Below are 246,888 nucleotides of genomic sequence, written 5' to 3'. Positions count from 1 at the left end.
TTTGTATTGGATCCTGAAAGAGGTACCCACCTAGAACCATTCCTCCAGCCCTATGTATCCCTTCTGAATTCAGCAGTTTCAAGTATCTCTCTTGAAACCACCTATGGAATCCATTTGCACCATTGTCCTGGGCAGTGCCTTCTAAATCCTAACAACTGAGTATGGAACTTTCTCAGTCAGAGCTAGGAGATATCTTGGATTTGTGACTGCTAGTTAGATTTTATTTTGTCACACATACTCGGGTGCAATGAAAAGTATATAATGTCGCTTCTCGGTGCCATCTTAGGTACAAAGGTACTGTGGTGCAAAAATACCAGCTAGTGAAAACAGAATATCTTCCCTTGCGGTTAAGTGCAAAGCCACTAAGTGGGTTGAATAAAGGTGCCAAAGGAGGTAGTATGCAGAATTTTGGGGATGATTATATGGGTGAAGGATGTTCAACAATGGCAGGGGTGAGACCTTGACGTGCTCAAATGAGTTAGCTTCATGTCACCATATTTCCAAACTATCTAATGAAGAATAAGTGCACATTTGCTCCTGATACTACCTGGAACCCTGAGATGTGGATCAGCAATGATTGTTTTCCAAGCATGACTTTTTTAAGTAAAAGTAAAATACTACTAGGGTCATTGGGCTTGTGCTTTTTCTCCAAAGATGTTGCCAGAACTGAGTTTTTTTTTTCCAGCAGTTTTTATTTCATGAAAATTTATCTCTGGCTGACAAGACAACTGTTTTAATAAAGGGCAGCAGTGCTTTGGTTAGCCAATCTTCTGTGTTTTAGGTCTAGAATGGTGTTCCACTTAGAACTTTTAAAAAAAACAATTGGCAGCAACTATATCTAATTTTGGGTGATGTGTTGATTTTAGTTTCCATGTAACTTATTCTCTTGCCTTCACCTACTTGTGTTCACTATATGCCCTCTGCCATTTTTTTAATCATCAGATGCTGTTGCAAGACAGACTGAGATTTTGAGGCTTCTGCATGTTTGAATGGGATTGAAATTTTTTTTGTACACTAGAAGCAGAAGATAGATGACTGATAAGAGCATGAAAGTTATCAGGGGTAGACAGCGGTGGAGTGATGAGATTAGCCTGCATCTTATTGCATGATAGAGAAGGTTCAAAAGCCCAAATGACCTAATTCTTATGTTCCAATGAGTATCCACGGTTGAGTGTAACTAGGTTTCTGCTTGTGTACATTGATTTTAGTTAGATGTGGTTCAGAGATACTAGGAACTGCAGATGGAGAATGAGATAACAAGGTGTAAAGCTGGATGAACACAGGCTGAGCAGTAAAGCTGACATTTCGGGCCTAGATCCTACATTTCTGAAGAAGGGTCTAGGCCCGAAACGTTGGCTTTCCTGCTCCTCTGATGCTGTTTGGCCTGCTGTGTTCATCCAGCTCCACACCTTGTTATCTCTAACTAAAATCACATCTGACTAATTATAGTTCTATCATGCAGCCTTTTACAGATAGTTAAATCATCCTTCTGTCTGACTGTAATCCTGCCTTCATTTGGCTCGCTTGCCAATACAGCTGTATCTAGAGAATCTCTTGTGATGATTATTTGCCCCCAGTTTTATATGGTGACAGTGGAAGGACTGAAGTCAGTTTGTGTGCATGTAATGACATCTACCTGCACCTTTCCTTTGACCCTTGCTTATGGAATCACACCTTTTAATCATGTCTTTTGAAGCTAGGTGAGATGGCTCAATGGTAGTTTCTCACCAGTGGACCAGAATTCACTGGTACAGGTGTTTCATAATATCCAAATACGTGCAAGTTTGAGTACAATAGAAATTGAAAATAGGTGGCTTTGTGCTTTTCCACTTCTTGGAATAAAAGACATCCTATCATTTTGACACATTGGGTAATTTTTTTAATGTGCTTTAATTTTCAACAATTAGGGACACAGGAAAATGTGCATATTTTGAAGGTGGTGGCACTTCATGGTCAGTACTGTCACTTCAACCATCATTAACATTATCTGATTACAACTTTATGGGACAGAAATGGACTGTTTTACTCCAACTAGTCCAGGCTGACCATAATCCCAAACTAACCTAATCCCACCTATCTGCTCCTGGCCCATACCCTTCCAAGCCTTTCCTCTTCATGCACTTATTTCAATGTCTTTTAAACATTGTAATTGTACCCGTATCACTATTTTGTCAGGAAATTCATTCCACACACCAGTCGCCCTCTTTGCCTTGCATGTCTTTTTTTTAAAAAACCTTTCTCCTCTCACCTTAAGGTACCCCCTTCTCTTGAAATTCCCATTCCATAGGAATGACAACTACCATTAACTCTGTCTGTACCCCTTATTTTATAAACTTGTCAGGTTGCCTCAGCCGCCTCCATTCCAGTGGGGGGGAAAAAAGGTCCCAGCCTTTCTTTATTACCCACACCTTACATACCTGGCAACATCTTGATAAATCTCTTCTGAACACACTCTGTTCAATAATATCCTTCCTCTAACTGGGCAACCAGAACTGCCTGTAGTATTCCAGAAGAGGCCTCAACAATGCCCTGTACAACTTCAACATGACTTCCCAGCTCTCCTATATTCAAAGGACTCAGCAATGAAGACAATTGAGTCAAATGCCGCCTTCACCATTGTATCTATTTATGATGCAAGCTTCAAAGCATTATTTACCTGCAGCCTTGGTGTCTCCGGTCTACAACACTGCCCAAGGCCCTACCATTAATTATATAAGCCCTAACCTATGTTGGTGTATCAAAATACAATGCCTTCCTTTCATCCAAATTGAACTCCATCTGCCATCTATCAGCCCATTGACTCATTTGATCAAGATCCCTTTGTAATCTCAGCAAATCTTCACTGTCATGTAAGACCAATTTTTGTGTCCTCTGCGAACTTGCTAACCATGTTTTCTGTATTCTCATCCGAGTCTATATAAATGATTAAACAATACAGAACCCAGAGCTGATCTCTGGAATAGTGCTGGTCACAGGCCTCCAGTCCAAAAAGGAACTCTCCACCCCTACTGTCTCTTGTGTTAAGCCAATCATGTATCCAATTGGCATGCTCACTGTGAATCCCATGTGATCTAACTTTACTAATAAATCAAACATGTGGAACCTTTGTACAAGGCTTTTCTAAAGTTCAGGTAAGCAACATCTACTGTCCTTTTTTGGTAACTTGCTCACAAGGCTCACTCGTTTGTGACTCAATTTTTTTTCTCAAAACCATACTATCTCTAATCAATTTTTGCTTCTAAATATCCATAAATCTGATCTTTTATAATCACCTCTAACAATTTATCCACAACTGAAGTCAGACTCTCAAACTTTCTTTAAAAAAGATACAACACGAAACATCCTCCAGTCATCAGTCACCTCATCTGTAGTTACAAATGATGCAAATATTTCTGCAAGGAATCTTTCAAGTTCCTCCCTTACTTCCCACAGCTTTCTGGGGTGCATTAGATTGGATCCTGGATTGGATTTATATTCTCTAAGACATCCCAAAAGGACTTTTCTGTAACTCAATTTATTTCTCTGTAGCCTCTAAGCTTCATTTCTTTCTTCACATTTAAAAACTGTACTAAATGAATATTTTGCATCCTTTCCTAATATTCTGGGCTTCAACACAAAGATGACCTCCTTAACATGCCTTGATGGAGTGCTATCTTCCTACAGTATGCCACTGGCCACACGTCTTTCACAAAATAGTCAAGGATAAAATATTGCACTTACTAAAGATCTTAGAGCAACAGATAATGTGAGCTAGGCTGCAGCTGTGCAGAAAGCAACAGTAAATATTTCAAGTAGAACATCTTTCAACGACACTCTGATATGAGTGAAGTTTGGGGCCAAAAAACCAGCAGAAACCAAAATGAGATTGTTCCTAACATGCTATGTTGCCAAAGCCAACAGAACCCTGCCAGTATTTGAAAAATCCATAAAGGTAGAACTTAAAAGCAAAGGGGACCGATCATTTTGGGACTCTGTCATATGCTCCCAGCACAGGCAAGGAGGGACAGAAGAACAGAGAAATTTATAAATGATACAGTAATGATAAGGTGATTCAATTTCCCCAATATTAACTGAAATAGACAAAGTGTGGAAGGCTTAGAAGGAGTACAGTTCTTAAAAGGTATATGGGAGAGCTTTTAAAGCCAGTATACTGAAGGTCCTGCAAGAGATAAGGCATTACTAGGTGATATTTTAGGGAATGAAGCCAGGCAAGTGGCAGAAATATGTGAATGTATTTCAGTGACCAGAACACACTATGACTTAAAGTAATAATGAAAAAAATCAAAGAGGACCAGAAGTAGAGGCTTTGAATTGAAGGAAGGCTGATGTTAATACGATAAGACAATAACTTCCAAAGTAAACTTGAAGCAATTAGTTGTAGGAATATCTACAGAGCATAGGGAGTTATTCAAAAGGGAAATAGTGAGAGTACAGGGCCATCATGTTCCTGTCAAGATGAAGGGTGGGACCAAGTCTAGATAGAACATAGAACATTACAGCACAGTACAGGCCCTACGGCCCTCGATGTTGTGCCGACCTGTCATACTGATCTCAAGCCCATCTAACCTACACTATTCCATGTACGTCCATATGCTTATCCAATGACGCCTTAAATGTACCCAAAGTTGGCAAATCTACTACCGTTGCAGGCAAAGCGTTCCATTCCCTTACTACTCTCTGAGTAAAGAAACTACCTCTGATATCTGTCCTACATCTTTCAACCCTCAATTTAAAGTTATGCCCCCCTTGTGCTCACCATCACCATCCAAGGAAAAAGGCTCTCCCTATCCACCCTATCTAACTCTCTGATTATTTTATATGTTTCAATTAAGTCACCTCTCAACCTTCTTCTCTCTAATGAAAACAGCCTCAAGTCCCTCAGCCTTTCCTTGTAAGACCTTCCCTCCATACCAGGCAACATCCTAGTAAGTCTCCTCTGCACCCTTTCCAAAGCTTCCACATCCTTCTTATAATGCAGTTTCCAGAACTGTACACAATACTCCAAGTGCAGCCGCACCAGAGTTTGTACAGCTTCACCATAACCTCTTGGTTCTGGAACTCGATCCCTCTACTAATAAAAGCTAAAACACTGTATGCCTTCTTAACAGCTCTGTCAACCTGGGTGACAACTTTCAAGGATCTGTGTACATGGACACCGAGATCTCTCTGCTCATCTACACTACTAAGAATCTTACCATTAGCCCTGTACTTTGCCTTCTGGTTACTCCTACCAAAGTGCATCACCTCACACTTGTCTGCATTAAACTCCATTTGCCACCTCTCAGCCCAGCTCTGCAGCTTATCTATGTCTCTCTGCAACCTACAGCATCCTTCGTCACTATCCACAACTCCACCGACCTTAGTGTCGTCTGCAAATTTACTAACCCATCCTTCTACGCCCTCATCCAGGTCATTTATAAAAATAACAAACAACAGTGGACCCAACACCGACGCTTGTGGTACACCACTAGTAACTGGTCTCCAGGATGAACATTTCCCATCAACTACCACCCTCTGTCTTCTTTCAGCAAGCCAATTTCCGATCCAAACTGCTATATCTCCCACAATCCCATTCCTCCGCATTTTGTACAATAGCCTATTGTGGGGAACCTTATAAACACCTTGCTGAAATCCATATATGCCACATCAACCGGTTTACTCTCATCTACCTGTTTGGTCACCTTCTCAAAGAACTCAATAAGGTTTGTGAGGCACGACCTTCCCTTCACAAAACCGTGCTGACTATTCCTAATCAATTTACTCTTTACTAGATGATTATAAATCCTATCTCTTATAACCTTTTCCAACACTTTACCAACAACTGAGGTAAAGCTCACTGGTCTATAATTACCAGGGTTGTCTCTACTCCCCTTCTTGAACAGGAGAACCACATTTGCTATCCTCCAGTCATCTGGCACTATTCCTATAGAAAATGACAAGTTAAAGATCAATGCCAAAGGCTCGGCAATCTCTACCCTGGCTTCCCAGAGGATCCGAGGATAAATCCCATCCGGCCCAGGGGACTTATCTATCTTCGCCCTCTCAAGGATTTCTAATACCTCTTCCTTGTGAACCTCAATCCCACCTAATCTAGTAGCCTGTATCTCGGTATTCTCCTCGACAACATTGTTGTTTTCTAGAGTGAATACTGTTGAAAAATATTCATTTAGCGCTTCCCCTATCTCCTCTGACTCCACACACAACTTCCCACTACTATCCTTGATTGGCCCTAATCTTACTTTCATCATTCTTTTATTCCTTAAATACCTATAGAAAGCCTTAGGGTTTACCTTGACCCTATCCACCAACAACTTCTCATGTCTCCTCCTGGCTCTTCTGAGCTCTCTCTTTCGGTCTTTCCTGGCTACCTCGTAGCCCTCAAGTGCCCTAACTGAGCCTTCACATCTCATCCTAACATAAGCTTTCTTCTTCCTCTTGACCAGAGATTCCACCTCCTTCGTAAACCACAGCTCCCGCACTCTACAGCTTCCTCCCCGCCTGACAGGTACATACTTATCTAGGACACACAGGAGCTTTTCCTTGAATAAGCTCCACATTTCTAATGTGCCCATCCCCTGCAGTTTCCTTCCCCATCCTATGCTCCCTAAATCTTGCCTAATATCATAATTGCCTTTCCCCCAGCTATAACTCTTGCCCAGTGGTACACACCTATCCCTTTCCATCACTAAAATAAACATAACAGAATTGTGATCGCTATCACCAAAGTGCTCACCTACTTCCAAATCTAATACCTGGCCAGGCTCATTACCCAGTACCAAATCTAATGTGGCTTCGCCCCTTGTTGGCCTGTCTACATACTGTGTCAGGAAGCCCTCCTGTACGCACTGAACGAAAACTGACCCTCTATAGTACTCGAACTATATGTTCCCAGTCAATATTTGGAAAGTTGAAGTCCCCCATGACAACTACCCTGTCTCTCTCACTCCTGTCGAGAATCATCTTTGCTATCCTTTCCTTTACATCTCTGGAACTATTCGGAGGCCTTTAGAAAACTCCCAACAGGGTGACCTCTCCTTTCCTGTTTCTAACCTCAGCCCATACTACCTCAGTTGACAAGTCCCCAAACATCCTTTCTGCAACTGTAATACTGTCCTTGACTAACAATGCCACACCTCCGCCCCTTTTACCGTCTTCTCTGTTCTTACTGAAACATCGAAAGCCCGGAACCTGCAACAACCATTCCTGTCGTTGCTCTATCCATGTCTCCGAAACATCGAAGTCCCTGGTACTAACCCATGCTGCAAGTTCACCTACCTTATTCCGGACGCTCCTGGCATTGAAGTAGACACACTTCAAACCAACTTCTTGCTTGCCAGTGCCATCTTGCATCCCTGAAACTTTATTTCGGACCACCCTACTCTCAACCTTTTCTATAGTCGAACTACAATTTTGGTGCCCATCCCCTTGCTGAATTAGTTTAAACCCACCCGAATAGCCTTAGCAAATTTCCCCCTCAGGATATCGGTACCCCTTTGGTTCAGGTGAAGACCATCTTGCTTGTAGAGGTCCCACCTACCCCAGAAAGAGCCCCAATTATCCAAGAATCCAAAACCCTCCCTCCTGCACCATCGCTGTAGCCACGTGTTCAACTCCTCCCTCTCCCTATTCCTCGGCTCACTAGCATGTGGCACCCTCACTAGCGTCCTAGATGTCATGAAATGTTCAGGGTTGGAAAGAAAAGAAGTGGAAGCATATGCCAGACACCAAGGACTCAAAACAGCAGAAGCCTGAGAATAGTGCAGGAGGTTATTTAAAAAGGAAATGAGAATAAAAAAGGAGCACTGGTGGATGAAAAACAGTCCAAAGGTGTTTTCTCAATATATTAGGGTAAGAGGATAAACAATGGAAGATTAGAACCCATTAGGAGCCCAAGTAGAATCTGTGTGTGGAGCTCAAAGACACGCATAATGTTCTAAATGATAACTTTGCATATATTCATCATAGATTAGGACATTTTAGTGGTGGAGATTAGAGAGGGGACCTGATATACTTGAACAAATTAGCACTGAGGGGAGGAGATTTAAGTGGCTCATATTATGATACTATGGTTTTAAGAGGTGTATTTTGTCCGTTTTTTATGAAGAGAGGCTGAGACGGAGGTACTGAGTGGTCTGTATCAATCCAATAAACTTGGGATATTGTGTTCAGTTCTGGTCACCTCATTATGAAAGATGTGGAAGCTTTAGAGGGGGTGCAGAGGAGATTAACCAAGATGTTGCCTGGACTGGAGGGCAGTTCTTATGGGGAAAGGTTGAGGAAGCTAGGGCTTTTTTTATTGGAGCGAAGAAGGATGAGAGGTGACTTGATAGGGGTGTACAAGATGATGAGAGGCATAGATAGAGTGGACAGTCAGAGACTTTTTCCCAGGGCGGAAATGACTATTATGAGGGAGTATAATTTTAAGGTGATTGGAGGAAGGTATAGGGGAGATGTAAGAGGTAGGTTTTTCACACAAAGAGTGGTGGGTGTGTGGAATGTGCTGCTAGCAGTGGTCGTCAGATACTTTAAAGACTTTTAAGCAACTCTTGGATAGACACATGGAGGATAGTAAAATGTACGGTATGCAGAGTAGATTGATCTTGGTAGGATAATAGGTCGGCACAACATCATGGGCTGAAGGGCCGGTACTGTTCTGTACTGCTCTTTGTTCCATGTTCTATGTTCTACTTTCTAAAGTAAACAACTTGGGAGGCCTTGTTTATTTTTTTTTAAGTTGGAACAATAGAGGCAGCACAAGGTGGTGGGGTCAAGCTCCCACAGAACCAGGATTTTAGTTTAACTTTCAGTAGTTGCTGGGGTCTTGAAGCTGGATTGGAAGCTGTTGTCATTCTCTCTATTCTACGAAAAGCTGGAGTCTCTTCCTGATGCTCGAATTGCATGTGAGACAATCTACTTTATTAAATTTACCTTTGTCAAGCATCTGTTTATGGAACAGTTGTTGTTTGGTAGTTACATAATTTACTGTCCTGTTTAGTTTTCCAATAGAGTTAAGTCATTCTAATTCTTCTTTCTTTTGTTTGGACTTTAGCTACAGTTAAAGAATAAAATGTGTTTTGCTTCAAATTTGGTAGCTTGACCAACTGAATTCCATCTAGAAAACAGTGCCTTAGACATGCCTTTAAAAATAAGAAAGAGTTGGGATCTAGGCTATCTTCTTAATATATTTTGAGGGGGTTTGGTCTGGTCCATAATAAATAGCGGCCCTTGTTGGGATCAAAATCTTTTATTCCTGGTTGGATTTGTAGTTAGAATCTAGAGCATTAGAAGCTGAGAGGCAACCTTATGGAAGTTTATAAAATTGTGAGGGGTGTAAATGTGGTGAATTGCCTCAGTCTTTTCCCCAGAGTAGGGGATTCCAAAACTAGAGGCCATAGGCATAAGGTGAGAGGGGAAGAGACCTAAGGGGCAACATTTTCACGCAGAGGGTGGAATGGGCTGCCAGAGGAAGTGGTGGGGGCTGGTACAATTAAAATATTTAAAAGGCATTTGGATGGGTGTATGATTAGGAAGGGTTTAGACAAATATAGACCAAATACTGGCAAATGGGATGAGATTAATTTGGGATATCTGGTTGGCATGAATGTGTTGGACTGAAGGGTCTGTTTCCATTCTGTACAGCTCTACGACTCTATTGGATGTAAAGACAAATGACTGGTGAGTGTTATTGTTCTCCTTACAGGTGTGGAATTTTGGTCAGTTTAGGTAGGGTGTGCCTTGTGTAGTAATGGCTCTTTCAGTCACTAAGAGTTTTCTAACTGTGGAAGAAGTTACTTGAGGTGATTTACAAAATGTGAACAAGACAAATCTTCTGGAATTAGCAAACAATTTGAAGTTGGAGTTACCTGTATCTGTGAGGAATAGGGAGGTCATTGCAGCAATAGCTCAATATTATCGATTGGCAGAAATGCAATTGCATCTTTGGAAAATGGCTAAAATTCAATTGCAAATGAAGCAGTTTGAACACGAAAAGGAAATGAAACTGTTTAAATTATGATTGAAAGTGGAAGAAAGGGAGAAAAAGATAGTTCTTGAACTTTGGATATTGGAACTGAAAACTCAAAGTCAATTGAAAATGGTCAAGGGAGAGGTGAAAGGTTGGATTAATGATGAGGATTATGACGAAGAGCAATCCCATCATAGCCAAAGGCCTGTTTAATTAGGTCCAAGCTTTACGTAAGTTCAATGAGAAGGACATAAAAGACATTTTCATTTTATTTGAGAAAGTGGATAAATGAATGAAATGGCCACTGACAATATAAGTATCATTGATCCAAACAAAGTTGGTAGATAGAGATAGTGAGTTATTTGCATCACTATCAGCAGAGGTATCAGGGGTGTATGATGAGGTTAAAAAAGAAGCCATATTAGAGTGCAACGTAATCTTGATGAGCTGAGGAGAGGCAGATGGAGTTTAATTTAGATAAATGTAAGGTGCTGCATTTTGGAAAGGCAAATCAGGGCAGGACTTATGCACTATAGATAACAAAGTGTGAAGCTGTATGAACACAGCAGGGCAAGCAGCATCTCAGGAGCATAAAAGCTGACGTTTCGGGCCTAGACCCTTCATCAGAGAGGGGGATGGGGAGAGGGAACTGGAATAAATAGGGAGAGAGGGGAAGGCGGACAGAAGATGGAGAGAAAAGAAGATAGGTGGAGAGGAGAGTATAGGTGGGGAGGTAGGGAGGGGATAGGTCAGTCCAGGGAAAATGGACAGGTCAAAGAGGCGGGATGAGGTGGTAGGTAGGAAATGGAGGTGCGGCTAGAGGTGGGAGGAAGGGATGAGTGAGAGGAAGAAAAGGCTAGGGAAGCAGAGACAGGCTGGGCTGGTTTTGGGATGCAGTGGGTGGAGGGGACGAGCTGGGCTGGTTTGGTGATGCAGTGGAGGGAGGGGAAGAACTGGGCTGGTTTTGGGATGCAGTGGGGGAAGGGGAGATTTTGAAGCTTGTGAAGTCCACATTGATACCATTGGGCTGCAGGATTCCCAAGCGGAATATGAGCTGCTGTTCCTGCAACCTTCGGGTGGCATCATTGTGGCACTGCAGGAGGCCCATGATGGACATGTCGTTTGAGGAATGGGAGGGGGAGTTGAAATGGTTCGCGAATGGGAGGTGCAATTGTTTGTTGCAAACCAAGCGGAGGTGTTCTGCAAAGCGGTCCCCAAGCCTCCGCTTGGTTTCCCCAATGTAGAGGAAGCCACACCGGGTGCAATGGATACAATATACCGCATGGGCAGATGTGCAGGTGAACATCTGCTTAATATGGAAGGTCATCTTCGGGCCTGGGATGGGGGTGAGGGAGGAGGTGTGGGTCATGTGTAGCACTTCCTGCAGTTGCAGGGGAAGGTGCCAGGTGTGGTGGGGTTGGAGGGGAGTGTGGAGCGGACAAGGGAGTCGCGGAGAGAGTGGTCGCTCCGGAAGGCAGACAAGGGTGGGGATGGAAAAATAGCTTGGGTGGTGGGGTCGGATTGTAGATGGCGGAAGTGTCGGAGGATGATACGTTGTATCCGGAGGTTGGTGGGGTGGTATGTGAGAACGAGGGGGATCCTCTGGGGGCGGTTGTGGCGGGGACGGAGTGTGAGGGATGTGTTGTGGGAAATGCAGGAGACGCGGTCAAAGGCGTTCTCGACCACTGCGGGGGGAAAGTTGCGGTCCTTGAAGAACGTGGACATCTGGGATGTGCGGGAGTGGAATGCCTCATCCTGGGAGCAGATGCGGTGGAGGCGGAGGAATTGGGAATAGGGGATGGAATTTTTGCAGGAGGGTGGGTGCGAGGAGGTGTATTCTAGGTAGCTGTGGGAGTCAGTGGGCTTGAAATGGACATCAGTTTCTAGCTAGTTGCCTGAGATGGAGACTGAGAGGTCCAGGAAGGTGAGGGATGTGTTGGAGGTGGCCCAGATGAACTTGAGGTTGGGGTGGAAGGTGTTGGTAAAGTGGATGAACTGTTCGAGCTCCTCTGGGGAGCAAGAGGCAGCGCCAATACAGTCATCAATGTAACGGAGGAAGAGGTGGGGTTTGGGGCCTGTGTAGGTGCGGAAAAGGGACTGTCCCACGTAACCAACAAAGAGGCAGGCATAGCTGGGGCCCATGCGGGTAACCATGGCCACCCCCTTTGTCTGTAGGAAGTGGGAGGAATCGAAAGAGAAGTTGTTGAGGGTAAGGACGAGTTCGGCTAGGCGGATGAAGGTCTTGGTGGAGGGGGATTGGTCGGGCGTGCGGGACAGGAAGAAGCGGAGGGCCTTGAGGCCATCTGCATGCGGAATGCAGGTGTATAGGGACTGGACGTCCATGGTGAAAATGAGGTGTTGGGAGCCAGGGAATTGGAAGTCCTGGAGGAGGTGGAGGGCGTGGGTGGTGTCACGGACATAGGTGGGGAGTTCCTGGACCAAAGGGGAGAAAATGGAGTCCAGATAGGTGGAGATGAGTTTGGTGGGGCAGGAACAGGCTGAGACAATGGGTCAACCAGGGCAGGCAGGTTTGTGGATTTTGGGAAGGAGATAGAAACGGGCTGTGCGGGGTTGGGGAACAATGAGGTTCGAGGCTGTGGGGGGGAGATCCCCTGAGGTGATGAGGTCATGGATGGTGTTGGAGATGATGGTTTGGTGCTCGGGGGTGGGGTCATGATCAAGGGGGCAGTAGGAGGTGGTGTTGGAGAGTTGGCGTTGGGCCTTGGCGATGTAGAGGTCAGTGCACCATACTACCACTGAGCCACCCTTGTCTGCGGGTTTGTTGGTGAGGTTGGGGTTGGAGCGGAGGGCTGCCCGTTCTGCGGGGGAGAGGTTGGAGTGGGTGACTGGAGTTGGAGTGAGGACTTATACGCTTACTGGTAAAGCCCTGGAGAGTGTTGTTGAACGAAGAGTGCAGGTTAAAAGTTCCTTGAAAGTGGAGCTGAGCGAAGAAGGCATTGGGTACGCTTGCCTTTATTGGTCAGTGCATTGAGTAAAGGAGTTGGGAGGTCATGTTGCAGCTGTATAGGGCATTGGTTAGGCCAGGTCGGGTGTATTGCATGTAATTCTGGACTCGGTCTTATAGGAAGGATGTTGTGAAACTAGAGATGTTTCAGAAAATATTTATAAGGATGTTGCCGGGTTTGGATGGTTTATGCTATAGGGAGAGGGTGAATAGACTGGGGCTATATTCCCTGGAGCATCGGAGGCTAGGGGTGACCTTATAGCGGTTTATAAAATCATGAGGGACATGGATAGAGTAAACAGACAAGGTCATTTCCCCAGGGTTGAGGAGTCCAAAACTAAATCACATAGGTTTAATGTGAGAAGAGAAAGATATAAAAGGGACCTAGGGGCAACATTTTCATGCAGAGGGTGGTGCATGTACATAATGAGCTGCCAGAGGAAGTGGTGGAGGCTGGTACGATTACAACATTTAAAAGGCATCTGGATGGGAACGCGAATAGGAAGGGTTTAGAAGGATGTGGGCCAAATGCTGGCAAATGGGATTAAATTTATGTCGAATATCTGGTTGACATGGACTAATTGAATCGAAGGGTCTGTTTCTGTGCTGTATATCTCTATGACTCAAAGTGCATATGAACCAGTGCCAGAGGCCTATAGATAATGTTGTAGGAATCTAAGGAGGGACCCTGTTCAGACATATATCGAGTTTGAAAGAATCGAACAAAATAACTTTGACAGGTAGATAAGGGCATTGAAAATTGATCAGACACATGGCGCTCTTAGAGAGACAATTATTTTGGAGGATTTCAAAAATTCCTGAAGTGAGAATCCATGTGGAGGAGCAGAGAGTCAAAACTGCAAAATTATCAGTGGAAATGTCACAAGATTATGAATCAGTTCATAAATCAAAGTTTGGCTTCCAACATTAATTCTGATTTAGAAATTGGGGAAATGGAAGATGTTCAGATAGTAAGGGAAAAAGAGATCTCATTGAAGATGGTGAAGATAGTTTACCACAGGGTAAAAAGGAAACCCATGAGGGGGAAAGAGAAGTGAAAAGGCTCAGGTATGTTCACTCTAATAAAATAGGTCAAAACCATCCATGACCTCATTACCTGAGGTGACCTCCCACCCACAGCCTCCAACCTCATTGTTCCCCAACCCCGCACAGCCCGCTTCTATCTCCTTCCCAAAATCCACAAATCCGCCTGCCCTGGTTGACCCATTGTCTCCACCTGTTCCTGCCCCACTGAACACATTTCCACCCATCTGGACTCCATTTTCTCCCCCTTGGTCCAGGAACCCCCTACCTACGTCCGTGACACCACCCACGCCCTCCACCTCCTCCAGAACTTCCAATTCCCCGGACCCCAACACCTCATTTTCACCATGGACGTCCAGTCCCTACACACCTGCATGCCTAATGCAGATGGCCTTAAGGCCCTCCGCTTCTTCCTGTCCCGCAGACCGGACCAGTCCCCCTCCACCGACGCCCTCATCTGCCTAGCTGAACTCGTCCTCACCCTCAATAATTTCTCTTTCGATTCATCCCACTTCCTACAGACTAAGGGGGTGGCCATGGGTGCCCGCATGGTCTCAGGTTATGCCTGCCTCTTTGTAGGTTATGTTGAACAGTCCCTCTTTCACACCTACACTGGCCCAAAACCCTACCTATTCCTCTGTTACATTGATGACTGTATCGGCGGCGCCTCTTGCTCCCCAGAGGAGCTCGAACAGTTCATCCACTTCACCAACACCTTCCACCCCAACCTCAAGTTCACCTGGGCCATCTCCAACACATCCCTTACCTTCCTGGAACTTTCTGTCTCCATCTCAGGTAACCACCCACAAACCAATGTCCATTTCAAGCCCACCGACTCCCACCCCCCCTGCAAAAATTCCATCCCCTATTCCCAATTCCTTCACCTCCGCTGCATCTGCTCCCAGGATGAGGCATTCCACTCCTGCACATCCCAGATATCCTCATTCTTCGAGGGCAGCAACATCCCCACCCCCGCAGTGGTTGAGAACGCCCTCGACCGTGTCTCCCGCATTTCCAGCACCTCATCCGTCACACCCCGCCCTCGCAATAACCACCCCAAGAAATCCCCCTAGTCCTCACATACTACCCTACCAACCTCCAGATACAACACATCATCCTCCGACACTTCCGCCATCTACACATTTTTACCACCCCACCCTTGTCTGCCTTCTGGAAAGACCACTCTCTCCGCGACTCCCTTGTCCGCTCCACACTCCCCTCCAACCCCACCACACCCGGCACCTTCCCCTACGACCGCAGGAAGTGCTACACTTGCCCCCACACCTCCTCCCTCACCCCTATCCCAGGCCCCAAGATGACATTCCACATCAAGCAGATGTTCACCTGCACATCTGCCAATGTGGTATACTGCATCCGCTGTACACGGTGTGGCTTCCTCTACATTGGGGAAACCAAGCAGAGGCTTGGGGACCGCTTTGCAGAACACCTACACTCGATTCCCAGTAAACAACTGCACCTCCCAGTTGTGAACCATTTTAACTCCTCCTCCCATTCCTCAGACAACATGTCCATCCTGGGCCTCCTGCAGTGCCATAATGATGCCACCCGTAGGTTGCAGGAACAGCAACTCATATTCCGCTTGGGAGCCCTGCAGCCCAATGGTATCAATGTGGACTTCACCAGCTTCAAAATCTCCCCTCCCCCCACTGCATCCCAAAACCAGCCCAGCTCGTCCCAGCCTGCCTAATCTGTTCTTCCTCTCATCTATCCCCTCTTCCCACCTTAAGCCACACCTCTATTTCCTACCTACTAACCTCATCCCGCCCCCTTGACCTGTCCGTCCTCCCCGAACTGACCTATCCCCTCCCTACCTCTCCACCCATACTATCCTCTCGACCTATCTTCTCCTCTATCCATCTTCAGTCTGCCTCCCCCTCTCTCCCTACTTATTCCAGAACCCTCTCCCCATCCCCCTCTCTGATGAAGGGGCTAGGCCCGAAATGTCAGCTTTTGTGCTCCTGAGATGCTGCTTGGCCTGCTGTGTTCATCCAGCTTCACACTTTGTTATCTTGGATTCTCCAGCATCTGCAGTTCCCATTATCTCTGTTCACATGAAATGTATGTAGTGTTGGTGGTTTAGAAAGGAACACTGGAAAGACGAAATAAGAAATAAGAAAACAGGATAAGGCAGTGAGTTTTGTTGAAGTGGTGAAGGAAAGCACAGTGGAGGCTAAAAAGCTGCACAAGAAAATACAACCTGTTCAGGTGTTGGTTGAGAAGAAGGTGCCAGATCTCTAAAGAATTTGCTTGTGTAGGTAAGAATTACTCATATATGCTGGAGAGCATGTTAAGAGATTAAAAACATAGAATATAGAACATTAGAGCACAGTACAGGCCCTTCGGCCCTCGATGTTGTGCCAACCTGTCATACCAATCTGAAGCCCATCTAACCTACACTATTCCATGTACGTCCATATGCTTGTCCACTGACGCCTTAAATGTACCTAAAGTTGGTGAATCTACTACCGTTGCAGGCAAAGCGTTCCATTCCCTTACTGCTCTCTGAGTAAAGAAACTACCTCTGACATCTGTCCTATATCTTTCACCCCTCAGTTTAAAGCTATGCCCCCTCGTGCTCGCTGTCACCATCCGAGGAAAAAGGCTCTGCCTATCCACCCTATTTAACCCTCTGATTATTTTATATGTTTCAGTTAAGTCACCTCTCAACCTTCTCTCTAATGAAAACAGCCTCAAGTCCCTCAGCCTTTCCTCATAAGACCTTCCCTCCATACCAGGCAACATCCTAGTAAATCTCCTCTGCACCCTTTCCAAAGCTTCCACATCCTTCTTATAATGCGGTGACCAGAACTGTACACAATACTCCAAGTGCGGCTGCACCAGAGTTTTGTACAGCTTCACCATAACCTCTTGGTTCTGGAACTCGATCCCTCTATTAATAAAAGCTAAAACACTGTATGCCTTCTTAACAGCCCTGTCAACCTGGGTGGCAACTTTCAAGGATCTGTGTACATGGACATCGAGATCTCTCTGCTCATCTACACTACTAAGAATCTTACCATTAGCCCTGTACTTTGCCTTCTGGTTACTCCTACCAAAGTGTATCACCTCACACTTGTCTGCATTAAACTCCATTTGCCACCTCTCAGCCCAGCTCTGCAGATTTTAAGAGATACGGGAGCAAATCAATCTTTGATGGGCAGAGATGAAGAGATTTATAATTCAGAAAGAGTATTGCCAGAAAAGATAGTATTATGTGGAATTTATGTTGAGAAGAGCAGTGTTCCATTATATAAGGCAAGGCTGTAGAGTTGGTGAAAAGTGGTGAACTGTTGGTAGGAGTAATGGAGAAATTCTTGGTTCTGAGGATATGGTTTATCTTTGGTGATGGTATCACTGGATCGCCTTTGGGGGTGATGCCTACTGTGATTGGAAAGCCAATGGAAAATCAGGCAACTGAGGTCTTACAGGAAGTATACCCTGGGACTTTCTCTGACTGTGTGGGAACAAGGTCACAAAGCCACAGGTGGAAATAGGAAAATAAATCAAGGAGTAAATAAAGGGAAGTTTAAGTTCAATGATAAGAAACTATGTTTGATCAAATAGTCAGAGGAAACAAGAGCAGGTGGAGGACAAAGTGGATATCTTTTGTTCAGAGAAATTAGCTGAATTACAACAGAAAGATGACAAACTAAAGCAGTTGTTTCAAAAAGCATATATGGAAGAAGAGTCTGTGTGTATCCCAAAATGTTCCTGTCTTAGAAATAAAGTCTTGATCAGAAAATGGAGACTATCGCATATTCAGGCGGATGTGAAATGAGCTGAAGCCCATCAAGATTTATCACTGGTGAGCTATAGAAAGGAGGTGTTGCATGTTATACATTAATTACCAATAGCAGGTAATTTGAGAATGAGGAACTATCAAGCCAAAATACAAAGATGTGGTTGAATTTTGACAGTCATGTCATACATGTCAGTTATTTGGAAAACCTTAGGCTGTGATAAAGCCAGTGCCCTTAATACCCATTCCTGCATTTGAGGAACCTTTTACAAGAGTTTTAAATGACTGTGTAGGATCAATACCTAAAAAAAAGTAGGAATCAGTATTTGTTGACCATAATGGATGTGTCTACTTGTTTACCAACAACCATTCCATTATACAGTATCACACTGAAAAAGGATTGTAGAAGAGTTACTCAAATTCTTTACTCAATATGGACTACCATAGAAATATAGAACATAGAACATAGAAAAGTACAGCACAGTACAGGCCCTTCAGCCCACAATATTGTGCCGTGGAATAATCCTAATCCAAAAATAAAATAACCTAACCTACATTCCCCTCAACTCACTGCTGTCCATGTGCATGTCCAGCAGTTGCTTAAATGTCACGAATGACTCCGCTTCCACGACTACCATTGGTAAACTATTCCATGCGCTCATAACTATCTGGGTGAAGAACCTCCCTCTGACGTCTCCTCTATACCTTCCTCCTAACACCTTAAAACTATGACCCCTCGTGGCAGTCAATCCTGCCCTGGGGAAACAAGGATCAAATTTTACATCAAAGTTATTCAAGGAGGTTATGAATAATAATAAACCCCACCACGTACCATCCAGAATCACAGGGAGCATTAGAATGGTAGCATCAAACTTTAAGATCACCTTGAGGGCTATCTAGTTAAGACTATCCATAGGATTGGGATAAAGAAATTCTATTTATACTTGTAGCAATTAGGGATGCACTTAATGAATCAACTAAATTCAGTCCATTTGAATTCCTTTTTGGGTATGAGGTGAGAGGACCACTGAAAGTAATTAAGGAGAAATTGGTGAGTCTGAGTTTGCAGGTGACATATTTGGACTATATATCAATTTTTAGAAAGAGATTAAATCCAGCCGGTGAGTTGGGTAGATAGCATTTAAAAGTAGCACAGCATGTGATGAAACAGAAGCAGACAAAAAATCAAAAATTTGTAATTTTGTTAGTGGAGATAAATGTTAGTGTTGCTACCAGTGGTAGGTGAACCTTTAAAGGGAAGATTTAGTGAGCCTGACCAAAACAGTGAAGTGCATTTCTTGATAAGAATGCCAAATAGAAAGAAATCTCACAGTGTGCCACATGCATATATTCAAAAGGTGTTTTGATAGGGAAGGAAGATAAAAGAAGAATGTGTTACTGATTACAACACAGAGTAAAGAACCAAGTTCAGATGATTCTGAATTAGACAGTTCTCAAATTAAATTGAACAATGAAGATGTTTTCAAAAATTGGGATAAATTATTAATTATCTTCTAGAGGAAGATCAAAATTACCTGAAACAGTTATAGCAATCACATGGAGAAATATGTGGGAATAAGCTGGGAGGCACTAATCTAATTATGCATGATGCAGATCTAGGAAATTCTGTTCCAATTAAGAAATATCCTTCTAGACTTAACCCTCTAAAGTTGGCACAGATTCAAAAAGAGATTAGAAGCATGCCTAGAGATAACAAAATCAAAGTGAGTTTCAGCAAATGGTGCTCCCCCACAGTAATGGTACCAAAACCAGATGGTACCCAACAAATATGTGTGGACTATCACAAAGTCAATGCAGTTGCAAAATCTGACTCATTCTATGTTTGGAAGACTGTATTGAGAAGGTGGGACAAGCAACTTAAATTTCAAAACAGCTCTTACTCAGAGGATGCTGGCAGGTATCTTTATCCAAAAGAAATTTTAACTTTTGTGATGCCAAATGGACTGTAACAATTTATTTGGTATGAAAAATGTGCCAGCCACATTTCAAAGGCTAACCAAACAGTCATTTCTGGGTTATGCAATTGTGTGGTGTATGTTGATGACCTAGTGATTTTTGGTCAAACATGGAAGGAACATTTGGAATATCTAGCTGAATTATTTGTTCAATTTCAGGAGGTGGGCTTGGTGATAAACCTGGCTAAGAATGAATTCATTTAGCGCTTCCCCTATCTCCTCTGACTCCACACACAACTTCCCACTACTATCCTTGATTGGCCCTAATCTTACTTTCGTCATTCTTTTATTCCTTAAATACCTATAGAAAGCCTTAGGGTTTACCCTGATCCTATCTGCCAACAACTTCTCATGTCTCCTCCTGGCTCTTCTGAGCTCTCTCTTTCGGTCTTTCCTGGCTACCTCGTAGCCCTCAAGTGCCCTAACTGAGCCTTCACATCTCATCCTAACATAAGCCTTCTTCTTCCTCTTGACCAAAGATTCCACCTCCTTCGTAAACCACAGCTCCTGCACTCTACAGCTTCCTCCCCGCCTGACAGGTACATACTTATCTAGGACACACAGGAGTTTTTCCTTGAATAAGCTCCACATTTCTAATGTGCCCATCCCCTGCAGTTTCTTTCCCCATCCTTTGCTCCCTAAATCTTGCCTAATTTCATCGTAATTGCCTTTCCCCCAGCTATAACTCTTGCCCAGTGGTATACACCTATCCCTTTCCATCACTAAAATAAACATAACAGAATTGTGATCGCTATCACCAAAGTGCTCACCTACTTCCAAATCTAACACCTGGCCAGGCTCATTACCCAGTACCTAATCTAATGTGGCTTCGCCCCTTGTTGGCCTGTCTACATACTGTGTCAGGAAGCCATCCTGCACACACTGGACAGAAACTGACCCATCTATAGTACTCGAACTATAGTGTTCCCAGTCAATATTTGGAAAGTTGAAGTCCCCCATGACAACTACCCTGTCTCTCTCACTCCTGTCGAGAATCATCTTTGCTATCCCTTCCTCTACATCTCTGGAACTATTCGGAGGCCTTTAGAAAACTCCCAACAGGGTGACCTCTCCTTTCCTGTTTCTGTGGGCTTGTCGTATGTGCAGAAAGGTAGCAAATATAATTTAATCCTGAAAATTGTGAGATGATGCGTTTTGGAAGGATTCACAAGGCAAGGGAATGCAAAATGAATGAGAGTATCTTATCAAGTACAAAGGATCAGAGAGATCTGGGTGTGCATGTACATAGATTTTTGAAGGAAGCAGGACATGTGATTAAAAAGACAAATGGGATATTTACCTTTTACTGTCAACATGGACTTGACAAGAGCTAGGGGGCTATTATAGAGATGTTCAAAACATTATTTAGGTTACAGCTGGAGGATAGTGTTCAGTTCTAGTCACCACACTTTAGGAAGGATGTGATTGCAATAGAAAAGGAGCAGGGGACATTCACCAGGTTGTTGCCTGGGCTGGAGTAATTCCCCTATGAAGAGAGAATAGATAGGCTGCAGCTGTTTTGCATTCGAGCAGAGAAAGCCGAGGGAAGGAAACCAGATTGAGGGGTACAATGTTCTGAGGGGCGTAGTCAGGGTGCATAGTGAGACGCATAGAGGAATCGATAGCCAGGGGACAGATTTAACATAAGGCTGGAGGTTCAGAGGGAATATCAGGAAATAAAAATATCACCCAGAGTATGAGATTTTAAAGATTTACCAGGAAATTGCTGGGAACGGAGTGTTTGAGTTATGGTGAGAGACTGGATAGGCTGAGACTGTTTCACTGGAGTGTAGGAGGTTGAGGGGTGACCTTATAGAGGTTTATAAAATCATGACGGGTATAGCTTTTCCCTAGGTTGGCGGATTTGAAGACTAGAGGAGCATATATTTAAGGTGAGTGGAGAAAGATTTTTAAAAATGTGAGAAACAATTATTTTACCCAGCATATTTTCTGTGTGGGATGAACTTCCAGAAGAAGTGATGGATATGGGTACAGTTACTGTACAATGTTTGAAAGACATTTAGATAAAGTACATAAATAATATGTAACCTTGCATTTCCCAAGGTTAATCCACCTAGACTGCACTCTCCTGGACACCAGGGGTAATTTAGCACAGCCGATACAGCAAACCTGCACATCTTTGGACTGTGGACGGAAACAGGTGCACCCAGAGGAACCCCATGCAGATACAGGGAGAACATACAAACTCCACACAGATAGTTGCCTGAGCCCTCGCTTGAACCCAGGTCCCTGACACTATGATGTGGAAGTGCCAGCCACTGAGACACCGTGCCACCAAATTCAAAGGAAATACGAATTCCCTGAAACAGCAGTAGGATCAGGGACCCTCAACGTTTACAAATTATTTAAATGAATACTTGAAATGTCACCTGGGTGTGGGTCAAGTGCTTGATGATCAGTACGGACATGATGGGCTGAAGGGCTCCTTTCCAGTCTATGGCACAGGGCTGATGTCCTGCTCTGGTGAAAATTTCTGAATTTATTGAACTATTTAAGGCAGTGACGAACAGTATGCTTCGAGTCTTGCTGAGATGGAAAGTGCACTATGAAACGGGGACTATTTGCTTTTGTTGTTTTATTTTAACTTGGCCGAGTTCTTGCTGCGAGCCTTTAAGAGCCCGGGCCTTAACCGCGCCTTTAAGATGACGCCGTGCCCGGTGACAGCCAATAGTAGGAGGGGTTGGTGTGGTGTTACGGTTTGAAATGGCCGAGCGGGTTGCTGGTGAGACGTTGGTGGCGAAAGCTAGAGAGTAAGTGCGGCCCGCAGCCTCCCCTTTGGCGAGAGAGGCACAGCCCGCGGTAGCTTCCCGCTTGGATACCTGCCTCTGTTACTGTGTAACATTGTATCCATATTGTATCCATAATGTATCGGTGTGGGCGCTCAGGCATGTCGCTCTGTGTTCCCAGCCCCGCCTGCTAGGTCCTGCCCTCAGGGCCCGGTGAACTGTTCCTCTGATGAAGGGTCTAGGCCCGAAACGTCAGCTTTTGTGCTCCTGAGATGCTGCTTGGCCTGTTGTGTTCATCCAGCCTCACGTTTTATTAACTGTTTCTCTTTGATTTATTTACTTATTGTCGCGTGTGCCGAAGTACAGTGAAGGGCTTTGTTTATGTGCAGTGCAGGCAGATCACAGTAAGCGAGAACATACAGATCACAGGGTGAAAATAAAAGACTCTGACGGACGCGAGATAACAAAGTGTGTAGCTGGATGAACACAGCAGGCCAAGCAGCATCTCAGGAGCACAAAAGCTGACGTTTCAGGCCTAGACCCTTCATCAGAATGGCCTGCTGTGTTCATCCAGCCCCACACTTTGTTATCTCGGATTCGCCAGCATCTGCAGTTCTCATTATCTCTGGCAGATGCGTACAGGTTACATCACACAGGATGTTTGCTAGGCAAGACTAACGTTAGTAAGATCAGCATTATTTGAGGCTGGAGAGTGTGTTCATCAGTCCAATAACAGCTGGGATGAAGCAGCACTCTGAAAAGCTTCTGTATCTTCTGCCTGACTGAAGATCTTGTAGGAGAGTATTACCAGGGTGGGGTGGGTCATCGATGATGCTGGCAGCCTTTCCACAGCGATGTGCTATGTAAGTGGAGTTCATGGATGGAAGGTTAGCTTCTGTGATTTATCTGGGCTGTGCACACAAACTTCTAATTTGACAATTTCTTCTGTTTGAAAGGAGAAGAAAATGACTGTTTTAGATTCTTTGCCCACTTCAAAGCTGACTTCTGGTGTTGTTTCCTTGTGAATGGAAATCAATGTAGTCTTTCAGAAAATACTTCTATTTTGACCTGTTTGACCCTTGCAGTCTGCTTCTTCCCCCCCCCCCCCACCTTTCAAATAGATCAGGATTGAATTTGGCAGAGCATGTTGTAATTTGCTTGGCAGTGTGCTTCACTATTTGAAAAAAGTGTTAAGCTCAGCTGATAACAAAGAGTGGAACTGGAGGAACACAGCAGGCCAGGCAACGTCAGAGGAGCAGGAAAGCTGATGTCTCGGGTTGAGACCCTCCTTCAGAAATAGGGAGGGTGAAGGGAGCTCAAATAAATAGAGGAGGGGAGTGGCTGGAGAAGGTAGGTGAAATGGTGAATTGAGTGCATCTGGGGATTGCTAAATGAGTTGGGAGAGAAGACTGATAGGCTGTAATCAGGTCAAGGAGATGGGGATGGGTGGGTGGGATGAGGCTGGGGGTGGAGAGATTTTAAATTCCACGTTTAGGCCATTGGGCTTACACCACACTCAAACTGGAGGAGGTGCAACTCACATTCAACCTTGGGAATATGAGGTGCTCCTCCTCCAGTTTGCGAGGGGTGTAATTGTGACACTGGAGGTGGCCCAGGATGGACACATCACCCAAGGAGTGGGAATGGGAGCAGGAGTTAAAGTGGTTTGTGACTGGAAGGTGTTCTAGTTTGTTGCGTACTGAGCACAGATGCTCTACAAAACAGTCTCCAAGTCTTTGCATGGTCTCACCGATGTAGAGGAGGCCACGTCTGGTGTAGCGGATGCAGTAGACCAAGTTGACGGATGTGCGGGTGAACTCCTAGATATCCCAGGACAACAACAGAAGTCTTTACTTGTACATCAGCACCCGATTCACCACCTCAAATACTTATTCTCTCCATTACTGGCAGACAGTAGCAGCAACGTATATTATCCGCTTGATGCACTTCAATAACTTGTACAAAGGTCCTTCCAAACATTGATTGACACAGGACAAATGCAGCAGACACATGGGAACACTACCACCTCCCTTCTGAAGGATGCACTGTGCTGACTTGGAAACACTTCGCTGTTCCTTTATTGTGGAGGTGACAGTATTGTTCTGGGGTGGACAAAGGCAGAAGTCACATGATACCAGGTTATAGTTCAACAGGTTTATTTGAAACCACAAGCTTTCGGAAAGCTGCAGTATTGTCACCGAAAACGTATGGTTTCAAATAAACCTGTTGGACTATAATCTGGTGTTGTGTGACCTCTGACTTTGTTCCTTTATCATTACTGGGTCAAAAACCTAAGAGTTCTCTCCCTTACAGCACTGTAAGAGCATCTTCACAATTTGTTGCAACTTTTCAAGAAGGCAGCTCCCCACTGCCTCTTGAGCAATTAGGGATGGGTAATAAGAACTAATTAAGGCAACAACAAAAGCACTTGAATGAATAAAGACAAATTTATCTTTCAAAGCATTTACCCACAGAAGCTTTCTCAAATGGCAGTCAGAAAATAATCAGATATTTGCATTTAATGATAAAAGAAAAACAAAGTGTGTGAAAACTTAGCAGGTCTGGCAGTATTTGAGGAAAGAAAGCAGAATTAATGTTTTAGCTTCAGTAACCTTTATTCAGGACTGATTGTAAGTAGAAAATGGTTGACATATATACTAAAACCGGGATGGGTAGGAGTAAATGGTAGCTGAAGATGGAACTCAGAAAGAGAGAAAAACATTTAATGATTTTGACTGAAGGATAAATATTGCCCAGGACAATCTTGCTGCACTTCAGAATAATGGTGTGGCATTCTTTACACCCACTGAGCTCGACAGCATAGCCTGAATTAAATGGTCCCTTCAGTGGTGCAATGCTTCGTCATACTACTGTGCAATTTCAGCATAGATCTGTGCACAAGCCCCTAAAGTAGAGCTTAAAGTCATAACCTTTTGACTTGGGCACTTATGCTACCATCAGAGACATAGTCTTTGTTGTATTTAAGTTAGCAAATTGGCCTAGTCTGCTTCACGGAGGTGTTTATCAGACAAGAGACTGACAACTTATTGAGGGCAATAATTGAAATTTGAGGCACTTTAGAAGCTAATCAAAATGAATTTAATAGAGAGGTGTGAGCGTGGAAGTAGAAAATGACAACTGTTTCAAAGTGAATCACTTGACCATTTTGCACATTCCTGTCAGTCATAGTTGGCTGGTAAGGTACCGTTGCTGTTTCTCCTGGTTAGGATTTGTGAGGAATGTCTTCTAAAGCAAGTCTGTCGAAAGTTTATAGTTGTACTGTATGAAGTTGTGTAGTCTCTGGTGGGGAAAATAACTTTGCTTACTTTTTCTTCAATTGCAGTCTCCTCAAGGAAGCAGAGGCTGTAAGGAGAATCCATGAAGATAATGAATCTTTATCAGAGGAAGGTGCTGCAGTTGTTCAGCATGCGATTGTGAGTGTTGCAAGTTAATTGTGCTCTTTCGTTTGAATTTGTGTGAATACAAAGTCCAAAAGTCAGGTTGAAAGGAGAGTAGGAAATAAGACTAGCATAAAAAGACAAACCACTTAAGAATATATCAGGAAAGGTGACAAAACAAAACTTGGTCAAAGAAGAAAGGTTTATTGAGGGAGTCGCAGTGCATAGAGCCAAATCAGCTGAAGACATCTCTATCGGTGGTAGAGAGTGATAATCTTCCACCAGGAAGAATTGGAAAGTGCGGATATTCCAGAGGCTTTTTTGGGGTTTACAGAGAGAGGAAGAAGTGTAACATTAAGGAAATGGGAAACAAGGATGAGAATTTTAAACTCAAGATGTTTAACCAGGAGTCAGTGTTGCTGAGCAAGCACAATGGGTGTTGGGTGAATAGTAGGTCAGTACATAGCAGCAGAGATTTGGATCACTTCAGGTTTACAGATGAGCGTCAAGATCCTTGGCAGTATTTCAAGAAGAGCCTTGAATTTATCCAGACTCTGGGACAACATTTTTCCCTAACCAGTGCCAGAGAAATTTTCATTTATTGACTCATCATGTCATTGTAGTTTTTGAAAGCTTACCTTGTGAAAATGACTATGATATTTAACCACTTGCAATCATTTATTGCAGTTGTTTATTATATTTGAAACATTTTGAGATCTTTGTCGGGAGGCATGTCATTAGCTGTAAAGCTACTCTACCAAATGAGGTTCTTCATGCTACATTTACTCTCAATAGATTTGTTAGAGGTTGTATTTACAGTGTAGGAACCTTGCTTATTGTTTCAGGGTTTCCGGAGGAACCAGAAAATGATGTTTCGACAACTGAAAACCTGTGCTTTGTTCTTAGACATGGTGAAAAATAATGGTGTCAAGGAAATTAAAGAAAGTGTCCAGCAGGATGTCCGTGAGTTGCCAATTGTACCAGGGATTGGGAATGGCCAGGGAAAGGCTGACCAGTTAAAACCGTACTGATGCCACCTTCTGGCACTGAAATGTAGTTCTGCTGGAGATTTTGTGGAGCACACGTTTTCTGAAAGCTCATTGCTTGAGGGGACAAGTTGATATAAGTTGTATGTGTGTTTGGTGAGGACCTATGGCCAAAAAAGAGAATTTTCTCCCCTCACTTAAGTAAAATTCTCTTCTTTGTATTCAGATCCCTTGATAACATCACTGGGCTAGTCATCCAGAACCAGGATGACTATTGCCCCCTTGCTCTCCTTCATCTGAGCATTAGTTCCCCATTGTTTCTGAGAACAGACACCTTTTATTTTTCAAAACAATACATTGATCATAGGGTAGGTATGGCACTAGTTCAATGCTACACCATGACCCCAGTGATTCTTGTCATCTTTTCATTTCCTTTCAGATGGTAGAAGTTTGGAAAGTTAGTTACTGCTGTAATAACTATTAAATAAAATCTCACACTACACTATACCTGCTAAGAAAATCCTGTTTTAAAGGGACCCCAATTTCCGACAGACTTTTGAGTTCCCTGATTTCTTTTTGCCTTTGTAGGCTGTGCTGTCAGCTGCCTGAGCCGTAAGTTCTGGAATTCCCTCCTCAAACCTCTGCCTCTCACTGCTCCTATGAGATGCTGCTCGAAACCAAGCTGTTAATCACCTTGTCCAATATCTTGTGTGGTAATGCTGCTGTGAGGATTTTACTGCCTTAAGTGTTAGTTATTGGATGAGCGGCTGCACAGATTATCAAAAGAATATTTGCTACATTGAATGTGCCTGATAGTTGGGATAGTGAGTAAGTGGAAGCTGAAATATTTATATTTGTGAGTTTGTTTCTTTAAACAGAAAAAAAACTGAATGAAACGAGGCAAAAGTGGAAGAGCTTGAAAGCAGAATGTCGAGTGCAGGATGAAGAGCTACAAAACATCTCGACCATCTTGTGGAAATTCCAGGCACTGGAGACAAAGCAGCAAGCTCTAAGAGAAGCTGTTCAGTTGTATGAAGTAAAGGTAATCTGAGATTGTTTACAGCTGTGGGTAATTGATGAGTCAGAAGACATTCCAGAAAGTCGAGCACTGAATCTAGGCTGACTCTCCCAGGAGCTGGATTCGCACTGATAGGAATGCTGCACCATCAGACCTTGTTCAAATTAAATGTCAGAGCGAAGCCCTGTCGACCTTCCTAGGTAAACATATATAGGTAGACCCGTGGAGCTATTTTGTAGAAAAATGGGGAGTTTTCCCTGGTATCTCCTCTAATATTAAATATTCGAGCAATGTCACTTTTCTAAAAGAAATTTCGATCATGATTGCATTGCAATTTCTGGGATCTTGCTATGCTCAAAGTGGCTGCCCGTTTTTTCTACTCTGTGACGTGGCTGCATTTCAAAATTGCTTCATTAGCTGTAAAATATTTTGAAACATCCTGAAGTCATGGAGTGATTGTGTCAGGATAGCTGTTCTTAAGGTATCGCCACAACTTGTATTGTTACGTAGGATTGTCTTGGAAATTGTGCTGGATGTCCTGCCCTGCCTCCAAGCTACCGTGTGACACTTCGATACTCACTTTGCAGAATATGCCAGTGTAAGGAACTACCTTCATTATTGGGATTCTCTATAAGTATATTTTAAAGTAGCCACTTCACAGGAGCATTGTCAGATATAACTTGACTTTGAGCTGCACAAGGAGACATTTGGACAGGTGACTGAAGAGTTTTAGGGAGTCAGTTCTGGAGTTTCAGGTCCACAGGGCAGTGCAGGTCAGCCAGTGCTGGAGTGACCTTCCAGTGGGAACGTGTCTGTTTGCAGTTTGAAATCAGACTCTCAAAAGCATAAGCTCACATCCTGATCACATCACTGATGCTGCATGTGAGAAAACCTTCATATGCCTAAACGTTAAACCCCTCACTGATTTTTCATTACTTTTACTCTTTTATTAATTTTGATTTGCAACTGGGAACTGTGAGCTAAACATGACATTTGGACTGTGGATGACAGCTCGTTTTAATAAGAAAACTGAGCAAGCAAGTTTTTGCTTATTTGTGTGGCCAGGCCTGAAAATTAATTGCAGGCTGGTTCCTGATTAGAACATAGAACAGTACAGCACAGAACAGGCCCTTCAGCCCACAATGTTGTGCCGACCATTGATTCTCATGTATGCACCCTCAAATTTCTGTGACCATATGCATGTCCAGCAGTCTCTTAAATGACCCCAATGACCTTGCTTCCACAACTGCTGCTGGCAACGCATTCCATGCTCTCTCAACTCTCTGTGTAAAGAACCCGCCTCTGACATCCCCTCTATACTTTCCTCCAACCAGCTTAAAACTATGACCCCTCGTGTTAGCCATTCCTGCCCTGGGAAATAGTCTCTGGCTATCAACTCTATCTATGCCTCTCATTATCTTGTATACCTCAATTAGGTCCCCTCCTCCTCCTCTTCTCCAATGAAAAAAGTCCGACCTCAGTCAACCTCTCTTCATAAGATAAGCCCTCCAGTCCAGGCAGCATCCTGGTAAACCTCCTCTGAACCCTCTCCAAAGCATCCACATCTTTCCTATAATAGGGTGCCCAGAACTGGACGCAGTATTCCAAGTGCGGTCTAACCAAAGTTTTATAGAGCTGCAACAAGATCTCACGACTCTTAAACTCAATCCACCTGTTAATGAAAGCCAAAACACCATATGCTTTCTTAACAACCCTGTCCACTTGGGTGGCCATGTTAAGGGATCTATGTATCTGCACACCAAGATCCCTCTGTTCCTCCACACTGCCAAGAATCCTATTCTTAATCCTGTACTCAGCTTTCAAATTTGACCTACCAAAATGCATCACCTCGCATTTATCCAGGTTGAACTCCGTCTGCCACCTCTCAGCCCATCTCTGCATCCTGTCAATGTCCCGCTGCAGCCTACAACAGCCCTCTATACTGTCAACGACACCTTCAACCTTTGTGTCGTCTGCAAACTTGCTGACCCATCCTTCAATCCCCTCATCCAAGTCATTAATAAAAATTACAAACAGTAGAGGCCCAAGGACAGAGCCCTTTGGAACACCACTCACCACTGACTTCTAGGCAGAATATTTTCCTTCTACTACCACTCGCTATCTTCTGTTGGCCAGTCAATTCTGTATCCAGACAGCTAAGTTCCCCTGTATCCCATTCCTCCTGACCTTCTGAATGAGCCTACCATGGGGAACCTTATCAAATGCCTTACTGAAGTCCATATACACCACATCCGCAGCTCGACTTTTCTAGTCACATCCTCAAAGAACTTGATAAGGTTTGTGAGGCATGACCTGCCCCCCTCAAAGCTGTGTTGACTGCGTTTGATGTAGCCATGCTCTTCCAGATGGTCATAAATCCTATCCCTCAGAATCCTTTCTGACACCTTGCAGACGACAGACGTGAGACTTACTGGTCTGTAATTGCCGGGGATTTCCCTATTTCCTTTCTTGAAGAGAGGAATTACATTTGCCTCTCTCCAGTCCTCAAGTACGACTCCAGTGGAGAGCGAGGATGCAAAGAACCTCGCAAGTGGCGAAGCAATTGCATTTCTCGCTTCCCAAAGCAGCCGAGGACAAATCTGGTCCGGCCTGGCGACTTGTCAATCTTAATGTTTGTCAAAACTTTCAGCACGTCAGCTTCCTCTATCTCTATCCATTCCAGCATGCACACCTGCTCTTCAAAGGTTTCATTCACTACAAAGTTTGTTTCTTTCGTAAAGACAGAAGCAAAAAACTCATTTAGGGCTTCCCCTATCTCCTCAGACTCCACACACAAGTTCCCTATGCTATCCCTGATCGGCCCTACTCTTTCTTTGACCATTCTCTTATTCCTCACATAAGTGTAAAATGCCTTTGTGTTTTCCCTAATTCGTTCTGCCAAGCCTTTCTCGTGCCCCCTCCTGGCTCTCCTCAGACCATTTTTGAGCTCCTTCCTTGCCTGCGTGTAATCCTCTCTAGCTGAACTTGACCCTAGCTTCCTCCAGCTTATGTAAGCTACCTTCTTCCTTTTCACAAGAAGCTCCACCGCTCTCGTCATCCAAGGTTCCTTTATCTTACCCCTTCTTGCCTGTCTCAGAGGGACATATTTACTCATCACTCGCAACAACTGTTCCTTAAACAGTCTCCACATGTCTATAGTGCCCTTACCATGGAACAATTGCTCCCAGTCCATACTTCCTAACTCATGTCTAATCGCGTCATAGTTTCCTCTTCCCCAATTAAATATCCTCCCATTTTGCCTAATCCTCTCCTTCTCCATAGCTATGTAGAATGTGAGGCAGTTATGGTCACTATCACCAAAATGCTCTCCCACCAGAAGATCTGATACCTGCCCCGGCTCGTTTCCGAGCACCAAGTCTAGAATGGCCTCTCCCTTCGTCGGCCTGTCAACGTACTGAGTTAGGAAACCCTCCTGAACACACCTTACAAAAACAGCTCCATTCAAATCTTCTGCTTGAAGGAGGTTCCAATCAATATTGGGAAAGTTAAAGTCACCCATTACAACAACCCTACTACGTCCACACTTTCCAAAATCTGCTGACCTATGCTTTCTTCAATCTCCCTGCTGCTATTGGGGGGCCTGTAGTAAACCCCTAACGAGGTGACTGCTCCCTTGCTGTTCCTAATTTCCACCCACACTGACTCGGTAGGCAGATCTTCCTCGACAATGGAAGCTTCTGTAGCTGTGATACCCTCTCTGATTAGTAGTGCTACACCCCCTCCTCTTTTTCCCCCCCTCCCTATTCTTTTTAAATGTTCTAAACCCTGGAACATCCAGCAACCGTTCCTGCCCCTGGGAAACCCATGTCTCTGTTATGGCCACAACATCATAGCACCAGGTACTGATCCATGCTCTAAGTTCATCACTTTTATTCCTGATACTCCTTGTGTTAAAGCAAACACACTTTAACTGATCCCTTGGTTCCTTCCCAGGAAAATCCTTCCCACTAGCTGGTCTACCTCTTGCTACTGCCTCACCTGCATCAACTCTCACCTCCGGTATACAGCTTAGGTTCCCACCCCCCTGCCATACCTGTTTAAACCCTCTCAAACTACTCGAGCAAACCTTCCACCCAGGACATTGGTCCCCTTCCAGTTCAGATGCAACCCAGATGATTAAAATTCAGATGATTAAAAAGATTCTGCAGGCACTTTGTCACTGGAGACGGGCGTTATGTTTAAACAGATAGCAAAAGTTTGTAATTTACCAGATCAGTACCTGAGAATTGGTTCCAGCAAGTTTGGAAGAGATCTTATGCTCAAGCAGATGGCAAATGCTGAAAACTAACTGGGACCTCATGGGAGAGGCAGTCAATCTGTCAGGCAGTAGTGAGAGTTGGAATTAGGTTTTGGTTTGTGTTTTCTGTAATTTAATTAAAAAACGACTGATACTACAGCGTGAAGATTTGAAACGGCCCTGCCTAACCTCCCATGACCAGCACTTGGAAGCCCAGAGATAAGAAAATTTAAGTTATGTATGTATATTACTGCCTGAGCAATAAGGTGACCCTGATTGACATCTTCAGAAAATCAGCCAAGAAACGAACGTCTATGCTGTGAAATAACGCATCATGAAAGCCACTTGGGTAGTCTGGCCAGTTCTATTATCTCCTTTGATTTATCCTTTCACTGTGTTCATCTGTCTTCACTGTGAATGGGACTGAAAGCACAGGCTGTTCGGTTTATAGCATAGATCAGTTCGATTATTTTGTTTAGTTTTTGCTCTGCTGAAGTTACTGTATTGTTAATAAATTGCTAAGCCTTTTGCTTAAACTATTGACCCAGTGTAGAGACTTGATTAATTTGCAAAGTCTGAGATTCATTTTTCAAAAAAATGTAGTTGGGAACCATTGGGGCCACTTTTGACAGCCTTTGAAAGTTTTAACTTTACGGTGTTCTGAATATAGAGGTAGAAAGGCTTATTTGGTTCCACTGTCTATCACTGTTATGTAACAATGTGTTGTGTATTGTGTGACCTGAGCAAGTCAGTTGAGATTACTAATTCATTTTCTTTATCTTCCCTGAAACAGAAACTGCAGTTGGAAGAGGCTCTTCAGCAGAAGAAATTGCAACTTCAGGAGGTATGTTTTTATAAAATTAGCAGCAGTCAGAATTTGAGAATTCCCTAGAAAGCATTTGAGTGATTAGAATACTCTGGTATATTTTTTTCCAAAATTACTTGGTGTCAGTGCAGAAATGATGAAATTTACTGAATTTAGTTTGCTTTCTGATGAGATTTGAACTCAGCCTCAGGATTATTCGTCCGTTAACTGCAACTGTTAGGCACGTGCTCCAAGCCTTTGTCTCACTCTCTGTCAGTTCTGCTGAGAGTTGCTGGAAGTTATAACAAATTGTGGAGTCAAAATGGCATTCAAGCTCCGGTCCCTGTAGTTGTAACAAGTGACATTGCTGCCAATCCTCAGTCTGGTTATATCTTTTTATTTTCTGTCCAGGAACGAAAACTTACTTTGGCAGAAGAGAAGAATAAAATTGAACAGGCAATCGAGGAGTGTTCTTTGTGCATAAGCAGGACTCACATTTTGATACAGCAGGCAGAACAAGCAATTCGACTCTTGACTAAGGAAGGCACTCGTAGTGATGGGTGAGTAATACTAGTTATGCTATTCCTACTTTAGTGATTTAGCACAAAATTATGGCTGACACTCTAGTGCAGACTTGGTTGAGTGCTGCAATGTCGGCAATGCCGTGTTTCAGATGAGAGGTTGAACTGAGGCCCCGTCTGTCTCTTCAGGTTGATACGAAAGGTCCCATGATGCTATTTCAAGGAGGAGCAGGGTGTCAAATCTGTTTCCTCAGCCAATAATTATCCCTTAATCGTGATCCCCAAAAATACAAATTGTCTGGTCATTGTCACGTTGCTGTTTGTGAGAGCTTGCTGCATGCAAATTGACAGCTCCATTTCCTACAATGTAGTAGTGACCACATTTCAAAAAGTGATTCTTGTGAACTGTGTTGTATAAATGCAGGGTCTCTGATTGATGCTGATGTAATTGGTTATGGCACAAGTACTATTTCTGTGGGAGCTGTATCTCATGCAGCAAGTGCTAATGGGTTTCTAGAGAATCCGAGCAGTGAGGTAGTTTCTGACACTGACATACTTCTGCAAAGTGAGTTTTAATGTGTCTGTGGGTTCCCGGTAAACTGGAGATTGGGCATTAAGCACAATTTGCAGATGGTATTCTGATTCACAGCAAAACAAACTCTTTGATTTGAGTTTCTATAAAATATGGCAAGTAGGAATCATTGCCAAAATTAAAATAATTAAAAGCAAAGTCACTTCTCCAACAAAATGCAGTGAATGGAGCTTAATTTCATAAATTATACCCTTAACATCAATCTTAGTCACTTACAGCAGTAGGAGTTGTAAGTGTGACTGGTAGGATATTTTCACATTCTGATCAGAATTGGTGATGCTAATGTATACGTAGAAACACAGAGAGCAGAAGTACACTGTTCAGCCCTTTGAGCCTGCTCCTCTGATTATGGCTGATGCTCTATTGTAACACCATCTCTAACTGGTTCTGGATATAGTTGAGTTACACCTGAGGTGTCAGTGCATTACCATTAATTCAGTGAGATGGAATTAACAATACAGAGTCGAGGAGGTTTCAACATAACAAGGTGTGGAGCTGGATGAACACATCTCGATACTTCAAATTCATGATCCAGTAGATCCAACTGAGATTGAGAATTTCAGTCCATTTGGCTGTAACTATTTTTCTCACAACTCATCCTGCTATTTCTTTGTCTTTAATTTTCAAGTGTGTGCCCCTGTGATTTTCACAAGCTGTCACAGTTCTATGAGACTGTCAGGAACCAGTCTGGTATGAAACTCCTTTCAGTCACTGAAAACCAAATAACACTGCAGTTTGATCCTCAAGCGCTGATTCTAAAGACGCAACTCACTCCTCTTGTACTGACGGTAACCTGGACTACTGACAGGAGAGTTAAACTCGAGGTGAGCAGATTATTCATTGCTTTGGCTCTTTTCTCCCCGTATTGTTAAACTAACTTTCAGTGTGCCACCTTCTTAAACTTCCGTGAGGACTTGGACAGGGATGAGGAAGGGACGGGATGTGGTCAGGTCCAGTTTACATTTCCAAACCTTCTGCTTCACTCAGCTCTCTCATCTGGTGCTGTCACTGGTGCCGAGGACTGAGAATGTGGGTTTTATTTCCTCCGTTGCAACCTTTCGTTTCACTTCTATCCCTCTCTGAACCCCTTTGGAATTTGATTACATAATGTGGATCTGACTGATTTTGTGATCTGGACAGGTGCTCCTCCTGTCCCCTTTCTGAGTCAGCCTAGTGCACAGGCCCACGCCAGACAAGCCTTTTCTACCTGAGGGAGAGATTGACCTGTACAAAAGGCGACATTTGCAGCACAGAAAGGGGCAATTCAGCTTATAGTGCTTCTGGTTCTTTCTGGAAAGAACAACTTATTGCCACCATCTCAATGGCAGTGAGGGATGGTCACTGGAAGCTGGCTTAGCCAGCAACTCCCACATCCCATAAGTTAATGGAATTAAAGGTGTATTTATTTCCACATCCCATTTGCCCGTCACCTGCAAGTTCCTCATCCTCAAATACCTCTGGCAAACCAACTCCTTTGTGAAATAACTTACGGAAGCTTTCAGCAAGTTTCATGTAGAACCTCCCTGATCCTAACCACTCTCTGGCAGAAAGCCCTGCAATGACTTTAAATCTTTGATGTTTGTTTCCTAATCCAGTCCCCAAAGAAAGCATTTTCCTCTATCTGTTAGAAAGGTTCAGTAAAATATCAATCAGAGCCAGAGCAGTCCCTCACTCCAATTACAAAACAGGTTGGCTTGCACCATCATTTGGCCTGTGTTTTTAAATTTGAAAAGGTATGGAAGAGATTTACAAGGATGTTGCTGGGTTCGAAGGGTTTGAGCCACAGGGAGAGGCTGAACAGTCTGGGGATATTTTCTGTGGAGCATCATAGGCTGAGGGGGACTTCATAGAAGTTTACAAGATCGTGAAGGGACTGGATAGACTGAATAGCCAAGGTCTTTTCCCAGGCTGTGGGAATCCCAAATTCGAGGGCATACGTTTAAGGAAAGCTGTAAAAGAGACCTAAGGGCAACTTTTTCACACAGAGGGTGGTGTGTGTACAGAATGAGCTGCCAGAGGAAGTGGTGAAGGCTGGTACAATTACAACATTTAAAAGGCACCTGGATAGGTACATGAATAGGAAGGTTTAAAGAGAGATGGGCCAAATGCTGGCAAATGGGGTTAGAATAATTTAGGATATCTGGCTGGCATGGGTGAGTTGGACCAAAGGGTCTATTTCCATGCTATACATCTCTATGACTCTATCAGTAACTATCTTACAGATCAGATCCTTCCTATTCTATATAATGCAGTTAGACCTTGTGTTTATCAAGTGAGCATTTGATGCAATAACTTCAAATAAATAGTTAGCAATATAGCAACAGGAGTTGGCCATTCAACCTGTTGAACCTGCTCCACCATCCAATTAGACCAGGGCTCATTATTTCTCTTGATGCCATTTTCCTGCTCCAACTCCATATCCCTTGATGTCAATAGTTTCCAGAAAACTATAAATTCCTGCCCTGAGGAAGCTCAGTAATTACAGGAATTTATAGTTTTCTATAAAACCCTTAGAGGTAGAGAATACCAAAGATTCACCCCTCTTGGAGTGAGTAAATTCTTCCTCATGTTGATCCTCAGCCCTTTAAATAGGTTTTTACTCAACCGTCAGGGGATATGTCCTTGTCTGCTCTTTATATTTTGAAGATATCTTGTTATTTATAAACTCAGTAAATTTCTGTTTATGATCAGGAAAATACACTTTATTTTAATCTCCATAAGCAGCACTTTCCATTTCATTTCTCCCAGTCTAACTGTGCCTTCCTGGACCTGTCTGAAATGGACGCTGACGACCTACCAAACCTTACAGCTGAAATCTGGAAACGTTACATGAGCCAAGCCGAACTTTGGGGTGAAATCCAACACCTGCAGAACAGGTGAGTTTGAATCCTGTTTTAAAAAAATCAATAGGTCATGAACTGATTAATGTTTGATAGAGCTGTTGGATTATTCCTGATCCATCTGCTGTTTTCCCATAACAGTGGCGATTTTTTTTCCTCAAGTGTTTACTCAATTCCCTTTTTAACTGTTACTCTTGCGTCTCCATCCACTACTTTTGAAGATCTGTGCACTTCCTAATTTCCGCATCTTTCCTTGATTGGTATTTTGTGTCCCAGCTTTCTGCCTCTCTCTGCCAATTCCTCATTATTCCCCAAATGTTTAGTGTGAATTCTTTATTCTTGGTTTTGTAGGATGTCAGTGTTGCTGGTAAGGACAGCAGTCGTTGTCCATCTCTAACTGCTCTGAACTAAATGGCTTTCCAGGCCATTTCTGACATTCAAGAGTCATCCACATTCCACTGGGTCTGGAAGAATGCTAGAAAATATCCTGTTGTCACCTTCCCTTCAGAATGATGCTAAAGAAAGACCACGTTGTGAAATGTTAACTTTGTTTACTCTCTCTACAGATGCTTCCATGTCTGATGAGTATTTTCTGCTTTTTTTTTCAAATTTCCAGTGTCTGTGGAATTTTACTTATATAATTAAAATAGTGGAACCTGATCCCAGCTAAAATTAATGAACTTGCATTTGTGAAGTACCTTTCACAATCTCAGTGTCCCAAAACTGATTACATCCAGGTACCTGTACTTGCTGTTATGATACAGCAAACACGGCAGCCAGTTTTCCTGGAGCAAACTCTCTCAAACAGTGAAGGTGATAAAGGCACCTGTTTTGCTGATGTTGCTTGAGTTTGAGCAGGACACTGGGAGCTCCAGCAATCCTAATGTATCATGGCAAGAGTGAAAATGTTTGTTTTACTATCCTTCCCATTAACCCTGTCCTCAATTTATACTATCTCTTTTAACTTTCCAGATATATACAGGGTTATGGGGAAAGATCTCAAGCTGGGGTTGGTGCTAATTGGATAGCTCTTTCAAAGAACGAGAACAGGCATGATGGGTCAAATGGCCTCTTTCTGTTCTGTATGCTTCTAATGGGACACACTGAAGATTGAATTGAGACCCCCTAGTGCAGCACCTAATACAGACTGATTTTACCAATTAAACTGTTGGAATAGAGTAATTCATTTTTAACGTTTACTTTTAACTCATGAATTTGCAGTATTTCTGTCTTAAACACTGAATTCCTAGCAAAGGTTTCTGGTTTGTTTCTAGGTATGCCATCGATTGGCTGGAGGATGAACGAAAGCTTAAGTTCTTGCAGTTGATTGCTGGCAGTTCCTCAAATGTTGTTTGCACATTGTATGTCGAGTATGGTTACCCAGGCAACGGCGAAGTCAAGCTCAGCTCCATTCAAGAAAATAATAAACCTATTGATACAGTAATTAAGGTGAGGATGTACAACCTAATTCAACTTCTGGTAAACATTAATGGTCTGTTTGTGAGCCAATATTCTCACTCCCTTGCACTAGAACTAATCCTGAGAAATTGAACATCTCCCTCTTGCCAAAAGCACTGCTGTTTCTTGCACTAGAACCTGATTGGCCTTGAGGAATGTTTGTTTTGCATCTCTGGGAGGTGAGAGTTACATGGTTAGAGGAGTGGAGATGGCAAAACCAAGTGTTTCAAGAGGGTGTTTCACCCATTATCTTTTCCTACCAATGAATTTTCTAAGATGAATGAAGGTTATCTTTTTATGAATTCTATGATGTAGGTTGTATGTGATTTATAAATATTTTTAGTGTAATTTAGTTTGTTTCGATTTTTTAATTAGTGACATATGGGTTTGTGTATGTCTGGGGAGTGTAATGACTAACTTGTCGGCAGCCTTAGTGAATGCTTTTACAACGTCTTGAGGCAGTAGTTTTCAGAGCTAATTGTTTTTACTTTAGGAGGATTTACAATTGAGCAAGGTAAACAATTGTGCAATTGTGTAAATGTTTGTGTTAGTAAATTCTGGAATCGCTTTTTAAGCTTAAAAAGCAACACCCACACTCCGGAGTAAAATGTTCCGAACATATTCAGTTTTGGGGAAGATCTACAGAGGTGCTGCGATGAAGATTGATGTATAAAGTAGTACTTCACACAAGGGGAGACATTTAAAACTGGATTACCTTAGAGTAAGGCGTTTAATTATAGTTCCAGACCAGAAGCCTTTGGATCGAATTATTTGAAGCTGCGTATATTTAAAATCAGGTGTATGAAAGCTCCAGGAAAGAAAGGGCTATTGGATATTTCTGATGAAGTTGAATTCATCATTAACTTAAGCTGATTGCGGTGTTGAGAAAAGAGATTTTTCTCTGGTGTGAGTACTGTACAAGGTGTGCTTTTGGGTACTATTAAGGGGTGTTTTCAAGGGAGTGTTCGGATTAATGGGATTATATTTCTACTGTGTTATACAAAATCCTTAAAGACAAATTATGTATTAATAGTGTGGTCTACTCTATTTTATCATCATCCCTTTTGCTTCCTTTTTCTTTTATTAAAATTAAATGTAAGGCATTGTGTGCTTGTGTTTTGGGAGAGACCACTTTGTTAGCAAAGCGAAACAAATGATCTACCAGGATGGATTTCAGTCTGGGATTCACTTGTCCAATGGTAATATCATCTGGGATTATAATACTGTTTGTTCTGGATTGCATAATTTCTACAAGCTATATTGTGAATTAAAATATTTCTTTTTAGTTCTCCAGAACCCTCCTTCCTGAGGTGTAGATTTTTTTCTGGGTAATGAAAGAATGAACAAGGTGGGGCTGGTGAGAAGAAAGTGTTTATGGCAGTGCCACTGTCGCCGCAAGTTAGTGCTTGGATAATCCTTCCTGATCCAAGCTTTAAAGTCGCTTTTAGACAAGTTAAGGTCTCACAGGGAGCCCAGAGATATAACTAAGCAAAAGCATGGAAATGCTGTTTGATGATGGTGTAGGTTAAATTCTTTGCTGGTACAAAATTGAGTCAAACTGGAGCAGGAAGATCCCAGGTTCAGTTCAGTCCTTGCTCCATGCGTTAGCTGTTTGTGAGGCAAAGAGGGGTGTGGGGTAACACTGACATCTATGTCTCTGAAGGGGAATGATGAAGACACTCGGTGTCTTGCCAATGCTGCAACTGTGTAGTTTGGGCAACTAGGTGGGATTGGATGTGCTTCTTTCAACAGCCCTCCTACTTAATAATGGAGAATGTCCTCAGTGCTTAAGGCCTATCCTCACTCTCGGGACCTGAAACACAGGAGAGGTTTTTGAAAAAGCTCCAACACCCACTTTCTCCTGCTCAGAGCCAGAGCATTTGTCAGTACTTCTGTGAACTGATTTTTCTCCCTGCTCTGACTTCATGACTGACTTTGTTTGTTTCTTCCTCAGCCTCCACAGGCCAAGCCCTCGCTATCTGACTGGTTGGAATATCTCAATACCTTGGAGTGTTGGAAAGGATAAAGTCTCTTTTCGTTCTTTACTTTATTTGAAAGTTTATCTGGACTCTGTGAACTTGTAATTGTTCTCTCTCTCTCTCATATTCTCTTGCTGTTTCTAATAAATAAGTTTCTTTTGATTTGTCGTGCATTATTTATTTGTTGTGCCCTGGTTTTTTAAAATTTTTTCAAGGAATGTTTGTCATTGCCTATCCCCAATTGTCCTTGTGAAGCTGATTCCAAGATTTTAATTTTGTGATAACAAAGGAACACCCAAGATATAGAGCAGGCCAAGCAGCATCTTAGGAGTACAAAAGCTGCACAAGGTGTGCTTTTGGGTACTATTAAGGGGTGTTTTCAAGGGAGTGTTCGGATTAATGGGATTATATTTCTACTGTGTTATACAAAACCCTTAAAGACAAATTATGTATTAGTAGTGTGGGTCTAGACCCTTCATCTGATGAAGGGTCTAGGCCCAAAACATCAGCTTTTGTGCTCCTGAGATGCTGCTTGGTCTGCGGTGTTCATCCAGCCCCACACTTTGTTATCTTGGATTCTCCAGCATCAGCAGTTCCCATTATCTCTGAACACCCATGGTATGTCCAAGTTGGGTTTTGGCTACCTTGTTAGAGCATGCAGTGCAAAATGCAAGTGTATGTTTGCTGAAGACAACGGACTTAGTCTGGCCTTTACCTTTGCCCATGAGCTGGGCCACAAGTCTGATCATATTAAAGCTTTATAAAACTTCAGTTAACAGTCTCAAGATTGGAAGCAGTCATGCATATTTAAGTAGAAGGATCTTAATTTAAATATATTTGAATTCCAAGACACATGTCACTCATTTTCAAGGATGAGCATTGAGTTTCCATTCTAGTTCTGATTGGTTCTGGCAATAATCAGTGTGGATGTGTCCAGAACAGTGTGTCGCGGCCCATGATGTGTGACAGAGACAATGTTATTTGGCACGTGGTATATGATAGGAACAGTGTCTGTCTGCAGCTACGGCAAGACTGAATTTCAAACAGGAGAAGGAAGAAGCTTGAATTGATGATGTATCATTCACGTCCCTCAGACGATTCAAAGCACGTCCCAACCATCAAAAATGTGTTATTTAAAGATTGTTCCGTCCTGTAATGTGGGAACAAAACAACAAATTTGTACGTAACAGGATCCTACAAGGAACAGTTAATGATGATAGATTAAACTGTTTTAGGTGGCCTGGTTGAATGTTAAATATTAGCTTGGATGTGTCAGCAGTGGTGTTCCACACAGATCAGTGCTGGGTCCACTCTTGTTTGTCATTTATGTAAATGATTTAGATGAGACTGTAGAAGGCATGGTTAGTAAGTATATGGATGATACCAAAATTGGTATAGTGGGCAGTGAGGTAGGTTATCTAAGATTACAAAGAGATCTTGATCAATTGAGTCAATGAGCTGAGTGGCAGATGGAGTTTAATTTGGATAAAATTGGTGAAACAAACAAGGGTGAGACTCATACAATTGAAAGTGAGGTCTTGGATCGTGTTGCAGAACTGAGACTGAGGAGTTCAGGTGCATAATTCTTTGAAGTTTGCATCACATGGTGGTTAAGAAGACAGCACGTTTGCTTTCAATGCTCAGACCCTTGAGTACAAGAGTTGAGGTTGTACAGTATATAAGTGAAGCCTCTTCTGGAGTACTGTGTGCAGTTCTAGCCTCCCTGTTATCGAAAAGATATTATTAAGCGGGAGCAGGTTCAGAAAAACCTGACCAGGATGTTGCTGGGGATGGAGGGCTTGAGTTATATGGACAGACTGGGTAGGCTGGGACATTTTTCACTGGAGCATACAGGTTGGTGGGGGGGTGGTGACCTTCATAAAGGTTTATAAAATCATGAGTGGTATAGATAAGGTGTCTTTTTCCTAGGGTGGTGGATTTCAAGACTAGGGGGTGAAGTTTTAAAGTGAGATGAGAAAGATTTTTCAAAAGTGAGTGGCAGTTCTTTACAGAGTGGTTCACGTGGAATAAACTCTCAGAGGAAATGGTGGGTGTGGGCGCAGTTACAATTTAAAAGACCTTTAGATAAGTACATGTTTAAGAAATATTTGGAGGAATATGGACCAAGTGCAGACAAGTGGATTGAGTTTAGTGCGGGATTATGGTCAGCATGGACTGAAGAGTCTGTTTCCATTCTATGACTAATTTAGGATTAGTCTAGTAGTGTGGGACTTTAGAAAGATAAACGGGAAAGAAGAAGTGAATAGAGAGCAAATTATGCTCAGAGATAGGAGGGAAAGACTGAGGTTTTAGGGCTGTGAGGAGCCAGTTTAAGACAAACGGTCCCTAATGAACAGCTACTATGAGGTTTCAGCAGCTGCCAAAGTTAAGCAGATTGCAGGATGTAGACTGCCCAATGTTATGTCACTGAACAAATGACCTAGTGGCCATGTTAATGACCTGGGGACGTGGGTTAAAATCTCACCAATTTAAATTTGATTAATTCTTTTATTCATTAACAGGAAATAGGGTGTCGCTGGCTGGGCAGCATTTTTTGCTCATCCCTAATTGTCTAGGGGGTAGTTCAGAGTCAACCACATTGCTGTGGGTCTGGAGTCACATGTAAGCCAGACCAGGGTAAGGATGCAGTTTCCTTTCCTAAAGGACATCAGTGAACCAGATGGGTTTATCTGACAATCGACAACAGATGCATGGTCGTCATTAGATTCTTAATAGATTACTTAGTAAATCTGGAACATAAAGCTGGTCTCTGTTTTCAAGGTAACAATAATCAATTATTGTCCACTAATGTCTTTTAGAGAAGGAAGTCTGCTGTCGTTTCCTTGATCAGGCCTATATGAGTCCAGACCCTCAGCAATACGGTTGAACTTGAAATGGGCTTGGAAACTATTCTGCTCAAAGGAACTTGGAGGTGAGCAGCAATTGCTGGCATTAACACTGACATCTGCATCCCATAAAAGAATAAAAAACAATAAGGAAGGACAATACATCGTGTTTAGTCCTTTAACAGGGAAAAGGGGCAAACTGTATGAAATGAACACGGGAAAACATTAACTGAGAGTGAGAGACTGAGAATATGTGTCTGAAATTCAACGAAGGAAATGTACACCATATATACCAGTACAGGAAATAAATTTATTTTGTAATGAAACATTTGAGTATAGCTGTTTGGTGACAAAAAAAAAGGAATTAGTTGGATGAAAATTGAGCCAAGTTGTTGAAATGACGCTTCTTTCAGTCTCTTTAGCGAACTTAACACATTGACTGGCCTCGATAATAAAGAAGCTTCACATAGAAGGGAGAAGTAGAAAAGTTTTCTTTTTAAAAGACGGTCTCAAAAGTAACAGGATTCTATGCACAAACTTAAGCACATCGCACGGTAAAACACAAGTTTTAACAGCAATCAACAAAAAAATGATCAAGAACAGCATTCAAAGAATGGAACTAATAAATGTAATTTCAAAAGGCAGTGTAAGACTGGCAGGGAATTTTACATTTTATTTCTTCCCCCATTTTTAATTCCTTGTTCTATTTACCCAACTCCCTCCCACCCCCGTTCGAACATTTCTTTGGCCCAGGTTCATCTTGATTTTTAATGTAACAATTTCTCAACCAACCAGCTTTCTGCTGGAGCAATGCTAGAATCTACAGGTAGTCCTGCTAAATGTCGTTATTGGCAGATGATCAAACTAAGTAAGAGCTGGGTTAAGGTTGTTACAAAATCTGAACCATGGCCTCCATTCAGTTGTTTGCCTCACTGATACACCTTGTAACATGTTTTCTCTTATCCCATGCTTCTTCATGAGCTCCTACTGCAGATATCACAATTTCTCACCTGTCTTTCATTTCAGTGGCCAAGTCTTGTTGAAGGGACAATATTTCTAAAGTTGATCATATGATCAAAGTTAGCATGTTCTGAAGTTTGGATCTGCTTCTTACAAGGTAAATACAGGAGGCCACCTCTGGACAGCAATAATTGTCAATGTAAGTTGAAAGCCTGACTCCCTGCCTTTAATGCATTTTTATTTCCCAGGCTTTTTAATATGCATTTAAACCAAATTGATGAGCTTGCGTCGTTTAAGACCAACTTTAGCAAAGAGACTGTTGAGGCTTTTCATGCAAATTGTTTACATTTGGAAAATAAGTTTCCAAGACAAAAATTACAATCCCAGGTCAATATTTGGAAAAAAAAACTTAGTCACACGAGGAGGATGAAGAATGTGACTGCCTGCAGTTATTCAGTGTCAAAAAAGCTCTCAGTGATGAGATATGGCAGGAGAGTACATTTCTAACACTACACAATACATTCTGCAGGGCTTGGAAATGCCAATGTTCAAACTGATGCATTAAAAACTGTACATGGCTGGCCAAGACCCAGAGCTGGGGCAAAACTTTGTGAATCTCCCCCGCCCTCATTTTGCCTCCACAAAAAGTGTTTTGCAGAAGAACTTTATATCACAAATTACAATGGGGTGCGAGTCATTTCTGTCCCTGCTTCACTTTAGAAATCTGACCTGCAAAAACAGTGTAAAAACATCTCTCAATGCAGAGGAGGGCTCTATTTTAGACAGTTTGTAATACACGAGGAGTCCTGGGTCATGGTCTTCAACATTTGAATTGGTAACATAAATCAAACTCAGGTTTAAACAAGAAATTGTCAGAGTTACTTCCAAAAGAAATTAATGGGACTGTTTTTAATCCCACCGTGGTTGCCCAATGGGATAGCAGTGAGTAAGGATCACTGACACTGATGCACTTGTGCAGTGTCATGGACTTGATAGGATGGGGAGCTCAGGATTTTGGACCTGCAACCTCAGTCCTGATATTGAGAGAACACGATAATGTGCCCAGCTCAATTCAGAATTCAGGATCATCTTAAGCTTAGATGATCTTGCTGCTGATGTGCACAAAGCTGGAATGGATGCATTGCCTGTGAACAAACAGCTCACTGATTGGTACATAATGTACATTTATAACGCAATGCAAAACACTAGTCTAACAACACCAGATAACTGCACGATTCTGCAAAATATGCAAGTGTTGATCCCCATCTTTGAGTGAAGAATATACTTTTCAAAAATCCAAATCCCCAAACTACAAAGCATTTTTGTACAAATGTATGGTGGTACACTGATGAGGCTTTCTGCATCTAAAGCATAAGGCCAATACACTTTTGTTGCTTGTCTAATAGATGAGCGACAGAAAGAATTCCACACCCGTGAGGTCACAATCTTCAACATGGCCATTGTCTGTTAAAACCAAACACATAAAACAAACCTCTCCCTACCCCATCAGCCTTTGGCAAACCCTTTAGCAATTTTACTCATGGATAAAATTTCATCAGGTTAGCTTCTGGAGTATAGCGTCGCTTGGCAAACAGAAGTGCAATGGGACCCTACACTTCAAAGGGTTTTCTGGAGAGGCATGTGTCACTGTGACAGATTCTGCAGGGTGTGGATCCTTTACAAGGGGAAGCAGCTATTCTTTTGTGACACCTTCTTTAAATTGCAAAGTGCTGGCAGCTAGCAACGACTGTAGCCATAGCAACTCTTACCCAAGTAAGCTCTGCAAGCAACATAAAAACTGCAAAATACTCCCACCAGATTATTTTTAAAATGCTTGACACATTAAACAGCTCAGGTGCCATGCAAGTACAATACTGCACAGGAGGGTGGTCAGCACAACCCCTCTCAAGATGGAGCCTGGGTTCAGGTCATTGTGGGTTAATGCTATTTGACTGCTCCCAGAGCGGTACCCTATCATAACCACACTACAAACCTGCCTTCCCATTCTCACATCTCTATATTGCCTTGTGAACATCTTGCTACCTTAAAGGCCCCATAAAAATTTGAGTTTCTTTTCTTGGAGACCAATGGGTATTCTACAGGGAATTGTCTGCAGGTTAAAGCTCCCCCAGCAACCTCAGCTGGGGAAAATAAAAACTGTACAGTTTGCTTCCTGATGTTTGAAGAAAAAATTTATCTAGTCAAGAACAAGTGTAAGGGAAAAGAAAAATGAAAAAAAAAACACCAATTCACTCAACAAATTCCTATAGTAAAAATCTTTGGGAGGAAAACAAAAGGACTTTAGCCTAAACTACAGAATGTGGAGATGCCACTACCATTTTTTTCGTCCTAATTGCTAAGAGGTAGATGAAAAAAAAATCAAATGGTTATACAGGTCTTGTTCCCCATCCCTCTTCCCCCCCCGCCCTACCCAACCCCCCCTCCCTCCCCCAATTTGAATGCAGAGCAGGTATTGATGAAGCAAACCTGCATGCAAGTACACACCAATGCAAGGTTAGCAAGGTGAAGAAGGAGCTTTGCATCGGAGCAGAGGTAACAGAGTAACTCGTAATTCAGCATTTTGTTTCACGTGGAAAACCTTTTGAGGTAGTTACTGTCTTGGATATACGCGGGTTTATTCCAAGCACCTCAGCACAGTTCAAAAATAGAAACATTGAGGAAAAAAGGCAATGTCCAACTGTCTTATTGGGGGAAGGTGGAGTATTTATTATCTTGCCTCAGTGAAGACTGGTCTATTGCTGGATTCACAACACCCAACGTATCTTTGATAATGGGAACTGCAGATGCTGGAGAATCCAAGATAACAAAGTGTGGAGCTGGATGAACACAGCAGGCCAAGCAGCATCTCTGATGAAGGGTCTAGGCCCGAAACGTCAGCTTTTGTGCCCCTAAGATGCTGCTTGGCCTGCTGTGTTCATCCAGCCCCACATTTTGTTACCCAAAGTATCCTTTGTTGTGCTGAAGATTGCAGCAACGAATCTGCCAGAGTCAATATGATTGGCCTGGTTCACACTGAATTCCACTCTGTGCAAAGTTCACCAGGGGTAATTAGAGTGAGGAATCCTTTGAAATTGGTCTCAAGCTCCTTCCAGAATCTTAAAAATATAACCTCTGATCTATCACTGCTATACAGTAACATTTGCTAGTTAAGTATGGGAATGAATATTGAGCAAGGAGGGGGATTCGATTTTGTCATGATGCTTTTCACAGTCATCAAAGTTCAACTGCATTAGCTGGTTGAACAAGATACTCATAAGTACCAGATCATGGGGATTTGTACCCTAGTGTGAGTCATCAAAAAGTAGAGGTGGGTGATGGCCAAATGCTAATCTAAGCTACCTGGAAGCCAAAGAGTCTTTCATAATAACTACAGTCAACCTCTATGTGATAGTCATGTCGATTACTCCACACAGCAGCTTGTTTAACCTTATTACAGGAGTAGCAGATAGAATCTAAACAGGATCTTTTGGGGCACAGGTGCAAATGGGGCAGCAGCTTGTATAAGGATCCTTCAAAACTATTACAGCAAGAAGGTCCTTGGGAAGCCCAAGGTGGACCTCTGACTTTAAATGTTCCATGTTTCATTCCCATGGAGGAAATGCCAACCATACACACTTCAGATTAGGAAATCGAGATCTGCAGCCTGTGGATAAACTGAGGCTTAAAAGTTAACAGCTGAACCCATATTAACCACATCATTTGGACATTGCCTTTTAACAAAACCAAGCTGGCAATTCTTAGTTGATATGTCATATATTCTTGCTTTAAATTGGCCCAATTCTGTGGATAATTATGAAATTTTACAATTTGGAGTTAAACTCTGGTGCCACTCAAAGGCCAGGCCACAAGTTGGATAATCAACTTTTAATTGCCCTCCAAACAGCCCGACAAGTGATTTTATTTTTAAACAAATGCTCCGTGTAAACTCATTCTTTTCTTTAAGCTCAAATTGAAGTATTTAGAATCTTAAACTCTGTCCTGCCATAGAAAATGTCTCCTGCTTGTTATGATCTGGTTGTCTTCCTGTTTAAAATAATCTGTGCCAGAGTGAACATCTTATTTAAGAACCCTAATTTAGTTTCACTCTCTGCACTGCTCACTGCCACCATCTAACTAACCCATAAACTCACCGCTGGTTGTTTTGGTGCTAAATGAAGTGAGCAAACCTGGCCTTCAAGAGGCTGTTCATTTAGTGGTTTTAAAGAGTTTGAAAAAGAGATGTTTGTGCTACAAAAATATTCATGGGGGGCTGAATGGAGCAGTGCTTTGAAACACAGGCCATTTATTCCATACATAGACAAAATCAGAGCCCTACAGCCAATAAAGTTATGGCCTTCTGGCTGGACAACATGCAATCAGAGGTTTTGCTCCAGTCAACACTCAGATTTAAGCAACACTTAGGATTTAAGTTAAGCTCATCAGAACTGGTTCAGGTGTCTGAATGGTTCCGTTTCACACTATGGAGGTCTATGGCATGATTGGCCTGCTTTGCAGACTCAATTGACCCATCTTAAACCTGTAACTGTTCACACGAAATCTGTAATGATAAATCAAACCTCTGTTTGGTATCTAAGGCTCTCCAGTGGGAATTAACATGCACTTTGATGTGTCCATTAGCCAATCTCATACAAACTCTAAGCTCTAATCAACATGTGAAGCCAAACTTTGGCATAAAACTTTATCACAGACCACTACTTTCAAAGTAATTTCACTTTATGACATAAAGGTCAATCTAGCTCTGTCTTTCTTTCCTATTGTCTGTTACAGATGCTCAAAGTACAATGGGAAAGATTACAAAGGCTACAAATTGGAAATTCAAAGCAGAAACGTAGGGCAAGCCCACAGATGGATAAATAACTTAATAAGGATCTTTCAACAGAACTGGGAATGAGAAATGGACAAGGTTTCCAAGACATAAACCCTTGTCCTTATAGAAATCTAATCTACTTCCCTGGTGTACTTCACTATGCAAAACATTAAGCTGTACATTTTTCTAGTTGGCTGCTGAAATTCTGCCTTATATTTCTAAAATTTTCCATCTGCATTGGAGGTTTGTAATTTGCACTTGCCCCTAAAGCAAACTGACCTACAATAATGTTTCCAACAGAACTTTGTTGACCTTTAAATTTATTAATTTCCTGAACTTCATTAAAGCTTCCTAATATTATGGTTCTTCAAAAATGCATTTTCCAAAAAAGAAATTTTCTAACTCAGTTTCTCCATCAAGTTCTGCTCTTGTTTCAGTTTAACATGGAGCTCTGTGGGAGGAGACATTCAGACCCTAGTATCCAGGCAGACAGTGTCTATGGCAGGACTGTCAATAGCTGTAAGCAATCCACCACTGTAAGTGTCAATTGCCTGCACTGTAGCTTCAAGATATAAAAAGGCTCAAACAGGTGTCGGTGAGATGATGCTTGCTGTAGGGTCAAAAAAAAAGGCCGAAGTCTGAATAGGCTGTTTCACGATTTAAGCAAATAAAAGGGAGGGTTGTATAGAGGACAATGCCTTAACCTGAAAACAAAATACAGCAATGGTTGAATGGGCGTTGCACAAATGCAGCCACTTTCAGAATCTAGTCTTTGCTCCCACATGAAGTATTTAACAAAAGCAGGTGGCATGTGCAAAAAACTTGGATTTTTTTCCCAGATTATTATGCAAAGAAATAAACTTGAAAGCACTTTTATTTTAAAGAGACTGGATGCATGTACAAACACAGCTATGTGTGTATGTGTCGAGGTCATTTTGGGCAGGGAGCTGGGTTGTAGGCATCAGTAAAGACTTGAGGATCTGCAACCTGGATGGGATAGGGAAGACAGCCCAAGCTCATAAAAAAGGCATAATAATTAAACTTATCTTCCAAGTGTGGTCCAGTTGTTTATTTTTGTTTATGGGGCAAAGAATCACTGCCAATGCCAGCATGTATTACCCATTCGCACTTTCCCTCAAGAGAAGTTTATCTCACTGTTTTAACACTTCACCCTCACCAGGAGCTGCAACTGAGACTTTACAGGCATGCAGCCGGTTGTTCTCGAATTAATATTCCTTGTGAACATAAAGATGGCAATAGTGATGCAGAAGGTCATATGCTCCAAACTTTTATTCTTCTGCTGCAGTAAGGCCCTTAACAGCTGCTGTCCTACATTGCCCTTTCCCTTTGTTTTGGAATTATCTATTTAAGTTTAAGTTTAGAGGAAAGCTTCACCACTTGGTGATTTACAACAAATTGTTTCATTTGCATTCTCACAATTGGGGAAAACTGACTGGAAGATTAGAAAATAAGAGATAACTTGCAAGAAGCACTAGGAATTTTTGTTTTTGAGATAACCCTTTTAACCAGAAGTTCAAAGCATAAAGTGTGGAGCTTCAAATAATGAAGCTCTGAAAGTTTCCAGCTTTGAAGCTTTGTGTTAGAAATAAATACATTGAGAAGAATAATGGCAGGTGAAGTGAGGAACGGGAAGTAAAAGATATATATATTAAGTGACAAAAGACACAAATCCCACTCATATATTCTGCTGTGTTAAGATGCTAGTTGTGTGCTCAGCAAGTCACAACAAGAGCAATAATAGAGCAGGGATGAAGACAGAATTAGGGAGATTGAAGTTAAGGCTGCAGAATTACTAATCTAGGGCTTGCAGAGGTCAAACAGCCCTATTTTAAACGTATGCATGTTTCACAGAAATAGAAAGGTATATTTTCAGACTAATACAATTTTGAGGCTATACTCTCATTAAAATGTGGATAGAAGAAATAATCATGAAAAGCATTGTGTGCAGAGATAAGATCTTTCACACATTACAGGGATATTAGTTGTTTATATTGAAAGTAGGTAACACAACATCAGTGACAAAACCTAAAGAATCTGGGTAAGTGTAGGAAATCCAAGCTTTTTACACAGCACTAACTGAAAAAAAACATTAGATGTGATTTTCAATATCTAAAAATAAAAAGATGTGGCATTTAGCCACATCATCACAACAGCCTTTAAGTACACAAAAATGCAAATTGTTCCCAATGTGGCACCTCTGTACCTCAGATCTGAGGCAATTGCTGCAATTTTCAAATCTTTTTTAATTATTTAAACACTTCCAATGACTAGAAGCAGGGGCAAAACTAACAGCCCACTCCACGCATTTCCCGGCTGTTGTACGTAACTCAGCAAATTTTACTTTCTTTTATTAAAAAAATAAAATATTCAAGACTATCAGCTTTATAAGTATATAAAATACCAGCAAGCAAAAAAGGAACAAATGTTGAGGTACTAAACGCCTGAGGTAGTCTAGTAAAAGCACACAGTAATGCCCTGGGCCATCACTGGTGAATATACTTCCTTCGGTGTTCCTTAGCAGTGTCATGTTTTCTCTTTCTCTCTCAATTTTATTTTTCACAACTCAATTAATTTAAAAAAAATCTTTCCTAGAAAAGGGACTGGACCAGATATCAAAGTTGTTTATCTTTCTCTCTTTCAATGTTTCACTTATTTTTAATCTCGTTCAGTTAATACCATACTCCTCACATGTGGGACTCTTAGTTTCATTCCACTTTCTTTCCTTACTACAAATTCCAGGTTTGAAAAAAAAGACAAGATAAAATCAAGACAGATTTGTGTCCACAACACAAAGTTCCGATTGTAACTCTGTCTGACACAAGAAGATGACATGTTTTATTGTGGAAAAAACACCACACTAAAATCTTGGCCACTTGGAAGGAATTAATTCATAAGTTTAGCTCAAGAAAGCGGAATAAATTTTAAGTTAATACCACACATGGTTGGCATTACCTTATCATCACAGTTCATTTAAGTTTTGGCAAGAATACACAATTTTCTAGTGTTTTAACACTGTGGAAGGCTTAGTATAAAAGAATAAAATTAGACAAATCAAGAATCAGTTTAGCTCAAATGAAGGCTGCTTTTTCTCTCTGCATCCCAATTTTATTCCACAGATTTTGCCCATCACAAAAATATACTCAGCAATGAGCAAAGCTCAACTAGCTCATGGTATCCTACCAATTGATTGGTGGTACAGGCAGAGGAAGAAGAATGCAATGTACCTTTGTGTGCATTGTGGCCTAATCCCAAAACCCCTTTTACAGACTGTTGAACAATAATTATCTGTAGAAAGTATTTGTGAAGATTGTGTCCTTAATAATTTCCCAACATTTTTTAGAAGATTCCATTGAAGTCAAACATTTACAATGGGCATAAAGCAGGGTAGTTCTCTCGAAACTTTATTGGGTTTTCTTTTAAAATGAGATTCCAGAGTTACACTCAATGAAAAATCAACTCCACTCCGGCTGAAACACAGTAGGGCCTTAATTTTCCATTCACAGGATGTAGCTAGCAGTGTACACTGGATGACACTCAGACTAACCATCTACCTCCTAACTCAGCTAGTAGTCCTGGAACTGGCACAGAAAGCAACCTTACAGACGCTTCCTTAGATCTAGTGGTATACTGTTCGAATTAAAATTAAAGCCAAAATACTGAAGTTCAATTCTTGGAATCTTTTTGATATGGACAACAAGCCATTAAGAACTCGTAAACAGCTCTGCAATGTTCATCACATTCACCTTCCAAAGCCATTCCAAATTTTTGCTTGTTCTGCTGCTCCTTATCCCACGCATTATGCATCTTGCTATAAAGATTTGACCTCAATGAAACTTTTATCTATTGTGAGAATATTTCTATTCAGCTTCGAAGATCCATAAACAAGATTTTACTTGTGTTTCTCTCTTATAATGTGTCTACAACCCACAATCTAATGGCACCTGACATAGACAAGTTTATATTATTCCTACACTGAGTCGTGTGGCTTTTAAAAATATGTGAATGCTATTTTAACCATCAGTGTGTTTCACACCTTTCAATTTAGTGAAAATTAATCAAATGCTTTGGGGTCATGACTTAAAGATTATGGAAAGTCATTAAATTTGCTTCAATTACTGACTACCCTAATAAAAAATATACCGACCTGCATTCAGTGACAAAGCTAGAAGTCTACAACTATATCTAACCGGATAGATCTGATGGCCATTACTTGCTCTCTGACAGCTATGAGGTAGATTGCCTACGTGAACGACTTGTCGCTGGATGTTATGTTTTTCTCTTGACTTCCCACATCCCATAATCGGACTTGCCTTTTGTTCATCATTGATGAGTAACGGAATACTTTTACTTTGGAATCCACTTTTGCTGTTGTCCATAGTCCACAAACCCAACCATATTTACCACATCACCTTGTCGATAACCTGGCCAGCATTTCATGTCTCCCTGAAACCAACCATCGGAAATAGAGTGAAAGTATCATGATGGACTTTAGGAAGGGCAGGAGAGAAGAATCCACTCATTGTAGAGGGATCAAATTGGGAGGATCCTTCTCAAAAAGTTGCTAATATAGTCATTCTACCATGAATAACAGCAACTTGTCATCAGAAAAAAGTCACAAACCCAAAATTGGTAGGAATCAATTTGTAACAGAATGACCAGTATAGATCTAATTGGAAAGGGGTTCCAGATCTATACAAGTAACAGCTTCTCCAATCTCCCAGATGACATATTGTCAATATCTAGAGAGCATGTTTGGCCTGGTCCCCACATGGAACTGAGGTTTTGCTACTCTAAATTTTTCTTTACATAGTTCAAGTAGAGAAAAAAAGTCTTAAATTACACCAAATTATGCCTATTATTATAACTTCTTTCGACAATGTTTACTTAGCCTTCCACAGTTTAAAAAGTGAACAAAAAGTTGATCTAAACACAGCCACTCTTTGGCCTGGCATCTGTCTTCATTGTTGGGACGTGTCTGGCATATTTTGGTGTTTTCACTTCCTCCGAGGCTGGGACTGGTTGCTTTGCACCTTCTGCTGTTGCTGATGTTTGACTTGAGCTAATATTTCCCTGATCTTTCTCTGTGCTAGCTGTGAGGCAAACAGACAGATCAATTTTGTATTTAAGATTTAAGTTAGGGGAATTAATAAACACAAAACTTTGTCAGGGGTTCAATAGTGGGGCGAGTGTTAAAGAAAAGCGCACTCCTGTTAAATTTCAATCATTATATCTAATAATCTGGTTAATATATTAATCAACTCATGTCATAATAAGGGCTGAAATTTGGATACAAATACAGTCTCAACCATTTAAATTGGAGACATTTAACACAGACTGGTCACTTATATTGACCAGAGAAAGTAATCCCAATACTTGTTTGCAATAAGATAACAAAGTGTGGAGCCGGATGAACACAGCAGACCAAGCAGCATCTCAGGAGCACAAAAGCTGACGTTTCGGGCCTAGACCCTTCATCAGAGAGGTCTGGGCCCGAAACGTCAGCTTTTGTGCTCCTGAGATGCTGCTTGTCCTGCTGTGTTCATCCAGCTCCACACTTTGTTATCTTGGATTCTCCAGTATCTGCAGTCCCCATTATCTCTGGTCACTTGTTTGCATTAACGTCAGCGAGATTTGAGAAGATTTGTAGCTCAGGTTGAGGTTCTGGATGTGAGTTTGCTCACTGAGCTGGAAGGTTAGTTTTTAGACGTTTCGTCACCATTCTAGGTAACATCATCAGTGAGCCTCCGACGAAGCGCTGGTGTTATGTCCCGCTTTCTATTTATCTGTTTAGGTATCCTTGGGTTGGTGATGTCATTTCCTGCGTTGGTGAAGTCATTTCCCGTTCTTTTTCTCAGGGGATGGTAGATTGGCGCCAAATCAATGTGTTTGTTGATGGAGTTCCGGTTGGAATGCCATGCTTCTAGGAATTCTCGTGCGTGTCTCTGTTTGGCTTGTCCTAGGATGGATGTGTTGTCCCAATCAAAGTGGTGTCCTTCCTCATCTGTATGTAAGGATACGAGTGATAGTGGGTCATGTCAGAAATGTCTTTGATGTAGGGGAGAGTGGTTATGGTTTCTGGGCTCGTTTTGTCTGTTTGTTTGGGTTTGTTGCTGAGAAATCGGCGGACTGTGTTCATAGGGTACCCAATGACTGCCAGACTACCCGGACCTCTTGGCATCAGGGTGGCCCACAAACCCACCAACACACTAAAACAGCAGCTCATGAACTTAAAAGACCCTAAACAGACAACAAGCAACACGAACGTCATTTACAAAATACCTTGCAAGAACTGTGACAAACACTACATTGGACAAACAGGCAGAAAGCTAGCCACCAGGATACATGAACATCAACTAGCCACAAAACGACATGACCCACTATCACTCGTATCCTTACATACAGATGAGGAAGGACACCACTTTGATTGGGACAACACATCCATCCTAGGACAAGCCAAACAGAGACACGCACGAGAATTCCTAGAAGCATGGCATTCCAACTGGAACTCCATCAACAAACACATTGATGGAGCCAATCTACCATCCTCTGAGAAAAAGAACAGGAAATGAAATCACCAACCCGAGGAAACCGAAACAGATAAATAGAAAGTGGGACATAACACCAGCGCTTCGTCAGAGGCTCACTGATGATGTTACCTAGAATGGTGATGAAACATCTGGGAACAAACCTTATAGCTCAGTGAACCAGCTCACATCTCGAACACAATAAAGACCCACTCTCTTGTGGACCGAGAGGAGGAGAGCGCTGTCTTGGAGGTGAAAGGAGGACGTCGGGTTGGCTGTGCACCCTTGCAACCGGTGGATCTTAATGCTGGCTTCGGCCTGACGCTGGTTCAAGGGAGCAGCCAACCTGCAACGATGGCTGCGGCAAGTGCTCGTGCTCCAGGTCAGGGGGTCCGGAACACCATCCGTGTTTCCGTAAAGAAGGTGGATGAAGGGGCACCTGTGGACCGCACCTTCTTCGTGAAGAGGGTCCTGTTGGACTGTTGTGGGTTCGCTGCTGCGGACATTTACTGTCTGCAGGATTTCCCCGGAGGAGGTTTTTACGAAGTGACCTTCAGGAGTGCCAAGCTTTGCGAGCGCTTCCTGGAGGTTTTCAAGGAGAAAGGAGGTGAGGGCCCCCTCTCTGTATTGACTGCTGTCCCGCTGTTTGTGATGCCAGCGCAGAGGAGCCGTATGGTGACTGTACATATGTACAACCCACATGTGCCAGCAGTTGATGTCCTGACCTTCCTCGGAAGGTACGTGAAGGTGGAAGGGGACCTAACTGACATCATGGACCCCTTTGGCATCTGGACCAGTAAGAGGCAGGTCAAGGTGACGCTGAGGATGGGCGCGGACGGGAATGTTGTACACCCACCGTCCAGCTTCGCGATCGGCGGGAGCAAGGGCTACCTGACCTATGCAGGGCAACCTAAAGTCTGCCATGCCTGTGGTAGGTCAGGTCACGTGGCGGCCGACTGCAAAGCCAACATCTGCAGGAACTGCAGGGAGAAGGGACACCTTGCAAAGGATTGCCCACAAGAGAAAAGCTGCGACCTTTGCGGGGAAGCGGGCCACCTCTATAGGGCATGCCCGCAGCGGGGGACCACCTACGCCCAGGTCGCTGGCAGGGGCAATGCGGGGCCAGCGCCCCCGGAGGAGAGGAAGGCACCAGGGCCCAGCAAGGACCCCACTAATGAGCAGGAGGGCCAGGTCATGCAGGAGGGCCCAGCCCCGCAGGATGGGCCCGAGGCCAGCAAAGCACCCCTGCAGGCTCCGCTCCCCCCCCGACAACCCGGAGTCGATGGAGGCGGCGACAGGCGACCCAGGGGAGTGGACAACGGTCCGGAAAGCAAGGAGGAAGGTGCGTCGACAGGCCCAGGAGCCGCAACCATCAGGCGGGAAGAGGCAGCTACGGGGGGGCGCTATAAGAGCTCCTCTGACAAGGGGGATTCGGAGAGGGCCCGCCCCGAAGCAGAAGTTAAAGATCTCGAGAGAGAAGGAAAGCAGCACCCCGCTTCCAGGTGACGGGAGGCGTCCTGAGGCTCCCTCCGACACCCAATCAAGTGCCGCTGGGGCACTGGAGGGCCCCCCGGAACTTCCAGGCGGGAAGGAGGAAACAGCGCGTCCCCAGCCTGACCCGGAGCTGGACCTTCCTGCCTCCGCACCCCTGACGGGGGGATGCCACCCGGAAGGCAGCACGCACGGTTTCCTGAGTCCGGAGAGCGTCCAGCAGTTAGCCCGGGCAATGGGCATGAAGGGACAGATGGAGGGGCTGGACCTTGGACTTGGGGAGGGTACTGCGGTCACTGCCCACAATGGGGGTACGGGTTGCAAGCATCAATGTGCGCAGCGTCAGGTCCACCGCAAGATGTGTGTCCACGTTGGCCTACCTGACCCCCATCGAGGCGGACCTCCTGTTTCTGCAGGAGTGCGGGATACCGCACCTCGGCAGGTACGGGAAATGGTCCGGCGCCTGGACCTGTGGGCCTTCGATCTGGTCGGGGGGTAACGACTGTCTGTCCTCGGGCCTGGCTATTCTGCTGCAGGGGCGCAACTTCACCATCTCTCAAGTTCAGGAGGTGGTGGGGGGGTGCCTCCTAGTGGCTGACGTCACCTACAGGAACGGTCCCCTGAGGCTGATCACCGTGTACACCCCAGCGGTATGGAGTGAGCGGTTGGCCGTCCTGCAGCGGCTTCCACCCCTGCTGGCTACGTCCAGGCCGATCCTTCTAGGCGGAGACTTCAACTGCATCATCGATGCAGATGGAAGATCCGGCATGGGGACATCGGTTGGGGGGAGTCAACTGGACGTCACGTCCAGATTCCTGATGGGCACGGTGAAGGACGCCAAGCTGCTCGACGTCTTCAGCACCCCTGCAGACGGAGCGCAGCGGAGGTACACCTGGTCGCGGCCAGACGGGTCTATCCGCTCAAGAATAGACTTCCTGTTTATGTCACGGGCGTTCTCGGTCAGGTCCACCAGCGTCGAGCCGGTGTTCTTCTCTGACCACTGCCTCCTGCTGGCCGACTGTCACTTACAGGACGACCAGCCGGCTGGCAAGGGGACGTGGAAGCTCAACACGACTCTGTTGACCCCAGAGAACGTCGAGGAGCTTAAGAGGGAGTACGCCGGGTGGAGAACCGTGAAACCCCTCTTTGAGTCTCCAGGCGACTGGTGGGAGACGGTGAAGGAGAACATCAAGAGGTTCTTTGTCCTCAAGGGTGTTCAGAAGGCGAGAGAGAGGCGGGGAAAGCTGTCGCGACTCCAGAAAAGGGTGCAGAACCTGCTCCTTCTGCAGTCGATGGGGGTCGATGTCACGGAGGACCTCCGCAAGGTGACAGGCCAGCAAGCCTCGCTCTTCGCCGTGGAGGCCTCCCGGATAATCTTCCGGTCCAGGGTCTGCTCCGTGGAGCAGGACGGGACGTGCTCACGTTTCTTCTTTCAGAAGGTGCACAAAGAGAGCTCTGTGCTTAGCCGGCTGAAGGAGGACAACGGCTCGGTGACGTCGTCTCGCCCGACATTTTGAGGATCAGCAGATCCTTCTATGCCGGACTGTACGACACGAAGCCCACGGACAGCACAGCCTCCGAGTCGTTCCTGTCATTTATCATGGAGCTCTTAGACGACGGCATGAGAGAGTGGGAGGACCGGCCGATATCCCTGGACGAGCTGACCAGAGCCCACAAGTCCTTGGAGAGGAATAGGACTCCCGGAAGCGACGGCTTACCGGTCGAGCTGTATTCCGCTCTGTGGGGCCTGGTCGGCCGGGACCTGCTGGAGGTGTACAATAGTGCGCTTCGGGCAGGGGAAATGTGCAAGTCCATGAGGAAGGGCATCATCACCCTCATTTACAAGAGGAAGGGGGAGAGGGAAGAAATTAAGAATTGGCGTCCCATTTCACTTTTGAACGTGGACTACAAAATCCTGGCCAAGGTCATAGCCAACCGGGTCAGGTCTGTCCTGGAGTCAGTGATTCACCCTGACCAAACCTGTGCTGTGCCGGGCAGGAAGATCTCTGAAAGCCTCGCGCTCATCAGGGATACGATCGCCTACTTACAGGACAGGCGGGTGGACACCTGCCTCGTCAGCCTGGACCAGGAGAAGGCCTTTGACAGGGTCTCTCATGCTTACATGAGGGACGTCCTATCCAAATTGGGGTTCGGGGAGGGCATCCACAATTGGATCCGGCTGCTCTACGCCAACATCGTTAGCGCAGTCTCGATCAACGGGTGGGAATCAGACAGTTTTCCTGTTAGATCTGGAGTCAGGCAGGGCTGCCCGCGCTCTCCTGCCTTGTTCGTGTGCTGTGTGGAGCCCTTTGCCGCCTCCATCAGGAAGGACGTGAGCCTGAAGGGTGTGACTATCCCAGGCAGCGGAGGCCTTCAGGTCAAGACCTCCCTGTACATGGACGATGTCGCCGTCTTCTGCACCGATCGTCGGTCGGTGAGTAGACCATTGGATATCTGCGGCCAGTTTGAACTGGCCTCGGGTGCCAAAGTCAATAGGGGTAAGAGCGAGGTCATGTTCTTCGGGAACTGGGACGACCGCTCCTTCATCCCCTTCACCGTCAGGACAGACTACCTGAAGGTGCTGGGTGTTTGGTTTGGTGGAGCTGGGGCGTGCACTAAGACTTGGGAGGAGCGTATCACCAAATTGAAGCAGAAGCTGGGCAGGTGGATGCTCCGGTCCCTCTCCATCGCAGGTAAGAACCTGGTTGTCAGGTGCGAGGGGCTTTCGGTACTGTTGTATGTGGCGCAGGCCTGGCCTATTCCCTGGACCTGCGCCGCTGCAGTCACCCGGGCCATCTTCCACTTCATTTGGGGGTCGAGGATGGACCGGGTCCGCAGGGACACCATGTACAAAGACCTGGAAAATGGGGGAAAGGGCGTACCGAACGCCACCCTCGCCCTGACGGCTACCTTTGTGAGTGGCTGCATCAAGCTGTGCGTAGATCCTCAGTACGCAAACACCAAGTGTCACTACTTACTGAGGTTCTACCTGTCCCTGGTGTTGTGAAGGATGGGCCTGGCCTCGTTGCCGCGGAACGCTCCGAGTAGTTGGACCGTTCCGTACCACCTGTCCTTCGTGGAGAAATTTTTGAAGGGAAACACCTTTGACCACAAGGCCGTCAGGCAGTGGTCAGCACATAGTATCCTCGGGACCCTTCGGGAAAAGGAGAGGGTGGATCCCGTCGTGTGGTTCCCCCCGCAGACTGCCAAAGTCGTTTGGCAGAATGCCTCATTGCCAGAACTTTCAAACAAGCACAAGGACATTGCTTGGCTGGCGGTGAGAGGGGCTCTGCCAGTGAGATCCTTTATGCATGCCCGGAATCTCTGCGCCACCGCACGCTGCCCTCGAGGTGGCTGCGGGGCGGAACGAGACTGTCAATCACCTCCTTCTGGAGTGTGCCTACGCGCAGGAGGTCTGGAGGGGGATGCAGTGGTATTTGTCGAGGTTCGTCCCGAGCAGCTCCGTGACGCAGGACTCCGTGCTCTACCAGCTGTTTCCGGGGACGCACACCGAGACCAACATCAACTGCGCCTGGAGGACCATCAATGCGGTGAAAGACGCTCTTTGGTCTGCCCGCAACTTGCTGGTCTGCCAGCTGAAAGAACTGACCCCGACTGAGTGTTGCAGACTGGCGCACTCCAAGGTCCAGGGCTACGTGCTGAGGGATGCGCTAAAGCTTGGGGCAGCCGCCGCCAAGGCGCGGTGGGGAAAGACCACCGTATGAAACCCCTCGTCCAGAAAAGGGAAAAGAATCCTATCTGGTAACTGGGCCCAGCTGGCGCCTTCCCCAACTGGTCAGGGGGCCAACGGGGACTGTGCGGGGTGACGACTGCCGGGGTATTTTCTTTGCTTTGTTTTTTTTCCTTCTTTGTTTTTTTCCCTTTAGTTGGTGTACGTACCCCCTGGGTAACCCGGAGCGGCTTGCATGACTGGGTAGGTGTGTAAATATGTTTTATTTTTTGTACATCTTATGAATAAAGTATATTTTTTCAAATAAAAAAAAGGTGACGAAACGTCTGAAAACTAACCTTCCAGCTCAGCGAGCAAACTCACATTCAGCATTAATATCGATTTGAAAAGTTGCTAGTTTTAAATTTAGAACATATTTCAAGTAGAAAATTAATGTTTGCTCACTACATAAACGCAGGGAAATCTATTTCTTTAGATATATTGAAGCCAAACTAAAACTGGGCTTGGCTCAATGAAGTTATTGCAGAAACATCAATGCTGCAATTTTGTTGTCGTCGTTAGTACATTCAAGGATGGCTAAGAACTGACAGTAACATTACACCTTGCACAACAATACTAGACTTTAATTCTCATAAAAAGTCTTAATTCAACAATATGCTAAATTATTTTGAAAATGTTTTTTAATGATAATAATTTAATGAACATAACTATTGCTTATAGCAAGTAAATCAAGTTTGGACACAAATGCCTGCTACAGACTCTGCAAGCTGTGTCTTTTATTTTAACACTCTGCGGGGGAGTAATAATATAGATTTCACAAATTCTAGGGCCACATAACTTGGGAAGTGTTTCAGGGTGTTTCAGACCAAGAAAACAATTCTTATTTACTTCAATCAATACAAAACTTCTCAACACATCAGGTAGAGAGGGGACATCCCTATTTCCCATTATAGACCTAAAGAAACTTGGTTTTGAACCTGTGGTTATGTTCCTGAGCATTAATCCTGCTACATTCCACACCAACTAATGGGCAATGGAGCCCCTCATTTCAGAATCCTATGCTTAGCAGTATGTGGCCCAAACTTTAATGTTTTCCTCTCTCAGTAGAAGTTTCCTCTTGAATTGCAGAATCTGTAGAATGGCAGCAGTCCATTTGATTCCATACCAACCGTCTGAAGAACATCCCACCCAGACCCAAGACCCCTGCCCATCTCTGTGATCCCGCATTTCCCATGGCTAATCTACCCAGCCTGCACATCTCTGCGCGCTAGGGGCAATTTAGCACAGCCCGTCCACCTAACCTGCATATCTTTGGACCGTGGGAGGAAACCAGACCACACCCACGCAGACACAGGGAGAATGTGCAAATTCCACACAGTCGCCCGAGAATGGAACTGAACCTGAGTCCCTGGTGCTGCGAGGCTGCAGTGTTAACCACTAAGCCACCATGCTGCCCTCCTGACCTGAGTATTTTCTATTCTCACTTCAGATTTCTAGCATTTGCTCATGTATTAGTTCCCCAGGCCAACAGTACTGTGGAACAAAGTTTTCCAGACCTTTCAAAGATCAGCTTTTAGAACAATGAGCTAAATGATATCCTTTAGTGCGGGAGATTGTTCTGGGTTTAAAAGTCTGCAAGTGCCATTTTACTTTGGTGAATGAAGCAGTTTAAATTTCAATTTCTGACAAAAGGTAAAACATGTACAAATTTGCTGTTGTTATAATGTGTGATGATTCCCGTTACCAATTGCTCCCTGGTGAGTTTAGATCTTTTTGTACTGATAGAAAAATGGATATGGAGTAAATCGGAACTGCTTTCTTGTTTGGAGGATGGAACTAAAACATTTCAGAAGTGCATGGCCCTGGAATTTGTGCAATCTATGTATTTATATCACCGACTCAGTATTTTCTGAGGACAGTCTGCCATACATTGTTTCGCTTGAGCATCACTCACAAAGTAAAACTGTGAGGAGAATAGTGGAGCCCAAATTCCTGCCATTTAAAATCAACAGGATCCTTTGCGACTCTCAACCATTGCTACCTGATTGTGCTTTGTGTAGAGCCAGGATACAAAAGCAATGGGACTAAGCTTAGAGAAGTAGTGTCGTGTCAAAAGGATGTCATTATGAACATTTTTTCATTCCTTGGTTTGGCCTCAACTGGAGTATTGTGTCCTATTCTTGGCACTGCACATTAAAAAGATGTGAAGGCATTACAGAGAGTGAAGAAACGACTTAGGAAAATGGTTCCAGAGATGAAGAGCTTCAGTTACATGGATATATTACAGAAGCAGGGGCTGCTCTGTTCAAAGGAGTGATTTGGTGGACATTTTCAAAATTAGAAGGCATAGCCTAATTAGGGACAGTCAGCATGGCTTTGTGCAGGGCAGATCGTGTCTTACTAACTTGAGTGAATTTTTTGAGGAGGTGACAAAAGAGATGACAAAGGTGATCGATGAGGGTAGAGCAGTGGATGTTGTCTACAAGGATCTTAGTAAGGCTTTCCACAAGGTCCCTCAAGGTAGGCTCATCTAGAAGAGTAAGGTACATGGGATCCACGGTCACTTGGCCACATGGATGCAGAATTGGTTTGCTTATAGAATGCAGACAGTAGTGATGGAGGGGTGTTTTTCTGGCTGGCAGTCCGTAGCTGGTGGTGTTCCACAGGGATCTGTACTGGGACCTCTGCTGTTTGTGATATATATAAACGCCTTGGATGAAAATGTAGATGGGTAGGTTAGTAAAGTTTACATATGATACAAGGATTGGTGGAGTTATGGATACTGTTGAAGGTTATCAGATGACACAGGAGCACATAGATCAGTTACAGATATGGGTGGAGAAATGGCAGATGAAGTTTAACCTGGATAAATTTAAGGTGCTGCACTTTGGGAGATCAAATGTTAAGGAAAAGCATACAGTTATGGCAGGATCTTGAATAGCAATGATGTACATGATGATCTTGGGGTTCAAGTCTATAGGTCTCTGAAAGTGTCCCTCCAAGTAGGTAGGGTGGTATATAAGGTATATGGCATGCTTGCCTTTATTGGTCTGGGAAATGAGTACAAGAGTCAGGAAGTGACATTGCAGCTTTATAAGACCTTGGTTAGGCCGTACTTAGAGTATTGTGAGACATAACAAGGTGCAGATCTGGATGAACTCAGCAGGCCAAGCAGCATCAGAGGTGCAAGAAAGCTGATGTTTCGGGTCAGGTCCTTTCTTCAGAAATGGTGGGTCCAGACCCGAAACGCCAGCTTTCCTGCGCCCCTGATGCTGCTTGGCCTGCTGTGTTCATCCAGCTCTGCACATTGTTAACTTAGAGTATTGTGCTCAGCTCTGGTTGCCATATTACAGGAAGGACGTGGAGGCTTTGGAGAGGGTGCAGGAGAGGTTTACCAGGATGCTGCCTGGATTGGAGGGTATGAGCTATAAGCAGAAACTAGAAAAACTCAGGTTACTTTCTCTGGAGCGGTGGAGGTTAAGGGGAGATTTGAAAGAAGTGTATAAAATTATATGATGCATAGATAGGGTTGACAGCCAGCGTTTTTCTCCCAGAATTGAAATGTTTAAAATGAGGGATCATGCATTTAAGGTGAGGGGGGGACAGTTCAAAGGAGATGAGAGGGGCAAGTGTTTTTACACAGACAGTGGTAAGAGTCTGGAATGCACTGCCAGGGTAGTGATGGAGTCAGATACAATATGGGCATTTAAGGGATTTCTAGATAAGCACATGAATATGCAAGGAATTAAGGGATATGGACCAAGGGCAGGCAGAGGGGATTAGTTCAATCTGGTGTCATGTTCGGCACAACATTGTGGGCCAAAGGGCCCATTCCTGTGGTGTACTGTTCTATGTTTTATTTGGACAAAGTGGATGGGAATAAACCTCTCCTATTGGCTAAGAATCAATTTAAGAGGATTAACAAGAGAAGCAATGGCTACAGGAAGCAACTTGGCTTTTACACAAGATGTGGTCATGATCTGAACTGTTCTGCCCAAAAATCAGATGAAAACATATCTAATCAAGGTCTTCAAAATAGAATTCAATAACTAGTCAGTTGGTTGTATAGAATTTGAGACTTGTTAGAAAAAGACACAGCTCATCAGAGCCTTTCATCTTGTACTCCAACCAGCAGTTGCCTTGCATGAGAGGATCTCTTGCTGATTGGTTGACAAGTGGACTATGGTTGAGGTACTGCCATGCAGCGTACCTGACTTAATGATGATTGACAATTGACAGCCAGGCTTTGTTTAAATTTTAGGTCAGGCAGATTGGTCCTGATTGGTCAGGGCATTGCCCTGAGGAATGAACCAGTGACTGGCCATCACCTACATTGCTGAATAGAAATGGGTACAGTTCTTTTGCTTTCTGGAACCCACTGGAGGCAGGTGAGTGGGTACTTACCTGACTTGCGTAAAAGTGACCGATGATCTTGACGACAACTTGGTCATTCTCATCAGGGACCTGATCTCGAGGCACTACAACCTCAGCACTGGACAGATTCTGCAGCTCATTCACCTACAGCAAAGGAACCACAGAGATTGAGTGTTAGGATGAATCGTACTGCAATGAGATCTCAACAATCACAGTCAGTTTTTAACGCATAGGCATAAACACAAAATAAATGGCAAGGACTCCTGGGCCAGGCAGAGGATTGGTTAATAGCAGCTTGTATTTATTATGTACCTTTAATGAAAAAATATCTCAAAGCATGTGCAAGGGAGTCTTAAGCAAACTTTGACACTGAGCCACATCAGGAGATATTACAGCAGGTAACTACAGATTTGGTCAAAGGCTTTTCTAACAAGAATTGCAAAGAAGGAAATAGATGGACAGGCAGAGTTAAGGGAAGGAAATTCAAAGTTTAGAGCTGTAGGTGTGACCACAGCAAATGACCGTGTATTTTCTTCTTTGGGATTATAAACCAAAAGTTAGTTTTCAGATCTATTGGGGAAACACCAGGAGATTGTTGAAAATTAAAAATCAATTGCTGCATATTTTTGAGCTTTTTGATATAATGTTGCTTTTCGAAAGGATGCGGAATACACTTCATAACTGAGGAACACCGAGTCTTTTGAGTTCAGAAAATTCTGCTTGTCAAAAGCTCTCTGATTGGCCAAGCTGCAGATTTTAAAAGCTGTAAGTGTACGGCAGCAGTAAGAGAAACATCCAAAGTCTCCAAACAGAAAACCTCCATCCACCCTCCTCCTCCTTGTGGGAAAAAGACAGAAAAACCCAGAGAGCTTAAAAAAAGTCCTAAACCAAGAAAACACGTAGGTCTACTTGATTAACTGCTGAATCAAAGATCAACTGTCTCTCTACTGAAAACAGTGAGTATTATTGCCAAAATCAAAAGGATCGTGTGAAAATAACTTACCAGCTTATGGTCTGAACTTTAGATCTTTGGAATTTTGTTTAGCTTGTCTATATTCATTTTCCGCTCTAAGCATATAGAACATAGAACAGTACAGTACAGCATAGGCCCTTTGGCTCACAATATTGTGCTGAACTTTAAACCTAAACCTATCGTCCACAAACTTGCTAATCCACTCTTCCACTCCTTCATTCAAATTATTTACAAAAATCACAAATAGAAGAGGACCCAAAACAGATCCTTGTGGTACACCACTCATAACTGAGCACCATGGTGAATATTTTCTGTCCACTACCATCCTTTGTCTTCTAAGGGTCAGCCAATTCTGAATCCAATCTGCTACATTTCCTCCTATGCAATGCCTCCTTACTTTCTGCATGAGCCTACTATGGAAAAACTTATCAAATGCCTTACTTAAATCCATGTATACCGCATCCACTGCTCCACTTTCATCCACATGTTTGGTTAGCTCTTCAAAGAATTCAATAAGGTTTGTGAGGCATGATCCACCCTTCACAAATCCATGCTGACTATCACGAATCAAACTATGCCTATTCAAGTGATCATAAATCCTATCTCTCCGAGCCCTTTCCAATAATTTTCCCACCACTGATGTAAGAATAACTGGCCTATAATTTCTGGGGTTATCCCTGTTCCCTTTTTTTGAACAGGGGATGACGTTTGTCTCTTTCCAATCTTCCAGCACTGTACCCGTGGACAGTGAGGATGAAAAGATCATTACCAAAGGCCCTGTGATCTCTTCCCTCATTTCCCGTAGAATCCTTGGACAAATCCCATCAGGCCCAGGTGACTTATCTATTTACAAGTTCCTCAAAATTCCTAGTACATCTTCCTTACTAGCATCCACCTCCTCTAGCCTACCAGCCTGTTTCACACTGTCCTACTCTACAACTAGGTCCCTCTGAGTTGTCTTTAGGCTCCATGCACAAATTCCCTTTACAATCCTTGATCGACCCTACCCTTTCTCTGGTCATTCCCTTATTCCTCACGTACGTGTAAAAATCCTTGGAGTTTTCCTTGATCCTATCTGCCAAGGTTTTCCCATGCCCCCTTTCTTGTATCCCTCTAGAACCTATTCCAATCCTTGTTTCCTAAGCATTATATAAGCATCCTTCTTCGTCTTAACTAGTCGTTCAACTTCTCTTGAGAACCAAGAGCTCCCTCGCTCGACCGCATTGTCCCTGCCTGCTAGGGACAAACATATCGAGCACACACAGTATGCATCCTTTAAACAATCTCCACATTTCAATAGTTCTCTTCCCTGACAGCATCTGTTCCCATTTTCTGTTACCCAGTTCTTGCCTAACAGAATTGTAATTACCCTTCCCCATATTTTAAACCATATCCTGCTGTATGTACCTATCCTTTTCCATGACTATTGTAAAAGTAACAGAGCTATGATCGCTACCGCCAAAATGCTCTCCTACCAACAGGTCTAACACTGGGCCCGGTTCATTGCCAAGCACCAAATCCAAAGTGGCCCCTCCATGTGTTGGTCTATCTACACACTGTGTCATGAATCCTTCCTGAACGCACTAGACAATATCTGCTCCATCTAAACTATCACAACTAAAATGTTTCCAATCAATATTCAGAGAAACCTACAGGCTTTCCAAGGCTCATCAGTCCCTTCAACAGGAAGAGGGCACCACCTAAATTCAAACTTGGATCACAGGATTCAGAGTCCAGCATGCTCACCATTACACCATGGTAGCCAGAGCATATGTTAAACTGTTTGTCTTTTGACTGTTTTAACTGCGATTGATTGGGCCTGCACTTAGAAGTTTTGAAAGGGGATAGTTTGAGCTACATAGTAATAGATTGGGAAAGCAGGCCTTCCTCTGTCCTTTGTAAGGATATTGCAATAAATGGAGTTACTTTATAGCTAGTGATATTCATTTTCAATGGATTTTATTACAACTATGTGTAGCAACTGATGTTGGAAAAGCTACTTCAAGTTTAATGACCTCTGACCCTGTTTCCTATTTGGGACTGTATTCCCTGGTTTCTTGAAGGAAGTGAATTTTTCTCACTAAAATTTATGAAATGTTTAAAAAACCTGACAGGGCAACATGTTTTGGCTGGAGAATCTAGAACAAAGAGCTGCAGTCTCAGAGTAAGGGGTCAGCTGATTCAGGTTTGAGATGAAGACAAATTTCCTCTCACAGTCGGTTCTGGGTCTTTGTGGGTGTTTAGTCATCGAGCAGACACGGCAGGAGGGAAACAGGCCAATAGTTTTTTAAATGCAACATAAATCAAGGATTATGATGATGATGAAGGTAGCAGAGATATAAGATCAGCCACAGTCTCACTAAATAGCACAGCAGGCTCGAAATGAAGGCTGTGCTTTAATCCTGCACCATGTGGTGAAACAAAGCAAAATATGACAAATATTGGAGATCCAAAATAATAACAGAAAGTGCTGGAGAAACTCAGCAGGTCAGGCAGCATCTGGAGAGAGAGAAGCAGAATTAACACAGAGTCTAATATGACTCCTCCCAGGAACACCAGTCATGATGGACTCAAAACACTAGCTCTGTTTATCTCTGTACAGATGCTGCCAGACCTGCTGAGTTTCTCCAGTGATTTCTGTTTTTATTCTATATGATCTTATATTATTCTTCTGATTTAGCAGCGAACTTGATCCATGCTAAAGATCACATCAGACAGCTTCTGTCTGCTTCATCTTTAGTCCCCCTTTCAAAACCAAGATCAAACAGCAACAAACCACCACCAGCCCTTACAGTTTTGCCTCCCTTTCCTATCACTCTGCCAGCTGCTGAGGCAGCTACTTTAATGTGCGTCTCAAGTTTGACTTCTTCCTTGGGTCCAAAGAAATTTTCCTCTTTTAGCTTCCCATGGATCCTGCCCTGGACCTGGGGGAAGGAGAGAAGAAAAATATGTCATTTAAACGATTCTATGTGTCCTTGCCCTATCTCCCCTGTTGTTGCTGACCGACATCAGTGGAATGCGCTGGTAACTCTCAAATGTGGCTACGTGTAACCTGACCGCCACTGTACGGGAATTCAATTTTGTCCCCAGCTGTTGTTCACACTAACGGAAAGCAGAGCACGAAGTTTACAGAATTATTGAACAGTATGGAAGCAGGCCAATCGGCCCATCGAGGTCACTCCAAGCCTCTGAAGAGCATCGCACTCAGATCCACCTCCCTGCCCCTATCCCTATCACTATACCTGTAACCTAGCATTTCCCATGGCTAATCCACCTAGCCTGCACATCCCTGGACACTATGGGGAAATTTAGGATGGCCAAGCACCCAACAGCATCTTTGAACTGTAGGAGGAAACTGGAGGAAACCCACACAGACACAGGGAGAACATGCAAACTCCACACTGATAGTGGTCCGAGGGTGGAATCAAACCTGGCTTCCTGGCGCTGTGAGGCAGCCGTGCTAACCATTGGGCCACCATGCCCCCTCTTGGTAAAAAAACTGATGACTCATCAACAGCATTACAAAGGCTCTAATCTACGGGAACTTGCCCATTTTGTTGATTGGTGCCACGTTAAGTGTCAATCTGGCACGAGACAATTTCAAGTGGAATTCTTACAACTACAGGGACGGGAGGATCGAGGATGGGATAAGAGAAGAACAGGGAGGAAAGCAAGAAAGAGTGAAAGAGTGATAGGGGAGTGTACTAGTACAAATAGCAATCCCATTTAAAAATAAAGGATTTTCCATATAAAGCAGAGATGTGGAGGATGAATTTTCTTTCATCTTGGAGTGTTGTTAGTCTGTGAATTCTCTTCCCCACACAGCAACGAAGACTGTGTCATTGAATATCTTTATGGCAGGTTAGAGAGGTTCCTGATTGGTAAGGGAGTCAGAGATTAGAGAAGAGTTTAGGCCACAATCAGATCGGCCGTAACCTTATTAAATGGCAGTCTAGGCTCGAGGGGCTGAAGGGCCTCTTCCTGCTCCCAATTCATATGTCAGTAAGTGGGATAGGGAAAGGTTTGAATAGCGAGGAAGATGGGGCAGAGCGGAGAGGAAGGGGGAGAGAGAAAGGAAAGGGAGAAGGAGAGAGATAGAAGAAGAGGAAACGAGTGAAGGAAAAGGACACAAGTAGAGGTAGAAAGAAATGGGTGGAGTGAGAGGGAGAAACGGGTGAAGCAAAAGGGAGATATACCCTAACATTGCAGAATGGGGATAACAGTTTAAGACAGTTTGCATTAATCCTAAACCCATGCTCCTTGCTGTAAAACAATTATGTCTTCCCAAGCAGGAGGGACCGTTCAACCCACCAGCCCTCCATTTAGTCCCATTCCTTTGTCATTTCTCCAATAGCCTGACATTAAAGATATCATCTTTGAAACTTTTTCCAAATTCCTTTGCACAGTGATTACAGAATCTACCTCCACCACTGTTTCTGACCCAGCTCTCTCTGCCCTGGAAAACCACTCTTTAAAAATATAAAAATCTCCAAACCTTTAACTGATTGGTCAGAATGGCACTCGTTTCAAGCAGACAAAACAAATTCAGTTTAAGAAGGTGAGATGATATCAGTCAAGTTTTCAGCAGTGATGTGGTATAGATAGTAATTATCTGTTCCTGTTCTTGTGGAGTTGTCTCTTCTTTACCTTAAACTGGGCCTCTGGCAGTCCTGTGATGATCACCATGCGCTGTTTGGTGTCCGGACTTTCTGCTGGAGCGATCTGCAATGAGAGATATTAAGCAATTACACCTACCCTGAAGCTCCAGTCAGACCACTTCCATTTTGTGTCAGCCATAACACCCTGCCTTTACGTAGCACCTGCCACAAAATACAGGCAGCCCATGGTGTTTGATTGGAATGTAACTGCCAATATTTGACATCAATTGTATCGCAAATCCTTACATACAGATGAGGAAGGACACCACTTTGATTGGGACAACACATCCATCCTAGGACAAGCCAAACAGAGACACGCACGAGAATTCCTAGAAGCATGGCATTCCAACCGGAATTCCATCAACAAACACATTGACTTGGAGCCAATCTACCACGCCCTGAGAAAAAGAACAGGAAATGACATCACCAACCCAAGGAAACCTAACCAGATAAATAGAAAGCGGGACATAACACCAGCGCTTCGTCGGAGGCTCACTGAAGATGTTACCTAGAATGGTGACGAAACGTCTGAAAACTAACCTTCCAGCTCAGCGAGCAAACTCACATCCAGAACCTCAACCTGAGCTACAAATCTTCTCAAAACTCGCTACCTATTGAGAACATTCATGTCCTTGCCATTTCAGGCAGTGCATTCCAGACCATAACAAACAGCTCTGCAAATAATAAATTCTCATCACACTGCGGTTCTTTTGTCAATTATGTCATCTGGTTACCAAACTTGTTGCCAGCAGAATATTTCTCCATATTTACTCAACAAAATCCCCTCATAACTCTGAACAACATTATAATGCTCTTCACAATCTGAGAGTGTCCCAAAGCTGTTTAACTCTAACTAGGTTCCTTTTATTTACCAATAAAGGATATAAGGGAAGTGAAGCCAAAATGGGATTACGTCGATAAGGCAAGAACTGATTCAGGAAAGTCAGTGTGGCTTTGTGTGTGGAAATTGTGTCTCACAAATTTGATTTGACTTTTTTTTTGAAGACATAACCAAGATGATAGATGAAGGCAAAGCAGTAAACGTTGGCCATATGGACCTTAGCAAGGTCTTCAATAAGGTTCCGCATGGTCAACTGGTTAGTAAGGTTAGGTCCCATGGAAGCTGGGGGTGCAAAGCCAACTAGATACAAAATTGGCTTGATGGTAGCTCACAGAAGTGGTGGCAAGTTGTTGTTCAGATTGGAAGACTCTGACCAGTGGTGTGCCACAAGGATCGGTGCCAGGTCCACTGTTGTTCATCATTTATATAAACGATTTGGATGAGAATATAGGAGACATGGTTTATAATTTTGTGGATGGCATCAAAATTGGTGGTATAGTGGACAGTGAAGAAGGTTATCTAAGGGTACAATGGGATCTTGATCGACTTGGCCAGTGAGCTAAGGAATGGCAGATGGAGTTTAATTCAGATAAATGCGAGGTGTTGAATTTTGTTAAGACAAACCAGAGCAGGTCTTACACAGTTAATGGTAGGGTCCCGGGGAGTGTCGTCAAAGAGAGAGATCTAGCAGCGCAGGTAGACAGCTCCTAGAAAGTGGCATCAAAGATAGAAGAAGGTGTTTGGCATGCTGGCCTCCATCCTCACAGCATTGAGTACAGGAGTTGGGATGTCATGTTATGGCTGTACAAGATATTGCTAAGGCCATATTGAGTACTGCATACAATTCTGTTCACCCAGCTACAGGAAAGTTGTTATTAAACCAGGGAGGGTGCAAAAAAGATTTTCAAAAGATGTTACCGAGACTGGAGGTTTGAATCGTATGGAGAGGCTAGATAGGGAGGACTTTTTTCTTTGGTGTGTAGGAGGGCTGACCTTGTAGAGATTTCTAAAATCACAAGGGACATTAAATAACTCCACAGAGATTGGTATCCCATCACCCTGTCACCCTTTGTTTACACGTGGCAAGCCCATGACAATGATCCAGCTCCCTCAGAGCCAGCTCTGAGTGAGCAGCACGTCCAATGCAATCTGTCAGCCAGGGCTCCCTGATTGAACCAGATTAACAGCTCCAATCAGGGAACTCATATTCCACTTCATCCTCCAGCTCATGTGCCGTGGTAACTAGGAACTTTTTCTTTTCCTTTCAGGCATCAAGGCATACAAGATGCAATAACTCAGACACCCATGGCTCTCCGGAACCTTCCTCTCCTCCCCTCCCTCTGAGTCCACCCCGACCCTAAACATCACTTCCTGTCAGGTGTTACTAAAATCCCTCCTGATCTTCCACTCTCTGATGCTAAATGCTCCGTCCTCAGCAGAGGCCTCAGCTTTATCCCTCTGCACCCCCAACTTGATGAATTTTAAGCAGGACCTGACACTGAGCTTTGCCTCGGTGCCCATTTCTTTGGACAAGAATTCTCACCCCGACCCACAGACCCCTTTGTCCAGCTCCAACACTGTCCCTTCAGCTGGTCCCCTCCCGTGGGCCTTTTATCTGCACTCGCTCTGTTCATTGAGAACTGTCGCCGTGACATTGGTCACCTCAATTTCTCTGCATCCCCCCAGCAACCTATCTTCCTCTGAACTGACTGCGCTCCATGCACTCAGACTTTGTTATTAAGCTTGCCAACAAGAGTGGTGCTGTTGTGGTCTGACGTACTGACCTCTACACTGCAGAGGCTGAGTGCCTGCTCCTGCCCCACTGAACTCATCCCTTTCTACCTTAACTCAGTCTTTTCTCCCTTGGTCCAGCCCCTGCCCAAGTATATCTGTGATTCCTCTGACGCTTTACTCTAGTTTTGGAATATACAGTTTGCAGGTTCAGCCGCTTCCTCTTTACCATTGATGTGCAATCCCTTTACATGTCCACCCCCCACCAGGATGGTCTCAGGGCTCTCTGCTTCTTCCTGGAACGTCCCACCCACCTTCACCCTACTCTGCTTAGGTGAGCTTGTCCTCATCCTCAGTTTATGCCACATTCCCTACCAACCACTCCAACCTGCCTGGTACCTTCCTCTGTAACCCTACAGGTACACCACCTACCCACTCACCACCTCCCTCACCTCCATTCAGGGCCCTAACCAGCCTTTCCAAGTGAGACAGAGCTTCCCCTACATCTCCTCCAACCCAGTCTATTGCATCTAGTAGCCCTGATGTGGTCCTCTCTACATCAATGTGACCAAACGTAGACTAGGTGATCGTTTCGCCAAGCATCTTCACCTGGCCCATAATGGCCAACCTAACCTCCTGGTCACCGCGCATTTCAACTCCCTGCCTAACTCCCCCTTCGATATGTCCATCCTCAGCCTCCTCCACTGTCGCAGCGATTCGCAACACAAATTTGAAGAACACCACCTTATCTTCCACTGGGGCACCTTACAGCCTGGAGGACTATACATTGAATTCTCCAATTTCAAATAACCTTCCCATCCATCCCCTGGCTCCCCTTCCGGCCCCACCTCCTCCCTTCCATTCCACCTTCTGACCCTCCCTTCCAGCCACCAACAGGATACACCCCTCCCATCCCAACCAGGTCTCACCCACCACCAATGTCCACTGATCACCACCATTCCCCCTCCATCCCTCCCGCCCCCTACTTTATCTGCAGCTGCCCTTACCCCCACATTCAGTCCGAAAGAAGAGTTATACCCAAAACGTTGACTTCTCCTTTTGTCCAGATGCTCCCTGGCCTGCTGCGTTCTTCCAGCCTCTACTTTGTCCACCTTGGATTCCAGCATCTGCAATTTTTTTGTCTCTTAGACAGATGCTTGATTAACAAGGCAATTATAGGTGGCAGACAGATAGTCACAGTCAGATCAGCAATGTTCTTAGCAAATGGCAGAGCAAGCTTTAAGAGCCAAATGTCTTCTTCATGCTCTTAATTTGTATGTTGATAATTGTTACTCTGGGCCAGGTATAACTCCAGTCCCCACAATCTAACTAACACCCAACTTGTTTGCTAGCAATGCCTTTAAGATAAGAAAACTCGTGATCACCTTAGAGAACAAATGGAAAAGTGCAAATGTGCTCACCTTGATCGAAGCCTCTGCACATCGGGAAAGCTGCTTGATATGTTGCCCTTTCTTTCCAATAATGGCACCCACAGCCTGGGCTGGGATGAATACATGGACTGTCTCAGGATCGGAGGTTTGCTGCAGAAATCAAACACATTGTCATTCCTGGCCAAAGCTCAGCATCATCCCTTAAACAGACTTCCCACAGGCTGAATCTTAACAAGAAACCCAAAACAGATTGAAAACGTAGCCTCTGATTTGCATCTTCCAAAATCCAACCGAGGAAGTCGTAGTGCCCGATTGCAATTTTGACACAATCACATACGGCAGGTTTCATTGGAAGATCATTTCCATTGACTCAATAGGTACGAACACTGAGAGATGTGTAGCTTTATCAATGCTGCTCACCTGGACTCAATCTCATCTTAAAAATGACCTCTGAGCAGAGGAGAAGGCTTTGCAGCCTACAATACATTTGCTGCCTTTTTAAAAGTCTTGCTCCCCGACTCTTTCCTCCATCACTCTCTCAGTATTTTCTTTGTAATTAAAGTTCTAACTTCCTTTTGGAAGTTCTTTCCTGACTATCTACAATTCTCCCAGGTTTGGATTGATCAAAGATCTCACTTCTAAATAATGTGGGTTGACGTGAATCTCTCAATAAGTCACTCACCATGTAGGGACCGTAAGGTGTTGCTGGTGCCACTCCAACAGGGTGAGGTGGGATGGTGGATGAGGAAGGTGGGAACAAGCCCAGAGCATTCAGATTGAGACCAGGAATCAAGTTTGCCTGGAGCTTAGAAAAGAACAGTTTATGAATTGGCACTTTAGAGACACTGGAGCGTTACACCCGCGCAGGTACTCTCAGTGACAGCCAGCAGTGTTACACCCGCGCAGGTACTCTCAGAGACAGCCAGCAGTGTTACACCCGCGCAGGTACTCTCAGAGAGATCCAGCAGTGTTACACCCACGCAGGTACTCTCAGAGAGATCCAGCAGTGTTACACCCGCGCAGGTACTCTCAGAGAGATCCAGCAGTGTTACACCCGCGCAGGTACTCTCAGAGAGATCCAGCAGTGTTACACCCGCGCAGGTACTCTCAGTGACAGCCAGCAGTGTTACACCCGCGCAGGTACTCTCAGAGACAGCCAGCAGTGTTACACCCGCGCAGGTACTCTCAGAGAGATCCAGCAGTGTTACACCCACGCAGGTACTCTCAGAGAGATCCAGCAGTGTTACACCCGCGCAGGTACTCTCAGAGGGATCCAGCAGTGTTACACCCGCGCCGGTACTCTCAGAGACAGCCAGTAACGTTACACTCGCGCAGGTACTCTCAGAGACAGCCAGTAATGTTACACCCGCGCAGGTACTGTCAAAGACAGCCAGCAGTGTTACACCCGAGCAGGTACTCTCAGAGAAATCCAGCAATGTTACACCCGCGCAGGTACTCTCAGAGACAGCCAGCAGGTTTACACCCATGCAGGTACTCTCAGAGAGATGCAGCAGTGTTACACTCGGGCAGGTACTCTCAGAGAGATGCAGCAGTGTTACACTCGGGCAGGTACTCTCAGAGAGATCCAGCAGTGTTACACCCGCGCAGGTACTCTCAGAGAGATCCAGCAGTGTTACACCCGTGCAGGTACTCTCAGAGACAGCCAGCAGTGTTACACCCGCGCAGGTACTCTCAGAGAGATCCAGCAGTGTTACACCTGCGCAGGTACTCTCAGAGACAGCCAGCAGTATTACACCCACGCAGGTACTCTCAGAGAGATCCAGCAGTGTTACACCCGCGCTGATACTCTCAGAGACAGCCAGTAATGTTACACTTGCGCAGGTACTCTCAGTGACAGCCAGCAGTGTTACTCCCGCGCAGGTACTCTCAGAGACAGCCAGTGATGTTACACCCACGCAGGTACTGTCAAAGACAGCCAGCAGTGTTACACCCGAGCAGGTACTCTCAGAGAAATCCAGCAGTGTTACACCTGGGCAGCTATTCTCTAATGGTACAGGAACTTTAGACAATGAAGAGAAAAGGAGAATGGAAACAGCGAAAATATACAGGATGATAGAACACAATGAAAGAGAAATATAAATAGTAGATGAGAGATGAAATAGAAAGCAACAAATCTATGAAAAGAAATGCAGAGGGAGAGAATGGTGTAGAGAGAAAAACAGAACAAGGATGAATATATGCAAGGAAATTAGAAGCTACAAGCCCAATAAAGTGAAAGCCAAATTAGAAATGGTGTCTGAGTAGAAGAGAAGATACAACATTTTTAAATTATATTTAAACTTACATTCATAGCAGCAATGTCATTCTCATAGGCTTCTCTCACTTTTTTCATGATATCTTCCTCAGCCTTACAGCAAGCTTCAATGGAACCTTTCACTGTGATAGTTCTCTCTGGGTTATAAATTGTTAGGTCCTGCAAGCTGGTACAGCAAGTGATAAATTTAGGAATAGTAAGTCTTTGAAAAAACGCTTTCAAAGAAAAGCTTTTGTTTGATGTATCTACTGATAATTCAATTTACAAATTTTATAGCAAATGAAAACACATTGCTACAAGCTGCCTGAGTTGCATCATAGAATGTTAAACACAGGATGAAAGCTTTGAGCTCATGATGTATACACCAATTTTTAATGAGTTATCTAATTAGTCTTACTCCCTGCTCTTTCCCAATTAAAAAATAACCCTTCCCTTTCAAATGTTTTCCAACTGCTTTTCTGAAAGTTATTACTGAATCTGTTTCTACCGCTCTTTACTAGTGCATCGCATTCCATATATAACTTGCCCCATCACACAAGTGTCCTTACTCCCACCCAACCTCACTCCACCAGCTCTTATTAATAATTCTGTCTTTGGAAAGCGTTACTCCCTATTTATGATTTCAAATGTTGAATGACTTTGAAAGCCTTGATCGAATGTTCCCATGGCGTTCTCTGTTCTAAGGAAAACAATCTCAGTTTTATTTTATTTTCACAACACAACTAAAGAGGGATAAAATAGGTTGGAGTTGGACTCCTAATGGTAGAGAAGGCTGAGGGGGAGCCGATTGTAGTGTAGAAATTTATGAGGTGCATAAATAGGGTTGAAAGAGAGAAACTGTTCCCCTTCATTGAGGAGTCACTAATCAGGAGACACAGATTTAAGGGAAGGAGCAGGAGGTTTAGAGGAAAGAATTTTTCATCCCGAGGGTGGAGTGTACCTGGAACTCACCACCTTAAAAGATGATGGAGACAGGAACCGTTATATTTAACAAGTATTTAGATAATCACTTGAAATGCCATGGCATTCAACACTATGGGCCAAGTGCTGGAAAAAGGGATTAAAGTAGACAGAGCAAAAGCAGAAATTGCTGGAAAAGCTCAGGAGGTCCGGCAGCATCTGTGGAGAGAAATCAGAGTTAACGTTTCGGGTCGAGCGACCTTTCTTCAGAACAGCAGAAGGTAGATGGATGCTTGATAAGCAGCGTGGACATAATGGGCCAAAGGTCCACTTTCTGCGTGTAAGCACTGCATGACTCTATTAATCAATTAATAAGGGATTTAGTTGTCAACATATACCGGCTGAAGGAACTTGCATTTTTCAAACTACTTCAAGGTGCTTCGATAATGCACTTTTGGATCCTCCAGAGAGTGAATGGGCATTTTCTTTGCCTCAGAGACAAGGGACTGTCAGAACAAACATTTTTATTTTGGGTTTCTGCTCTGTGGAAGGGTCACTGCACCCAAAATGTTAACACTGATTTCTCTGCACAGACGCTGCTAGACCTGCTCAGCTTTTCCAGCAATTTCTGTTTTTGTTACTTTGGGTTTCTTCTGGCCGATTGCTGCAGCGATCCTGGCAGAAACCTGTCGGTGGCGCTGCACCCAACAGCGGACACAATGTTAACAAGAAGCTTGTAGATCGGGCAGGGTGATGGCCTCTATGGGATGGCAGGTATAACGTGGCTCAGTAAGATGCCAATGTTGGTTCAACCTTGTACAGACTGAGAAACTCTCAGGATTTACCCATCCTTAATTGCCCTGAAAAAAGTGATGTGGGATTGCCTCCTTGAGTGGCTGCATTCCTTGGGGTATAGTGAGACACAGTGATATTAGGGAGGAAGTTTGAGCCAACAATATAAAGGAATGGTGATATATTTCCAAGTCAGGATGGTGCAAACCTTGAAGGGAAACTTGCAAGAGAGTGGTGTTCCCCTGCATTGGATGCCCAAGTCCATTGAAGTGATAGAGACTATGGATTTGGAAGCTGCTGTTGATGGACCCTGTTGTGGGCAATGGTCTGGCCTCAGTCATAATTACTGCAATTGGACTTAGTATCCCCAAGGCAGTGATGCATGTTGAAATTAACGAGTAAACTTCCGCTATGACTCATGCTGATTGCAGACAGCCCCTCCTGAACAGCACCTTGGGTGTACCTACACTAAATGCACTGCAACAATTCAACAAGGCAGCTCACCATCACTTCTTTGAATCCAGCCATGGCAGATGGTGGAATGTGATTTCAGTAGAAAAAAATCAAATTAAGAGTCTAATAATGACTTTGAATCTTTTGTCGATTGTTGGAAAAACCCACCGTCCTTTAGGGAAAGAAACTGCTGTCATTACCTCGGTCTAGCCTATGTGTGACTCCAGACCCACAGAAGTGTGCTTGACTCTTATCTGACCTCTGGGCAATTAGGGAAGGGCAATAAATGCTGGCCCAGCTAGTAACACACATGCCATGAGTAAATAAAGACAGAAAAAGGGTGAGGAAGAGCAGGATTCATTGGCTCATGGTCAATGTTCACTCCAAATTTACAGGGAGTAACTGAATTTAAGCCTCATATGTCACGGTGGGGGGGCCTTTATCCCCCAATGATTTAGCTTGCTGGCCACAAGGCTAAGGTGAGTCCTTGAGGCTGGAATGAAGACAAACAGAGAGCAGTCCCAACCTGTGGAATTGTTGTATAGACAGGAGCAGGGTCCCCAATCGTCCTAGCTCTACATTAAGGTCATGTTTCGAAAATAAAACCTAATCATTTTGGTGAGACTGCAGCCAACTCTTGAAAGCCAGGATGAAGCAAGAAGAATGTATGGGAGCAATTCAGGAGGAGCTGGAAACAAGCACAAGGGAAAAAGACATAAAAGGCTATGCTGATGAGGTGAGATAGGGGCAAGGTTTGTGTGGACCAGAAATACGAGTTGGGCCCATATGATTGGTTTCTTCACTCTACATTCTTTGTGCTAGGCCCTCACTGTCATATTCAAGAGGCCTGTTTGTGAAGGCTGCTTTGGAATTCATAATATTGCCCAATATCAAAGAAGTATTGAATGTAATTCAATCATACTTGGCACACAGGAAGCAGCCACAAAACCTTTAACTTTATTTTGCCCACTAAGTTACAAATGAGGAGTAGAAGTAAGCCATTCAATCTCTCAGGCCTGCCTCCCCGTTCAATAAGAGCATGGCTTATCTATTGCAACCTGAAAATTCACATTCCTACCTATCCCTGATAATTATTCAATACCCTTACCTTATAAGAATCTATCCACCTCTACCTTAAAAATATTCAAGAGCTCTGGTTCCACCATCTTTTCAAGAAGTGAGCTCCAAAATCTCTGAACACTCTGGGAGAAATAAAAGCCGAATCTCTGTTTTAATTGGATAACCCCTGACTTTTAACCATGACCTTGGTTCTAGATTCTTCAAGAAGAGGAAACATCTTCTCGACATCCATCCTGTTAAGGCCTCCCTCAGGATTTTACATTTCAATCAAGTCGCTTATCTCCTCAACTCTAACAGGTACAAGCACAGTCTCTCCTAATTTTCCTCATAAGATAGCCTATATATTTCAGAACAGTCTGTTGCCTCTGGAGAAAAGATTGATTTCTGCTCCATGTTAACTCAATAACTGCAAGACAAAATAACTTGAAATTCTAGAATGCCCTTCTCAATCTCAGAATATTGCTTAGTATTTCACAGTCTGTGAAGTCCAGCTGGTTGAAGGTAGTCACTGTTGTAATTGAAGAGACAGTTCAAGCAAACTGTTGCACAGCAAGCTCTCACAAACAATGACGTAATAATGACCATTCCATCTGTTTTCACCTTGTTGGACAAGGGACAAATACTGGGAAACAGGGACAACGCTCCTCCTCTTCATCCGGACAGTACTACAGGATTTTTTTAAAAAACTCCGTAGTAATGGGGTACAGCTTTACAAAATCATCTGGAAGATGACAATTCTGACAGTTCAGCACCACCCAGGATTTTAGAAATGTAGAAAATACAATTCAATACTATCATGGCTGATCATTCAATTAAGTCCCCTGTTGCTGTTTTTGCAACATATCCTTTGAACCCTTTGGCATGAACAGCCAACTCTAACGACTAACATTCAATGGTTTGGCTTGGGCAGCTTTCTGAGGTAGAGGCTCACACCTTCTAGGTGAAGAAGTATTTCTTCATCTCAAATCCTTGGGAAAGGACCAGCGATGCTAACCATCTGTCTCATCGATAAGGAGGCAGACCACTAATCCAAGCCTGATGGAAGAGTTGCTTTGTTAGTAAGAAATTAAATGAAATCAAGAAATGATACAGACTTGGAAGGTGTGGAATCTGGTGGGTAGAGTTGGGGAACTGCAAAGGAGAAATAATTCTGACGGGAGTTGTGTATAGGCCCTTAGCAATAATCAGGATGTGGAAAGAAAATAACTCAGGAGTTTGAAAAGGCATGTAAGAAAGACACCGTCATAACAATCATGGGAGACTTCAATACGCAGGTGGACGAGAAAATCAGGTTGGTAGCAGATCCTGACAAAAGGAATTTGTGGAATGTCTATGAACTTGTGGTAGACCCTCTAGGAAAAGGGAAATTCTGGATTCAGTGATGTGTGATGAGGCAAACTTGATTAGGGAGCTTAAGGTGAAAAAACGCATGGGGGACAGTGACCATTATGTGATAGCACTCGCCCTGCAGGTTGAGAGGAAAAAGCTTGTGAGGAGCAAGGTACTGATACGGATGTTCAGGGTTCTCTTCAGGTTAACATGTGGGTTCAGTTGACAGTTAGGAAGGCAAATGCAATGTTAGCATTTATTTCAAAAGGTCTAAAATACAACAGCAAAGATGTACTGCTGAGGCCGTATAAGGCTCTGGTCAGACGGCATTTGGTTAGGGTGGACATAGAGATGTTTCCACTAGTAGGAAAGACTGGGACCCAAGAGAATAGCCTCAGAGTGAAGGCACGACCCTTTAAAACTGAGATGAGGAGTAAATCTTCTGCCAGAGGGTGACAAATGTGTGGAACGCATTGCCACAGAGGGTCGCAGAGATAATGTCATTGAGCATATCTAAGACAGAGATAAATGGGTTCTTCATTATTAAGCTCATTAGAGGTTACAGGGAGAAGGTATTGAGAAACATATCAGCCATGATTGAATGGTGAAGAAGATTCAATGGTCCGAATAGCCTAATTCTGCCCCTATAGCTCATGGTTTTATGAAAGCAGGATAATTTTAACAAGACGGATGGTCACCTTTCATTTTCCTAGTTGTGGATAGCAATGGTTGAATCTTCTCCTAGCTACAGGGAACCTTCTCCTTGCCACACTTACTACAGAACATAAGAAACAGAATAGGCACGGGCCATTCAGCCCCTCAAGACTGCCGCTCTCATTCAACAACATTTTGAGTGAGCGGCCCAGAATCCTTTTATGTCAACTCATCATAGACCAAAATTTCAATTCAAGGCTCTAAGTGGAGACATCTCATCTTGTCTTACGGAGAGATTGTGATTTTTGTTTCGGTATCCTGTTCCACTTTTTTTAGATTACGGCCTTCCTTCCCAATCAGCCTGCCGACAAAGTTATTGTGTGCCAGTATCTTCAAGGGAACGTCTTCAGCTCTGTGGAAACATGGTCAGCATTAGACTAATGCAGGAAAATATATCTACAACATATATATAACAAGTGTGGGGTCTATCAGAGTGTTACACTGAGAGGTGTGGAGTTTATCAGAGTGTTACGGTGAGGGGTGTGGCAAGACTCGTACTAGAGGGCATCATCTCAAAATAAAGGGAAGCAGACGTAGGACTGAGGTCAGGAGGAACTTCTTCACCCAAAGGGTTGTGAATCTGTGGAATTCCCTACCCAGTGAAGCGGTTGAAGCTACCTCCCTGAATATTTTTAAGGCAAGGACAGATAAATTTTTGAACAGTGAAGGAATTAAGAGTTATGGTGAATGGGCGGGTAAGTGGAGCAGAGTCTCAAATAGATCAGCCATGATCCTATTAAATGGCGGGGCAGGCTCGAGGGGGCAGATGGCCTACTCCTGCTCCTTGTTCTTATGTTCTTAAGTTACAGTGAGGAATGTGGGGTATATCAGTGTGTTACAGTGAGGGGTGTGAGGTATGTCAGTGTGTTACAGTGTGGGGTGTGGGGTACATCGGTGTGTTACAGTGAGGGGTGTGGGGTATGTCAGTGTGTTACAGTGAGGGGTGTGGGGTATATCAGTGTGTTACAGTGAGGGGTGTGGTGTGTATAAGTGTGTTACAGTGAGCAGTGTGGGGTCTATCGGAATGTTACAGTGAGGGGTGTGGGGTATATCAGTGTGTTACAGTGAGGGGTGTGGGGTATGTCAGTGTGTTACAGTGAGGGGTGTGGAGTTTATCAGAGTGTTACAGTGAGGGATGTCGGGTATATCAGTGTGTTACAGTGAGGGCTGTGGGGTATATCAGAGTGTTACAGTGAGGGATGTGGGGTATACCAGTGTGTTACAGTGAGGGGTGTGGAGTTTATCAGATTGTTACAGTGAGGGGTGTAGAGTTTATCACAGTGTTACAGTGAGCGGTGTGGGGTCTATCGGAGTGTTACAGTGAGGGGTGTGGGGTATATCAGTGTGTTACAGTGAGGGGTGTGGTGTATATCAGTGTGTTACAGTGAGCGGTGTGGGGTCGATCGGAGTGTTACAGTGAGGGGTGTGGGGTATATCAGTGTGTTACAGTGAGGGGTGTGGGGTATATCAGAGTGTTACAGTGAGGGGTGTGGGGTATATCAGTGTGTTACAGTGAGGGGTGTGGGGTATATCGGTGTGTTACAGTGAGGGGTGTGGGGTATATCAGTGTGTTACAGTGAGGGGTGTGGAGTTTATCAGAGTGTTACAGTGAGGGGTGTCAGCTATATCAGTATGTTACAGTCAGGGGTGTGGTGTATATCAGTGTGTTACAGTGAGGGGCGTGGGGTGTATCGGTGTGTTACTGTGAGGGGTATCGGGTATATCAGTGTGTTACGGTGACGGGTGTGGAGTTTATCGGAGTGTTACAGTGAGGGGTGTGGGGTATATCAGTGTGTTACAGTGAGGGGTCTGGAGTTTATCAGAGTGTTACAGTGAGGGGTGTCAGCTATATCAGTGTGTTACAGTCAGGGGTGTGGTGTATATCAGTGTGTTACAGTGAGGGGTGTGGGGTGTATCGGTGTGTTACAGTGAGGGGTGTGGGGTATATCAGTGTGTTTCGGTGAGGGGTGTGGGGTATATCGGTGTGTTACAGCAAGGGGTGTGGGGTACATCAGTGTGTTACAGCGAGGGGTGTGGGGTACATCAGTGTGTTACAGTGAGGGGTGTGGGGTATATCAGTGTGTTTCAGTGAGGGGTGTGGGGTATATCAGTGTATTACAGTGAGGGGTGTGGTGTTTATCAGTGTGTTACAGTGAGGGGTGTGGGGTATATCGGTGTGTTACAGCGAGGGGTGTGGGGTATATCAGTGTGTTACGGTGAGGGCTGTGGGGTATATCAGTGTGTTACCGTGAGGGGTGTGGGGTATATCAGTGTGTTACAATGAGGGGTGTGGGGTGTATCAGTGTGTTACAGTGAGTGGTGTGGGGTATATCAGTGTGTTTCAGTGAGTGGTGTGGGGTATATCAGTGTGTTACAGTGAGGGGTGTGGTGTTTATCAGTGTGTTACAGTGAGGGGTGTGGGGTATATCGGTGTGTTACAGTGAGGGGTGTGGGGTGTATCGGTGTGTTACAGTGAGGGGTGTGGGGTATATCACAGTGTTACAGTGAGGGGTGCTGGGTCTATCAGCGTGTTAAGGAAGACATAGCAAGACATCTGGATATAAATTGTCTCATTGGGAACACCCAGCAAGGGTTCATGAAGGGTAGGTCATGTTTAACTAATTTGGTGGAATTCTTTGAGGACATTATATCAGTGTGTTACAGTGAGGGGTGTGCGGTATATCAGTGTGTTACAGTGAGGGGTGTGGGGTATATCAGTGTGTTACAGTGAGGGGTGTGAGGTATGTCAGTGTGTTACAGTGTGGGGTGTGGGGTGCATCGGTGTGTTACAGTGAGGGGTGTGGGGTCTGTCAGTGTGTTACGGTGAGGGGTGTGGGGTATATGTGTGTTACAGTGTTACAGTGAGGAGTGTGGGGTATATCGGTGTGTTAGAGTGAGGGGTGTGGGGTGTATCAGTATGTTACAGTGAGGGGTTTGGGGTTTATCAGTGTGTTACAGCGAGGGGTGTGGAGTTTATCGGTGTGTTACAGTGAGGGGTGTGGGGTATGTCAGTGTGTTACAGTGAGGGGTGTGGGGTATGTCAGTGTGTCACGGTGAGCGGTGTGGGGTCTATCAGTGTGTTACGGTGACGGGTGTGGAGTTTATCAGAGTGTTAGAGTGCGGGATGTGGAGTTTATCAGAGTGGTACAGTGAGGGGTGTGGGGTATATCGGTGTGTTACAGTGAGGGGTGTGAGGTACATCAGTGTTCCAGTGAAGGGTGTGGGGTATATCGGTGTGTTACAGCGAGGGGTGTGGGGTATATCAGTGTGTTACGGTGAGGGCTGTGGGGTATATCAGTGTGTTACCGTGAGGGGTGTGGGATATATCAGAGTGTTACAGTGCGGGGTGTGGGGTATATCACAGTGTTACAGTGAGGGGTGTGGGGTATATCGGTGTGTTACAGTGAGGGATGTGGGGTTTATCAGTGTGTTACAGTGAGGGGTGTGGGGTGTATCAGTGTGTTACAGTGAGGGATGTGGGGTTTATCAGTGTGTTACAATGAGGGGTGTGAGGTATATCAGTGTGTTACAGTGAGGGGTGTGGGGTGTATCAGTGTGTTACAGTGAGGGGTGTGGGGTGTATCAGTGTGTTACAGTGAGGGGTGTGGGGTATATCAGTGTGTTACAGTGAGGGGTGTGGGGTATATCCGTGTGTTTCAGTGAGTGGTGTGGGGTATATCAGTGTGTTACAGTGAGGGGTGTGGTGTTTATCAGTGTGTTACAGTGAGGGGTGTGGGGTATATCGGTGTGTTACAGTGAGAGGTGTGGGGTGCATCGGTGTGTTACAGTGAGGGGTGTGGGGTATATGACAGTGTTACAGTGAGGGGTGCTGGGTCTATCAGCGTTTTAAGGAAGACATAGCAAGACATCTGGATATAAATTGTCTCATTGGGAACACCCAGCAAAGCTTCATGAAGGGTAGGTCATGTTTAACTAATTTGGTGGAATTCTTTGAGGACATTATATCAGTGTGTTACAGTGAGGGGTGTGCGGTATATCAGTGTGTTACAGTGAGGGGTGTGGGGTATATCAGTGTGTTACAGTGAGGGGTGTGAGGTATGTCAGTGTGTTACAGTGTGGGGTGTGGGGTACATCGGTGTGTTACAGTGAGGGGTGTGGGGTATGTTAGTGTGTTACGGTGAGGGGTGTGGGGTATATGTGTGTTACAGTGTTACAGTGAGGGGTGTGGGGTATATCGGTGTGTTACAGTGAGGGGTGTGGGGTGTATCAGTATGTTACAGCGAGGGGTTTGGGGTTTATCAGTGTGTTACAGCGAGGGGTGTGGGGTTATCAGTGTGTTACAGCGAGGGGTGTGGGGTATATCAGTGTGTTACAGTGAGGGGTGTGAGGTATGTCAATGTGTTACAGTGTGGGGTGTGGAGTACATCGGTGTGTTACAGTGAGGGGTGTGGGGTATGTAAATGTGTTACGGTGAGGGGTGTGGGGTATATGTGTGTTACAGTGTTACAGTGAGGGGTGCTGGGTCTATCAGCGTGTTAAGGAAGACATAGCAAGACATCTGGATATAAATTGTCTCATTGGGAACACCCAGCAAGGGTTCATGAAGGGTAGGTCATGTTTAACTAATTTGGTGGAATTCTTTGAGGACATTATATCAGTGTGTTACAGTGAGGGGTGTGCGGTATATCACCGTGTTACAGTGAGGGGTGTGGGGTATATCAGTGTGTTACAGTGAGGGGTGTGAGGTATGTCAGTGTGTTACAGTGTGGGGTGTGGGGTACATCGGTGTGTTTCAGTGAGGGGTGTGGGGTATGTCAGTGTGTTACGGTGAGGGGTGTGGGGTATATGTGTGTTACAGTGTTACAGTGAGGGGTGTGGGGTATATCAGTGTGTTACAGCGAGGGGTGTGGGGTTTATCAGTGTGTTACAGCGAGGGGTGTGTGGTCTATCGGAGTGTTACAGTGAGGGGTGTGGAGTTTATCAGAGTGTTACAGTGAGAGGTGTCGGGTATATCAGTGTGTTACAGTGAGGGGTGTGGGGTATATCAGTGTGTTGCGGCGAGGGGTGTGGAGTTTATCGGTGTGTTACAGTGAGGGGTGTGGGGTATGTCAGTGTGTTACAGTGTGGGGTGTGGGGTACATCGGTGTGTTACAATGAGGGGTGTGGGGTATGTCAGTGTGTTACGGTGAGGGGTGTGGGGTATATCGGTGTTTTACAGTGAGGGGTGTGGGGTGTATCAGTGTGTTACACTGAGGGGTGTGGGGTTTATCAGTGTGTGACAGCGAGGGGTGTGGGGTCTATCGGTGTGTTACAGTGAGGGGTGTGGGGTATATCACAGTGTTACAGTGAGGGGTGCTGGGTCTATCAGCGTGTTAAGGAAGACATAGCAAGACATCTGGATATAAATTGTCTCATTGGGAACACCCAGCAAGGGTTCATGAATGGTAGGTCATGTTTAACTAATTTGGTGGAATTCTTTGAGGACATTATACCAGTGTGTTACAGTGAGGGGTGTGGGGTATATCAGTGTGTTACAGTGAGGGGTGTGAGGTATGACAGTGTGTTACAGTGTGGGGTGTGGGGTACATCGGTGTGTTACAGTGAGGGGTGTGGGGTGTATCAGTATGTTACAGTGAGGGGTTTGGGGTTTATCAGTGTGTTACAGCGAGGGGTGTGGGGTTTATCAGTGTGTTACAGCGAGGGGTGTGGGGTTTATCAGTGTGTTACAGCGAGGGGTGTGGGGTCTATCGGAGTGTTACAGTGAGGGGTGTGGAGTTTATCAGAGTATTACAGTGAGGGGTGTGGGGTATATCAGTGTGTTACAGTGAGGGGTGTGGGGTATATCAGTGTGTTACAGCGAGGGGTGTGGAGTTTATCGGTGTGTTACAGTGAGGGGTGTGGGGTATGTCAGTGTGTTACAGTGTGGGGTGTGGGGTACATCGGTGTGTTACAGTGAGGGGTGTGGGGTCTGTCAGTGTGTTACGGTGAGGGGTGTGGGGTATATTGGTGTGTAACAGTGAGGGGTGTGGGGTGTATCAGTGTGTTACAGTGAGCGGTGTGGGGTTTTTCAGTGTGTTACAGCGAGGGGTGTGGGGTCTATCGGACTGTTACAGTGAGGGGTGTGGGGTATATCAGAGTGTTACAGTGAGGGGTGTGGGGTATATCAGTGTGTTACAGTGAGGGTTGTGGGGTGTATCAGAGTGTTACAGTGAGGGGTGTGGGGTATATCGGTGTGTTACAGTGAGGGGTGTGGATATATCAGTGTGTTACAGTGAGGGGTGTGTGGTATATCAGTGTGTTACAGTGTGGGGTGTTGGGTATATCAATGTGTTACGGTGTGGGGTGCGGGGTATGTCAGTGTGTTACGGTGAGGGGTGTGGGGTATGTCAGTGTGTTACAGTGAGTGGTGCTGGGTCTATCAGTGTGTTACAGTGAGTGGTGCTGGGTCTATCAGCGTGTTACAGTGAGTGGTGCTGGGTCTATCAGCGTGTTACAGTGAGGGGTGCTGGGTCTATCAGCGTGTTAAGGAAGACATAGCAAGACATCTGGATATAAATTGTCTCATTGGGAACACCCAGCAAGGCTTCATGAAGGGTAGGTCATCTTTAACTAATTTGGTGGAATTCTTTGAGGACATTATATCAGTGTGTTTCAGTGAGGGTTGTGGGGTATATCAGTGTGTTACAGTGAGGGGTGTGGGGTATATCAGTGTGTTACAGTGAGGGGTGTGGGGTGTATCAGTGTGTTACAGTGAGGGGTGTGGGGTATATCAGTGTGTTACAGTGAGGGGTGTGGGGTATATCGGTGTGTTACAGTGAGGGGTGTGAGGTATATCAGTGTGTTACAGTGTGGGGTGTGGGGTATATCAGTGTGTTACAGTGAGGGGTGTGGGGTATATCACAGTGTTACAGTGAGGGGTGTGGGGTATATCAGTGTGTTACAGTGAGGGGTGTGGAGTTTATCAGAGTGTTACAGTGAGCGGTGTGGGGTCTATCGGAGTGTTACAGTGAGGGGTGTGGGGTATATCAGTGTGTTGCGGCGAGGGGTGTGGGGTAGATCAGTGTGTTACGGTGACGGGTGTGGTGTATATCAGTGTGTTACAGTGAGCGGTGTGGTGTCTATCGGAGTGTTACAGTGAGGGGTGTGGGGTATAACAGTGTGTTGCATTGAGGGGTGTGGGGTATATCAGAGTGTTACAGTGAGTGGTGTGGGGTATATCAGTGTGTTACAGTGAGGTGTGTGGGGTATATCAGTGTGTTACAGTGAGGGGTGTGGGGTATATCAGTGTGTTACAGTGTGGGGTGTGGGGTATATCAGTGTGTTACAGTGAGGGGTGTGGGGTATATCACAGTGTTACAGTGAGGGGTGTGGGGTATATCAGTGTGTTACAGTGAGGGGTGTGGAGTTTATCAGAGTGTTACAGTGAGCGGTGTGGGGTCTATCGGAGTGTTACAGTGAGGGGTGTGGGGTATATCAGTGTGTTGCGGCGAGGGGTGTGGAGTTTATCGGTGTGTTACAGTGAGGGGTGTGGGGTATGTCAGTGTGTTACAGTGTGGGGTGTGGAGTACATCGGTGTGTTTCAGTGAGGGGTGTGGGGTATGTCAGTGTGTTACGGTGAGGGGTGTGGGGTATATGTGTGTTACAGTGAGGGGTGTGGGGTATATCAGTGTGTTACAGTGAGGGGTGTGGGGTATGTCAGTGTGTTACGGTGAGGGGTGTGGAGTTGATCGGAGCGTTACAGTGAGGGGTGTGGAGTTTATCAGAGTGTTACAGTGAGGGGTGTGGTGTATATAAGTCTGTTACAGTGAGCGGTGTGGGTTCTATCGGAGTGTTACAGTGAGGGGTGTGGGGTATATCAGTGTGTTATAGTGAGGGGTGTGGGGTCTATCAGTGTGTTACAGTGAGGGGTGTGGTGTATATAAGTGTGTTACAGTGAGCGGAGTGGGGTCTATCGGAGTGTTACAGTGAGGGGTGTGGGGTATGTCAGTGTGTTACAGTGAGGGGTGTGGGGTATATCAGTGTGTTACAGTGAGGGGTGTGGTGTTTATCTGTGTGTTACGGTGAGGGGTGTGGAGTTTATCGGTGTGTTACAGTGAGGGGTGTGGGGTATATCCGTGTGTTACGGTGAGGGGTGTGGGGTATGTCAGTGTGTTACGGTGAGGGGTGTGGGGTATATCGGTGTGTTACAATGAGGGGTGTGGGGTGTATCAGTGTGTTACAGTGAGGGGTGTGGGGTTTATCAGTGTGTTACAGCGAGGGGTGTGGGGTATATCAGAGTGTTCCAGTGAGGGGTGTGGGGTAAATCAGTGTGTTACAGTGAGGGGTGTGGGGTGTATCAGAGTGTTACAGTGAGGGGTGTGGGGTATATCGGTGTGTTACAGTGAGGGGTGTGTGGTATATCAGTGTGTTACAGTGTGGGGTGTTGGGTATATCAGTGTGTTACGGTGTGGGGTGCGGGGTATGTCAGTGTGTTACGGTGAGGGGTGTGGGGTATGTCAGTGTGTTACGGTGAGGGGTGTGGGGTATGTCAGTGTGTTACGGTGAGGGGTGTTGGGTATGTCAGTGTGTTACGGTGTCGGGTGCGGGGTATGTCAGTGTGTTACGGTGAGGGGTGTGGGGTATGTCAGTGTGTTACAGTGAGGGGTGTGGGGTATATCAGTGTGTTACAGTGAGGGGTGTGGTGTTTATCAGTGTGTTACAGTGAGGGGTGTGGGGTGTATCGGTGTGTTACAGTGAGGGGTGTGGGGTATATCGATGTGTTACAGTGTGGGATGTGGGGTTTATCAGTGTCTTACAGTGAGTGGTACTGGGTCTATCAGCGTGTTACAGTGAGTGGTGCTGGGTCTATCAGCGTGTTAAGGAAGACATAGCAAGACATCTGGATATAAATTGTCTCATTGGGAACACCCAGCAAGGGTTCATGAAGGGTAGGTCATCTTTAACTAATTTGGTGGAATTCTTTGAGGACATTATATTAGTGTGTTACAGTGAGGGGTGTGGAGTTTATCGGTGTGTTACAGTGAGGGGTGTGGGCTATATCGGTGTGTTACAGTGAGGGGTGTGGGTATATCAGTGTGTTACAGTGAGGGGTGTGTGGTATATCAGTGTATTACAGTGTGGGGTGTTGGGTATATCAGTGTGTTACGGTGTGGGGTGCGGGGTATGTCAGTGTGTTACGGTGAGGGGTGTGGGGTATGTCAGTGTGTTATGGTGAGGGGTGTGGGGTAGATGAGTGTGTTACGGTGAGGGGTGTGGGGTATGTCAGTGTGTTACAGTGAGGGGTGTGGTGTTTGTCGGTGTGTTCCAGTGAGGGCTGTGGTGTATATCGGTGTGTTACAGTGTGGGGTGTGTGGTATATCAGTGTGTTACAGTGTTGTGTGTTGGGTATATCAGTGTGTTACGGTGTGGGGTGTGGGGTATATCAGTGTGTTACGGTGAGGGGTGTTGGGTATGTCAGTGTGTTACAGTGAGGGGTGTGGGGTATATGTGTGTTACAGTGTTACAGTGTTACAGTGAGGGGTGTGGGGCATATCGGTGTGTTACAGTGAGGGGTGTGGGGTGTATCACTGTGTTACAGTGAGGTGTGTGGGGTTTATCAGTGTGTTACAGCGAGGGGTGTGGGGTTTATCAGTGTGTTACAGCGAGGGGTGTGGGGCTTATCGGAGTGTTACAGTGAGGGGTGTGGGGTTTATCAGAGTGTTACAGTGAGGGGTGTGGGGTATATCAGTGTGTTACAGTGAGGGGTGTGTGGTATATCAGTGTGTTACGGTGAGGGGTTTGGGGTGTGTCAGTGTGTTACGGTGAGAGGCTCACTGCTGGCTCCTGCCGGTTGCCGTCTCGGTTGCTGAGTTACTTACGTTTTGGTTGCTTGTGCCTCCTGGTGCATAATCTCCAGGATCATCTTACATGCTGCTGAGCAGCCCTCAGCTGTTGAGTGAATGCTGATTGGCTTCTCTGCTGCTCCCGCATTCTCCTTCCGATGGACATCAATCCTGAAGAAAGACAAATGATGAATTATCTCTTTTTTCTCTTCCTCTATCTTGCTTTCTGACACGGCTCTCTTTTATCTCTTGCTCATCCTGGTTTTTTTCCCCACAGTCACTTATCCATTTATCACCACTCTGCCTCTTCACTGCCCTGTATACATTCTCATCTCTCTTGACAACCATTTCTCTTCCCTTCCCTTCCTTTCTGTGTCACTATTTTCTCCTACCTTCTTTTTGCTTCCAACTCCCAACCAAACTTTGCCTCCATATTTTGAATTCTCACATGACCACTGGGAGTGAGATTAATGAGTAACTCCAATCTATTCCAATTCTGTTCTGCTCCCTTTTTTTTCCCAGCACTCCTTAACTATATGCACTTTGATCACAGACAATGGTTTGTAGCATTCACAAATAGATCATCACTCAGTAGTAATACAAAGAGACAGGAATAGGATATGAAGCTCCTCAGGACCCTCCCATCTGTTCACAGCTGGGTCTGCACCTCAACTCTGCTCTCTATCCTTTGCTCTTTATCCCTTAATATCAGCACTAACAAAAACAAAAATCTCTCAGGTTCATGTGCCATCATTTCCTGGCTAAGTGATCCTCACATCTGTATAGATAATAAAGTGTGAATCTGGATGAACACAGCAGGCCAAGCAGCATCTCAGGAGCACAAAAGCTTTTGTGCTCCCGAGATGCTGCTTGGCCTGCTGTGTTCATCCAGATTCACACTTTATTATCTTGGATTCTCCAACATCTGCAGTTCCCATTATCTCTCTCACATCTGTATAGGATTGGTTAAAATTGGTTATGTTATTGTGACAGCCTCAGAATAAGTGCTGTGATGGGAGACTCACATTCCTGTACGTGCTGAAGGTGGTACACTCAAGTTGCTCCTCTGTACTTGCAGCTCGTTGCACTGTGTAAGAGAGAGCGTTTTGTTCCAAATTGTTGGACTTCTCCTCAGACTGGGATCGTGATTTGTGCCAGGAGCCTCCAGGCCAGCCGTCAGTCGAGGAGTCCCCAGTGGGCAGAAGGGCATGCAACTTATTTTCTTTCCCCTTTCTTTTTCAATTTTTATTTACTTAATAACTGTTCACATTCAAGTAAATTTACGTTGTCGAGTCTTGACTACATTTAAGTGAATCGGAAGAACCATTTGGATACACTTTGTGATCCGAGACATGTTTGGTGTAGTTGGCAGGATTCAGGAAAATGTTTAAGAGAAGGAAAAAGCAACCCAGTGCTCCGGAGACCTTCTGTATTCCAGGATGGAAAGCGGCAGACTCTGTATTCGTGTCTGTAGCTAATATGTTGGCACAATTAGGACCCCTGAAAGAATGGGGGGCAGTCATAATTGGAAACAAAAGTGAAAGGAGGGTTATTCATACAGGCTGTTGTACCCGAGTGATTGTGGGAAGCAGGCTTCCACAGAAGAATGGACAGTATACCGCAAATGGGATGGATATTGTTCGGACCTTTGCGTTCTACATGTAGGGAACTGGAAGAACGCCAGGCTAGATACAGGCTGCTTGAGGCCGCATTGATGGCGGTAGAACAGCAAAACATCACCCTAACAGAAGCAGTTAAGACAGAGCAGGAGAGAGCTGAGAAGGTCAAGGGTAAACGGAACCAGATAGTATGCCGTCTGGCGACAGTGCCACAGAAAAAGAGAGAAAAATGGTGCAATTGTAAAGTTGACCTGGTCAAAGTGCGCGCACTATTAACCTCACAATGGAATCTCAACCATTGGAATGGAGGTATTTAGTATCCATTCTTGTTTGGAGTTTGAATGGACAGATGGGAAGGGGATACGCCACCTCCAAAGCTGTCCTCAGAGTCCATGTTCACAGCATATCCCCCAATAACAAATAAGGCAAAACAGGCAGGAGCACAGAACCCACAAAATGCAACAAAAGTGAGAGATTACTCTATGTCAGAATTGCTGGACTTGGGATCACGCTTTAAACAGAATTCAGGCGAACTCTTGGCTGACATGGTCATGGGATCAGGGCATTGCCCATATCACACTGGCTGCCACAGAGTGAGGGAATCTGGGAGCATCAAGTGCAGGTCCACATGTGAATAGCATTTTTAGAAACATGGGGCCAACTGGGTCGGTGTAGATTGCGCCGATACTAGCAGTAGGATTCAAGTGTACTTCCCTGATAGATTGGAAAGGTGATCCTGAAAAATGGTAAGGCATAACAGAAGATATAAAACATTTGAGGGATTTGACTACACAAGCCAGTATGTATTTTCAACAGGTTCAGGGTCCAGACCAGGAACCTTTCACAGCTGGAATGAGGTGCCAGCTAATGTGAAGTGGTCTGGGTTGGTACCCTATTAGGGCCACCTCAGGGACAGGCAGCGGGAATGGTATGTTTGATGTTTGGTAAGCGACAAGTGAGGGTAAGATCGACAGGACACCCATGGGTACCATATACAGTACGTGGAAGATGCACTGCTCCCCAAAGAATAAGGAAATAAGAGAGACTAAATCAAATGTGGAGGGACAAAAGGAAACCACACTGACTGTGTCTCCCACAACATCACTAAACCCTAGCATGGACAAGGTCAGGCAGTTGTAGCAAGCCTCTCAACCAATTGGTTAGGGGAGGGGTCTGGACTCCGGGGTCTGTGTAAGGGCTTTTGGTGGGATAACTGGTGACCCAAGGCCTCATATCCCTGTCACCATTTATTGCAGGAAAGGCGGTGTACAATGAGATAGTGCATTATTAGACACTGGGGCAGAAGTTACTATTGTACAGACACAGACATGTTGTGTTCAAAATGACTATTAATGGATTTGGTGGGGTGGTAACACTGGCAATAAGAACAAATATTACAATAGCCTTGGGGAATGGACTGCCCGAGTAGTCCCGGTATTGATATCCAACGTACTAGAAAATATTATTGGTATGGGCTTATTAAAAGGCATCACCTTGCAGACCCCACTGAGCAAGTTCTCTTTTGGTATATGAGCTGGCAAGGCAAAACAGGAGCCCCGCATTATTCCCCCACCCACACCGGTGGTCTCGATGAAACAGTATCGTATTCCAGGAGGACACAAAGAAATTGGGGATACCGACAGGGAATATTAGCTGCTGGGATTGTGACACATGCAGTATCTGTGTACAATAGCCCAGTATGGCCTATAAAAAGCCTGATGGAAGTTGGCGAATGACAGTTGATCACTAAGAACTCAATAAATATGCTCCTCTGCTGTCAATGGCAGTGCTTGATGTGGTCACTGTTACAGAAAGTTTGTCACAGGGGCCAGGCACCTGGTAGTGTGTGCTGTTACTGACCTAGCAAATGCCTTTTTCTCAATACCGATAGCCCTGGAATCAGTGCTGTTACTGACCTAGCAAATGCCTTTTTCTCAATACCGATAGCCCTGGAATCACAAGCTCAGCTTGCTTTTATGTGGGAAGCTTGCTAATATACCTTCTGTCGGCTACCACAAGGATACCTACACAGTCCAACCTTATGCCACGGGCTAGTAGCAAAGGACTTAGCTATGTGTCTGCTGCTACTAGACAATCATGTAGCACATTCTATTGATGACATCTCAATCCGTGGACCAGTGGAAATTACACTGATGGAAGCTGTCGCCACACCGGTACGATGTATGCGAGACAGAGGCTGGGGAGTGACCCCGAGAAAGATACAGAGACCAGCACAATTTAGGTATTCAGTGGACAAGAGGGGATAGAGTCACCCCTGAAAAAGTAAAGAATAAAATACAAGAAATGGCTGTTCCAACCAGCAAGACTAAGGCACAGAAATGTATAGGTCTGCTCAGAGAATGGTGCAGACACATACCTCATTTGACCATGTTGCTAAGACTTCTATTTGCCATTTCCCAAAAGAAAGCTCAGTTTGAATGCAGTAATGAACAGCAGAAAGCATTTATGGCCACTATGCCATATCACTAGCAGTTCCCCTGGCCACTTGGAAGCCTGGCTTACCCTTTGAATTACAAGTATCAGTCATACAAGATGTAGTCACATGGAGCTTATGGCAGACACAAAAGGGGAATGCAATATCTCTGGGCTTCTGGTCTGAAAACCTGACTGAGGCAGCTACGTGTTACACATCATTTGAAAAACTTCTGGCTTGTTACTGGGCCCCAGCAGAAGGGCAGATGGGCAAAGACGAAGTGCTCCTCAGACCTGAATGACCAATTCTGATCGTGGTTGTTAACCGTTACGTGCCTGGACCGATTGATATCCTACTACGGTGAACCTTCAGAAATTAGATAATTGCTCACACTTTACAGGTGAACAGATGCAGCAATGGGCTGCAATAATGGGATACATTGGATGTTCAACATTTCCTGTTACCGTCAAGCAGCAGGCTTTGTAGAACAAATGAATGGGTTATTAAAACAACAAATTAAATTACTGACCTCAGATCATATGTTAAAGGGGTGGCTCAAAGTGTTGTTGCAGGCATTGTAGAATCCGAATAATTAGCCTCCGAAAGGAGGGACGCCCATAAATAGAATGCTTGAAGGAGGTGGCCATTTACACCCTCCTTGTAAACCTACAACATTCGATGGTATGAGGCAGGGGGTGGGGGGGAAGGTGTGGGTGCATGGCCCACAACACCTGCCGAAGCCTGGTGAGATAGCTGCCCATGGACAAAGTGACACCGATTTGATTAGATATTGCTAATGGGGCTGGAAGTATCAGAGTGTATAAACGGGAAAGCTAACAAAAAGGGAGCAAGTTGTCAAAAATTGTAAACTGTTAAGACTTGATTTTTTTTCACAGAATCTTCCACCAAAAGTCAACTTGACTTGGCTGTAACAATTTCTCCATGAAAATACTGTGTTAGTCAGGAATCAGTGACAAGGGGATGAAATATACATCGAATGAAAGTCACCATGTCATATAAGGATAGACAGTTGAAACGATTTGCTAATTGCATCACAGCCTTGACTATATGTCACTGGTTTATATTTAAGGACTGGTCCCCAAAAGCCACTGCGATCATTAATTTGATGATACACCCTAATGTTGTATTATTTGTATTGCTATTGGTTATTTTCATTGTAGTTTTACTTTTCTGGTGTAGGTTATATACTCTTATACATTCTCGAGCAGCTATCGCTGATTTGCATCTGCATTTGCAACTGTAACATACACTGTCAAAGATCATCAGGGGTAGATTGTATCGGATGGTTTAAAATTGATGATGAAATACTGACAGTTGTATGACCTTGAATAAGTCCTGTGATGGGTGACTCACATTCCTGTACGTGCCGAAGATGGCACAATCAACATATTTTTCTGTGTTTGTGACTCATTACACTGTATAAGAGAGACAGTTTTTGGACTTCCCTTCAGACTTGGATCACAAATGATGCCAGGAATGAACCTAGGCCTCCAGACCAGCCGTCAATCAGGGAGAACCCAATAGGCAGAGAGCAAGAGACATTTTGGTTTGTTTTCATTGCTTTTTGACTTTTTATTTACTTTAATAAGTGATCATATTTAAGTAAATTTGTGCTGTTGAGTCTTCTCTTCACTACATTTAACCAGATCTAAAGAGCCGTTTGGATATACTTTGTGATCCAAGACAACACTTCATCCATCACTCCACTCCTCTCAGATGCTACAAACCTCAAAAAGTGTAACCTGAGAAGGTACAGCCCGAGTCTGAGAAACCACAGCAAATGCCAGACATTACACAACAGGGTGCCACCTTGAGAAAGTGGGTTTCTCAACTCAACCACTAACTCACTGTACTCCTAATGTTGGATCGGCTGAAGTTATAACTGACTTGGGGTCACCACTTTAGGCTCGGATGCAGTTCTACAGTGACCATTTACCAGTGTCCATCTGACAACACTATCCATCTAACCGCCAATGTGTAACTGCTAATCCTGAGATCAGAATAGCCATTTGCCCTGAGGCTACAACATTGTGGACTGCCGTAAGGGAATCAGATTCCTAGGAAACACCTCCTCACTGAGAGGATAAATAAATTACTTATAAGTCAGGTGAATAACTTTCCCTTACTTTTCTGGGCAATAAAACTGTTATGAATGAATTGAATAAAGTTACAAAAAATGGGGGTTGCTTTTCATTCTATGCAAAGAATGAAGGTCCATCTCAATGCAGCCTGGGATCAGTACAGGGCCTATTCTTGGGTCTGAATTGTAGACATGCTGGTTGGAATAGTTACATGTTGAACACAAAGTGACCATACTGGGACGAGTGAACACCAGACATGCAAGGGGATTTCTGGAAGCCTCGTTCTCAGCCTGCGACTCTATTACCAAACATGTAGAAAGAGACTCCATATACACACTGCTGCTAAAACAACAGAACCAGAAGCAACAAGACCATCATACTAGGGGATCACATAAGTCCAGAATGAAGCGAAACCAATGCTACAATTAGAGGCCACACACATGATGCTGTCGAGAAAGGTAATGAAATGCCTGCACACCACAGAACTACCAGCTTGGCGAGCTAACACACAACTTCATCCACAAACCGAGCTACAAATTTTCGGTAAAACTCTAAAAATGACAGTGTCAAATTGGTCTCGAAACATGAATTTCGTTTTCTCTCTCCACAAATGCTGTAGAGTTTCTCCAGCACTTTCTGCTTTTTTATTTCATATTTTCAAGTGTCTGCAAGACTTGGTTTTATTCTGAGAACCAGAAACTTACTTGGATTGTGTTTGTTTGGTGATATTCCGAATGGTGGCTCCTTCTTTTCCAATAATGGCTCCCACAAACTGGGTTGGAACTAGGATGCGCAGGGGAATGTCGAACTGCTGTTTTGTGGGTGTTGCTGAGCCTTGTGGTGGGGGTCCTCTGCCACTGTAACCCCTGCGGCCCATCTCCTGACCTTGCTGCCCTGCCTGTTCATCTGGGATGTAGGTGACTGTCAGGCTGTAGTTCTCCAGCTGGTAGCCATTCAACTTGGTTATTGCTCTGAGGGAAGGAAATAAAAATCACATTTTTGTTTATGCCCCAACTGACAGAGAGACCGTAATACGTTCAGCACAACCTGATATGAGGCTTCTCCCACCACATCTTGCACAACCTGCAAATCCTTCTATTCCTGTCTCTCTGAGCTGATTTCCTTGTTTCCCCCAGCTCTATTGAGGTTATTCTCTTTAACCACTCGCTGTGCTAATGATGTCCACATTCCATTCACTCCCTGGGTTGCCCCCAAATTCCCTCCTGGATTTAGTAATGGCTATTACATAACTGCTAGTGTTGGTGTTTCTCACAACTGGAAACACCTCCTTGGCATTTACCATTCATACTTTTAAGGCCTTTATTAGGCCACCCTCTCAGCCATCTCTTTCCAGTTTATTCTGTCTTTGGCTGCCTGTTGACCCAATGTTGACGTCTACTCAGGGTCGTGAGTTTCTGCTCTGCTTCGTCATTTGACTAAATAAGCTGATTCGTGGCTCACTGATCTTTGGGCATGTGGGGCAGAATATCTCACAAGGGTAGTTGGATCCAGACAGGAGGATTTTCTTTCCTTCCTTCCTCTGTCTGCCTCTGCTCTGCCTCATCAGTTGCATCTCAATTCGTGGGGACAAGTTATAGAATTTCTACAGTGTGGAAGCAGGTTATTCAGCCCATTCAGTCCATAACAGCCCTCCAAAGAGCATCCCGCCCCTGTTACCCTGAATTTCCCATGGCTAGTCCACCTAACCTACACATCTATGGGTAATTTAGCATGGGCATTCCACCTAGACCATAGTGTGGACTGTAGGGGGCAACCTGAGCATTCGGAGGAAATCCACGCAGACATGGGGAGAATATGCAAACCCCACAGAGACAGTTGCCCGAGTGTGGAATTGAACCCAGGTCCCTGGTGCTGTGAGGCAGCAGCGCTAACCACTGAGCTACCATGTTGATCCCATTCTTGCAGTCATTAGGTAAATGGTGCCATGCTTCAAGGAGAGTTTCAGAGAGCCTTCAAAGTGATATCTTTGAGCTCAGAATGTTGGCCATTTGACAGTTGAGAGAGCTGGACATAAACAGGAGAGGTGCTTTTGACATAATGTCCAGAGCATCAGAGATGATTTGTTATCTAGATTCCTATCCACTTCCCTTTGTTCAAAGTTTATCGTAATGGATCTGCAGGATGTGTTGGAGGCATTACTGAGTATATCACTTCAATGCTTTAACGTGTCTCCCAGAAACTCCTTGAAGGTCAATTCACCACTGAAAGTTTCCACCAGTAGGTGGGGCAGTCCATGGAGATGCAGCTGACCAGGCTGCTTTGGTAATTCATTGTTCAATTCAACCTGTTTCGGAGGTGTTATTGATGTACTTCTGGAGAAGGCAGGATTTGGACCTGGGCCTCCTGGCTCAGAGCTATGGTCACTACCAGTGCACCTCAACAGCCCTTCCTGTTTATAAAGCTAAATGATTAAGTCCACAATGGAAGCCGAGACTGCTGGAATGAGACATCTCATTGCCAGACCAGTTTATTCGATTAGCCCCCTCAACTTTCAGCTTGAAAAGGACTTCATCATGCAAACTGGTCAAGAAGTGAGCGGGCAACTGCATCTGAACGCTCAGTGAGTAGCGCCTACCCTTAAACATACCAATTTAGAGATAGACAACAAAAAAGGCGAATGACAGAAAGAAAAGGAAATAGGATGAATTAAAATAAAATTTGAAACAGAGATTGAAAGAAAGATTCAACTAAAAAAGAGGGAATAAAAGAAAACAGTAACTAAACAAAATGCCTTCTACCTGTCAGAATGCGACACCACTGTTCAGTTATTCCCTTTCTGGACCAAAGAGGTTGTGTGGAATTGCATGCATGTCGGTCTTGTCATTACAATAGTCCTTCAGACGTTTCAGTCCTAACTTTTCAACAATTCATTGTAACAGGCTAAATGTGGTAATTCCTGCAGGTTAAAGATGAGCTCCCATTGTGGAGACTGTTGGCAGATTTTTTGTAAATACTCCCAACAATCTTGACAATTCACAACTTGTACCCTATAAGGGACGCCACGGTGGCTCAGTGGTTAGCACTGCAGCCTCACAGCGCCAGGGCCCCGGGTTCAATTCCAGCCTCGGGTAACTGTCTGTGTAGAGTTTGCACATTCTCCCCGTGTCTGCATGGGTTTCCCCCGGCTGCTCCGGTTTCCTCCCACAGTTCAAAGATGTGCAGGCTAGGTGGATTGGCCATTGCTAAATTGCCCGTAGTGTTCAGGGGTGTGTGGGTAATTGGGGGATGCTGCAAAGGGGCGGTGTGGACTTGTTGGGCTGAAGGGCCTGTTTCCACACTGTAGGGAAGCTAATCTCCCCAATGACAAATTATTGTATCACTTTTCCAACAAACTAATAACAGCCAATCTGCTGAACAGACTTTTGCATCACCCAGTTTTCTGTGCTAATGACTGCTGCTCCGCAGTTGACTTGCATGTTAGCATTTGTTAATCTTCAAGGATTCCCCAGGGATCATGAATTAATCTCCCAAACACCACTGGGAACAACATCCAGGAAAAATGTCATCAGAAATTTTAAAAAATTCAATGAACACCTCTGTTTGTTAATCACCAAAATATAACGTATGGAGTGGGCATTGAAGCTATGTACAAAAGCCCTGTTAATTACTGACAGCTCAATCGTGTAATTACATACCTCTGATTGCTTTCCAATTGGCTGTGAGTGACAGGATGAGAGGATGGGCCTGTCAGACAACCAACAGGAGGAGAGCAAAGGTGGGCTGGTCGGTAGGACAGGTCTCATGATGAAATGCCTTATCACCCCCATGGTTGACCATCAAACCAGGTGGCAGTTCTCTGCAGCCAACACCCCAGAGCCATTTCTTTGAATGATCATCTGGAAGTAAAGTGGCAGCTGACCACATCACAGATAGATTCTGTTTGTTACCATTTGATCTGGCTGTGGCTGGATTAACCTTCAGATGGTTTGGGCTCCGTGGGCTGTGGATTTGTTGACCTGGACAATGGTGAGGTCCAAGTGCAGGACCCTCCCAATCCCATCCCAAAATATTGGGTTTCAGGGATGTCAGGTCCATAGAAAGGGTTCGGAGCAGATTTACCAGAATCAAACTAGGGAAGTTGGACTCCAGACACAAGAAGCTTAGATGGTCTCTTCTATGCAGAAAAGTTTAAGAGGAGATTTAAGTGACACATTCAAAATTATGAAATTTTGATGGAGTAAATTAAGATAAACTGTTTCCAGAAAGTGTTCCTGTTGGACAGTTGGTGAGCAGAGAATTTAACTTAAATTCCATTCGAGTAAAATTTAAAGTATGATAATTGGCAAAATATTTAGAGTGTATTGAGGATATTGACAATCAGATCATCTGTGATTCTATTGATATTGATAATAATGTTAATACAGATGGAGCAAAAGACCTACTTAAGCACAGTTGGTGGAGCAGGACACAAGGGGCTAAGTGGCACTCATTCATATGGTCTGATGTTATTTTTTGAAATGCAGTGAGTTGATAGATTTGAAAATTCACTGCCTAAAGGGGCTCGTGGAAGCAGATTCAGTCATAACTTTCCAAAGAGCAATGGATAAATACTCAAAAGAGGAAATAAATTGGGGTCTGTGTGGAAAGAACAGAGGAGTGAGAACGATTGAATAACTTTTTTCAGAAAGCCAGCACGGGTGAGATGAGTTGAATGGTCTCCCTCTGCTGTATCATTCTGTGGTACTTACTGTCTGGCTTGATCCTTGGTTCCATATGTAACATTCACCACTGCCGATTCAGTTTCTGTATTAACTGGAGATAAAAACAAGGTAGATGTCAATCAAGACTCTTCCATTACCTCAAGTGGTCTGTCTTAAAGCATCACCGATCTCCCTACAAACAGCTCAAAGCCTCCGCACCAACTTTCAGACAAGACATTTAATTGACGGTGGTCTGCTCTGACATTAAGTATATTTTAATGAAGAGCAGAGTGTTCTCCTTCGTAACCTGGTCACTATTCATCCCTGACTTAATATCACAAAAAAAATATTATGTGGCCATTTATCACAGTGCTGTTTGTGGGAGCTTCCTGTGTACAAACTGGTTGCTGTGTTTCTAACATTAGTAATGACACTTCAAAAAAATACTTTACTGGCTGTATGTAGATGTGTTTTATCAGCGTGTATCTTATCAAAATGTTAAACTGATTTCCCTCTTCTTCCTGTTAAAGCTCGAATTCAGTCAGGTTGCACTGTGAATTCATTCAGATCGGGTCAGATTTCTTATCAAAGGTGGGAATTTTCCCTTCTCTTCATTCAACTCAATGTCGGTATTTATGGAGCTTTGCCAGTCCCAGCTGCAGTGTTCCTGGGTTCAGTGGCTTGTGGTCAGGATCTGGCTCTAGGTTCGATGAGCTCCACAGTCAGTCTGGGTCAAAGCCAGAAAATTGGTTAGTTGACTTTGATTCTTGTTCCTGGGTTGCAGTCAAGTATCTCAGCGGCTGAACTCAACCAGCTGCTTTCTCCAGTGAGGCCGTGATTAATACAACATAGAGACCAAGTAAACAATATTGTGTTTATATGCTATTGGTACCTGGGGCAGAAACTGCCTTGTGTGGGGGTATCGCTGGGATGTAGCTCCTACACTCTGTACATCGTCAAGCTTCTGATTACTTAGATGTTGGCCGAACATGTGATCATTCTGAACGATCATTGTTGCACATTTGAAGACTCACCTGAGGGACAATCCTAACCTTTATCGACTCAGCAGGGGACTGCTGGGATTGGGTTATAAACTCTGCCTTTATTGACTTTTATTGTTCATTGGAAACCATTAATAATTTAATATTGGGTGGCGTGTAAACCAGCATTTTAACCAATTCCACTATCTTCTTGTCTGGTGAGTTAGGCAAAGATCATGTCCAATCATCCCCGAGCAATCATCTCGGCTCATGCATTGAGCACAAGTCAACTACTGAAGAACAGCTAACAATTCCCACTCAGCAAGAAGTCACAATCTTCAATCTGTCTGGGATTAGAGGGAGGGAAAAGAATTCAGCTGCTGGAGATTGAGTGCTAAAGCTGGAATCAAAATAGACGTGTTTGGATACAGAGAAACAAGACAGAGAGTGGGGACAGGATTTTAAATCACTGACTGTAAGACATAATATTTTAGTGGGCTGAATGGCCTCCATGCTGTAATAACTTTACAACAATGGGAGGGATAGACAGGACTATGTTTGGGAGGTTTATTATTTAGATATATCTGCTGTGGGGAAGAAGCAAAATTATCTCTAACTGATATTGGAAAATATGGAAATCTCATTAATGTTTTAAACATCAGTCAGTAGGAAGAATTTGAGTGGTAATGTTAAACTTTATTGTATCAGGCAAATAGAAATTTGGTGGATTTTGTCCATCTTGTATGTGGTGCTCACGATCAGATTATATTTACAACAGGAACAAAAACAGAAGTCGCTGGAAAATCTCATCAGCTCAGAACCATTGTGAGGAAGGGTCACCAGACCTGAAACTTTAACTCTAATGTTTCTTCACACTCGCTTCCAGATCTGCTGAGTTTTTCTAGCGACTTCTGTTTTCGTTCCTAGTTTATAGCACCCGCAGTTCTTTTGGTTTATATTTATGGGCAGTCTGTTTTTCTATTCAGTCGCATTTCCCACTCACAGAAGAGACTGACAATTAACAGATTGAGCTGTCCATGGGCACCCCATGACCCTGGTGTTTTGCCCAGATATTTGTACTTAACAAAGACTTGCTGACAGTTTGAGCATTGGTATTAATTTTCCAAAACTTCCCAGAGTTGGGATCTTTACATTTAATTGGAAAATAGCAACTGTTACTCTTCTTTGCAAGCATGATTCCTCTTTCACAAAACACACGACTCTGCCTAATTACCCTGAATGTATTTAATGCCGTGCTACAACACTTTTAAGAATAACTTCTAATTTTTTTTCTCCATGACACATCTTAAGTTAACTGGCCTGTAGTTTCTGGTCTCTTCCTTTTTGTATAAAAATCCAGGATAAGATACTCCCTGACCCAAACAAATAAAGGTCCTGGGGGTCTGTGACAACCTGCAGAAAGAAAGGATGGACCCTGTTGTGGAAGAATCTAGAACCACGGCTTGCAGTTTAAAAACAAAAGATCACCCATTTAAGGCAGGAGATGAGGAGAAATTATTTTCTGAGTGTATTCAGGGTGTTTGGAAATCTTTGTCCAAAGATACAGAGAGCAGAGCCTTCTATACCAGAAAAGGGGTCAGAAGTGTAAGTGGAAATATGCATTCATCAGAATCAACTATGATTTTACCGAGCAGAGTATCAGTCTCAAGGGGCTGAGTGGAAATTTGGATGTTCCTAACAGTTGGTTCTGATCTCTCTCTCACTCACTCACATGCGCGCGCACGCATGCACACACACACACACACACACACACACACACACAAATTCAGACTGAAATTCAGTCACTCACATCCATTCAAAGATACACCTACATTTGCATGCACAACCACATTGACGCACACTGCTGAAGCACACTCACATTTGTACACCAGCCATCATCTGACTTACACACACTCGCACTCACAGCTACACACCCACACACAGGAAGAATACAGACACAAAGCCATATGTAGAAATAAAGATAGGTGCACTGTTATTTGAACACACTACATGCAGGCATATATGCACACATAGACTGAAATTACTTTTCCAAAGAAGGGAATAGCACTCAATGAGTGGGAACCTTGCTGCTTTGCCTCTCTATTTGCAAACGTATGAAGCCAACTGAAATTGCTCTCACCTGAGAGCATATGAACCTGGCCAAGCTCAGGATTCAACCTGATTAATTCAGTCACACTGTAGGAGGTGGACCCCATCTCTGAAACTGCAGGGGTTGGGGGTGAAATGAAGAGAGTGTGTCTGAGCTGAGACATCTTACCAAGAGCGAAAGGGACAGAAATGTATTCAGCTCTTCGGTGACCTCATTATCCAGTCGTTATTTATTACTAACCTGGACTCTGAGTTTGAGATCAGGACCAGCAGCTGAAAAACAGGGCTGAGTGTGGATGGTGGGATCATTGTTTCATGTTAAGGGAAGTGATCACATACCTTGTTCGCAATTTTCCACAGCTCCGTGTTGGGCTAGCAATCCATCCAATACCTGTTCAACAGACACACCAGCAGTTAGTTAGAGGGCAAGAGAAACCAATTGCACCCCCAAAACCCGTTAGAAACGTCACAATTTCTAAGCTGCAGGATGGCATTTGGCCCATCATTGCCAGTACTAGCTCTTTGAAAGGAATTCACCCAAAGTATGTGTCTGTCTGTTTTGTATACCTGTATATCTCGGTGTGTGTTTGTGTGCGTGTATGGGCCCTCGTGCGCGTGTGTGTGTATGTATGAGTGAGTGTGTGCACGTGTGTGTATGTGAGTGAGTGTGTGCATGTGTGTGTATGAGTATGTGCACGTGTGTGTATAAGTGAGTGTGCACATATGTGTGTACATATACGCGTGAGCATGTGTGTGTGTATATAAGCGAGTGTGTGGATGTATGTGTGTGCATATAGGAATCAGTGTGCATGTGTGAAAACGGTGAGCGTGTGTGCACAGTGGTGCGTGTGAGAGTGCACGAGTCTGTGCATGTGTGTGTGCATATTTTCACACAAGTCTGTGCATGCTCCGCATGTGGGTGCATGTATACGAATGAGTGTGCATGTGCACCCATGTGCTCCGCATGTGTGTATATACAAATGAGTGTGTGTGCGCGTGCATGCGTATGTGTGGGTGGAAGGTTACAGCACCTCAATGTTATGCAGAGTGACAAAGCCTCAGAGAGATTATGTGTCTGTATACTTATTACAGTTGAGCATCCTTCAGGGGTGCACATGCGTATACAGAGGGTGGCGGAAGAGAGAGAGAGTGTGGACTGTGCCCACTGGGTGGTGGGAGGAGGTTGATTGTGGTTTTAGCTGGACCACATAAGAGGGACACTGTTTGCAATGTTATGAATGAGTGTGAGTTCAAGGGCAGCTTACTGAGTGTAACAAATCCATGACTTGGTTCTCAAGTTTTAAGGGAAGAGTGTGGCAACATATGGTCTATGTGGAAGATACTTGTCATAATCAGGCTCAGGTCTGTCAGTGTAACCTCTGTAACAGACAATATGATCGGCTCAATTCACAGCATTTAATCATTGTTCAGGGCTTGGCTTCTGTGACCTGAAGCCTGGGTTTATGTTGTTAATTCCTTTGTCCCAAAAAATAGAAAACACAGCAGCCACGCAGCCTGTGAGCAAAGGAAAAGACAGGTTCTGCTTCTTTGAGGCACGACCCTCCCCACCCTTCCCAAACAACAGAAATAGAAACTGCGCACATTTTATTCTGCCACAGCAAAGAGAGAAATTGCTGGAGAAACTCAGCAGGTTTGGCAGCATCTGTGGGAAGAAAGCAGAGTTAGGATTTCAAGGCCAGTGTCATTCATCAGCACTCAACAATACTGATGAAGATTCACTGGACTGGAAAGGTTTCTCTCCACAGATGTTGCCTGACCTGCTGAGTTTCTTCAGCAATTTCTATTTTTGTTTTAGACCTTCAGCATCCGCAGTTCTTTGTTTTATTTGATTAATTGTGGTATGTTCACCCAGTCTTTGGAGCCTCCTCCATCTCTATAAGGCTCTAATATCACAGAATATCTGGCCTTTCACTAATCAGCAAGTGCCATCGGTGTGTGTGCCTCAGCCTAAGACCCTGAGCTCTGAGATGTTCCCCCGAAACCTCTCCACCTCTCAATACGCTATTCCTCACAGGTTACCTCTTGTGGTCCCCTGGTCGAGTATCCCCCCAGTGTGATTCAGTGTCAAATTCTGTTTGAAAACGCTCTTGAGAAGCACTTTGGGAAGAGATTCGCGACATTAAAGGCACTATGTAAATACAAGTCGTTGTCACGGGTTCAACATTTTAACAACAGCAGTAGGATAGAAGAAAGGGAAGCCATAATCACAGAGATGGAGTTAATTGAAGAATGGCCCAATTTTGGGGCTAGGCATTGAACCCGTATAGACCAACGCCTCAGCTTTATCAAAGTAAGAGACAAAACTACCTGTTCATCTCCACACGCACTGCACCCATCTGTGTAATCCAATTTTCTTCTGAATTCAAAAATAAAAATGACTGAGTTTTGCCTTTTACATAGAGTTTCTGGTCAATTACTGGTCTGAATCCAAGTAAAACTGTGATCAATAGGCCCTGGGGCATGCCTCATTCCTCTGGTTTAAAATAGGCCGTTACAACCTTCATTTTAATATTAACAAAACAGATAGCTTTTCGTTTAAGTTGCTGCCAGGGATATCTGAAGTAGCACCCTTGATCTGCTAAAAAGAAGTACTTCCTTGGATCTTTTAGATGGCCTTTAAAAAAGGAGTGACAAGATCTAAATAGCTGGTCATGTTCTGATTGATCACCTCTACACCAGCCCCACTACACTCCAATATATACCTCACACGCACAACTCCACCTTTTCATTGATACCTAGCTTCACCAAATGTGTTCTTCCCATGAGCTCTAATCTTCCCTGGTTGCACACAAAGGTCCCTAGAACTCGTCCTTATAGCCCTCATAACATAGAATTATTCAACTATTCTTGAGACAACTTCCTGAGCCCCAACAGACAGCACTGGTATAGCTTAGACACCATTAGCCCAGCTAAACACACAGTCTAACCCGTACACATACAAACACACACACAAGTCTATCTCCAGTAGCTTATGTCCTTTGAACTACATGAATCAAATGGGTACAACAAGGCAGAGGAATTCATCACACTTTATTAATGTAAAACAGCTCAATGTTCTAAAATATTGTCAGGGAGACATGACATTGCCAATACACAGTGTGCAGATGGACAAAGGAAGCTTCGTGTAGCAAAAGCAAGAGTTATCCTTCTAGATCACAAACGAAATAGCCCCAGTAATAACAGGAGGTCTGAGTCAATCAAAACACATTCCCCAGCACTATCAGTAGGGTTAGCTTAGGTTTTTCTTTCATCACATTAACCACTGCTTTACATTAATTCTTTGCTGCAGATAATGTATTATTTTGATTCAGTCCCAAGACATATATTCACTTGTGAGTGAAAGTGTCCTTCATTCTCACCTGACTTTAGAGATGGAACATAAAATAGGCCTGGCACTCCTTGGTGGCCGACAGCAAGTTTAATCCGTGAATAGGTAAAATCTTCAGGTTCTACCTCAATCAATGTAATTTAACTGGGATAGTGGGTTCTTGTGCTGCAGTGATAGTCCTCTGGCCACTGAGCTGGAAGGCCTGGGTTCAAGTCCCACCTGCATCAAGAAAAATATTTGACCATGGTGGTGATAAGGCCATTCAGTCTTGCCATGGGCTGTCCATGTCCTGGGTGATTGATGAGGACCATGTGGAAGAAGCTATACTTTCAGTTTGAAAGAGTAGAGGGGGAGTTTTACTCTGTATCTAACCCTGTGCTGTCCCTGTCATGGGAGTATTTGATGGGGACAGTGTAGAGAAAATGGAAAGGCAGAAAATAAGCTAGTAGAAGAAAAAATTTAAACAAAAACTGCAAATTAAGTAACAAAAAATGTTACTTGGTTTCTCACCTCCCATTGCATATGTGGTGGAATATTCCGGATCTGGATCTTGCGACTCCTGTTAATGAAACAAATTAATTAGATGATTAAACAGGATCTGCTGCATGCTGGTTAAAAAAAAAAGGTCAGTAGCAAAAATGTGTGTCAGCTGGTATCCTCTGTCCACCTGAATATTAATAAATCCATTCAGGGTAAAACATCCCGCAGAAATGCATATTCTGATCATTCAAGTTAGTGTGCACATCGAATGTGCAGTGGTGATCATTGATCCATTTTCCCCCAAAATATATTCTATTCATTAAATTTGTAAAAGTACATTCCAACATGTTTCAAATGAAATTTCAAAGTGCAGTAAAATTCAATGTTTCTCGATAAAACATGTTGCACTTCTTGAGGATTCTCAATCCAATTACAATATTCCTGATCAGAGATAATGGGATTTGCAGATGCTGGAGAATCCGAGATAACAAAGTGTGGAGCTGGATGAACACAGCAGGCCAAGCAGCATCTTCTGATGAAGGGTCTAGGCCCGAAACATCAGCTTTTGTGCTCCTAAGATGCTGCTTGGCCTGCTGTGTTCATCCAGCTCTACATAATATTCCTGATGTTTAGAATGTACATGCCATATCAGACATTCAGCCTGAGGATCCTATACTCTCAGGCTGACCAAACTGCAGACCATAGCTACGCCCAGGTGCAGCAGTGGCTCAGCGTTCCAGCACCTTAATAGAAGTAAGACTTTAGACGTTAAGATTTGGACATTTTCTTATCTTTTGGCTCTTTGTGTTTTTTTAATTATGGTTTTGTAACCAATATGGCACCAGAGAATGGCAAGTACACTTTTCACTGTGGTCCCATACTTAAGTTTGCGGGGCAATAAAATTTAATTCTAATTGTAATTCCTGCCCCTTGGTGTGCTGAGGCTAAAAGGCTTTAGATGTTCGCGTGCCATCATTTTTCATTTACAAAAATATACTTCATTCATGTAATTGGTAAAAGTACAGTACAAACATTTGAGCTTGAGTATTGCAATATTTGCAGGAAAATTCAACTTGTGCCTGTACAGCATGTTGCATTTGAACATTTGTAATAGACTTACTATTTACAAAATGCATTCCAAGTTAGGTATACAGCCCGTAGGTGAAAATACTTTAAAATTGGAAATTACAGAACGTGCAATAGACACAAACATGTCTGTACACCACGTTTCACTCGAAGGTGCCTCAGTACGTTTTCAATACTCTTGATTCCACAATGTACATTTTTGTACCGTGCACAAAGCAAGGGGTTCCACAGTTTCCAGCCCCCCGTGCACACCAGCTGAAAGGCCTGAGGCAGCAAGTTGCGCAGTACACTAGCATGCTCGTTGTTAACTGAATTCTGAAGAATTTTGGACATACTATACATTCACTGTTATTGCACAGCTGGCTAACTCTGATATTTTCCCTATAAATTTGAGAACAATATCCCATCCCTATCAGTTCTGAATATCTCACCCACCCACTGCTCTTGGAGCTGTTTCAACTGTTTAACTTTTGGCTCTCAATTGGCCAAAGTTCTCTAGCCATCGACTTACTCAAACATTTTCTCTCCTCCAAGCAAACCCAAGCAAAATCATTTACTATATCACATTTTGCTTGAGTCACCCTCCCCAAGTAAATCCCATCATCCCTCTTTCAAAGATACTACCTTGAATGTATGTGGTATGGACTTGTGTCCCATCTCCACACTCTCCTCAACAGTCTTCCATAATCTACACTTCATTAGCACTTGTCCTGACTGAGTTACTATGTTTGCTACCTGGATTCTTCAAACTTAAAATTCTCATCTAGGCTAACACCTGGCTCTTGCTTCTCCCCATGTCTAATAATTGCCCAGCTGCACAACTTCACCTCCAAAATTCTCCAACTCTGACTCCTGTGCAACCTTCTAGTCACCAATAACTGACTTGTCTACAGGTGTCCATTGTCCCACACCATGGAAATCCCCTTTGCAGGTCCTTCAAAAACCCTCATCTTGGGTCAAGCTGTTCATCAGACTTAAATGCCTCTGTCTTTCTGGCCAACATAGTTTTGCATTACATCTTGTTGAAGCTACTTTGGCAGCAGAACCAAGTGTTAAACTCACATCACGCAAAAATGTTGAATAACTCTGCACTGGATGTTACAGCATAGGAGCAGGCCAAACAGCCCAACTGGTTTAAGCTGGTGTATGAGCTCTAGGCAAACAACCTCCCAGCCCCCCTCTTTCTCCAAACCTGGAAGATCTATTCCTACTTATATTTATGGTCTCTGGGTTTGGTTTCCCACTAAAGTGGAAACATGTTCTCCATGATAACAAAGTGTCGGGCTAGATGGACACAGCAGGCCAAGCAGCATCTTAGGAGCACAAAAGCTGATGTTTCAGGCTTAGACCCTTCATCAGACCCTTTACTGATGAAGGGTCGAGGCCCGAAACGTCAGCTTTTGTGCTCCTAAGATGCTGCTTGGCCTGCTGTGTTCATCCAGCCCCACACTTTATCTCGGATTCTCCAGCATCTGCCGTTCCCATTATCTCTGAACATGTTCTCCATGTTCACCATAATTTGTAATGACTTCTATCTGATCCACACCTGGGGAGAGTGGGAGCAGGGTGAAAGAGAGAGGGGAATTTGATAGAGAGAAAAGAAAGAGAGAGGGCGTTTAATTCCACCCTTAAGTGACTGTGTACGTTTGCACATTCTCCCCACATCTGCATGTGTTCCTCTGGGTGCTTCGGTTTCCTCCCACAGTCCAAAGATGTGCAGGTGAGGGTGGATTGGCTAAATTGTCCATAGTGTCCAGGGATTTGCAGGCTAAGTGGGTTAGCCATGGGAAATACAAGGGAGTGGGTATAGGTGAGATACTCTTCAGAGGATTGGTGTGGTCTTGATGGGCCGAATGGCCTGCTTCCACACTGTAGGGACTCTATGATGAATTCTGTGAAAATACCTGCCTGTTTCTATGGGACGTTATGTTCATTTTTACTGTTCAAGAGATCCTGTTAAAATAATATTTTCACAAAGGATCAATGTAGTTTTGCTGATTTCAGGTAGAAATTCTTCGGCGTGCAATTAATATGGAAATCCATTCGGGACAATATCAAATATAAAAATGTATCGAATTGCGTTTCAAGGTGGAAAGGGTGGGCTGAGTTAAACCTAAAGGCCATCCGGTTGAAAAACCTCAAGAGTTTCTGAGTTGAAGCGTCTGATTGTGAATTGCGAGAGGATTAACATCTGCTCAGTTTTCAGCCCCGGTGAGAAATGGTTAATCCATGAGAACTGCCGCTTAGCCAGCCCAGGATGTTAGAAAGGCCGGCTGCTTGGACGTAGCTGATTTCAGTCTTTCTCGTTCGGCACCCCTCATGTGTGTGGGCAAGTCAGCCTGAGAAAGCATTCGAAGAACCCGCACTTCAGCCACAAAAGAACTGCATGTGGCTCAGGAGACGCCAGCGGGCCTCCCTGGTTACAGCATATTGATAGCAATAGGCTAAAGAAAACCTGTGCTCGCACAAACAGCTCAGCTTAACTCTTCATCTCGTATGAAGAAGGGTCCAGACCCGAAACGTCAGCTTTCCTGCTCCTCTGATGCTGCTTGGCCTGCTGTGTTCATCCAACTCTACACCTTGTTATCTCGCTATGTTAGAACACCGTTTCATTGGCTGGAAAGTGCTTCGGAATGCCCTGAGGTTGTAATCGGTGCTACGAAAATGCAAATCTTTCTTGGTTTCCCCTATCTGCTTAGGGAATATATCAGTGTTTTCTAGGACACAGGAATATAGCCGATACATAAAGGAATAACTAGTACCTCAAATTGTGCCCTTCACAACCTCAGGATATCCTAAAGTACTTGAAAGAATTTTTGAAGTGTGTGGTCACTGGTGTAATGTAGGAAATGGATTCGGAGGATTGAACACTCCCACAGTTAGCAATATCATGAACAGATCGTAACGTTTAATTGTTGATTGAGAGATATTTATTAGACAGGATACCAGAGAGAATATGCTGTTTCCTTCTAGGTAGCGCCCAATGTAACAGACAGGAGCTCAGTTTAATGTTTCCATATAGATACTGTACCTCCCATGGCGCAGCTCTCCCTCAGTGCTGCGTTAGCCTAGATGGGAAACTCAAGTCTCTAAAGTGGCACTTGAACCTACAATCTTCTGAATCAAGACAAGACAGGGTACAACTGATCTAGGACAATACTGTACGCTACAACACACACTATTGTGGATGCTGGAAATCAGAAATTGCTGGAAAAACTCAGCACATCTGGCAGCATCTGTGGAGAAAAAGCAGAATTAATGTTTGGGATCCAATGACCCTTATTCTGTTTTCTCTGCGCAGACGTAGCCAGACCTGCTGAGTTGTTCCAGCAACTTCTGATATTGTTTCAAGCAATTTCTGATTTTGTTTCAAAACTGTTCCTACCCCAGCATGGTCTTCCTATTCCAAATGATTGGAACAGACACATATACAGTCAGATCCAAATCTCAGGTAAGGGCTAAAATCACCTTATTGCTAGGCATTTGTGTGTATGAATGAGTTTGTATGAGTGTATTTGTGAGTCTGTGTGTGTGTGTGTGTGTGTGTGAGAGAGAGACAACATATTTGTTTGTGAATGGGTGAGTAAGGGTATGTATGTTTTTGTGCAGATATGTGTGTGTAACTGGAAGAGTGTATATGTTTGTGTGAATGTGTGTGTGAGTGTGTGTGGGTGCGTGTTGGTGGGGTTTGTGTGTGCATGTATGTGTGAGAGCGAGTGTGTTGTGTATGTGGATCGCTGTATTTGTGTTTGTCTGTGTTTTGTATATGTATGTGTTTGATGTGTGTTGTGTGTGTGTCTGAGTTGTGTTTGTGTTTTGTGTGTGTGGATGTATGAAGACATTGCAACTTCAAGTTTTCTGATCAAGCTTCTCCATTTACAATGGGATTTCGGCCAAGTGTTTGGTTAAGTGGAGGAGGCTATGAGTCACATTGTTTTATTTATTGATTTTTTTTACTCTTACTAACACATCTCCTCCTCCATCCACTCAAAGGAGGCAGCACAAGCTAAATAAAAACTCCATCGAGTCATCAGCATTGACTGAGCACTGAACCCAATACCTCTGTGGTCTCTGAGATAATAAAATGTGAGGCTGGATGAACACAGCAGGTCCAGCAGCATCTCAGGAGCTCCTGAGATGCTGCTTGGCCTGCTGTGTTCATCCAGCCTCACATTTTATTATCTCGGAATCTCCAGCATCTGCAGTTCCCATTATCACAGCTCTGTGGTCTCTTCTGATTTAAGACCAGATCACTGCATCATGAATGCAGGCATCAGCTGCTACATGAACCCTGCAGTGTTAACATGAACTCTTATTTCCAAGAGGTGGGGTGGGGGCTGTCCCCAGGATTCTGACCAATGCTTATGCCACCAACACCTAAAAACAGATTGCTGCTACATTGTCTAGTTTTCCACAGTAACTACACTCCAAACAGTACTAAATCGGACATAAAGTCAAAGTCTTTCTTCCATATCACCAGAGAGTGCCATTGTGTAGCAAGGAGAACCTAATTACATATACTACAATGATTTACCATGTTTAAAGGTGTTCAGGTAAACCATGCTCAGGTACTGCTCAGGAACATTATCAGTTAAGTACTACTTTAAGTGTAGTTACTGTGGAAAAGTAGGGAAAGTAGCAGCCAATTTGTGCACAGCAAGATTTCATGAACAGCAATAACTTAGCAATCTGTTTTTAAGTCTCACACTCCATCTTACCTCGGATTACTTGAAGCATGACAAACTACTGGACACTACTGCTAGAGCTACTGCTGCTCTTTGTAACCTCATAGTTTAGCTTTTTCCCAGATATCTAAGTGCCTGTGAATGTAATATTTCTATACAATAGATATCTGTAGTTAACTTCTGTTGGGAGTCTTCAATGCACAATATCACGCTCAATTTCTAACATCAGCATTGCCACATTAGGGAACATGCCCTGTTGAAAGTAAAATTACATCATGGCTAACAGTGAATGCCAGCTGTGAAGAAAACTCGATGGTTGACAATTGGAAAACTAATTGAAGACCAACCAGACAGCACATGACAATAGCTCTGGACATTAGCGAATTTGGACAATCAGCTGCAGTTTCTGAGTGTACAGATCCGTAGATAGGGCACAGAACAGTAAGAAAACATAACCAATTTCTTTTGATTGGAATACAACTCTTTCAAGATAACAGGAATTTCTCAGATTATCTCAATTAAACTATTTAAAAGTCTCAGTCCATTTCTGGGTTGAGACAGTGTCAGTGAGTGATCTCTCTGGTAAGCTGTTTTGTCACAGCGAAACAAGGTAATAATCTCTCTCTCTCTCTCTCTCTCTCTTAGAACAACAACTGTAAAGTCTTCTGCTGAGTAAGAAAGCAGCAGTTTTTAAACTTTGACACAAAACCATCATGTGCCTCAAAAGTACAGTCTAACATGCCTAAGGCTAAATCATGGATAGCAGAAACTTCATCATCAAATGGACAATCAGTGACACCTATACTGAACTATAACTGTTCAAAAACTATCTCCGGTTCTACTTTACAGATGAGGTAACAGAGTATCCCAAGGAAAGAGCTCTCAAAATCTTGCTTGTCTCGTCAAAGAGGGGCTTCATAGATTTAACATAACCAGTATTTCCATCAGCACAGTTCAGAGTCAACCAAGTGAATAGCAATATTTCAGAAGATGACCAAGCTTTCCATATTGTAACTTCATACATCATGTTGATTGTGTAAGGCAATGAGAAGCTTTTACAGGCTTTCATATATGTCCGAAAAGGCTGCATGACACACATTCAAACAAAAAACAACATGGGAGCTAGTACTACAGCCCAAAAGACCTCAGCAAGTGCTGTTTCATGGCTCCAACCTAGGGGCTCTTGTGGCACACTAATAGTGAGTTCAAGTCCCACCTGCACCAGAGTTGTAATAGCATCACTTAGATGGGGGAGGCAATGGCCTAGTGGTATTATGACTGGATTGTTAATCTAGAGACCGAAATAACCTTCTGGGGACCTGTGTTCGAATCCTGCCACAGCAGATGGTAGAGTGATAATGGGAACTGCAGATGCTGGAGAATCCAAGATAATAAAGTGTGAAGCTGGATGAACACAGCAGGCCAAGCAGCATCTCAGGAGCACAAAAGCTGACGTTTCGGACCTAGACCCTTCATCAGAGAGGGGGATGGGGTGAGGGTTCTGGAATAAATAGGGAGAGAGGGGCAGCCGGACCGAAGATGGAGAGAAAAGAAGATAGGTGTTGAGGAGAATATAGGTGGGGAGGTAGGGAGGGGATAGGTCAGTCCAGGGAAGACGGACAGGTCAAGGAGGTGGGATGAGGTTAGTAGGTAGGAAATGGAGGTGTGGCTAGAGGTGGGAGGAAGGGATGGGTGAGAGGAAGAACAGGCTAGGGAAGCAGAGACAGGCTGGGCTGGTTTTGGGATGCAGTGGGGGGAGGGGACGAGCTGGGCTGGTTTGGTGATGCAGTGGAGGGAGGGGAAGAACAGGGCTGGTTTTGGGATGCAATGGGGGAAGGGGAGATTTTGAAGCTGGTGAAGTCCACATTGATACCATTGGGCTGCAGGGTTCCCAAGCGGAATATGAGTTGCTGTTCCTGCAACCTTCGGGTGGCATCATTGTGGCACTGCAGGAGGCCTATGATGGACATGTCATCTAAAGAATGGGAGGGGGAGTTGAAATGGTTCGCGACTGGGAGGTGCAGTTGTTTATTGCGAACCGAGCAGAGGAGTTCTGCAAAGCGGTCCCCAAGCCTCCGCTTGGTTTCCCCAATGTTGAGGAAGCCACACCGGGTACTTTGGATACAGTATACCACATTGGCAGATGTGCAGGTGAACCTCTGCTTAATATGGAAAGTCATCTTGGGGCCTGGGATGGGGGTGAGGGAGGAGGTGTGGGGGCAAGTGTAGCATTTCCTGCGGTTGCAGGGGAAAGTGCCCGGTGTGGTGGGGTTGGAGGGCAGTGTGGAGTGAACAAGGGAGTCACAGAGAGAGTGGTCTCTCCGGAAAGCACACAAGGGTGGGGATGGAAAAATGTCTTGGGTGGTGGGGTCGGATTGTAGATGGCGGAAGTGTTGGAGGATGATGCGTTGTATCTGGGAGGTTGGTGGGGTGGTGTGTGAGAACAAGGGGGATCCTCTTTGGGCGGTTGTTGCGGGGGCGGGGTGTGAGGGATGTGTTGCGTGAAATGTGGGAGACGCGGTCAAGGGCGTTCTCGACCACTGTGGGGGGAAAGTTGCGGTCCTTGAAGAACTTGGACATCTGATATGTGCGGGAGTGGAATGCCTCATCGTGGGAGCAGATGCGGCGGAGGCGGAGGAATTGGGAATAGGGGATGGAATTTTTGCAGGAGGGTGGGTGGTAGGAGGTGTATTCTAGGTAGCTGTGGGAGTCAGTGGGCTTGAAATGGACATCAGTTACAAGCTGGTTGCCTGAGATGGAGACTGAGAGGTCCAGGAAGGTGAGGGATGTGCTGGAGATGGTCCAGGTGAACTGAAGGTTGGGGTGGAAGGTGTTGGTGAAGTGGATGAACTGTTCGAGCTCCTCTGGGGAGCAAGAGGCAGTGCCGATACAGTCATCAATGTAACGGAGGAAGAGGTGGGGTTTGGGGCCTGTGTAGGTGCGGAAGAGGGACTTTTCCACGTAACCTACAAAGAGGCAGGCAGAGCTGGGGCCCATGCGGGTGCCCACGGCCACCCCCTTTGTCTGGAGGAAGTGAGAGGAATCGAAAGAGAAGTTGTTGAGGGTGGGGACGAGTTCGGCTAGGCGGATGAGGGTGTCGGTGGAGGGGGACTGGTCGGGCCTGCGGGACAGGAAGAAACAGAGGGCCTTGAGGCTATCTGCATGCGGAATACAGGTGTATAGGTACTGGACGTCCATGGTGAAAATGAGGTGTTGGGGGCCAGGGAATTGGAAGTTCTGGAGGAGGTGGAGGGCGTGGGTGGTGTCACGGACGTAGGTAGGGAGTTCCTGGACCAAAGGGGAGCAAATGGAGTCCAGATAGGTGGAGATGAGTTCGGTGGGGCAGGAACAGGCTGAGACAATGGGTCGACCGGGGCAGGCAGGTTTGTGGATTTTGGGAAGGAGATAGAAACGGGCCGTGCGGGGTTGGAGAATAATAAGGTTGGAGGCTGTGGGTGGGAGGTCCCCTGAGGTGATGACGTCATGAATGGTGTTGGAGATAATGGTTTGGTGCTCGGGTCTGGGGTCATGATCAAGGGGGCGGTAGGAGGTGGTGTCGGAGAGTTGGCCCGACGGAACCCTGCCCATGGCTGACGCCAACGGAACCCGGCCCACGGCCGACGCCGACGAAACCCCACCCACATCCGACAACCTCATCGCTCCACCCACAACCTCCACAGCCAGCAACCCCAGAGGAGCCAGCCACACTGAGCCCTGCCGAATCTTCACCATCCCCCAGACCTCCCACTGACGGAGGACGAACAGTCAGTCCTAAGCAAGGGGCTCACCTTTGTCCCCCTACAACCACACATCAACGAATACCAGTCACGTTTGGATATAGAGCAGTTTTTCTGCCGCCTTCGCCTCCATGCTTACTTCTTCAACTGGGAACCTAACCCTCCCTCCCACTGACCCCTTCACCCGCTTCCAACACAAGCCTTCCTCCTGGACACCACCTCCAGGCCTCCTCCCCTCCCTCGACCTCTTCATCTCCAACTGCCATCAAGACATTAACCGCCTCAACCTCTCCACCCCTCTCATCCACTCCAACCTCTCCCCTGCAGAACAGGCAGCCCTCTGCTCCCTCCGCTCCAAACCCAACCTCGCCATCAAACCCGCAGCCAAGGGTGGTGCAGTGGGTGTACGGCGCACTGATCTCTACATGGCCGAGGCCCAACGCCAACTCTCCAACACCACCTCCTACCGCCCCCTTGATCATGACCCCACCCCCGAGCACCAAACCATCATCTCCCACACCATTAATGACATCATCACCTCAGGGGACCTCCCACTCAGAGCCTCCAACCTTATTATTCCCCAACCCCGCACGCCCCGTTTCTATCTCCTTCCCAAAATCCACAAACCTGCCTGCCCCGGTCGACCCATTGTCTCAGCCTGTTCCTGCCCCACCAAACTCATCTCCACCTATCTGGACTCCATTTTCTCCCCCTTGGTCCAGGAACTCCCCACCTAAGTCCGTGACACCACCCACGCCCTCCACCTCCTCCAGAACTTCCAATTCCCTGGCCCCCAACACCTCATTTTCACCATGGACGTCCAGTACCTATACACCTGTATTCCGCATGCAGAAGGCCCTCTGTTTCTTCCTGTCCCACAGGCCCGACCAGTCCCCCTCCACCGACACCCTCATCCGCCTAGCCGAACTCGTCCCCACCCTCAACAACTTCTCTTTCGATTCCTCTCACTTCCTCCAGACAAAGGGGGTGGCCGTGGGCACCCGCATGGGCCCCAGCTCTGCCTGCCTCTTTGTAGGTTACATGGAGCAGTCCCTCTTCCGCACCTACACAGGCCCTAAACCCCACCTCTTCCTCCGTTACATTGATGACTGTATCGGCGCCGCCTCTTGCTCTCCAGAGGAGCTCGAACAGTTCATCCACTTCACCAACACCTTCCACCCCAACCTTCAGTTCACCTGGACCATCTCCAGCACATCCCTCACCTTCCTGGACCTCACAGTCTCCATCTCAGGCAACCAGCTTGTAACTGATGTCTATTTCAAGCCCACTGACTCCCACAGCTACCTAGAATACACCTCCTACCACCCACCCTCCTGCAAAAATTCCATCCCCTATTCCCAATTCCTCCGCCTCCGCCGCATCTGCTCCCACGATGAAGCATTCCACTCCCGCACATATCAGATGTCCAAGTTCTTCAAGGACCGCAACTTTCCCCCCACAGTGGTCGAGAATGTCCTTGACCGCGTCTCCCGCATTTCCCGCAACACATCCCTCACACCCCGCCCCCGCAACAACCGCCCAAAGAGGATCCCCCTTGTTCTCACACACCACCCCACCAACCTCCGGATACAACGCATCATCCTCCGACACTTCCGCCATCTACAATCCAACCCCACCAACCAAGACATTTTTTCATCCCCACCCTTGTCTGCTTTCCGGAGAGACCGCTCTCTCTGTGACTCCCTTGTTCGCTCCACGCTGCCCTCCAACCCCACCACACCCGGCACCTTCCCCTGCAACTGCAGGAAATGCTACACTTGCCCCCACACCTCCTCCCTCACCCCCATCCCAGACTCCAAGATGACTTTCCATATCAAGCAGAGGTTCACCTGCACATCTGCCAATGTGGTATACTGTATCCAAAGTACCCGGTGTGGCTTCCCCTACATTGAGGAAACCAAGCGGAGGCTTGGGGACTGCTTTGCAGAACACCTCCGCTCAGTTCACAATAAACAACTGCACCTCCCAGTCGCGAACCATTTCAACTCCCCCTCCCATTCTTTAGATGACATGTCCATCATAGGCCTCCTGCAGTGCCACAATGATGCCACCCGAAGGTTGCAGGAACAGCAACTCATATTCCGCTTGGGAACCCTGCAGCCCAATGGTATCAATGTGGACTTCACCAGCTTCAAAATCTCCCCTTCCCCCACCGCATCCTCAGACCAGCCCAGTTCGTCCCCTCCCCCCATTGCACCACACAACCAGCTCAGCTCTTGCCCTCACCCCACGACATCCCAAAACCAGCCCAGCCTGTCTCCGCCTCCCTGACCTGTTCTTCCTCTCACCCATCCCTTCCTCCCACCCCAAGCCGCACCTCCATTTCCTACCTACTAACCTCATCCCACCTCCTTGACCTGTCTGTCTTCCCTGGGCTGACCTATCCCCTCCCTACCTCCCCACCTATACTCTCCTCTCCACCTATCTTCTTTTCTCTCCATCTTCCGTCCGCTTCCCCCTCTCTCCCTATTTATTCCAGAACCCTCACCCCATCCCCCTCTCTGATGAAGGGTCTTGGCCCAAAATGTCAGCTTTTGTGCTCCTGAGATGCTGCTTGGCCTGCTGTATTCATCCAGCTTCACACTTTATTATCTACAGCAGATGGTAGAATTTGAATTGAATACAATATCTGGAATTAAGAATCTAATGATGACCATGTATCCATTCTTGATTATTGGAAAAACCCAACTGGGGTTCACGAATGCCCTTTAGGGACAGAAATTGCCATCCTTTCCTGGTCTGGCCAACATATGACTCCAGACCCACAGCAATGCAGCTGACTCTGTACTGTCCTGTGGACAATTAGGGATGGACAGTAAATGCTGCCTACCCAGTGATACCCTCATCCCATTAATGAGAGGAAAAGAAAGGTGAATTAGAAATATCAAAGAGAGATGGACTTTCAGTTCATAATGGACGACCAATTCCAAACATTGCCAAAATCACACAGCAGTGCCCATCTTGCCTTCTTCAAGCCTTCTTTCTAATCGATACCAAAAGCCTAGCAATATCAGGATTACTAGTAAATGCAGTTCTCAGACCAATCACAACGCGTGAGAATCAAACTGTACCCAGTTAGTCATAGAGACATACATCAAAGAAATAGACCCTTCGGTCCAACTCATCCATGCCGACCAGTTAGTCTAAATAAATCTAGTCCCACATGCCAGCATTTGGCCCATATCCCTCCCAAATCCTTCCTATTCATACACGCGTCCAGATGCCTTTTAAATGTTGTAATTATACCAGCTTCCACCACTTCTGGCAGCTCATTCCATACATGCACCACCCTCTGCATGAAAAAGTTGTTCCTTCAGTCCTTTTTAAGTCTTTCCCCTCTCACCTTAAACCTATACCCTCTGGTTTTGGACACCCCACCCCAGCTAAAAGTCCTTGTCTATTTACCCGATCCATACCCCTCATGATCTTATAAACCTCTAGAAGGTCATTCCCCCTCCAGTCTCCGATGCGCCATGGAAAATAACCCCAGCTTATTCAGCCTCTCCCTGCAGCTCAAACCCTCCAACCCTAGCAATATCCTTGTAAAACTTTTCTGAATCCTTTCAAATATCACAAGATCCTTCCTATAGCAGGGAGACCAGAATTGCACACAGTATTCCAATAGTGGCCTGACTAATGTCCTGTACACCACAACGTGACCTCCCAACACTTATACTCAATGAACTGACCAATAAATGCAAATGTACCAAACGCCTTCTTCACTATCCGGTCTACCTGCAACTCCACATTCAAGGAACTAGGAACCTGCACTCCAAGGTGTTTTTGTTCAGAAATACTCCCCAGGACCATACTATTAAGTGTTTCAGTCCTGCCCTGATTTGCCTTTCCAAAATGCAGCACTTCACATTTATTTAAACTCCATCTGCCACTTCTTAGCCCATTGGCCCATCTGACTATGGTCCAAACTAACTCCCTGACTCTGCAAAACCTTATTAAAATCTATAAGTTACAAGTCAAGAGTATGAAGGACTAGTCCCCATTTGCCTGGATGAAAGCAGCTCCAACATGACTCGAAGAAACTCAATATCATTTGGGAGGACTGGCGATCCATTTGATTGGGACCCTACCCACTATCTTACACATACATAACCTCCAGATCCAGTGTGCAGTGGTAGTCGTGTGTGTCATCTACATGATTGACCACAGCAATTCTCCAAGGCTCCTTCAACAAAACCATCCAAACCCATGATTTCTACCTCAAAGCTAACAGTCCCTTGAAAACATTACAGCCTGCAAGGTCCTTTTCAAGTCCAACATCACCTTGAACATGCTTTTGTTTCTTTATCACTGCTAGGTTAAAATCCTGGAACTGCCTCCCAACAGTACTGTGGGAGCGTCCAAGCCACTGGTTCGAGAAAGCAGCTCAGCAGCACCTTCTTAATGTTAATCAGAGATAGAAAATAAATATAATGATGTCGACAAACCATGACAGACTGAAAAAAACTAGGGGTGCATCTAATGACATTTCATGAATATATGCCAGAAATTGGATTTTGTCAATGCAATACCTCTAATATTCCATGAAATGTATTAGATAACAGAGAAACTGGCCACTTGAGTCCACATCAGTGCTAATGTTGTACCCATTGCTCTTCATCTATTCAGCAGTTCCCTCCTGTTTTTTCACCAGTTCCCTGAGTAAAGTTGTCGTAGTCCCACAGGACTACAGGGCTGTTCTGTCATTAGAGAGGTGACTGGCAATCCTTTAACCTAAGGGTCACTATACCTCAGTGATGGTACAGGTTGAGAAGGAGGGATGCTCACGGTAACCTCAGCCTCTACAAATTTTGAACTCATGCTGTTGAACTCATGGCTGGTTTGTGATGCAAAGTGATACCAACAGCCTGTGTTCAATTCCTGCAATGGCATTCATTGTCTCAGGTTATTCTGTACGATTCCGTTTTCATTCAGCTCACTCATCACCTTATTGCTTTCTGTAACAACCAAGGTACAATCATAGAATGATTACAGCAGAAAAGGCAGCCATTCTGTCCATCCTGATTCATTGGTTTGATTTATTTATTGTCACAGGTATCTTGTTACATAAACACAGTGAAAAGCTGTACGGTGTCGCCACTTTCTGGCACCATCTTAAAATGCAGAAAAATAAACCAAGACATAAAAAATATAAAGGCACATAAATAAAGCAATAAAGTGTCCACCTTTTCAGTCCTTCTTGTTAAGTGCTGCACCTCGGGCCATGGGCCTGGTGGCATAGCATGAGTCCCCCTTGCCACACTGCCACTGCCTTGGCACCATCTAACCTCACCTGATGCCATTGTCACTGTGTACACACTAGACTTCGCCAATGTTGATGCCACGGGGTACCACACTAGCTCAAATTCGACTCTGCCACTGCCACGCTTGGGCCCACCTCACCAATGTGCCACAGGGTCTCGCACTGTACCTCCACCTCCAAGACTCTGCATTGGGCACGAACACCACCGGGAATCCAGACTCACCTTTGCTGGAGCGGGCGTGTGTTGGGGCTGGGACCTCCTTGTCAGTGCAGAGGCTGCTGGGAACCCAAACTCACCTGCTACACTGAGTCCACTCGCCAACCAACAATGCCATCACTGCAACCCAGCTCTTTAACAAGAGGTAAGTAAAATAAAGGAGTGGAAAAAAAACACGGGAAGAGAAAAAGTAACGAAAAGAAAAGCGGATGGAGTAGGCGTGACCCAGGCTCTGAAGCCCTGTTCCTCCAGCATCTTACTGGAAGAGAGTGTCTGCAAGAACAACTCGTCCAGTTCCAGACCGCTGCCCTTTCCCCAGAGTTTACAGATCTATTCTCTTCAGCAAATTCCATTTTGAAAACTACGAGCAAATCTTGCCCCCACCAACACATTCTCTGGCAATTATTCCACATGGTGACCACTCTCTATGTGAAAAATCGATACGATATAAAAACTAGAAGCAACAGCAGCCTATTCAGTCCATTGATTCTGTTCTGCCATTCAATATGAACATGGCTGATCCTCTGTGCCAATGCCATATTCCTGCTTTCTTCTCATACCCTGGGATGCCCTTAAAAATCTAAAAATATATCAATATTTTTCTTGAATATATTCAGTAACTTGGCCTCCACAGCCTTCTGAAGTGCAAAATTCAATACCCTTTGAAATGTTTCCTCATCTCAGTCCTAAATAGTCTATCCCATATCTTGAGACTGTGTCCCCTGGTCCTAGACTCCCCACCAGAGCAAACATCCTCCCCTGCATCTGATCTGTCTAGTTCTGTTAGAATTTTATATGTTTCAATCACATCCCCTCTCATCGTTCTAAACTCTAGTGAATACAGTATTCAGGGACCCATTTGTAACATGACCCCACCTCTAGTGAACAAAGGACACAGACGGCCAAAATATCTCACAGCAATGTCTCTCACTGAATTTGTCAAGCTCTGTATTCCTAACTCATACTCTCCCTGAAGGCCTTCCGGTGTCAACCACTTAGCCACTTTGTCTAACAGAAAACAATGAAAACAACAGGAGGCCTGTTAATGTTCCCACTATTTTGGGGCAGTGGTATTAAAAAGATTGACTTTCTTGTGGGCTCATTTGTTCTTTTGAAAATGTTCCTGGAATGTGATGTTAGATTGGTGGGTGCCCTCTGCGTGGGCGATTCTGGCGCAAGATATAGACCCAACCACTAATAAGCAAGGGGAAACCCAATTTTAGAGTGAATCACCACCATCTGATGTTTGCCTATCCTTGTTTGTTTGCACAGTATCCTGAGATTTTCTAGCAACTCACGGCTTTGGTTCCAACAAACCGAGAGACAATGGTAGGATTTGTAGTGCAGTGGATGTGTTGCTGGTCTAGAATTCCGGAAATATTAAAATCAGTAAGTGTTGGAGAAATTCAGCAGGTGTTGCAGTTTGTGAGGAGAAGCTTCATTTCTGAATTGGAGTCAGATTGGACTCAAAATGTTAACTCTGTTTCTGTCTCCACAGATTCTGCCAGACCTGTGGAGTCTCTGGATCACTTCCTGTTTTTACTTAAAACCTCCAAAATCTGGAGCGTTTTGTTTTTATTTTAGTAACCCAGAGGCCTAGAGGAATGACAAGTTCAAATCTCACCACCACAGTTGTGAACTTAAATGCAATAATTTGGATTTTAAAACCCATATCAGTAATCATGACCAAGTATCTGTGATCGCTGTTAAAAGAAACAGATTGATTAATCTCCTTCAGGAGCAGAAATCTTCATCTTTCCCTAGCTTGGTCTATGTGTGGTTTCAGACTCACAGAAATGTGGTTGACTTTTTGCTGCTTTCTCAATGTTATGTCGATGAATTTGAGAATTACTGTTTCTTAGGGGGCAATTAGGGCTGGTCAATAAGTGCTAGCCTGCCTAGCAATGCCACATCCCATGAATGAATGTAGATAAACCGAATGAAAAGTGTTCAATAGTGTTGGAGTTTTATGAAGGCTATGTATTTATTCATAAAATGTTGTAGAGGCACATTACATAACAGTTTAGATCCGATACTATTTAAAGTATTATAAAGTATGTGGCACTTTGAGATCTACCGCATATTTACATGATTATTTTACATTTCATGTTAAATGTGCTTGGATGCACATAGCCCAAGAGGTTGTACTTGGCTTCCAGTTGTTCAGTGGGAATCAGCAAGAGGTCATTTACCAAGGAATCTTCACAGCAACTGCCCCAAGCTTCGATGGTGTCCCTCAATCAGCATGTCATTCCGGGACATTGTGCCTTTGGCCACAGACAGATCTTTACCTTGGAAGACCAAAAGGCTTTGGGAAGATTGAAGAGCACCTTGCATTGAATCAATGGCCTTCCAGCAACAGTTTGATGTTTCCCATGTGTGCGTTCTGCCCCTGGAATCAGTCTGTGCAGCAGACTCCCACCTTGGAGTTGCTGGTAATGAACCTCAACAAAAGAAAAAAATTGGCCAATTCCTTTGCAGAGGGATGTTCCAGAAGGAGGTGGGTGATGGGGGTCTTTTCACCATACTCAACTAACTTGCAGACAATGCACTTTGATGTTGAACCACTGTGGGTGCAGGAATAACATGTGGGAGAGGCCCCCCTCACCACCGGCCAATTTACACCTTGGTACTAGTTGAACGTTCTGGTGATGAGGTATACTGTCTATTTTTCCTGCAGGGCCTCAAGGACAATAAATGCAAACCACTATCTATCTAATAGACTTGTGCTCAAAGTTGTTTCTAAGTCATCTGGGGTTTAAGTGTCAAAACTCACAACTTGACTCCACAACCTTCGGTATCCTGGGCACAGACCTAATGTCTTTCCCATGATGGGAGTATTAATCCATGCAAGAAGCTAGCAGACATGGCTGTCCCATCAATCACACCTTACAGGGCATATGCACCTAAAGATTTGCTTGTATCAGGAGTTTGCTAACGTCAGATTTACATATATATGAGCTTGCTGTTAATCTCCTGTAGCCCAATACATTAAACCAGCTGCAACTGCCTCAGCCTTTGTTTCCTGGCCTGTCACTCTGGTCCAATGAAAGCATTTGGCGACGCCAGAAGCAACATTTAAGAAATCAGGAATGTAAGGAATGTCTTTAGTAAGGGAGGGTCTCACAGAATGTATAGATATTCACGTGATTCTTTAGGGCCTTTCCATCCTCTCTGTTGGCAAACAAAAAGCTCCTGCATTGGCCACACAACGTGGAGGGAAGCTTCCTACCCACCCCCCGCCACCTTTCCTGGAAGATTAGATCAGTGAAATTAAAATGTTCAAAATTGCAAAGTTGAATTGGAACATAAAGGGGAAAACATTTACAGGGTTAAGCAAAAAGGGCATGTACCTTGGACTAAATTGAATGGTTTTCCAAGACCAAGCAGACATTCAATGGGCTGAAGGTTTTCCTTCCATGTTGTATCATTCTATGATTCTGTTACAACAGCTTTCTTCATCTCCTGCATTCAATCTAAATCTGTCGCTGTGGATTTTTCACTCCATTTAATGGTTCCATGTTGTGATATCAGCCATGACTCATTGGGAAACACCTTCATTTCTGATTTAGAAGGATATTACTTCAGTGCCACTCCAGAGATCTGAGCAGGAAAATCTAGGCTGATACTCAGAGTGCTGAAGGAATCCTGCAAGGTTAAAATTGCTGGCTTTCTGGTGAAAAAAAGAACTGAACCAAAACTCAGTCTGCCCTATCAGGTGGAACGTAAATAATCTCACGGCTTTATTCATCAACGAGCATGAGAGTTTTACTTTATGTTCTGACCAATATTGATCCCTCAACCAACATTACTAAAATAACAGTAACTGCTTGTATGGGATCTTGCTGTGCATGTATTAGATACTGCGTGGCAGCAGTCACTACATTTTCAACAAGTAGTTAATTGGTAATGACATGTTTTGCAATACCTTGAAGCTATATAAATGCAAGTCTTTCAATAATGCCAATGTACATTTATATAATACCATCAACATAGCAAAACATTTCAAAAATGTTACCAAACAAAACTGACATCAAGCCTCCTAAGGAGACATTAGAACAGATGTTGTTGAGGGTCCATGTGTTGATGAGTGGACAAGAGATAAAACTTTCGACATCAGGTTTCAGTTGCACACAGAATCTCACAATGACGGTACGTATAGAAGCCCTTCAACTCATCATGCCTGTGCTAACTGAGACAATGCTATCCAGCCTCATTTCACTATCTAGCTCTTGATCTATAGCTTTGTTGGTTAAGGCAATTCCAAATGGATAGAGGTAAAATTAGTAAATGAATAATAGACAAGGCAATTCCATTGGACTTATGATCATAGTGCTCATATATGTACTTTAACCTTTTTTGAGCTACATTAGTCAGTGACTTCTCAAGTTCAACACAATAGTATGAAAATCAACACCATGCCCAATTTAGTTGTGTTCTCAGTAAAACACTTGCAGGGTCATTTTCACATTCCAGGGTTGTGCATATCCGAGTATCATCACCCTCCTCCCACTGAGCTATACTGAGACCTGCGAAAGTATAACAATGAGATGACAAGGTGTGGAGCTGGATGAACACAGCAGGCCAAGCAGAATCAGAGGAACAGGAAGGCTGATGCTTCAGGCCTAGACCCTTCTTCAGAAATGCTATGTATGGGATCTTGCTGTGCACATATTGGTTACTGCATGTCGGCAGTCACTACATTTTCAGTCAGTAGTTAGTTGGTAGTGACATGTTTTGCAATACCTTGAAGCTATATAAATACAAGTCTTTCAATAATGCCATGAACATAGCAAAACACTCCATTTCTGAAGAAGGGTCTAGGCCCGAAACATCGACCTTCTTGCTCTTCGATGCTACTTGGCCTGGTGTGTTCATCCAGCTCTACACTTTGTTATCTCAGATTCTCCAGCATCTGCAATTCCTGCTATCTCTGAAAGTATAACAATGACTGTGTATACACCTCAGCTCAAACCCAAAGCCCAAATCTCACAAATTCAAATCAATTCATTGTTTTACTGAATGTGCTAGATTAACCTCCAGTTAGTGACAGGGTCTCTGTAACAGGTTAATTAGATAGTCAGTCTGATGGGGCACAGACTTCTCCATGAGTTTAATGCCCAACAAATGCATTTACTAAGACTGATTAGAGTGGGGCTCGGCTTTCTTAGGAAATTACCAAAAACCTTAGGAAAGAACTTGCATTAATATAGCACAGTTCAGGAAACTGCAAAATGTTTTACAAGGACTGAAGGCGCTATGAAGCGTATTTAAGGCTGTAACACAGAAAATGTAGCAGTCAATTAGCAGATGCAAAAATCTGACTAATCATAATGTGATAATAACCAGGTAATCTACTGTGATCCAAAAAGCAATCTTTCTAGGCAAAAACAAAAGCATACCATGGATGTTGGAAATTTGAAATGGAAGGAGAAAATGTCGGACATACTTAACAGGTGTGGCAGCATCCATGGAGAGAGGTACAAGAGTTAATGCTTTGAGCTGATGAGTACTCATATTCAAGGGCGGAATTAGGAAGCAATTTCCAATGCACAAATCTGGAATAAAAACCAAAGAAACTGCACATTCTATAAATCAGAAACAAAAACAGAAATTGCTAGAAAGGCTTAGCAGGTCTGAAAGGATCAATTCTGAGAAAGGCTCATTCAACCTGAAACATTAACTCTGATTTCTCTGCCAGACTTGCTGAGTTTTACAGCAATTTCCATTTTTGTTACAGAAATCTGGATCCTGATGACACAAAGACTGAATGCTGCAGGTCAACTGAAACTTTTGAGATTTTTCTAGCGTTGAAGTATGAAGACAACAATGGAAATGGGGTGAATGGAGTTCAGGAACTGAATGGCTTGAAGGGCCATGACGTGCTCCCAATCATACAAACATCATAGAATCCCTACAGTGTGGAAACAGGCCCTTTGACCCACAAGTCCACACCAACCCTCAGAGCATCCCACCCAGACCCATCCCCCTACAACCCACCTGAACATCTTGAACACTATGGGCAATTTAGCACGGCCAATCCACCTAGCCAGCACATCTTTGGAGTGTGGGAGGAAACCAGAGCACCCGGAGGAAACCCACGCAGACAGGGGGAGAATGTACAAACTCCACACAGACGGTCGCCCGAGGGTGGAATTGAACCTGGGTTCCTGGTATTGTGAGGCAGCAGTGCTAACCACTGAGCCACTGTGCGACATATGTAGACCATTCAGACCCTCAAGCCTGTTTTGCTATTCAATAAGATCATGGCTGATTTATTTCTAACCCTGGGATGCCTATTTACACTTGGTGGGGTGTAAACTCACAACCACATCCCTCAACTGAGGCAGAGATAGTAGGAACTGCAGATGCTGGAGAATATGAGATAACAACTGAGGCAGTTTGAACTAAGAGAAGCATAACTGCTTCAATTAGGGATGCACAGATGGCCTTCCTGTGCTTGTTTGTTGTAAATCTGAATGAATCGATCACAAATACTGGGTAAAAAACACCACAGATTCATTCACATGCCCTCAATAGTGCAACACTTTAATCTGTCCTGAGGAATGCTCTCCACTGTTTAGGGAGCTCAGGCTGTCTGTTTCAGTAGTGCCCAGCCCCACCCCAGCCATCTCACCCCCAGCAGTCCACCCTGTGATTGGGCTGCAATCAACCTTCAGGAATGAACACACAGATGTGACCAATTTCCTTGCCTTCGAGGCACACAGCTCGCTTAATCATACATTATTTGGAAGTGTGCTTGTTGGGACAATTTAAATGTAAAACAAGAGACAAACCTTCGCCTGGCCTGCAGCTGGCTTCATGAGACTCATTTAGAGATCAGCATCACCAGGCCAAAACAAATTTGGTGTTTTGGTTTTTATTTAAAACAAATTCAAAGCAGTTTGTCCTTCCAAAAAGGGCACCAAATGAACAGGATCTATCTTTAGTAGCATACTTGCTGTCCATCTCCTACCACGAACATTGACCAGAAGCTGGACGAATCACATAAATACCATGTCTTGGAATCCTGCAGTGAGTCATTCACCTCCTGTCTCCCCAAAGTCTGTTCACCATCAGTTCTGAGTCACTCAACCTGAAATGTTAACTCTGTTTCTCTCCACAGATGCTGCCAGACATGCTGAGCTTCTCTAGCAATCTCTACTTTTATTTCTGTGCACTATCTACAAGGCACGAGTCAGGAGTGTGAGTGATAATGGGAACTGCAGATGCCGGAGAATCCGAGATAATGAAATGTGAGGCTGGATGAACACAGCAGGCCCTCTCTGATGAAGGGTCTAGGCCCGAAACGTCAGCTTTTGTGCTCCTGAGATGCTGCTGGGCCTGCTGTGTTCATCCAGCTTCACATTTCATCGTCACTAGTCAGGAGTGGGATGGAATACTCCCCACTTGCCTGGATGGGTGCAGCCCCAACCACACTCAAGAAGCTCACTTAATTGTTGCCACAACTACAAATATCTATTCACTCCAACGCCAACACTTAGTATACACACTGCTGCTACTATCTACAAGATACTCTGCGCAAATTCACAAGGCCGTTTCCAAGCCCACGACCACTTGCAACTAGAAGGATGGGAGTGGTAGATACATGGGAACACCAGCTTGTGGGCATTGCTGGCAAGCATATTGCTCATCCCTAGCCCTTGACAGAGTGGCTTACTATTCCAGTTGGAGTGATGTATATTGCTATGGATTTGAAGTCACTTGTAAGCCAGACTGGGTATAAATAACAGGTTTCCTTCCCTAAAGGACATTTTTGAACCAGATAAGTTTTTTGTCTCAGGATTACTAATACACCATCATTTCCCCTGTAAATGATGGAGGCTTTAAAGAACACCTTAAACGTGGAAACAGAGGTGGAGAGTCAAAGAGGTTTAGGGAGGGAATTCAAATCCTTCAGTCCCGGCCAGCTCAGCATTTGAAATTTAGAAAAAATGCAAGAGAACGCGAGAGAAAGTAAGCAGGTCCAGCAGCATCTGTGGGGAGAGAAACTAAATTAATGTTTCAAGGTCCGATAAGGCTCTTCTCCCAAACAGTTTCTCAATCATTTTCTGTATTTGTTCCAATTGATTAGGAAAAGGAATATTTGGGACAGTGAGTAAGAAAAATCACAAACGTCAAAAAATGTACATGTGGACAATTCCATTTCATGGGACTCACAGGGGATATCTTTATCCCTATGTGGGACTGGGTCAACTAAACCAGGGATCCACACAAAAAAACAATTGAAACACTTGTTTCATCCTGTACCACAATCTGGCACCATCCTGATCAATAACATTTGTCTGACTTGCTCTTCTGTGTCACGTGTGGCCAATCTGGTTGGCTGATTGGTTCACTTTGTCACACTGGATGGGCAATATCCAATCAATCAGCAAAGTGATGCCAGAGAGGGTCAGATGGGTGAGAAAGCTGCAGTGATTCAGAAATGGGGGATGAAGGCATTGAAGTACACAGAGAAAATGAGACGCTCACACAAAGTCCTTCATGAGGGTGGATATCTGATGAATGATGAAATCTCAAGATTTGCATATAACTAATACTCTGATTAATGACTTTGCAATGGCTAAATGACAATGAAGGTGTGAAGAGAAAAAAGTCAAATTATGAAAATCTATGGGTCTATGGCTGATCCAACATGGCGTATATTGTGATTATCCTGAGTAGCACCAAAAATATAACAAATTTTATGAAGTAATTCAGAAAGGTTCAGCAGTTAAGAGGATAACAAATAAGCAACATTAACAATACGGTCACCAAAGGAGCTCAGCAGTATTGCATCCACACACTGCCGGCATCTTTAAAAATAACACTGTATCTAATTTCAAGTTATCAATTAAAATTGGTGGGATTAAGGGTCTAGGCCTGAAACTCAGCTTTTGTGCTCCTAAGATGCTGCTTGGCCTGCTGTGTTCATCCAGCCCCACACTTTGTTATCTGGGGTTAACTTACATATGATTTGGTTTAAATCATTCAAATAATCAAGCACCTTAAAGACCAGTTTTGTTCTTTTGAAAATATAACTCTAAATATCACTAACATTATGAAATTCTTCTTCTCATGAAAGAACTTGCTGAATACCCCAGCGCTGATGGTTTAGACCTGATTTTCACAAGTAAGATTAGTGCTTCTGAAAATTGTAGATTTGCCTAAAGGCCCCATGAAGTCCAATTCTTGCTGTGGGGAGGTGGGACGTGGGAAAGGGGACAAGCCAACCTTGGGGGCGTGGACGACAATGGTGGTGTGGATGTGAGGCTGGGGGTGCAGGGTAGGTGAGTGCTAAGGCCTCTGTTGAGCCTGCCTTGGTCCTCTGTGACTCTGTTCCAACTGTCATAGGGGCTGTTAAGTCTTAAAATGCTCACCCTTACATGGAAACTCATACCCCCATTTTACCTCATGCCTCACATCCACCCCATGGTCTTCCTATACCCTTGTCACCCCATTAATAACAAATAATGTCTTCACCCTCCATATCCACTCATACCTCTAAAACCCCCATATATTTCACATTCCATCTCCAAAGCCAATTAACCAGTATCTACAATTAACATACCTCAGGGGCTATCTGAAGGTGAAAATAATAAACTGCAAACAATCTTATACAACTGTCCCTTATACACACTAGATGGTAAAAAGCTCCCATTCAAGAATCCCACTAAATTTTTAAAATCTCAAATAGTTAATCTTAAAATAAATAAACTTCTATTCAGACTGCACATCAAAAGACAGCTAAACAATTAATACCCTGTTGAAACTGTCAGACTGTGAACTGAGAATCCACTACTGAGATGTTCTAGCATTTGAAACTCAGCCGTGCATACATAGTGGCATAATAACAATGCTCAGAAAATGTCAAAGCCCTCGGTTTCTTTCATTTTTAAGGAGCTTGGGATTTGAGTAGCATGTGGGCGGCACGGTGGCTCTGTGGTTCGCACTGCAGCCTCACAGCGCCAAAGACTCAGGTTCAATTGCAGCCTTGGGCGACTGTGTGGAGTTTGCACATTCTCCCCGTGTCTGCGTGGGTTTCCTCCGGGTGCTCCGGTTTCGTCCCACAGTCCAAAGATGTGCAGACTAGGTGGATTGGCCATGCTAAATTGCCCATAGTGTTTGGGGTGTGTGGGTTAGAGGGGGAATGGGTCTGGGTGGGATGCTTCAAGGGGCAGTGTGGACTTGTTGGGCCAAAGGGCCTGTTCCACTCTGTAGGTAATCTAATCTAAAGAATTTCAAATGTTTACACCTAAGCAGAATGTAATCACTCTTTGTGAGAGTATTCATCCATTTTATTGAGTCATGACACACTCTCTACATGTTAATACCTATGCAATAGCTAAAAGTGATCTGCCTGAATTCAGCAGTAGGTTCAAATGGCAGGCTGAGGTCAGGTTCCGTCACCCTCATACCCCACCTTCACCTTACCACTGCGACCAGAATTTGAAACTGTCGTATGTACAGCCAGTATCTCTGTACCTGGATCCAATCATTTTTAAAGATCAGTGTGGTCTACCCAATTCTGGGAAAATCTGGTCATTTCTCTCCAGATTGTTGCTGAAATTGGCTGTTTAGCCCCTAAACAACTGCACTTTGAACTTCACCCAAACTGAAGACTCAGTGGTTAAAACACAAAAAGAGGCTGTTCCTGCAGGACACATGTTCCTTTGCAGGAACAACTCTCCTTCATGTTCCCCATAAACAGGGTTTATTGCTCTTCAGGTAATGATCCCATTCACAGAATCTGGCTCTCTTAGAGGGAATCCTTCCAGGTCCTAACCATTCACTATGTAAAAACAATTACCCTCCATGTCACTGTTACTTCTTTTGCAAATTGCATTTAATCAGTGTCCTCTGGTTCTCTTAGAAACATAGAAAATAGGGGCAGCAGGCCATTCAGCCCTTCAAGGGTTTCTGCACATGACTGATCATCCAACTCCATACTCTCAATGCTTCTGCCAGAGGGGAACATTTCTGCCTATTCTTTGTTTCATCTTCCTCACAATCCATTCAACTGAGCGGCTTGCTAAGCCATTTCAGAGGACAATTGAGAGTCAAACACATTGCTGTTGGTCTGGAGTCACATGTAGGCCAGACCAGATATGGATGGCAAATTTCCTTCACTAAAGGACATTAACGATGGGTTTCTCCCAACAATCAGCAATGGTTTCATGGTCATCATTAATTCTTCATTCCTGATACTTATTGAATTCAAAATCCATTATCTACCGTGGCAGGATTTGAACCCAGATTCCCCGAACATTAGCAGAGTTTCTGGATTAATACCACTAGGCTATTGTCTTCTAGTATCCGCTCCCAAATGGCATTTTAGGTCTACCTATAGTTCATGATTCAAGAGGGCAGCTCTTCACCACTTTTTCAAGGGCAATAAGGGATGGGCAATAAATGCTGGCTCATAAGTGAATAGAACAAAAAGAAATTCTGTCTAGGCCCCCTCAAGATTTTAAACATATTAAGTTAAAAACGATATAAATGCTTCTTTGTGTAACAAAGTTTTGAAAAAGGTATTGCTGCAAGGGATCAGTAAAATTTTAAATAACACAGATGGGTGGGTGGCGGAACTCTGAAAAGAGATTGATATCTCCAGTCCCCATCCAATTGAGATTGGAAAGTTAGGTTGCACTTTGGGCTGTGGTTACTGATCTCAGTCAGGGATTGTCTCAGTCTGTCTGGGTCAGGGAGGAGGGAAAATACCCAGCCAGTGTTTCTGCTCCTCGGCATTATCCTGTGATCCGTGCTAAAGCATTGGGGAGGAAAAAGGATTGGGTGAAATCAGGCTTAGGTGTTGCTATTGTAGTCAAATAGCGCATTGTTGGGTAGGATAATAGACAGCTGTGAATATATATGCAACTATAACCACAGTAGGGGAGATAACAGTAACTTCCCCCAGCATGGTGTTACCGCATATGAGCATGGACAGGGTGTTACGGCAATAACAGTGTGTAACACTTTGACACTGTGTTTACAGGATTCAATTTTGACAATAGGAACTTGTGTTTTAAATCTGGTCTGACACTCGTGTGCAGTACTGAGGGAGTCCTGCACTGTCAGAAATGTTTTCCAGAGGAGACATCAAACTGAGGCTCTGTCTCCCCTCTCACAGAGTCAAACAAAGAACAAAGAAAATTACAGCACAGGAACAGGCCCTTCGGCCCTCCAAGCCTGCGCTGATCGAGATCCTCTGTCTAACCTGTCATCTATTTTCTAACGGTCTGTGTCCATTTGCTCCCTGCCCATCCATGTACCTGTCCAGATACATCTTAAAAGACACTAAGGTGTCTGCGTCTACCACCTCCGCTGGCAATGCATTCCAGGCACCCACCACCCTCTGCGTAAAGAACTTTTCACGCATATCTCCCTTAAACTTTCCACCTCTCACTTTGAACTCATGACCCCTAGTAATTGAGTCCCCCACTCTGGGAAAAAGCTGCTTGCTATCCACCCTGTCTATACCCCTCATGATTTTGTAGACCTCAATCAGGTCCCCCCTCAATCTCCATCTTTCCAATGAAAATAATTCTAATCTACTCAACCTTTCTTTATAGCTAGCACCCTCCATACCAGGAAACATCCTGGTGAACCTCCTCTGCACCCTCTCCAAAGCGTCCACATACTTTTGGTAATGTGGCAACCAGAACTGTACACAGTACTCCAAATGTGGCCGAACCAAAGTCTTATACAACTGTAACATGATCTGCCAACTCTTGTACTCAATACCCCGTCCGATGAAGGAAAGCATGCTTATGCGTTCTTGGCCACCCTATTGACCTGCGTGGTCACCTTCAGGGAGCAATGGACCTAAACACCCAGATCTCTCTGTTTATCAATTTTCCCTAGAACTTTTCCATTTACTGTATAGTTCACCCTTGAATTAGATCTTTCAAAATGCAATCACTAGGTCATTGAGTCATACAACACAAAAGTAATCCCTTTGGTCCAACTAGTCCATACTGACCATAATGCGAAACTGAACAAGTACCACTCTCCTGTGCTTGGACCAGATCCCTCCAAACATTTTTATTCATGTACTTATCTGAATGTCTTTTATATGTTGTAACTGTACCCACATCCACCACTTCCTCTGGCAGTTCATCTCAAATGTGAACCACTCTCATGTCAACTTGATGGCTTTCTCAACACTTCTTTTAACTCATTCAAGGGATGTGGGTGTCTTTTTTGCTAGAGCATTATTTATTGCCCATCTGTAATTGCTCAGGCAGCTGTTAGGAGTCAACCACACTGCTCTGGGTCTGGAGTCACATGTAGGCCAGACCAGGTAAAGTTGGCAGTTTCCTTCCCTCAAGGCATTAGTGAACCAGATGGTTTTTTCCCCAACAATCGACTGCAGTTTCGTGGTTATCATTCAACCATAAATTCCAGTTTTTCCTTTTATTGAATTAGAATTCATCATCAGCCATTGCAGGATTTGAATCCAGGTGCCCAGAACATTACCCAAGTCGCTGGATTAATAATCTAGTGATAATACGTCAATTGAGATTGAGGGGGGACCTGACTGAGGGCCTTGCCTCTCCAGTTTGCTTTGAAAGCCTCGATTGAATGTGCCTGAATTGGGCTCAAACAGCAGTAAGGGAGTAAGACCCAATTGTCAGTATTCAAAGTTCAACTAAGCAACATTAAAGACAAATTCAAAAGCAGAAATTGCTGGAAAAGCTCATCAGGTCTGGCAGCATCTGTGGAGAGAAATCAGAGTTAATGTTTTGGGTCCAGTGAATTGGTACTGACAAAGGGTCACTTGACTGGAAACACTAACCCTGATTTCTCTCCACATCTGCTGCCAGACCTGCTGAGTTTTTCCACCAATTTCTGTTTACGTTTCTGATTTCCAGATTTGCAATTCTTTCAGTTTTTTTGATTAAGGACAGATTATCTCTTCATTGTCATATCGGCATGTGTTGGGGCTCATGGTGCATCAGCTGGTTCCTGTGTTTCCAACATTAAAAAGGGAGCCAATACTTCACAAATCATTCATTGATTTTGTAAATCTCTTTGGGGCCTTTGGATAATGGATGCTACATAAATGCAAATTCTTTCTTCCTTCGAAAACACAGTTTTCTGCCTGCTATTGTTAAGTCTCGGCCTCTTTATCTCTGCGCCCCGCACCTCCCCCCGCCCCACTCCCAGTGAAGTGAGGCCTTGATGAAATGAGTGATCTTGTGAATGGGAGACTGTGTGGGTTTTATTGTGTATGCAGTAAGGAAGCAGGAGAGGGGATTGAGACTGGAATACTTCATGAAATACTTGGTGGATTTGCGGAAGCGACGCTGCTACTTTGGAACACAAGCAAGCACTGGCGCCCACCATTATAGGCCCGGGTTAAAGGTCGCACAGGAAGTAAGTGCATGTCGGATGAAAAGGATGCTGAAATGATTTTTGGACTGCAGTTTCCTGCCACTGTTGGGGCCTAAGAGCAGGTCTTAATTTCCTCAACCTTCTCTCTCAGGAGTCTGCACTACACTCACAAAGTGGTTCAGGAAATGAATGCTTTGAGTCACTGGTCATGGCAGGAAGCTGGATATTTATTGACAAGCACAATGCTCCCTCGAAGGACACCAGACTTGGATGAATGGCTAGTGCTCTCTCCACTAAAATTGGAAGGGTGAGCATTCAAGCCTCATTCTGTAGCTTTGGGCCCTGAGTCCGTGCAGCTGTTTGCAGTTCCAATACCGGAGGGATGCTGCACTGTCAGAGCAGCTGTCCTTCAAATGAGATCCTGTCTCCCCTCTCAGGTGGGTGGAAAAACCCCACAGAATTATTTTGGAGAACAGCAACAGAGTTATAACTTCTTGGCCAATATTTATCCCACAATCAACATCATTATAAACACATTTTCTGCCCAGGGTTGAATGTGGGAGTTTGCTAAAATTGACTTGCACATATTCCTCAATACAGTCTCAACAAGGCTGCACTGGTGCCGACGTATTTTGGATTGTCCTCAGGACGTATAGTGAGTGAACCAGTCTGGAAAAATATTCTTCTCTTTAAACCCTGTTGGGTGTTTTGTTAAATTGGAGAAACCTTGGTATAAGCCAAGACCCACTGTAAGCTCTACTTGGCTCAACATAGAATGTACAGCACAGAAACAGGCCATTCAGCCCAACTGATTGATCTTTACACTGTGTGTGAGCCTTCTCCTAGCTCCTTTCATCTCTGCCATTGAAGATTTCATTCTATTCATCTCTTCCTTACGCACTTATCCAGCTTCTCCTTAAATACAACTCTACAATTTCATTAACCACTAAATGTGGCGGCAAGTTCCACAGTTTACAACTCTCTAGGTGAACACATATTTTCCTAATCTTTTACTGGATTTATTAATGACTTATACTTGATAGTTATGGCCCAATAATTTTATTCTATGGAATACAGCAAAGGCAATGGTAACTAACAATATCCTGGCTGTAGATTCACGCTCCAAAGCAAGCTATCTCTCTAGCCAAGCTGCGGAAGTGCAGCCAAAACACTGGCATCCATTCAGTAAAGTGGACAGAGATAATGGGAACTGCAGATGCTGGAGAATTCCAAGATAATAAAATGTGAGGCTGGATGAACACAGCAGGCCAAGCAGCATCTCAGGAGCACAAAAGCTGACGTTTCGGGCCTAGACCCTTCATCAGAGAGGGGGATGGGGAGAGGGAACTGGAATAAATAGGGAGAGAGGGGGAGGTGGACCGAAGATGGAGAGTAAAGAAGATAGGTGGAGAGAGTATAGGTGGGGAGGTAGGGAGGGGATAGGTCAGTCCAGGGAAGACGGACAGGTCAAGGAGGTGGGATGAGGTTGGTAGGTAGATGGGGGTGCGGCTTGGGGTGGGAGGAAGGGATGGGTGAGAGGAAGAACCGGTTAGGGAGGCAGAGACAGGTTGGACTGGTTTTGGGATGCAGTGGGTGGGGAGGGAGAGCTGGGCTGGTTGTGTGGTGCAGTGGGGTGAGGGGACGAACTGGGCTGGTTTAGGGATGCGGTGGGGGAAGGGGAGATTTTGAAACTGGTGAAGTCCACATTGATACCATTAGGCTGCAGGGTTCCCAGGCAGAATATGAGTTGCTATTCCTGCAACCTTCGGGTGGCATCATTGTGGCAGTGCAGGAGGCCCATGATGGACATGTCATCTAGTGAATGGGAGGGGGAGTGGAAATGGTTTGCGACTGGGAGGTGCAGTTGTTTGTTGCGATCTGAACGGAGGTGTTCTGCAAAGCGGTCTCCAAGCCTCCGCTTGGTTTCCCCAATGTAGAGGAAGCCGCACCGGGTACAGTGGATGCAGTATACCACATTGGCAGATGTGCAGGTGAACCTCTGCTTAATGTGGAATGTCATCTTGGGGCCTGGGATAGGGGTGAGGGAGGAGGTGTGGGGGCAAGTGTAGCATTTCCTGCGGTTGCAGGGGAAGGTGCCGGGTGTGGTGGGGTTGGAGGGCAGTGTGGAGCGAACAAGGGAGTCACGGAGAGAGTGGTCTCTCCGGAAAGCAGACAGGGGTGGGGATGGAAAAATGTCTTGGGTGGTGGGGTCGGATTGTAAATGGCGAAAGTGTCGGAGGATGATGCGTTGTATCCGGAGGTTGGTAGGGTGGTGTGGGAGAACGAGGGGGATCCTCTTAGTGCAGTTGTGGCGGGGGCGAGCAGATACACCTCCTACCACCCACCCTCCTGCAAAAATCCCATCCCCTATTCCCAATTCCTCCGCCTCCGCCGCATCTGCTCCCACGATAAGACATTCCACTCCCGCACGTCCCAGATGTCCAAGTTCTTTAAGGACCGCAACTTTCCCCCCACAGTGATCGAGAACGCCCTTGACCGCGTCTCCCGTATTTCCCGCAACACATCCCTCACACCCCGCCCCCGCCACAACCGCCGTAAGAGGATCCCCCTCGTTCTCACACACCACCCTACCAACCTCCGGATACAACGCATCATCCTCCGACACTTCTGCCATTTACAATCCGACCCCACCACCCAAGACATTTTTCCATCCCCACCCCTGTCTGCTTTCCAGAGAGACCACTCTCTCCGTGACTCCCTTGTTCGCTCCACACTGCCCTCCAACCCCACCACACCCGGCACCTTCCCCTGCAACCGCAGGAAATGCTACACTTGCCCCCACACCTCCTCCCTCACCCCTATCCCAGGCCCCAAGATGACATTCCACATTAAGCAGAGGTTCACCTGCACACCTGCCAATGTGGTATACTGCATCCACTATACCCGGTGCGGCTTCCTCTACATTGGGGAAACCAAGCGGAGGCTTGGAGACCGCTTTGCAGAACACCTCCGCTCAGTTCGCAACAAACAACTGCACCTCCCAGTCACAAACCATTTCCACTCCCCCTCCCATTCACTAGATGACATGTCCATCATGGGCCTCCTGCAGTGCCACAATGATGCCACCCGAAGGTTGCAGGAACAGCAACTCATATTCCGCCTGGGAACCCTGCAGCCTAATGGTATCAATGTGGACTTCACCAGTTTCAAAATCTCCCCTTCCCCTACTGCATCCCTAAACCAGCCCAGTTCGTCCCGTCCCCCCACTGCACACACAACCAGCCCAGCTCTTCCCCCCCACCCACTGCACCCCAAAACCAGTCCAACCTGTCTCTGCCTCCCTAACCGGTTCTTCCTCTCACCCATCCCTTCCTCCCACCCCAAGCCGCACCCCCATCTACCTACTAACCTCATCCCACCTCCTTGACCTGTCCGTCTTCCCTGGACTGACCTATCCCCTCCCTACCTCCCCACCTATACTCTCTCCACCTATCTTCTTTACTCTCCATCTTCGGTCCGCCTCCCCCTCTCTCCCTATTTATTCCAGTTCCCTCTCCCCATCCCCCTCTCTGATGAAGGGTCTAGGCCCGAAACGTCAGCTTTTGTGCTCCTGAGATGCTGCTTGGCCTGTGTTCATCCAGCCTCACATTTTATTATCCAGTAAAGTGGACAACTGCCCGGGGATGTTCTGGAACATAGAACATTACAGCACAGTACAGGCCCTTCGGCCCTCGATGTTGCGCTGACCTGTCATACCGATCTCAAGCCCATCTAACCCACACTATTCCATGTACGTCCATATGCTCATCCAATTCTATCCATAAAAGAAACAGCAAATCCAATTTGGCTAATTCCTATTATCTCAGTCTACCCTAGATCGTGAGCACAATAATCTACTGTTCAAAACATATGCAGTTATAAAATAATACAAATGTGAAATCACACCCAGGACAAAGCAGGTGACAAAACATTTTGCCGTTATAGCAGAACTGCTTCACAGGAGATGCTGCCCGCGTAATGGCAAAGATAAAAAGAAAGCTTTGCATTTATATAGTATTTTTGTGACCTTTTTAGGGAAGGTTCTGGGACTAGGGAGGCTATAGTAGTGATGTAGGTGCTAAGCAAATGGAATAATCACAACAAGCACACAGCAGCTTTGTGGTTATGAAAATGTTTTTGACTGGGTAAAGTGGTAAAAATCTGTCGTAGAGCTGGAGGCAGAGTTAAGTAACTGTGGTTCTGTACATGTGACAGTCAGCTACAATCAGGACATTATTTGAAGAAACTGAACTTGGGGTGATTGGGTGGGGAGTAAGAAAAAGTTGCCTACTATTGCTATTGGTCTTTAATATCCGTGCAGAAGCCATTAGACATGACTAGCTGAAGTACAGAAAGGTGTTACATTAGGAGGCTAATTGGTGAAGACAGTGAGAAGTTGTAGGTGAGTCGACGACGTTCAAAAGCAGAAGATCTACAGAAACAAATGCGCAGAATGAATGAAGTGACAAAAGTTTACAGAATGAAAATTAATGTAAAAATAGATGAAGTTTGGAAGAAATAATGGCAGGAAAGTAGAGATCAAGATAAATTGGCCAGAGCTGGAATAAGTATCACAATTTTCAGTACTTGGGAAATATCTTGTCAGCAGATGATTACATTCCTAAAGAAATGAAAGTTAGAAGAGCAATAGCAAAGAATACATTCCCCAAACGTGAAGAAATGCTCAACACAGAAATGAATCGAGATCTCAAGGAAAACTTCATCAAGATTGTGATTTGGAGCATGTTGCTGTTGGGGTTGGAATTGTGCACTTTGAGAAAAGCAGATAACATTGGCCAAAGTGGTTCTGGAGAAGGATAGGGCTGATTAATTGAAGACAACACACCATTGATGAAGGAGTTCTCAAAGGGTCATTTATGGATTTCAAAAAAATGTAGCAACAAAGTTAGATAAACCATATTCTGAGGAATGAGAAGTGACGGAAGGAATTGATTGAAGGAAGATTAGAGGTGCTTGGACCAAGAGGAAAATACAGGAAGGTGATCTTAGACAAACTGCAATTGAAAATGAGAGAAGCTCCTCTGAGCAACTAAAGAGGGGGTACAAAACTGTCTGGAATGGAGAAAGGCATAGAGGTCATTTCCCTAGGCAGATCACTTTATACATGTGAATGTATTTATAAAATATACATGTATATAGCAATAACTGAACATCCCAATGTTTTTATAGTTAGTGAAGTACTTTTGAAGGTAGACAAACAGGAGGCTGGAAGAAGAACACAGTAAACCATTTGAACTGAATCCCCACCACCCCCACCGCAATCCCTGCTCCCCCACTGACATGCCCATCCTTGGCCCCCTGCAGTGTCGCAGTGACTCGCAACTCAAATTTGAAGAACAACACTTTATCTTCCACCGGGGCACCCTACAGACCGGACGACTCAACATTGAGTTCTCCAATTTCAAATAACCTTCCCATCCATCCCCCGGCTCCCTTCCAGCCACACCTCCTAACTTCCATTCCACCTTCTGACCCTCCCTTCCGGTCACCAACCAGATTCATCCCTCCCATCGACCAACTAGGTCATGCCTACCATCAGTGTCCACTGACGGCGACCATTCGACCTCCATCCCTCCTGCCCCCACTTTATCTGCAGCTGCCCCTACCCCCCCACATTCAGTCCTGAAGAAGGGTTACACCCGAAACGTTGACTGCTCCTTTCCTCCAGATGCTGCCTGGCTTGTTGTGCTCTGCCAGCCTCCTGTTTGTCTACCTTTGATTCCAGCATCTGCAATTTTCTTTTGCCTCTAACCAGGAACTACTTTTGAAGTCCAGCCACAGTGTAGGAAATGTGGCAATTGATGTGCACACGCAAACTCCCACACATACAAATATGATAACGACCAGATAACCTGCTTCTGTGCTGTTATCTGAGAAATAAGTATTGCTTAGGACACCGCAGGTAAGTTCCTTTTCCCTCTTCAAAGTCCTGTCATGGGATCTCTACCTGAGGGGGCAGAGGTGCCTTAGCTTAATATTTTGTTCAAAAGGCTTTACCTCTAATAATTCAGCTCACTCTCAGTAACTCATTGGAATCTCAACCTAGAGAGTTGTACTCACACTCTGGAGGAATTTGCATTGGAAGCCCCTCCCTGACCCGACATCTAGCAGTACAATGTTCATGATGGAATGTGCAGTGTATATCAGTGACTTTGAACTTGGCTCAGCTACAAAGAATGACAGGCCACTCAGCTGATCTACTAGGCTTTAAACTGCCCCTATACCCACTCAACACCTGCAGGAGATCTGACACAAAACAGCTCAGAGAGAAAGAAAATCTTGCAACCCACATTTCTGAGGAACCCGATGCTAAGTGGGCTTTTGTTTATTATTGAGGTTCTTTATGCAAGATATCACCGTGATATCGAAGTTCAACTTTCAGTTTCCAATGGCCTCCTGCCAGGGCTGACTCATGTACAAACTAGAGTGTGTAGAAAAATGAACAGGAAGCAGGAGAAAGAACACGGAGGCAGCACATGTCAACACAGAACTGAGACTGGCACATGAGCAGTACATAGCAACACAGATGAAGAGAGAGTGACATTTATTCCTTCACTTTCATTGGATCAAAATCTTGGAATTCTGTTCCTTACAGCTCTGCGGATGTACTTACATCGCACAGACTACAGCAGCACATTCTCAAAGAGGAATTACGAATGGCTAACAAATGTTGGCCTTGCCAGCGATGCCAACATCCTATGAAAGATTAATGTACAGTGCTTGCCAGCAAAGAAGACAGGCACACATGGCCTAGAAGTGAACAGAGGTGGGGACACAAACAGAATTACAATACATGGAACAGCTGGCTGTTCAACATGCAGCAGTTTGGGGTGGGTGACTGGCCACATTGATTGAAAAACCTTACTTTTGGGGATCAACCAGTTATCGTCCATATTAATAAAACCTTACCACTTTTGCTGTTTCACTGAATACTTGTTAATGGAAGGCAATGGCCTAGTGGTATTATCACTTGACTGTTAATCCAGGGATCCAGATAACGTTCTGGGGATCCAGGTTTGAATCCTGCCGTAGCAAATGGTGGAATTTGAATTCAAGAAATATCTGGAGTGAAGAATCTAATGATGACAGTGAATCCATTGTCGATTGTTGGGAAAAGCCCATCTGGTTCAGAAATGTCCTTTAGGGAAGGAAACTGCCATCCTTATTTGGCCTGGACTACATGTGACTCCAGACCCACAGCAATGTGGTAGACTCTTAACTGCCTGGTGGGCAATTAGGGATGGGCAATAAATGCTGCCTTGCCACCCTCATTCTGTGAATGAATAAAGAATAAAAACGTAAAGAAAATCTTTGAGCAATCTTATTATGTTATGCTGTTACTTTTATGGTTACACAAGCAAGTATAAATGGAAACTTAGAACTAAACATAACCAAAGCAATTTTAGACACAATTTCATGATTAAGTCTGAAGCAGAAAGGCAACTTCTTTATATCTGCAGAGCAATGTCACAAATAGGCTGCCTTTAAAAAAAGATATTTGTAAGTTGTACGAATGGTAATGAATTGGTCACACTTAGCCCATTCTTCAGCTGTAACTGAACATTTTCTGTTACAGTCATAGAGACACAGAGTTATACAGCATGGAAACAGACCCTTTGGTCTAACTAATCTGTGCCGACCAGATATCCCAATTTGACCTAGTCCCCTTTGCCAGCATTTGGCCCATATCCCTCAAAACCCTTCCTATTCATGTACCTATCTAGAAACCACTGAATCTATGTCCAGCCCCCTTTACAAATCATAAAAACAAGTTTCTGTGCAAAAATAAAATTCTACTCATCTGTTCTCCAGTCTTTTAGCTAGTCAACTTAAATCTGTATTCCCAACACCCTCCCCCACCTTTACGACAAAGGAGGTGATGTCCACCCATTCCCTCCCTCTCAAACCTTGCCAGACAATTCTGTGGATGATAAGGGAGGAAGTTGAGATGGAGACTGCAATGTTTGACAAAAGGACACTTTCTAAAGCTGTAAATGCTGAAATTTGCATTATTGTTCAGTCCTCCCATTCTTCAGATGGGGAGAAAGAAAATGGAGGATGAACAAGTGACCAAAATTCCAAGCGCACTGAGATCTCAGAGGAGGAAATATGGAGGGGGGAGGCATGAAGGGGATCTGAACGTAAAGATGCCTTCTTTAAAAATAAAATTGAGGTGTTGCCAGACCAGAAGCCAATGCAACGTCAGTGAGCACAGTGTATAACCACAGCACATCAGTGGGCAGCTGCATCAGAGGGTGAGTGGGAAGGTGGGGGCAGAAAGGATAGGAAGGCTGGATGACAGGCAATAAATCTCCAAATGAGAGACTTTCCAATGACTAAAATCGGAAATAAAGTCCTTGAAGCGAACCCACCCACGGTTTTAATTCCAAATTACAGAAATCTAAAGAAAGGATTTGGACTCTGATCTTTATCCCTGGCCTAATGGAGTATACCACAGTTGAAGTCTGGGTTAATTATTAGTTACTAGCTGCACGAAAGCTGATAGAAGGTTTTTTTTTGGATGTTTAGCTGAGAACCGTCAAGATTCCTCAACTGGTGTTTAAATTAGCCGCTGCTACTAAGCCGAGAGAACAATAGAAGATTGTCGGCACTGCAATATAAATCGCTTTAACCCCATGCTACTGGCTTGGCTTGCTAATAAATCAGGAGGCAGCTGGAGACCCAAGGAGTCTGGGCCTGGCCTGGCCTACTGCAGGGATTTTTCTACACAAACTGGCTCACATGTGATCAGCACTGCTACCGCCATTTTGGTGACTATCCCCTGCACTATTGGAAGTCATTGAGACTGGAATTTTATTTTGTTAGGTCACCTCACCAGTTCCTCCTGTCACAGTCATTAAATGTCTACCTTCCAGGCTGAGTGGTAAGCAACAGCAGTCTCTGTTCGTACGACGCCTTTAACACAGTGTTTCACCAGATTGTTTCTCAGGTAAGATTCGGTCGATACCAGTGGGGAGTCCAACAGGGGTCAGAAGACTTTACGCAGCCCACAGTTTGGCCCACTTGCTCTCAACGTGCCAGAGAATTACATAAGGAAGTACAATTCAGATTTCATCCACTCTCGGGTTTAAAATCCACACTAGACCCCTCCTAGTCCACTTCATCTCACTCTATTAGAATATCCTCTAATCCTTGGGAGCTTTTGTGGTAGCTTCTCTACCTCTTGATCCTAAGAGCCTTAGGTTCGAGTCCCATCTGCACCATTGGTGTCAGAGATAATGGGAACCACTCTCTCCGTGACACCCTTGTTCGCTCCACACTGCCCTCCAACCCCACCAAACCCGGCACCTTCCCCTGCAACCGCAGGAAATGCTACACTTGCCCCCACACCTCCTCCCTCACCCCAATCCCAGGCCCCAAGATGACTTTCCATATTAAGCAGAGGTTCACCTGCACATCTGCCAATGTGGTATACTGTATCCATTGTACCCGGTGTGGCTTCCTCTACATTGGGGAAACCAAGCGGAGGCTTGGGGACCGCTTTGCAGAACACCTCCGCTCGGTTCGCAATAAACAACTACACCTCCCAGTCGCGAACCATTTCAACTCCCCCTCCGATTCCTCAGACGACATGTCCATCATGGGCCTCCTGCAGTGCCACAATGATGCCACCCGAAGGTTGCTGGAACAGCAACTCATATTCCGCTTGGGAACCCTGCAGCCAAATGGTATCAACGTGGACTTCACCAGCTTCAAAATCTCCCCTTCCCCCACCGCATCCCAAAACCAGCCCAGCCTGTCTCTGCCTCCCTAACCTGTTCTTCCTCTCACCCATCCCTTCCTCCCACCCCAAGCCGCACCTCCATTTCCTACCTACTAACCTCATCCCACCTCCTTGACTTGTCCGTCTTCCCTGGACTGACCTATCCCCTCCCTACCTCCCCACCTACACTCTCTCCACCTATCTTCTTCACTCTCCATCTTCGGTCCGCCTCCCCCTCTCTCCCTATTTATTCCAGAACCCTCTCCCCATCCCCCTCTCTGCTGAAAGGTCTAGGCCCGAAACGTCAGCTTTTATGCTCCTGAGATGCTGCTTGGCCTGCTGTGTTCATCCAGCTTCACACTTTATTATCTTGGATGCTCCATTGGTGTGTAGTGTCATCTCTGTGTGGGGTAGCCATGGATTAATCTAGCTTCCCATTACATGCATCTACATAATTCAATCAACTACTATGTGAAGTAGTCTACTTTCCCACTACTCTCTTGTTAAAGAAGTTTCTTCTGAATTTCCAATGGGAAATGTCATTGACAGTGACTTACCTTAACTTCTATAACACCAGTTTTGGATTCCTATACAGATAGGAAAGTCTTCTCTATGTTTCTATGTTAAATCCTTTCATAATTTTAAATATCTTCATCCAATTCTTTTTTCATATGCTTCAGCTACTCAATCGTTCCCAAAAGTTATCATGTCTCACACTCGAGGAAGAACCTGCATTTATATAGCCCATTTAAGGCTCTTGTGCCACAGCGGGCACATCCCCACTTCTGGGCCAGGATGCCAGTTTCAAGCCTCACCTTCTCCAGATGTGCATCATAACATGTCTGAAGAGGTGGACTGGAACTTTGTATATTCTGTTTCATGACCTCAAAATATTGCAAAGCATTGCAGAAAAAATGGCTCTCTGGGACGCATTGAGTCATTTCTCCCTCTACAACAACTTCCATTTATGTAACACCAATGAAGCAAGATGTTCCTAGATGCTTTGCACAAATGTCATCAGACAACTTTTGACTGAATCACAGAGATATTACAGTGGGTCGAAGTGGGTCAATTCAACACTTTAGATAACTCACCCCACTTCCTAATGATGGTGTCAGACTGTAGACAGGGGTCCCCCTTGTATTGTATATTTCTTTCTCTCCCCCACTGTCTCAATTTTAGTAACAGACTGACTGGCATACTCCTCGCTGAACTGCAGAACACGTGCAGGCAGGTGGGTTTAGTTTACAATGGCATCATGGTCATCTCAGACATGGTGCATGAAAGGGCCTGTTCCTGTGCTGTACCGTTCTATGTTCTACGTGCATTGATTGGCTCCTCCACATCTCCCCCTTATTACAGGGACACCCAAGCACACAGCTAGGTGAAGTCAGGATCTATTGTTTAACCTTACAGAGCCTCTAAATGCTGAGGATTGCTCTAATGTCCTCCGAGGGAGTTAGTGCCTTGGTAATGTCATTGGACTTATGATCCTAGAACCCTGAGACTAACATTCTGGAGATAAGGGTTTGAATCCCACTGTGACTGATTACAAAATTTGGATTCGATAAAATGCAAGTACAATACAAACAATGGCTGTTAATTACAATAAAATCCATCTGGGTCACGATGGAAATCTGCCATCCTTACCTGGTCTGGTCTAGCTTGCATGTAACTCCACATCTGCTTCAATGTGGTTGACTCACAATTGCTGAGCAATTGGAAATGGGCAATAAATACTGGGCTGCTCAGTGATGCCATCATGCCTGGAAGACAACCCTCTGATATCTATGTCACCTCCACCAGCCTTAACCCTCCTCCAAATCTAGCCTCTTGTCAATTGCTCCAACATTTGAGGAGCCCTCAGCTGTCTGGGTTCTACACTTTGGAAACCTCTCCTTACTTTATTTACTTACTTATAGATATTCCTCAGACTCTTTTACCTAAAGTTCATTCATTGGCTTGGTGTCAACATTTGTCTGCAGATGCCTCTGTGAATTGCCTTAAGATGTTCTACCCCATTGTAGGCACTCTAAGTGCAATCATTGTTGCATCTTTAGGGAGGAGGAGTGGGGGAGGAACTCAGGTCACATTAGAATACGAAACATTACTCCCATCCAGGGCAAAGCAGCCTGCAAGTCTGACACCCCATCCAACACCTTGAATATTCACTCCCTTCTTCAACTGTGCACAATAGCAGCAATGAGTACCATCGACAAGATGAACTGCACAACTCATCAAGTTTCCTTTGTCAGCACCTTCCATAGCCATTACCAAGGACAAGAATAGCAGACACATGGGAACACTACTACCTGCAACTTCTCCTCCATGCCCTGGGAGCACGGTGGCTCAGTGGTTAGCACTGCTGCCTCACAGTGCAAGGAACCTGGGTTCTATTCCAAACTCAGGCGACTGTTTGTGTGGAGTTTGCGTGTTCTCCCTGTGTCTGCTTGGGTTTCCTTTGGGTGCTCTGGTTTCCTCCCACAATCCAAAGATGTGCAGGCTCTGTGGATTGGCTATGCTAGATTGCCCATAGTGTTCAGGAATGTGTAGATTAGGTGGGTTATTGGAGAATGGGTCTTGCTGGGGTATTCTGAGGATTGGTGTGGACTTGTTGGGCCAAAGGACCTGTTTCCACACTGTCAGGATTCAATGATCTATGATCTATGAACTATGCACTATCCTGACTTGGAAATATATCACTATTACTCCACTGTCATTGGGTCAAAATCCTAGAACTCCCTTCTGTACCATGATGTGGAGGTGCCGTTGCTGGACTGGGGTAGACAAAATCAGAAGTCACACAACTCTAGGTTATAAGTCCAACAGGTTTATTTGAAATCACAAGCTATTGGAGCACCTGCTGAAGGAACAGTGCTCCAAAAGCTTGTGATTTCAAATAAATCTGTTGGACTTCTGACTTTATCCCTTCTGTTCAGCACCCCAAGCACTGTTGCAATTCAAGAAGGCAGCTCACCATCGCCTTCGCCAGATCAAGTAGGGATGGACAATAAATGCTGGCCTCGACAGCGTAGTTAACATCCCCTGAAGAAAATAAAAACAAAACCCATGTGGTGTCCTGTCACATACACAAAACCGCAGACCAAGCTGCCAGTCCAGAGACAAAACCTCATTCTGATAAACCGATCTTTCTCAGATTACTTTCATGGACGAACTCAAATCAGCAGCGAGCAGGACAATCAAGGGTTACATTGATTATGTAAAATATTTGTTGAACAGTGCTGGATTTTAATACCCAAATTCAGTCAGTTTATATATTTCTGCTGTGTTGAAGAAACTTGCAGGAAATCAATCTTCATCAATGGGTTAATGTATGACACAACCCCAGGGTACAGTCTGCAGTCTGTCGCTGAAATCTCCACCCTTACCCAGGTAAAAAACTTTACAATGTCACAGGATTTTAAATTCTGTTCCTCATGCAGGTCATGTGCCAGTCAAATAAATGTTAAAAAAGTACACATGTGCATACACAAACATACTTATATAAACACCCACTCGTACATACATACACGCGCACACAGAGTAACTCTGCCACATCTGGCAATACCACTGTTCTCCCATTTCCTTTCCCTGCACACTCTTACCTTGCTGTCCAACAAACCCATGATTTACAAGGACAGGAGGAGGCCATTCAGCCACATTCAGCTATTTAAGTCAACTCATAGTTGTATTTAGCCACTCCAGCTGTAAATCTGAAACCACATACTTAACAAAAGAAATTGGCCAATTCCAGTCTTGAAAACTCTAATTGACACAGTCCACAATCTTTTTCGTGGTGTTTGTGCTCCAGATTTTCACCCCAGTTTCTGTGAGAAAAGTGACTCTTTACTGACCTGTGAAATTGTGGCTTCAATATTTCTGGGTTCATAATAAAAATATGGGTTGGAATGATTTGCATAATCTGATTGTAGTCTGTTTGTTAGGGGGTCTGACATGCCAGCAGCTGTGGTGTTGTTCAGGGAGGTGGTGGCACAGGGTTTGGGTGAGGCGAATGGGAAGGGGAGGAGAGTTGTCAAGATGAGTCAGGCAAGCCCTCTGTTTCTCTTTCTAACCCTATTCACACGACGCCAGCCTGCACACAATGACCCTGAGGCCCCTTTCTTTCTGTGCTGCCCAGGACCCTGCAGTTCAGCAGCAGAAACAAAGTCTGGCCTCACAGCAGATGTCATACAATGACCACAAAAAAAGACGCAATTTCTAGGTGTCAAAACCACTAGCAATAAAAGGCCAATTGCATGATGTAGGGCCTTTCACTTCGCAGAAACATCTCAAGAAGCTTCACGAGATCGATCAAACAAAATTTTTGATACTGAATCACATAAAGAGCTGTTGGCGCTGTTACTAAAGCTTGGTCAATGCGTGGGTTTTAAGAAGCATCAGATGGGAGTAAGAGCTGGAGACATTTCAGGAGGAAATTACAAAACTTAGGGTCTCTCTAGGCAGCTGAAGTAAGACACACATCAGTGGAAGGATGAAAATCAGGCCAGAATTAGAGAAGAACAGGCACCACAAAGGGGTGTAGATATGGAAAGGTGTAAATATTGGGTGAAATACCACTCTGAGGTTTCCTGTGGTCATGCATAAACAGATAAATGAAAAGAGTGATGTACATGCCAGGATAGACCCCACAACCTCGTGCAAGAGAAATGGATTTTAAGCCTAGCTGGCTGCACATTACAGGAATGATCTTGTATTTTCATTCTACTTTACACAGCCTCCGAAGAACTTAAAAGCTACTGGCAATCAATGAAGTAGTTATTATTCCACAGGTGCTGTTGTGTAGCAAATGTGACAGTCCATTTACACTCAGCAAGCTCCCACAAACAATTAACACAATAACCGCTGGATTGTCTGTTTTTTTTAATGACATTAGTTGAAGGGTAAATATTGACCAGAATGCCAGGTTCGACTTCCCTGGTTTTCTTGCTGTATGTTGTACATACATTCACATCAGCCTTGGAGGGCAGATGTGACCTTGATTTAACATCACATTCAGCATGCTGCAAAAATTCCCTGTGAGAGATTATGTTGGAATTTTATAAAAGTTTGTAAATGGGAAGTGATTTATGCTATTGGAATTCCATCAAATGCAAGTGGATAGGAAGTGATTTGGTCCAGTGGAATTATTTACATGGAGTTGTTGGAGAATCTATCAAACCAGTGCCATCATTCTTACTTTCTCTTTTATTTTTTAAGTGTGGGTTGTGGCTGGAGTTGACTTATAGCTTGGGAGGTACTGCTTTTACTTCTGAGTCAGACAGTCAAATCTCACTCCTTAGCTACAGCATAAAAATCAAGGCCGGTACTGTCCAGTAGAATACTAAAGGGCTACTGTTCAGGTGAGGTGTTAACCTTTACCCTTGCAGGTGGCAGAAGAAGATCACAAGACATTTTGAAGCAGGCCATTTGTGGTAGGCTAAGATGGTTTGCCTAGTTGATGTTGGTGGAGCTGCTGGTGGCATTCCCAGTATTTGGCAGGAGCTGCTTGGCACCCCTTCGCCAATCTATGACCTCTCAGCCAAGAAACTGGGTCAGACACTGGTCAGATGCAAATCAGGGCCCTTTGAATAGCGCTCAACTTGTGGGCCACTCAATCTTCATCAGTGAACAGAGTGGGGTGGAGAAATACTGACACAGAAAAAGGGCTACACAAGCACACACTTTGTGCTGTAGCCCTGTCAATTTGATGAGCAGAATTCCCCAAAAACATCTGTAAATACAACAAGATTAGTCAAGAAGTTGGTGTCATTCGGGAAGTGATTCACTTCACTCCACTGGGCTCAAGATTTCGCTGACAACATTTATACTTGCAGTTCCACAACCTGTGTAGAAGTTACAACATGGAAACAAACTGTGCTGATGTAAGAAGGCAGTTCAACCATAAATTCTTGTGAAATGCAGCTTTGTGGCTGACGGAGCCCACACCCCTCACTGTAATACTGATAGACCCCACAGCCCTCACCAGCAGCTTCACCAAGATCAACTAGGCAAACCCATCTTAGGCCACCATAAATGGCCTTCTTCAAAATAATGTATGGTGATCTTTTAACCTGAACAGTAGCCCTTCAGTATACTCCATCCCCTATTCCCAATTCCTCCGCCTCCGCCGCATCTGCTCCCACGATAAGACATTCCACTCCCGCACATCCCAGATGTCCAAGTTCTTTAAGGACCGCAACTTCCCCCCCACGGTGATTGAGAACGCCCTTGACCGCGTCTCCCGCATTTCCCGCGACACATCCCTCACACCCCGCCCCCGCCACAACCGCCCCAAGAGGATCCCCCTCGTTCTCACACACCACCCTACCAACCTCCGGATACAACGCATTATCCTCCGACACTTCCGCCATTTACAATCCGACCCCACCACCCAAGACATTTTTCCATCCCCACCCCTGTCTGCTTTCCGGAGAGACCACTCTCTCCGTGACTCCCTTGTTCGCTCCACACTGCCCTCCAACCCCACCACACCCGGCACCTTCCCCTGCAACCGCAGGAAATGCTACACTTGTCCCCACACCTCCTCCCTCACCCCCATCCCAGGCCCCAAGATGACATTCCACATTAAGCAGAGGTTCACCTGCACATCTGCCAATGTGGTATACTGCATCCACTGTACCCGGTGCGGCTTTCTCTACATTGGGGAAACCAAGCGGAGGCTTGGGGACCGCTTTGCAGAACACCTCCGCTCAGTTCGCAACAAACAACTGCACCTCCCAGTCGCAAACCATTTCCACTCCCCCTCCCATTCTCTTGATGACATGTCCATCATGGGCCTCCTGCACTGCCACAATGATGCCACCCGAAGGTTGCAGGAACAGCAACTCATATTCCGCCTGGGAACCCTGCAGCCATATGGTATCAATGTGGACTTCACCAGTTTCAAAATCTCCCCTTCCCCCACTGCATCCCTAAACCAGCCCAGTTCATCCCCTCCCCCCACTGCACCACACAACCAGCCCAGCTCTTCCCCCCCACCCACTGCATCCCAAAACCAGTCCAACCTGTCTCTGCCTCCCTAACCGGTTCTTCCTCTCACCCATCCCTTCCTCCCACCCCCAGCCGCACCCCCAGCTACCTACTAACCTCATCCCACCTCCTTGACCTGTCCGTCTTCCCTGGACTGACCTATCCCCTCCCTACCTCCCCACCTACACCCTCTCCACCTATCTTCTTTGCTCTCCATCTTCGGTCCGCCTCCCCCTCTCTCCCTATTTATTCCAGTTCCCTCCCCCCATCCCCCTCTCTGATGAAGGGTCTAGGCCCGAAACGTCAGCTTTTGTGCTCCTGAGATGCTGCTTGGCCTGCTGTGTTCATCCAGCCTCACATTTTATCATCTTGGAATCTCCAGCATCTGCAGTTCCCATTATCTCAGCCCTTCAGTATACACTGGATAGTAGCAGCCATGATAACTGTAACATGCTGATGGACCCCACGCCCCTCACTGCAGCACGCTGATGGACCCCATGCCCCTCACCGCAACAGGCTGACGGACCCCACGCCCCTCACCACAGCATGCTGATGGACCCCATGCCCCTCACCGCAACAGGCTGATGGACCCCACCACCCCTCACCGCAACAGGCTGATGGACCCCATGCCCCTCACCGCAACAGGCTGATGGACCCCATGCCCCTCACCGCAACAGGCTGATGGACCCCACCACCCCTCACCGCAACAGGCTGATGGACCCCACGCCCCCCCACCGCAACAGGCTGATGGACCCCACACCCCTCACCACAACAGGCTGATGGACCCCACCGCCCCTCACCGCAACAGGCTGATGGACCCCACAACCCCACCGCAACAGGCTGATGGACCCCACACCACTCAACGCAACAGGCTGATGGACCCCACCCACCTCACCGCAGCACACTGATGGACCCCACGCCCCTCACCACAACAGGCTGATGGACCCCACGCCCCTCACCACAACAGGCTGATGGACCCCACACCCCTCACCGCATCAGGCTGATGGACCCCACCGCCCCTCACCACAACAGGCTGATGGACCCCACACCACTCAAGGTAACAGGCTAACGGACCCCACACCACTCAAGGTAACAGGCTAATGGACCCCACCCACCTCACCGCAGCACACCGATGGACCCCACACCCACTCCCCCCCCCACCGCAACAGGCTGATGGACCCCACGCCCCTCACCGCAACAGGCTGATGGACCCCACACCCCTCACCACAACAGGCTGATGGACCCCACGCCCCCACCGCAGCACACTGATGCACCCCACACCGCACCCCCCCCACCGCAACAGACTGATGGACCCCACACCCCTCACCGTAACGCTCTGATATATTGTACACCCCTCACTGCAACACGAGGATATGTCTGACACCCCTCACTGTAACACTGCAGCCTTTGATGAAACAGGCAATTTTCTTTGTGGCTCCTACATTAATAGCGAGGGCACACAAACCACCCTCTGAAAGCACATCCCACTGCAGCTGCCGGGGTGTAAATGGCTTGCAGAGCAGCAGCTCAGATGCTCCAGAGCGCTTAAGTGAAAATTACCATTATTATACACAGGCAATTGACTGCTAAAGTGTGTTAAATTAATTATTCTGTTTTTAACATTTCCATTTGTCTCCTGCATGAGCCTCACACGCGTGCATCAAAACGGCTGTTTCTGTTTCTGTTCAGTGTAGCTGAACATTCTAGATGAATGATCAAGTTCACACGCCGTGTTTTAATTTAGACCCCTCCCTTGACTCGGGAACACTCTGTGGGTACTTGTCTAATATGTTATGCAGATGACTGTAGGTTACACACAATCCATTTATATTATCAATATAATTATGAATCTTCTGCCGGGTACAACTTGTCTGTCACGCTTTGGGTGGCATGGTCTAGAGACATGCAAATTATTGCCACATTTTTGTGTGATTGGATCATGCTTAACACTCGTCAGACGAAAGAAAGGAACAAGTCATCGCTGAGCAAGTTAGTGCCAAACCAATCAGAAAAGGGAAAGGGGAAGAGTCAACCAATCAAAAACAGACAAGAACTCAAGAAAATGACAAATCAAGACCAGGCATCAATTCAAGATAAGATAATAAAATAAAATCTGCCTTAAATCCTAAAAAAAAGAGATTACTTGTTTTCCAATAAAGCACAACCAGATTCAGGTAGGTGGCAAAATAAATGCACAAAATGCAAAGCTAAGAACAAAAGGAATGGGAGCTGCCGGCTCCTTGAGCCTGCGTCTTCATGCAACGTCGGATTTGTTCAGATCTCCTTTCCCTGCGTACCTATTCCCAGGGCCACTTAATTCATGCAGTGTCCCCCACCAATAAAAAATCTATTGATCTCATATCTCAATCTTGAGTACACTCATCAACCCACAGCTTGCTGCTGCATTGTGTTCCAAAGATTTACAGCCACAGTGAGGACTCTCTTCATCACAGGCCTAAGTGGATCATGTCTTATTCTGAGACTCTTGGTCCCTATTTCTAGACTCTTGATCTATGGCGGAGTGCAAGTCAACGTTTAATGTGTCAAGCTGCCTTCTGAATTTTTTTGTTTTAACTAAAATAAAAATCATTTCTCGTGGTTCTAAACTCTATAGACCCATTTTCGTCAATCTCATCACAGAACAGGCTTCTCACTTCAGGAATCCAGCTGGTGAACCTTTTTGCACACAATCTCAGGTGACTATATTTCTTGGAGAAACAGATCAAAATTGTGCACAATACTCCAGGTCTGGTCTCACTGAAGACCTGTATAATTGTAGCAAGACGTCCCTATTCTTTAATTGAAATCCCCTTGCAATAAAATCTAACATAACATTTGGTTTTCTAGTTGTTTGCTGTAACATGGAGCTATTTTAATAAATATACAAACGAGTTCACAACCCTGTTAGCAATTTGGGCCATTTGAGCTTCTGATTACACAGTCACACTGTCTAGTTTCAACACCTCTTTCTGTGAAACTCTAGAGAATACAGACCCAGATTCCTCTATCCTACAACACTGGCATAGAGTGTGGTTGTTGCTATATGGGCCAGCATTTATTGCCCATCACTAATTGCCTTTGAGAAGATGGTGGGGAGTTACCGTCTTGAACCACTGCAGTTCATTTGGTGTAGGTTGCCCGACATTGTCATTAGGAAGGAGTTCCAAATTTTGACCTGACAATATGGAAAATTGCCAACATATGCCCTATACGTGAAGAGCTGGACAGAACCAACCTGGCCAATAGTCTACTCAATCATCAGTAAAATGATGGAAAATGTAAACAATAGCACAAACAAGCAGCACCTGCTTAGCAGTAACACTCTCTCCTTGGTTCAAATATGATTAAAAGAGGTGAACACCTGAGGGGAGGTGAGAGTGGTTGCCCTTGACGCTAAAGCAGATTTGGTGGGGATATGTCATTAAGAAGTCTTAACAAATCTACAGTTAACATCTACAATACTGTGTCCAGAAAGTGAATTTAGCTAGCTATAACTGATCCAGTGCTAACAACTTGTATGCAAAGTAACCTTTTCTTTCTGAATTCAACAGTTGTTTTAGCTAAAGTACTTCTAGGATAACATTCCTGCATTTAAATAAAATTGGAAGCTGTGGTGTGCCTGTTATCTTTCAAGAGGGTAGTTATAAGTATTTGTACAATTTTAACCCTTTAACTGATGTATTTCTGGTATTGAGCTATATACAATTTGATATACATCTATCAATGGCAATATCACCCCTCTTTCCAAATTTTGTTGTGATGACTGCAGGAGTGGGGCGAGGAAAGGAATCAGGCCACTGGTCATTACTCAATTGCAACAACTTTCTTAGATGAGAGATCAAAACAGTACACAATACACCGGGTGTAGTCTCACCAACACTCTATTCAATTGCAGAAAGACGTCTTTACTCCTCTAATCAAATCTCTTCGTGACAAACTTCTCTGCTCCACTAACTCTTATTACTTCATTCCAAATTGTTATAATAGAATTGACAAATGTGACTTTCTTTTCATCCGACTATGTTGACCCCACCTAATCAAATATTTGGTTTTCCAAGTGCCATGTTATTATTTATTCAATCATAGGCTGTAGCATTTTCCCTGCAAGTGTCAGGTGAACTAATCTGTAGCTCTTTGTTTTCTTCTTCCTTCGGTTTGATTCTTGGGGATCTCAGTGTCCCTAATTTATGAACACTCATGTTTACGTGTACAATCTTGTACAGTCGTGTAATTTAAAGATGTGACACATAAATGCTTCCCGGACTTATGAGTGGCTACTTTACATTGTCCTGCATTGTGTTCTGTCATTTGTACAAATCAACTTGCAAATGGACTTGAGAACAGAACCCATTCGCAACCTGGGGACTATCTGCTCAGAAACACCATGACTGTGCCATTTCTTGGATCTGACAGACTTACTTGACACTCCAAATGGGACTGATGACAGGAAGAGAGAGAGAGACAGGAGTTTGTAGAGGGAATTCCAGCGTTTTAGGCAGCTTGAAGGTTTGGTTGCTAATTGTGGGGTGATGAAAACTAGGTGTCCATGCAACCAGAAATTAAGGAGTGCATGAATCTTGAAGGGTTTTGGGGTTAGAGGAGGTCAAACAACTAATATGACTGCAGTCCGCAGTCCCCATAAAATAACCTTAAATGTGAGTTGAGGTGAATTGGGAGGCACCAAAAAAATGACTAGTCTGAAGAAAGATTGACTTCATCATTTAACTGGAAATAATTATCTAAGGTTTTGGAGTAGATTGGTAGCTCAGGTTGTGGGTGTTAAGTTTTGTTGGCTCACTGAGCTGGTTTCTTGTTTCGCAGACATTTCATTACTGTGCTGGATAACATCCTCAGTGCAGCCTCTGATGAAGTATCGGTGAGTTTTCCCGCCTGGTTTTTAAATTCTTGAATCCGTTGAGCTGGAATGCCTCACTTCCGGTTTTCCTTTGTAGTGGAGTATATTTTTTGTTTTTGTATATCCATTATCCTTGAAAGCCTGAAAGAGGTATTCTTCTTCCTCTTGGTGAAGTTCTGCGTTGCTGTAGTGTGTTGCTGCCCATTTAAATAGTGTTTGCATTATTAAATAGCCAAGAGAAAGAAGAATACCTCTTCCAGGTTTTCAAGGATAATAGATATCCAAATAACTGCTGGGCATCAGAGAGTGGCACACAAGCCCACAACAACCCTATGACAACTGCTCACCCAAACTAAAGACCCACTCCCCACCATGGAAAGGACCAATGTCATCTACAAGATCCCCTGCAGAGACGATGAGAAACACTACATCGGACAAACAGGAAGGAAGCTAACAACAAGAGAACATGAACACCAAAGGGCTACAAAAAGACACAACCAACACACTCTCTTCTCAATCCACATGGACAAGGAGAGCCACCATTTCAACTGGGACACCACCAAAATCCTGGGACACGGGAATTCCTAGAAGCCTGGCAATCCACGAAGCATGGTATTAATAAACACATAGAACTCGATGCCATATACACTCCATTACGAAGGAAAACCAGAAGTGAGGAATCCAGCTCAGTGGACCCCAGAGTTTAAATAGCAGGGAGGAAAACACACCGATGCTTCATCAGAGGCTGCACTGAGGATGTTACCCAGCATGGTAACGAAACATCTGCGAAACAAGAAACCAGCTCAGTGAACCAACCAACCTGAAAATAATTATTTGCTGTTTTTTTAAACCAAATATATCCGAACTGTATTCACATATCATAATTCACAGGTCATCACCGTGGATTCTCTGCCCACAGGTGCGGTCAGATTTAGAACATAGGACATAGAACATTACAGCACAGTACAGGCCCTTCGGCCCTCGATGTTGTGCCGACCTGTCATACCGATCTCAAGCCCATCTAACCTACACTATTCCATGTACGTCCATATGCTCATCCAATGACGACTTAAATGTACCTAAAGTTGGCAAATCTACTACCGTTGCAGGCAAAGCGTTCCATTCCCTTACTACTCTGAGTAAAGAAACTACCTCTGACATCTGTCCTATATCTTTCGCCCCTCAATTTAAAGCTATACCCCCTCGTGCTCGCCATCACCATCCTAGGAAAAAGGCTTTGCCTATCCACCCTATCTAACCCTCAGATTATTTTATATGTTTCAATTAAGTCACCTCTCAACCTTCTTCTCTCTAATGAAAACAGCCTCAAGTCCCTCAGCCTTTCCTTGTAAGACCTTCCCTCCATACCAGGCAACATCCTAGTAAGTCTCCTCTGCACCCTTTCCAAAGCTTCCACATCCTTCTTATAATGCAGTTTCCAGAACTGTACACAATACTCCAAGTGCGGCCGCACCAGAGTTTTGTACAGCTACACCATAACCTCTTGGTTCCGGAACTCGATCCCTCTATTAATAAAAGCTAAAACACTGTATGCCTTCTTAACAGCCCTGTCAACCTGGGTGGCAACTTTCAAGGATCTGTGTACATGGACACCGAGATCTCTCTGCTCATCTACACTGCTAAGAATCTTACCATTAGCCCAGTACTTTGCCTTCTGGTTACTTCTACCAAAGTGCATCACCTCACACTTGTCTGCATTAACCTCCATTTGCCACCTCTCAGCCCAGTTCTGCAGCTTATCTATGTCTCTCTGCAACCTATAGCATCTTTCGTCACTATCCACAACTCCACCGACCTTAGTGTCGTCTGCAAATTTACTAACCCATCCTTCTACGCCCTCATCCAGGTCATTTATAAAAATGACAAACAGCAGTGGACCCAACACCGACCCTTGTGGTACACCACTAGTAACTGGTCTCCAGGATGAACATTTCCGATCAACGACCACCCTCTGTCTTCTTTCAGCAAGCCAATTTCTGATCCAAACTGCTATATCTCCCACAATTCCATTCCTCCGCATTTTGTACAATAGCCTATTGTGGGGAACCTTATCGAACGCCTTGCTGAAATCCATATACACCACATCAACCGGTTTACTCTCATCTACCTGTTTGGTCACCTTCTCAAAGAACTCAATAAGGTTTGTGAGGCACGACCTTCCCTTCACAAAACCATGCTAACTATCCCTAATCAATTTATTCTTTTCTAGATGATTATAAATCCTATCCCTTATAACCTTTTCCAACACTTTACCAACAACTGAGGTAAGGCTCACTGGTCTATAATTACCAGGGTTGTCTCTACTCCCCTTCTTGAACAGGGGAACCACATTTGCTATCCTCCAGTCATCTGGCACTATTCCTGTAGACAATGACAAGTTAAAGATCAATGCCAAAGGCTCGGCAATCTCCTCCCTGGCTTCCCAGAGGATCCGAGGATAAACCCATCCGGCCCAGGGGACTTATCTATCTTCACCCTCTCAAGGATTTCTAATACCTCTTCCTTGTGAACCTCAATCCCACCTAGTCTAGTAGCCTGTATCTCGGTATTCTCCTCAACAACATTGTCGTTTTCTAGAGTGAATACTGTTGAAAAATATTCATTTCGCGCTTCCCCTATCTCATCTGACTCCACACACAACTTACCACTACTATCCTTGATTGGTCCTAATCTTACTTCTGTCATTCTTTTATTCCTTAAATACCTATAGAAAGCCTTAGGGTTTACCCTGACCCTATCCACCAACAACTTCTCATGTCTCCTCCTGACTCTTCTGAGCTCTCTCTTTAGGTCTTTCCTGGCTACCTTGTAGCCCTCAAGTGCCCTAGCTGAGCCTTCACATCTCATCCTAACATAAGCCTTCTTCTTCTTCTTCTATTCTTCATCCTCTCTTCAAGTGTTTCCAGTATTTTGCCTTTTATATATTTCAAAGTCACTCGCTTGTCTAACAGAAGCCTTTCAAAGTTTGGAAGGTGGTTATCATTTCAAAATACTTCAGAATATTTCTGCTTATAAAGCCATATGTAATACAACTGAATTCAGCGCAACAACAGAATGAATGTTGCTAACTCATTAGAAAACTTCCTGCCCCTTGGTTTTTATTGGGTCACATGTATTGTGCTGGAACCTGTGATCAAGGTGGCCTCTAATTCAGGAACGAGCTGAATTTATATAGTGCCTGTAACACATTGCTTCTCTACATTTGGGAAGTTTGCAGCGATAATGATAATGTCAATGGACTAGTCGTCCAGAACACTGGGCTAATTTTCTGTGGAAACAAAAATAGAGAGTGACTGGAGAAACACAGTGGGACTGGCAGCATCTGTAGACAGATGGCAGGGTTAACACATTGAGTCCTGTGACCTTTCTGGGGACAGAAGATCAAATCCAACCATGGCAGATGGTGAAATTTGATTTCAATGAAAACCTTGAATGAAAAGGTAGTCTCATGATGGCCATGATTGTTTGATTGTTATAAAAGTCCTTCAGGGAAGGAAGTTTGCCACCTTTCCCTGGTCTGAGACCATTACATGTGACTCTAGGTTCACATCAAAGCCACTGACTCTTAAGTGCTATCAGGGCAATAATGTTCGCTTTAACCAGCAATATCATTTTCAAGGAATGAATTTTAAAACTTCCCCAAGAGCTTTATCAAACAAGGTTTGACGTGGAATTGTGTGACCTTGGTCAAAGGGTTAATTTTTAAAGGAACAACTCAACAATCCAAAATCCCAGACATCTTATTCACCCAGATTGTGTAGCCACAATCATTAACATGTTCTCTCTGAGTTTATAAACAGTTTAGACAGAGTGAGGCGAGTAGCTATCCTCTCTGGTGGAGAACTACCTCTGAACTGCCCCTCTGAATACCAGATTGTTGGAGCTAATATGGAGGCAGACAGACAGTAAACACCATTATCAACATGAGAGCAAGAATCTAGCCAAAATTGGGAATGGCAATGAAAGAAAACTCCAATTAGTTTCAGTTCACAAGCTACAAAATAAAAGAACACTTACAAACCCTTTCCCCCCCAAAATAATCTGTTGAGTCTGAGGATAATTTGAAAATTCCACAACTGAGCCTGATAGATTTTTGCTTGGCAAGGATGACAAAACCGAGGATGTTAAGACTTTGCACATTACATCAGCCAACTTCTTATTGAATAGCAGAACAGACTTGATGGGCAGAGTGGCCTTTTCCTGCATTTACCTTGCCTGTTCATCAGAAGCAGAAGGGGCTAACTAACTCCTGCTTGATGTTTGTGTTTTTGATTTTTTTAAAAAAACTTCTCTTTCAGCAGCCTACAGGGATTACAGAAGCTTTCCATCCTCAATTATTCTATGAATAAATAGATATGGTGAAGAAATCACTCAGTGTTTGGATCTCTGAAACAATTAATCATTGCCCACTGTAATTATCATTTGCCTGCCTAATCCATAAGTCAGCATGGAGCTGTGCAGAGAGTTTTAACTACACAAGAAACACATATTGAAACGTAGCTTGCAACCAAACCCTTTCTGCAAAAGAAAAATGTACAAACCATACAAAAAACCTTGGAACAATTTTTGTTTTCAAATTTCATTATATCATGCCTTTATGTGGTAAGACATACCAAGATGCATTTCAGGAGTTATCCAACATGATATCACGCTGTACATGAAATATATTAGGAAGGGTGAGGAATAGTGCAAAGAGAAAAGTTTTAAGGAGTATCTTACAGGAGCTAACTGCATGGTAGGAGGAGAATTTAACAAGTGACTACTTGAACTTGGAGATGTGGTAGATGAAGGCATGGCACCCTTTGCTGGCCAGTCAATATTAGGGACACACAAGATGGCAGATTTTGATTTGATTTGATTTGTTGTTTTCGCATGTACCTAAGTACAGTGAAAAGTTTTGTTTTGTAAGCAGTAGAGGCAGATCATAGCAAACGAAGTCATTCAGATTATATGCTGTTTATACAGAGCAAGGCAAAGTTATGGCTGCACAGGGGATGCACAAAGCAAGATCAACATTAGATTTGAAATTAGAGTAGTCAGTCCAGCAGTTTGATAACAGCAGGGAAGAAGCTTGTCTTGAACTTTTGTCAGATGTGTTCAAGCTTCTGTAGCTTCTTCCTGAACAGAAGAGGTTGTAAAAGTGTCAGGCAGGAAGAGGTCTTTGATGATGTTGGCAGTCTTTCTGATGTAGATGAAGTCCGTGAATGGGAGGTTGGCTTCCAGGATGGTCTGGGCTGCGCACATCACTTTGTGTAGTTTCTTACAGCCCTAGGCACAGCAGTTGCCGTACCAGGCCATTATGCACCCAGATAGAATGCTTTGTATGGTGCATCTGTAAAAGTTGGTGAATTTTCTTAATTGGAGGAGCACAAAGCTGTCAGGATATTATAAGGATGATCTGAACACAGGAATGAGAATTTTTAAATCGCAATGTTGTTGGACTGGAAGCCAATGTAGAAATCAAAGTGCCTTTCGCAACCAGCACATGTCCCAAAGTTTTGCAACCAATGAAGTGTAGTCATTACTATAACATAGGAAAATGTGGCAGCCAATTTATCCACAGCAAGATCCCATAAATAACAATGTGAAATGACCAGCTGTTCTGTTTATGTTGATGAAGAAATCAATCCAATAAATAATCCTCTTTCTTCAAAATCGTGACGTGGGATGTTTTGTGGCAACCTGAGAGAACAGAAGGCCTGGGTTTACCATCTCATCCAAAAAACATCACCTGGAGCAGTGAGGCAGTCCCCCCCATCATGCACTGGAATGTCAGGCTACATTTTATGTTCAAGTCCCTGACGTGGAACGTGAACCCACAGTCTGCTAGATCAGCTCCCATCTGAGCAGGGATTGCAGAAATAAACCCAGAACCAAGAGTTTATTGCTCAGCAATACAAATTCAATGAGCCATCATGCTATGCAAAATTTTCTTACAAGTTATACCACGACTATGATATGATTTTTAAACACTCTGAAAAGATCCATTGTGTGTAATTCACTGGGTGCTGTCGCAGTCTGACCAACCTATTACCAATGAAGCAAAAAGTAAATATATACTCAGGTGCAGCAGGTGAAGGCGGCCTTCGTGGTGAGAGGATTTGAGTACAGGAGCGGGGATGTCTTGCTGCATTTGGGCAGGGCTTTGGTTAGACCACACCTGGAGCATTGTGAGCAGTTTTGGTCTCCTTATCTGAGGAAGAATGTTGTGGCTACAGATGGTGTGCAGCAGAAATTCACTATACTGATGCCTGGAATGGCAGGACTGACGTATGTAGTGAGATGGCATTGGTTAAGATTATATTCACTGGAGTGTAAAAGAATGGTTGGGGGGGGAATCTCAGAGAAACCTTTAAAATTCTAACAGGGCTAGACAGGTTAAATGCATGAAGGATATTCCCAATGACCTGTGAATCCAGAGCCAGGGTTCACAGTTTAAAAATATGGGATAGGCCATTTTGGACTGAGATGAGGAGAAATTTCTTCACCCAGAAAGCAGTGAGCCTGTGCAATTTTCTGGCAGAGAAAACAGTCAAGGCCAAAACATTAAATGTTTTCATAAGGATGAATAGACAGACAGACAGATATCATTTTAGGGTTAAAAGGATCAAAGGGCACGGGGATAAAAGTGAGAATATGGAACTGAGTTGGATGATCAGCCAAAAGCATACTGAATGGTGGAACAGGCTCAAAGGGACCAAATGACCCACTTTTGCAACTATCTTCCACATCTCTACACCATTAATCAAAATGCAAGACAGGTTATCATTATTAAATGGGTTGGAATTAATTTTACTGCAGTTCTAACCGCAAAAAGTAAAGTTCAATGTTTGTAGGTCACAGGGCAGAAAGTATTAATGCTGCAGTGGTTGTAAGAAGCAACAAATCCTCATGTTTATTCACAGCCAAAATAAATTCTTGCAAATTGTAAATGGGGTAGGGACATGAACTTTGGTTTGATTGATGCTCGAATTGGTGTCAGGCATCATTCAATGGGTATCACTAGAATCAGAAGGTTGTAGGGGCGAGACCCACTCTAGAAACTTTTGTATAAATAATTAGACTAATGAGGTCAATTTATGGAGGGATTTTCTTATGAGGAGAAGTTGAAAGTGGAGGGAGGAGGGATTTGTACTCATTGGAGTTTAGAAGAATGAGAGGAGACCTTATTGAAACACGTATGAATACTAGGGGGCTTGACAGGATGGATGGAAAGAAGTTGTTTCCTCTTGAAAGAGAATCTAGTGCCAGAGGGCATCATCACAGTGTAAGGAGTCTCCTATTTACAACAGAAATGAGGAGGAATTTCCTCTCTCAGAGGTTTGGGAATGTGTAGAATTCTTTACCTCTAAGAGCTACCAAGGCTGGGTTGTTTAGTAATTTCAAAGCTGAGATCCGATGGATTTTTCACCAGTAAAGGAATCAAGGGTAAAATGAAACAGAAACAGTAGGGATGCTGAAAATCTGAAACCAAAACAGAAATTTCTAAAGAAACTCAGCAGATCTGGCTGCATTTGTGGGGAGAAAAACAGAGTTAATGTTTCGAGTCCAGTGACCGTTCTTCAAATCTGGGCATCAAAAGTGGTGGAGATAGGGTAGGAAAGTGGAGCTAAAGATTATTAGATCAGTCTTGATCACATTAAATGGCAGGGCAGTCTTGATGGGGTGAATAACCTACATCTGCTCCTACACCTTATGGTCTTATAGATTCTCCAATGCAATAGCAAAGGAATGCTGCAGTACTAGGAATGCTGTCTTTCAGATGAGACATTAAACTCAGCCTCATCCGCTCTCTCATCAAAACAAATCTTACACCTGCTATTTCAAAGACAAGGGGATTTGTGTGCTCCATGTTTCATGAAATAATACTCCATGCTCACGTCAGTATCATAAAAACAGGCTTTCTGGTCATTGCCTGCTTGTTGTATGTGGGAGTTTGCTGTTTGTGAACCAGTTACCCTGTTCCTAATGTGGCAACAGTGACTACAATACAAAAAAAACTTCATTGTCTGTAAAAGTTTGCACTCAAACTCTAAACTGATCCTAAAATAGGTCAGTCAGGAAAAGTACCTGCTGAAAACAGAATATAACTGCTGGTTTATAGTATTTTAAGAGTAATAAGTGGTCACCTCGATTCAATAAAATTATAAGTTATCCCCATGTACTAATTTATTAAACAATTTAGGATTAGGTTTATTGTCACGTGTACAGTGAGAAGTATACAATATCATCCCACATAGCACCATCTTGGATACAAAGCACTTCGGTACAAATCTTAGATACAAAATAAGAGAAATAAAGAAAAAAAATGATGTTACCTTACAAAGATTCATCGTATAGATTAGAAAAATAAGAAATAAAGTTAAAAAGATAAACATCACAGTCTTCACAATTTACATATTGTATCAAAACAGCTGTCACAGATTGAACAGGCAGGAGGGCTTCAACAAAATCAGTTTTGTTACACTTTGTGGCCAACAAGAACTTTGCAATTCCAAAGTGTCTAAAAGTGTTTAGTCACTCCCATTTTAAAAACTATTATTAGTTCAGCTTTCATCACAATTCCTGCTGTTCCATCATGTCCTGCTAACTGCTATGTAAAACATATTCCCCATGACTCTTCCCGTCATTCTTTTGGTAACGATTCTCTATAGACAGTCTCCAGTTACGGATTCACCAAATACTCAATACATTCTCAGGACGCTGCAAAATATTTTATGTCCATAGAGTTATTGTGAAGTGCAGTTTCAGAAGGTAAGAAGGGCTGTTCATTAGCACACAGTGAGTTACCTGTGACAATCTGAAGCCTCATCTTATAGAAGTATTTCAGTGCATTAAAACCCTGTTGGAGGAATTGGAAAAGAGGGGAATAGTCTTAAAGTCAGGAATACATGGTCTTATGGTCTTACAGTGAGTGAAATCAGGAAGCACTTCTGCCACACAAAGGATTGTAGGAATCTGGACTTTATTAGAGACAGATCATAGGCTTTCAGAAACATTGCAGCCCAGAAGGAGGTCTTTCGGCCCATTGAATGTGCAGCAGCTCTCCAAATGACATCTCACCTGGTGCCATTCTCCTGCCTTCTTTCTGTAATCCTGCACATAGTTATTTGCAAAGGAACAATCTAATTCCCTTTAGAATACCTCAACTGAACCAAACCCTCAGGTTGTTCATTTCAGACCCAAACCATGCATTGTCTGAAAATTGCTCTCCACATAAGAGTTTTGCTCCTTTTACTAACTGCTTTGAATCTATGCTCTCTCATTCTGGATCCTTCCATACATCCAGAGCTTAGGACCCATACCATCTGAGGCTTGACTACTGATGAAGATGTGCTAAAAACTGGATATTAATAAAGGGCCAGAATTTTGTTTTGTTCACTCATAGTCCATGGGCATCGCCAGCTGGACCAGCATTTGTTGCCCATCCCTGGTTGCCCTGGAGAATGTGGTGGTGAGATGCTTTCTCAAACCACTGCTGTAGGTCATCCCACAATACTATTAGGGAGAGAATTCCAGGATTTTGACCCAGCGATACTGAAGGAACGGTGATATATTTCCACATCAGAAGGTGAGTGGCTCTGAGGGGAACTTGCAGGTGGTGATGTTCCCATATCTTTGCTGTTCTTGTCCTTCTAGATATAAGTTTGGTTTAAGGAGCCTTGGTGAACTTTTACAGTGCATCTTGTAGATAGTACACATTGCTGTTACTGAGTGTTAGTAATGGCGGGAGCAGACGAATTGGGGGAGTACTAGATATTAATACAAGTGGTTGCTGTTTGATTGGAAAATCTGCAGAGTTTAGGACACGTGTCAGTTAAACCATTAAGTTCACAATGGAACCAATGCCCACTGAGGCAAGTTGGTGACTGTTTGCAACTCTTTTAACACCCTGCCCCCCAGCATACAATCCCCTCCCTGTCCATCGTCCCAATCTCAGTGACCCACTGATTAGCAAGAATCATTCTGGCTGTGTCTGAACTCAAGCTTCCGCACAGCAACTTTACATTTTATAGTTCTGTGGTTTGATTGCTGATAAGAAGTAACAATTGGAACTATTAATGGCACTAAATCAGGCAGCTAAACAGCAGTGCCAGCTCAATTCTGACAGCTAACAGCTCACTTTATTAAAAGCCCATCTTCAGAAGTTCAGATTTCTCAATTTATTCTAAATTGAGTCCAGGACCCAGAACAATGCACCAGAGATTGATGTATTTTCACTAGTGCAGCCAATGCTATACTTCGCAGATGCAAAGCTTAAGAATTCTGCTCTCCCAGTTTTCTCAACAAAAGCAACATGCAAGTACATGGCACCTCTGACACTGAAATACCTAGCGGTGCTTTTCTGAGTAGTACAACACTGAAAAATAATTGACACCAGCGAAAAGGAGAAGGACACTTGCACAAGTCACCAAAAAACATGGTTTGAAGGAGGAGGTTTTAAGGTTGTGTTAAAGAAGGAAAGAGCTGGTGAGGTTTAGAAATGGAATTCTAGTGTTTAGATCCTAACTAGGATCAGTTCTGAGAACAGGTCACCAAACCCGAAATGTTAACTCTGATTTTTCTTCACAGATGCTGCCAGACCTTCTGAGTTTTTCCAGCAACTTCTGTTCTTGTTCCTAACTGGGGTCAAAATGCTGGAGCTCACTCCACCAACAGCACTGTTTGGAGTCTGTGCACCCCAAGGACTGCAATAGTTCTGAACAACATCTTCTCAAGGACAATTAGGGATTAGCAAAAATTTTGGCCACTTATTGTAAAAGAATGTAAAATTTAAAAATGGCTGAAATTACCACAGGGAAATGTGTATGAAGGAATTCAGCAATGCACAAGAGGCCAGAACTGGAGGAATGCAGAGATCTGGGCGACTTGTGGAGCTGGAGGAGGTTATAGATGTAAAATGGAGTAAAATCATGAAGAGATCTGAACCCATGAATGAGAAATTTAAGATATCTAGATGTTTCCAAATAGGAGGTCAATCAAGGAAATGAGCAGAAGATCAACAAGTGGATGGGACTCGATGAAAGGTGGAATATAAGTAGCTGAATTTTTTGAAGAGCTGAAATTTTACAAAAGGAGAGGAGCCAGCTCTTCTCAAGTTAGATACAGTAAAGTATGAATGAACTGTAGTTTGCTCATTAACGTCCACTTCATTGCCCCTTTTATCTGAGCAAAACATCCCAAGGCACAAAGTCGGGTCTGCTATCATCTCTCAGGTAGCTTTCAGTCTGATCCTCCACCATCTCGTAAGCCCAACGGTTGTCAATGGCCCTCCCCCAACCCCGAATTGTTGTGGGAGTCTACGGGAATGTAAGAAACAACTCATGGAAATGAGCGACACCCAGCACATAATCACTAGCAGGCTGTAGTTATTTAAAGACAATGCCTTTATAATTAATCAATGAAGTATTCTAAGTATTGGAAATGGTGGGAAGAAGCTACTTGACTGGGTGTGACAGCTGGAGGCTGGTAAGCCTGTAACAGTTTCGCTGTCATTATTTTTCTCTTCCAATGCCCTACATCAAATTTCATTTGCCAAATTTCTGCCTACTTACAAACGCTCCTTTTGTAGTTTTTTTACTGCTTCATCAAAGCCGCCTCTCCCTCCTCCATCTTATGTAGCCAGAGAAGGGTATAAAAAGTGACACTGGATGTGTGGCTGGGGGAGGGGAGAATATATCCGTATGTTGAGGAGAGATAATAAAGAGCTCAGGGTTCACTCCTACGGTTCATGAAATGCTCAGTGAGATTACATTGTGCTGACTGACACCCATCTATTTTACCTCAGTGAATAGAGTGAGTGCTGTATGCAGGCCTGACTACAATAGTCTCTCGCTGTATTAAATCTATGCAAGATCAGCCGTGCTATTTTTTAAAGTCATGATTATTGCAGCTTCAATCCCATCAGCATTACGGAAAGTACCCAGATGAGAGTGAGGATAAAGCAATCACTCAATCAGTGGGTTCAGATAATCTCATAAACTAACACCAGCTTCACTCATTTGGCCAAAGTCCTTCTGGCTCCTTAAATAAATTGTTACTGTTAGGATTCCAGACATTTCCCACTTTGTCCATATGAGTGATGACAAGGTTTGATTCTATCCCTGTAAACTCGGAAACTACACAACATTAGAGTTAAGGATTGGTGGGTAAAGACATTATAAACAGGTCTGGGTGAGTATTGGCCGATAAAGGGCAGCAGTAGTGAATGTAAACTGGTATGGGTGGGAGTAAGTACAAAGGCACCCCCTCCCTTATCCTTTAATCATCCACACCAATGCACAGTGGTTGCAGTCTGTACCTTCTGCACTGCAGCATCTAACCAAGACTTCTTAGACAGCTCCTTCCAAACCTGTGACCTCTGCCATCTAAAAGGACAAGGGCAGCAGATGCATGGGTAATACCACCAGCTTCAAGTTGCCCTCCAAGTCACTTATCATCCCAAATTTAAACTACATTGCTGGTTCCTTCACTGCTACTGGGCCAAAATCCTGGAAGTCCCTCTATGTCAGCACCATGGGTGTAACCATATCAGTTGGACTGTGACAGATCACCATTACCTTCTCCAGGACAATTAGGAATGGGCAACAAATGCAGGTCTTGTCAGCAATGACCACAACCCAAGAAATAATTTTTAAAATTGGCTACTGAAGGATCTGGCCTGGTATTAGTGGTGGCAGCAGTGAGAATTGTTTTAAGTTCAGAGTCATCATGGCACAAATGGAGAGTATTCAGTCCATCAAGTCCATGTCAGCACTTTGTAAAGCAATCCAAGTCGACCCATTCTTCTGCTCTATTCCAATAGGCCGTATAGGTTAATTTACTTAATTGGCCCATCCGATTTTCTTCTGAAATTATTCTGCTTCCATCATCCTCACCATTAATTTAGAAAAGCAGATATTGAGATGGAGAAGCACACTCAGTAGATGGACATATATACACAGACGAGCAACGGTAGTGGCAGACATATGCAACTGTGTCTGCTTACAGGGTGTAAACTGACTCAGAGATAGTAGGAACTGCAGATGCTGGAGAATCTGAGACAACAAAGTGTAGAGCTGGATGAACACAACAGGCTAAGCAGCATCAGAGGAGCAGGAAGGCTGACAAAAAACTTTTCTGAAGAAGGGTCTAAGCCCAAAACATCAGCCTTCCTGCTCCTCTGATGCTGCTTGGCCTGCTGTGTTCATCCAGCTCTACATCCTATCTCAATAAACTGACTGTCTGTTTTCTTTACATCAGCCTGTCTAAATGGAAACAGACTGGAAGATACAATACTGGGGGCCAAAGCTGTACACCCTTTGATTCAGTTTGCATTCTGTGACGTCCGAGTCAAATATTACCCAAGATTCTGGGAGAGGGAGAGGCTGTACTGAGACTGAGCAGAGAACAGGGGTTTGGCCAGGCTCTTAGCCATAATCGGAAGTTACATTTAGGCAGGTGCTGGGCCCACTCCAAGCTCCAATTGTAGCAGTATCCAGGGAAACAGATGGCTGCAAAACACAGTACTTTCAAATGGATTTGACTTCTCCCCGCCTGACACCAATCTTTATCTCTCTGATGCTGCATTTAAAGCGCAAACACCGCCAAAGGAAGATGATAATGAGCCCCTTCAACATTTCAGCTCAGCACCCACCTTTTCGCTTATGACAACAGGATGGTGCAAATTAAATAAAATATTTATGGAACAATTAACAGGAGTAGGGGCTCCCAAAATTTTGCAGTGGGATGTGTGTTTTGCTGTCAGAAGTGTTAATTTACAGCATCTGCAGGTAACAAAGATTTTAAAGAGGAGATGCTGGACAGATGGAATAGCTTGTCTTTGAAGTTATTGTTCCAACCTGAAGCAGCATATTTCAAGAGAACTGTCCCAAATATCTCCTTGAAATTCAATGGCATTACCATCCCTGAATCTGTCACTGAGTACCATGAGCATCCTTGGGAGTTACCATTGATCAGAAATTGAGCTGGACCAGCTCAAGAGCAGGTCAGAGGCTAAGAATTCTGTAATCAGTTACTTCCTGACTCCCCAAAGCCTGTCCACCATCTACAAGCCACAAATCAGGAGCGCGATGGTGCAGTGACTGTGACAAGGTCAGCCAGGTGAATGTTATAGAATAGGAGTTCCCGGATTGGGGCTGTTAATCTGGTCCATTCAGGATGTGCTGGCTGACAGATATGAAGAGGAGTGTCTGAGGTTCTGACAGCTGGCTCTGAGGAAGCCAGACCAATGTTCATTACTACGCACATGTAAATAAAGGGTGACTTGGTGACAGGATACCAGCCTCTATAGAGTTATTTCAGTGGCAATGAGAGAAAAAAGACAAGCTCCTGAAGAAATTCATTCGCATTAATCATCTTTGATTTGGGGTAAGCATTTCTGGCATCTTGCCGTTATTTGGGAAGCTTGATTTGTTTGGTCCTGCTGTGGAAGACTGGGCTCAGTATGTGGAAAGAATCCATTCATTTTCCAGGCAAATGACATTGGGGCAGATGAAAAGCAACGAGTAATTCTCCTGACAGCTAGCGGGCCTGGAGCTTTTTCGGTTATTAGGAGCCTACCTTTCAGTGACACCCAGATACTAAAACCTTTCAAGAGTTGACAGATTTAGTTAAGGACTACTATGACTCCACGCTGTCTCTAATTCTGAAATGCTGTTGGTTTTATTCAGCAACAGTTAAAGAACCAAGGAATCCATGTCGGCATTTTTAACAGAATTAAAACGACTGACGGGAATACAATTTTGGTTTAACCTTTAATGACATGCCGAGAGACAGTTAGCTATATGGAATTAATGACGTGACCTTGTAAAAGTGCCTACTAGCTGAATCCCAAGTGCACTTCAAACAGGCACTACAACTGGCTTTGTCATTGAAAAATGTGCCAAGTGGACCACTTGAGTTACAGGATGTTTCAATGGAGATGGAGCCCCTCGCCGGACCAACTAGCTTGGAGAAACCACACTTGAGTAAAAGCACAGCCTCACTCAGGACATATACTGAACAGATGGAATCAAGGTCGGCCCTCAGCAAAACCCCAAAACAAAGCCAAGCCTTGGCCAAACAGTTAAAAGTTTCTTCAGGGTCCAGGCCAGCAGGCCATTGTGGTTGCTGCTGTTATGAGGACTCAAGACAGCAAGAGTCCCACAAGGCCTGAATTGCTTAAGAGAGCTCATAGGCTGGTATCCTGGAGAGTGTACTCCCGAGAAAGTCCACCTACATCAGGTTTGGAACAGTTAAATTGCTTAGCAACTTCCAAATCAGAACCAATCAAAATAAATGTCTAGTTAAATGGTCACCTGTTTTCTAATGAAAAGCGATACCAGTCTGATTGTATCTTTAACAAAATTCATCCTGAACTTCAACTCTTACGTTTGTGTAAGACCGAGTAACTATACCGGGGTCCCTTTACAGACTACGGCTACAACTTCGATTCTGATCTCCTCTGAGAAGCAGCTGGTTCAGTTACCGCTGATTGTAGTAAAAGGCTAGGTGCCAAATCTAATCGGGCAAAATTCTTTGAGAAAGATTCACCTTGATTGGTTTAACATTTCTCGATTAGGAATTGGCCCTCAATTGCCCTGTGAAATGGCCTAGCAAGACAGTCAGTTATAGTTGAGTAATAGTTGAGACTCAGTTGAGACAAAGTCTCAAAGAAATGAAACTGGATGGATCACTGGCATTGACCTAGGCACCAGAAAGGATAATGGCAAAAACAGCCTTATCGACCCTGCAAAGTCCTCCTCCCAACATCTGGGAGTTATTGCCAAAGTTGGGAGAGCTGTCTCACAGACTAGTTAAGCAACAGCCTGACATAGTCATACTCACAGAATCATACTTTCACTCCCTCCATCACCGACGCTCAGTACCAGCGGTGTATACTATCTACAAGATGCACTGCAGAAATTCACCAAAGATCCTCAAGCAGCACCTTCCAACTCATAACCACTTCCATCTAGAAGGATACGGGCATCAGACATATGGGAACACCACCACCTCAGAGTGTCTCTCCAAGTCACTCACCATCCTGACTTGGAAACATATTGCCATTCCTTCACCGTCACTGGGTCAAAATCCTGGAATTCCCTCCTTAATAGCATTATGGGTCAACTCACAGCAGGAGGACTGCAGCGGTACCACCTTCTCAAGGGCAGCTAGGGATGGGTAAGAAATCCTGGCCAGCCAGCGATGCCCATGTCCCAAAAATGAACAGAAAAAAGAATTGGCTGCTTGATTAATGTCCTAATTAAATAGATGTTTTTCATAGAACATAGAACAATACAGCACAGAACAGGCCCTTCAGCCCACAATGTTGTGCCGACCATTGATCCTCATGTATGCACCCTCAAATTTCTGTGGCCATATGCATATCCAGCAGTCTCTTAAATGACCCCAATGACCTTGCTTCCACAACTGCTGCTTTTCAGGAAGGTCTAGGGCCTATCAACGGAGACAAGGTCACCTTCCATATTAACCAGAAAGCAATTCTGTAATTCTGCAAGGCCTGCCCAGTGCCCTTTGCCTTATGGGCAAAAATAGAGACAGAAATCAGGACACTGGAAAGTGAAGGAATCATCAAACCAGCGCAGTTTGTGCAATGGGCAATACCGGTTGTATCAATTATGAAACCCAATGGGTCGGTTCAGCTTGTGGGATTCTAAACAAACGGTAAACTGCTTTTCACAGCTGGATAAAAACCCAATCCCTCACATACAGAACTTATATGCAAAGCTGGCAAGGGGAATGTGCTTCACAAAGATGGACATGAGCCATGCGTTCATGCAACTGCAGTTAGATGAAGATTCCAAGAAGTTTGCTACAATTATACCTATAAGGGTTTGTACCGATGCATGACACTGCCATGTGGGGTACTATCAGCCTGGATACTTTTTCAGTGGACAATGGAGAACATTTTACAAGATTTACCCCAGGTCACCGTTTATGCAGATGACGTGCTAATAACAGGGAAAGACCAATAAAAGAGCACTTGGAGAACTTGAATATAGTCCTTGGAAGTTTCTTCCTGGTGGTTGTACACCTTAGAAGGGAAATATGTATGTTCCAGGCATCCCTAGTCACTTAATTGCGCGACAGAGTCAACAAAATAGGTTACACATGATGGAAGATTAAGTGAGGGCAAGCGAAGGTGCCCCAGCTCCCATGTTGATACTGGAGTTTAGGTCTTACCTTGGGCTGGTGAACTGTTATGTAAAGCTCATACACAACCTGGCCTCCATCTTAGATAATAAGGTGTAGTGCTGGATAAACACAGCAGGCCAAGCAGCATCTTAGGAGCAGGAAAGCTGATGTTTCGGTCCTAGACCCTTCATCAGAAATCTTGGCACCTTAACATCTGTTATTGAAAAAACGTCAACCTTGGAAATGGTCTCAAAGCTAAGGCATAGCTTTTAAGGAAAGTGAAGAAAAGCTGTAGGCTGCTTTGTTAAATTTCAGTTTGAAGTCCATTTAAATTTCAGAGTGCTCTTTCCGCCAGACCATTAGACAATGAAAAGTATGGAAATGTCCTTATATATCAAATGCCACTTGACTTTAGGAAATAGTTGAATTCCCTGCTGGTAGTTGATGACCCGTTGTCTGTGACCAACAATTCTGGAAGCCTGTGTGTGCAAAAGACACTTGCACCTTTTCTATTGCCATCTCAGTGTTTGATTAATGAATTCTATGCACGCCCAGCCATTTTGAGTGGGAGTCCATGATGACATAAACATTGAGCCCAAGAAAGGGCCAGCATAGTCAATGTGTAACTGAGTCCAGTCTTTACTGGGCCATTCCCATGAATGTGGGATAGCTGCCGATCCTAATTTTTGTCCTTGTTGGCACTCTGGACACTGCCCGATCAATGCGGATATGTCTGCATCCAATCCCAGCTATCAAGCATAACTTCTCACCAATGTCTTCATTTTGGAAACCCCAGATGACTTAGGCGGAGATCAGCCAGTATCTGGTGGTGACCTTTGCTTTGGACACTCACTCTTACACCCCATAATAGAAAGCCATACATTGTGGTGGTCTGGTCTCGACAAGTCCAGAAAGATTTCTTATCACCACCACCAAGATGGGATCTTTTTGTGTTCACAGTTTGATATTGTCAGCTGAGACCAGAAGGACGTCCAGAAAGTTTAAAACTAGAATGGACTCTCCCAGTAGTGGCACCGGTGATGTGTCTGCCAGCGGGAGAACATAAGAAACAGGAGCAGCAGTAGGCCATCTGGCCCACTGAGCCTGCTCTGGCATTCACTAAGATTATGGCTTATCTTTCTCATGGATTTAGCTCAACTTACCAGCTCACTCACCATAACCCTTAATTTCTTTACTGTTTAAAGATCTGTCTATCCTAAAAACATTCCAATAAGGTAGCCTCAACTACTTCACTGGGCAGGGAATTCCACAGATTCACAACGCTTTGGGTGAAGAAATTTCTCCTCAACTCAGTCCTAAATCTGCTCCCCCTTATTTTGAGGCTATACCCCATAGTTCTAATTTCACCGGCCAGTGGAAACAACTTCCCTGCCTCTACGTTATGTATTGCCTCCTTAATTTTATATGTTTCTTTAAGATACCCCCATTCTTCTAAGTTCTGATGAGTACAGTGCCAGTCTACTCAATCTTTCCTCATAAGCTAACCCGCTCAACTCCGGAATCAACCTAGTGAGCCTCCCCTGCATCCCCTCCAGTGCTAGTACATCCTTTCTCAAGTAAAGAGACCAAAACTATACACAGTACTCCAGGTGTGGCCTCACCAGCACCCTATATAGCTGTAGCATAAACTCCTGTTTTTAAACTCCGTCCCTCTAGAAAGGACAAAATTCCATCTGCCTTCTTAATTACCTGCTGTACCTGCAAACCAACTTTTTTGTGTTTCATGCACAAGTACACCCAGGTCCCTCTGCACAGCAGCATGCTGCAATTTTTCCCCATTTAACCAACAGCCCATTTAGCTATATTCCTACCAAAATGGATGACCTCACATTTACCATCATTTACTCCATCTACCAGACCCTTGCACACTCATTTAACCTATCCATATCCCTCTACAGACTTACAGTGTCCTCTGCACACTTTGCTCTACTTGCTTTACTGTCATCTGTGAACTTTGATATACTACATTTGGTCCCCAACTCTAAGTCATCAATGTAAATTTTATACAATTGCGGTCCCAACACTGATTCCTGAGGCACACCATTAGCCACTGATCACCAAACAGAAAAACACCCATTTATCCCCACTGATAATGGGAACTGCAGATGCTGGAGAATCCAAGACAACAAAGTGTGGAGCTGGATGAACACAGCAGGCCAAGCAGCATCTCAGGAGCACAAAAGCTGACGTTTCGGGCCTAGACCCTTCATCAGAGAGCTCTCCGATGAAGGGTCGAGGCCCGAAACGTCAGCTTTTGTGCTCCTGAGATGCTGCTTGGCCTGCTGTGTTCATCCAGCTACACACTTTGTTATCTTGATTTATCCCCACTCGTTGATTTCTATTGTTAACCAATCTTCTGTCCATACTAATACTTTACCCCTAACACTGTGGGCCTTTATCTTATGTAGCAGCTTTTTGTGTGGCATCTTGTCAAATGCCTTCTGGAAATCCAGATACATCACAAGGTGGTTGAGGGCATCAACATTTGCGACTTGGCCTCCCAGACAGTGTTCCAAATTGTAATCGTACATACTTAGAATGACAGCCCACCTCTGAATTCAACGTGAAGCTATGGGTAGCATGACCTTGTCCTCTTTGAGTAGCCCTAGCAGGGGTTTACAGTCTGTTACGATAACAAATTTATGTCTGTAAAGGTATTTGTGGAACTTTCTCACATCAAAGATGACTTTCTCTATCTGGGCATATTCGCGCTCTGCATCATCTTGAGACTGGGAAGCACATGCTATTGTGTGTTCAGGTATCGCATGTCAGCACCAGATCTCACTTGGGATAATAAAGTGCCAATGCCTTAGATGATACCAAACTGTCCTGGTTCCTATTTAAATATTGGGCCACCCCCTCATGCAACTAACAAAGTCTGTCATACAGGAGTGTTGCCAGATAGCTAGCCATGTTGGGGGCTGTGTGTTCGCTCAATCATAAATACATCTTCCTTACCTTCAGCAAACAATTCATAATCGCACATTCCTTCACCAAGTCAAATTCTGTAACTCCCTCCTACGTGAGTATATCTACACATATAAACTGCAGTAGTTCATGAAGGCAGCTTGCCACCACCTTCTCAAATGCAGTTAGGGTTGGGCACTAAATGACAACCCAGTCAGTAATTCCCACACCCACACGAAAAGTAAATTTAACAAAATAGTGTTGGTGCTGACTGCCAATCCTCTTCAAGCAACTTGGACTGGAAACTACATGTACAGATATTGGAGTGTGATGCCTTTCATGGTTGAACAGACTGCTGATGCTCACTGGCTGAGTTCATACTAGAAGTTTAGGCACTCAGGTAGGTTAATGGAGGCCAGAAATGCCCATTGTGAGTTCATAGCTACATTGGAGTCAGATTATTAAGTTGCTAATCAAAATGTAAACTAATTCTATGAGATAGGATGCCCATGAGACATAAAAGTCTTGAGATGCAGTGATAAATAGGAAGGATATTTTATAATTATTTGCAAGTGTTCACATTAGCTAACTGCCCCATTCTTAGTTGGTCAAGGGAAACATGCTCAACAATGGAACAGAATACAATTAGCAAAATTAAAGAATGAACTGAATAAGAGGCAGGATAAAACAGACCCTTCTGATCATGGTCACACAGGGGAGACAACTAGAAACGGAAATGTAAGGATCCAGAGAGGCAAACAGAGAGAAACTTGTTGACCAAAAGCTACCAGAAAGTAAGTCAGAAACAAAAACAGAAGTTGTTGGAAACGCTCAGCAAATCTGGCAGCATCTGAGGAGAGAAATCAGAGTTTTGGTGACCGGACCCGAAACATTAAATGATTTCTCGTCACAGATGCTGCCAAACCTGTTTGGCTTTTCCAACAAGTTCTGTTTTTGTTTCTGATTTATATAGCATCCACAGTTCCTTCAGTTTTTATTAAGCAAATAAGTCTTCCTGCATTTCCTGGTCAGAATGATACAGGAAATATATAATCTGTGATATAGACTGTAAATCACTGCTCATATTTAATGCTATACTTTAGCCAAAAAACTTAATTAATAAACTTATTCTGACTTTATCTCATTAACCCATTCTCACAATTGAACTTCTAGCCACTCCATTCCCATAACAATCAGGGGACCAAAAACCAGCAGGGGAGGGAGGACCACGATGGGAAAACAGCCAGGCAAGTTTATAGCAGAATGCGTGATACTAGTTCCCACAGTGCCAGCTGGAGAGGCTTGGAGACAAGGCAGGAAGACAGAATAGACTACGCTGAGCTCGGTTCAGAGTGTCTGGTCCCACCATCTGCCTCACAAACTACATCTCAGATTTCAACAGATGTAGGGGTGACGCCGACTGCTGTTTGGAGGCACAAGTATTACACTTGGTCCTGGAAATGTGTTTCTCTCATCAGCTCTTTGTTTGCAGTGGATAGCTCACTTTTTATTCCAAACTCATTGTGTCCTCAAATGGACTGCCATTTCTTTCCCAAATACAACCAGACACACTGCAGAACTCCCTCCAGCACAAACACCCAACCAGCACAACCCCTGTGTCTCCCTCACTAATTTCTTTCCTTCTTGCACTGCTCTCCTAACCCAGCCTTGTTACCAGCTGTGGCTTAGTTGGTTGCCTTCTTTGATTCACAACATTCCAGGCTGAAGCCCTGCCTCAGATCTTGAACGCGAAAGGCAAGGCACTGAGGGAGTGCTGCTCTGTCAGAGGTGCTGTCTTTGAGATGAGGTGTTAATGCCAAGTGAGTGGAAAAAGAAAGTGTCACTATGTTGAAGAGGAGCTATGGGCTACTGCTGAAAAAAAGTCACATTTTGTTCAAACTTATTGCCTTGCATTCATTAGGACACTTCAAAATTTCTCCTTCAATCAATACTGCAAAATCAAATTATCCATTCCTAATGACATTGTTGCTTGTGGGAGCTTGCTGTGTGTAAATTGGCTTCCTGCTTTCCTGCATTACAACAGTGACAACTTTTCAAAAGTGCTGTATCATAACACACTTAGAAACATTTGGTCACCTTGAAAAATACTATTTCATAGAACCCCTCCACCTTGGAAGCAGGCCATTCGGCCCATTGAGTCCACACCAACTGACTCACCCACCCAGAGCATCCCACCCAACCCCTGTAACCCTGTATTTCCCATGGCTAACCCACGCAGCCTGCACATCCCTAGACACTATGGGCAATTTAGCACAGCCAATCCACCTAACCTGCACGTCATTGGACAGTGGGAGGAAACTGGAGCACCCGGAGGAAATCCACGCAGACATGCGGAGAATGTACAAACTTCACACAGTCAGTCACCCAAGGGTGTAATTGAACCTAGGTCCCTAGCGCTGTAAAATGAATAGAATTCAGTGACTTTGCAAATGCAGAAAGTGTAACAGCAACTGTCCCATCAAAGTTAGTGATGTCCTAGCCAGCTGCCTGCACCACAGATAAGAGCAACAAAGAAAAATATGTCCTTTCTGTCAGGAATGTGCATTAGCACTTTGTAGCAGCAACGTACACACTGTGCTGAAGTTATGGATTGCAGATTACCCATTTTAATAGTGGCTGTGTTTTTTTGTCCAGGCAATGCTAAACCTAGTGCACTACTGAGGAATATTAGATCATAAGACCACAGGACATAGGAGCAGAAATAAGGCTATTTGGCCCAAAGAGTCTGTGCCACTACTCAATCATGGCTCATAAGTTTCTCAACCCCGTTCCCCTAACTTCACACTGTGACCTTGGTCTCCTTAACAGTCAAGAAACTATCTATCTTTGTCTTAAGTATACTCAATGACCTGGCCTCCACAGACTGCTGTGGCAATGAATTCCATAGATTCACCATTCTCTGGCTGAAGAAGTTTCTCCTTATCTCCATTCTAAAGGGTCTCCCCTTTACTCTATGGCTGTGCCCTCTGGTCCTAGTCTCTCCTACTAATGGAAACATCTTCCCAACAACGTCTACTCTATCCAGGCCTTTCAGTATTCCATAAGTTTCAATTACATCCTCCCTCACTTTTCTAAATTCCATCGAGTGTAGACCCAGAGTCCTCAAACAGTCCTCATAAATTAAGTCTTTCATTCCTAGGATCATTCTTGTGAACGTCTTCAGGATCCGCTCCAGGGCCAGTACATCTTTCCTGCGATATGGGGCTCAAAATTACTCATAATATTCTAAATGCGATCTTACCAGAGCCTTGTAAAGCCCCAGAAGTATATCCCTGCATTTATAATTTAGTCTTCTCGAAATAAATGCCAACATTGAATTTGCCTTCCTAACTACCGACTCAACATACAAGTTTACCTTAGGAGAATCCCGAACTAGGACTCCCAAGTCCCTTCGCAGATCAGATTTCTGAATTTTCTCCCCGTTTAGAAAATAGTCTATGCCTCTATTTTTCCTACTTTACACTTTCCCATGTTGAGAGACAATGGGTCTGAGGGGGACCCCCAGTTTTTCAAGTCACAACCCTGAGGAAACTAAAGGTTTTAGAAGTCACGTACACGCACACGTACACAGGTGCACGCACACACACATGTGCAGTCTCTGTCTCTCTCTCTTTATCTTTCTTCCCCCCCTCATACACACGCTCAATAACCCTGAAGAGATTACACAACTCAGGATTTATCAGCAAGACAGACTATGAAAAAATGAAGCCAACGGGGTACCCTGGGGAGCCCCTAGAGGCAGGGTGTGTTGGATCCCTCTAAAACCTTTAGTTTTCTCAGGGCTGTGACTTGAAAGAAATTCGGGGATTTACATATACATATTAATCAATTAAAATTTTCTAACTGGTTAAACAGCGTTTTAGGTTTGTTAAATACATCCTCATCAGTGGTGTCACCTCTGGATCTTTTACTTTTAATATCTGTGTCTGATACTAACTCCCTCACTAACACCTGAAAGAGGAGCCAGGCTCCAAAAGCTTGTGTTTTTGAATGAATTTGTTGGACTATAACTTGATGTCATGTGATTTCTGACCTTGTCCACCCCAGTCCAACACTGCCATCTCCCTAACATTACTTCTTAAATTTACCCAACGTCCCAGCACCCACCACCCTCTGTGGTAGGTGAATCCCATTGATTCACAACCCGTTGACAAAATTAATTGCTCCTCAGCTCTGTTTTTAAATCTGCTACTGCCTTCTCCTAAGACAATGATATCTCATTCTAGATTGCCCCAAACATGATGAAGCATCCACTCTATGCTGACTTTGTCAATACCTTTTAGCATTATATATGCTTCAACTAGATATCCTTTCATTTTTCTCAACTCCAGAATATGAGTATAGAACGAAACTGCTCAATCTGTCTTCATAAGACAAACCCCTCATCTCTGGAATCAATCTACTGAACCTACTGTGAACTGCCTCATGTGCTACTACATCCCTCCTCAAGTAAGGGGGCTAAATGCTTACACAGTGCAGCAACACTTCTCAACTTTTATACTCTATTCCTTTAGCCATGAATGTAAAAATCCAATTTGCCTTCTTTATTACCTGCTGCACCTCCATACTAGTTTTCTATGCGCAAGGAGACCCAGATCTCTCTGCATTGAAAACACTCTGAACTTTCTTTCCATTTACATAATAAGTTGCCTTTCTATTCCTCCGATCAAAATAGATCACTTCACACACTTATCCAGGTTAAGCTTTATTTTGGCCCATTCACCTACCATATCTGCATCCATCTATAAGTTTTTATTTCTTCATTGCAGCTTACTTTTCCACCTATTTTTGTGCTATCTCCAAATTTGTACCTTCTTTCCGTGCATCTAAGTTATTAATATTGACTGTAAATATTTGGGGCTGAGGACAGAATGCACACCCCCTTGTTACATCTTGCCAACCAAAAAAAAATCCATTTCTCTCAATTCTCTTTCTGTTGGTTAACCAGTCCTTTATCCAAAATAATAAATTACCTCAAACTGCATGTGATCTTATCTTGTGTATTAATCTTTTCTGCAGCCCCTTATCATGTGCATCAAAGCACATATCAAACACATTCATGCTATTCTTCTCAACCAATTGTTGTTTCTAAGCAGAAAGAATTCTCTCCTGAGCTTCATTTTGGAATTTATGAATGCCATGTGTTCATGGTCTGCCACTAGAAACAGAAACATCGTCAAGATATAACCTTTCTCTTCTCTAGAGAATGGCCTGTTCAATATTTCCTGCAAGCCATAAGTACTTTTCAGTTCTGGTTTTCTGGTTTCATCACTGTTAATCTTGATTTGTGCTTTTTCCGTTCCTCTTTATGCTCTTTCTAATAACTTGAAGACCAAAAATTGTTGGTTAGTTTTTGTTTATCAGTCTTTCATAGGGACTTGCCCAATGAACAAGGGTCTTCAACTAGCAAGTTATAACCTGCAGTAATCGCAGTGTTGGGATGGCTTAAGCATAAATGAGTTGAGTGGAAGATTTTAGTTTGTTTCAAACTTAGTGCCCAACACCTGTAAAAAATCTATCATTGTTATTAACCAACAAACCAAACAATTGAACAGTGCTGTTCAAAGCTGTTTGCTCTCTCTCCCCAGAAAATCATGGGATCTTACAGCACAGAGCTGGCCATTCAGCCCACACCACCTATACGAGGAGGACCATTAGCAGGGGTTAGTCCACCATTTTTTACTTAATGTAAGTTAAAATAATTCATAAAGTAAGTGTTATTGGGAACAGCAAGCAAAAATTCAGTATTTCTAAACCAAACATCTGTCAAATTTGCAGACTGCCAAATGTCTCTAGTCAAATGCACATTTTATATATATAAAACAGGTACATGCATTAAATTTGTGTATTAAGTTTGGGAATATGTATTTATATTTCTGGACCACAGGAAAAACTGGAAGGTATTGAATTGTTTGGTCACTTTCATGGATTTTATAGAGACCCTTTTTCAACCAAGGGTTTGAAGAGAACTCACGATTTCTTGAAGAATAGGCCAACAGTTTAATGTTTTGATAGTACAGTGCAGTTTCACTTGCAGGGAGGTGCTGCCACAGTGGTCTGGAATGTCTTCTTCAGATAGGCAGCTGGTAAACAGTTTTTGATTCCTTTTTTAAAAAATGAGATAATGATAAAAATGAGTGGCGGATCAGGGCTCACAAAGACTCAGGAAGATTTTTGATCTTGCTTTCAGTTATTTGAGTATTTTTGCTGGCTGCTAAAACTAAAAGATTGAGTTCCTGCTTCTCCAATCTTAGATAGCAAAGCTTTCTCTTAAAATCAAAGGGACAGATTGTTTCTTTCTTCTGGACTGGATAGACAGTACATGAGAACTGAATTGCATTTTTGCCAAAGGGTGTGTTTGCGGAACACTGGCTACATCGGAGTAGTTGATGATGAGTGGTTAAATCATGTATTATTTCATTAACTATTTCAATAGAGTTAAAGTTATTCCTGCTTTTCTTTTTGTTCGTATTTCAACTCCATTGTAAGAATAACGTGTGTTTTAACTAAAGTCTAGTGGCAGGCCAATCGAATCACATCTGGAACTCAGCACCTTACTATTGCCTTTAAATAAATATAAAAGTTAGAGTCTAGATATCTCCTTCAAATATTTTGGGGGAAGGGGTGGTGTCTGGGTCTGATGCACAACAATGTGGGCCATGATCCATTGGCCAGTTACAGAAGATCAAGTTGTTTTAGAAAAATAGCTGAACAAAGCTTTTCGGAATGAAGTGTATTGCCCTTAATTGCTGGAAAACCTGGTATTGGAAGAGACTATTCAGTCACTGTATTGTTGGCTGCTTGGTTTCTATTTCACAAACTTAAGGAGTCGAAAGGATGAAAAGCTCCAAAGCTGTGGTAAGGCTGCAAGTCTCTCTCTCTCTCTCTCTACTGAAGTACCTGGGAACCTGATAAAGTTTCCCCAACTCAGTATTTTGACTGCATCCTAAACCCTGAGAAACTGAACAAATGAACACTATCTGAAGTCTTGCATCCAGCTTGATTTCCATCAGAATTGAAGCCTTGTTTGGAAGAACTTCCATTGGCCTATGGCTACTAATATCAGCAATTTAATATCATCAACAAGAAACCCAAAGAACTATGAGAAGTCATTGACTCTTCATTTTTCAGACTATTGGCCAGTAAAGGAGTTGGCCTTTTTTAAAGGATCATCTCTGCAGAGCCTTCATTCTCTTTTGTGTTGTGTGAGTGTATTTGTCCTGAAGAAGGGTCTTTGGACCCGAAATGTTGACTCTGATTTCTTTCCACTGATGCTGACAGACTTGCTGGAGTTTTCAGTTTCTGTGTGTATTTTGGAATTGAAAGTGAATACTGTTTTAATTCCAGATTATAGTTTATGTGTTAACTAGTTTTGCAGATAGCTTTTAGGAATGAGTTTTGTTTTATGATAAACCGAATATTTTGAGTTCATTAAAGGCTCTTTTTATTCTAGATAGCAGACGAAAAAGAAACAATGGGCAATTTTGGAGATTAAATCAAAACATTTATACCAACGGTATGACTCATGGAGAAGAGCATCTTGATTACCAGTGCATTCCTCCCATTACGGTCACAACACAAGGAAAAAAAACACAACTAAAATCAACCTAACTTTGACTTATTAGCATCGTGACATTTCGCTTTTACTATTATTTAAAGCCTTCACTTATGATGCATAGAATCAAGACAATTTTGTTTAGCTAGCAGACTTTGTGGTAAAGAAAGCTTCTAGTATTATTTTTGGAATAATTTATCATCTTGGATAATAATTATTGTTTCTAAGATATCTAAGTAAAACCAGCTCCTCAAACCAATGCATTATCTTGGACCATTGTGTAGTGGGGCCACTTGACTAGGTTTATTCAGAGTACAATGGTGTTTTTCATATTTGCAACCATAAATTGTAGCATAACCCTTAGCTTTTAATCCCGACAATAAAAACAGAGATCTTACCCTTCTTGACTTCATTTTTGAAACTTTTCTTGTCTCAGTGTGATTCAGTTGGAAAAAAGTTAGGAGGTAGAACTGAAATGTTGAAGAGCCACGCACACACATGGCAGGCCCCAGAGCTGAACAATTGCAGACCCCTCCTAAATCCAGTGTTGAATCACAAAGGGTTAGCTCAATTCTAGGAGTCAGCAGATCAGAAGATCATGGGTTCTAAACTCACTCCAGAGATGTGAGTCTTTAATTGAGTCTGGCACTCTAATGTAATATTGAGGACAAGGTGCATTACCAGAAATGCCATCTTATGAATGTGACAATAAACTCAGTCTCCATCTCTCCTCTTGGATGGGTGTAAAAGACTCCCATACTATTTCAGATAAGACATGAGAGATTTTATAGGTGGCTTGAGCGGTATTTCCCCCTCAGCTGATGAGGTTAGAACAGATTATATGACTACTACATATCTCATTGCTATCTGCGGGTCCTGGTTTTGTAAGGATTAGGGGCTGTACATCTCCTACATTACAAAAGGAATTCTATTTAAAAAGACTTAATAAACTAGAAATCACCCTATAACATTGTATTGCTTTGGGGTACCTGTATAATACAAATTGTTACGTACTTTTATTCAGAGTATGAATAATCTCTTCCTATTCAGAAGAGTGAAAATTCTTTTTTTGAACCTAGATCAGAACAATAAAGACCAGACTCCACTCAGGAAGAGTCTAAATTCAATGAGTCACATTGAAGGATTGTTCATTTTCTAAAAATAAATTGATCAATTTTGCCATTTGCCTTTTTTAAACATGAAGGGTAATATAGAAATGCCAGTTGTTGTTATGTTATCAAAATATGATGCATCACAGCAGTCAGTAATTCCCACACCCCAGGCATGAACACTGACACCACACAAACACAGTTGCAGTTTCTGATACAACACAAGAATGATATAAAGTCAACGCTAGTGTCATGAAAGGAACACAATTCAAGAGCAGATGAAAACTCATTCAGTTTGAAAACATTGACAGTTTATTGCAGGGCTATATTTGCAGCATTTCCACCTTGCTGCCTTGAAGGTCTTTTTGCATTGTGTGCAGAATTCCGTAGGTGACAGAAGACCTTGTTACCTCACTGTGTGTCTGCATATTCTCTAAGATTTACCATTAAATAACAGAACTATTCCTAGCATTTTACAGCTACTGAGAATTAAATCAAATCCAATACAAACAAATCTGTCAAATTCAACAGCATTTATACATCATGCTACTGTCAATGGAAGCCAACGGGGATTGGAACTTGCCCATTCTAAGTTTTACGTCACCACATAAACTATACATTCAGCATTCCTGCCTGGTCCTGAAATAGGGTATCTTCACTTCCACAATAGGCATTCCAATACCAATGTGCCAATGGCTAATATCAATAAACTTATTCATGATGTGCAATTAAGGCACAGGTTGAAGTTTTAAAGTCCACATCTGTGTGGAGTTGACCCATCTGATAGCAGCAGAGTATTTACAATGCTTCGGGTTTGGAACCAGGGGTGCTGCTCTTAATTGACAGCTGAGCACACCACTCATAGAATAACGTGGGCATCAGAACTATTGCACAAGACACAATTGGGTTTCAGTTGAAAAATCCATCCAACTCCGGCACTGTTTTGATTCCCTGCAAACGTTAATGTTTAGGCGCACGCATGGAAAAATAATTTTGGTCAGGATGACACATTGAAGTGGTTTGTAGGGCTCCGGAATTCTGTGTAACAGATTCAATGGGAAGTGATTCGATGCACTGGAATTCCATATTGTACAGCCAGTTTGAATTTCCTTGCAATCACCCTGCACAGGCATCAACACAGAGTCATAGAGCTGTACAGCATGGAAACAGAACCTTCGGTCCAACTCGTCCATGCCAATCAGATCTCCTAAATTAACCTAGTCTCTTTTGCTAGCTTTTGGCACATATCCCTCTGAATCGTTCCTATTCATATACCTATTCAAATGCCTTTTAAATGTTGTAATTGTACCAAACTCCTCCACTTCCTCTGGCAGCTCATCCCATTCATTCACCACCCTCTGCTTGAAAAAGTTGCCCTTTAGGTCCATTTTAAATCTTTCCTCTCTCACTTAAATCGATGCCCTCTAGCTTTTGACTCCCATTGCCCAGGGAAGACCTTGGTTATTCACCCTATTCATGACCCTCATGATTTTATAAACCTCTATAAAGTCACCCCCTCAACCTGTATTGCTCCCTGGAAAATAGCCCCAGCCTATTCAGCTTCTCCCTGTAGCTCAAACTGTCCAATCCTGGCAATATCCTTGTAAATCTGTTCTGAACCCTTTCAATTTTCACAACATCCTTCCTATAACAGGGAGATCAGAATTGAACACAGTATTCCAGTAGTGGCCCTAACCAATGTCCTGTACAGCCTCAACATGACCTCCCAATTCCAACACTCAATGCACTGACCAATAAAGGCAAGCGTACCAAACACCTTCTTCACTGTTGTGTCGACCTGCAACTCCCACTACAAAAGAACCATGAACCCGCATTCTAAGATGTCTTTTTTCAGCAACACTCCCCATGACCTTACCATCAAGAGTACAAGTCTTGCTCTGCTTTGCCTTTACAAAATGCAACGCCTGTCATTTCATCGAAATTAAACTCCATCTGCCACTCCTGGGCTTATTTGGCCCCTCTGATCAAGATCCCATCGTACTCTGAGGTAGCCTTCTTTGTTGTCCACGGCACCTCCAATTTTGGTGTCATCTGCAAACTTACTAACCATACCTGCTATGTTCACATCTAAATCATTTATATAAATGACAAAATGCAGTGCACCCAGCACCAATTCTGGTGGTACATTGTTGGTCACAGGCCTGCAGTCTGAAAAGCAACCCCTACCACTATCCTGTGTCTTCCACCTTCAAGCCAGTTCTATATCCAAGTAGCTAGTCTTCCTCCTATTCCATGTGATCTAACCAGTCTACCATGAGGAACTTGTCAAACACCTTACTGAAGTCCATATGGTTCACATCCACCGTTCCGCACTCATCAATCCTCTTTGTTACTTTTCAAGAAATTCAATGAAGTTTGTGTGACATGATTTCCCACGCACAAAACCATGTTGACTATTCCTAATAAGTCCTTGCCTTTCCAAATACATGTAAATCCTGACCCTCAGGATTCTCTCCAGCAACTTGCCCACTATCGATGTCAGAGTCACCAGTCCATAGTTCCCTGACTTTTCCTTACTACCTTTCTTAAATATTGGCACCACCTTAGTCAAACACCAATCTTCTGGCACCTGGCCTGTGGCTATGACGATACAAATATCTCAGCAAGGAGCCCACCAATCACTTCCCTGGCTTCCCATAGAGTTCTAGGGTACATCTGATCAGCTCCTGGGGATTTATCACCTTTATGTATTTTAAGACATCCAGCACCTCCTGCTCTGTAATAAGGACATTTTTCAAGATGTCAATATTTATTTCCCCACGTTCTCTATCTTCCATATCCTTCTCCACTGTAAACACTGATGCAAAATCCTCATTTAATATATCCCCCGCCTCTGGTGGTTCCACATTATAAAGCAATATTAATATTTGTTAAATGTGCCGCATATGCAAAATCGGATTCATATGTAATTCTTTTTGTACACTTTCCCTTTCCTGCTTTTAGTGTCAATTAACTTTCTCCCCTTGATAGTGTTTCCACACTCTGAACTTTCACAGCAGCACAAACAGACGGAGAACTGACACTAAATCACAGATAAGAGACACAAAGGCACATGCCTTAAATTCTAGTCAATGAACTATGAGAGTGAAGAGGAGAGATTTACAGAATGAGTTTCAGAGTTTTAGGGTTCTCTCATTAAACAGAGGCAACTGGTGGTGAGTTTGACCTAAGGGTCAGCACACCCTCCAGTGAGGTTGAAAAGGTGGGGTCTTCATAGTGGTCTCAGCCATTACAGGAGTTGAACTGATGTTTTTGGCACTTCTCTCTCTTACAAAGAAACCATCCAGTCAACTGAGCTAATGCAGCCAGGCAGCGAAAGATGTAGCCAGTGAGGGTGGAACAGAAGACATGGGAATTCAGAAGAGGCAATGGAGAATTTGATGAGGGAAGAGGTTTCAACGGGTTGTGGATGTGGAGGAGATTACAGAGATAGGGAGAATCTGGGCACGCAGATGATTGTTTGACAGAGGTTGATGGACAAGCAGCCAACAGGTCAGAAAGCATGGAGATAGGTGTAGGCCAATGTAAGGACACAGAGTGTGACAGTCAGTATCACCAAAGTGAAGAGCTATTAGCCAGTTTACACTCCCAATCCTTCCACTCTAACTCCCAAAGGAAACCACAGGCTTGGAAATATCTTGGTGAGGACATGATCATATATCTGAGATTCTCAAATCGTCATTGAGATTGTGAGGTGCACGAAGACCATTTCCCAACAAGAGTCAACACTTTCAGCAGGAAAAGAGGATCAGAAGTACAAACAAGTCAACACTGCAAATCTGTGGAAATGAATTGGATTTAGTCAACCTACCACAAATAATTGTAAATAAATTTTAAATAGTTTGAAAAGACTATGCATAAAATAGCTATACTTATCTATGGAGATATATAGCTCAAGAAATTATGTCATGTGAGATGTAAAAGGTGCCATTTTATGAAACATTAGTGGAATTCTGCCCAGCAACGTTCTACAGGTTTTAGAGTTTTACAGCATGGAAACAGGCTCTTTAGCCCAAGCTGTCCATGAACCCCAGTTTTCACAATTAATCTAGAACCATTTGCTTGCATTTTATCCATATCATTTGTTCTCTCTAAGTGGGGTGAAATGTTTTACAGCAACTTCTGGTGGTTAAATAAAATACATCTCTGACACTCCCTTCAAAATCAAAAGTAACAATTTATTTATCTAACTCTGACAGTGAACAAATTAACTGAACAATTAACAAACCAAATAAATCCCTTCTAACTGCTAACTATTCCTGAATACAGCAAGATTCTAATGGTATGCTGTTCCAATAAACACAAGTCCCACATATATATACCACATAGAAGAAACAAAATTTAGTTTCTCGAAATTACAGCCAGGTATGTCTTCCAAAATGTTCTGTGCCTTCTCCATTGATTCTTCTGTCAGTAATATTAACTAGCTGTGCCATTGGTAGTGATGTTATTTAGGTAGTGCTTTCTCCAAGACTTAGCGGAGTCTGAGAGAGCCAGTGATTCTCTGTTGAGAGCAGAGGACTGATAGTTCTGGCAGATGGCAGCTAGCTCTGTGGTTTTGTCCAAGTGCCCCTTTCTTTTATACCCTTGATGACACATCAATATTACTTACATTTGGATTGGTCCTATGCAATCAAAACCATCTGATTTAAATTGAATTTGTTTTTGGAATCTAAGTACCTGGTCCAAGCTGACTGGCTAAATCGAAAGTCTGTTGTCTTGGTAAAAACTGCTGCTTAGCCAGCTAACTGTACAGCCTTTCAATCTAAATATTTCAATTCGGGTGCTCTCCGTGTACTTGCAAACTTTCAAGCTGCTGCTCACAGACATTCATTTTAAATCTCTAAGCACAGGAAAAGCACATCATTTTTTTAAAGGAATTATACAATGCTTTGCCCCTGGGCATTTTACAAACACCAAGTTCTAACTTCCTGTCTCCCAATCCACAAGTATGCCACCCAACTTCGCAATACCTCACCCTTTAAGAAAAAAATGAATCATCATTATGAAAAGGTGGTGTCATTTTTTTCTTCTATATTACTAGATTCATAGCTCATTAATCAGGAGGTACACATTTTATACTAATTTTATATATATATAACATTGAACACTAGCATTTCTATCTTATATAAGCATTTTTCTTTCAAACTCGCAATACAGTATCCGTGATAATATTTTCATGACCTGCAAAATGTACAATCTGCAAACTAAATGCTTGTAACATGAGAGTCCAATGAAATAATGTAGTGATTTTGTCTTTAAATCTTTCCAGACATGTCAGAAGATGGTGATTGGCATACATAATAGTCTGCAACGTAAACATAAAAACGCTGTAAATCCATTACCAAACTCAACAACTCTTTTTGAATAGTTGAATATTTTTTCTAGTGGATATGGAGTTTTTTTTTAAAACTAACTGATTGGCGTTCAATTCCACAATCATCCTCCTGTAACAACACAGCTCCAACACCTACATCGCTTGCATCAATGGCAACTTAGACGGGTTTCAAAAGATTTCGCGTGGCTAAAAGTGGTGCAGTGCTTAACAATGCTTTTAAATTCTCAAATGCCTCCTGGCATTGTACTGTCCACCAAAATTTTGTGTACTTTTAAAATAAATCTGTTAACCAGCCACGACACTAATAAAGCTTGGTACCAAATTTCCTGTAGAATCTGCTCAATCCTGAAAATCACAGCACTTCCTTCTTCGAGGATGGTATTGGAATTTCCTCGATGGCCTTCACCTTCACGCTCCTCACAGCGTCATCCGTCTGTATTCAATGTTGTGCCATAAGAATGTTACTTTCACCTTGGAAAATCCTGTTTTTGCCAAATTTATGACCAACTGTAGTCTCTCAAAGAGCTCTGCCAAATGCTCCATGTGATCTTTCCACGAATGGCTAAAGATCACCAAGTCATCTATGTTCATGGTACAATTAGTCAGTCCAGCAGCAACTCTGTTCATAAGCCTTTGAAAAGTGGCTGGTGCATTTCTCATTCCAAAGGGTATTAATTTAAAGTGATACTGCCCACTTGGGGTCAGAAAAGTTGAAACTGTTCTTGCTCTGTCCAACAAAGGTACTTGCCAGTAACTGTGAAGTAAGTCCAACTTTGTGATTTAAGTGGCTTGTCCTACTTTTCCCACACAATCCTCCAGCCTTTGAAATGGATATGAGTCAGATTTGCTCACAGCGATGACCTTCTGATAATCTACATTGACTCAATGAGTACAATCAGGTTTGAGAACCAACATGATCGGCGAACTCTACTCTCTTTGACCCGGCTCAATGACATTTTCTTGGAGCATCCCTTCCACTTCTTCCTGTACCTGTGTGACTTTGAGAGGGTTAAGCCTGTAGGGGTGTTGTTTTATCGGAACGGCATTCTCTACACCAACCTCATTTACTATGGCATTAGTCCTCCCCACTCTAATTCTACATAGGTCCTCAGAGCACTGCAACAAATCTTTCAATTCATTCTCTGTTCATGTGACAGATAGCTCATTATCCTATCCCTTTCCTTAAGGACTTCCTCATTATTCAACTTATTCTGAAGCATGTCAAAATCTGAATCATCTGTATTTGATTCCTCATTCTGACCGCAGTAGCTAATGCCTGTTTCTCTGGTTCCCTTTCCCTGCCATAGTAATATTTCAATATGTTCACATGACATACCCAAAAACAGTTTTTCCTATCTGGCATATTTACCAGGCAATTCACCTGACTTAACTTCTTCTCAATCTGATAGGGACCACTAAACCTTGCTTTGGAGGGATCTCCTGCCGCTGGTACAGCCACCAATACTTTATCCCCATGGGCAAAAGTATGAATTTTGGATTTCTTATCAGCTTCTTGCTTTAGTACGTGCGGTGCCTTTAAATGTTATCTAGCTAATTCAGCTACTCTGTTTAATCTTTCTCTTGCCTCAGATACTTAATCCAACTGTCAGATCTCTGACCTTGGAACTGTCAACTTTTCCTTAATCAATTTTAAAGGCTGTCTTACTTTGTGTCTGAATATCAAATGAAATGAAATAAACTGAGTCAATTCATTTGGAGGATCTCTAACGACAAATAATATAAATGGGATACCTTTATCCCAATCTCTTGGGTGATTCTGGCAACAAGCCCTCAGCATGGTCCTTGGGGTCAAATGCCACCTTTCCAATGCTCCCTGGGATTAAGGATGGTACAAACTTGATTTGAAGTGTTGGATGCCTAAAGTATCCAAGTCCTCCTTCAATAGTTTGGCAGTAAATTTGGACCCTTGGTCTGACTGAATCTCCCTGGATAGTTCATAAATGGTAAAGAAAACAAAAACTCTTCCACAACCCTTTTTGCCTTAACATTCCATAATGGAATTGCCTCCGGAGACCTGGTAGATACATCCATTATGATTAGCAAATACTGATTCTCAATTGGTTTTATGGAGGGGACCTACACAATCAGTTATAACCTGGGTAAAAGATTCTTCAAATGTGGGAAGTGGCATCAAAGACGCTGGTTTCATTGCTACCTGTGGCTTTCCTACCACCTAACACGTATGGCAAAATTCAACTACATCTTTATGTAATCCAGGCCAATAAAAATGCTTTTGTATCTTAGCCTGAGTCTTCCTCAATCCTAGATGACCTCCTACAGGTAATTTGTGTGTTACCCACAATACGTCCTGCTTCTATTCTACTGGCAACACAATCCGGTGAATCTTTGCCCATTTTTCTGTGCACTAACCTGCCACAGCCTCCATTTCCATCTTAAGATTTTATCCCTTTATCCTAAGTCTGGAATACACTCTGCTTCCTTTACTGAATCAGCTTTATGATATAAATTCTTTATCGTCTCATCTTTTCATTGTAACTCTTTTTAATTTTTCAGAACTAAACACCTCCACCTGATCGTCTACCGAACAGGTTTTTCCTTTACTGCTTCATCAAACATGGTGTCAGCTAACTGGACCTCAACTCCTTTGTCTCTCTCTTTTGTTTTCCCCTCTTGTTTTAATATATGGCCGTGGGATCTTGTCACCACACAATCTTGAAAAATTTCTTTTTCTTCTAACTGCTCAGTTCCCTGGTTTTCTCTTGGCTTTTCCACAACAATGGGCATCACTCCCACCTGTGGTCCCGCTACATTGTTTCCAAGAATAAACTGTATGGCTGGAATAGCCAATTTTTCCATCACTTCCCCAGTCTTGACTGGACTTTCCGGCCTTATCTTACACAGGGGAACACTACTCCTCTCTCCATTTATTCTACAGATTACCATTCTCTCAGGCAACATTTCAGAAGGAGCACAAATGCTTTCATCTCTTAATGTTGGAGACAGACTAGCCCCCGTATTTCTCAATACTTTAACTTCTTCACCTGCTCCGCCTGTTCTACCTGAGTAAATCTTACCCACATAGGTAAAGGCTTTAAAAAGATCAAGTGCTGTCTTACTATCTAGCCTGTGACTAGGCTGTGCACTCTCAGCCTAGTCACAGGCTAGATAGTAAGGCAGCACTTGATCTTTTTAAAGCCCCCTCAACTTTTCCTGGGATTTCCTTCACTGCTTTAAATAATCCCACTGGTTTAGCCTCTTCTACCATATTCTTTTTCCCAGTGCCTTTCTTAAATCACCAGCGCTGTGACTTTGCATGTCCCACCGCATTGCAGTGGAAACACCTGAGATCTTTCACCTCTTTTCCAGCCTCTTGGGTTTCTCTTTTGACGTGTGGTAAACTGTTACGAGTGCGACGTACTTTTTGTTTCTGATTGATGGATCTCCCTCTTTCCGATTTTCTATCCTCGTGGAATGAAATTACTGTCAGAAGCTAGATTTACACGTGAATGTGTATTCATCCTCCAAATCTGAAGCTCTTCTCATTTTAACTTTCTGTTCCCCAACATGAGTTATTATCACTTCTCAAAGTGAGTTTATAAATTGCTCTGGCAAAAAAAAATCTCTACGAGCTTTGTGTGCCTTTCATATCTGAATGCTTCATCCATCTATCAAAGTTGCTCTGTTTACTTGTTTCAAATTCGATATAAGTATGACCTGTTTCCTTTCTTACATTTCTGAACCGTGTCTATACGTTTCTGGTACAATTCATAGGCACTCAACATAGCCTGTTTTACTACTTCAGATTCTCCTGACACCTCCTCTTACAGCACTGCAATAACATCACTAGCCCTGCCTACCAACTTGGTCTGAATTAACATTACCCACAAGGTCTTCCATAGGAAAGGAGATGTGCCTGTAGTACTGGGTTTGCTTGAGTATGTGGTCAAAGGAAGTTGAAAAAGGGTCCCAACCCCGAAACATCAACTTTCTTGCTCATCTGATGTTGCCTGGCCTGCTGTGTTTCTCCAGCTCCACATTGCTTTCGCATCCTCCTCACAAAGCCTACTTTCTACCTTCACCTCTATCCTCTTACGACAACTTTCCAGCCTAATTGTCAACTTCTGAAGTTCAAATTCTCTCTCTTTCTCCCTTTCTGCCGCGAGGGATATTCTTTCCTTTTCTCTTTCCTCTGCTTTTAACCATAATTCAAATTGTTTCAGTTCCTTTTCGTTCTCTTCAGCTAGGACTCTTCTTTCCTTTTCTTTATCCTCTAATTCCAGTTGTCTCATTTGTAATTTAATTTTTTCTAACTTTACTGCACTTGACTGTTTGCCCTGATATACCCAAATGCTTGACTAACTCCATTACAATTTCACCTTTCTTATTATCAGTAGTTGAGCCCAATTTTAGCCTGTTTGCTAATTCTACAAGTGTCACCTTTCTTCTGTCTTTCTAAACTTTCTTGGCAAATTTGCAAAGCAAATTCGACTTCTAGAACATCTTTAGCAATGTTAAGAGGCATTTCCACACTTTTCATTTAACCAAAAGCAAGCAACAGAAACGAAACAGATTTTCCACTTCTCACTTAGGTTTTATTGAAAGATCCAGGAAACTAGTCCTAAGTTTGTTTAAGTCTGCTTGGGACTGTTCACACCCTAAATCTGTTCAAACCTGTCCAAATCCCAGACGTTGAGCCCCCAATCTGTTATAAAGCAGAGACTGACTCCATCTGAGGACCAAAACTGAAACACCCAAAGAGGAGAACCTCACCCTATAACCTATAAGGAGAGTGTGGAAAATGGGGTAACCTGCTTTTCAGCAATTTCTAGTGGTGAAATAAAATAAATCCCTGAAACTCACTTTAAAATCAAAAAGTAACAATTTATCTAACTCTAACAGTGACCAAATTAACTAAACTATTTACAAACCAAATAAATCCCTTCTAACTGCTAATTATTCCCGAATATAGCTAGATTCTAATGGCATGCTGTTCCAATAAATACAAATCCCACTTATATATAATTTTTTTTAAAAGTCTCAAAATTACAGCCAGGTTACATCTTCCAGAATGTTTTGCTTCTCGATCAATTCTTCGTCAGGAATATTAACTAGATGTGCTCTTCGTAGCATTGTTACTTAGGTGGTGCTTGCTCTTAGAGGAAGCTGTGAGAGCCAGTGATTCCCTCTTGAGAGCTGAGGGCTGTTAGCTCTGGCAGATGGCAGCTAGCTCTGTGGTTTTGTTCAGCTGCCCCTTTCTTTTATACCCTTGATAGCATATCAATATTTCTTACAATAGGAATTAATTCTATGTTGTCAAAACCATCAATTTAAATTGAATTGGTTTTTGGTAGCTAAATGCCTCATTCAACTTGATTGGCTAAATTCAAAAGCCTGTTGTCTTGGTAAAAACTGCTGCTTCACCTGCTAACTATATGGCCTTTCAATACAAATGTTTCAATTTGGGCACTTGCAAACTTTCAAGCTGCTGTTCACAGACATCCCTTTTAATATATAAGCACAGAAAAACACATCATTTTTAAAGGGACCATGCAATGCTTTCCCCCTAGCAATTTACAAACATCAAATTCTAACTTCCTGCCTCTCAAACCATAAGTACTCTACCCAACTTTGCAACAATACTCCTGCAAATATTTCTGTTTGGCTTCTACAGATTAAATTCCCTGTGAAAGCCATGATTTAATCCACTTCCACCACACTCTGAGATCCTGCATCCCAAACTCTTACCACCCTCTGTGTAAAAATGACAACACGTCCATTGTTCAATACTCCATGGATGCATTTTGTCTTTTGTGATCTGCAGCTAATTTCCTAATACCTTATTACCCCAATTAACAATGGTTACAATTCCAGCTAACCCTCTGCTTTCAGATATCCGCATCCAATCACCTCTGTGTTAGTGCAGGCTCTTGTCTTGCAGTTGACTTCATTCACAAATTAAACAAATCAGTTTGTGTATGTAAATAGAGTGCTGGTGAAATTCAGCAAGTCTGTCAGCATCAGTGTACTGAGAAACATAGTTAATGTTCTAAGTCTTAAACTGTTAGCTTGATATGAATTAATGATTTATTGTCACATATATCTTGAAGATACAGTGAAAAAAGTGTTTCATTACCACTGTCTGCCACAATTTTACGTTACAATAAAGGTAAATTGAAATTAATTAATTAAGAGTTCTTTTTCTGTTCAAATTGGGGTCTTCAGGGCTTCTGCAAGGTGCTCCCGTTCTCAAGGAGTCCCTCTCCGAGAACAGCGAAGACGATACCAATGCCCCAGGAGACCCTGGCTCTGCTGCTGCTACCATCTTGGCAATACCACCACGAGTCCAGGCTCCAGACCTACTGTGTCACCAGGAGTCCTTCCCCTGGGCACCGCCACTGCCAGGAGTGGCTGACCCTGCAGCCACTGTCCCACTGACATCACTCCAATCTCAAAGATGAAGAAGAAAGGAAGAAGAAAATAGACAAAATGTACGTGGAGACAATGATGCCACCAGCCTGCAGTGGACTCCCACGAACATGTTAACTCTGTTTCTCTCTCCACTGATGCTGGCAGACTTGCTGACTTTCTCCAGGGTGTTGTTTTTATTTTAGATCTCCAGCATCCACTTTGGCATCTTCAATTCCACTTCATGTTGAATAAATGAGAAGTTCAGAGCAAATAAAAGTTCCAGATCTGCAGTGATTTCACTAAACGAGGGACACAATGGGCCTCGGGTGTGATCTTTGATTTTCAGGAGTTGGGAACACAGGGTGATGTAAAGTTTCTGTTCAAAATGGTTGATTTGGGACTGCATTTGCTTTGACTATACTCAGTGCTCAAGTTGGTATGGTTGGGCGGGATATCTTTTCTTTTCAGCTGTACTGAAGTTGTTAAATACCAAGTGATTGGTCTGTGTTGTTTCGACTTAGTCTGCCTGTCATCCCTGTCTTTAGGTGTCAGCCGTGGCTCTGTAGATTACACCATTATGTCTGTGAGTTGTAGGTTCAAGTCTCATTCTAGACTTTTGAACAGAAAACACAGAGCAACGTTCAAAGAGTGCTATGGCTTTGGAACAAACATCTTTTAGATACAGTGTTCAGTTGGCCCTGTCTGCTCGCTCACATATACGTAATTTATCCCACAGCACAGTTTTGAACAATAGGGAGGTCTCCTGGCTTTCCCAACATCACAAAAATGACTTCCACTACGATTGTGGGAGCTTGCTGTATGCAATTTGGTAACCATACTTTCAACATTGCAGTGGTCTTCCTTTCTTCTCTGATAACCTGAGGGTACTAATCTTCATTAAACAAAGCCCAATGATGCTAATAAACCATTGATCAAGTTGCAACAGTGTACGAAGCACTTCGCACATTGGAACTACCTTAATTAAAGACTAATTATCACAATATTAATGAACAGTTTTTATTTCCAGAATAAAGTAAGTAAAATTAGAGCATCAGATATTTCCATTACTGAATAATAAAGGAATACAAAACAAAAGATTAATATAGTCATGTGCTACTCCCGTCCAGGGGCCATCTAGTGTTCACTTAGCACCATGCATACATACACCATGAATAATCGTGCAACAAAATTCATGTCACTCATTGGACAGTCACTGTTTTATTAGTCATAATGTTATGCTTAGACTTTAACTGATTTGAAAATCACTCCCTTCTCTGCTTAGGTTAAAACAAACAGACTTTGGAGGTAAAGGGATAGGTATTGATCTGAATATAATCCTAGAGGATCATTTACATCCACCTGAACAATTGTGGCTTCAACTGATGGATATCTCATTCATAAGAAAGCATTGTCAGCAATGTAGCAATTCCTTTACTTAAAATTTTTGCTCAAGTCTTTGAAGTGGGCTTTAAAGCAAGAGGGCTAACCCACTGATCCATGGCTGACACTGGTTTTATAAGGAAATTACCAAATTCAAGACAAGATATGCTTCTTTGCCTTGTTACATCTGTTACATACAAAATGTTACATTTCTAAATGTGTCTCATTCTGACGCAAGATCATTGATCTGTAAGGTTAACTGTTTTTCTCTCTCTAGAGATTTTGCTCAACTGACTGTTTCTACAACGTCCTGTTTATAATAATAAAAGAATAGGACAGCTCAAGATAGGACCTTCATCCCTACATCAGTATTTTTGAATGTCCTGAAAATGTATAGATTTGTGGGAGGCATTTGAGGGGACATGGTGTTCATGTAGAATAATAGTACATTACATGTTATAACTGTTCCAACCAGGTAAAAAGCAAAAATTATTACTATATCGGCTTTACTAACAATTAATTATTAACAACGCACGGAGAAAAGGATTGGAATTTTATTTCATAGACTTTCGTCACCTCAGGTTATTTTTAAAGCCAGTAAAGTACCAAGCTCCTTGCTGTAATGTCGGAAACATGGAATCCAATTTCTGTACAAGATTCTGTAAAGAATGATCAAATAATTTCAATATGTTGTTGAGGGATAAATATTATTTTCAATGATAGCCAGAACACCAGCAGGCATAATCTTAATCTTCTAATGCAGCCATAGGATAGTTTTATGTCCACCTGACATATGGAACATTGGTTTAACATTTCAACTGAAATATAGGACCTCTGACAAAGTAGCGTCCCTTAGTTAGTGCACAAGATAGTTTTATCCTATTCTGACACACTGTGGCACATCTCCGAGGCACATGGGACTTGAATCTGCATCTTTTGACTCAGAGGCAGGGAAATTAAATGGCAAACCTAGATTAATGAGCCACAATTGACTTACAGTGATTTCATTAGTATACACCAGCATTACTTGGTGAAGCAAGCATTGGTAAAAAAAAATGACAGACAGCAAAGTTCTCCTTCATTTACAGAGATAGTGCATGCATTGATTGTAATTTATCAGAAATCTTTGGATTCTGGAGAAGGACCAGAGGATTGTGACACCTCATTTCAAAATGGGAAGGAGGCAAAAAGCAACTAACTACAGGCTGAATAGCCTAACGTCTACAGTTGGAAAAATGTTGGAATCAATGTTGAAGGAAGTAATTGCAGCACATTTGGAAAATCATAAACTGATCAAGCACAGTCGGCATGTATTTGACTAATTTATTACAGCTTTTCAAAGAGGTTTCAACCAGAATGGATGAAGGGAAAAATCAGTGGATGTGTTGTATTTGTATCCTTTCAGAAGACATTCAACATGGTACATCACAATGGTCAACTCATGAGATCAGATCCCATAGTGTTGCAGGTAGTATATTGGTGATGATAGAGAATTGATTTATGGGCAAGGAACAGCAGGTGGGGAGAAGGGATTTGTGATCATGGGTTGCTGTGACCACTACTGTTTCCAATGACTTGGAAAAGAAAGAGAATGCACTGTAGGCAAACCCAGAAAGGCAAGTTGCAAAAGGATACAAACAGTTTACAGAGAGATAGTGATAGGTTAAGAGGACAAAAAGTTGGCAAAGGCAGTATGAAGTGGGGAAATGTGAAGTTATTCATTTTGCAAGGAAAAACAAACGACAGAGCATTACTTAAATGGAGAAAAGCTGCAACACAAAGGGACATGGGGCGAGTGGGGACTTGTGCATGACACAGAAAGCTAGCCCACAGGTGCAGCAGGTAATCAGCAAAGCTAATGCAATGCTGGCCCTTATTTCAAAGGTGTCAAGAGTATAAGAGTTGGGAAGTCTTACTGCAACTGTACAAGGTGCTGGTGAGATCACATCTGGAGTACTCCGAGCTGTTTTGGTCTCCTTATTTAAGGAAAGATGTCATCTAATCAGAGGCAGTTCAGAGAACGTTCAGTAAGATAATCCCTGCTTTGGAGTGATTATTTTAGGAAGAAAGGTTAAATAGGCTGTGACTCTACTCACTGGAGTTTAGAAGAATGAGAGGTGGTGCTCTTGAAACATATAGGATTCTTAAGGGGCTTGACAGGGGAAATGCTGAGACAATGTTTTTCTTTCTGGGACAATCATGGATCAGAGGGCATCATGTCAGAATAAAGGGGTCCTAACTTAAGACTGAGATGTGGAGGACTTCCTTTTCTCAGAGGATTGAGAGTCTTTGAAACTCCTTGCCACAGATATCTGTGGAGGCAGAGTCCTTTTGTATATTTAAGCCTCAGATAGGTAGATTCTTGATCAGTTGGGGAATCAAGGGTTACAGTGAAAAGGCAGGAAAATGGACATGAGGAGCATTGGACCAGCCATAATCCTATTGAATGATGGAGCAGGCTTGAGGAGCCAAATGACTTACATCTGTTCCTTTTTAGAGTCATAGAGTCATATCACATGGAAACAGACCCTTTGATCCAGCCAGTGCATGTTGAACATAATCCCAAACTAAACTAGTCCCACCTGCCTGCTCCTGGCAGATACCCTCCAAACCTTTCCTATTCATATCTCCATCCAAATGTCTTTTAAACATTGTAACTGTGCCCACATCCACCACTTCATCAGGAAGTTCATTCCACACACAAACCACACTCTGTGTAAAAAAATTTGCCTCATGTCTCTTAAATCTCTCTCCTCTCACCTTGAAAATGTACCATCTAGTCTTGAAATTCCCCATCTTAGGAAAAACCCAGCTACCATCAACTCTATCTATAGCTCTCATTGTGTTTTAAACTTCTATCAGGTCCCCTCTCAACCTCCCCTAAGCTCCAGTGAAAAAAGGCCCAGCCTATCCAGCCTTTCCTTATAACTCAAAACTTTCCATACCCGGCAATATCCTGGTAAATCTCTTCTGAACCCTGTCCAGATAATATCTGTCCTATAACTGGATGACCAGAACAGGACACAGTATTCTAGAAGAGGCTTCACCAATGTCCTGTATAACCTCAACATATTTCTTATGGTCTCATGCTAAATAAGCAGAGATTTTGATCACAACTTCAGGTACTAGTGTTTAAATTTAATTTCAATTAACCAAAAACCATGGCCAATTAACTCTGAATATACAACATGCTTTTATGCTCAAATGGTGAAAACAAGATTTAACACAACATAACAGATCTATATGCTATATGAGAACTAGGCTAGTTACAATATCACACTATTACAAACATTGTAACAGCACAGTGAGGAAACTAAAAACAACACTTGAAAGTACAACACAACAAGATTGTTAGATACAGTATAACAATTCTACCAGATACAATATAGCAACACCAGTGGACACTGTATAGCAACACTCACAAATTCAAAGTTAAATAATAATGGTAGAATCAAGAGTTCTACATAGAATATTACCTTCCTGCTGCAGGATGAGGGATATCTTAGTCTAACTTGAAAGGATACCGAAGCCATACCAAAGTCTCATTCAGAGCTAAGTTACAAAACAAGATCTCAAAAGATATAATCTACAGATTATTATCTGCCACTTCTGCTCATAAATCCATTTTATGAGGAGATCTGCCGTCATGGTATCACATTATTGTTGGAGCCATGTGCAAATTGGTGTATTGATAACCAAAAACAACAGGTGAATGTGTGGTTGAATAGGATTAAACCAGAAGTACAGCATAGCATAGCTGATTCAAACATTTAAGTACAAATACACAGAGCATGAAGAACAAATTACACAAACTGTGGATGCACATTAAATCTGGATGGTAAGACATGTGAGTTATTATAGTCATAGAATCATGCAATCAGACAGCTTATTATTGAAATGCTCAGCCTGAATTGTGTCAATTTTCTTTGGAGGGAGTTAATTTTCTCGCTGCATTTTATTTGCCTCATTCACTATCTATCCATCCCTGTGACATTCCTTGCATCTATTTCCCACCCCATCTCAGCACATGCCATTCCCAGAACAATTTGCCATTTACTCAGTGTCCTGAGATAGACTGGCATTCCTTGCACCCACACCATCGTGTGCATCCAGACAAGTTGTGTCAGACCAGCAGTGGAGATCACAACACCATCCCATGCCAACTTGGTCCATGGTTGCCACCCAGGTTAAAACAGTCTCAGCCATGTGGAGCAATGTATGGCATAGTAGGAAGATGAGCAGAGACCTTCCCTATTCCAGCAGGATGAGTGCCATCAATTCTCTCTGTTACTACACACTATCTTGACTACTGTGCCCACCTCCCAGCAAGACTCATGCTCTATCATTCTAACTACTGCCTACTGACTCAATCCAAGCCCCAATCCTACTAAGCCTAGACACCCCTTAGTGCTGCCTCATCACTCCTTAAACATCCCCACTGGCACAAAAAGTAACAGCTGTGCCGCACACTTGCATCTCCCTTATTAGCCACCTCTCTCTCATTTCCAGATGGAGAACAGAAAGCTGAATATTAATGAGGTGAGTTGGGCATCAACAAGACCTTTAACAAATACATTTTGTTTTGTCTGGAAGAATGATCCCCAACATTCCAGTTGCTTGCCATTTCAATAAACCATGTTGCTGTCTTGCAAATATTTTTCCATGGATTGGCTGCAGTGTTGCAAGAAAGCTCAATGCAAGTTGGAGGAACACCACCTCAATTTCTACTTAGGCACTTTATTACTCAACATCGAATTCATCCACTTTAGAACATGATCTCTCTCTTCTATTTTGATGGAACCCCACACATGTTTGAATCTTGCTAGCTTTGCTCTCAGCAGTGTGGGCCAATTTTCTCCTTTTAAGACCTATCATTTATAATCATCTAACATCTTTATCCCTCCTTTACCATCATTAGCACTCCACCCGGGCATCCTCACCATCTGTTCCACTTGCTCCTCCTCCTTTACTGTCAACAGTATAATTTGAACATTTTCCAACCCATTTCAGTTCTGAAGAAGTTACATCACACTCAAAATGTTAACTCTGTTTGGACCACAAGAAATAGGAACAGGAAAAGGCCATTTCACCCCTCAAGTCTGCTCCATCTTTCAATAAGATCTTGGCTGATCCAACATCACTCACACCTTTCTATTGTAGCCCTTGATTCCCAACTGAGCAAGAATCTACGTCTGTCAGCCTTAAATATATACATCTCTGTGGCAAAGATTCCCAAAGATTTACAACCCTCAGCTTAGTCTTAAATTGGTGCTCTCTTTTCTCTGAGGCCATATGCTCTAGTCCAAGACCCACCCATGAAGGGAAACTTTCTCTCAGCATTTTCCCTATCAAACACTTGAGGATCCTACATGTTCCAATGAGATCACCTCTCATTCTTCTAAATTCCAGTGAGTAGAGTCTTCTTTCTCTGTTCACAGATGCAGACAGACCTGGTGAGTATCTCTAGCAATTTATGTTTAGGTTAACAAGCCATAATCTCACCTAATTGCAAACTCAGCACTGTCTAGTATGAAACCTGCCACAGCTCCTATGTAAAGGATAAAGGATGAAGTGAAATGCTCCAAACATTGAGACAGACCTCACTAGATTTCATATTCATGTCATGGCCAGTGTTACTCAGACTCCATAAGATTCTACCCATGACCACAACACGGTCATAACTTGAACAGAACATACCAGTTTAAATTAACTACAGGAAAATAGTGGGAATGATAGAGTAGGAGATTACTAAAACAGAACATTATGAGATGTGAACAGGTAGTGAAAGCTTTGTGGGTAGATTTCCAGAAATAGATGACTGTAGTGGAAGTTGTGTATGGACACCTTGATAGCAGTTGTAAAATGGAAGATTGTATAAATTTAGGTACTAGATACGCATGTAGCAAAATGTGCTTGATTGGGTATTTTAACTATAATCTGGATTAAGATAAACAGCATGAATTTCTTCAGTGCATCTGGAATAATTGTTTACAGCAGTAAGTTCTCAAACAAACAAGCTGGTATTCCATATTTTGCTAAGTTTTAAGTAATAAATCAGATTTAGTGCATAGCCTGATGGCACATGAACAGTGATCAAAAAATATAAGATCAGTTGCTGCTAGCCCCCTTGTCCCTGAATCATAAGGTTCTGTATTTCAATTCTATTCCAATTTCCGCATACAAGTTCAAGGCTGGCAGTTGAGTGCGGTATTGAGGGAAAGTAGTTAATAGCACGAGCCAAACAGAGACATGCCAGAGAATTCCTGGAGGTCTGGCATTCCAACCAGAACTCCATCAGCAAACACATTGAACTGGATGATATACAAACAGCTGAAAAACAAAACTGGAGGAGATGCCAACCATCACAGCAAACCAAGTCATATAAATTACAAGTGGCATTGAATACCAATGCTTCACCAGAGGCGCACTTTTACATGTTACCTAGCAAGGTGATGAAACGTCTGCAATCAAACACACTGGCTCATCAAGCAAGTCTACAACGTAACCTATTTGGTCTCTTTTTAATATCTTGAAATCAATCTTTGATTAAATTTCACATTAACTTTCTAATTTCCACCCCTAGTTTGTGTAATATCTCCGCGGGATTTAACTTTCAGACTCTCAGTATAACTCTAGTAAATCTGCACCACTTTCCTTCTAAGGCCAGTATATCCTTCTGAGGTGTGAAGCGCAGAAAAGTTCCTAATAACTCCACACAGGATGTCATCAGGGCTTTGTACAACTGAAATATGTGACCTCTACCCCCTTACATTCTCGTCTCTAGACAGAAATATGTAAATGAATTCATGAAACGAATAAACATTGTAGAACAATGAAGAAGATTTTAACATCAAAATAAACTGATAGGAGGTAGCAACGGGAATCTAGGAAATTGAATTATTGCAATGCGTGCATTGCCTAGTTGCTTAGCCAGTGTGTAAGAAGTTCAACAAAATGACCTAGTAGTTGGAAATGAACCAGAGTAGATAAGAGGCAACATGTAGTCAACTGCAATGATGGTATAATAAGGTTGAGGATAAAGATTTACAAGAAAATACTAAGCAAGTCAAAGACCAAAGCATTACTATGGAAAACAGTTTAATTTAAACAGGTAAGAACAGAGCCAGTAAAAACAAGCTGGAAAAATTCACTCACAATTGAAAATAAGGGAACAGCGGTGAGGGATATTTAAAATAGAGTCACGGAGGAATACATCAATCAACAAGCAGAAACAAAGCAGTTAGGATGAATAAAGAAATTTAAACTAAAGAGAATCAATGTAGTAAGTATTGATATAACAAAGGAATGGGTGACAAAAAGGAATATGTAAAGAAGTCAATGAAAACATCAGGAAAGGAAAGCAAAACTATAAATTATCAAGAGATATAAACAGAAACAATATTCTACAACAATGAAAGGAAAGATAAAAAGGCATTATGATTAAAAATAGGATGAATGATAAATTAATGAAAGGTATAGGATAAAACTTCAGTTTCTATCCATGCACATTAAACATTGTAATGAAAGCAATAGTAAGGTCAATATCACACATATAAAATACATTTGTAAAGCAAATAATGATAAAGAACCAGTGGGCATGTGACTTCTGTATAAAAAGTGAAGAACAAGTGCAGGGAACAATAGACAGATTAAATTAACATCAGTAGTAAGAAATTGAAATTCTAATTCATAGATGTAATTAAAAAATCTAGAAACTGAAAATTGTTAGTTTTGATTTCAAAAGAGGTCTTGCTTGACGCAATCTTATAACTTCTATGGTGAAGAAACAGAAAGAATGGATAGTGGTATTGCAATAAACTCTATCATTTGCATTTTCTAAAAGCCTTCAGCAAGGTAGTTGATTAATGATTGAAGGCAATATGGAGTCAGGGGACAAGTAACAATAAATTTTAAACTGGCTAGAGAATGGAAAACAGAGATTAGGGGGAAAAGGCAACTGAATAGATTGGCAAACAATAGGAAATTATATCCTGCTGAAACCATTGTTCACCATTTTACAGAAATGATTTGCACTCCAGAATCAAAAATACAATTGCAAAATTTGTCAGTATGCTTATACAGGAGGACAAACTCCTGGAAGACATTTATAAGTGTACAAAATGGAGGCATAACTGGCAATTTAACTTTAACATGGTTAAGTTCATGAGGCAGAACATTTTAGATAGAATGTACAGAGGAATGCCACGATCTGGAGGTACAGCGAGACGATTCATAAAAAAGTGATACAACTTATTACGGTTATAAGAAGCATACAAACAAAGCACTGGAGCTCAAATAGAAGGATCAGAATTAAAAATCAGAAAGGCAGTTTTGAGATAATGGGAACTGCAGATGCTGGAGAATCCAAGATAATAAAGTGTGAAGCTGGATGAACACAGCAGGCCAAGCAGCATCTCAGGAGCACATGCTTGGCCTGCTGTGCTCATCCTGCTTCACATTTTATTATCAAGGTAGTTTTGAGCTTGTGTAAAACCATTGTACGCTCTATTTGATCTATAAGAACAGCCTTAGTCTCCATATTATAAAAATAGATATGTAAGAATTGGTGGAGGTTCAAAATCATTGACTGGAATGACAGATGAACTGAAAGTCATTCCTATCAGGCAAAATTGAATAGCCTGGAGCTCAAGAAAAGAAAACTGAGTCATATCCTTATAAGTGTCTTTAAGATTATGAATTTAATGGAGTAGACCTAGCAAACATGCTTCCACTCGTGGGTGAGACCAGAACTAGGGTCAAGAAATATGAATATATTTGGTAACAAATCCAGAAAAAAAGACATGTTGATGGGATTAGATGAAAAAAAGTAGCCGAGTGATTTTACGGAGCATGAACACAGGCGTGGACCTTTTGGACTAAATGATCTATTCGCGTGTAATACTTTGGAGATGTATTATTTCAGTATGTCATGTTATATTTACTCTGATAAATACAATATTGCATCATATGTTACTGAATTATATCTGAACAGATAGTTCAATTGAAATTAAACAATCTTAAACAGTTTGCTATATTCCAACAGACTGGCTATTTTGTGTCTAACAAATGTTACTAAATCGATATGTCAACAATGCTGGATGTAATGTAGGAAAATAGCAATATAGTAAGACTGTTAAACAATGTACCTACAGTGCCAACTTGTTAATCAACTCCATGCACAAGTTTGTGATGGGGACATACATTGGTCAAATTCTCACACCCATACCAATTTGTATTTATATAGAAGCAAAACATCCCTACATTCTAAGATTCCTATCTAGAGACTAGGTGGTAATGGGTTAGAAGTGGAGTTGCTGGAAACTTTTCAGGGCTTCACACCTCTGGAAGGGTGGATATTTTTTAAATTGAGGAGTTAATTAACTCAGCGCCAATACCGATCAGTTAGATAGCAACAGAATTAACAACATTTTGTTGTGACTTATCAAACCTCGCAGATACAACATAGGCACGTATGAATATTGAAATAAAGCAACATTGATACCTAACAGCCCACACTATTAGAAGGAAAATGACTACACTCTTTGATACAATACAGCAACACTGCTAGAATATCACTACATTGAAACAAAGCAACTTACCTACAACATTAAAACTGATAGATGCAACACAGCAACATTGTTAGATGTGGATCATTGTGGATACTGTATAAATCAGGAACAAAAACAGAAATTGCTGGAAAAGCTCAACAGATCTGGCAGCATCTGTGAAGAGAAATCAGAGTTAACATTTCGGATCTGGTGACCCTTCTTCAGTTCTGGCGGAAGGGTCCCTCAACCTGAAATGTTAGCTCTGATTTTGCTTCACAGATGCTGCCAGGCCTGCTGAGCTTTTCCAGCAATTTCTGTTTTTGTTCCTGATTTATACAGTATCAACAGTTCTTAGGTTTTAGACATAATGGAATATTACTGATGTAATAATACTTGAAGCAGATGAACATAAAATCTCAACACTTTGTGCCCAATTTCATAGCCAAGAGCCAAATCCCCACATGATTTTTAATTAATGACATTTCCACTAACTTATCAACTGTTACATACAATTTAACTCTTGTTATGTAGGTATCATTACAATATTAGATAAAATTCAACTTCACTGGGTGCAACAAAACATTGTTATAAAGAAGAATATTGTTCAACATCAGACTAACACAAAATTCTGATCTGTATATCCAACTTCCTGATATTCCCAAGTCCCAATGGCATTGCCTTTAATTGATGGAAATTTACCCCAACATATTAATAATACCAAATACAATTTGAACATGTTACTATGATAATTACACTGCTAGATACAGGGAGTTTGGAAAAACAACACTGCTACATATAACATAAAAACATTATTAGGCATAATATACAACTAAGCTAGATATAATTCTCTACTTGATACAATATCACACATCTTAAAGAACACTTCTAAGCTTTAATTAAAGAAAATAAAATCTCAACAGATATGCCTAACTTCAAGTTATATGCTTACATGGCCAAACACCCAAATCATGATTTTTAATTCATGAAACTTGCCCTAAAATGTAAATCCTGCTAAATACAATAACAACACTTTGAAAACAATATAGAAACAAATCTAAATATGCATTAAAAATAGACTTAGAAACAATAATAGATACAACATTACTATCATTAGATGCAGGATTGTGATGCTCTGGTAATGTCCCCATTTCTGAACCAGGAGGCACAGGTTCAAGTCTCATCTGCTACAGTCCAGGTGTGTTATAAGAGGTTAATTAGAAAATATCTACACCAACATGGTTGGATACAGTGTCAATATTTAGAAACAGCACATCTGTTCTGCCAGCTGTGACATAACATTGCTGAAAATAACATTGTTTGTTACTAAATAGGTGGACCGAAACTGGATGATTTCTAGGCAACTTATGAACACTTACGGTACGAAAACAGCAAAATATCAATATAACAACACTGGTAGGAAAACTAAAATGCTATTGATAAATCACAAACTATTAAAATACATAAAAGTATAGCAGCAGTTCTATAGAATAAACAATGTACCTACACTGTTGTGTACACAGCAACCTATATCTTATTAAAATAAATAACTGAATGATGAAAACATGATGACAAACTGAAATGTTGGACATATGAAATGGGTTCCCAAATCAGCAATAAAAACAGAAGAGCTGATTTCTATTCTTTGAATCAATACATGTCATCTACACCAACTCAAAAGTTTACATAATCAGAAAAGGTAAATGACTAACTGCATTTCATTTTAATAATTTTCTGTTTCCAATACTAGATACAATACAGCTAAACTGTTATTTACGAAACTCATTGAGACAAGAATAGACCATTTGGCTCACTGAACATGCTCTGCCATTGTGGGGAGGTGATAGTCTAGTGGCATTGTTGCTAGACAGTAAATCCAGAAACCCAGGTAATGTTCTAGGCATCGAGGTTTAAATCCCACCATGGCAGATGGTGGAATTCAAGTTCAAAACTCCATGATTAAGATTCTAATGATGACTATGAATCCATCGCTCATTGTTGGAAAAACCCATCTGGTTTACAAATGTACTTTAGGGAAGGAAACTGCCATCCTTACCTGGTCTGTCTTACTCCAGACCCACAGCAATGTGGTTCTAGCCAGCAATGTCCACACCGTCATGAGTGAATAAATAAAATTACATGATTATGGCTGATTGTCTATGTCACTGCCATACTCTCATTTTCTGCTCATGCCCTTGACACTTTTAGCCTCTAGAAATCTAACAATTTCACTTTCAAATATATTCAGCAACTTAACTTCCACAGCCTTCTATAGTAGAGAATTCCACTGGTTCAACACCCTCTGAGTGAAGACATTTCTCCTCATCTCAGTCTTAAATTGCTTACCACATATCCTGAAACTGTGACCCCTTGTTCCCCAGCCAGGGGGGAATCATTATCCTCACACCCAGTCTGTCCAAGCCTGTCAGCATTTTATATGTGACCCCCTTTCATTCTTCTTAATTCTAATTGGCCTAATCGCTCCTAGTACAACAAACCTAACATCTTAGGGAAACAATCTGGTGAATCTTTGCTGCATTCTCATTATGGCAAGTATATATTTTCTGAAGTAATGAGACAAGAACTACAGACAACTCTCAGGTGTAGTATTACCAAGGCCTGGTGCAGCTGCAGAAAGACTTCCTTGTTCCTGTTATCATTTGCCTTCTAATTTCTTGCTGCATCCTCATGCTTGCTATCAGTGACCAGTGTACAAGAACACCTAAGTGTCTTTTTTCAAGAATGCCTAGGTCCCTTTGTAAATCAATAATTTTCATTCTATCACCATTTTAACAAAACTCTGCCACTTTGTCTTTACTACTGAAGTGGGAAACTTCACACTTATCCATTTAACACTACATATGCTATGCATTTGCTCACTCACTCAAACTATCTAAATCACCCTGAAGTCATTTTACCACTCACAATCCAAACTAGGTTTGTGTTATTGCCAAATTTGGAAATACTACATTTGATTCACCTACCCAAGTAACAGATACATATTGTGAGCAGATGAGGCCAAGCACTGACCCTCCAGTTCCCACTTGTCACCATCTTCCACTCCAAAAAAGTTCCATTTATTCCAACTCTCTGTTTCCTATCTGCAAACCAATTCTCAGTCCATTCCAGTACATGTCCACACAGAGATAGCAAGAATTGCAGATGCTGGAGTCAGTGTGGAGTTGGAGGAATACAGCAGGTCAGGCAACATCAGATGTGCAGGAGAATTGGAGTTTTGGCCCTAGACTCATCAGGATGAGGCATCTAGACCCGAAACATTGACTCTTCTGCTCCTCTGATGCTGCCTGACCTGCTGTGTTCCTCCAACCCACACTGTATCAACCCAGTATATGCCCACCAATCTCAATTTAAAAAAAAAACATTTTTCTCAATAACTTTTTATGTGGGATTTCATAAAAAAAGATTTTTGAAAATCAAGATGCACCACCATAACTATGTCATCAATTCTCCGAGTTACATCCTCAAAAAACTCCAGTTGGTTACTCAAACATGATTTCCCTTTCATAAATCCATCTTGAACTTGTTTAAGCCTGCTGATGCTTTCTAAATGTTCTGTTACAATAGTCACAAACATTTTCCCTACTACTGATGTATGGCTAACTGATAAGTAATTTCTGACATGCAATTCATTTTCTCCCTTCTTCCTTTTCTAAATGTTGGGGTTAAATTTACCTTCTAAAATCTGTCAGAACTATTACAGAATTCAGGGAGATAGAAGCTAACACTCCTTTCATTACCATGGGTTATAGATTATTAGGCTCTGATTATCATGTTCCTGGTGTAGTGCTCGCGACACCAAGCAGACATATTGGGAAATCACTATCATTGCAGTCCAATTCATAAAATTGACAAAAAACAGGAAGATAGCTAAATACCAACGGATGATTATCAGCACTAACTTGGTTACCAGTTGGGAAATCTATGCCAATATACCAAACATTATTAAACAAAAATCAGTGAAAAAATTTCTCATGATCATCAGCAACATCTTATTCTGAGCTAGTGATCCTCCTCCTGGATTGCCAACAGAGAAGACTTCCTCTCAGTGTCTAGCCCATCAAGCCTCTTCAGAATTATATCTTTCTTGAAGGAACAAACCAAAACTGTACACGGTACACCAAACATGGTCTCATTAGATGTCCTATCTAATTGCAGTAAGACATTCTTTACTCTTATATTTCAACTCCTTTGTGTGTAAGACTAATATACAATTTGTTTTCCTGATTGCCTGCAGTAACTGCATCTTATATTGCTGTGATTCAAGTACAAGGACATCCAAATTTCTCTGAATACTAACAATTCCCAGTCTGTATTGAAAATGATCCTACTCTTCTATGTTCCCTATTAAATGAGTTTACTCTTTTCTTCATTATATTTCATCTACCACATTCTCCTCCACTCTCTTAACCTATATACCACTCACTGCAGCTTCTTCATGTCCTCCTCACAGCTTTAGTTTTCCATACAACATCACAAGGTAAAGTATAGGATGTACCTCCACAATCTGGCAGCCTCAGCACTGGGTCTTTGCCAAGCCATGGGAGGTTAACATGTTGGGATTGGGACAGGAGCTTCTTTTTTAACATGTTTAAATAGAATGGTGCAACATAAAATTAGATGCAATGCAGTTACTTTAGAGAATTTAGATGATGTCTTCAGTCATCAGTATAAGTCCAGAATAACAGGAGAACTGACAGTTCACCTATCACCTGCATCATCGATCATAATGAAACATCACAGTGCACTTTGCAGGAGTACTGCAAAATAAAGTATGGCACCATGTCACATAAAATATTATATAAAATTACCAAATGTTTGGTCAAAGAGGCAGGATTTAAGGAAAGTCTTAAGGAGGAAAGCAAATTAGCAAGGTGTAGGAAGGTTATTCCAGTTTGAGCCCAACAAAACTGAAGGCACTAACACCATTTGTGTAACAGTTAAACTTGGGACTATACACAAGACCAGAATTAGTGGAGCATAGATATCTTTGAGAAATGTGGGACTGGAAGTGCCAAGAGAGATAGGGAAGGTTGTGGAGCAGAGGGAGGTGACAGAGATAGGGAGGGGAAGAGAATTTTCAAATTAAGAATGTCCTTGACTCTGGGCCATGTAGGTCACTAACCACAAGAGCAGTAAGGGAGTAGAATTTGTGTAAATATGAAAATCAGAGTTTTGGATGACATGGAGAGTAGAATCCAGGAGACCAGCTAGGACTACAGTGGAATAGTTAAATCTAGGGGTAATGAAGGCAAGAATGAGGGATCCTGCAACAGCTATGCTAAAGGAAAACAGTGTAGAATGTTATCAAGATGGAAATAGGCAGCACGAGTGGTGGTACAAATAGGAGGTTAGGGAAACATCTCAGAGTAAATGTGACACCCAGGCTGAGCTAACCTGGTCTCAAACTATTACCTGTAAACAGATGGAGCTAATAGCTAGAGAATAGGTTTTAAATCAAGACCAAAAACAATGGCTTCTTTGTTCCCAAAATGTAAATGGAGGAAATTTCTGCCCATCAAGTGCTGAATGCCAGAGAAGCAGTCTAATAATTTAACAGCAGTGGTGGCTTTAAGGATGTCACTCAGGGGGAACGTGGAGATGACAGACAAAGGAACAGGATACAACTGAAAAATACTGTTGGATACCACAGGGCAGAACTTCTCAGAATAACAACATTTACTGACTATTTGCTGTTATTTTACAAATGTTGTAGTAGTTCACATTTACAAAATAATTAGAGGTTCCTACTCAAGTAGCAAAGCTCCGCCATTACTTTCAAAAAAACCCCAGTAACTACCTGTTTCACCACAGACATAAATTTAACATCATAAAGGTGTTCTAAGTGTTGCTTACTTTCAGTCAACTTCTCTAGCACTGAAAATTAGCTATTACAAGTGAGTAATCATAGCCTTTTGAGTTGCTACAATTGTTAGAGATTATCCTCTCTTTCTTTGTCTCATTTGATATTAAATTCATCGATTTTAGTTTACATTTTCATTTCAGGCCATACGTTGTAATTTCCCAATCCTTAAATCTGACTGGTTAAGAAGTAAAAATTTGCTAAATTGTATCTATCTGATTGAACTAGTTTATGAATCCAATCAGGCCACATGTGCCCCTTTTTTCCCCACTACAATATCATTAGCTCATAATTTCAGCAACTGCCATGCAGGAGTTCTAAGACAAAAATGCAAAGATAAGTCAATTAACAAGTCACAGTTATGTGACCTACTGCAGCAAAACTATGGTCTGTATTGTAGAAAAATTAGAGACAGTTTGAGGGCACTCATAGATATAAAACAGTAGCACTGCTAGGTACTGATGATGTAGTCACTCTATGGAATGGGATACAGCAACACTGCTAGATTTGACAGAGTAACATTGGTAGATGCAATGTAGTAACACTATTCGATAATGGTAAATAGGAATGGTATGTAAAAATTTGCAATACTAGCCATTTGGAGTCAATACAATAGCATTGTCAGCTAAAATATATTGACATTGATATCCAAAATTAAGCAACAGTATTAAACATGATATAGTAATATTGCCAGATTAAAAAATGCAACATTCCATATAGCAAATTTCTTCAAAACAACGAAAGACAAAACTATCATGGATGTAAAATTGTAACACTTATTTACAAAATTATGCAACTAATAACAATAAAATTACAGCTCTGCTGGATGAAATATCGCAACACTTAGATACAGCATAGCAACAATGGTGGACTCAAAATTTCAGGCATTGAATAATGCAAAATTGCATTTAGATGCAGTACACCAACACTGTTTGATTAAATGTACCAACATTTTTAGATCTAATATAGCAACCTTTTAGTTAGTACAAAGCAACATAGCTGAAGTGTAGCAACATTTTATACAAATATATATCAACACTATTGATGAATAATTTCAAACATCAATATAGAAAATTTCATCTAATCAAAAAAAAGCAAAAATACAGAGCTATCACAACTTTCGATATAAAATTGTAAAACCAATGTATCCAAAATTACAAATTATTATGAACCAACGTAGAGCTCTGTTAGATATAATTCAGCAACATGCCTAGATACAATTTAGCAGCACTGTTAAACACAACATAGCAACAGTGGTAGACACAAAATTGCAACACTGAATACTGCAAAATTGTAACATTTAGATACAACACAGTAACATTGTTGGATAAAATATAGTAACTGTGTGGTACAATATATCAAAATTTTTTAGATAAATGGCAACAACAACTACATTTTTACAATGCACTTAATAATATTAAAATCTCCTAAGTTGCTGCATAGAGATAAAATGCAGTAATGTTCTTAAATACAGCAACATTGTTAGCTAAAGCCTAGTACCGTTGATAGATAAAATGTAGTTAGGCACAAATTTCAATAATCAATAGAGCAAACCCCATTAAATGATACTGTAACAAATACATGTAAAACTTTCACCATTTATATGCAAAAATATAGTTTTGCTGTATATTAACAACACAAAAATACCAAGATTTCAATATCAGCACTGATAGATAAAGTACAGGGGTGCAATAAGATAGGATATAAAAACACAGTTGGATAAACTAAAAGCAAAATAGCAATAGTGTAGGCAGTATATACAATATTGCAATACTATTAGGTGCAATATGGCAATACCATTAGGTACAAAATAGGACCATTGTTAGATTCAATTTTGCCACATTGTTGGGTATAATATGGTAACACAGAAAATGTTAACAGTATTACATACATTTTGTTATATGTTAAATTACAATGCTATTATATAACTTTACAAAACATTTTCAACAAAAACAAGTACAAACATTGCTAGAAACAATGTAGCTATATTATTAGTTACAAGTTGACAACATTATTAGATACAAAACAGTTGTATTTTAGATGCTTAATACTCTTAGATTATAAACAAAACAACATCTATGGCTAAAACATGACACCACAACCAATAACACAGCACTGGTATGTCAAATACAAAATAAAACTACGGAGAATAACACACAATCAAACTGACAACATTTCAAAAACTAAGCTATCTGTGTTACAATGTGACTACATAAAGTATAGCTGCATATAGTCCAATTGTCTTTATTATACAATAAATTGATTTTAAATGACTGCAATTAATAACCTCGTGTTCTACAGATAAAAATGTTACAGTTTTGCTTCTCTGTTGAATGGCATCATCTTAACTCCTTGGTTGAATTTGCTTGTTAAAATTGCTCCTGTTTTATTTGAGCAAAAATCATTTTGAAATCACTATCTTGGGTATTCAGTGCTCAGGAAATGGAACATTTTCCTCTCTTTTGGCCCATTCTTACCATTAGACAATCCCAGAGAAGGCACTACATGGTTTGGATAGAAATGAGAAAATAGAAACATACTATTTTTCATCTCGGTCCTGCTTGACGTCCCAATCTGGCTATTTTTTATCAAAAGAAAGGGAAAGCTTACTTTTTCCCAGCAACACTCAGAGCCCTAGCTTTAGGAGAACAATGACCACAATCAGCCTGCCTTGTGAGCTCTGTTGTTTAATGGCAGCTTATGGTTTGCTGCACATCTTCCCAAACAAAATCCTGTAATAAGAATCCTCAAACTCACATACCATCCCTCTAAACGAGAGGTGAGTAGTTTCTTCCAATAACAAATGGGCTAGATTCAAATTGAATCTCAAACTAAGGGGTGACTGCAATGAATATGCTGCAAATTTTGAAAATTTTGTTCATATGCTTTGGGTCATCTGGGTGTAGCTAAGGTGGTGTAACAAATTAAGAGGTAATAGCAAAGAAAGAAGTGTACACTTGAAGCCCTGCTACTTTCAGCTCCTATGTGGTGTTATGTATAATAATTAACAGGAATATTCTATACATTCTATACTACGAATGGAATCCGTTGCGTGTCAGCTTTCTTAGGTTTTCATTCATTTAAAAACACAAAACTGTTTATCTGGTTCATAGTTCTTGTTATATCTAACTCTTTTCCCAATCTAGCACAAAACATTTTACTTGCATTTCACATAAGAATGTTGAGTAAGGTTTATGTATATTTTAAATGTCTAAAGGTAGAAAACATTTGAGTCCTTAACTCAAAATGCTAGGTATGTACAATTTAAGTGTGATCAATTTCTTAAAAGGGTTTCAATGTGCTTCAATTTTAGTTAATAACAATGTATATTGGAATTCTATATTACAACAGTGGCTGTACTTCATTAGTTGCAAAGTACTTTGAGATATCCAGTGATGATGGCAAGTGCTATATAAATGAAAGTTTTCTTTCTAATTTTATTCTGAATTTGTTTATTATTCAGTAATATTTCCAGGATTTTAATTCAACAAGTTGTTGGGAAATAGTGGGCTTTCATTCAGGGTCCCATGGAACTGTAACAAAAGCTCAGCAGTGCAATAATAAATTTTATACCCTCAAAAGTGGGTTACATCTGGAAAGACATTTTTATCTGTGTAACACTAGAGTGAGATATTGGTGGATACAGGTTTATCACAAATTCTGTTGCTGATGGATTGCAACATATAATATATTGTTTGAAATTGTGTAGTCAATTAAAATAAGTTTTTGTTTAGAAAGGATACTTAGATGAGTTGAGGTTCTAGATATAATGTTATAAATGTTTTAACTGAATAAAATGGCAACTAGCTTACAAATCTCATGGAAAAATGTATGGAATTGTAGAATCTAATCCCAAAACACCGGTAAGAATTTCCTGAAATCTATGTAATAAAATTAATGTGAACTTAGTACTTGAAACCAGTGATCACCCAACAAGCTTCTACTCATTGCACTACCTGAAGAGACAGATTCTAGTGCTAACCTCCAATTTTTGATCAATGCCTTAAAGATGTTCAAGATAATTTCTTTATCCTCCTCCACTACTCTGCTACCTCGCCTTAGCAACATTCCTCCCTGTCTAGTAGTCTTAAAGGGATTGTTAGCTCAACTAAAGACGATTTCATAAAGCTATTCCCAATGACAAACAAATGCAGGCATGTGTTTGAAATTTTGCAAAGAGCAAAGTCAAGAAAAGCTGTCTAGCATCCCCCTGCCCCCACCTCAGTAATCATCAATGTGGATCGTCTAAATTTTCGGAAGAACAATCCTGACCACTCACCTCACTAATCTGTGCAAATTATTTTCCTTTGTACGTTTTTCTTGCACTAAATTTTTCTGAATTATTTCAAGAGAGCCTGTCTGACTTTTACAATCTGAAGCAGATCTGTTCACGATTGTTGTGATTGGTCTACTAAACTCCGCCATTACTTTTGAAGGAATTAAACTGGAAATGGATTCAAAACTAAGAAACTGGCTCAAGGCATTCAAGAGGCTGCACTGGGATAGCTAAAGTTTTGTACAAGCTATATGGTCTCACAACCAGGAACCTAACAGGACCTCCCAATTAATAATGCACCTTCAGAGTTGATATTAAATCGTTCTTGCTTTCTCTCCTTCTTCCGCTCAGCGCCACCACCCCCACTAAAAAAACCAACATACAACTGACTTCACATTCTGCGTGCAACCCTCAGTTCCTTTAACAATGGTTCAAAGGTTATTCTGTTTGAACAGTGAATATTTCCACCTCTGGCAGCACTTTTTTAAGAGATAAAAACTTGAACCTTTATTACATGTGGCCTAAGAAATGTAACCAAATCAAATATCTTCCTTTCCACTTCCCCCCCTCCTCCAGCCCGACCGAACTGATCCACTAGGCTCAATTAGACTATGTGACAGTCCTGACACCACCTCTTGACCTTCTGTTGTGTGATGAGCATATAGATTAGGAATGCTCTACTTATTGAACTTAAAAGGCCTGAGGGTGAGGGGTGCACACGGGAGGGAAACTGCAAATTACAATGAGAGTGGGGAGTGGGGGGTGGGGTAGCGAAAGACACACACACACACACACACACACAAGTGTGCACATGGAAAGAGAAAACTTCAAAGGGCTTTTCAGATTGAAACAGCTTCTTCCCCCCTCCCCCACACACACAGACACATTTCAGTATTTAAGAAATGTGTAACATTATTAATTTTCTGCAGGTTTTGAGTGAAAGGGAGAGAGGGGTTTCAGTAACGCAGCTCTGGAATCCATTTAGCAGTATAGGGTATGTGCTTCCAGTCTGGGTCAAAGGTCATGCTTTGCTCAATAATGACCTATGCAGAAACGAGGAAAGGCTTATGCCACCATTTTGTGTGGCAACTTAGCAGGAGGATTTGTTTTTTAAAAAATGGATCTTACTTTAGTTTTCTTTTTACAAAAGCAGACAGTCACCTATTCTGTAATTTAGGAAAATTCAATAAAGTCATTTGCTCCACCTTGTCAGACAAAAGAAAAACAAGTTTGAATCACAGTATATAACACCAATGGGGATCCTTTCCATTCATAAAGTCAACAAACTACTACAGCTTGGCAAGAGTTTCTTAGCCACAAACAACTCCTACCACTACTTGAGTTGTACATAACGAATCTACAAAAGGCCTCAGCACCAAACAATGCACGTTTCCACTTAACTGTAATAGATTTCCTAAATTCTGCATAAGATTTTAGTCTCATCAAAGCTGCAAGTTGCTGAAAAATGAGGAAATAAATCTTAGCTTTAAAAGTGGAAGTCTATGGAAGTTGCTTTTTTTTGCTATTTTTAAGGATGCAATTTGGTAGGCAATATTTTCCCTTCCTTGCCCAGTTCCGTGCATACTGGGAGATGTTAGAATCCTCATTCAAGTAATTATTTAATTTGTAACTTAAATTTGTCTCCAAGTGTTTGCAATGTAGCCACCCATGAAGGACACCACATATAAATCCAATTCTGATTTAACCCAGTAGCCAGAGATTCATCCTTTCAGGATGAGGTACTGATTATCAAGCAGAAGTGAGAATCCTCGGCAACTTTCCTCTTAAGGATACCAAGGCCAATTGTGCAGCTCTCCACCACACCCTCTCCACTCGACTGGCTGAGACCAGCCAACTCAGCATAAATTAGGAGTGGAATTTGTTCCTGACCTCTGTTTATCTCAGCTATTCTGGATAAAATCATAGAACTCTTATCAAGCCATTTCTGTAAATCAATGAAACCATTATTTACTTCTTTTTAAAAAAGTTTTCTATGTCTTGATAAGTCAGCATTGCAACAGCCTAAACCTGGAATTTTTCAAACTATTTTCATCCATTTGTGTTAATCATGGTAACTTGCCAAACATTCAAAAAACTTAAGCTACTTGAAATTACAAATGAAGACATCAACCATTTCCTTTGTAAATTGTATAGTCCATTTTTTCTAGCAAATGCATTGGTTATTTTGATGTTTGGTTGTCTTTTGTTGTAATATTTCCTTGTTTCTTTTAATATTGAATTTCAAAACTGGAATGAAACTTTCTCCATAATTTTAAGTATGACAGTCATTTCAGGATCTACAAATTATATCAATTAAACATTACACAGTGAGATATATCTGCCATTTCTACTTTACAGACATTAGGGTAAATTGTGCCAGATTGCTTAAAGTTATATGTTTACTTTAAAATGTTTTTGTTTGATTTCGCAAAATATTTTAGAACATAACCCATGAAGTCTAATTCCTTGCAAAGTCTATTTTAAAATTAAACTTCTTTTTCCTAAATTTCAATTACTATTTCATTTTTTATAAATGTTATTCTAAATTTGATTATGAAATTGATTATGCTAAACTTATTATTTCCTCATTTTATTTAAAGATATAAAAAGTTACCTTTCTGTAATTGTAATAAAAGTGGTTAAAGAGAAACAACAGAGTCTTTATTTTTGTAGCTGAATGGGCTAGAGTGAAATTAATGTTTCAAGCACCATCAATGTTAACCTGTCTCTTCCCTTTTCAGATGCTGATAGAGTTCCTGCATGACTGTGTTTTCTGGGTCGGGGAGGATAAATTGATGGGAATGGAAGTATTCTTTAAGCAAAATGTTTAATGATGTTTTCCCTATTCTGAAGTCAATGCTTCGTAAGTAATTTCAAGAAATTCATATTTTTAACACCTTTCCAGCATTTTAATCAATACATTTTTTTTACTGTGAACAGAGTTGCAAGTGTTTGTGACATTTATTTTTTATTACGTTTTTGTATGGTTAAACATGAAGTTGTTTTTGTTCATGTATGCGAGGGTGTAAACTTAGTTTGCTGAATTTTATTAACTTTTTTGTCCATTGCCAGTTTATTTATCTTAAAGTAAAGGATATTAGAATGATAAACACTATAATACTCATTTTATTTACCAAACAAAATCTCTCTAGATTCACAACTATTTCTTAAGAGTCAAATCCTATGAATAGAATTCAGTCAGTACAAAATTTTGTAAAATTACACTTGATCAATGCTAAATATGTTCATATATAAAATGAAAGTTTCTACACTTCTATTACTGAACTCTTAAGTTACTTGAAACCATTTGTAACAATCGAAAACACGCTTGAAGCAATAGGTTTGTACTTTTGTTTTACAAATGTTCTTATGAAATACAAGAAGATATCCATTTTTCTAATGACAGATTGACAGCAAACACAACAAAGTTAATTTCACTAAATCTATTATAAAATTGTATTTTATCTGCCTTCAGAATTTCAGCAATTTATCCTTTCAGTAAATAGGATCATTGAACCAAACATTTAAGTACACACAGACAATACTCCATTGAGTAACAATGTTATTTCATTTGAACTTTTACTTAGATTTCTATATTGATCTATTTAATATCTATTTTCACAGTTTTTTTAAAGAAAAAGCTAAAACTCCAATGGATATTACCACAAACATTGCATTTTGGATCTTCAGAATTTCAAGCAAAATTTCCACAAAAACAATTTTAAGTGCTTAATTTTTAACAAAACAAAATAGTTACATCTCTTTCAGGAAGACAGGATGTTAAGGTTTCATATGCAAAGTCTTTAAATTTTGTAAATGTAAACATAATAGAATATTTTAAATAAAGCAGTAAAGAATGTAGGTAGTTCACCACCACCAAAGAATTGAATTTTAACTGTTGAATTTTTTTAACTAACTTGGGCAGTAAAAACAATAAATTGTGTTTGCAGTCTATATATTTAGTGTTTACTCATCATTCCTTCCAAACCAGGTTCATCAATAAAGAACAAGGCAAAAGGTTCTTAACTAAATTTTGAATGTTCTGATCAGATTTTTTAAAATCATTGATTATAGCCATGACAATTGACTTTAAATTATGTTTTGCTGAATATTGTAACTACTTTTCAAAACTTTCAAATTGGCTGATTCAAACTTCATCTTCAGCCTTTTGAAAATACAGAGGGGGGGGCACAGTTTGATTTACAAACCTCCATGGATTATATCTAACACACCAGATGATGTTGCGTTACAAAGCATACAACTGTCTGGTTAAAATGCTAACATGGAGGACAATAGTTGCAGCTAAACCGAACTAATAAATTGCTCTCTCTACTCTATCATTTTAAATACATAATAATATGAATTGATATCAAGTGATTATTTCTAATCCAGTGCTTAACTTCTTTTATGGTATCTTTTGAACCAGCACTTATAGACATTTTACAACAGGCACTATCCAGTTTATCAGAATAAGCAAAGATACACATGCACCAAATACTTTAAAGCAAGAACAAGCAAATACTTTTACAGGTATGTCTGTAACCCAAACCAGGTTCCACACTGAATAGCCATCATGTTAGATTCTGGGTCAATGTTTTAACTTGGGTTTCTGAATGAGAACTCAGTCAAACTTTCTTATTGGAATTGTGCATCCCGTTTTGTAAAAGGTCATGCATGGCAAAACACATCAAACAGAATTCGTTAACTATTGCACTCAGAGCAATATAGGGACATGAAAATGCCAACGTGTTCGCACAGTTCTGTTGCAAAGAATCCTTAGTTTCGAGACAACGCGTCCCTTAGCGATTCAAAGCGAAAATGGAAAGGGTGGTAAAGAAACTCGGAAGATTGATTTTCCCACTGCCCCTTCAGCTCATTTCTTGCAAGCTCTCTCCCGTAGGTCGAGGCGTTCCCGGAATCGGCTTTGGAGTCAAATGAGATTTGAACCCAAAGCAAGGCTTCAGCGTTTGCAACGTGATCTACTTGAGCGGTTTCGCCAAAGGTGGGGGGTTGGGGGTGGGGGTAGTGTTGGAAATGGTGCATCTCTAACCGTCCACCCTCTCCCCATTCTCAAATCGTGACCTTTTAAATTTCTGAGCAGAAAAGCGGGAAGAGCTCGTTAAAGCTACAACAAAAATCACTGGATCCAGCTCCTCGACACTGAACCTATTTTGTCGCCCGTCGCTTTAAATCTCCAGAAAAACACATTGCAGTTCCAGCCGCGGGTTGCTGCCCACAATTGCTGCACTACTTCGCCTCAATTCAAGATTGTAATAACATCATATAGATTCAGGAAACAACTAATTTGAAATTTGTTCCATACTGCAGCACAGTATAACCACAGTTTTTTAAAAATAGCTTCTCTGAAGAGCTTCACAACTTTGTACGTCTATTTTATTTTAATCACACACACTTTCAAGCAGGAACCAGAAACAAATGTCTAATTCACTTCATAACAACTCTCCAGGATATCGCCAAATAAATATTCAAAGCAAAACAAGTATTGAAATTGCTAATACCTCTGCCGCTTGGGTACTGAGTGTTCCACTTCTATGTGTCTCCCATGGAGTTCCACTTTACCTGTAAACAAGTTCGATTTGAATTTTATTTAGTAAAATAGCGTTTCGCCTTCTTCGTCTACACTTGTACAAACACACTGGGTGAAATGAACCCCTGTTTTTATCAGGATGGATTGTCATTTTTTTTAAAAAGAGTGTGAGGGTTGAAATCTGTTGTGCATAATTGAGGATTAATTTCCTTAGTAAGTTACTGAGGAACTTTAGGATGAGGTCGCTGCTATGTATATCCAACACACATGGAAATACATTATATATCGGACCTGAAAGTTATATTTTATCTGGATAGCATAGGGGTTTTCGCCCTAGACATTTGCATGCTTGCAGTCCTATAGTATTTTCACAATCAGTATGGCCGACCTCGGCTCTGTGTGTGCCCCATCACAGGCTGTATTCAATTTCAGGAATCATTCAGAGAGCTGGGGGCGACCGGCATTCACTTACAGCCGCCGTTTTGGGGGGCCAGTCAGAGGGAAGGAGGGATAAATGTTACCCGGACTGGTCGCCTGAGGAAGGGGAGGGGGTGTCGAAGAGACGAGAGACAGAATTAAAACTGCTAACGTGGTATTATAACGGAGCTTGCAAATGACGGCCTACTATCACTAAGGGGAAGGACTAGCTAGCATCGAACCATTCTCTCCAAGAGACACCCTGATCCAAAGGAAGGGGGGGGGGGGGGGGGTGGTGGGAACCAGATCCCGCAGCAGATCCAAAGATCTGACCCAACTGGGTTTCCTTATCTGCGATTTCTTCCCAAAGGACGGAATAGCAATCTGACTCTTCCTCTATCTTTTTTTTGGTCAAACGCCGCGTGTGTTGAGTGTAATTGACTAAAAAAAAGAGAGAACCTGCTGGTTTCCAGAAACATAAAGCCCCCTCTCACGTACAGGAGGAATTGGCGCGTCTTTCCCACCCACCCCCACCCCCTATCTTTACATTAAAATCTCTATTATCTATCTTTCTGTACAATCAACATGTCACGCTTTTTGGGGAGGGAGTGGAGGACTCGAATCATTAACGTGTTGGTCAGAAATTAAAAAGGGACCAGTGCAACTCTCTCCAGAACAGAACCTTTTCCTAGCCTGGAGGAGTAGGAGGTAGGTAGGCCATTGCTAGGAACTGGGTAGGAACACAGAATCTCGCCGAGTGAACGGCGTTCTCAAGACAGCTTCAGCTCTCCCCTGCGTTTTGGATATCGGTTGAAATCGCTTACCGGATAAGGTATCGATCGCTTTCATTGCCCAGCTCTCATCTGGGCAATCTACAAAGGCATAGCCCGCTTTGAGTAGAAACTGCCCAGAAAAAGGAATCTTCCAGTCGTTGAAGATAGTTTCTAACTCTGGCACAGTCACGCTCTCACTCAGATTCCCGATGTACAGCTTGTTCATTGTGATTCTTAGGGCTTCTCTGTTTTTTTGGGGGGGTGAGCAAAGAAGGGAGGGTGTAAAATTATAACAGCACCTTCGAAATAATGATATATCCAACAACAACAACACAAAAAAACCCCACCAGCAGCAGCAACTAAAATGGTAAACGGTTGTTGCAAAGGGAGGAGAGAGAGAGAAAAACACAAAACGGCCAAAGAAAAAGTGTTAGCCGGAAACAGGGAGTTATGAAACGGTATGGCGGGCTGTGAAAGTCTATCTGCTACCCCCAAACCCCGTTGAGTCAAACTGAAAATGTCACAGGACGTTGCTGGTGGCACCGCCTCCAAATAAAATCGACCTTAAAAAATGAGTGAAATATTTGCCTGGGAGAGGTCCACGTGGTTACACACGGCCGGCCCCTCACGTGGAAGATCACGTCAGTTTCACCTCCCTCCGAGCCCCCCCCCCCCCCCCCCCCCACCACACACAAACAAAAATCCCTTTTGTTTACTACACAACATCACCCTGGCTGCTTCTCCCTCCTCACCACCCCCCACTTGCAGAGCCCTTCACGCCAGTCCCATAATAACGTGGGTTTGTTCAATAGCACTGCAACAGCGCCCAGCTCTCGCCGGCTGCTGGAGGATGTTTACTCAGGAGGGATTTTTTTTGAATGAAAATCTCCTGGGTGGTGGCATTTTTTTCTCAATGAGCTATGGCGATCTGGCGCCAAAGTTTTCCTCAGTCGAGGAGGCTTTGGGGGAGAGTGGGGAGGAAGGGGGTGGGGGCTCGGCTTCTGAATCTTATAACACTTTGAGCTTTGATGAAAGAGTTACTGGTTGGACACCACTACGCTCACTGTCTCCTCTGTTCCGTACCCATCTGCCTGCCATCCGTTACAGCCAACACAAGCTCCTTCAGGAGTGGAGCGATCAGTTCTAACTCCAAATAAAAGAATTAATTAATATCGAAAATTACCCATTGACCTTCGACAGGAAGTGCATTTTCACAGAAACTCTCTATTGGAACGAATTCCTGACTCACCAACACCCAAGTGACTTTCCAAGTGTCCTCCCATTCTGAAACTATTTCTTTGAGGAGTGCAGGGCATTGAGTGAGGTGAATGTTATCGATTGTTTTAATGTATTTTAAGTATGATGAGAAGTGTTGTGCCCTTCATCTCTACAATCATTCTCGATCCACCGTTGCTCGGTAAGCTAAGAATTAATTGGTTCATCACATACAACAGCAAAAAAACCCACACATCGCCCCGGGATGTGAACGGGATTGAGTTCATTTCGACTCCTACAAGGAGTCTGCTCGGTTCCCCGTAACTTTCTAAACGAGCAGGAAACTCTGAATCCACACGGTTTAGAATTGATTTCTTCTAGTTCGCGTTTCTGCAGAGGTATTCTGATCAGGAGTTTACAGTCCTTACAACAGTCGCATAGGGTCAAACCATAAAGACACAGGAGAGCAGTGGCTCAATATTAGTCCCTGGGGCTGAACCGACTCAGCAATGTCTGAAAAGACCGCCTCTGGGCGTCCTGTGAGGGAATCGCTGTAAAAGATCTTTCAATGGGAGAGATTTTGATGTTGAATGACTTTATCAAAAGAGCTGTACCCATTAAAAAATATTCTCCCAACCTCTGCTGCTAACTTACCATCCCTCTAACCACTCTCCGCACACCCCAAACTTACTGCCACACCCATACCTCCCCACATCATCCCCGCATTACCACCTACATCTCCAGCCACCCACGCCACCTATCAGTTGGCACGAGGTAAATATTGCACATTGGAACCGTTCCCATGTTCTCTGAGGGTGAAGTCCACGACACAGTTTAGAACGCAAGTCTCCGACGGAATATTTAGGCAAGTTCGTTGGGAGATCATTCGTGAACTTTCGCTTTTTTTTCTCTCTCAAACATGTGTCCAATATTCCCAAGGCCAGAATCCAGAAGAACATCAAACCAAAAAAAAAGTTCTGCGAATGCTGGAAACCAGAAACAAAATCAGAAATTGCTGGAAAAGCTCAGCAGGCCTGGCAGCATGTATGGAGAGAAAGCAGAGTTAACGTTTCGTTAAAAAAAAAGCAAAGCCGTTCTGGGGAAGGATCATTGGACCCAAAGCCTTAACTCTGTCTTCTCTCCATAGCGGCTACCAGACCTGCTGAGTATTTTTTTCCAGCAATTGCTGAGGAACGTGTTTTACAGGAACTGCCCTATAATGTGGTTGGAAACAAAACTGTCAACATCGAATACCGAGCGAAATTTATTCCAGAGAGAAATCATAGGACGTCAGGACGTTGTTCTCTCAAGTTAGTTACACAGTTCTATACAATCTCCATATACAAGCTGCTATCTTGTAACTTGCCCGTTATTCGTATTGAACAAAGGAGCTCCATATGTTCAACAATGATTACCCATGATTGGAGCAGTGGGAAATATAATCTCACACTGAGTGATCTTTACATTTTCTCCCTTTTTTTTAAAGAGAGGAAAGGATTGAGGAGGTGGCAGGATGGAATTGAGCTCCAGATTAACCATGCTCTGATTTTAGAGAGAAGCACATTCAAGGGACCGAGCGGCCTCCTCCTGTCCAACGGGGCCCCCCACCGTACCGTGCCCCCCACCCTCCCCATTCCATTCTCACGGATTACTGACTGCCCTGTGAATAACGAAAAACGACACAAGATACCAGGTGAAGCAAAACTGCAACTATCAGCAGGTTACGCGGCAGAACGCTCCACATTTCAATTTAATGGCTCAATTGCACAAAGACCAGAATTCGGTAAGGATCACTGTTGGATTCCAATAGATCTTTGTAAAAACCGGAAGAACTGCGGTGCTGTAAATCAGACAAAAAAAGTACAAAAACTGCTGGAAAAGCTCAGCAGGTCTGGAGGGCATCTGTGGAGTGTAATCACAGTTAACGTTGTCATTCGACTCGAAACCTTAACCGATTTCTCTCCACAGATGCTGCCAGACCTGTTGAGCTTTGCCAGCAATTTCTGAAGAACGTGTTTTGCAGGTCCTGCTCATTAATGTGTTTGGAAACAAAACTGTCAACATCGAATACCGGGAGAAGCTTATTCCACAGAAGAAGAAAGTCACAAGGGAGCGGGAGTGGGTCATTCGGCCCCTCGGCTTTCTGTTACTATTTACTATTCAATAAGATCATGTCACCTCAGCTCTGTCTTCGAGTATTACTCGCGGATCCTTTCCTTCTAATTGTGTCTAAAAATGTATCGACCTCTACCTTCAAATACTAAGCCTTTTGGAATAAACTGTGTTTCTGTTCTAATATATTGGCCTGTCGAGAGTCGGCAGCGTTTTATTGTAGCCTAATTAGTAACTGTCCCGCCGCCGCCCCTAGCCCCGTTCCCCGAACGGGAATATTGAATCCAGAACCTTGCGGACCAGTGTCCTGCTGAACGTTTTATACGTTATCACCGTTCAGATCAGTCACTGGAATGGGTGGACCTACCAAAACCACATTGCTGTTTGTGGGATCTTGTTGTGCGCGATTAGACTATGTGAGAACTGAACCGGTCATGTCATTGACTCTGGTCCACCTTGAAGAGCCTTGATGTTGAGAAAGGCGCTTTAAAGATGTAAATGCTTCCTTAAATGAATGGATTTGGAAAATAAAGATGTGTCTCAAAGGGACATATTCGCCACATTTCCCCCGGCCAATTCAAATTTGCCCAGACGCGACCCACAGTGTCTGGCGATGGGGTACGGGGTAAACTTATCTGGCGAGAGTTAAACACCGCTTGGCATTAACTCAGTGGCACGTACCTGTTGCAGGATGTGAACTCGACCCATTTGGATCGTGTAATTACACCCGCAGGGATGCAATAATGATGGCTCCCGTGGCTTGACTTGTGGGGGAGCCATAGATTGTTTCATTGTGAAAAGAGATCTGGACTTGAAGAGCGCACAATATGCTGTGATTACAATTTAGGTTAAAATATGTTTTTTGTGTGTGTTTGTGGTTGTCATGGGCGCGGGGGTCGAGTTGAAAACTCGCAGAGATCAACAGTTTCGCTCTTTGCGCTGTTAGTGATCATCTGGACAATAGGTTGGAAAAGTGAAGGGAAAGAACTTCACACGTTAAATGTTGCGGGAACTTCAGAAATCAGGATAAATAATAGGGATGGGAGGACAGAGTTGGAAGCAAGGGTGTGAAGAGAAAAGTTTGATATCGTCGCCTTAAATCTACACATGTCCCTGATGAGTTTAACCACTCAGCTTGTACATGAATGGGACTGTGGAAGCTGAGGTACAGTAACTGACGTCGCGGAGTCAGTGTCCTGTAGGAGCGGAACAATTTGATTGTTACTTGGAGACAAAGTTGCGTTTTAATTATACTGAACCAAATAAAACCGACTTAGAAATTAGTTTGGAGGCAAGTCTTAATTATTGTTAACAATTGGACGTATAAAACCGTCAGTGTGCACCTCACTGGAAAAAAGAGTTGCAGAACATGAGACTTTACAAATAAAAACACGTTCTGAAGAAGGGTTACTGGACTCGAAATGTTAACTCTGGTTTCTCTCCACAGAAACTTCATTTGCTTCGAATCGGAATTCGGAATCATTTCGTTAGGGTAGGCACGTATGAGAGGAATGTTGTGCAAAATGAGAAGGGCCTGCTCAAATCACTCTGTTGATGATCGCTTCGTAAATTCCCCAGAGTAATTCTACCCCAGATTGTCTTTGGACTAAAGATCTCACTCGGAGACCATGCACTTGAACTCTGGAAACTTCTTTGACTTCTAACTAGTTAACTGGTAACATTTTAATGAATCGCCTTAGAAGAAACTCGACTCAGAAATCTAGACAAAATGATGGACTTCAGAGACAACAAATCTGTCAATGGAAAACTTTTGTTTAAAATGATTGTTCGAAGTCAAAATTAAAATATTAGAAAGGAACACCAACATGTCAAAAAACCACAAAGGGATATTGACTTTTGCTAAGTTCATTTCACGAATAGAGATATAGTTTTTAAACGCTAGTAGACATCTGACCAGCTAAATAAGTACGTGCTCATATTGCTCCTTATGGGAGCTTGCTGTGCGCGATTTTACTGTCGCTTTTGCTACAGCAGCGACTATACCTTCATCGATAGTGAAGCGTTTTAGGATGCCGTGAGACTGTGAAAATGACATACAAAACTTTGTCTCACTAATCCCAAGATTCAGTCAATCCTAAGTTAATTCTGCTACCTCATGCCTATACAGTTGGTTTATTTAAAATATAAATCTATCTTTATATGAATCGTTAGATATTCTTTGAACCCAGACTCTGAAGTAAAGTCACAGTTCGTGTTGATGCCAATGGGGAACGGACCGTCCTTTTCAAACTAAATCCAATAAACATTGAATGGGGTTATTCAGAGCTCTGGATATGAAGCAAGGCGCAGGATGTCTGATGAAAGAACGTCGCGGAGGACATCACACATTCAAAAGAACCTTGTTTATGTTTAATGCATTGCAAACCAAAAACATCACTTAAAGCCATTAACTTTTAAACAAAATTCAGTTTTGCGATGTAAAAAGTGTGAATGAGGATAGAAATTGGGCAGACTGGGGTACTAATCACAGCAGAGTTTGTTAGGTCTCCGATGCTCTCTCCACAGATGCTCCCAGACCTGCTGAGTTTCTCCTGCACTTTGTTTTCTTCTTAGATTCCCAGGGTCCTCAGCGGTTTGCCTTTAACGAAGATATCTTGCTATAACACTTTTTACATCGATTTATTCATGCCCTCCCGTCTCCCCATACCCAGATCGGGAAGGTATTGACGGCTTCTTTCAATTCCAGTCCTCTCAGCTATCAGGAGCAGGTTTTGTTCAGTAGGATTTTGAAGTTGCCACGGGACACAGGTAGCGAAGGTCGAATTATTCCATTTTTGGAAGTTAAATTTGGTTTTGAATTCAATTCATAATTAGATGAGTTCGCAGAGTGTCTCAACAACAATCAGGGTCAAACCCCGAGCTCTTTCCTACTATATTAACTCCGAAACTAATACAATATAGGAGCCGTAGGCCATTCGGCCCCTCAAACCTGCCTCGGTCTTCGAAAAGATACTGGCTGATCTGCCCCGCACTTCAATTCTTTTTTCGTACCAACTACGTTTAGCCTTCAACTCCTGGCTATTTCCAAAATCTAGCTACTTCCTCGAAATATCTTTAAAGATCTAACCTCCACTATTCTATGGGATAGCAAATTCCAAACATTCGCTATCATTCGAGAAGAAATTCCTTTGCACTTCAATTTTAAACAAGTGCTCCCTTATTCTGTAACTGTGTTCCCTATTTCGATATTCCCCATGATGGCAAACATCTTCTCAACCTACCGCATCAAGATCTATCAGAATCTTGAATGTTTCAACAAGATCACCCTCATTCTTCTAAATTCTAATGAATAAAGGCCTAACCTCTTTACCAAAAAAAAGGGTTCTGACAAAGGGACACTGGCTTCCAAACTTTTAATTCCGTTTTTCTATCCACGCATGTTGCCAAACCTGCTGAGTCTCTCCAGGAATTTTGGTCATTGTTTCAGGTCTCCAGCATCTGGAGTTCTTTATTTCATTTTAGTCTAAACTGGCCGTTCTTTATCAGTCAACCCCTTCATCCTAGGTATCTGCCTCATGAGTCTCTCAAACAGCCTCCAGTATCAGTGTAACAGAGATAATGGGAACTGCAGATGCTGGAGAATCCCAAGATAACAAAGTGTGGAGCTGGATGAACACAGCAGGCCAAGCAGCATCTCAGGAGCACAAAAGCTGACGTTTCGGGTCTAGACCCTTCATCAGTGTATCCACTTAGATACGAGACCAAAACAGAACACAATACCGCAGGTGCAGCCTCACCAACATCTTATATTGTTATAGTAAGAGTTTCCATTTTAAATACCGAACCACAAACAATAAAGGCCAAAGTATTCGCCCTAAGTATTTGCTGCACCTGCATTCTAACTTTTTTTTGTATTTCACAACAAGAACGTCCTTATCCCTCTGTGCTGTACAATGTACTTTCCAGTTCAACAGTCTGCCTAATTCTACCAAATTCTAATGGTTTAGCTTCAAACAGAAATCAGAAAAGTCAGATAGATTTTACTTGAAAATCAGAAGAAAATTGATTATATAATGGAATGTAATATAGGAAAATGTCAAGTTATTCACCTTAATAGGGGAAAAAAGTTGAATATTCAAATAAAGACTGCAGAAAGCCACAGCACAGAGGACTTTGGGATGCTGATGTATTAATCACAAACAGCATACAAACTCAACTGTAATAAGGAAGGGAAATGCTAGCCTTTATTTCAAAGAGAATAAACTATTAAAAAAGGCTTTGCTAAAAACAATAATCATACTAATCAGACCACACCTGGAATACTGTGAACAGTTTTGAGTCCACTTTCTAAAGAAAGCTATATTGACATTGGAGACAGCCTGGAGCAGGTTCCTGGGCATGGAGGAACTGTCTTATGAGGAGAGGTTGAGTAGGTTGGGCTTGTACCCATTGGAATTTAGAAAAATGAAAGGCATTATTGAAACCTATAAGGTTCTAAGGGGACTTGGCAGGTCAGATGTGGAAAGGTTGTTTCCTCTTGTGGGAGAGCTAGGACCAGAGAGCATAACCTCAGAATAAGACAGAATGAGGAGGACTTTTTTTCTCTCAGGGGATTTGATTTATTATAGTCACATGTAACTAGATACAGTGAAAAGTTTTGTTTTGCTTGCATTACAGGCAGATCATAACATACAAAGATCATAGAATTATTGAACAGAGTGAGGAATACAAAGTTACGGCCACAAGAGGTGGTGCACAAAAAGGTCAACATTAGATTTGCAATTTGAGAGGTCCATTCAGAAGTCTAATAACTGTGGGGAAGAAGCTGTTCTTGAACCTGTTGGTTTGTGTGTTTAAGATTTTGTACCTTCTGCCTAATACAGCAGATTATAAACAGGGTGGGAGAGGTCTTTGAAGACGTTGGCTGCCTTTCCACGGCAGCAAAAAGTGCAGTTAGAATCAATGGTCGGAAGATTGGTTTGTGTAACGGACTGGGCTGTGTTCACAACCCTGTGATTCGTGGAATTCTTCACGAAAGAGGGCTGTTGAGCCTGCGATCTCTTATATTCAGGGCTAAGATATTTTAATCAGTAAGGGAAACAAGGGTTATGAGGAAAAGATAGGAAAATGGCATAGCCATGATGTCCTTTAATAGTGGAACACATTCCATGAGGTGAATAATTTGCTTCTACTTTTGGACCAGCTAATTCTCAGCCTTTAGAAGCACAGGTAAGAGGAGTTAGTATATATTTGGCTTTGTACGTCCTTTTGGGCTGAATTGTCATTTTTTCTTAGTTTTATTCAGCAAGTTTTTTACTATTGCATTGTACATTACATACTTCAATGCTCACCCTTTCAAGCTATTTAACTTTTAACTGTTATTCCTGGTCTGGGAATTTAGTGTTTCATATAAAAATGGCTCCTTGAGCATTCTTTATAAACTCCCTAACTCCAGACCCTAAATGATGTGCCACTTGAAGCTCCTAAGGCTTAAAGGTAGGCAGAAACAGTGATCTTACAATTTCATCCAAATTTTAAGAAGTACACAGGAGAGAAGTGGCTATAATGCAAGGCAGATGACACGAGCCTGCGCAGAATGGTCAAACTGTAGTGCTTTCTAGTTTTAAGGATTACTTGCACTGCCCTCCTTCACGGCCACTGGAACACAATGTCAGACCCCTTTTTAGATGCAGTTTTGAATAAAAAAGGCTAATTCACGACATACTGCAATAAAGGCAAGGTGGTGCTTTTTATGTGCGAGCCCAGAGATCCTTTGTGCGTTCCATACGCACACAAATTGCCTGTTTCTCAAAAGCTGTGGCAAGAGGAATTAATCTAAAAATGCCTCAAGTATATTAAAGGAATCTCAGCGATGTAGTTATGCAAAGCCAGTTAAAACAGGAAGCAGCTATTCTCACATGCTGACTGTGCTGGTGAAATTAATTTCTATAATGAAACAATGAAGACACAGAACCTATCACCACTGGTGGCAATAATACCGCAATAAGGCGACTGAGAGAAAGAAGTGTTGCATCTCTGGTGGTAGAGTATAGAGAACGGAACAAGCATGGGCTAATGAGGAACATTAGTTAAGTAGGAGGCCATATCACCCCATAGGATTCTTAGTGAACGCTTCCAACAGCAAAATAATCTTAACTCATACCAGAAAACAGCTCAATATCTTAGCACTAAAGAGAGGGGTTGCAGGGGGTCAGAGTAGCAACATCCAAAAGCTCAGCCATTATAGTAGCTACTTCCAGAAGAGTGCCTTAAACCATTACTTTTTGCAAAACCCAAATTTCACACACTACCCCTACATTAGTGGAAAGGAGGCTGGAGTCACTACCAAAGTTAATTAGTCTTTGAGTTACTAATTTAACCCCTTTGTTGTTATTGTTTCACATTATTAAATTTTGTTCTGAAGACACTGATTGCTTGCTGAGTTACACGAGGTCCTGGCTCCCTAACAAATGGATTTTACAGTCAAAATCACTACATTTCAGTCATTAGCTTGTTTGATAATTAGAACCTGCGTTGCTGAGACAGATGAATGAGCTTTGGTATAGTGTTCAGCTGTTGTGCAGTTACATTTGGTGTTTCTTCCTCTGGCATAGAGGAAAAAGAAGCCAGTCAACCCATGGTCTGGCGACGCCTGGCCAAAGAAAAAGGTTCAGAATGGAAGCTTGCCATGGTGAATTGATTTAAGACATCACAGCCATTCTTCATGATAAATTACAGAAGCACAAGTAGATTCTGGAACTGCATCCAATATCAAGTCAAGACCTTCAGAACAGGAGAAACTTAAAGGGTTAGTTGAATACCCTCATACCTACTAACACATGAATGAGAAATGTAATGAATTAAAAATCATCCTTCCTTCCCCAACCCCACTGTACTACTTGCAAAGCATTCCCTTCCACAGGCATTAGCACTTCACTAGATCAAACTTTTGAATAGAGATAGTGATCTAAATGTTCTATCCATCTACAATATATAGATCAAACTCCTGCAACTGCCAACATCAACTTCCTCTTAACTGTTTCATTTGTGTTCGCTTTGACAGTCCTTACCACCACCACCCACCTTGGTAAAACAGTACACTGTAAAGGCTGAAGAAATTAGTTACTTTTGTCCTACTTGATCCTGGAAGGTAGCAAAGCACCATTTGATCCTCAATTTTACTGGACACTTAATTAGCTTCCGTTCATGAACATAAAATTGTACAGTCAACAGCAAAAAGCCAGGCTATCTTCTACTTTGCTCAGCATGAGGGGATAGCTAGTGTTCCAATCACTACTCAAACAGATCAAACAACTCAGCTGTCAAGTCAAACTTATTAGTTTCTGGCCCAGGTGCTTTAGAGGTACACTGGTACTTTATTCACCAGGATTCCAAGACAGCCAATTCACAATATTTCTTAGTTTGTACATTGATCTAAATGTTCTATTGATCTACAATGATTAAGTTGTATAAAAAGTCCAATTATTTCATTAGAGGATAACTAAACACTAATCACTAGATTAACTTGAGCTTTTGGATCAAGAATGTTCATGGAAATTAAGTTCAAATCATACCACAGCACTGGGATGAACAAATGAGGTAGTTCAAACTGAAATCTAGTCTCAATTTGGCCATTGTCTGGAAAGAAATCAGTTATCCTTACCTGGTCTGGCATTCACAACTCCAGGTCCACAGAAAATAGTTGATTCAACTACCCTCAAATAGCTTAACTAGCCACCATGGCTTTGCAACACCCAAAAAAGGTGTTTTTATACGTATATTTTCTGTTGTCCCTGACAGTGGCTCAGTGTTAGCATTCTTGCTGAATAAAATCAGGGCAGTAGCCTCAATCCAGAATCAATGTGCATCATTTAGCTTGACAGTGCAGTAATGTCAGGCATCCTGGCCATTATTTGTAATTCACATCACCACAAACATTTATCTAATTGTTTGTGGAAACTTGTGCACAATCACTTGTGACATTTCTTCAATTGAAACTGACTCAATTTCTGAAGGACTTCATTGGCTGTGAAATGCTTGAGCCGTCAGTACATCAGGATGCTTCTTACAAACAAAAGCCATTCCTCAACATTGCATGCTTCAGAGAAAATGAAATGACCCAAACATGTAAATTGAATCAAGAGCCACCTTAAATTAATCAGAATAGGTTCATATGCAAATATTTAAATGCAAGTAAACCCATTAGGTAATTATCTGCTCAAAATTAATACCTTTCCATCACCTAGTTTTAAAACATGATACATGAAACACCGGTCACAGAGAACTCAATGAATGCTAAAGTTTCAAAATGGCCTTCACTAAGATTTATGAAATTATATAACATAAAATTGAATTGTTACCTCCAGTCATTTCCTCATTATGATGTTGTCTCTCTCTACAACTCAATACTTTGTGTCCTGATTATAGAATGTGGACAGATTCCAACCCCTACTTTCAGCCCCCAAATAACAAACTGGTTTGTTGCTAATAAAATGTGAGGCTGGATGAACACAGCAGGCCAAGCAGCATCTCAGGAGCACAAAAGCTGACGTTTCGGGCCTGGACCCTTCATCAGAGAGGGGGATGGGGGGAGGGAACTGGAATAAATAGGGAGAGAGGGGGAGGCGGACCGAAGATGGAGAGTAAAGAAGATAGGTGGAGAGGGTGTAGGTGGGGAGGTAGGGAGGGGATAGGTCAGTCCAGGGAAGACGGACAGGTCAAGGAGGTGGGATGAGGTTAGTAGGTAGCTGGGGGTGCGGCTTGGGGTGGGAGGAAGGGATGGGTGAGAGGAAGAACCGGTTAGGGAGGCAGAGACAGGTTGGACTGGTTTTGGGATGCAGTGGGTGGGGGGGAAGAGCTGGGCTGGTTTGTGTGGTGCAGTGGGGGGAGGGGATGAACTGGGCTGGTTTAGGGATGCAGTGGGGGAAGGGGAGATTTTGAAACTGGTGAAGTCCACATTGATACCATATGGCTGCAGGGTTCCCAGGCGGAATATGAGTTGCTGTTCCTGCAACCTTCGGGTGGCATCATTGTGGCAGTGCAGGAGGCCCATGATGGACATGTCATCAAGAGAATGGGAGGGGGAGTGGAAATGGTTTGCGACTGGGAGGTGCAGTTGTTTGTTGCGAACTGAGCGGAGGTGTTCTGCAAAGCGGTCCCCAAGCCTCCGCTTGGTTTCCCCAATGTAGAGAAAGCCGCACCGGGTACAGTGGATGCAGTATATCACATTGGCAGATGTGCAGGTGAACCTCTGCTTAATGTGGAATGTCATCTTGGGGCCTGGGATGGGGGTGAGGGAGGAGGTGTGGGGACAAGTGTAGCATTTCCTGCGGTTGCAGGGGAAGGTGCCGGGTGTGGTGGGGTTGGAGGGCAGTGTGGAGCGAACAAGGGAGTCACGGAGAGAGTGGTCTCTCCGGAAAGCAGACAGGGGTGGGGATGGAAAAATGTCTTGGGTGGTGGGGTCGGATTGTAAATGGCGGAAGTGTCGGAGGATAATGCGTTGTATCCGGAGGTTGGTAGGGTGGTGTGTGAGAACGAGGGGGATCCTCTTGGGGCGGTTGTGGCGGGGGCGGGGTGTGAGGGATGTGTCGCGGGAAATGCGGGAGACGCGGTCAAGGGCGTTCTCAATCACCGTGGGGGGGAAGTTGCGGTCCTTAAAGAACTTGGACATCTGGGATGTGCGGGAGTGGAATGTCTTATCGTGGGAGCAGATGCGGCGGAGGCGGAGGAATTGGGAATAGGGGATGGAATTCCAGATGTCCCAAAATCCCAGATGTCCAAGTTCTTTAAGGACCGCAACTTCCCCCCCACGGTGATTGAGAACGCCCTTGACCGCGTCTCCCGCATTTCCCGCGACACATCCCTCACACCCCGCCCCCGCCACAACCGCCCCAAGAGGATCCCCCTCGTTCTCACACACCACCCTACCAACCTCCGGATACAACGCATTATCCTCCGACACTTCCGCCATTTACAATCCGACCCCACCACCCAAGACATTTTTCCATCCCCACCCCTGTCTGCTTTCCGGAGAGACCACTCTCTCCGTGACTCCCTTGTTCGCTCCACACTGCCCTCCAACCCCACCACACCCGGCACCTTCCCCTGCAACCGCAGGAAATGCTACACTTGTCCCCACACCTCCTCCCTCACCCCCATCCCAGGCCCCAAGATGACATTCCACATTAAGCAGAGGTTCACCTGCACATCTGCCAATGTGATATACTGCATCCACTGTACCCGGTGCGGCTTTCTCTACATTGGGGAAACCAAGCGGAGGCTTGGGGACCGCTTTGCAGAACACCTCCGCTCAGTTCGCAACAAACAACTGCACCTCCCAGTCGCAAACCATTTCCACTCCCCCTCCCATTCTCTTGATGACATGTCCATCATGGGCCACCTGCACTGCCACAATGATGCCACCCGAAGGTTGCAGGAACAGCAACTCATATTCCGCCTGGGAACCCTGCAGCCATATGGTATCAATGTGGACTTCACCAGTTTCAAAATCTCCCCTTCCCCCACTGCATCCCTAAACCAGCCCAGTTCATCCCCTCCCCCCACTGCACCACACAACCAGCCCAGCTCTTCCCCCCCACCCACTGCATCCCAAAACCAGTCCAACCTGTCTCTACCTCCCTAACCGGTTCTTCCTCTCACCCATCCCTTCCTCCCACCCCAAGCCGCACCCCCAGCTACCTACTAACCTCATCCCACCTCCTTGACCCGTCCGTCTTCCCTGGACTGACCTATCCCCTCCCTACCTCCCCACCTACACCCTCTCCACCTATCTTCTTTACTCTCCATCTTCGGTCCGCCTCCCCCTCTCCCTATTTATTCCAGTTCCCTCCCCCCATCCCCCTCTCTGATGAAGGGTCCAGGCCCGAAACGTCAGCTTTTGTGCTCCTGAGATGCTGCTTGGCCTGCTGTGTTCATCCAGCCTCACATTTTATTATCTTGGAATCTCCAGCATCTGCAGTTCCCATTATCTCTGGTTTGTTGCTGTCTATTTTACTAATTTCCTGTTACTGATGGATATAATGACAAACTGAATTTCCAATTTCATCTCATCTTATCAATTGTCTGTCCATTGTCTCAAATGAGTCACATTTTAACCGTAATGCTTTCTGAATAGTATACCCTGCAATAGACTATTAGCAGCACAAAGGGTCAGGCCCCCTTATCATGATTTTTTTCCACCATATAGTCCATGTTAACTGTGCATTGCCCAGTGTAAATGAACATACAGCTTAAAAATCAATTAAGTAAATACATAGTAGTTTCATGGAAAAGGAATTACTCCATCTGGATCCAGCTCCATTTAAGTCAGTTGTGTATGGTAGAATTCTTCAGAACTTTAGAATAAGGTTTCCATTGAATGTTGGAGGAAGTTTGCCTGTGTATGATGACAGTATCTGGCAGAACTTGATCTTTTAATCCAAATGTAATTTGTAACAATAAATTGCATCGGGGCAGTCACTCAATTTTAATCCAGGAGAAATCGACTCATGTTGGCCACAATGGTATACAAAGGGCCATCCCATTCTTTGCCAGTGTTCTCTCATTGTCCTTGGGCAGTTTATCCTATAATAAAATCATGGGTGAGCTTAATCATGACCTCAGCTAATCTCCAATAGATATCCAACTACTAAATGGGTCAGCATATTTATAGTTAAATATAGGTTATTGTGCAATTAAGGCACCATGGAGTCACAGCTGTATGCTCTACATAATTTACAATTTCAGCTTTAGTTTTACAAAACATTGAGATACCCAAATGCTTTCAAACCACGATAGGGGAAGGAAGAAAATGGAACGTTGGTAAAGAACCTGTTCATAGCATAGTACAAAAACAATATTTAAGTTAGGCAAGAAACTATATTAGAACAATTATACACTTCAATAATTTGTGATCAAAATCATTCTTTCCAGATATCCTAAGCCACAGCCTCTTATTTGACTAGGTTAGCTTGAATAAGAGGATTTCTTGAGCCAAAGTTTTAATGTACTATAGAACAAAACATGCCTACAAATTCATCTAATCTTCATGTTTACAGAACATCAGTACATACAGGTAAAGAAACAGACATTGACTTCTTTTGGAGAAAAAGTAACGGTCACATTATATCACACGGTGTGATGGTGACACGTAACATTAAACAATAAGTTTGAGTTCTAAACATCAAACATACATAGTCACATCTTCTGATAACAATAAATGTTGGATTTGGGATGCCAAATTAAAGTATTTTGACAATTTTTTTCTCACTAGATCCAGAGTAAAATGTCAAGTTTTAAAAATGTACAAAATAGAAACAATTTCATCTAAATGGTCTACAACATTCATTAGTTCTTCACATGACTTTTCCCATGCTACTGTATTACTCACTTATGCATATCTAGTTTCCTTTCAAAAAGTACTTTAGCTGATCATTCAACTGCTTTGTAGTAGCAAGTTTTACATTTTATCCATGCTAGGAAAGCTTCTTCATAATTCCTTCCTTGGATTTATGAATGAGACCTCAAATTTTGGATCCTTCCAAACGTGGAATAATCTTAAATTAATCTATAGAACCTTTTAAATATTTTAAAATATCTTCAAACAAAACAAGTCATAGCCTCAAATTTTTATTTTATACCCTTAAGTCGCCATCTAATCATCTGCCTCAAAAACATTTGATTCCTACACTTTTCCAACTGGATTTTCCAATTCTTTCCCAACACTACATGAAATTATTTAAATCATGCAGTTCTATTACTTAGTTCTCGCTAATTCTTTCCTTCTCCATGACAGATTAACCAATGCTTTGATAGGCTGCCATTGACACGTGGGCTGTTACAAATTCATGTAATTCCAGTTCCTTTCACTCTTAACCTACTCAACATCAGGAAGATGCCAGCTGAGGATGCTGGATAGATGGGAGGAAAGTCTTTGGAAAATTTCCCATCCTATTACCCCACCTTCAACCCAACACTAAGGGTTATTTAAAATTTTCACCCCAGTTTAAATCTACTAACTTAAAATAAATGAAGTACTTATTCTCGGACCTTCTTGGTCTAAGGCACTCGGCTACTCTTGGACAAAAACTATAGAGACTGAAGGAGGGTTGGGGAGGTGCAGCCTGACTTTTTGGATTATACTTTCGATATTTGCACAAAATATTTCAGCACAGTAAGAAATGATAAGTCCTCCCCATTCTGTCCATTGTACCATTTGGTGTTTCAGTTTATAGACAAAGATCACAAGGCAGGTTCATCAAAACAAAAAGCCATACTGGCATTTTCAGCAAACTGCAACACCACAGCTGCCTATTTGGCATAAGGAAATCAGGTCACATATTCTGAGTCGAAGACATTTATTGCATGTCATCACTTCCCACAAAGCAGCTTTACAACTGAATCTTTCCTTATAAAGTATGCAAAATCAAACAGTGTGCACAAAAAGTCATGACACCTTGCTTAATATCCCAAAGTAATAAGTACATATGTACCAGAAATTATATGACTGCAATAACATTTAACGCATCAATACTGCTGTAGGTCTCCCATTAAAAAGACAGACTCCCACTCACCATGAAAGCAAAACAATTTAGTGAGGCAGAAAACTAAACTTTCAAATGAGAGACTACTTCTGATTATAGGGCTTTGCTTAAAATAATTAAAAATGTTTTTAAAAAAGCACTACAATGCCCAATAATTCTCATTTCAGTTTTAAAAAACTCCCTGTAGGTTTGAAAAAGTTCCCATCCATTTTAAACTGGTAGGAAATACTTGGTAAATGCCATCAGTAGCGACCTGCAAAAGGACAATAAACATCAGATCAAAATCTGCAGATTTTAAAAAAATTCATGTCAGGAAGGAAAACAAGTCAGAATACTTACGGGGTGTGTAAGAACGAGATCGAGATCTGTATCTTCTGTAATAGGGTGAAGGGGATCGTCTCCTAGGAAAGATGAAAGCATAGTAAAAAATCCAGAATACAGCCAGTAATTTAACTATGATCAGCACATAATCAGACTACGTACCATACACCAAAGCTTCAAATGAAGCTACCCACATCCATTTTAGCTCAAAATTTAAAGATATTCATTAATTGCTGCATAGTGACAACACAACTGTGCGAAAGTGCTCTTTAATGTTATGCTTGTGACTGTTACTCTTTCCCTCACACAGGGTAATTCAATTACAAAAAACATCCATAGCCCTAATTTGATTGCAGATAAGCACTTATTTGCAAGTTAAAATAGTGCAAAGGAGTGTGAAGGTTTGCATGCATAATTTAATATACAGCCAGGAACTCATTTAACTATCACAAAGTTAAAATCAATGTACATGATATTATGTTGAATTGAAGCTTGTCTGGAAGAATAGGCCACCACGATTAACTTCAATTTGCATTTATAAGATACTTGCTTTTAATGCAGATCAAGGCTCATGGAGTCTATTGGAACATAAACAAAAGTAGCAACCAGCCCAAAGAAAGAAATGGGGGGGGGGGGGGTCATAGAATATTGACAAAAGAGCTGTTATATTACGTTTTTAAAAGGAAACAGAAGAATTTGCAGGTTGGGAATTTCTGGACTGTGCAGCCTCATAGCCAAAGGCATTGCTACTCATGATGGGA

The 246,888-nt window shown here is 43.1% G+C and overlaps 3 protein-coding genes across 6 annotated transcripts in view; 1 reads left to right on the top strand and 2 right to left on the bottom strand.

Annotated features, from left to right (window-relative positions):
- The first annotated feature begins 22,397 nt into the window (after positions 1–22,397).
- si:dkey-225f5.4 (uncharacterized) lies at positions 22,398–40,473 on the top strand. The gene is made up of 10 exons (XM_048560681.1): positions 22,398–22,480; positions 25,800–25,890; positions 26,700–26,817; positions 27,719–27,882; positions 32,910–32,960; positions 33,333–33,481; positions 34,663–34,858; positions 36,783–36,910; positions 38,149–38,323; positions 40,287–40,473. The coding sequence occupies exons 1-10, from the start codon at positions 22,434–22,436 to the stop codon at positions 40,356–40,358; spliced, it is 1,191 nt and encodes a 396-aa protein (XP_048416638.1). The 5' UTR covers positions 22,398–22,433; the 3' UTR covers positions 40,359–40,473.
- A 6,099-nt stretch (positions 40,474–46,572) lies between these two features.
- Positions 46,573–229,483, bottom strand: igf2bp1 (insulin-like growth factor 2 mRNA binding protein 1). Its single transcript, XM_048560617.2, has 15 exons — positions 229,029–229,483; positions 227,759–227,819; positions 109,730–109,778; positions 106,210–106,261; positions 102,830–102,893; positions 98,825–99,091; positions 92,002–92,136; positions 82,413–82,535; positions 76,946–77,081; positions 75,323–75,445; positions 74,671–74,790; positions 70,667–70,741; positions 68,812–68,943; positions 65,077–65,190; positions 46,573–54,056 (listed from the first exon to the last, which is right to left on the bottom strand). Exons 1-15 carry the CDS (start codon positions 229,201–229,203, stop codon positions 53,961–53,963), a joined length of 1,722 nt encoding a protein of 573 aa, XP_048416574.1. The 5' UTR covers positions 229,204–229,483; the 3' UTR covers positions 46,573–53,960.
- Positions 229,484–245,603: 16,120 nt separating this feature from the next.
- Positions 245,604–246,888, bottom strand: part of LOC125466228 (transformer-2 protein homolog alpha-like) — a 24,277-nt gene continuing 22,992 nt past the window's right edge. For all 4 annotated transcript variants that reach the window (XM_059638904.1, XM_048560479.2, XM_048560480.2 and 1 more), the window contains 2 exons: positions 246,146–246,207; positions 245,604–246,059 (listed from right to left, as the gene is read on the bottom strand). In XM_059638904.1, the coding sequence (XP_059494887.1) occupies positions 246,049–246,059; positions 246,146–246,207 (73 nt within the window). In that variant the 3' untranslated portion in view covers positions 245,604–246,048. The remainder of the gene's footprint in view (positions 246,060–246,145; positions 246,208–246,888) is intronic.

This window comes from Stegostoma tigrinum, chromosome 31 (assembly GCF_030684315.1).
Source record: "Stegostoma tigrinum isolate sSteTig4 chromosome 31, sSteTig4.hap1, whole genome shotgun sequence".
In the NCBI taxonomy this organism is placed as follows: domain Eukaryota; kingdom Metazoa; phylum Chordata; class Chondrichthyes; order Orectolobiformes; family Stegostomatidae; genus Stegostoma; species Stegostoma tigrinum.
The sequence above is the reverse complement of the archived record's forward strand: the minus strand, read 5'-3'. Positions and strand labels throughout refer to the sequence as shown.

Bases quoted from the DNA above. Each gene is read 5' to 3' on its own strand.
- si:dkey-225f5.4 (XM_048560681.1), top strand. From the start codon at position 22,434: ATGGCCGAGCGGGTTGCTGGTGAGACGTTGGTGGCGAAAGCTAGAGA. The intron at 34,859-36,782 runs GTGAGCAGATTA...CATTTCTCCCAG, and splicing joins ACAGGAGAGTTAAACTCGAG to TCTAACTGTGCCTTCCTGGA. The intron at 38,324-40,286 runs GTGAGGATGTAC...TTTCTTCCTCAG, and splicing joins CTATTGATACAGTAATTAAG to CCTCCACAGGCCAAGCCCTC.
- igf2bp1 (XM_048560617.2), bottom strand. From the start codon at position 229,203: ATGAACAAGCTGTACATCGGGAATCTGAGTGAGAGCGTGACTGTGCCA. The intron at 227,820-229,028 runs GTAAGCGATTTC...ACTTGTTTACAG, and splicing joins AGCGATCGATACCTTATCCG to GTAAAGTGGAACTCCATGGG. The intron at 77,082-82,412 runs GTAAGACAAGAT...TTGCTGTACCAG, and splicing joins ACAAAAATCACAATCTCTCC to CTTGCAGGACCTAACAATTT.